Raw genomic sequence first — 236,171 nt, forward strand, 5'->3', positions numbered from 1 at the left:
TTTAATATTCTTCTTTTAACTTGCGGAACATGTAATTTTCATCTTCCTCATCTCAACGTACTAATACTTGGTCGTCAGCAAAAAATAAAGTGAACAAGATCTCATCTCTATGGGGACACCTATTCCTCCGCATTTCCTTTTCCATAATTTTAGTGCCTCCTCTAGGAAGATCTTGAAAGAGTGTAGGGGCGAGTGTGCATCACTGGCGTAGTCCCTATGTCACCTCAAACTCTTGAGAGAGTTGATTTCTCATTTTCACCATTTCTGTCCAACCTTGGTACAGGAGTCTGACAGCTTTCACATATTTCGGTAACACGCCATTATCAATTAGACTTCTCCATAGCTTGTTCTGTGGAACTGTGTCATAAGCTTTCTGGAGGTGTACAAAGACAAGGTGGATTGTAAGGCCTCTTGCTGTCCTTTTCTCTACTAGGTTTTTGAGGGTAAATACTCCATCAGTACCGGAGCGACCAGATCTGAGTCCATTTTGTTCTTCAGATTCAGTTATTTCTTCTTCTATCCTCTTTTTTAGGATACGGCCATAGATGGCACAATTTCTCCTGTTGCCCTTCTTAAATATTGGTGTAATTATTACCTTTTTCCACTCCTTTGGGGCTTCGTCACCTCTAAGGCATTTGTCAAAAATCGCTGCCAATATCTCAAAGAGTTTTGACTGTGCTACTGTAACCAGTTCTATATACATTAATCCTGGACCTGGCGACTTTCTGTTTTTCATGGCATTAATCGCTTTTTGGACTTCCTTCAGAGTTATCGGTCTTCGTTTTTAATTTGTAAATTATTGACGATAACAACACACTCCTAAGAGAGCACTCTTATATGAAGGCATTAGCCGTCAATAAATTATTACGTGTCATTTTATTACAGCAATAATTATAATAAATAATCCCAAGACTGGCGTGTTTTTGTACGTCTCCGGGACATTTTGCTGAGGCCCTTATCGAATGTTAACGAAAGTCGATAGCCGATCATGCGGTCGTCGATATTGTGGTAATGTTAAAATGACGTCACGTTTGCGGGAATTCGAGGCTTTCGCGAAAGACTCATAGGTATCGTGCAGGACTTGTTGTGGGACGAACAGAGACGCCATGAGGAAGCGCTATGCGCTGTAAACCCGGGGGCAACCGATAGGCACCAAGATTTGCTGACCTCGTACACATGGCTTGGCTTGTTTTGTTTTGTTTACATCGTAATCTGTCATCTCTCGCGAGTGTGTACATCGTTGCAACGGGTTTGGTTTGCTTTTTTGACAGCTTTATCCATAGCAGGTAATAAAATAAGCGTCTGTGGTGAATTAATTTCGTCAGTTAAGTAATTTAGGCCTAGCTGGTTCCTTCCTGCTTGCTGTACATGTTTCTAGTTGCTCTACTGTGTCCATATAATTCCTTGTGTGTTGCATGCAACATTTTTAGATTTTCCTCGTTGGTTGAAATGTTATTTTGTTCAGTGTGCAAGCAGAAACGCAGTAATGTTTTTCCATTTGTGTATGTATGTTTCTTGTAATACTTAAGGAAATGTCTTTCCGTTTGCCGTATATAATGTTTTTGACAGCTATCACACGTAATTGGATGCACGGCGAAACTGCTAAACTTGTTTAAAGTTTACACATGGTGGAGACGAAACTTTGGATTATATGTCGACTTAAAGGCATTTTTAACACATTTTTTCGAAGTATTTGCTCAATTTTATGTGCTGTAGGTCTACTACATTTCATACTACGTTATTTTATTTCATTGTAATTAGTTGTGTGTGTTACAACTTGGCTATAATTTGTTGTTGTTGTTGTTGTTGTTTAGGGCCTATACATTCTACTATGTATGGATGAAAACCATTCTCGTTATTACTAGTCTAGTAAATCGTATGAACATTAAGAAGCATTTCAATGTCGAACATTGTGAAATAATTGCACATAGTCATATCATAACATCTGTTTTGTCTTGTCAATTTTCACACCTGTAGTACATGTACTGTAGGTTAAACAGTTGAATAGAATTTTGACTTCTAATGTAGTTCACATAAAACAAGTGAATATCATATTTATTATGTTATCATAAAAACTGTACCTTTTAATACATACTGAAACAGTAATTTTAACCTAAACTGGCTTCCATGTAATAATTCTCAGAGTAGAAATTATGGTGAAGGAAGTTTCGTGGCACAGTGAACGTGCATTTACGGTGTTCATCGCTTTTGCGCTGCATGCTGATGATGTAACGGAGATAGGAAGTCGGCACGGAGAGTCAAGAGTCAAATTTTGGTTGTTATTGAGACAGTAATTTCTTATTGTTATTTAATAAAGTTAGGTAGTCTATCTATCTATATCCGAATCCCGCTCCAGCTACTGCCGGGTCTGGGTGCTGACGAGTCCTCTCCATTTGGCTCGGTCCTCCCACCACTTTTCTTCCTCCACTTGCTGCCAGGTCACACCTCTCCTTTCAACAGATATTCTCACTCCCATTTTCCACCGTGTTCTTGGGCGCCCTCTAGGTCGTTTCCCATCCATCTTTAGTTCTTCCATAATTTTGGGGAGTCTCTGCCCATGCATCCTCTTAACATGCCCATACCATCTTAATCTCTTTCTTTCAATTTCTTCTCTCATACTTTCTTGTTTGAGGTCCTTTCTAATCTCTACATTCCTTACTCTGTCCATTCTTGTTTTTCCCTTTACTGCTCTGAGAAATTTCATTTCACCTGCTTGCAGTCTGCTCCAGTCCCTTTCTTTCATTGTCCATGTTTCTCCACCATAGGTGACAATAGGGAAGTAATAATTCTTATACATCAGGAGTTTTGCTCTTTCTGGAACTTCATTATTCCAAATCAGATGTTTTATTGTTTGGTAGAAATTGCCTCCCTTCTGTAACCTCCTATTAATTTCGTTAGTTATTCTTCCATCCCTAGATATTTCACTCCCTAAATAAGTGAAACTTTCTACCACTTTGAGGGGTTCTCCATTCAAGGTAATATTTCCATTGATTCCTTTCTCTCTTCCAAATACCATTACTTCACTCTTATCTTTATTTATTCTTAATCCATACCTTTTCATTATTTCCTTCCACGCATCAAGCTGAAACTGTACATCTACCTCTTTATCACCCCATATTACCATATCATCTGCAAAAATCATCTTTTTGTCTTTTTCTTTTACTATATCTTTAACTGCCCTATTCATTCCCTCCATCACAACATTGAAAAGCGCAGGAGATAGAATACTTCCTTGCTTAAGTCCTTGTCTTATTTCGAAGTATTCAGAGTTCCCCAATGGTGTTCTAATTCTACAATTGTGGCCTCTGTACATTGTCTTTATAACATTAATGTATCCATCTTCTATACCTATCTTCTTCAGTTCTTCCCAGAGTCTTTCCCTGTCAACTGAGTCATATGCCTTTTCTATGTCAATAAAAACCATTATCACCCTTTTGTTATACTCCCAACTTTTTTCCATCAGTTGACGGATAGAAAATATCAGGTCGATTGTGCTCCTTCCTTTCCTAAACCCATGCTGTTCTTCACTCAGCTCCTTTTCTATCTTTTCACTTATTCGATTTAGTAAAATTCTTTCAAAAATCTTGGCTGTATGACTCATGAGGGTTATTCCTCTGTAGTTTTTACAAAGTCTTTTATTGCCTTTCTTGAAGATGGGAACAATGTCTCCTGTTCTCCAGTCGCCAGGTATTTTACTATTTCTCCACACGCTTGATAGTACTCTATACAGCCACTGCATTCCCACTGGACCTGCTGCTCTTATCATGTCCACTGATACTTCATCAGGTCCTGGGGCTTTCCCCCCATTCATCTTCTTCACAGCTTTTTCCATTTCTTCCTGTGTAATTTGTCCTAATTCTGCTTCCCAACTTCTCTCAATTTCTCCATTATTTGTTGTTTCCTCATGTACCTGGTCCTCATCGTTTAACAGCTTCTTAAAATGTTCTTTCCAGAGATCTTTTATATTCCCTGGATCTTCAATAATGGTACCGTCCTCTGTTTCCATCTTTACTGGTACTTCAGAAGCCTTCCTTTTATTTTTCATCATTTTATAGAACATTTTCTTATTGCTCTTCACATCTTCTTCAAGTTTTTTTGTAAACTCTTCCCATGCCTTTTTCTTTGCTGTTTCCACTATTTCTTTGCACTTCTTCTTTTCCTCTATATATCTTTTATGGTTAGTTAGGTAGTATTTGGTTCAATTAGGTTAGAAGTGAATTGCGTCATCAATTTTTTTCTGCAAAATTCGGGAACAAAACATAAAAATAAGCTATTACAATGACGAATGTTTATCTTAGGGTTGGTTACAGGTCAGTATGTACTGTGTTGAGATTCGTTGGCTTTGCCATCTCGCAGGCCACATGATCACCTACCACCTTAACCTAGGCTTTGGGCTATACCGCTGACAAGTCTGCCAGCAAATCTACTTTTCTTCCCTTCAAATTCCTTGCCCTCATCAGTTCAAAACTAATGTGGAAAGCATATTAAATCAATTTGTGTCTTCTGCCTAAACTAATAAGTTCAGTGATTCTCATTGTTTTCACCTAGTCGGCTGCAACCAATGTTAGCAAATTATTGACATCACAAAACTTAAAAGCTGCTGACACTGTAAGTGCAATTTAGCCAAAGAATGTGGTATCTCTTCCAATTAAACAATTTTGCTCCTTGCCATCACATACAAACAACAACATTCAACTAAGAAGCTACGAGCTTAACAAAGCTTAGAATAATTTGAGATGCATACTGAGGTTGCTTCATAATAATCTGCCAACTTATAAAACAATGAAAGAACATATCCTTTAGGAAGAGTGTCAAAAAAAGTTATTAATGTCATGAGTGGTATTACAGCAGGTGTAGCATTCTGCCTTCTTAACAATATACTTGCCAAATTTGAAACAGTAGATCAAAAGGAAAGCAATAACTTTGATAAATGTTCCCACTTCTTGTGTTCTATTAAATATTTGCCGTGCATCCTCCATTGGCAGCCCAATACTCGCCTCATCACATGGGAGTTCCTTAAAGAAGATTACTAACCTCATGTACAGTGTTCCACTTGCATTAAACCATCATCCTCATGTAGCTTTTCAATATATAGGGATGGGTACCTGCCAAGTGACCAACAGAATTTTTCAATCCCTTGTCATGATAAGTAACCCGTTTATAGAAGGAATGGTTGCTAAGGTAAATTTTCCTATGGACTGGTAGAAGTTTCCCTTGAGGGGATCTTATTAATTACGCCTCCACTTTGAAACCCAGGCAAGACTACAGAGCATCCCTGAAAATCACCGCTGTGTATTATAATATGATTGTGAAAATAAGTTACGCTGAGTCATTTCCATCATTAGAAATGAAAAATGTCAGGGGCCTTACTTGTTCAGAGAGACTTTCCTGGAAGTAGTGGGAATTTCTGGTAAATTGGGTTGACTGGAAAAGTCAGGTATATGTCGGGGGGATCCTGATACCCCAAAGAGACTCTTGTGACACTGGTGACACTGTTGAGGGAGTTGAACTATTTCTTGACAGAAAAGGATGTTACAAATCGTTCTTTAGATTCTGCTCTGGAAACAATTGGCAGTGTTGTAATGGGGGAGGGGCGAAAATAGTTAAATATAAACCATAATGTGTTAAAAAATTAAAGGTAACTTAAGATTAGTGTGACAAATTTTCAATCTGTTGTATTTTTCACTGAGAAAGGACATTATATTTGTAAAGTAACTGACATATTCCTTATCATAGCAACAAAGTAACTGTTTAATCAGTGTGGAAAGAGGAGTAACCAGGAAACAGTTGGTTACAGAACAGGTACTGATTTTAGAAAGATGATCGGACTGCAACCTGTTGGGCAGGGCTTCTCAAACTTGATTGTGATCCCTGTGGCTGACACATGAAAGTTTTATGGTTCACTTAATGATCATGATAAACTGTTTCTCATAAATTTTATTCGTAACTTTTGCTTTTGATGACGGTGTTAAAATTGTGTGTTCTGCAGCAAAAGTCGAACAATAACCAGTTACTGACTACAGCCATTATTTACTGTTTTCTCATATTTTATTGCTCAGTCAGTCATTAGTGATAAAAAGATTCAATTTCGTCTTTTGTGACACTTGACCACCCTGCTGCCACAAATTTTTGCAATGTTTAATTGCTGGCATATGGGGAACAACTCCCATCAGGTTACAACAGTTGCACTTGTGGACTAGCTGTGTAGAAGTGTAGAACAGACTTGCAAATGGTTAGTAATAGTATGTAGTTTCGTGTTTGATGATGTAGCAAGTTGGTCAGTTTGTCACAGTATTGGTGTGTTCAAAAACAGTGGAAAATCCAGGATGGAATGATGTTGATATTATGAAAAGGATAGATTGCGACTGATCATATTGTGGAGATGTTGAGTCGCAGACACACATGACAGTCAGATAAACACGTGAGCTTACGGCCAAAAGACCTGCTTTTAAAGTAGATAACACCCACACATTCGCGCAGGCTGTGGCTGGAGACAGTTAGTTGTTTTTGTGTGCGTTTTGTCTTCTTTAGGAGAAGGCCTTTCGGCTGAAGCTCTGTTTATATCCCCAGAGGGCTCATGGTTCTTTTGTGAGTTCTTACGGGGCTCACGTGGGGTGCCAAACTATTGTGGCCCATTCTGCCCTCCTGGTCTACATTTCCTTCCTTGTGCCTCTCCCTCCATGTCTGCACTCCTTCCCTTCTGCGTCCTCCTTCCCTTCTCTCAATATTCTTGCTTATGTCAACCTGGCTATCCACTTGGTCTCATGTTTTCGTTCTGGTTGTTGTTCCACTTGGCTTTTCCTTTCTATCATTCCTTTGTGGTCTCCCTTTGGGGTTTGACCTCTACTTCTAAATTCTCTCCCCACAGTGTGAACTGTTTGGGGAAGAACTCCTTCCCTAGCACCTACTGTGCAGATTTTTCTCCCTTCCCTTCTCTCTCCTACTCCTCTTCCTTCCTCACCCTGCTAGGTCACCAGCACTGGTAGCCAGTTTGTGTCATGAGGCTATTATTATAACCCATCTGGCTGAGCCCCTGACGACACGGGGATCACACTTCTGGCGCCTGAGCTGTTTCCTCCCCACGTACGCCTGGGAGTGGTTGCGTGTCATTCCGTAGCATCGGAACTCCCGGCAACAGCCGCCGTGGTATCGGGGCAGATGCTTTGCGTATGAAACCTATTGAGCTCCAAAAAACTGGTCGTTCTTTGATGGCTGTCTCTTTGGTTGGTAATTGATCATTTAATTCTGCTTCTCGTGACCCCGCGGACTTCCCTTCTGTGGCTACACCCTGGGAGGACGCCTAGACTGACTGGCCCGGAGTGGAACATTTTCTCTGCTGCCTGGTCTGCACTAGGTCTGCAAGGACACTTTCACCACCACCGAGCCATTATTTTTTCTAGAAAATATCGAAGACAAGTATGGCAAAGTGGAGTCGCTCAGTAAGATGCAGTCGGGTTCGCTGTTGATCGAAACTTCTTCTGCCACCAGTCTGCAGCCCTTTGTGTGTGTGACTATCTTGGCAATATCCTGGTGTCCATTACTCCTCACCAGTCTTTGAGTATGGTTCAGGCAGTAATTTTTCATAGGGATCTCAGCCTTCAAACTGATGAGAAACTCTGGGCCAATCTGGAATGACGGGACGCTTGTTTTGTTCAGCGTGTTTAGAAATGCCATAAAGACATTGTTAGTACACAGATGCCCCTCCCACTTTGGAAACAGTTGCCGTCCAGGTTGACTCGGACTCTGTGGTCACAGTTTGCAATTTCTCTACACCTGCTGACCTAACTGCCCTCCTTCAACAACTTCCCCCTCCCTTCCTCCTCAGGGATTTTAGTGTCAATCACCTTTTGTGGGACAGTGGTTTTTCATCTAGTCAGGGGCTCCTCATTGATCACTTTCTTGGGAACTGTGACCTGTGCATTCTTAATTATAGTACCCCTACTCATTTTAGTGCTGCTTATGGCACTTTCTTCTGCCATTGATCTTTTGCTCACTTTCCTACCCTTCTTACTTTTGTTACACTTGTCACCACACAATGACCTCTGTGTAGTGGTCAGATCCCATTGATTCTCTCGTTCCCTTCCCACCTCCTTATGGTCAGGTTACCCCACTGGGCTCTCCATTGTGCCGATTGGCCTCTGTATACCTCCCAGATTGTGTTTACATCTTTATCAGGTTGTATCGATGAAGTCGTTTGTGATCTGTGTGATAAGATAATTTGTGCTCCTGGCATTGCTGTTCCCCACTCGACAGGCCCTGTTCGCCATCAACCAGTTCTGTTACGGAATACGGCCGTTGCCATGCCATCTGTGACCGTTGTCGTGTCTCTCTATATCTTGAGTGACACTCGTACTCTGCCGGTCTTATTAACTTTTTAAGTATCTCTGCACCAAAGCCCGTTACTTAATAAAACAGAGCAAGCGAGTGTGTTGGGAACGCCATATCTCCTCCTGAGGTCTTTGTGTGCTTTCATAACGGATATGGACCACACTCCACACCCTCAAAGGCTGTGAGTGGTAGCCTTCTATTCCGGACCTTGGCCTTCCAGGTGGTCTTCGTACGGACCCGTTAGTTCTAACGGAACAGCTTGTGACCCATTTCGCGATGGCATCGGCCTTCAATCCAGCTATGTTCCTCATCTGTAAACAGCAGGATGAATTCTGTTTTATCCCTTTTCAGACGGAATCCGACAGTGTAACTTTTACTAAATGGAAACTTCTTAGTCCCTGAACCTGATTCCATCTGCAACCAGTTGTTTCAATACCTCAATCCTAATGGTGTCTATCTGTATTTGGCTCAAAGGCATTTTCCCCTCTTAATGGAGAGACAGTATTGTTTCCCATCCTTAAACCCCGCATGAATTTGTTGTCCCTTGATAGTTACTGGCTCATCGGTCTGACCAATGACCCTCGCAAGTTACTCAGATGGATAGTGACTCGTCAGCTCAGTTGGGTCCTCAAATCTCGGGACCTTTTATCTACCTACCAGTGCAGCTTTTGGGAGGGACGATCTCTGATTGCTCATCTGCTTAGATTGGAAACTGCAGATTGGCAGGACTTTTCTCAGGATGACCATCTTTTCGCAGTTTTCTTTGATCTTCGTAAGGCGTACTGTCACTTGGTACGTATGCTCCACGAGTGTGGTCTTCAGGGCCCCCTCCTGATTTTCATTCACCAGTTCTTGTCCGTCTGGTCATGCAGAGTTTGGGTTGTCACCATTCTCAGCTCTTTGCAGACCCAGGAGAATTACGTTCCGCAGAGCTTCGTATTAAGTGTACTTCTTCTCATCGCTATTAATGGACTTGTGGCCTCGACCAGACCATTGGTCACCCTGTTCTATATGTGGACGATTTCTGTATTTGGGCTAGCTCCCACTTGGTGGCCTCTGCAGAGGGTGCCATCCAGTTTGCTTCCACGTGTACACTCTCACACAGTTTCCAGTTCTCCCCCCTTAAGTTGGGGGTGGTGTCTTTCTGTCACTGCACAACGGTCTGTCTCGATCTGGAGTTCTACGTCGATGCCCAATGCGTGACTGTGCCCCCCCCCCCCCCCCCCCCCCTCCTCCAGTTCCGTTTCTTGGATCTTCTTTTTGACAATGAGCACACTCGGTTGTCCCGTATCTGCCCACTGAAGACTGGCTGTTTCGGTAAACTCATTGTCCTTCACTTCCATGCCCATACCTCTTGTGGTGCATGGATTGACAAGCACTCTTTCTGATGGTGACTATGCTCTAGAGGATATGGATGTCCAGTCAGAGGAAATGGAGAACAAGGAACCGACTAATATTCCCTCAGACCTCCCCGGTAAATCAGTAAATCGCTGCCTCTGAGGGAGCAAGAACAGAATAACCATCGCTAACCAGTGGCTTCCACAGAGACTTCTGTCTTGCAGTGGAACCTAAGTGCAAATCGCTCACATTTGGAAGAATTGCAGCTCCTGGTCTGGGAGAAACATTTCTGAATTTGCTTACGAGAAACACATCTTAGTCACCGACACATCTGTATTACGGGGCTACCACGCTTACAGGAAGGACGATTCTGCTGGAGGCAGGGCTGAAGGTGGAGTGACCGTTTTCCTCGATGACGGATGCCACTTCTCTCCTGTACCCTCTTACCGTGACCGTGCAAGCAATTGCTGTGAAAGTTCTCACACCATTTAATATCACAGTGTGTTCTTTATACTTGCCCGCTAATAATGCCTTTGATGCAGACACACTGATGGAAACTCTTCTGTGCATTCCCACGCCCATTCCTCCGTATGGGGGGACTCGGCTACAACTTGCTCCAGGAGTCGGATGATCATGTGACTCATCCATTCTGAGATTATCTGCCTTCTGAATGTGGGTCAGAAGACACGCACTTCCACAGCTACAGGGTCTTTTTAGCCATTGTCCTTTGTTTTTGTTCTCCAGCTATTGCCGATTCAGTTCAGTGGAAAGTGGCTACAGATTTACAGTCTTGTGACCACTTCGCAGTTGGATCTGACTGCCTACTAGGACGCTGGTGAAAAGGAGACCGTGCAGATGGATGATAAAAGGGCAAGTTGATTACAGTATAGTCGACAGGCTTATATTTTAACAGGACTGTGCACAAGAGGCGGTGGCCCATATCACTTGTGAGATACAACGGACTGCCACAGAGTCCATCCCCAGTCTAGTAACCATCTCGGGCGGCGCCCTGTACCTTGGTGGAATGTTGAGTGTCGATTGGCGGGGCCAGAAGAACAGCTGTGTGGAACTTCACTGTCCAACTACAGAAAACCTTCATGCCTTCAGATCTGGGAGAGCACATGTGGGGCGAGTGATAAAAGAACGGAAGAGGGCTTCCTGGAGGGAATACACGACTTCCATTAATCGGTCCACTTCTGCTGCACAAGTTTGGGAATGAGTAAGATGGATTTCAGGTAAGGGTAGTACGCGTCCCCTTAAGACTTTGTCAAGTAATGGGGTCTTGGCGGACACGCCAGAAGACGTGGCTCAGATTTTAGCTGAACGCTTCTTTACTGTTACTACCTCATCCAGACAAGCTCCCGCTTTTCAGGTGTTGTGTACGACTGCAGAGATGAGGAAGCTCAGTTTCTTCTGGCATAATGAGGAAGACTAAAACTTTCCATTCTTCATGTGGGAATTTGATTCAGCTATGTCTGCAGCCAGAGACAGTGCTCCAAGACCTGATGGGATCCATTATGCCATGCTTGTCAACTGCGCCCTGAAGCGAAAGGACAGCTCCTCTCTTGTTTCAATCGGATCTGGTTTGATGGACAGTACCCCACGACTTGGAAAGAGGCAATATTAAATCCATTCTGGAAACCAGGCAAGGACCGTAGCTCCCCTAATAGTTACTGGAGTGACACCCTTACCGGTTGTAGGGTAAGACTCTTGAACGCGTGTTCATCCGCCTCCTTGTCAGACTGCTCGAATCCAAAGTCACCTGAAACGCTCCCTGTGTGGTTTCAGGCGCTACCATTCCACCCTCGACAACTTAATTGTACTAGAGACGTCAATGCAGAAGTCCTTGTTATGCCGAAACAATTTGATTTGTGTGTTTTTTGACCTCGAATAAGCATATGACACTATTTGAAGGTACAAGATCCTTTGCCAACTTCACAAATGGGGACTATGTGGGTGCCTGCCGCTTCTGATCTAATCCTTTCTCGAGGACCGGCATTTTTATTATCGCGTTGGTGATGCCATATCTGACTGCTATGTTCAGGAGAATGGTGTGCCCCAGGGCAGTGTCCTCAGTACCACATTGTTTGCCATTGCTATCGATGACATTTCCACTGCAGTCAAGAGCCCTGTCAAATGCTCTTTGTTTGTGGATGACTTGGCAATCTTCTACGCTTCCTCTGATCTCACAATGACAACGAGGCAGCTACAGCTGACCATGGGGAGCCTGGAAACCTGGGCCCGGACAACTGGTTTTCGGTTCTCACCCGAGAAGACTACATGTGTCAATTTTAACTGTGCTCGTCGGAGTTTCAACCGACTATTGCCCACAATATTTTAAGTTTTCAAAACACTGTGCGCTTTTTGGGTTTATCATTTGACTCGAAATTAACTTGGCTCTCACACATGAAAGACCTTGGAACAAAGGGCTTCCAGTCACTGAATATTTTGAAATGCCTTAGTGGAAAAACGTGGGGTGCTGACAGGTCCCGCCTCCTGCAGTTTTATAGGGCATTTGTTTGATCACGCTTAGATTATGGCAGTGTGGTCTACGGATCGGCCCATCCTTCCTACCTTATGATGTTAGGTGCTGTCCACAATCGGGGCATTCGGATATCGATTGGGTCCTTTTGAACTGGCCCAGTTCAGTCTGCGAACAGAGGCTGGTGAACCACAACTCTGGATTTGGCGACGTATCTTTTTTGGTCGACAGGTGCTGAAAATCTCAGCTTCATCTCAGTCATTCACATTTGGTTCAGTGGTCCAACCCACCTTTGAACGACTATTCAGGAATGAGCCCCATGTAACTAAACCATTTGGTATACGTGCTACAGACTGTCTCAAAGATCTGGATCTCTTTGGCATCAAAATACACAGCCAGGGACGGAACACATTGCCGCCTTGGTGTCTTCAGAGGCCCAAAGTGATTTTGGCATAGTACAAGAAAACTTGTATTCCAGATTTTGTTTTTACAACTTAGTTTTTGTCCATTTTAAGTATGTACCATAGTTTTAAAGTTGTTTATACAGATGGATCCCAGCAAGAGAATGCTCTCGGATGTTCTGCTGTTTTCCCTGATAGGATTTTGATGGCACTCAAGGGGGTTCAGAGATCACTGTACAAGGCACCCCACTGTCTTATAAACTTTGTGCAGTCGAGGAGACTCCCACCATGGGGCACCCTCCTTCCACATCTCCTGGTGAGAAAAACTACTTTGATATTGGCCTTACTCAGTTGTTTATTCAGTAATGAGCCACCCTTCCCTCTCCCCGCCCCTTTTGTTTGGGGCATCTGCTCACAGTCATCTGTATTTTGTCGAACTGACCCCGCCATTTTGGCCCTTCGCACTACATGTGGCCTCCCACATTTCTTTTCCCAGCTGTCGGGGGTCGTCTCTCGCGCACACTCGTGACCGTCCTTGTTTTTTTTCATATGAAAATTTTGTCCTCGTGGAATTTCCTTCCCGAATTGCAGTCCCTCGGGTAGCACAAACACTGGTTCAAAAGGCCCTCAGTGTTACCTCCAGGATGGCCAAGTTTTCTCCCCCTTTTCCTTGTTTTTCCTGTTGCATAGCATGAGATTTTTAAGTTAATGATGATGATGCAGCCATGTATGTTACTAGAAGTAGAGATTATTTTGTTTTGTTTCCTCTTGTATTCTATTATCTTCGTCTGGTGTCTTTCATGTCGTCACGATCACAGTACGGTGTGGGGACTGGGGGGGGGGGGGGGGGGGGCGGTGGTGCCAGAGTCTCTGTCAGGCAGAGTGCCTCTAGAGTGCTTTCCGGTCTCGCGTGCCCTCGTTTCCCACATCCTGTTTCTGACCCTTGGCCCTCGTTTCCCACATCCTGTTTCTGACCCTTGGTGCTGCCTCAACATTCCTTATATCTCTTTGTTTGCCTGCTTTCCTTTCCCATCAGCTTAATCTCTACCATCTAGGATTGTGGGACTGATGACCTTGCTGTTTCCCCCTTCCCACGCCTCCCAGTCACCAGAACCAGTGGAATTCCACCCTGCTCTGCTCACTGATTGTGCACAAACATCTTTCCCGCAACCTCCGTGTCCTCTGTTCTGCCTCTCCCTCCCAATAAAAAAATGCTACGCCCTCGTACACTGTGCACAGCTCTGCTACCTGCCAAAAAGACCCCATAGGCCCGCCTGCACGCTCTCGCATCTCTGCAGAGGTACAGCGTCTCGTGTCGACGTGAGGACGAGTGGTCGGAAGTGACAGACAGTGAGCTCATTCTAGTAAAGCCCGCGACACGGTCGTGACGTACCTCTTCCGGCCGCTTCGACGGACTGAGGATCTCCTTACTCGTCTTCACGTAGACACGGCCCTGTGATGCACAGCTTCTTGCCCCGGACAGAGGACACTGCGATGTGCAGTGCTCGTGGTGTACAGACCACTATTTGCCACATTTTGTTAGACTGAACTTTATTTTCCTATCGGAGAGTAGCGACAGATTTGCCGGTAGACCGGACCTCTATTTTAAGTGTCTTTCAAATAAATATGCTTAGAGTTTTAAAGTTTTGTGAAATGTCCCACATATTTTCCTGAAATGTGAGGGAGATGGTCTTAATGTGTTGTCCTGGTGACTGGCTTACCCATGGTTCTGTAAGTGGTCAGCTGGGCACATTTGCCTGTGCTGTTGTTGTGGATCCTCTGTTATTTGTGTTTTAATTGCTAGTATAGCACCTTTCACCCTCTCTCCATTTTCTTGAGGTGTGAGACAGAGTGATTGTGTGAGTGAGGTAGGAGTGGATGCACAAATGCCATTTAGGATGTTTTATTCTCACTATGTGCAACAATTTTAACCATGTTCATTCCTTTTAAAATGTGCCAGGGTGCTGATAACCTTGCCATTGAGTGCCTGTAAAGTCAGATTACACACGCGCACGCATGCACACGCGCACGCATGCCAACGCGCACGCATGCCAACGCGCACGCGCACGCACACACAAACGCGCGCGCACGCGCACACACACACACACACACACACACACACACACACACACACACACACACACACACACACACACACACACGCGCGAGTTCACTGGCATTAGATCCACACCCTGCACAGCTGTCTCCCTCCCAGCTGTCAGCCACTCTCCCCCAACCCTTCTCCTCCTCCTCCTCCACCACCACCACTCCCTCACTCCACGTGACATGACCCTTCACCCCAGTCGAGCTGCAGTGCTGTGTTATCAGTGTTATCAGTTGGGAGGTGTGTGCTTGTGTGCGTGTCTATACACACTCTATATCTGAAGGATTTGTCTGAAGACTGTCAGTGGAGGCCGCAGAGAGATGTGGCTCTTCGAAAGGAGTCAGTATGGAATAAGTTAGAGGGGCCCTGTTGTAGTGTATCCTTGTGATGTAATCTTTAAAACTTGTATATTTATGCAATGTTGATCCATTATTGATAATGGGTAAACTGATTGGAGGAGTCAATAATTATGGTTTCAGCAACCGGATGCACCTGCAGTAGTCTGAGTCTTCTGTAACGCCGAATTGTCTGTCACTTTGTGGACGGCTGTGCGGCGCGGCGGGAATGGCAGAGGACAGATCCGAACGGGGCGAACCTCCGTCGAAGGTCCGACGTGACGGCGAGAGACCAGAGAGGGAGGTAGCGGTCGATGTGCACGGTATAAATATTAACCGGCTTCCAGATGAAATAATGATCAATATATTTTCCTCCCTCGGCTTTAACGACCTCATAGACATTATACAAAATGTTTGCTTGCGTTGGAGGCGACTGGCACACGACCCGACACTCTGGCTCGACAAGGAGTACATCGTCAGGGGAAGGTAAGTGGAGGTGCTGGCAGTTACCATTCCGGTCGACTTTAGTCTGAATACTGCAAGTTCTCTTTTGTTTGATTAAATTTCAGTTTGTATTCGGACGACTAAATGACCGGTCGTTCTTTTGTATTTTAACTATGTTTCACCTTGTACATATGCTCTACACATTAAAACTGTATCATCAGAAATGATAGCAAATAATGAAATTTCACTTTTTGTGTATATACGGTACTCGCTTAGCACCCGCTCCTTTGCTCGTGTGGACTGTTAAGGTAAGCACAGTTTTTTTTCTTATTTAATGGAATGTCTTTGTTGTCCCAAATTGCATCAGATTCTAAACTTTTCACTCTAATTGAGGCTGTACAAGTGTTATATTTCCTGAATGTATTTCTGACAAGAAATCGGTGGTTTTTCTCAATTGTGCCTTTTGATTTCTTGTGACGATATTTCATCCCCTAACACATACTTGTCTATATCCGGCTGAAAAGTGAAACACGAATTTCCGTAGACTTAGTGTTAAAAATTTTTTCATTTAAGAAAATATTTTCTAAAAAATTATCTTTTCATTGATTCACCCCCTTTAGGATTGAATTTCCAAAAGCAGTAAAACGTGTTTTTTTTTATTTCTAACAATGAAGCCAAATACAAATTTTTATTGATTTATCTTGAAATCTCCTTGCATAACGAAATATTAAAAAAATTCATCACGTGTTTTGCTCCCTTGGCGGTGGAATTTTGAACAGTCTTCTCGTAAATGACGCACACAGAGCGAGGTCCACACATTCTCCAAATTTTAAGTTTATATCCTTAGTGGTTTGGGTTGGGCAGTGATGAGTCAGTGAATCAGCACGGGCCTATTTCACTCTCATAGTAGTTAAATTTTCAAAGACAGTGAAACACGGTGGTTTTTTAACTGAGTAGCCAAATATCAGTTTTCAAAGATTTAGCTATAAAAATGCATTGCTGTTGTAGTCTTCACTCTGAATACCGGTTTGGTGCAGCTCTCCATGCTACCCTATCTTGTGTGTGTTTCTTCATCTCTGTGTAGCAATGCGAGGGGTACCAAATTTGTTACAAAAGTCAGTTAATTACTCAGCGGACAGTATTTTTCAGTAAAGGCAAGTGTCGGTTTGTTACGTCATCGTCCAGACACAAGTTGACTGTAATCTGAATCTGTTTTAGCAAACTGATAATTTCTCTCAGGCGATAAAATTTTATTGATTCTGAAATAAAAGTTCTTTAAGTTTATACAGAATTGGAAATGTTTAATTAGTAATTCCATGCCTTAATTTATTTATTTAATATAAAGTTGTTTTGAATTTTGTATGCATAAAAAAAAAGTGAGAATTCATGTGTGGCTTTTACTCGGAGACGAGTTACCACTTAGAGTGCTAAAAGTGCGCGTGTACAGTTCGCTGACCTATGTGGTGAATTTCATTTTGTGATCATGACCCAAATGGAGAGTAAATCCAGTTTCATTTAAACTTTATGTGAGATACACACATCACGTTATTAAAAGAGAGTCGTTTAGCCCATTAGGGAAAACTGAAACCTGTGCACTCGATTTGAAATATGTTACGTGCCAGCGTGTGATCGAGCTATCCAGTAAATCGTGTACAATAGTTACAAATGTGTTTGGACTTACTGCACAAAGTTAATTTTGAGACAAGTGCTGATTTTGACAATAAATGAACTGAAAGTTTATTCAAAATATCAAGGTCTAGTTTTAATTGAGACATGTATCACCATGTTGATTACGTTGCCTAGCAACAGTGTAAAGCAGCTTAATTCATTAGAATGATTTGTGACCGCATGATAGTACGAGTGTGTTTTTCTTTCCCCATAGGTGCCAATAAACCTGCAGTTGCAAAAGCTAAATTATTAACAGTTGTGTAACTTCATTAATTGTCCTACACCACTACAGAACTTGTATCGTCTCTTCACAAGAGATCTCAAGAAACCAGGATAAACAAGAAGAAGAAGAAAAAGACTAAAGAAGAGGCATCAGTATATTCGTATATCTACTGCACCCTACATCTTTCTGAATTTGCTTATTGTATTAACCTCTTGGATCCCTCTACGATCTTTACCCCCCACACTTCCCTCAAATACTAAACTGATCTCTCAGAATGTGTCCTATCAGCCAATCCCTTCTTTTTGTCAATTTGTCTCACTAATTCCTGGTCTACCCAATTCCATTCAGTACCACCTCATTAGTTGCATGATTGACCTATCCTATCTTCAACATCCTTCTGTAGCACCACATTTCGAGAGCTTCTATTCTCTTTTTCTCTGAACTGTTTATCGTCCACTTTTCATTTCCACACATAGTTACACTTAAATCTATATTCCATTTTAACAAAATTCTCTTTTTCAGAAATGCACTTCATGCCATTGCCAGTCTTCATTTTATATTCTCTCTGCTTTGACCATCATCAGTTATTTTGCTACCCAAATAGTAAAATTCTTCTACTACTTTGTGTCTCATTTTGTAATCTAATTCCCTGAGCATCGCCTGATTTAATTAGACTACATTCTGTTATCCTCGTTTTGCTTTTGTTGACGATCATCATATATCCTCCTCTCAAGATACTGTCCATTCACTTCAACTGCTCTTTCACGTCCTTTCCTGTCTTTGACAGAATTACAATGTCATGGACACACCTCAAAGTTTTCACTTCTTCTCCCTGAATATTAATTTGTACTCCAATTTTTTCTTTTGTTTCCTTTACTGCTTGCTCAATATACAGACTGAATAACATCGGGGATAGGCTACAACCCTGTCTCACTCCCTTCTCAACCACTGCTTCCCTTTCACACACCTGGACTCTTATAACTGCTATCTGGTTTCTGTGAAAATTGTAGATAGCCTTTCACTCCCTATATTTTACCCCTGCTAACTTCAGAATTTCGACTAGTATTCAAGTAGTGCTCGGGTAGCTCAGTTGGTAGAGCACTTGCCCCCAAAAGGCAAAGGTCCCAAGTTCGAGTCTCGGTTCGGCACACAGTTTTAATCTGCCAGGAAGTTTCTTAGTATTCAAGTAAACATTGTCAAAGGCTTTCTCTAAGTCCACAAATGCTATAAATGTAAGTTTGCCTTTCCGTAACCTGTCTTCTAAGATAAGGGATCATTGCCTCATGTTTTCCTTCATTTCTCCAGAATCCAAACTGATTTTCCCTGAGGTTTGCTTCTACCAGTTTTTCCATTCTTCTGTGGAAAATTTGTGTTTGTGTTTTGCAACCATGACTCATTAAATTGATTATTCAGTAATTTTCACACCTGTCGACAACAGCTTGCTTTAGAATAGTTCCTATTCTGCATTCTTATTGAAGTCTGAGGGCATTTTGCCTGTCTCATATATCTAGCACACCAGATGGAAGAGTTTTGTCATGGCTGCCTCTCCCAAGGCAATCGGTGGTTCTCGAGGAATGCTATCTACTTCCATGGTCTTTTTTCGCCTTAGATATTTCAGAGCTTTGTCAAATTCTTCTTGCAGTATCATATCTTCCATCTCAGTTTGATCTGTGTCCACTTCCCTTTGTATAATATTGCTTTAAAGTTCATCTCCCTTGTGTATACTCCAGCCATCTTTCAGCTTTCCTGTTTTTTCTTAAGACTTGTTTACCATCTGAGCTTTTGATATTCATACAGGTGGTCCTCTTTTCCCTAAATGCCTCTTTAATTTTCCTGCAGGCATTATCTATCTAGTGAAATACACTTCTGAATCCTTACATGTGTCGTCTGGCCATTCCTGCTAGCAATTTTGCACTTCCTGTGAATCTCAGTTTTTAAATGTTTGTGTTTCCTTTAATCTGCTTCATTTGCTGAATTTTTAAATTCTCTCCTGTCGTCAATTCAATTCAATATCTCTTGGTTATCCCCCCTGCGGGTTCGGGGGTTAGAATAGGCCCGCGGTATTCCTGCCTGTCGTAAGAGGCGACTAAAAGGAGTCTCACATGTTTTGGCCTTATGTGATGGTCCCCTCTCGGGTTTGACCTCCATCTTTCTAAATTATTCCGAAGAGCGAGCCAATTGGGGAAGGGCGCCTTACGTGGTGCATTGTATCCGTCGTGCAATTAGACCTTTAGCCGGCTTTCACGTCGTTGCCATGGTGTCCCGCTCGTTTTCGATCTTTAGGGCGGGGATACGTCCCTGGGTGCGATTACCACGCTGCCCTCTGCAGTGTTTCTTTTAACTGCGGCGACGACCTTGGACAGTTTTGCACCTAAGATCCAGCACGGTAGCCAGTCCGTTGTGGTGGGGCCGCCATGTACCCTCTTGGTTGTAGCCCCCTGACAACACAGGGATCGCTCTACTGATGCCTGCGCCGTTAACTCCCCACGTATGCCAAGGAGTAGATGCCTATCCTCCTGGGGTATCAGGACTCCCGGCAACGGCCATCCTGCCAGGTGGCCTTTGCTGTGGCTGGGTGGCGCCCGTGGGGAGGGCCCTTGGTCGGAGTAGGTGGCATCAGGGCGGATGACCCGCAATGAAGCGTGGTACATCATCTCTCGCTGGCGGCCAGCCGCCAGCAGTCTCTAAGCGTTCTCGGGCTCAATTTAATGCTCAGAAGTACGATCCGAAAACGTTCCCCTCCCTGGCCACGCCGTGGGAAGAGCGTAAGTCCCAGGATGGAGGTAACAGTTATTCGCCCCGATTCTTAGTTTGCACGAGAGCTGATGGGGAGTCTTTTCTCTCCACAAAGCCTCAGTTCTTCGTCGAGCATTTAGAGGACAAGTTTGGGGAGGTGGAGGGCTTGTCTAAAATGCGCTCTGGCTCAGTACTGATACAAACGGCATCCTCCGCCCAGTCACGCAGGTTACTTGCTTGTGACAAGTTGGGGGATGTTAACGTTACTATTACTCCACATAAGAGTCTAAATATGGTCCAGGGTGTTATTTTCCATAGGGACCTCCTTTTGCAGTCTGATGACGAGCTGCGCGCCAACTTAGAACGTAGAGGTGTTCATTTCGTCCGGCGCGTTCATCGGGGTCCGAGGGACAATCAGGTTGCTACCGGTGCCTTCATCTTGGCCTTCGAGGGTGATACGTTACCGGAAAAGGTCAAGGTGATGGTCTACCGATGTGACGTCAAGCCCTATATCCCTCCCCCGATGCGGTGCTTCAAGTGCTGGAAGTTCGGCCATATGTCTTCCCGCTGCACTTCCAGCCTCACATGTCGAGATTGCGGACGCCCATCTCATCCCGATACTCCATGTGCCCCGCCTCCCATCTGCGTCAACTGCGGGGAGCACCATTCACCTTGCTCGCCAGACTGCAGAATATTCCAGAAAGAGCGCAAAATCATGGAATATAAGACCCTGGACCGACTGACTTATACTGAGGCCAAACGGAAATACGACCGATTACATCCAGTGAGAATGACAACTTCCTACGCCGCTGTTACAACACCTGTGCTAGCCCCATCAGTTTCGCGCCTTTCGGCCGGATCGACGAGTGGTACAACTCCTCCTGCCCCCTTGCCAGTGGGGGGCTCTACCCACCCGATTGCTCCTGTGCCACCTACCTCAGGAGCAACACCATCCCCCCCATCGGGGACGTCGGTCCCCGCTTCTACGCCGGAGAAGTGTCCAACTTCTTCGGCTTCTCACGCTCGCAAGGGGTCCCTTGGGTCCCTCCCTTCCCAGGTTTCCACCGGCGGGAAGGCTGACGATAGACAGTGGCGTAAGTGCCCACAATCTGCAGGTCGAAGGGCTTCCCGATCCTCCTCAGTCCCGGAGACTGAATCGGTGAAGCCCTCCCAGCCAGTTAAACCCAAGGAGCAGCGTGAGAAATCAAAGAAGAGCAGCTCTAAGCCCAAGGAACGCGCGGTGGTAGCCACCCCATCGCAACCTTCTAGCTCTGCGTCTGAGGACGCGGTGGAGATTCTGGCGTCCGCTGAGGACCTCGATCTCGCCGGTCCCTCAGACGCCGTGAATAGCAATAGCACTAGCACGGGTGCTCAATCGGAGGCAGCAGGTGACCCAGCGGCGTAATCTGCCGTCCCAGTCCCGGCACGCCTTTCTCAGCCATGGACAAAACCATCCTCCAGTGGAACTGCAGCGGTTTCTTCCACCATCTAGCTGAGCTCCGCCAACTTATCAGCCTTCACCCTTTCCTCTGCATTGCTCTGCAGGAAACTTGGTTTCCAGCAATGCGCACCCCCGCCCTCCGTGGCTATCGGGGTTATTATAAGAACCGAGCAGCTTATGAAAGGGTGTCTGGTGGCGTCTGCATCTATGTCCTTAACTCACTTCACAGCGAGTCTGTCCCTCTCCAAACAGCTTTAGAGGCTGTCGCTGTTCGGGTGTGGACGCCACAGGCTGTTACCGTCTGCAGTCTTTACCTTCCACCAGATGGTGATGTCGCGCAGCATGTCCTGGCTGCGCTGATAGCCCAATTGCCGCCACCTTTTTTATTACTGGGCGACTTTAACGCCCATAACCCTCTGTGGGGTGGGTCAGTGGCAACAGGTCGAGGCGCCACCGTTGAGCATTTATTGTCGCAGCTCGATCTCTCGATTTTGAATGATGGTGCCTCCACACACTTCAGTGTGGCGCATGGCACCTACTCCGCCATTGACCTTTCAATCTGTAGCCCTAGCCTCTTACCGTCTGTCCACTGGAGTGTGCATGACGACCTGTGTGGTAGTGACCACTTTCCGATTTTTCTGTCACTACCACAGCGTCACTCTTCTGGGCGCCCTAGCAGATGGGCTATGAATAAGGCTGACTGGGACTTGTTCTCCTCCACTGCCGCTATTGAGCCTCTCTCAACTGATGCCATTGATGTGGTGGTTACATCGGTCACCGCCGGCATCGTCACTGCCGCCGAGTCTGCCATTCCCCGTTCTTCTGGGTCCCCTCGGCGGAGGGCTGTGCCTTGGTGGTCGCCTGAGATCGCTGAAGCGATTAAGGATCGCCGGCGGGCACTCCAGCGTCACAAGCGACATCCCTCCATGGACCACCTTATCGCCTTTAAACGGCTGTGTGCGCGGGCCCGCCTCCTTATCCGCCAAGGCAAGAAGGAGTGCTGGGAGCGGTATGTGTCCACCATTGGACTCCATGTCACTCCATCGCAGGTCTGGGCCAAGATTCGACGGGTCTTCGGCTATCGGACCCCTGCCAGCGTCCCTGCGCTCTCACTGAATGGAGCAGTTTGTACTGACTCCGACGTCATTGCAAACCGCTTAGCAGAGCATTTTGCTATGAGTTCCGCTTCTGCGAATTACCCCCAGGCCTTCCGCTCCATTAAAGAGCGGATGGAACGTCGGAGCCTTTCTTTTCGCACCAACGCTTCTGAACCCTACAACGCTCCATTCAGTGAGTGGGAATTTCAGAGTGCCCTTGCCGCTTGCCCTGATACCGCTCCCGGGCCAGATCGCATCCACTGTCAGATGCTGAAACACCTTTCAGTGGACTGCAAGCGACGCCTCCTCGACCTTTACAACCGTCTCTGGGTCGAGGGTGAGTTTCCATCGCAATGGCGGGAAAGTATTGTCATCCCCATTTTGAAACCTGGAAAGAACCCTCTGGAGGTGGACAGCTACCGCCCCATTAGCCTCACCAACGTTCTTTGTAAGCTTCTCGAACGGATGGTGAGCCGGCGCTTAAATTGGGTACTGGAGTCTCGGGGCCTTCTGGCTCCGTCTCAGGGTGGGTTCCGGAAAGGCCGCTCCGCCGCCGACAATCTGGTGAGCCTGGAGTCGGCCATCCGTACTGCCTTTGCCCGCCGTCAGCACCTGGTCGCTGTCTTTTTCGACATGCGGAAGGCGTACGATACGACATGGCGTCATCACATCCTTTCTACGCTTCATGGATGGGGTCTTCGGGGCCCTCTGCCGATCTTTATCCGCAATTTCCTGTCGTATCGTACCTTCCGCGTGCAAGTCGCAGCCTTCTATAGTTCCACCCACGTCCAGGAGAACGGTGTGCCACAGGGTTCTGTTTTAAGTGTCTGTCTGTTTTTAATAGCCATTAACGGGCTCGCTGCGGCCGTGGGAAATTCTGTCTCTGCTTCCCTGTATGCTGACGACTTCTGCCTTTATTACAGCTCTACTGGCATTGCAGCTGTTGAACGTCAGCTACAGGGCGCTATCCGTACGGCGCAGTCTTGGGCTGTAGCGCATGGGTTTCAGTTTTCGGCAGCCAAGACCCGCGTTATGCATTTCTGCCGGCGCCGAACAGTCCATCCTGAGCCGCGACTTTATCTTGCTGACGAACTCCTTGCTGTGGTGGAGACCCACAGGTTTTTGGGGGTGGTTTTCGATGCCCGGTTGACTTGGCTGCCTCATATCCGGCAGCTTAAACAGACGTGTTGGCGGCATCTCAACGCTGTGAGATGCTTGAGCCACACCCGCTGGGGCGCCGACCGCTCTACCCTGTTGCGGCTCTACCAGGCGTTAATCCAGTCCCGTCTGGATTATGGGAGCCTGGCTTATGGCTCAGCATCCCCATCTGCGTTACGGGTGCTGGACCCAATTCTCCACAGCGGGATACGCCTTGCCACTGGTGCTTTCCGCACCAGCCCTGTGGACAGTGTGCTAGTGGAGGCAGGTGTACCCCCACTGCGGTTCCGGCGCCAACGTTTGCTGGCCGCTTATGCTGCCCATGTTCTAAGCTTGCCCGGGCATCCAAATTATCGTGTCCTGTTCCCGCAGTCAGTCGTCCATCTGCCAGACCGTCGGCCCCGGTCGGGTTGTCCGATCGCCGTACGCGTCAAGGAGCTTCTCTGTGGGCTTGGGTTTTTCCCTGTTCCACCTCCTTTCCGGGCGCCTCTGCGTACACCCCCGTGGTGTGTTCCTCGCCCTTGCCTTCGGCTCGACTTGGCACAGGGCTCGAAGGACTCGGTCCCTCCAGAGGCCTTCCGCCGCCGCTTTTATTCCATCCTGGCCACGTATCAGGGCTCTGGAATTGTTTACACCGACGGTTCGATGGTTGCTGGTCGTGTCGGGTATGCGCTAACTCTAGGGGACCATTCCGAACAACGGTCCTTGGCGGCTGGCTGCAGCGTTTACACTGCTGAGCTAGTCGCCATCTTTAGAGCCCTAGAGTATATCCGCTCCTGCTCAGGTGAGTCCTTCGTTATCTGTAGCGATTCCCTGAGCGGTTTACGAGCTCTCGACCAGTGTTTTCCTCGTTCTCGTCTGGTGATGGCCATCCATGAGTCCCTGCATACTCTTGCGCGTTGCGGCCGCTCTGTGGTCTTTGTGTGGACCCCCGGTCATGTCGGTATCCCGGGCAATGAACATGTTGACCGCCTGGCGAAAGAGGCCACGAATAAACCATCTCTGGATGTTGGCCTCCCAGAGGCTGATTTGCGGGCAGTCCTCCGCCGAAAAGTTTTTGCGCTTTGGGACGCTGAATGGCGCGATCGGATTACACCCAATAAACTCCGTGCCATTAAGGAGATGACGACTGTGTGGCGGTCCTCCATGCGAGCCAATCGCAGGGACTCAGTCGTCCTTTGTCGGCTCCGCATTGGCCACTCCCGGCTAACACACAGTTATTTACTGCGCCAGGAGGACCCTCCTGTATGTCGCTGCGGGGCGGCTTTGACGGTGGCCCACATTCTGTTGGCCTGCCCCCTTTTAGCTGTGGTCAGGCAGACATTTGCGCTGCCTGATACGCTCCCTGCCGTTTTATCCGATGACCCTGTTATGGCTGCCTTAGTTTTACGTTTTATTCGGGCAGGGAGTTTTTATTCTTTCCTCTGAGTGTTTCTGTTTTATTTTATTTTTTCTTTTGATTCTGGCCTTTGGCCTATGATTTTACACTGATCTTTTAATGTGTTTCTAAGTGGTTGGCTTTTCCTTTTTTATTTCTATGGTCGGCCAACCACTGTCACACTCTGTGTGGTTTTAGTTCGTTTTGTCTTGTCCTTGTCTCCGTTTCTTTTGTTCTGTATCGTCTGTGTCTATTCTGTTCCTCGTTTTTATTCTCTGTGGATGTTCTTTGTCTTTGGAAAAAGGGACCGATGACCGTAGCAGTCTGGTCCCTTTCATCCCCCAAACCAACCAACCAATCTCTTGGTTATACAAGGATTCCTACTAGGCCCTTTTTCTTTAGCTATTTGAGCCCGTGCTGCCTTGACTATTTTCTCTCTTAAAACTATGCATTTGTCTTCCACTGTATTCTTCCTCTTTTATAGTCAGCCATTGTATATTGCTCCCTCTGAACGTCTCAGCAACCTGTGGTTCTTTCAACTTATCCAGGTTTCTTCTCCTTAATTTCTTACCTTTTACCAATTTATTCAGTTTTAATCTACAATACATAACCAATGAATTGTGGTCAGAAACTACATCTGCCCTTGAAATGTGTTAAGAGTTTAAAATCTGGTTTCTAGATCTCTGTCTAGTCGTCATATAATCGATCTGAAACCTTCCAGTGCTCCAGGTGTCTTCCATGTATACAACCTTCTTTTATGATTCTTCAACAAAGTGGTGGCAATGATTAAATTATGCTCTGTGCAAAATTTTACCAGGTGCCTTCTTCTTCCATTCTTTTCTCCTAGTCCATATTCATCTGCTTTTCTCCTTCTCTTCGTTTTATGACTATCGAATTCCAGTCCCATATCATGATTAAATTTTCCTGTCCTTTAACTATCTGAATAATTTCTTTTATCTCATTGTATATTTTTTCAATCTCTTCATCTGCGGAGCTAGTTGGCATGCAAACTACTTCTGCTGTGGTGGATGTGGCTCCGTGTCTGTCTCGGCTATGATAATACATTCACAATGCTGTCCATAGTAGCTTAGCCGCATTTCTATTTTCTTATTCATTATTAACCTTCTCCTTCTGGTCAGGTGAATACAGGGTTATAAATACAAAATAGAAATGCATACACAATGAAATACAGGGTGAGCACAAAGTCTTCCCCTGATTATAAAAATTTATAACAGAATAACTGTTTGACATAATAAGTTACATATGATGCTGTTACATAGGTTAGTAGTACTAGTTTTTTTTAAAGACCACTTACGTTAGTAAACCTCAATGTGTGCTCCCTTGGTAGCTCGGAGAATGTTGAGGCGGTATTCCAGATCCTGCCAGGTGTTTCGTAACGTGTGTTCTGTCACAGTACCCACAACAGCTTGTATCCTAGCCTTCAGTTTGTCGTCGTCAGCAACTGGTGTGACGAAGAGATCCCTTGATATAGCCCCATCAAAACAAAAGTTAAGGGGTGTAATGTCTGAAGAGGGGAGTAATGTCCGGATTGGTGGATTGGAAGGAATGGTCAAACACCCTGGCCACCCCGCTCTCCAGACATTACGCCTCTTGACTTTTTTAATTCTGGGGCTCTATCAAGGACAGCGCCTTCGTCACACCAGCTGCTGACGTTGACGAACTGAAGGCTAGGATACAAGCTGTTGTGGGTACTGTGACAGAGCACTCATTACGAAACACCTGGCGGGGAATGGAATACCGCCTCGATGATCTCAGAGCTACCAAGGAAGCACACGTTGAGATTTACTAACATAAGTGGTCTTAAAAATAACTTAGGAACACTAACCTATGTAATGGCATCAAATGTAAATTATAATGTCAAACGGTTATTCTGTAATTGTTATTATCAGGGCAAGACTTTGTGCTCACCCTGTATATTCGTAAGACACTTAACCCCTGCTTTTACTTGCTTAGGCGTTGTACTGAATAGTGAAACAGTTTCATTTATTTTCAAAAAATCTTTCACCCCCAATAGGGGTAAAATTTTTTTTCAAAACTTCTGAAACACAAATCTCTGACTGAGAAACAAGCGCCTTAAGAGCAACAAATTTTCAGAAAACCTTTCACCACCTATTTGATCCCCCTTAGGGGTGGAATTTCAAAATCTCCCTTATCAAATAATGCCTACGATATAAGACCAACATCCTCTTCAAATTTCAAGTTTCTATTCTGAGTGGTTGTGGCTGGGTGATGATGATTCAGCGAGTCATTCTATCAGTACATTGCCTTTTGTATATAGAGATAATGCAAAGAATACATGACGATTAAATTTACCCTTGATGCGGGGTTGTACAGGATGCAACATTTAGTGCGCACAGCAGCAATTATGGCATCAACAACGGCTCTGAACTGGTTGGGCACTGAATCAGCTGAGCTTGAATAAGAGACACGGGTGCATCGGTCTGTGTCAGAGTTCATCAGTTGTAGAGACGTGAGCCGTTCGGTGTGGCCGTGCGGTTCTAAGCGCTTCAGTTTGGAACCACGTGACCGCTATGGTCGCAGGTTCGAATCCTGCCTCGGGCCTGGATGTGTGTGTGATGTGTTGTGGCGTAGCAAGACAGCCACGCCACTCGGAAGTAGCCGAAAGGCACACGTTAAGCTCGCGCAGATGGGCGTGAGGTCTGAAACAGGATACGTAATGAATGCTATAAAGAAAAGTACTTAGCTTCTGTAATACTTAACTTTAATCCATCATTTGTATACAGCGTTCTTGATGATACAAGTGAGACTCTCTCTAGAAATGGTTAATGGCGCCTTGCTAGGTCGTAGCCATGGACTTAGCTGAAGGCTATTCTAACTATCTGCTCGGCTAATGAGAGAAAGGCTTCGTCAGTGTAGTCGCTAGGAAAGTCGTCCGTACAACTGGGACGAGTGCTAGTACGTCTCTCTAGACCTGCCGTGTGGTGGCGCTCGGTCTGCAATTACTGACAGTGGCGACACGCGGGTCCGACATGTACTAATGGACCGCGGCCAATTTAAAGCTACCACCTAGCAAGTGTGGTGTCTGGCGGTGACACCACATGATGTCCTTAGGTTAGTTATGTTTAAGTAGTTCTAAGTTCTAGGGGACTGATGACCACAGAAGTTAAGTCCCATAGTGCTCAGAGCCATTTGAATCATAGAGACACGAGTGGTGCAATGCCAGTTCTTCGGCACGTAATGACCAGATGATTTCAGAGTGTGAGAGATGTAGGGAACATGCCAGAGAGTCAACAATGAAACGCCCTTTGTATTGAGATGGGTCAGGACAGCATGAGCAACTTACAGCAACCAGTCTTGCTATGTCAGAAATGTGATGGCTAATGCCAAAATTACCAGCCTCATGAACCGGGGGGTGATTGTGCTTTATGCTCGGCAGGACCCACACTGTCATGCCAGCTACTGGATCTACGTGCAAATGCAAGCTGGCAATACACTGAAGTCGCAAAAATTGTGGAATATCACCTAATATCCTGTCTGACAAAGGCACGGGGTCGACAAGTCGGAAGTCCTCTGCAGAAATATTGAGCTGTGCCGTAGCCGTCCGTAGGTGTTGCCAGTGCTGGATTTTGTGCACGAACTGACCTTTTGATTATGTCCCTAAATGTTTGATGGTATTCAATTCGAGTGATTTGGTTGGCCAAATCGTACACTCAAATTGTCCTGAATGTTCTTCAAACCAATTGCAAACAACTGTGGCCCGGTGACATAGTGCATTGTCATCCGTAAAAATTGCATAATTGTTTGGGAACGTGGAGTCCACGAATGGCTGTAGTCGAACATAACCGTGTCCAGTTAATGATCAGTTCAGTTGGACCGGATGTCCCAATCCATTCCATGTAAACAACACCATTATGGAGCCACCACCAGCTTGCAACGTACCTTGTTTACAACCTGCATCTATGACTTTGTGGGATCCACACCGCCCTTGAAACCTACAATAAGCATCTTCTGACTGGTTTGATGTAGCCCACTACGAATTCCCTCATGTGCCAACCTCTTCATCTCAGAATAGCATTTGCAACCTACATCCTCAATTATTTGCTGGATGTATTCCAATCTCTGTCTTCTTCTACAGTTTTGCCCTCTATAGCTTCCTCTGGTACCGTAGATGTCACTCCCCGATGTCTTAACAGATGTCCCTTCTGCTCGTCATTGTTTTCCACATATTCCTTTCCTCTCCGATTCTGCGCAGAACCTCCTCATTCCTTACCTTATCAGTCCACCTAATTTTCAACATTCGTCTATAGCACCACATCTCAAATGCTTCGATTCTCTTCTGTTTTGGTTTTTCCACAGTCTGTATTTCACTATTATACAATGGTGTGCTCCAAACGTACATTCTCAGAAATTTCTTCTTCAAATTAAGGCCTATGTTTGATACTAGCAGACTTTTCTTGGCCAGGAGTGCTCTATTTTTCAGTGTTAGTCTGCTTTTGATGTCCTACTTGTTCTGTCTGTCACAGGTTATTTTGCTGTCTAGATAGTAGAATTCCTTAACTTCATCTACTTCATGACCATCAATCCTGATGTTACATTTCTTGCTGTTCTCATTTCTGCTACTTCTGATTGCTTTTGTCTTCCTTTGATTCTGTACTCATACGATTGTTCATTCTGTTCAACAGATCGTGTAATTTTTCTTCACTTTCATTGAGGATAGCAATCATCATCATCAAGATTTCCTTCCAGCGAGCCGGGTAGGAACTTTGTGAACGATATGCCTCCTTTGGTTTCTGTCCTGGTGTAGCTTTTCCTTCTCCACTATATTCCATGTTACTCCTCTCCTCTTATCTTTCTTAATATGGTCTGTCCATCTCTTTCTAGGCCACCCAATGGGTCTTCTTCCCGTTACCTCCATCTCCAAATACTGGTGTGGAGTTAGTCAGGTGCATTCGCTTCACATGACTGAATCACTTCAATCTCAAAGCACTTATTCTCTCATCTGTAGTCAATGTCACTTGCAGGTCTCTCCTTACATAACCATTCCTGACTCTCTCCCTCTCCTAGTTTTTTGTAGAACTGATCTGAGGAACTTCATTTCACATGCTTGTATTTGACTCTCTTCTCTTATTTATGACACAGGCCTCTAGACTATACATCATGATTGGCAGGAGATAAGTTTTATACATGGTCTGTTTGGCTCTATGACGGACTTCCTTGTCCCAGATTAGATTTCGTACTTGGTGGAAGAAGCTAGATCCTTTTGTTATTCTGTTTAAGACTTCTAGTTTGGAACTTCCATCGTGCAATACGATGCTACTCAGATAACTGAAGCTTTTCCGCATTCAACCTTCTCCCCCTACAGTACGATGTGACAAGGTGTGGGTGTCCTGCTCATCTTCATTGCCACTGTCTTGTTCCTACTCACAGTTAACTTGAAATTTTTAAATTTTGTGTTGCGGTAATCTAGTCTCCTCTGAACCTCCATTTCCGTCTCTCCCCAAATGGCGATGTTATCAGCAAAAAGTAAAGCGTTGAGATCTTCATTTTCTTCTTCCTTGATTTCTTTCATGATTGTCTCCATAAGTGTAATGAAGAGTAAAGGGGAGAGTGAACTGCCTTGCTGAACACCTCTCGTTGTCTTAAACTATTTTGATCTTCCACCTCCTACTTGTACACTGCTCTCACAACCATCGACAGCATCTGGACTTTTTAAATTAACGAATCAGGAACGTTATGTTTTCTCAAGCATTCCCATATTTTACCCCTTGGTACACTGTCATATGCTTTTTCCAAATCCACGAATACTACTATCAAGTCCTTTCCTTTTTCCCAATATTTCTCCATTAGCTGACGGAGGGAGAAAATGCAATCTGTTGTTACCGTACTGCAATGTCATCAGCAAATCGTATCATTGAAATCCTTTAACGTTGAATTTTAATTCGACTCCTGAACCTTTCTTTTATTTCCACCATTGCTTCTTCGATGTACAGGTTGAATAGTAGGGGCGAAAAACTATGTCCGTGTCTTACACCCTCTTTAATCTGAGCACTTTGTTCTTGGTCGTCCACTCTTATTATTCCCTCTTAGCTCTTGTACGTATTTTATATTACCTGTCTCTCCTTACAGATTACCTCTATTTCTCCTAGAATTTTGAACATCTTGCACCATTATAAATTGTCAAATTCTTTTCCAGGTCAACAAATCCTATCTTTAGTCTTGCTTCCATTATCAACCTTATCAGGATTGCCTCTCTGGTGCCTTTACCTTTCCTGAAGCCAAACTGATAGTCATTGGATACATCCTCAATTTTCTTTTCCATTCTTCTGTATATTGAATGCATGAGCTGTTATAAGCTGATTGTGAGATAGTTCTTGCACTTGTTAGATCCTGTGGTCTTCGGAATTGTGTGGATGATATTTTTCGAAAGTCAGATGGTATGTTGTCAGACTCATATGTTTTACATACCAACGTGAATAGTGATTTTGTTGCCTCTTCCTCCAATTATTTTAGAAATTCTGATGGAATGTTATCTATCCCTTCTGCCTTATTTGATCTTAAGTCCTCCAAAGCTCTTTTAAATTCTAATTCTAATACTGGATCCCCTATCTCTTCTAAATTGACCCCTGTTCCTTCTATCACATCAGACAAATCTTCCCCCTCATAGAGGCTTTCAATGTATTCTTTGCACCTATCTGCTCTCTCCTCTGCATTTAACAGTGGAATTCCCGTTGCACTCTTAATGTTATCACCTTTGCATTTATTGTCACCAAAGGTTGGTTTGACTTTCCGGTTTGCTGATTCAGTCCTAATGACAATCATTTATTTTTTGATTTCTTCACATTTTTCATGCAGCTATTTTGTCTTAGCTTCCCTGCACTTCCTATTTATTTCATTCCTCAGCGATTTGTCGTTTTGTATTCCTGAATGTCCCTGAACATTTTTGTACTTACTTCTTTCATCCGTCAGCTGAAGTATTTCTTCTTTACCCAAGGTTTATCCACTTTTCCTTTTTCAACTTTTGTGATTGCTCTTTTTAGAGATGTCCATTCCACTTCAACTGTACTGCCTGCTGAGCTATTCCTTATTTCTATATCTATAGTCTTAGAGAACTTAAAGCAAATCTCATCATTCCCCAGTACTTTCTTATCTGACTTCTTTGTGCATTGATTCTTCCTGACTAATGTCTTAAGCTTTGACCTACTCTTCATCACTTCTACATTGTGATTTGAGTCTATATCAGTTCCAGGGTACACCATGCAATCCAATATCTGATTTCGGAATCTCTGTCCAACCATCAAGCAATCTAACTGAAACCTTCCCGTATCACCTGGCCTTTTCCAAGTGATTCTTCAACAGAGTATTTGCTATTACTATCTGCAACTTATTACAGAACTTTCTCCTCTCTCGTTCCTTGTCCCAAGCCCATATTCTCCTGTAACCCTTTCTTCATCTCCCTCTACAACCACATTCCAGTTCTCCATGACTATTAGATTTTCATCTCTGTTTACATACTGTTACCCTTTCAGTATTCTCATATACTTTTTGTATCTCATCATCTTCAGCTTGTTACATCAGCATGTTTACCTGAACTATCGTTGCCGGTGTGAGTTTGCTGTCAATTCTGATGAGAACAATCCTATCAGTGAACTGTTCACAGTAATACACTGTTTGCCTTCCTGTTCATAACGAATCCTACCCCCTGTTACACCATTTTATGCTGCTGTTATTATCCTATACTCGTCTGACCAGAAATCCTTGTCATCTTTCCATTTCAATTTACTGACCCCCCTACTATGTCTATATTTAACCTTTGCATTTTCCTTTTCAGATTTTCTAGCTTCCTTACCACATTCAAGCTTCTGATATTCTGTGCCTCAACTTCTCCTTTCTTTGGTTATTCAAATTTTTTTTTGTGGTCACCTCCCCTTCAGCAATCCCCTCCCAGAGATCTGAATGGGGGACTATTCTGGAACCTTTTGCAAATGGATAGATCATCATGGCACTTCTTCAGTAACAGGCCACACAGCCTGTGGATACATGTTACGTGTCTTCAATACAGTGGTCCCACTACCTTCTGCGTCGTCATTCCCTTGATCCTTGCTGATTCTTCTGCCTATAGGGGCAGTTCCCCACCACATGTTCAAGAGAGTGCCCTGTACCTCTGTCTGCTCCTCTGCCCTCTTTGACAAGACCGTTGGCAGAATGAGGGTGACTTCTTATGCCAGAAGTCTTCGGCCATGAATGCTGATTAATAATCAAAATTTAAGCTGTGGTGGGTTTTGAACCCAGGTTCGAGGACGTTTTGATTACTAATCAAAGACACTACCCCTAGACTACGGGTGATCAGATCAGCTCTTACCAACTGAAATCGGGACTTGTCTGTCCAGGCCACGATTTTCCAGTTGTCTATGGTCCAAACGATATGGTTGTAAGCTCAAGATTGGTGCTGGAGGCAACATACTGTTAACAAAGGCACTTGTGTCGGTTGTCTGCTGCCACAGCCCATTAACAGCAAATTGCACCATACTGTCCCGACGAGTACGTTCGTTTTAAGTTCCACATTGATTTCTGCAGTTATTTCGTGCAGTGTCGCTTGTCTCGTAGCACTGACAACTTGACACAAATGCCGCTGTTCTCAGTCATTAAGTGAAGGCTGTCAGCCACAGAGTTGTATGAGGCGAGAGGTAATGACTGATATTTGGTATTCTCGGTACACTATAGGCACTGTGGCACTTGGAATGTTGTACTCTTTTACAAAATGGAATGTCCCACGTGCCTAGCTCCAACTACCATTTTGTGTGTAAACTCCGTTAATCCCCATTGTATGGCCATAATTGTGCCGGAAAGCTTCTCATGTGAATCACTTGAGTACAAATGACAGCTCCGACAATGCCCCGCCCTTTTATACCTCGTGTATGCAATACTACTGCCATCTGTGTATGTGCATATCGCTATCCCGTGACGTTTGTCACCTTCGCGGGCCTGGCTATGAATATGTGGTGGCAGTGTTGTCGTCAGATGGATTACTGTCACATTCTGCTGCAGTGTTAAGTGAACCACTAGAGTGGTTCCCATGCAGACCGTCTGTGGTGCTCCAAGCGTGGAGGCTTCTCTTGCTGTACAAGCCTGCTTCAATGAATGAACTATTCCTGTCTACTCAGCTCCTAATTGTGTGGGCCTCTTGATCGTGTGTGCTATCGAGTATAGATTACATATTCGCACAACAGTCGTGGGATTCTGACTGACGTAAGCAGCGGTTCACTATATAAACCAATCTCGGTATTCCACGAGCCTCGTGCTGTTAAAGTTTGACACATGCTGGTAGACATTTCTTGTCCTTTTACATGAGATTTAACATGATCTCCTCACAATCGCCAACATTCAGATGCAGTTTCTGAATGAGAAACTCACTGAGAAATCTTTCCTTTTATGCGAAGTGTAGATTGTGTTATTCCAAAGTGTTTGTATGGTGGTGCTGAAATGATAATCACTGCACGGGGTACGATGGAGAAGTGACAGGGATTTCTGTTTCTCTTAAAAAATCTTAATCTCCAAGGTGTACAACTTTGCTTTCGCAGTTTTTCCCCAACATTTGAGGCTTTAATGAAGGAGATTGGTTACACATGTATCATTCAAAGTATTTTCCATCGCTGGACACTACTTTCTCCCATCTTTCGGGCAGTGTACAAATCCCACATTGAAAAAATTGTCCATCTTTTAAAGCGATCCACGAATCAATCCAATTTGTGACTTCTTCATGAGATCTGAAGTGTTGGTCAGCCAGGCCATGCACCATTGATCTAAATAGGTGATAGTCAGAGGGAGAAATGTCTGGAGAATACGGCAGTTGAGGTAGGACTTCCCTTTTTAACATTTCCAAGTACGTTTTGACCTCTTTTGCAACGTGGGTCTAGCGTTGTCGTGCTGCAAAATCACTTTATCGTGCCTCTTGCTGTATTTCAGTCGTTTGTCTTTTAATGCTCTGCTCAAATGGATTAATTGCGTACAATAACAAGCACCTGTGATTGTTTCACTTGGTTTCAACACCTCAGAGTACATGACGCCGAGCTGGTCCCACCAAATACAGAGAATGAATATTTGGTTTGGCAATCGATGTAGAAGCATGGCTGGGATATACTGGTGATTTTTTGTGTTTAATACGAGGGCAGTTCAATAAGTAATGCAACACATTTTTTTTCTGAAACAGGGGTTGTTTTATTCAGCATTGAAATACACCAGGTTATTCCCCACTCTTTTAGCTACACAACACTATTTTTCAACGTAATCTCCATTCAATGCTACGGCCTTACGCCACCTTGAAATGAGGGCCTGTATGCCTGCACGGTACCATTCCACTGGTCGATGTCGGAGCCAACGTCGTACTGCATCAATAACTTCTTCTTCATCCGCGTAGTGCCTCCCACAGATTGCGTCCTTCATTGGGCCAAACATGTGGAAATCCGACGGTGCGAGATCGGGGCTGTAGGGTGCATGAGGAAGAACAGTCCACTGAAGTTTTGTGAGCTCCTCTCGGGTGCGAAGACTTGTGTGAGGTCTTGCGTTGTCATGAAAAAGGAGAAGTTCGTTCAGATTTTTGTGCCTACGAACACGCTGAAATCGTTTCTTCAATTTCTGAAGAGTAGCACAATACACTTCAGAGTTGATCGTTTGACCATGGGGAAGAACATCGAACAGAATAACCCCTTCAGCATCCCAGAAGACTGTAACCATGACTTTACCGGCTGAGGGTATGGCTTTAAACTTTTTCTTGGTAGGGGAGTGGGTGTGGCGCCACTCCATTGATTGCCGTTTTGTTTCAGGTTCGAAGTGATGAACTCGTGTTTCATCGCCTGTAACAATCTTTGACAAGAAATTGTCACCCTCAGCCACATGACGAGCAAGCAATTCTGCACAGATGGTTCTCCTTTGCTCTTTATGGTGTTCGGTTAGACAACGAGGGACCCAGCGGGAACAAATGTTTGAATATCCCAACTGGTGAACAATTGTGACAGCACTACCAACAGAGATGTCAAGTTGAGCACTGAGTTGTTTGATGGTGATCTGTCGATCATCCCGAACGAGTGTGTTCGCACGCTCCGCCATTGCAGGAGTCACAGCTGTGCACGGCCGGCCCGCACGCGGGGGATCAGACAGTCTTGCTTGACCTTGCGGCGATGATGACACACGCTTTGCCCAACGACTCACCGTGCTTTTGTCCCCTGCCAGAGCACCGTAGACATTCTGCAAGCGCCTGTGAATATCTGAGATGCCCTGGTTTTCCGCCAAAAGAAACTCGATCACTGCCCGTTGTTTGCAATGCACATCCGTTACAGACGCCATTTTAACAGCTCCGTACAGCGCTGCCACCTGTCGGAAGTCAATGAAACTATACGAGACGAAGCGGGAATGTTTGAAAATATTCCACAAGAAATTTCCGGTTTTTTCAACCAAAATTGGCCGAGAAAAAAAATGTGTTGCATTACTTATTGAACTGCCCTCGTACATTGTAATGAACCCATTTTTCGTCCCCGGTCACAATACGATAAAGAAATCCCTTCCTTTTTTGCCTCTGAAGCAACTGCTCAGAAACACACAAATGCTGTTAAACGTCTCTTGGCGTCAGCTCACATGGGACCCAAGTTCCTTCTTTCTGAAACATGCCCATAGCTTTGAGACATTTAGAAACGGCTTGCTGTGTCGCTCCCACAAATCATGCCAATTCTTCTGGAGTTTGACGCGAGTCTTCACTTGGCAATGTCTCCAATTCTGCATCTTCGAAAACATTCTCTCTTCCACTACTATGCTGGTCTGTGATGTTAAAATCACTGTTCTTGAAGCGGTGAAACCACTCAAGACATGTTCTTTCACTAGTAGCGTCCTTACCATACATACTTGAGACTCAGCTGCTGTTTTCTTCATACTGAAACAAGAGTAAAACCTCCCACAGATGATGAGAATTAGGCTCGTAAACTGACATTTTCAATCAAGAACAACTTTATGATGCAGACACAAATTGACTAATGTTTGAATGAGATTATATTGCCAGAGGTCCAAGCAAACTGCCTGATGATGTCTGCAATCTGTTTCTTTCGACTGCTACTTACCATTGTTGCCACCTATCGGCAAACGGCGGAAGCGAAGTTGTATACCTTGTATTTATCATCATAAACTTTGTCCCCTTCAAAGTAATCTCCCTCAGATATAACACACTTGTGCAAGACAATTTTTCCAAAATTGGTAACTCTTCTGGAAGTCGCTTTTTATTGTGGTGTTCAGCTTCTTCAACGATTCTGTTTTTCTCTCATCTGTGCTGGCAAAATGACTTCTTTTGTGGTTCTCTTCAGCCTGTGGAATAGAAATAAATCACAGCGGTTCACGTCTGGTGAATACTGTGGCCGAGCAACGTCACTGTTTTGTTTGTTGCGAAACAGTTGTGAATGACAAGTTTGTTTGCATGCACATCCTCTGCAGCAATCACAGAAATATTTGTTTTGTAAATAAAAACTTCCTTTTCTTGCTGCATTTTAATTTATTTATCCCAGGCATGTTTCGCCCTTATTTGCTCTAAGGCATCTTCACTGGAATCTGGAACAATACAGTTTTGTTCCGATAGGTGGTTTTTGTAGTTTATCAAACAGTTCACGTAGTGGTTTTTTGTAAACAATCACACAAAAACGACCATGGAAAAAAAACGCTGAACCAGGATGAAGATAGTGGGATCATTATCGTGGTTGGTTTCTTCGGGTTACTTCACTCAAATGGTGCTTAACTTCCTGGTAGTATTCCTTATTGACCTTAAGACAGGAATCCGTGATGCGCTATCCCACTGTAATCAGAGAAAAGACTGAGAATAAACTTCACAACTTCACTTGTCAATTTTTTTTTTTCTTGGCTCTTCAGGCAGTTCCCATTGAGATAATTTGGTCTCGGTTTGAATGTCATATCCCGTATACCAACATTTCATCACATGTTATAACCTCACTTAAAAGTTGTGGATTGTTGTCAACTTCATTCAGAAATTTGTGAGTGATGTCTGTGTCATGTTGTTTTTGGTCAGAATTCAACAATTTTAGAACAAACTTCGCTGTTACACATTTCGTGTGCAAAACAGACAAAAAAATTGGTTGGCAGAAACTGTGGAATGTTAACAACCACCACCTCTCTGATGGTGATTTTCTAGAACCATTTCCTTTACTTCTTCCACACTGATGTGAGTAACGGATCAGCCAGGGCATCCAGCACAGTCGTCGTACACTGCAGATTGTGGCTCACCCTGCCGGGCAGATCATTTATGTATAGGGAGAATAATTGTGGTTCTGTCACACTTACGTGGGACACTACTGATTGCACTTGGAAATAGCTTCACAGTCAAAAGAGCAGCAGCGAAAAAGATAAAACATAACAAAATTGCAATCGTAATTCCTAGCTTTTTTGAAAAGCATTTGATGCGATGCCCCTCTGCTGTCTGTTAATTAAGTTACACGCATACAGAATAGGTTACCAGATATGTGATTGGCTCGAAGACTTCTTAAGTAATGGGGCCATTATGTTGTCCTTGACAGTGAGTGTTCACCAGAAACAGTGGTATCGAAACGATAATTCAATGGACACCCTAGCTGCAAACTGGCGTAGATATACTTCATTGGGGACATGTTGAAAATGTGTTCCCCAGAGGATAGTGCGCTTGCAGGGACTTATCCCTTGCACGCTCCCTGTGAGACCCACATTCCCACCATGTCCACAGCACTACATTCGTAGTGTGCCTAATAGATGTTTGCCCGTCACACTGCATGGTCATCAACGATAACTGTTCTTTCGGGAACAGATACTACCGTCGTATATAACAAGGGTACCGTCAGTAGTGTCTCAGGGAAGTGTGATAGGGTCGCTGTTGTTATCTACATACGAGGTGGAATCCAAAATTTTCGGGACTGGAGCTACCATCTGGAAAGTTGGAGTAGTAGATCTTTGCACCGCTAGGTGGCGAGAACTGCATATTTGATGAGTTAGTGTGCGGAGTTACATTCAGCTGGTAGGACGAGTTGCATGTCCACAGTGATTTCTGTAATGCTCTGTGTTTGGTGTGTGGTGGTTTTACAATGGATCTGTGAACAGAACACGGACCTTCGTCAGACCGCAACTGATGATCCAACCTTCTTGTCACGGGTTATCACCGGCGACGAGAGTTGGATTTACAGTTATGACCCAGAGACAAAGCAACAATCGTCCCAGTGGAAGAGCACGGGCTCTCCGAGACCCAAAAGAACGAGACAGGTGAGGAGCATGATCGTCGTCTTCTTTGATACTGAGTGAATTGTGCACGAAGAATTTGTCCCACTCAACTAAACAGTGAATTTCGCTTACTACTGTGATGTCTCAAAAATGAGATCGACAGGAAGTGCAAAATGGCTAAGCAGGGATGGCTAGAGGACAAATGTAAGGATGCAGAGGCGTATCTCACTAGGGGTAAGATAGATACTGCCAAAGGAAAATTAAAGAGACTTTTGGAGATAAGAGAACCACTTTTATGAACATCAAGAGCTCAGACGGAAACCCAGTTCTAAGCAAAGAAGGGAAAGTAGAAAGGTGGAAGGAGTATATAGAGGGTCTATACAAGGGCGATGCACTTGAGGACAATATTATGGAAATGGAAGAGGATGTAGATGAAGATGAAATGGGAGATATGATACTGCGTGAAGAGTTTGACAGAGCACTGAAAGCCCTGGGTCGAAACAAGGCCCCCGGAGTAGACAACATTCCATTGGAACTACTGACGGCCTTGGGAGAGCCAGTCCTGACAAAACTCTACCATCTGGTGAGCAAGATGTATGAAACAGGCAAAATACCCGCAGACTTCAAGAAGAATATAATAATTCCAATCCCAAAGAAAGCAGGTGTTGACAGATGTGAAAATTACCGAACAATCAGTTTAATAAGCCACAGCTGCAAAATACTAACACGAATTCTTTACAGACGAATGGAAAAACTAGTAGAAGCCGACCTCGGGGAAGATCAGTTTGGATTCCGTAGAAATACTGTAACACGTGAGGCAATACTGACCTTACGACTTATCTTAGAAGAAAGATTAAGGAAAGGCAAACCTACGTTTCTAGCATTTGTAGACTTAGAGAAAGCTTTTGACAATGTTGACTGGAATACTCTCTTTCAAATTCTAAAGGTGGCAGGGGTAAAATACAGGGAGTGAAAGGCTATTTACAATTTGTACAGAAACCAGATGGCAGTTATAAGAGTCGAGGCACATGAAAGGGAAGCAGTGGTTGGGAAGGGAGTAAGACAGGGTTGTAGCCTCTCCCCGATGTTATTCAATCTGTATATTGAGCAAGCAGTAAAGGAAACAAAAGAAAAATTCGGGGTAGGTATTAAAATCCATGGAGAAGAAATAAAAACTTTGAGGTTCGCCGATGACATTGTAATTGTGTCAGAGACAGCAAAGGACTTGGAAGAGCAGTTGAACGGAATGGATGGTGTCTTGAAGGGAGGATATAAGATGAACATCAACAAAAACAAAACGAGAATAATGGAATGTAGCCAAATTAAGTCGGGTGATGTTGAGGGTATTAGATTAGGAAATGAGACACTTAAAGTAGTAAAGGAGTTTTGCTATTTGGGGAGCAAAATAACTGATGATGGTCGAAGTAGAGACGATATAAAATGTAGACTGGCAATGGCAAGGAAAGCGTTTCTGAAGAAGAGAAATTTGTTAACATCGAGTATAGATTTAAGTGTCAGGAAGTCATTTCTGAAAGTATTTGTATGGAGTGTAGCCATGTATGGAAGTGAAACATGGACGGTAAATAGTTTGGACAAGAAGAGAATAGAAGCTTTCGAAATGTGGTGCTACAGAAGAATGCTGAAGGTTAGATGGATAGATCACATAACTAATGAGGAAGTATTGAACAGGATTGGGGAGAAGAGAAGTTTGTGGCACAACTTGACCAGAAGAAGGGATCGGTTGGTAGGACATGTTCTGAGGCGTCAAGGGATCACCAATTTAGTATTGGAGGGCAGCATGGAGGGTAAAAATCGTAGGGGGAGACCAAGAGATGAATACACTAAGCAGATTCAGTAGGTACTGGGAGATGAAGCTTGCACAGGATAGAGTAGCATGGAGAGCTGCATCAAACCAGTCTCAGGACTGAAGACCACAACAACAACAACAACAACTGTGATGTTTTGCGACAGTTCCGTGAAAATGTGCAGCAACGATGGCCCGAACTTTGGCATCGAGGGGCTGTCTGCTGCATCACGATAATGCACCCTTTCACATATCCTTGTCCTCGGCAAAAAATAACATGGCAGTTGTACACCACCCACCGTGTTCGCCAGATTTGGGCACCTCACGACTTCGCGCTATTCCCAAAACTGAAACTAAAGTGGAAAGGCCGTCAGTTCGACACTCTAGAGTGGATACGAGAAGCATCGCTGGTGGTGGGTGATAAACACCCTCAAAGAAAAGGACTTCCAGAAAACGTTTGACCAGTGGCAGAAGCGCTGGAACCAATGTGTACGTGGAGATGGGAACTACTTCGAGGACGATGGTGACCGTTAGTCCAAAGGTAAGGTTTTCAACAGATTGGCAGCACCAGTCCCGAAAATCTTGGGTAGCACCTCGCACATAAATGATTTGTCAGACAGGGTGGGCAGCAAGTGCAGCTGTTTGCTGACGATGCTGTGGTGTACAGGACGGTGGTGTAGGACATATTACGACGACTAGAATATGGCCAGCCAGGAAGTCATATTCTAGTCGATGTACCGGGCTATTACAAATGATTGAAGCGATTTCATAAATTCACTGTACCTCCATTCATTGACACATGGTCACGACACACTACAGATACGTAGAAAAACTCATAAAGTTTTGTTCGGCTGAAGCCGCACTTCAGGTTTCTGCAGCCAGAGCGCTCGAGAGCGCAGTGAGACAAAATGGTGACAGGAGCCGAGAAAGCGTATTCGTGCTTGAAGTGCACTCACATCAGTCAGTCATCACAATGCAACAACACTTCAGGACGAAATTCAACAAAGATCCACCAACTGCTAACTCCATTCGGTGATGGTATGCGCAGTTTAAAGCTTCTGGATGCCTCTGCAAGGGGAAATCAACGGGTCGGCCTGCAGTGAGCGAAGAAACGGTTGAATGCGTGCGGGCAAGTTTCACGCGTAGCCCGCGGAAAATTGGCTCATGCCACAACTGGAGACCGACAGCGCTGACTTCATCTTTCAACAGGATGGTGCTCCACCGCACTTCCATCACGATGTTCGGCATTTCTTAAACGGGAGATTGGAAGACCGATGGATCGGTTGTGGTGGAGATCACGATCAGCAATTCGTGCCACGGCCTCCACGCTCTCCGGACTTAACCCCATGCGATTTCTTTCTGTGGGGTTATGTGAAAGATTCAGTGTTTAAACCTCCTCTACCAAGAAACGTGCCAGAACTGCGAGCTCGCATCAATGATGCTTTCGAACTCATCGATAGGGACATGCTGCGCCGAATGTGGGAGGAACTTTATTATCGGCTTGATGTCTGCCGAATCACTAAAGGGGCACATATCGAACATTTGTGAATGCCTAAAAAAACTTTTTGAGTTTTTGTATGTGTGTACAAAGCATTGTGAAAATATCTCAAATAATAAAGTTATTGTAGAGCTGTGAAATCGCTTCAATCATTTGTAATAACCCTGTATTGTGTGTCTTATCAATGGTGTAATGCATCGTATTTTCATATCGTCTGATACCAGTTTTGTTTTGCATTTTGTAGCCTTTGACAATGACGGAAAGTCAAAATGTGTAAGGTTGTTGGAAAAAGAAGTGTGGTTATCACATGGGAATCCCTGGGGAGAAGGTGATGTACTTTCTCAATGAACACTATTGAGAAAATTTAGAGAAATGGCATTTAAAGCAGACTGCAGACCAGTTCTTGCCACCGATATACATTTAGCGTAAGGGTCACAAAAATAACCGTCTGAATAACCACTTGAATGACCACCTTCTGCAGTGTGGACCACTGTGAGCTGTGCAGGAAGAGTGGCAGTGAAGTTCTGGAAGGTACCAATAGAGATGGAATCTGTGACGACTCCTGTGCCTAGGTTTCTAGGTCGAGGATCAGTTGCGCAAACATCCCGAATGAGGTGGTCCCGCACATTTTCGATTGGGTGTAAGTTCGCAGAGTTTGGTGGCTGCGGCGGTACAGTAAAAGTCATCCTGATGTACTTCAAACCCTGCACTTATACTGTGAGTTGTATGACATGTTGCATCGTCCTGCTGGTAGATGGCATTGAGCCAAGGAAAAACAAATTACATGTAGGGGTGCAATAGAATAGAATATAATCTTTATTGTCACAACATGTTATATACAGTGATTTGATTGAAACACTGGTGACTTGTCAATGAATAATTCTATGCCTACCTAAGTATATCTAACACAAGATACATTAAAATAATGTATATAGATGCTCCAAGGAGCACATTACAACATAAAAAGATAAGTACATGTTAGATTTCTTCCTTTTTCTTAAAATTTCCACAGTGGTTTGAAATCATTCTTTTAAAGTATTTTTTATGTTTCTGTAGTTCATAAATATGGACATACTTCAAAGACTACATACTTTCATAAAAGTAATACATATTTTTTCATCTAGATGTTTAGATACATAGATCACATGATACATAGTTTATAAGCATGGACACATATAAAAAGAACATATACCTCCATTAAAAGGGAACATAAGCATACACATAGACCGTGATGTAGAAAAAACAGGAAAACAAAACAGATGTAATTTCTCCTACTTGTCTTCTTCGTTTATAAAATCATCCACGTAGCATTTGCTTTTTAAATATTTTTCAATGTATGTACAGGTGGATTCAGCTTGCAGTCCTTAATCTTTGAACGGATTTTATTCCTAAGCTTCAAAGCCATGTAATATGGAGTATCTTCAAGTAATGTTAGTCTGTGGCAAGGTAACATGTGATCTTGTTTGTGCCTTGTTTCATAAGTATGTATAAATGAATTTCCCTGAAAAAGATGGTTTTTTACACACACAAAGAGAAGTGTTTCATATATAAACATGGAAGGACTTGTCAGTAAGTCAAGGCTTGCAAGTAAAGGTTTGCATGATTGTCTGTTGTTCGTTCGAGCCCTAGCGCTGATAATTTTTTTTCTGTAGCTTGAACACTCTGAGGAGGCTTCCTTTTTCAACTCTCCAAAAAATTATGCCATATCTTACAACTGATATAAAATATGCATGATGCACAATTTTCCTAACAGCTAAGTCAGTTGCTTTATTCGGAACCCTCATTGTGTAAACAAAACTATTTAACTGCTTCAGTAAGCAATCCACGTGATCAGTCCATGACAAGATTTTGTTTATGGTCCCTCCCAGAAATTTGACAGATTCTGCAGTTAGCTGTTCTCTGCCTTCATAACTTAACTATGCTACATATTCAACAGTTTGCGTGGTCCTGAAGTGCACAATTTGTGTTTTTGTTAAGTTCAGTTCCGTAGCATTATTATTTATCCGATTTTCTAGTTCTTGAAGAGTCTGTTTTGTTTTCTGTGCTAATTCTTCAGTGTTTTTACAGCAGACTAGTGCTGTTGAGTCATCTGCATACAGAATCATATTGGAAGTTACCTTACCTGGCATGTCATTTATATAATATAGAAATAGTAATGGGCCTAGTAAGGACCCATGGGGTACACCTGCTTGTATTTCCTTCCAACTACAGCAAGCTTTCTCGTCCTTATGTTGTATAAGTACCTTCTGTTTCCTATTTTTGAGATAAGACTTTAACCAGTTTAAAGATTTTTCATGGAAGCCATAAGAAGCTAATTTCAGTAGCAGCTGCTTATGGTTTACCATATCAAATGCCTTGCTGAGGTCACAGAAGATACCGGATATGCTCTCCTTGTTATAGAGGCATTTACTTATTTTAGTGATTAGTTCATTAATAACATGCACAGTGCTTTAGCCCTTCCTAAGTCCCTACTGATTTTTAAGAATAATATTATGTTTCTTGTTCTATTTTTCTAGTTGGTTACACACTACTTGTTCAAATATTTTTGGAAATAATTGGTAGTATTGATACTGGGTGAAAATTTCCTATCCTTTCTTGTCTGCACTTTTTGTGGCTAGGTCGAACTTCTGCATACTTCAGCCTATCCGGAGAGCAGCCCTCATCAAACGATTGATTTATTCCAGAATGAGATTTTCACTCTGCAGCGGAGTGTGCGCTGATATGAAACTTCCTGGCAGATTAAAACTGTGTGCCCGACTGAGACTCGAACTCGGGACCTTTGCCTTTCGCGGGCAAGTGCTCTACCAACTGAGCTACAGTTTTAATCTGCCAGGAAGATTGATTTATTATGTGATAGAGTTGGGGCGCAATATTATCACATCCTGCTTTCCTGCTTTTATTATTTTTGTTGAGACTTCATCCCAGCCCACAGATTTGAGGTTTTTTAGGGATTTTATAATGTTAGCCACCTCTTAGCAGGATACATGAGTGAATTTGGATTCTACTGATCTGTCATCTGTGAATGGTTATTGCATATTGACGTTGAACATAGGTGTCAGTCACATTGACGTGACCGGACTTACGGTATATGGAATGCTCGGTTTTTCTTTGCAACTTCTTCCCTTAAGGTGCATTTACACGGGCCATATTTTATGGCAATATTTGATATAGCAATTGCTTTCAACATAGTTGCAATGTGGCTGCAATACAAGTCATTTTGCAGTCAGGCTGGGCAATATTACTGAAGTTACAAGTGGTTGCCAATGTATTGCCGATGGGTTGCTGGTGTTGCCCACTGCGGCTGGGGAATATTTTATATTGCAGTGCAGTGTAAATGCTTTCCCATCGCTTTGACCTCTGTTTCCCACTTCTCTCAGTGCAGTCAAGAGTCAGAGCGAAAACGTAATTGTTTTGTTTATGTGTGTAGGTTTGTTCTTTCACGTATAGTCACATCCCGTTTTGTTAGTTTGTTGTTTTGAGTTTGTTGTGTTAAGCAATGAAGAAGTGGACATGTGTGATTCATCTTCAACTAAAGCAGTGGGATGTCAAAAGCAATATATTCAGACTGCAGTCTGGAAAACAGTTGGCACGGTGTTGTTGGTGAGCTCAGAATTGTGTTTGGTGAAGCATTCAAAAAATTCTGAATTCTTCAAATGTGTGCCAAATATGAGGCAAAAGAGTGGTCTGCATTTAATGCCAAGAGTTTTATATCCCTGTGTAAACACAAGTGCAGAGGTGAGTAGAAAGTCTGATTTTATGTCAACGTAGAGACTGCTACAGTATGCATGTTTAGTAAGCAGTAGATTAACTTCTCTGTACATATCTTGATAAGCTAACTGATTATGATCACTTGTAAAGTAATTGGTCATATCACCCCTTACTGCTTTGCCTCTTGTCTTTGCATTCCTAGGTATTTATTACAGGAATTATAGATTTCATTGTTTTTCCACCAAAATCCTGGTAATATTACCCCCTTGTTGATATCTACACTGTCAAAAACCCTTGGAGGTGAATACACCATCTGACTTTGTGGATTATGATGCAAAAAATTATGTGAATTCAGAACATTTGTAATTAAAGTTCCAGTTTCAAAAGCTGTAGGAAAAAGAACTGCTGCTTGGAATGCTCTCAAATTTGAGCATCATATGAGTGGTCCATCTTTGAGAGGACGGGGCCTTAATGAAAATTTTACCAATAGATGGCACTGAAGCTTTAGAATATGGACACCGACACATCCACAGCACACGATTGTTCCTCTGTTTGCATCAGAGATGCCCAATGTGACCGTCTCCGCGTGAAGACTTGAGTGCTGCTGATAAAGCTGTTCTACGAGAATGGTGACTGTGTGCCCAGTAGCCCTGCAGAAGTTCTGGACACTAGAGGGCACAAAAAGTCATTGGTCTGATGTCTGCTAGGACTCTGGGGAAAATGATTACAAAGTCCAAAAACAAAACTTCTTTTGAAGTGCAGTGTGGCAGAGAGAGGGAAGCAGTCGATCGAACGTCTATCGAATGTGTGGCCACAGTAGTGCAGGAAGGGTCGAGCAGTGGAGCGTAAATGTGCAGTGGACAAGGAAATGCCTGAACGTTGGACTTGCCTGTGAGCACGGAGAATAAAATCCTACAAAACATACTGCACTGCTATCCGTACACAATCACCCATATTCAGGAATTGCTTTCTGCTGACCTGGCAGCGAGATAGACATTCACTCTGGGATTTCTCGCTCGGATCAAAGCTGATGGTGAGTGGCGACGGAACATTATGTCAGGAGTTGAAGTCCATTTCCATATACTAGGAAATGTCGATAGTGCAGGTTGACGGCATCATTTATTGGAGCCAAGCAGGTCCACAACTCTAGACTGACGGACTCGTGCAGTCGTCCAGACTAAGCAGTACAGGTGATGTAATGTGCAACTAGAACTATAGTCACCATATTGTAATTTATGTGTTATTTGTTCTGTAATACTTTTTACATTTTTCCTTTCTTCCATAATGTTTCTCCCTGCATCAGATACTGTTCAAATTCGATTTCATTCTGAACAGGTGTTCCCTTTCTAAAGCATTTTGAAACTGGAACTCTAACTATGGACACCCTGTATGTAGAAGCCAAGGCGTTTTTTTAGCATTATTGTCCACACTTAGATATATAGTTTTATGGAAGAATTCAAAAACTGGCACCATTGATCGAAAAGTGTTTTCCAGTACTCTTATTGTGTTTGTGACTGTTTGCCTCCTTTTCCTCTTTAATACCTCCAACCATTCCTGCTAAAAGACGTTGATCGCTATCTAGGGCTTCAGAATGTACTAGTATTAGCTCGATACTTCTGACTGTGTTGTAGTCACATATTGTGTAGTCTACTGTAGTCTTAGTTGACAGATCATGACTCTACCTGTTACCTTATGACTTTGCTAACTGCTAGTTCATTCCATTTACAGGAGTGTAACTATTTTTATCCTTTTCTGTTTCTCTTCCCTTGCCCATGTGTGCATTTAGGTCTCAGTTATCATTGTCTTCACCTTCTGTTCAGTTAAGTGTGTCTGCATTTCATCTTCAGAGTCTTCCTTCTCATTAGCAGACCCTCCAATTTGTGATCCATATACAGGGTTATTACAAATGGTTGAAGCGATTTCACAGCTCTACAATAACTTTATTATTTCAGATATTTTCACAATGCTGTGCACACACATTCAAAAATTCAAAAAGTTTTTTTAGGCATTCACAAATGTTCGATATGTGCCCCTTTAGTGATTCGGCAGACATCAAGCCGATAATAAAGTTCCTCCCACACTCGACGCAGCATGTCCCCATCAATGAGTTCGAAAGCATCGTTGATGCGAGCTCGCAGTTCTGGCACGTTTCTTGGTAGAGGAGGTTTAAACACTGAATCTTTCACATAACCCCACAGAAAGAAATCGCATGGGGTTAAGTCCAGAGAGCGTGGAGGCCGTGGCACGAATTGCTGATCGTGATCTCCACCACGACCGATCCATCGGTTTTCCAATCTCCCGTTTAAGAAATGCCGAACATCATGATGGAAGTGTGGTGGAGCACCATCCTGTTGAAAGATGAAGTCGGCGCTGTCGGTCTCCAGTTGTGGCATGAGCCAATTTTCCAGCATGTCCAGATACATGTGTCCTGTAATGTTTTTTTCGCAGAAGAAAAGGGGCCGTAAACTTTAAACCGTGAGATTGCACAAAACACGTTAACTTTTGGTGAATTGCGAATTTGCTGCACGAATGCGTGAGGATTCTCTACCGCCCAGATTCGCACATTGTGTCTCTTCACTTCACCATTAAGAAAAAATGTTGCTTCATCACTGAAAACAAGTTTCGCACTGAACGCATCCTCTTCCCCGAGCTGTTGCAACCGCACCGAAAATTCAAAGCGTTTGACTTTGTCATTGGGTGTCAGGGCTTGTAGCAATTGTAAATGGTAAGGCTTCTGCTTTAGCCTTTTCCGTAAGATTTTCCAAACCGTCGGCTGTGGTACGTTTAGCTCCCTGCTTGCTTTATTCGTCGACTTCCGCGGGCTACACGTGAAACTTGCCCGCACGCGTTCAACCGTTTCTTCGCTCACTGCAGGCCGACCCGTTGATTTCCCCTTACAGAGGCATCCAGAATCTTTAAACTGCGCATACCATCGCCGAATGGAGTTAGCAGTTGGTGAATCTTTGTTGAACTTCGTCCTGAAATGTGGTTGCACTGTTATAACTGACTGATGTGAGTGCATTTCAAGCATGACATACGCTTTCTCGGCTCCTGTCGCCATTTTGTCTCGCTGCGCTCTCGAGCGCTCTGGCGGCAGAAACCTGAAGTGTGGCTTCAGCCGAACAAAACTTTGAGTTTTTCTACATATCTGTAGTGTGTCATGACCATATGTCAATGAATGGAGCTACAGTGAATTTATGAAATCGCTTCAATAATTTGTAATAGCCCTGTACTTGCAGAATTTCCCTGTCCCACTTTCCCTCTTACCTCAATCATCCTCTCACTTAGTCCCATCAGGTCGCCTCTCACAACTACTGCCACTCCATGTTTTCCTTCTTCCTCATTATGACTCCATTACACCATATGTCCACTCCCTACCACTCCAACTGGATTCTGACAATCTTAGAATACCCAGTCTTCTTTTATTCGCCACTCCGTCACATCCTCCACCTTCCCTATCAGTGCCCCTATGTTCAGTGTACCAAGTCTTAGTCACTGGGAATTGATGGTTCTGAAGCTTGCACTGTGCCTGAGTGCATGTATTTTATCTACTACTGGCTTGTTGAGCTTACTGTCTATGGATTTAACAGAGTTTATCCTCCAGTCTTCTTGGGCCATACAAGTATTTTATTTCCCTCCTACTCATCAACAGCTAGAAGCTGCCACATAAGGCACCCTCTTGAGAGATAAGGCCCCTCTGAGAGTAAAACACTAATACGAAGGCCGAGCGGTTCTAGGCGCTGCAGTCTGGAACTGCGTGACCGCTACGGTCGCAGGTTCGAATACTGTCTCGGGGCATGGATGTGTGTGATGTCTTAGGTTAGTTAGGTTTAAGTAGTTTTCTAAGTTCTAGGGGACTGATGACCTCAGAAGTTAAGTCCCATAGTGCTCAAAGCCATTTGAACCATTTTGAACTAGTAAGAAGGCTATCCAGAAAGTAACAGATTTTTTGAAATAAAAAAATTTATGTATTTTAAACATAGCTGCACAACAGCAACGATTCCACGTAATAAAATTATAAACAGCCGACCAGTTGCAATGGATAAAGAATTCTTTACCTAGGTTTCAACAAATTAAAATTTGTCTTCTTCAGAAGGTGGCAATTTTATATTAGTATGGACTAATGTTCCATCGCTGTTTTTACAAATGTCGGCATAGATCCATTTGTCAAAATAAAAATATATAGCCCTAGAAATAGGATTTGTCACATTACGTGACGGTACATTAGTCCATACTAATGTAAAATTGCCACCTTCTGAAGAAGACAAATTTAAATTTGTTGAAACCTAGGTAAAGTATTCTTTATCCATTGCAACTGGTCGGCTGTTTATAATTTTATTAAAAAAAATTATAATATGAAAAAACCAAATTGCATTATAGTGTCCACCAGAAGAACATATTCAGTCTTTGTGAGGATCTGTCGAGATATTGATATTGTCTTTAGGTTTGAGTTAAGTGTGTGTTGTAGTATGGTCGTTGGCTAAACAGATGTTGGTACTTTCATCTCAGTATTGAGAAAACAGGGTAGTTCTAACACGCTTGACATTTGAGCAATGAAAATGTATTGTGAACTGGGTTTTCAAGTGTGATAATGCTGTTGAAGTGCAACATCAGTGGAGGTGGGAGTTTGAAACAGAACTGCCAACCTGTCTAACAATTAACCGTGTCGTTGCCAAGTCTGAACTGCGTGGAATGATCTGTGATTCTCACAAAGGAAGATCAGGAAGATAGCATACAGCTAAAAGTGCTGCATCATCGTTTCCCATGTTTTTGTAAACATTTAATTCTCCACCGAAGTCTGCTGTACAATGTGCACGTGAATTGGGGGTTAGCAGTACAAGGGTACGAAGAATTCTGAAAGCTGCAAAGTGGAAAGGTTAATTTTCACGATTACTGCACGCGATTAATGATGACGATCCTGATCTCCGAATGCAATTTTGTGGGCGAATGGTAACTGATGGTGAATAATTTGTGACGAAGATAGGATGGAACGACAAGGCACAATTTAAACTTATTGGAACCGTGAATCGGCATAACAGTGTGTACTGGGCACAGGAAAATGTGCAAGTTTGTGTGGATAAAGCGGTAAATTTACCAGAGGGTTCATGTGTGGTGTGGACTATCATCTAGGGGCTTAGTAGGACACCTTTTCTTTGATGCTACTGTTACTGGAGAAATGTGCCTGGAAATGTTGTGCACATCAATTTTTGCCAGGTATATGTGCACTTTATGGGAGCTGATGAAGAGGTCTTCTACCGCCAGAATGAGGCGCCACCACACTACCACCTAGCCGTACGAGCTATCCCGGAAGATAATTTTCTGGGGCATCGGATTGGACGAAGAGGGCCCATAGAGTTCCCTCCACGGTCACCAAATCTAATACCTACGGACTTGTACTTGTGGGGAACTGTGAAAGATAATGTCTATTGATGAGATCCGTGCATGCTCGATGGACTTTGCCAGAAGAGTACAGCGACATATGCAGCGATCTCCACTGTAACATTGACTGACATAGTTGTGGTGACTGTTTGTTGTTCTGTTGTGTGTATAACCGCAAGCGGTGAACATTTTGAATATTTAAAGTAATTGTGTGCTAAACTGAATATTGTACATATGTGATCAATTATTTTATTTAATAAAATTGCAGCCAAATAGCCATATACAGTCACTTTATACATTTACGTTTTACATTTTTGGATATTCATTTATCGATTTCACTCTTTTATTGCACAGTTCTATGTGATATCGTTCACAGGCTTTGTTACACAGTTCATATACACATGTTGTGGTTGGGTCGTGATAAGTTTTGTTTTTGCAGATTAGATGATGAAAGCTGTGAATAGGAAGTCTAGTTACGACATGTCGTTGTTCGAAGTTTGGTGCTGTCCGTGAGCATTTCGTCATTGCTTCGGTGCCGTAGAACTTCGACCATATTTTTTCTCATTTGTCCTCCATGATCTTCAGTTGCTTTCTGGATTCCCTGGTGTGTGGCATCATATATCGAAGTCTAACGTCTTCAATTAGGAATGTCTCTCTCGCTAGCAGGTACACTAGTCTAGATCTTGTTGTCTTTGAGAGACCTAGTGCTCTTTTTAGATAAGTTGATTTTACCTTTTCTAGTGTTTCTAGATTTTTTTCTATCAGGTGGTACCATATAACCTCCATCCCATAGGCCAAGATTGGCAAGATTTTTGTGTTGAATAATTTCATGGCTGTTTCTAGACTGAGTAGGCGGATGGTTTTGATGTCCTGTATTGCTATTATTGCTTGGGCTGCACGTTCTGTTGTTTGTTTTGTGAAGCATTTGGCTGTTGGTGGCAATGTCACTCCTAGGTATTTAAACTCTGAGATTTTTATTTTTTGTCCTCTGATGCTGATTTCCGCATTCTTGGCTGTTTTGCCTCCTTTTCTGAAAATTACCTTTTCTGTCTTTGTTATGTTTATGTGTAGTTTGTGTTCACTGCACCATCTGTCTATTTTCTCAACGATTCTCTGCAGCTTCTGTATATCTGTTGAACCTACGGCTATGTTATCAGCGTATGCATACACATATACATCTTCTTCATTTTCTCCAATTCGGAGTATTTCTTCAATGGCAAGAATGTACAGCAAAGAGCTCATTGGGTCACCCTGTAAAACTCAGTTAGATTTCAGAACGGGGTTCGAAAAAGAGAGGTTGTCTGGTATTGTGATTAAGTTGTATTCGAGGATTGACTTGATTATTCTTGCCCATACGCTATTTTCTCCCATTGTGTTTTCCAGTTCTCACACTATGAGACCTCTTTCCAGTAGGTCAAAGGCTTTGGTAAAGTCCATGAACACTGTATAGAACATTTGTTTCTTTTGTAGTGCTTCGTCTATGTTGTTTAGAAGAAGCCTGACTGCCGTAAGTGTTGATCTTCCAGATTTGAAACCCATTTGTTGTTCTGGGAGATGACTGTCCACAGAGGCTTGGATTTTTTGTGAGATTATCTTTGAAAACATCTTGAATTGAATATTTTCCAGGGCTGTGCCTCTGTACTTGTTTGGGTCCATTGGGTCTGCTTTACCTTTGTAGAGAACTTTTATTGTCGAGTATCTCCATTGTGTCGGAATTCTTCCAAGTTCCAGGCATTTGTTAAACAGTTTGGTCCATACGTGTTGGAGGGTCTCTTTTGCATCTTTTATGTGTTCATTATATATATTATTGGGTCCTGCTGCTTTCTTGTTCTTCAGTGCTTTTATTTCTTCTTTCAAATCTTCTTCAGTTAGAGGTTTCCATATATTGTCTTTTTCCTTAGTTTGATGTTGTTTCTCTTTCTTTGGGGATTCCTTGTTTGTTCAGTATCTTAATGAAGTGGTCTTCCCATTCCTTCATGTCTATATTTGGTGTATGAGCCATTTTTCTTGGTCTTGCTGCTATGTATGGGTCTTTCTCTGCTTCATCCGCTTCTCTTTTTGCCTTTCTTTCTATGTATTCTTTTTTCTTCTCTTCTATTAATTTTTTGTAGATTCTCCTCACTTCTGCGTACAGTTTGTATGTTTCCTCGTCGTGCTGGTTTTTTAATCTGTGGAGCGGTCTTAGAACAGTGTTCCTTTTGCTGTAGCATTCAGCATCGAACCATCTTTTTGCCGTCCTTGTTTATGGGTTTGTTTGTATCACTGAATTTTTTTGGAGGTCTTCTATTTGGTCTGTTGCTTTTTCAAGGTGTCCTTCCTCTATTAAAGTTTCTATTTGTGTTAATTGTTCTTGCTGGTTTGTTAATTTTTCTATATCAGTTTTTCTTTGTGTGATTTGGTGAGTCTTTCTTGCTGGCGGTGATGTGACGATATTTATTTTTATCTTAATTGGAATGTGCTTTCGTATAGGAGTAATGGAGTCGTGCCATATTGGTTGAATACTTCCTTCTATTTCTCCTCTTGTTAATGTGATATGAACGGTACTTTTCCCATTGTGGCATATGTATGTAGGTATCTGTCTATCGTTAAGTAGGGTGAAACCATCTTCTTCCAGGGTTTCAATATGTGATCAATTATTAAATGTAAAATTCACACATAAGTAATGCTTTCCGTTCCTTGAAGTGTGTATACATTTTTGTGGCCGACTCTGTATACATTTTAAAGGTATACTCTTAAGCTATATTTCTACATAATTGCTATTGAAATTGATTCGTCATACTGTGACTCAAGTTTTTCAATGCCGTCTCTGTATATATCTACTTCTTGCAATTGCAACCACTGGTTTATGCTGGCATGCAGTTCGGTCTCAGTATCGAAGCTTTGTGTAGCGAGCCATGTCTTTGTTGCTGGGAAGAGGTGGTAGTTGTTCAGTGCAGTGCCAAATCCAGACTGTATGGTGGATGATGAGACGCATCCCATCCAAAACCCCTTAAGAGCTCTTGGGTATGATTAGCCGCAAGTAAACGTGTATCGTCGTGGTGGGAAAAGAAGCTTTTGCTAAGTTTTCCCCAATAGTTGCTTTGTATCTCCCACCTTAACTTTGGCATTGTTTGACAACTCCTCAGAGTTAACTGTTGCGACACATTCAAAAGAATCAATGACACTCACTCCCTTAGAGGCCTATGACATAGAAGCTGTGATCTTTCTAGCTGACAGCGTTTGCAACACAACCTCAATTTCTTGGGAGAATTTGTGGCCCTATTCCACTGGCTGCCTTTTTGTTTCACAGTTGACGTGCTTCACACCTCATCCCCAGTTGTGACATATTCAATAATTTTGTTACCATTTTCATCTTAAAGGAAGGTCCCCGCTGCAGCCAGTCAGTTTTTTTAATGTTTCGTTAAGGTTTTTGGAATGCACTTAGTGCAAAATTTGTGGTAACTGAGCTTCTCTGCCAAAATTTAGTGCAACAGACTCCGTAAAAATTGGAGAAGAGTTGCGAAAGTTGTGTAATCTTGAAATGACAATTTTCATGAATTTTGTTGTCGATTTTCATTGCTAGTTCGTCGGTCACAAGGCTAAGCCCGGTACTGCGGTCCTCATCGTCGACAATGGTACTGGTCATTTTCAAATTAATATTAACATTCCCATGCCACAAGAGGCAAAAGTAAGTGGGGCTGCCCATTGATAAAGGTGAAATGGCCAGTGAATTTAGTTTTGAATTCTCTGGTAGTGTGCCATGATATGTACCCACATACAAACACAAAATTAGCTATAGAACTCCATTTTTCCAGGGAAAAATTTATAACTACTCCTCCTATGTGTTGTATGACTTATTATGTATAAGGGATAGAATTGATTGAACTTATGTTAAGGGAATAAGAATTTAAATTAACAATTTTTTAAAAAATCTCTTTTTTTTTCTCTCTCTTTCTCTCGCACAGATCCAGCATACTCCAAGGAAGGAGTTGCTGTGGGGTCATCTGTTCAAAGTGCATCCACTGCAGATGTGAAAGTACTGATGAACAGGTCCTACAGACAGCAGAAATGGTTCCACAGCTGCGTCAGTTAACGTTGATGCGGAAAATTAAAGTCGACATCTTCCGCAGAATCTGCACAAACTGGCCGAACCTCACTTGTCTAGAGGTTGATTTCAGGCAGGAGATGAATTACTCAGTAAGTTCAACCTTCCTTTCAAGTCCGATAATGATTTTTATATTCTAAATTTTGTGTTTTTTATTAATTTTATAGAATTGAGATCTGTCTGTATAAATCTGTGATGCACAAGTTTTCTCTTTATTAGGCTGTAATTATTAGACAAAAGTGACGAAATTAAGACAGTGCCAATCAGTGGCCAGACCTGAAGCTGTGTATGCCGCAGAAGCACTTAATCTAACAAGAAATGGAGATCTTGAGAAACTAGAGGAGCTCTGAAGAAGAATTATAAGGAAAATAATGGGAACTAAAAGAAACGATAATGTTGAATACAGGTTAAGACCAAACAGAGAGCTATACTTGAAAACTGAAAAACTAGCTGATGCAATGAGGAAGAGAAGACTACAGTTTTTTGGGCATATATTCAGAATGAATAACAGACTAACCAAGTGGATATTTACATTGCTCAATAGCTACAAATCCAAGCCCACATGGTTCATAGAGCCTGAAAAGGACTTGGAAAATGCTTGAATTACAATAGACACAATAGAAAACAGAACACATTTCAGAAGGCAGTTCAAAAGGCAGAATTTCAGGAGAGAAAGAAAACAACTAGATGAAAGTGGACTCGAGAAGAAAAGGAACAACAGTCCAAAAGGATGAAGGAAATTTTGAACTTAAGGAAATCTAATACAATTGAGAGTAGCCAAAGTTGATTCATCGTACACTCCAAATGGGTTATTGGAAAGAAGAAGACGACGACAAAAATGAATATTGTAACGTGATTGGCTAGTTCTGTCTTCGGTTACTATTTTCAAGTGATCAGTTAATACAAGGTGTCGGATAGATTATATAATGGTAAGACAGAGATTTAGGAACCAGGTTTTAAATTGTAAGACATTTCCAGGGGCAGATGTGGACTCTGACCACAATCTATTGGTTATGAACTGTAGATTAAAACTGAAGAAACTGCAAAAAGGTGGGAATTTGAGGAGATGGGTCCTGGATAAACTGAAAGAACCAGAGGTTGTACAGAGTTTCAGGGACAGCATAAGGGAACAATTGACAGAAATGGGGGAAAGAAATACAAGAAATACAGTAGAAGAAGAATGGGTAGCTTTGAGGGATGAAGTAGTGAAGGCAGCAGAGGATCAAGTAGGTAAAAAGACGAGGGCTAGTAGAAATCCTTGGGTAACAGAAGAAATATTGAATTTAATTGATGAAAGGAGAAAATATAAAAATGCAATAAATGAAGCAGGCAAAAAGGAATACGAACGTCTCAAAAATGAGATCGACAGGAAGTGCAAAATGGCTAAGCAGGGATGGCTAGAGGACAAATGTAAGGATGTAGAGGCTTATCTCACTAGGGGTAAGATAGATACTGCCTACAGGAAAACTAAAGAGACCTTTGGAGATCAGAGAACCACTTGTATGAACATCAAGAGCTCAGATAGAAACCCAGTTCTAAGCAAAGAAGGGAAAGCAGAAAGGTGGAAGGAGTATATAGAGGGTCTATACAAGGGCGATGTATTTGAGGACAATATTATGGAAATGGAAGAGGATGTAGATGAAGATGAAATGGGAGATACGATAATGCGTGAAGAGTTTGACAGAGCACTGAAAGACCTGAGTCGAAACAAGGCCCCCGGAGTAGACAACATTCCATTGGAACTACTGACGGCCTTGGGAGAGCCAGTCCTGACAAAACTGTACCGTCTGGTGAGAAAGATGTATGAAACAGGTGAAATACCCTCAGACTTCAAGAAGAATATAATAATTCCAATCCTAAAGAAAGCAGGCGTTGAAAGACATGAAAATAACAGAACTATCAGTTTAATAAGCCACAGCTGCAAAATACTAACACGAATTCTTTACAGACGATTGGAAAAACTAGTAGAAGCCGATCTTGGGGAAGGTCAGTTTGGATTCTGTGGAAATGTTGGAACACGTGAGGCAATACTGACCCTACGACTTATTTTAGAAAATAGATTAAGGAAAGGCAAACCTACGGTTCTAACATTTGTAGACTTAGAGAAAGCTTTTGACAATGTTGACTGGAATACTCTCTTTCAAATTCTGAAGGTGGCAGGGGTAAAATACTGGGAGCGAAAGGCTATTTACAATTTGTACAGAAACCAGATGGCAGCTATAAGAGTTGAGGGGCATGAAAGGGAAGCAGTGGTTGGGAAGGGAGTGAGACAGGGTTGTAGCCTATCCCCGATGTTGTTCAATCTGTATATTGAGCAAGCAGTAAAGGAAACAAAAGAAAAAATCGGAGTACAAATTAAAATCCATGGAGAAGAAATAAAAACTTCGATGTTCGCTGATGACATTGTAATTGTGTCAGAGACAGCAAAGGACCTGGAAGAGCAGGTGAACAGAATGGACAGTGTCTTGAAAGGAGGATATAAGATGATCAACAAAAGCAAAATGGGTATAATGGAATGTAGTCAAATTAAATTAGGTGATGGTGCAGGAATTAGATTAGGAAATGAGATGCTTAAGGTAGTAAATGAGTTTTGCTATCTGGGGAGCAAAATAACTGATGATCGTGGAAGTAGAGAGGATATAAAATGTAGACTGGCAGTGGCTAGGAACACAGAGGAGGAGCTGTGCAGCATAATCGAAAGCTGGTCGGTGTGTTGCTACATCTGAAAGGTGATGTCGATTCAAACTCTGCATAAGAGTGCCACTAGTAACACCACTATAACAATGCAAATCAGGTTCGCTTTAAATGCACACTGTAACAGTTGTGAGTGTCAGTTGCTTTTGAGGCTAGATGTGGTGAGTTGATGTTAATCAAGAATGCCTTTACGGTGACAAAAACACCATTATCAATATGCTTGTGGAGAGACTGGATGTCCGAACATACTGGGAGAATGATCACCCGTAGAAAGGAGGCCAAGGGAAGAGTAAATCAGAGCAGGACCAGGCAACAAGAAGCACAGGCACAAGCTGCTTATAGAGCAGCAGATAAGGAAGTTAAAAGGAGTGTGAGAAGAGACCACAGAATATGGATAGATGAACAGACTGATAGAGCAGAACAGGCAGTGCAGAGGGGGGGTTGTGAAAGAATTACACTACTGGCCATTAAAATTGCTACACACGATGATGACGTGCTACAGGCGCGGAATTTAACTGACAGGAAGATGATGCTGTGATATGCAAATGATTAGGTTTCCAGAGCATTCACACAAGGTCGGCGCCGGTGGCGACACCTACAATGTGCTGAAGTGAGGAAAGTTTACAACCAATTTCTCATACACAAACAGCAGTTGACCGGCTTTTCTTGGTGAACGTTGTTGTGATGCCACGTGTAAGGATAAGAAAAGTGTATCATCACGTTTCCGGGTTGTAGCCTATCGTGATTGCGGTTTATCGTATTGTGACATTGCTGCTTGCGTTGGTCGAGATCCAATGACTGTCAGCAGACTATGGAATCGGTGGGTTCAGGAGGGTAATACGGAACGCTGTGCTGGATCCCAACAGCCTCGTATCACTAGCAGTCGAGATGACAGGCATCTTATCCGCAAGGCTGTAACGGATCGTGCAGCCACGTCTCTATCCCTGAGTCACCAGATGGGGACGTTTGCAGGACGACAACCATCTGCATGAACAGTTCGATGACGTTTGCAGGAGCATGGAGTATCAGCTCGGAGACCGTGGCTGCGGTTACCCTTGATGTTGCATCACAGACAGGAGTGCCTGTGATGGTGTACTCGACAACAAACCTGGGTGCACGAATGGCAAAACGTCATTCCCCCCCCCCCCCCCCCCCAGATGAATCCAGGTTCTGTTTACAGCATCATGATGGTCGCATCCGTGTTTGGCGACATCGCGGTGAACGCACATTGGAAGCGTGTATTCGTCATTGCCATACTGGCATATCACTTGGCATGATGGTATGGGGTGCCATTGTTTACACGTCTCGGTCACCACTTGTTCGCATTGACAGCACTTTGAACAGTGGACGTTACATTTCAGATGTGTTAAGACCCATGGCTCTACCCTTCATTCGATCCCTGCAAAACCCTACGTTTCAGTGGGATAATGCACAACCGCATGTTGCAGGTCCTGTACGGGCCTTTCTGGATACAGAAAATGTTCGACTGCTGCCCTGGCCAGCACATTCTCCAGATCTCTCACCAATTGAAAACATCTGTTCAATGGTGGCTGAGCAACTGGCTTGTCACAATACGCCAGTCACTACTCTTGATGAACTGTGGTATCGTGTTGAAGCTGCATGGGCACCTGTACCTGTACACCCCACCCAAGCTCTGTTTGACTCCAATGCCCAGGCGTATCAAGGCCATTTTTAGGGTTGTTCTGGGTACTGATTTCTCAGGATCTATGCACCCAAACTGCGTGAAAATGTAAGCACATGTCAGTTCTAGTATAATATATTTGTCCAATGAATACCCTTTTATCATCTGCATTTCTTCTTGGTGTAGCAATTTTAATGGCCAGTAGTGTACATGATATCACTTAGATGCTCCAGAGGAACCGACCAGTAAGGAATAAGAAAGGGGACATACTAACGACACATGAAGAACAATCACGTAGGTGGAAGGAACACTTTAATGAAGTTCTAAATAGAGACCTAGGCAGTGAGGTAGAGGAAAAAGAAGAAACAGAATACAATGATCCTAGTCCCAGCATTGCTGTAAATGCACCCACAAAAGCAGAAATTCGGATAGCAGTGAAGGAGATCAAGAATGGGAAGGCACCAGGACCAGATAATATAACATCTGAGATGCTGAAAACAGGCTTGGGCTCCACTGTCAAGTTATTGTACATCCTCTTAGAGAAGCTTTGGAGAGAGGAGAAACTGCCAACAGATTGGAAACGAGGTATTATCATGAAAATACCCAAAGCAGATGTTACTAACTGCAACTGGTGGGGCATTACCCTACTGTCAGTGCAGAGGATCGTTTTAAATCGCACTAAGGATTCTGTGGAAGTACAACTGAGGAGAGAGCAGGCGGGTTTTAGAAGATATTGAAGTTGTGTGGACCTTATCAATACTCTCAGAATTATTCTGGAACAAAGTGTGCAGTGCTACCTTACCTTCATTGACTTTGGAAAGGCTTTTGACACTGACAACCAAAGAGTCATGTGGGATATACACTTGCAAAATGTGGCATTCCAATGAAGGTTATTAACATCATCAAGGAAATGTATGAAGACTATGAATGCCAAGTACTACGTAATGGAGAACTAACAGAGCCTTATCAAGTTAATTTGGGAGTACGACAAGGGTGTATTCTTTTGCCAACACTATTTCGTTTGGTGTGGGACCATGTGATGAGAGTGATGGGGGGACGGAAGAGAGGTGTGCAATGGGGCATGCGGCATAGGCTCGAAGATTTGGATTTTGCAGATGACGTCTGCTTAATGGCACAACGATATAGAGACATCGAAGAGAAACTGGCCAGGTTACATAGAGAGGTGGAAGTTGCAGGCCTCAAGATAAATGTTCGCAAAACCAAAGAAATGCGGATAAATTCGACCATCACGAATCGGCTGGCCATTAATGGAGAGGACATAGAACAGGTCCAATCTTTCCTCTATCTTAGAAGTATAGTCAGGACTACAGGAGGTGCTGAGGACGACGTCAGTAGTTGCATCCGCATAGCAAATGGTGCGTTTGTACAACTGTTCCCTGTTTAGAGAAATAGGAACATTTCAAAGAAGACCAATCTCTGGCTTTTTGATAGCAATGTGAAGGCTGTTATGTTCTATGGTTGCGAATATTGGAAGGTGACTAACCACATTAAAAACCAGCTCAAAGTTTTTATCAGCCACTGTCTCTGGTGTATTTTAAATGTGAGACAGCCAGATATAATGACAAATGGAGATCTTTGGAGGGAGACAAATCAGCAACCAGTCAACATACAAATCAAGGAAAGAAAACGGAACTGGATTGGGAATATATTGAGGAAACCAGATGGAGCTGTTGAAAGAGTGGCATCGGATTGGAACCCTCGAGGACTTAGAAAATGTGGTCGTCTCAAACAGATCTGGAAAAGGATGATAGAGAGAGAAGCTGCAGAGGATGTGAAAACCTGAAGTGAAGTGATTTGCTAGAAATCTTAGCAGATGGAGGAATTTTGTCACGGCACTACGTCCCAGAGGAACAACAGGAACTAAGTCAGTTAAGTGTGTCACCTCGCACTGCATCTGCAGCAGCAATATGAGCAGCAATTTGCACCACAGTGACACGACAGGATGTCGCAAATCAATTACTTAGAGGACAGCTTCGAGCCAGATGCCCTGTAGTGTGTCTGCCATCCGTGACCATCTCACTGATATTCACCGTGTTGCATATTCCGTTGACTTCCTTTGGGTCCCTGGCCATGTGGGTATCCCGGGTAATGAGCTCGCTGATTGTTTGGCTGGGGGAGCAGTCACTTACCCCCCCCCCCCCCCCCCCCGTTTTCTGTAACCCCTCCTGCAATGGATATACGGCTTCACATCAAATCCCACTTCGCCCAATCGTGGGCCAATTCTTGGGAGGCTACTCCCCTGTCTAATAAACTTCGTGCAATTAAGGTGACACCAGGCCCGTGGAGTTCTTCCTTTCGCCTCTCCCGAAAGGACTCGACCACACTGTCTCGTCTCTGCATTGGCCGTACCAGGCTGACCCGTGGTTTCCTTTTGCGTGATGAGCCACCCACACTTTGTGGTTGTTTAGCCTTCCAGTCAGAAGCCCACATTTTGGTTGAAGTCCCCTTCTTTTGGCTCTGCGTGCTAAGTACAGGCTCCCCCACACTTTACCTTTGATGTTGGCTGACGATTCCCGGATGGTCACCCTGGTTCTCGGTTTCCTCCGGGAAAGTGGTTTTTATTCTCAGTTTTAAGGTTTTTAATCTCTCTTTGGTGTTGGGGCAGGGTGGTGAGTGTTGATTCCGGACTCCCCTCCCTGACAGCGATCCTCTTTTCTTCCCCTTTTACTCTGTTTTTATCATTTCTTTTTTTTTAAGGATTGGTTAGTCTCCTTTTTCCATACATACTTCTACACTCTAGCGGTTGCACCTTTTAAGTCGCAGGTGGTCTTGCCTCTGCTGCTTCAGCATAGCGTTGGGTTCACTCTCTTGCTGACTTACCTCATTTTGTTTTTACCATTGACAACATGACTGCCCTTTTACATTTTTTAGCCTTTTCCCTTTTATTATTCTGACTTTTCTGAGATGTCACACTATTGGAATGGACCACATTTGAAACAAGGGACTGATGACCTTGCTGTTTGGTCCCTTAAACACCAACCAACCCTGTAGCGTGCATCCTGCGGATCCTAAACCACCAGCATTTGTGACTTCAGTAATGTCGACAGAGAGCTCATTTGAGGGCAGGGAGTAGTTCTGGTGTGGTTCCTGATGGAAGCTGGCCTTGCCTCTGTGGCAGTGACGGCCACGTGTTGGTTAGGAGTAGACCAGTTGAGAGCCCGCAACCAAACTGTTTGCGTTTTCGACACTGGACCTACACCTGGAATTATCGTCTGGGGTGCGAATTAGTATGACACCAGGACCATTCTGGTGGTTGTCCCTTGCACCCTGACTTATTATTTATTTTATTTATTTATTTATCGTATGGCTTTACCAGTGCAAGTATGGTATTGACATCGTAAATTTACATAACATAACATATAAATACAAATATACATATATATTAAAAAGATGCTGTGACTTACCAAACGAGAAAGCACTGGTAGATAGACACAATAAAAACACACACACACACACACACACACACACACACACACACACACACACACACTAATTTCAAGCTTTTGCAACCCACGGTTGCTTCATCAGGAAAGAGGGAAGGAGAGGGAAAGACGAAAGTATGTGGGTTTCAAGGGAGAGAGTAAGGAGTCATTCCAATCCCGGGAGCGGAAAGACTTACCTTAGGGGGAAAAAGGACAGCTATACACTCGCTCGTGCGCGCGCACGCCCACACACACACACACACACACACACACACACACACACACACACACACACACACACACACACACACACACACACATCCATCCACACATATACAGACACAATCAGACATATGTAAAGGCAAAGAGTTTGGGCAGAGATGTCAGTCAAGGCGGAAGTACTGGGGCAAAGATGTTGTTGAGTGATAAGTGATGTACGAGGGGCGGCAACTTGAAATTAGCGGAGGTTGAGGCCTGCTGGGTAACGGGAAGAGAGGATATATTGGAGGGCAAGTTCCCATCTCCAGAGTTCTGATAGGTCGGTGTCAGTGTGAAGTATCCAGGTAACCTGGACGGTGTAACGCTGTGCCAAGATGTGCTGGCCGTGCACCAAGGCGTGTTTAGCCACAGGGTGATCCTCATTACCAACAAACACTGTCTGCCTCGACTGACAACTCTGCCCAAACTCTTTGCCTTTACATATGTCTGCTTGTGTCTGTATATGTGCGGATGGATGTGTGTGTGTGTGTGTGTGTGTGTGTGTGTGTGTGTGTGTGTGTGTGTGTGTTTGTGCGCGCGCGAGTGTATACCTGTCTCTTTTTTCCCCCCTAAGGTAAGTCTTTCCACTCCCGGGATTGGGATGACTCCTTACCCTCTCCCTTAAAACCCACATCCTTTCGTCCTTCCCTCTTTCCTGATGAAGCAACCGTGGGTTGCGAAATCTTGAAATTTGTGTATGTGTTTGTGTGTTTTTTATTGTGTCTATCTACCAGTGCTTTCTCGTTTGGTAAGTCCCAGCATCTTTTTAAATATATTTTTCCCTGTTGGAATGTTTCTTTCTATTATATTCATATCTTTAATTTGAACCCAACGGCTGCAGATCGTGGAGCTCTGCCAAACCACCTTCTGATGACCTCACCCTCCATGCCTGGTGACTAACTGTACTTCTTCTAACAGCAGATGCTCCATAGACTTTGCACAAGCCTTTGTGAATATTCCCTACAGGTTCTTTCTCTGCAGTGAGAAATTCATTGACAGCATGTTGCTTGTAACGTACGAGGGGGGACCCGGATTGTCATAAAAATTTTGTTGATGAACCTTTTTACAAAATTACTTCAGTCACCTTCAAAATACTCTCCATTACGTGTGATGCACTTGTCAAGTCTCTTTTTCCCACTGTTAGAATCATGTTTGAAACTCTTCAAGTTTCATATTGTCCAGTGCCCTTTGCGAAGCTGTTTTTACCGCCTCCACATCATCATAATGCTCCCCTTCTAGCGTTTTTTTCATTCGTGTAGGAAAAAGTCGCACGGTGCTAGGTCCGGCGAATACAGAGCGTGGGGAACAACAGAGCACTGAGATGCCAAATAGTGGGTCACTCGTAAGGCCGTGTGTGCTGGAGCGTTGTCGTGATGCAGAAACCAGTCACCTGATCGCCGAAGTTCCAGGCGTTTCTTCCTCACATCCTCTCGCAGATGCCTTAAAACATCCGAGTAAAAGTGCCGGTTAACAGTCTGGCCAGGGGTACGAATTCCCGATGCACAATTCCACGAATATCAAAAAAGACTATGATCATCGTCTTCACATTTGGCCTTACTTGCCTTGCTTTTTTTGGTCTGGGAGAGTTGGGATTCCTTCACTGGCTTGACGCTTGCTTGGTTTCTGGGTCATACTCGTAACACCAACTCTCATCCCCTGTAATGACTTTGTTCAAGAAGTTTGGATCACATGCAGGCTCTGTTTTCAAGTCCTGACACACATTCATGCGGATGGGTTTTTGCTCCTGTGTGAGAAGGCGCGGAACAAATTTAGCAGCAACATGTCTCATGTGCAAATCCTCACACAAAATCCACTGGCACGAGCGCCAACTGATTCCTGTCTCTGCTGAAATTTGGCCGATTGTTTGGCGACGATCCTCGTTGATCTTTTGGCGGACCTTTTCAATGTCCTTCACATTTTGCGATGTTGAAGGGTGTCCAGAATGAGCTCGGTCTTCAGCACACATCTCACCACATTTAAAGCGCCCAAACCACTCAAAAACCTGTGTGCGGCTCATAGTGTCCTCCTGGAAAGCTTCCTGAAGCATTGGGTGTGTCTCCATTGTAGTTGTTGTTCTTTTTTTTTTTTTTTTTTTTTTTTTTTTTTTTTTTTTTTTTTTTTTTTTTTTTTTTTTTTTAAAAAAAAAGCAGGAAGCAAAATTTCACACACAGTCTTTGTTCTTTTAAAGTTGCCATAACGACTTCGCAGAGGTAACCCGCCAACAGTCAGAGAAACACAATACCACACTTGCACATTCAGCTCTACACTGACGCCGTCTGCACAGCTGTTTCATGAAGGTCTCTACTAACACCATCTAGAGTGAGAACCCTGCACTATGTCTACGAGTGGCAGCACCCTCAGAGTCCGGTTTCTTTTCGGTCCCCTCTCGTATATCACCTACAGATGCCGTTTTGAAGCTGTCCTGCAGCTACGCCATCTGTGGGAAGTGACGGAAACTTTGCGTGCTCATTTGGGAGACTTCAGATAATACGTACGTAATGTTTCACATTTGTAACATTATTTTCATCTGAGGAAAAAAAAATGCGGTGCAGTTACTTTCTGGGCATCCCTCGTACTTCATAGCAGCTGGGAAGCCGTCTCTCAGCACAGGTAGCAGCATTAGGTGAGCTAGGTGAGCAGTAACAGTGATAAGAGCTGCACTCAGTGTGGAATGCAAAGAGCATGTCTGTAACAGACAGAAGATTAATTTTTTAATTTATTTTATTTTTTTATTTTTAGCTTTTCCTCATAACAAACTCTTATCCCCAACATAATTTACTCGGAAATTACTATACAAAGGATAAACATTCTTAAACTATATTTTCAAAATATTCCTCCAGGTGTTTAAATCTTGTGTGTCCTCTTCCTCTGCGCCCATTCTCCTCGTTGTGTGCTGTACATTTTGGAGCCAGGTGGTCATAGGCCGTCTTCTTCTTCTCCCCTCCTGTTCCCACTCCAGTATCAATTTTGATGTTCTGGCTGCCTCCATTAGTTGTATATGCCTGTACCACTGTAATTTATTCCTATCCATTACATCATACATTCTTTCTTTTATTTCCATTCTCCTTATTATTTCAGTGTTCCTTATCTTCTGTTTCCTGGAGAGTCTTGCCGATCTTCTCCAGAAGTCCATCTCTAGAGCTTGTAATTTTTTAATGTGCTTTCATGTTAATTGTCCAGGTCTCCATTCCATACAGAACCACACTCTCTAATATAGATTTGTATATTAATTTTTTTAGTTCTGCTCATTACATTCCTGCTGTATAAGACTGAGTTAAGCATCCCAATGAGCTTCTGTCCACTACTAATTCTTTTATTGATTTCAGACTCTGATTTTCCCTTGATTTCTAAAATGGATCCCAAATAACAGAAACTATTTATCTTTTTGATTTTCTTTCCTTCAATGTATAGCTCATCTGAATCATTAGTCAAGTATTCTGTTTTTTGGTAATTAATCTTCAAACCCCAAGTTTTGTATGCTACTGCTAGTTGATTGCACATATAGTTCGCATCCTCCCCATCTTGTGCTACGACTACTTGATCACCAGCAAACAATAAATGATGTAGGTAAACTCTATCTCTTATTTCTAATCCCATACTATTACATATATGAGACCATGTTCTAAGACTAATATCTATATAGGTTTTAAGTAATGATGGTGACATAGGACAGACCTGTAACAGGCCTTTGTTTGTTCTAAATTTCTATGAAAGTTTATTACCAACTTTCACTTGGCAAATGTTAATATAAAAGTGCAAAAAATGAAGAAGACAAATATAATTACAGGTACGCTGGTGGGGAAAAAATTGAACCACCGAAAGGTAATGAAGAGCAATGAAATTTCGGGAATACATTTGTCTAGGTAACATGTGTCAGTGATTAACACTGCAAGATCACAGATTAATGTAAGCACGAGATAAGCTATTGCAAGTGTGAAATGCTGTTACATTAATAACTGGTGTAACCACACGGTCGATCAGTACGGGGTCGGTTAATGCCAGTTGTGGACGATGCTGGAGTTTTCATGTGATGACGTCTCGTAGGTAAAACTTCGTGGCAAATTAAAACTGTGTACCGGGGCGAGACTCGAACTAGGGACCTTTGCCTTTCACGGGCAAGTGCTCTACCAACTGAGCTACCCAAGCTCAACTCGTGCCCCATCCTCACAGCTTTACTTCTGCCAGTACCTCGCCTCCTACCTACCAAACTTTACAGAAGCTCTCCTGCGAACCTTGCAGAACTAGCACTACTGAAAGAGAGGATATTGCGGAGACATGGCATAGCCACAGCCTGGGGGATGTTTCCAGAATGTGATTTTCACTCTGCAGCGGAGTGTGCGCTGATATGAAACTTCCTGGCAGATTAAGTCTGTCTCTGCTGCAGAGTGAAAATCTCATTCTGGAAACATCCCCCAGGCTGTGGCTAAGCCATGTCTCCGCAATATCCTTTCTTTCAGGAGTGCTAGTTCTGCAAGGTTCGCAGGAGAGCTTCTGTAAAGTTCGGAAGGTAGGAGGCGAGGTACTGGCAGAAGTAAAGCTGTGAGGACGGGGCACAAGTCGTGCTTGGGTAGCTCAGTTGGTAGAGCACTTGCCCGCGAAAGGCAAAGGTCCCGAGTTCGAGTCTCGTCCCGGCACACAGTTTTAATCTGGTAGGAAGTTTCATATCAGCGCACACTCTGCTGCAGAGTGAAAATCTCATTCTGGTCTCGTAGGTGCTCCGTTAGAGAGAGATCTGACAATTGAGCACTCTGAGGCAACAATCTGAAAGGCTGTACAGTATGTTGGGTTGCGACAGAGGTGTGTGTGTGTGTGTGTGTGTGTGTGTGTGTGTGTGTGTGTGTGTGTTTGTTATCCTGTTGTTGGAAAACACCCCCAGGTATGCTGTTGACGAAAAGCAGCACGATAGGTTGACTCCCCAGAGTGACGCACAGGATAACCGTGAGGGTGCAGCTGCCGTCTGGGTCTTACTTGTCCTTGAAGTAATAGATTCTAACAATTTGTGTGTCACTGTGGTACCAACTGCTTCTCATATTGCTGCTGCAGATGCAGTACGAACCGCCAGAGCTGTGTGCTGAACGTGACAGTCTTCCCTCTTGGTAGTGCTCTGTAGCTGTCCAGAGCTGGGTCTGCTCGGGACCGTACACTTCTGTGACCACTGTTGTCAGCAACTGTGTACAGTGGCTATATTCCTGCCAAGCCTTTCTGCAATATCACAGAAGGAACATTCAGCTTCCTGTAGTGCTATTAAACAATCTCGTTCAAACTCGATGAGGTGTTGATAAAGGTATCTTCGTCACCTTAAAGGCATTGTTGACGGACACCAACTCATCGTGTCCGATCTCAAAGGTAATCGGATCTCACAACTGTTATAGCGTGTGTTCACAGCAAACCTGATTTGCATTCTGATATTGGCGCTACTAGCACTGTTCTTGTCTGATGGGTGCAGAATTTTAATAGACATCTTGCATATGAAGAAACACACCTACCAACTGTGGTTCATTTCGCTAAACTCCTAGGTGTTGTGACTTTTTTCTGTCAGTATAGCTGAGAAATGAAATTGATAAGGAGTTCAAAAGGGGGAATCTGAAATGGCTATAAGAGAAATGCCAAATTGTAGAAACATGTACTACTGTGGGAAAGGTAAATCGTGCATACGAGGGGGGGACCCAAAAGTAACCGGAATCGTAATGCCGCACATCGTGTACTTGTAGTAGCAGCTCTGCTGAGTCATTCTGCCACATGGCTGTGTGGTTTCTTTGGCAGTACTTTGAGTGTGCGTACAGTGCAGACGTGACACGAGGAAATGGCTAGTTCTTACGAACAATGTGCATCAGTGAAGTTTTGTTTCCTGCTCTGCAAGAACGCAGCAGAAACTGTTGCGATGATTCAGACAGCCTACGAAGACCGTGCTCTTAGTAAAATCCAAGTGTACGAATGGTTTTCTCTGTTTAAAAATGGAGAAATGGTGGCTGAAGATCAGCCCCGTTCCGGTCGGTCGACCTTAAACTGCTGGAAGCGAAGAGAACATCCAGCAAAATTCGAGCCGAAGCTTCTTGCCGGAGATCAAAGGGATGGTTGCGTTCGAGCCTGCCTTGTAATAAAGGACGCGTTCAAAGATGATCCACATTTTTTTCAACAAAATCATCACAGGTGATGAGTCATGGTGGTATGGGTACGATCCACAAAGTAAACAGTCATCACGGTGGATGTCACCTGGCTCACATCGACCAAAAAAAGCTCGACAAGTGAAATCGAATGTGAAAATGATGTTGATCTGTTTTTTTGACATCAAAGGGATTTTATATTCTGAATTTGTCCCTGAAAACCAGACAATAAACCAACAATTCTATTTGGAGGTTATGAAACGGCTTCGCAGAAGTTTGTCGCGAAAATGTCCGGCTTTGTGGCATTCTGGCGTGTGGTTCCTGCATCACGACAACGCTCCTGCACACGTGGCTCTCAGCGTTCGCCAGTTTTTGGCTTCAACGAAGATGATTACCTTGACGCACGTGCCCTATTCGCCGGATTTAGCATCCTCGGACTTCTTCCTATTTCCTAGGATGAAACGAGACTTGAGAGGGAAGCATTTTGAGGATGTGGAAGACGTAAAACGCAATGTCATGAAAGTGGTAGCAGGTATCAAAGAGGACGAATTTAAAAGGTGCTTCAAACACTGCAATGAACGTTTGGACAATTGTATTAACGCTAATAGAGAGTACTTGGAAGGAGATTAAGGTTGTATTTGAAAACAATAAAGTATATGCTTTCTCAGAAAGAAATTCCAGTTATTTTTGGGTCCGCCCTCGTATATAAAACACACAAGAAATAAAGGTGCAACTATACCAGAGAAGGAAAGTTGCTACTTACCATATAGCAGAGATGCTGAGTCGCGATAGGCACAACATATAGATTCACACAATTGTAGCTTTCGGCGATAAAGGCCTTTGTCAGCAGTAGACACACATGCACACACACACTCATGCAAAGGCAGGGCTACCTGTGAAACCAGTCATGTGATTTACATGCTAAGCTGCAACCACTGTGCTACATTCTATGTAGGTATGACAGCCAACAAGCTGTCGGTCCGCATGAATGGCCACCGACAAACTGTGGCCAAAAAACAAGTGGACCACCCTGTTGCTGAACACACTGCCAAATATGATATCCCTCATCTCAATGACTGCTTCACAGCCAGTGTCATATGCATCCTTCCCACCAACACCAGCTTTTCTGAATTGTGCAGGTGGGAACTTTCCGTGCAGTACAACCGACATTCCCGTAAGGGCCTCAACCTTCGTTAGTCACTGTCCTCACCCATCCAGCCCCCTCCCTGTTCCCAATCCGATACTAAACAGCCGTCATTTCACTGCCACACTCAGTCTTTTAATTTCTTTTTATTTCTCTCCTTTCTGCTACTTACCTGCTCCCCCTCCACACCTTCTCTCCTGCCCTCTGTCTAAACTGCAATACTTCACTGTCCACCACTCCTACCATACTATCTCTCCCCCTCCCTACCCCAGCCTCCTCCTTACCCCCACCCAGCAGTCGCCACTCCCATCATGCACTCGTGCTGCTTCTCGCAGTGTGGTTCCAGTTCTCTCAGTCTGCAGACGTGTGTGTGTGTGTGTGTGTGTGTGTGTGTGTGTGTGTGTGTGTGTGTGTGTGCTGCTGACAAAGGCCTTAATGGCCGAAAGCTATAATTGTGTGAATCTTTTTGTTGTGCCTATCACGACTCAGTATCTCCGCTATTTGGTGAGTAGCAACTTTCCTTCTCTGGTATTCTTTAGTTTTCAAACATATGAGTTATACAGCCAACCAGTTTTAAATAACAGCTTGTTATAACTGACCTAGATTTCGACACCCGCTAAAGTTGTATTCATCAGAATGAAATTTTGAGAAACAGTAAAATTACATTCTGAAAAAGCACTGGTCAGAATATATAGTACCTATGCTAAAGTAAAAAATAAAATAAAATGCATTCCAGCCTTGTCATGTATGCCTAGCTCGAAATAACGTCTGACAAAGAGCATAGCTGCTCTAAATTCTGACCATTACTTTTTCACAATGTAATTTTATGGTTTCTTAAAATTTCTTTCTGATGAAGACACCATTAGGTGTTGAAACCTAGGTCAATTGTACCAAACAGTTATTTGCAAATGGTTGTCTGTACAATTCATATGTTTGAAAGTTGTATACAGTTCCTGAGAAACAGCCTTGTTTAAAACTGTAAAATTTTCTTTAGTTGTTCTCTCTACCTATGTAATTTTCAGCATTCTGCTGTTGAACCACATTTTGAGAGCTTATCTTTGATTCTTATTCTTACTGTCTATGGTCAGAGTTTCACTTCTGTGTAAAGCTGCATTCAAGACAGAAACCTTGTAGAAGAGATTGCCATACACTTAAATTTATTTTTGATGTTAACACATTTGTCTTTTTCAAGTGTGGTTTCTGTATCTTTGCAAACCTGTAATTTACAGTGTGAGGATGTAATATTTTGGATAGGAACCCATGTCCCGAAACGTTTAGGTTGAGATGTGTAACAAATGCGTGGGTGCCGAGGGAAAGACATACATCTGAGGTGCTCGTCCTGATATGCAATGGGGTAGACAGGGTGACTTTTACTATGTTGTATGGTCGCATGATGTCACTTAATGTCTGCCTTGCTGCAAGACCTATTTAATACCTGTGCTTCTCCGATACAGTAAACACGGTTCTGTACATGTTTTTGGAATACACAGACATCATATGTACAGTCACCTTGTGAAGCTCGAGGTAAAGGAAGAGCTGCCAGTTGCTGCATCACGAACATTTCCTGTAGCGTAGCACGGCATTGCATAAACATTTTGCCGTGTTACACTACTGGCTATTAAAATTGCCACACCAAGAAGAAATGCAGTTGATAAACAGGTATTCATTGGACAAATATATTATACTAGAACTGACATGTGATTACATTTACACGCAATTTGGGTGCATAGATCCTGAGAAATCAGTACCCAGAACAACCACCTCTGGCCGTAATAACGGCCTTGATACGCCTGGGCATTGAGTCAAACAGAATGGATGGCGTGTACAGGTACAGCTGCCCATGCAGCTTCAACGTGATACCACAGTTTACAGCGTGCCCACTGCGATCGTCTGATTTAGCTTCTGTGGACTACTAGCTGTGATTCATACGCAAAGTTTAGCTTCTGAGACTCCTACAGAGGTAGAGGAAGATCTGATGACAGAATTTCTGGCTGCTGCACTAAAAGCTGAAGAGAGACCAAGTGGGATGGAGAGAGTCACCAGAATATGCTGTGTAGGTACAGTGTCTGTGGTCAGCACACCTAGCTGCTGTTTTAATGCATCAGTAATGTTCTGTATGTACAGTATGGTAGATTCTTTTTGTTTTGGAGTAATGTAAACATGTAATGTTTAAATGTTAATACAAGCAAATATGCTTAAATAATAAACTGATGTTTCGGTATGTTTCTTTTGCATTCTTACCTTAGAATTGTACTGCATTGGTTCCTCGAGCATAAGTGAAAGAGTTGAAAATCTGAATTGAAATTGTCGTAGAAAAGAAATGGTACATTTCCAGGTGCGGGTTCCTACTAAAAATATTATGTACTTACTTCCCTCAAAAAGTCCTAGAAGTTTGTAACAGGAATTTCCGAACACCTCGTTTATTGTTCATGCAGTTGTCAATTTATTTTGCTCCCCAAGCGAAAGAACTTGTTTACTTTCTCTGTGTCTCATTTCTTCATGTAATTCAGCATTACTAGGTGCGTATTATCATGTGCCCTCTATACTATGCTGCAAAAGTTATCTCCATAAGGACACTATTATGGTGTGGCTAACAGCTGTAATTTACTTCGTAGAGCTGGCCATGATGTCTACTCAGTCGATACTGTCGAGTACCTGTTGTCTGTGTGGTCTCGTTGTGTAGGCGAGGATTCCTTTGCTGCTGTGGGTGCAAGAAAAATTTTTGATTATCACTGGACTAACCAAATCTTGATGTGGGATTCCACAGTTTGTTTAAAAACACGTAATTATTGCCATAACTTGAAAATGATCACTCAACCGCAGCAAAACCTCAAGTGGCCGAAGTCACATTGCTAATCAAAAAATCCTCGAGCCATAGTGACAAAGAACGTACAATTTCTATATCGATTATTGATCACAACACCTATCCTAATGTCAAATTGAGCAAATGATTTTTAACACAACTTTAATTAGTGTGTAATATAACGAGGTCCATTTGTCAGTTCCATTACAACCTAAATTACATTAAATTATTCTTGTTTATTTATATTGATACCTCTTGGGTATTGTCTCACATGTGATTTTAACAGTGCCAAGGTTTAAGTATAATAAACATAATGAGTGCTTAATATCCCGACAAGAGTATTATATTGAATTTCCATTCAAAAAGTTTACTTATCTGTTGTACCATATTCATTAACTAACAGTTTTACAGGAGGTTCTAGGTTGTATTTTCAAATCTGTGGAAAGGAAACACTGTCTTGCGGCACTAGTTGTCTTACACTTATAGAATACTGAAAGTTTTGTTTGCATTTTTACAGTTTTTGGTTTCAATTTCTGTATATTTCCTCAACAACCAGCCCTGAGATTTCGCAACAACTAACACCTCTTAGACTTGTTACTGCTACAACAACTGGCTGACATTTGCTGTAACTCTGCCCTAATGTAGAAGTAAAACAGTACTGTATGTTGAATTAACAGGGTTATTGGAGTACATACTTTTAGAAAGTTACAAATAGAACTTGTGTTTCCACAAAATCTTGATAGTGTCAATGAATTTTGCAATAAAAAAGTAAAGATTTGACAGCATGTGTTTGCTTATAACAATTCTATTTGTACAAAATTTTAAAAATCTAGCAAATTACATGATTATTTTAGTTACTAACATTTGTATGTTCTGACTCTAAAATTATATTTTTCAATTCAGCAATTTATTCCTACACTACTGGCCATTAAAACTACTTCACCACGAAGGTGATATGCTACAGACGTGAAATTTAACCCAAAGGAAGAAGATGCTGTAATATGCAAATGATTAGCTTTTCAGAGCATTCACACAAGGTTGATGCCGATGGCGACACCTACAACATGCTGACATGAGGAAAGTTTCCAACCGATTTCTCATACACAAACAGCAGTTGACCGGCGTTGCCTGGTGAAACATTGTTGTGGTGCCTCGTGTAAGGAGAAATGTGTACCATCATGTTTATGACTTTGATAAAGGTCGGATTATAGCCTATCACGATTGCGGTTTGTCGTATCGCGACATGACTGTTAGCAGAATATGGAATCGGTGGGTTCAGGAGGGTAATACGGAACGCAGTGCTGGATCCCAAGGGCCTCGTATCACTAGCAATCGAGATGACGGGCATCTTATCCGCATGGCTGTAATGGATCGTGCAGCTACGTCTCGATCCCTGAGTCAACAGATGGGGACGTTTGCAAGACAACAACTATTTGCACGAACAATTCGACGTTTGCAGCAGCACGGACTATCAGCTCGGAGACCATGGCTGCTATTACCCTTGACACTGCATCACAGACAGTAGCGCCTCTGATGGTGTACTGAGCAACGAACCTGGGTGCATGAATGGTAAAACGTCTTTTTTTGGACGAATCCAGGTTCTGTTTACAGCATCATGATGGTCGCATCCGTGTTTGGCGACATCACGGTGAACGCACATTGGAAGCGTGTATTCGTCATCGCCATACTGGCGTTTCACCTGGCGTGATGATATGGGGTGCCATTGGTTACACGTCTCGGTCACCTCTTGTTCGCATTGACGGCACTTTGAACAGTGGACGTTACATTTCAGATGTGTTACGACCTGTGGCTCTACCCTTCATTTGATCCCTGCGAAACCCTAAATTTCAGCAGGATAGTGCACGACTGCATGTTGCAGGTCCTGTACGGACCTTTCTGCATACGGAAAATGTTAAGACTGATGCCCTGGCCAGCACATTCTTCAGATCTCTCACCAATTGAAAGCGTCTGGTCATTGGTGGTCGAGCAACTGGCTGGTCACAATACGCCAGTCACTACTCTTGATGAAGTGTGGTATCGTGTTGCAGCTGCATGGACAGCTGTACCTGTGCAAGCCATCCAAGCTCGCTCTGACTCAATGCCCAGGCGTATCAAGGCCGTTTTTAGGGTTGTTCTGGGTACTGATTTCTCAGGATCTATGTACTGAAATTGCGTGAAAATGTAATCACATGTCAGTTCCAGTATAATATATTTCTCCAATGAATGTCCGTTTATCATCTGTGCCGGCCGTGGTGACCGAGCGGTTCTAGGCGCTACAGTCTGGAACTGCGCGACCGCTAAGGTCGCAGGTTCGAATCCTGCCTCGGCCATGGATGTGTGTTGTGTCCTTAGGTTGGTTAGGGTTAAGTAGTCCTAAGTTCTAGGGGACTGATGACCTTAGAAGTTAAGTCCCATAGTGCTCAGAGCCATTTGAACCACTTTTTTATCATCTGCATTTCTTCTTGGTGTAGCAGTTTTAATGGCCAGTAGTGTATATTGTGGTGACAGTGCTAAACAATTAAAAAAAACAGCATTACATGCTTGAGGTATTATTCATATTAAATTTGACCACCTCATTTTAGTTGAATATAAATGTGTAAATACTTTATTTTAAATTAATGAGATTCATAATTTTATTAATGTGATGCGTTTAGCGTCATTACCCAGGTAACAATCAATTGCTCTAAATAATGTTAAATAATATATATGAAAAGAATAAGTACAAATTTATTCTTATGATAATACAATTTTTGATAAAGAGAACTGAGTAATGCACTAAAATCAGTGTATCTATTGATCAGCAGCCCCCACCCATGCAGCCCCATTTCAGAGCACATAGCTCCTCGGTTAGTGTTCCGTGTATTAATGACAGTTAGTTCTATAGTTCCTCCAACATTAGTATGGATAGGGACTGTGACTGCTGTGTTCATAAGTGAACTGAGTTGGTGACCTTTTGCTCACAGCTCTGGGCGGTGCCGGCGTTTGTCACACAACTTGAAGTCATTGTCAGTGGGAGAGTGGGAGAGGCTATGGGGGGCGGGGGGGGGGGGGGGGGGGGGGCGGAGTGCTGGATGTGGAGATGCCAAGTATATCCAGCATGTCTCACGTGCTCCTAGATCAGAGCAGTATTGTGACCACCCAGGGTACTGCCCACATTGAGGATGACCCCCATGGTCGAATGGAATGTTGTCTCGTGGTGTGGCAGGCAGCAAAAGACTTATGGGGAAGGGGGAGGGAGAGCTGTCCAAGGGCCTCCTTGAACCGTCTGATGAACAGATTTTGGGCACTTTTTATGGCTGACAACGACCCTGAGCCAGATGCAGTCACTTGTCCTGTTTTAGAGGAAGCCTCTTGATCCACAAGGTCAGGGCATTCACGGAGGGTGGTTTTCCTGGTAGTTGGGAGCTTCCAATGTGCACACCGGGAAGAGTTATTCCAGATGGGAACGAGTGCTTCCGTATGCCGTGAGGAGCACAAGGATACAGCCAACGACAGGTGGTGGCTCGTGTCGGTACTAAAAATTGTGGTGCTTTGAATCGGAAGAGATTCTCTCCAGTTTCGGGCGGTTACATGAAGCGGTAAAGACTGCCAGTCTTGCTTGCGAGATGAAGCAAGAGTTCACAGTCTATAACATCATTGACAGGAATGACTGTGGACCTTCTATACAGGACCGAGTGGAGGGTCTGAATCAGAGATCAGACGAATGAAATTTTCACTCTACAGCGGAGTGTGCGCTGATATGAAACTTCCTGGCAGATTAAAACTGTGTGCCGGACAGAGACTTGAACTCGGGACCTTTGCCTTTCGCGGGCAAGTGCTCTACCAACTGAGCTACCCAAGCACGACTCGTGCCCCGTCCTCACAGCTTTACTTCTACCAGTACCTCATCTCCTACCTTCCAGTCTTCACAAAAGCTCTCCTGCGAGCCTTGCAGGACAAGCACTCCTGGAAGAAAGGATATTGCGGAGACATGGCTTAGCCACAGCCTGGGGGTTGTTTCTAGAATGAAATTTTCACTCTGCAGCTGAGTGTGTGCTGATATGAAACTTCCTCGCAGGTTAAAACTGTGTGCCGGACCGAGCACTTGCCCACGAAAGGCAAAGGTCCCGAGTTCGAGTCTCGGTCCGGCAAAAAGTTTTAATCTGTCAGGAAGTTTCAGAGATCAGACAGTTCTGCAACCATGTAGGTTACAGATTACTCTACGTGGCCAGAAAGTGGTGGGTCTTCAGATTCTACTTAACAAGTTATGTGTCTACTACATGGGTAGCAGGGGCTTTGTGGAATGGGCAGGGCAGTTTTTTTAGGTTGTAGGGTGTTGGGGAAAGTGTACAACTGGCTTCAGAGGGTGTGAGACAAACACAGGAAAAGGGTAGACATAGCAAAAATCAGTATTGTAGTTGTAAACTGTCATACCTGTGTTGGGAAAGAACCAGAGCTCCAAGCGCTAATTGAAAGCACTGAAGTGCAAATCGTTATAGGTACTGAAAGTTGGCTAAAGCTGGAGATAAGTTCAGATGAAATTTTTACAAAGAACATAAGTGTTTAGAAAGTATAGATCAAATACAGTTGGTTGTGGGGTCTTTGTTGCTATTAATAATAGTTTATCTTGTAGCGAAATTGAAGTAGATAATTCCAGTGAGTTACTAATAGTAGAGGCTATACTTGATAACCAGAATAAAACCTACCTACCTCCCTCCCTCCCCTCCCCCCGGGTCATATCATACAGTTGCTGAACAGTTCAAAGAAAACTTGTCTCATTTCAATAGGTACCTTACTCATACAATTACAGTCTTTCAGGATCAACGGGACTCTTCCAAAGTTAATGTCTGTTGCGGTTTGATGGAAGATCGTGTGGTTGGTCCATTTTGTAGAGAGAAAAACAATAAACGGAGATATTTACTGTAGCATGTTGACAGAGTACATCTTTCCCCAAATGCACGATATTGAGGAGGGAAAAGGAGCTTGTGTTATTCCAACAAGATAGCGCCTCACCTCATTACAGTAACGGTGTGTGTGTGCGGCTCTTGATGCTCGCTTTCCAGGAAGGTGGATAGGTAGGGCTGGCCCAGTGCCTTGGCCACCACGAAGCCCAGACTTAATCCCACTGTACTTTTTATTTTGGGCCCACATAAAAAGTGTTGTGTACAGTCAAGAGATCACACACATCAGTCATTTATGGGAAAGAATTGTTGCGACCGTTGGGACAGTTAAGCCTGAAATGTTGAATACGTGGCGAGAAGTGGAATGCCATCTTGATGTGTGCAAGGCAACAAATGAATCCCATGTTGAAGTCTACTAACGTTAAACAAAACTTGAAGGAATTATCTTTCATGATATGTACTCATTTATGTAATTTTTCATGAAATGCCCTATTCACAGTTTTTAGTTTGTTGTGACAGCTGAAATGTCTCTTACTTGCAGGTATTATGCTTGCTGGTAGAACAGCACAAAATTTGAGAACCTTAAACAGTTTGGGCAATCTTGCAGAAACATTTTAATTGTAAATCTTGCAAAGCGTCTGATTTGATGTCAGTGAGGGAAACAAAAGTTTGTATTCTGCCCACTCTTGCTAACAGAACATTCACTTTCTCAGCAAAGAGAGTTGGAGTCGAGTGGATAAAGAGCTATATTATCTCTTCATTTCCAAATAGAATTTTGTCTTTGTGAAGCCAGCCCAAGGTGTCTGAAATGTAGAGGCAGGTAATAACATCTGACGAGACAGTTTTCAACATTTCTGTGATATACACCTTTTGCATTTTTTTTTATTAAGTTACCTCTTACAATGTTGGTACTCTTGCTCCCCAGTTTGAATCTTTGTCTGGTGAACATCATTAATTTTTCCTAAATGAATACCTAATCCAAAAACCTTTGTGCAGTTGGTTCAAAAGTCGTCCAGAACTGAGATGCAAGATTTGATTTTCATTTTCAGGATTGAGATGAGTTCCTTATTTTGTAGTGCAGCGCTTAATTGATTCAGTTTCTGGTAAAAGTCTAAGAGGAAGCAGAGGAGTATAACAAATTTAAATTGCTTTAGACTTTTCAGCAAACCTTTAGCTTTAGTAGTGTCATTCCTCTGTGGGCTACTTGTTCGAGGTCAGTTGTAACAGGTTTCCACGATTGCAGGAGAGCCTGAATGGCGCTCGTTGCTGGCTAACTACCTTGCAGCATGGATATCACTCAGTTTAAGAGCTTCTGCTCCTAGAAGTTGTGCTATTTCTCTTTTAGCAACTGAAGTCTCTTTGTTGATCTGTAGTAGAATTTGAAAATATTTCTAACCACCAAGTCAGATGTTTTGAGAAATGTTTGCATTCCCTTCAAGCATCTAACACAGCTAACTGTAAGTGATGAAGTTCTATGCAAGGCAATGAATGCTTATCAGTTTTTGGCGAAGAGCTTTCTTATGCACAGCTAACAATAAAAATTGTTGATTTAAAAATGCACTATAGAGGTTAAAAATCATGAACTTCTGACATTGGTTGTACTTTTTAACCTTTAAAGTGCCTTTTCTAAATAAAAAATTTTATCTTTAGCAAAAAATGCAAAAAACCTACAGTGCCCTCAGTCTGCGACTGTGAAATGTCTGTGCTCTCCATCAACATCGGCCATTTAGGTAATCAATTCTCCACGTGAAGACGACTGTGTGAACCATCGAAACGCGTAATGGCAAAATAAAATAGTAACTGATGCAGAAACTGTTTTAATCTACGTCTACGTCTACATCTACATCTACATCATACTTCGCAAGCCACCTAATGGTGTGTGTGAAGTGTCGGCAGAAGTGCCAACACTGTTTTGTTTGAGGAGACCGAAATGCACGCTATAAGCTCACGCAGGCTGGCGAGAGGTCTGAAACAGGATACGTAATGAATGCTATAAAGAAAAGTACGTAGCTTCTGGAATACTTAACTTTAATCCACATTTGTAGAACATCGCTCTTGATGATACATTAATAGAATCTCAATATCTATACTGGTAATGGCGCATTGCTAGGTCGTAGCAAATGTAGCTGAAGGCTATGCTAACTATCGTCTCAGCAAATGAGAGCGTAATTCTCAGTGAACCATGGCTAGCCACGTCGGCTGTACAACTGGGGCGAGTGCTAGTACGTCTCTCTTGACCTGCCGTGTGGTGGCGCTTGGTCTGCAATTACTGACAGTGGCGACACGCGGGTCCGTCGTATACTAGCGGACCGCGGCCGATTTAAAAGCTACCACCTAGCAAGTGTGGTGTCCGGCGGTGACACCACATTCCTCCCCCGCAAATCGGCGAACGGTTGTATGATAAGGCTCCCGCCCGCCGTGGGGAGGACCCCATGTTGACGTATGCGACGAGGTGGGGAGCCTAACAACAGGCGAGGCTGTGCCACCCGCACCCGACCATTCGGTCCGAGGGGAGTAGGAAACGCCTGAAAACCTAGTCCAGGGTGCACGCCAACATGTGGTGTATGCGCCCGTAGATAGTCAGGAGGGCCCGAGGGGTCGACCTCCATCGAGTCGGAGCACCCGACTGGCGAAGACGACAGATGGTCCGGAGCGGGCAAGAGTTCCATGGTGGAGGACATCTGGTCACGGGAAGCGATCGGCGGCGCGTGACCCAGCGAGGCGCCCGGCGGGTGCAGCGATGCGTCCACTGCGGGCGGCGGCAGCGGGACGCCATGGGGCAAAATGGAAGGCATCCTCGGTAACACCTGGGGATGAGGTGAGCCAGTAGATGGGTCCCCAGGGCGCTGACCGGACGGCACCGTCGCTGAAAGCAGACGGGGAGCGGCAGAACCCAGGCGGCGACAGAGGTGCAGCTGATTGAGATGCCGACGCACCTCACCAGAGGCCCCCAAAACCAGATACATAGCGCGGCCGAGGCAGCGAAGAATGCGCCCTGCGAGCCAATGCCGTGAACCGCGAAAGTTGCGATAGAATACAACGTCGCCAAGAGCAAAAGCAGATGTCTGCCGCTGCACAGGAACCTGATGCGGCGGATGCAGCAAAGACATCAAGGTTCAGTGAGGACGACCATGGAGCAACTCAGCCGGCGAGCGACCATCGCGGGGCTGAGAGCGATACGAGGACAAAAAGAGCAATAACGCGTCCTCCCGAGAATGTGACTCTTTTAACTTCAATATCTGTGACTTGAAAGTCCGGACCATACGTTCAGCGGCACCGTTGGACTGAGACGAAAACGGCGCGGATGTCAGATGTTGAATACCATTGGCCTTGCAGAATGACTGAAAGTCTGCGGACATGAATTGTGGGCCATTGTCGGAAACAATAGTCTGTGGAAGACCTTCAATGCAAAAGATAGCGGACAACGCTTGGATGGTGGCAGAAGACGTCGTGGAAGACATCCTGACAACAAAAGGAAAATTACTGAAGGAATCAACCACAACCAACCATCGAGCATTCCAGAATGGACCAGCAAAATCAATGTGTAAGCGTTGCCAAGGGGAAGTGGCTTTTGGCCATGAAAAGAATTTCCGCGGAGGTGCGGATTGTTGTTCGGCACACGCCATGCAAGAAGAGCACATATTCGTAATCGCAGCATCGATTCCGAACCAAGTACAGTGCTGACGAGCAAGTTGTTTCGTTCGCACTATACCCCAATGTCCTTGGTGGAGAAGCTGTAAGACAGAGGACTGTAACAAACGTGGGACCGCGACCCTGGACTGATCATTATCAGAACGCAACAGCAAAACACCACGTCGTACAAAAAGTCTCTCCTTGTGAGCAAAAAATCTGCGAACCAACGGAGCCTCGATCTGTGACTTTGGCAAAGGCCATTGCGTAGCAACAAAACGCAAAACGGTAGCAAGGACAGGGTCGGCAGCTGTGGCTGCAGCTACACGACGAAAATCTATTGGAAACGATTCGACCACGTCATTGGTTTCTGCATCAATGAACATACAAGCAAGTTCGGAAGTATCGAATGCTTTATCCTCGGCAACAGGCAAAGGGGACAACGCATCGGCGTTTCCGTGCTTAGCAGTGGACCGATACAAGATATTGTAGCGGTACTGTGAGAGGAAAATAGACCAGCGAATGAATTTCTGCGCTGTACGTGGAGGTACAGGCTTGGTCGGATGAAAAAGCGATGTCAAAGGTTTGTGGTCTGTGATGATGGTAAAGTGACGACCATACAAGAAATCATGAAACTTAATAACACCAAATACGAGAGCCAAAGCTTCTTTCCCTATCTGTGAATAATTTCTTTGCGCAGACGAGAGCAATTTGGACGCAAAGGAAATAGGGCGATCATGCGAACCATCTTTGTGCGCAAGCACAGCACCGATCCCAAAATCCGATGCATCTACCATCAACAAAAGGGGTTTCTGGGGATCGAAAGGCGTAAGGCAAGTATTAGAAAGCAACGCCGATTTCAACTGGCGAACGGCGCGTTCGCATTTCGTCGTCTACCGGTATTTGCAAGTACGCATCTGCTAGGTCCAACTTCGAAAAATATTTACCCGGGCACAGTTTGTCAAAAAGATCTTCCGGGCGGGGCAAAGGAAAAGTAGCAGTCACTAGTTGTGGATTCACTGTTGCCTTGAAGTCCACGCAAAGTCACAATTTTCCGGAAGGTTTTTGCAAAATGACTAAGGGTGAAGCCCAGAGAGAAGCCTGCACACGTTCAATTACACCTTGTGATTCCAAATCGTTTAATGTTCTTGTGACCTCATCACGCAATGCGTGGGTAACATAGCATAGGTAGTTCATGCAGCAATAATAATGCTGTGGTGGTGTGCTGGTTAGCATTTCTGCCTAGCAAACAAGAAGACCCGGGTTCGAGTTCTGGCTGCAGAACAAATTTTAATTAATTTCTTCTGCTTCAATCATTATCGTAGATAAAGAACAGACTTAAGTGTCTCAGTGAAAAATATAATTATAAGATGCAAATTTTCATGTTAAGAGTTGACACTGAAACCATTGGGTTTACTGTAGTGAAATGTAATCTGTGGAAGATGTGGCTAGCCTAACAAATGTACTGTAATTTGTTCTTTGTACAGCTAATGAAACATATATTTGAGAAGTGTCCAAGAATACAGAAGCTGAAACTGTGGACAACCATGGTGATTGACCAAAGGTGTATGGAATTGTTGTCCAGCTTGGAACATTTGAGCACTCTGCATGTGCTCCTGGACAAGCCTCATGTGACGCCCGTAAGGCTCCGTCTGTTGTCTGATGCCTGTCCACGACTGAAGGAGATAAACATCGACTGGAACTATTTTGACCCAGAGGACTTTGAATACTTCTTGAAGGCAAACAAGCATACCCTAACTTCCGCCACACTGCTTTGGACAGTGGGAAAAGAGCAAAAGACGTGAGTGCATTACCATTTGGTTTCCCATTCTGAACACACACACACACACACACACACACACACACACACACACACACACACACACACACACACAGTTTCTATTTTTGTCTATATGTTGTGAATCGCCCATAATTTGAACACTCTTTTATGTTATGATCTGTTCAAGATATCAAAACAATATTTCCAGCATATGATAGTCTGTAGGTGAAGACACAATTTTATTGCATGTTTTGTTTGCTAAACTGCTGTAATAACCAGCATATTGAAGCAAGTACATTTTTTAATGGAGCAATATTACATTTTTAACCACATTTGAAAGCCCTTGAAAATGTGAGTGCAACAGTATAGTATTTGTTAATGTTGTAAAGCAAGTTTGCCAGAAACAGCTATGGTGATATAAAGTCTACAACTGGTGCTCTCATGTCAGACTCCACATTATAAGCAGCAGGAGGATGGGCCTGTGCTATAAAGATAGAATGTCGTTTCAGTGCCACTGTTAAAAAGCATTACATCACTGTACCTATATTTTTTTTCAATAGCTTTAAACTGTTGTTAAAAAAAAAGTAATTAGAATTTAAAAAATTATAGTTGCTTTAATTACTCTGTTGATACAAGACTTAAAAGTGGGCTATTTTGAGCTCGAATTTTTTGTGAAGTAAGAAAAATTTTTTATGCTTCAATGCTCAAAGATGATTTTTTAATGATTTGAGGCAAGATTTATACAGATATATTTGTTTCCAAGAAGATACTTTTTATACAGTTTTGTACACTGGGTCTCAGTTGGCACTGTAACAAAATATATGTAACTAGTATATTAATTGGGAACTCTTTTAAACAGACAGTAGATATAAAATTCCCTGTGTTTTTAGTTAACAACATATAAGGAGTTATAATGTTCTTTTTAATTAAAAATGGATGGAAAGAGTTAGATACCTCTGACAAACAAAAATGTAGATTGCTCTTTTTCACATTTTACTCTAGACTGTCCCTTGAATTCTGGGCATTTTAATGAAGAGGCTAATGTTGTGCTCCAGTGTTCTGAATCTCTCCAGGAGGCCTAGTTTCTACTCTTCATCTCTGAAGGTGATGGGTGATGGCTTTTATTATTGGGGATATCCTTCCCACTTAACACCGGAACATCAGGCAGCCTCATATAGAAATGTAGGAGATCCAGTATTTTCTTTGATGCAAGACCAGTTGCTGTGGCACTTGTCCTGTGTTCTGACCAACTCTGTACCACAGCAAAATCAACAGCATGAAAAACTGCCAGTATCCATTTCTTGGATAGTACAAACAGTCTGTAATAAGACATCAGTTGATTGAAAAGATCAATTCAACCCCTGCCACAGATGCACAGTTTTACTGATCAGGTCAGTCGATAGTAACTCATTTGTTTTGTTTCTCCTCGCCCAATAAAATTTGAACTTTGAGCAACTGTTTTGTTATCCACCCGTTTTACTGGTGTTGTGTCCCCTGTGCTGCAAATTTCTTCTCAAAACACTCTTTCCTTCTTCATTGCTTTGTTGTCTTGACTTGGAGGAGTTTGACAATGCCAGCAGCACAAATGGTTCCTCATTTCATTACTTGGATAAGCTCGCATGAAGGAAAAAAAATTATCAAAATATATCTTATGCCCCGTTTTTTGCTTCTTAATTACACTACTGGCCATTAAAAGTGCTACACCAAGAAGAAATGCAGATGATAAACGGGTATTCATTGGACAAATATATTATACTAGAACTAACATGTGATTACATTTTCACGCAATTTGGGTGCATACATGCTGAGAAATCAGTACCCAGAATAACCACCTCTGGCCATAATAACGGCCTTGATACGCCTGGGCATTGAGTCAAACAGAGATTGTATGGCGTGTACAGGTACAGCTGCCAATGCAGCTTCAACACAATACCACAGTTCATAAAGAGTAGTGACTGGCGTATTGTGATGAGCCAGTTGCTCGGCCACCATGGACCAGACGTTTTCAATTGGCGAGAAATCTGGAGAACGTGCTGGCCAGGACAGCACTCGAACACTTTTTGTACCCAGAAAAGCCCGTAGAGGACCTGCAACATGCAGTTGTGCATTATCCTGCTGAAATGTAGGGTTTTGCAGAGACTGAATGAAGGGTAGAGTCACGGGTCGTAACACATCTGAAATGTAACGTCCCCTGTTCAAAGTGCCGTCAATGCGAACAAGAGGTGACAGAGACATGTAATCAATGGCACCCCATACCATCACGCCGGGTGATACACCAGTATGGTGATGACGAATACACGCTTCCCATGTGCATTCACCGCGATGTTGCCAAACACTGATGCAACCATCATGATGCTGTAAACAGAACCTGGATTCATCCAAAAAAATGACATTTTGCCATTCGTGCACCCAAGTTCATCGTCGAGTACACCATTGCAGGTGCTCCTGTCTGTGATGCAGCGTCAAGGGTAACCACAGCCATTGTCTCAGAGCTGATAGTCCATGCTGCTGCAAACGTCGTCAAACAGTTAGTGCAGATGGTTGTTGCCTTGCAAATGTCCCCATCTGTTGACTAAGGGATCGGGACGTGGCTGCAGGATCCGTTACAGCGAAGCGGATAAGATGCCTGTCATCTAGACTGCTAGTGATATGAAGCCGTTGGGATCCAGCACGGCGTTCTGTATTACCCTCCTGAACCCACCGATTCCATATTGTGCTAACAGTCATTGCATCTCGACCAACACGAGCAGCAATGTCGGGAGACGATAAACCGCAGTCGCGATAGGCTACAATCCGACCTTTATCAAAGCTGGAAACGTGATGGTACGCATTTCTCCTCCTAACACGAGGCATCACAACAACGTTTCACCAGGCAACGCCAGTCATCTGCTGTTTGTGTATGAGAAATCGGTTGGAAACTTTGCTCATGTCAGCACGTTGCAGGTGTCGCCACTGGTGCCAACCTTGTGTGAATTCTCTGAAAAGCTAATCATTTGCATATCACAGCACCTTCTTCCTGTCGGTTAAATTTCGCGTCTGTAGCAAGTCATCTTCGTGGTGTAACAGTTTTCATGGCTGGTAGTGTTATATGTGGTGTCTGTCCTTTTGGAAGGGTCCGAAAGAACACACTCTGTTTTGATGCTGCAGCCTCCATGAATGAAGACACGAGGACATGTCCGAAAGAACAGACACCATATACGTAATTAAGGTGAGGGTGGCCAACGATCCCTTCAGTGCGGATGCTCACCATGCTCAAACTGTTATGGGAACTGGTGATAAACCAAGAATTTGGGTCCGACAGATGTGCTAGAGCTATCTGTGTCCGGATGGCGTAGTGGTCGGCACGTCTCCCATCTCCCAGCTGGGTCCGAATCCTGGCCTTGACAGATTTTCAACTTTCCCCACTGACTTAATCCATTTCTACTGGCAGCTAATGTCACTAATTCCTTTGTGTTGATTCTTTTTTTATTGACTGGGCTAACTGTAAAACTAATGTTGTCCCTTGCCCAAATACCTCTGACAAAGAGAGTTGAGATTCAGTTTATGCTCTCTGCTAAGAAATCAAATTATAAGCTTACTACTAACATGTAATTTTTGATACCTCACGGAGCTGCTATTCCCTTAATATACTGCTTTACAGACCTGCCCTACGAATAGAGTCATTGCCACGATTCCTAACTCTTTATCTGCCGATAACTAGACATCTGTTGAGCAGGGCAGATTATGTGGCGAAACTTTATAAAACCTGTCTTTAAGTGTCAGCTGGTATATCTTTGTTGTTAAGTAGTTGCAAATTAGTTCTCAGTTTGAGAAATCTATCTCTGGACATTATTGCCTCAGAATAATTGCATTTTCAGTGTCATGTCCCAGTACATTTGAACTCTGGAAAATCTTTGAGTTTCCGTAGTTATATGAAGTCAAAACAAACTTTTGACTTCTGCTGCTGTAGTTCCTTTGAAATTGCTAATATTTCCACTCTGCAATGCACGTGTGTTTGTCATATCAGCCATAATACCAAAGGTGCCATCAGGAATGTACTTAACTGATAAGAGTTGAAGGAGAATGTAACTGTGACACTCGGTATGCTGTTTCCATTCGGAATATGAATCCACTAACACTGACAGAGGAAAAAAAAAATTGCTACACCAAGGAGGAGTTTTGTTTATGTAAACGAGAGTTAGTTAGGTGAGTTTCTACATCTGAAAGATGCATATTCAAATTTTTGTGCCAGTCGCCTAAGACTGGTGTTAGTAGTGTTGCTATAAGGATGCAAATCAGGTTTGCTCTAGACGCACACTTTAACTGTTGTGAGCATTAGTTACCAGAATGAAATGTTCACTCTGCAATGGAGTGTGTGCTGATATGAAACTTCCTGGCAGATTAAAGCTGTATGCCTGACGTAGACTCGGTGTTGGGACTTTTGCCTTTTGTGTGCAACTGTTCTACCAAATGACCTACCCGAGCACGACTCACGACCCATCCTCGGAGCATCAGTTCTGCCAGTACCTCGTCTCCTACTTTGAGCACTACCTTGAGCACTTGCCCGCGAAAGGCAAAGGTCCCGAGTTCGAGTCTCAGTCCAGCACACAGTATTAATCTGCCAGGAAGTTTCATATCAGCGTTAGTTACCTTTGGGATTAGACGTGGTGAGTTGTTAGTCGAGAACACCTTTAAGGTAACAAAGATGCTTTTACCAATACTTTACTGAGTTTGAATGAGGTCATTTAGTAGGGCTGTGAGAAGCTGATGTTCTTTCTGTGACACTGCAGATCTAATAGGAACATTACGTAGATAGATTGTGGGCAGCTGGGAATGTATCTCATGGAAAGCATGCAAGGGATAAGTCCCTGCAGTTGCACTATTCATCTGTGTCAGTGGTGGCTCAAATGGATAGAATGTCTGCCGTGTAAGCAGGAGATACCGGGTTCGAGCCCCCGTCGAGGCACACATTTGCTGCTGTCCCCATCAAGGTATGTCAACACCACCTGTTGGCAGCTGAGGGTTTCAGTTAATTATCATTTACTGCAGAAAGACTCGGTGGGAATGTAGGCGCTACACACAATTGCTGGCAGCAGTGGTCACGGGAATGTAGGGTCACAAGGAGGTCGGGCCCTGGAAGGCCACGTGGCAGTACTGAGAGGGAAGACGGTCGTGTTTGTTGTACGCCTCTGACGTGACGTTTTGCATCTGCAGCAGCAATTTGAGCAGTAGTTGGCACCACAGTGGCACGAGAAACTGTTACAAACTGGTTGCTCCTAGAACAGCTCAGAGCCAGAAGCCCTGTAGTGTGCAGTGCACAGTGCACTGACCCCAAACCACTCCATTTGCGAATACAGTGGTGTCAAGTAAGAGCTCATTGGAGGGCGGGATGGAGGTCTGTTGTGTTTTGTAATGAAATTTGGTTCTGCCTCGCTGTCGGTGATGGCCGTGTGTTGCTCAGAGATGGGTCACTTGAGGGCCTGCGACCAACCTGTCTGCTCGCTAGAAACGCTGGATCTACACTTGTGCTCCTAAATTAAGGATAACTGCAGAATGTCGTGCCACACAACGTGGCACTACACAAAACTGGCGCTAATAGCATAGGTACATAGGAAACACACACGACACAGATCTGTAAGTTCACAGTATTGGTGATAAGTTGAGAAAACCGTCCTGAAACACGTGTGCTACATAATGCCACTGTTTCCTGCGCATGTGCCCCGACATCAATACGGGATATGATCACCGTGCACATGTACGCAGGCCACACAATGGGTTGGCATACTCTGCATCAGGTGGTTGGGGTATAGCCTCCCATTCTTGCACCAGTGCCTGTCGGAGCTCATGAAGTTTGAAAACGTGCAGTGATAACGTCGACCGAGAGTATTCCCGATGTGCTCGATGGGATTTAGATCTGGAGAACAGACAAGCCACTCCATTCACCTGATATATTCTGTTTCAAGGTACTCCTCCACGATGGCAGGTCGGTGGGGGCCGTGCGTTATCATCCATCAGGAGGAAGGTGGGACCCACTGCACCCCTGAAAAGGCGGACATACTGGTGCAAAATGATGTCCCGATACGGTTCCTCAGTCAAAGACACGCAAGGGTGTACGTGCACCCATTATAATCCCACCCATACAATCGAACCACGACCTCCATACAGGTCCCTTTCAAGGACATTAAGGGGTTGGTATCTGGTTCCTGGTTCACAACAGATGAAAACTCGGCGAGAATCACTGTTCAGACTATACCTGGACTTATCTGTGAACATATCATGGCACCACTGTTCCAATGACCACGTACTGTGTTCTTGACACCATGCTTTATGGGCTCTCCTGTGACCAGGGGTTAGTGGAATGCACCTTGCAAGTCTCTGGGCGAATAAATCGTGCCTGTTCAGTAGTCTGTAAACTGTGTGTGTGGAGACAACTGTTCCAGTGGCTGCGGTAAGGTCCCGAGCAAGGCTACCTGCAGTACTCCGTGGCCGTCTGCGGGCAGTGATGGTGAGATATCGGTCTTTTTGTGGTGTTGTACACTGTGGACGTCCTGTACTGTAGCACCTGCACACATTTCCTGTCTGCTGGAATCGTTGCCGTAATCTTAAGATCACACTTTGTGGCACACGGGGGACCCGTGCTACGACCTGCTGTTTTTGATCAGTCACTAGTCGCCCCAGTATTCTACCCATCATAACGTCATCAATATGTGTTCTTTAGGCCATTTTCAACACACAGTCACCATTAGCACGTAAAAATGTCTCCACACTTACTCGCTGCACCTTACTCTGATGTGCACCAACACCCCTCTGCGTATGTGGACTGCTGCCAGTGTCACCGTGCGATGACCACAGGTCAAATGCTCCGCATGGTCATACGCCGAGGAGATTTAAACCTGCATACTGCCCACCAGAGCGTTGTTTCACTATGTATAAGCATTATCCTTATTTTATGAGTATGAGTGTACATCTGCAGTTATGGTCGGGTCTGATTTCATATGAAGGCAGGAGCACTCCCCTGGTTATCCTGCGAACCCTGGCTGCAAATCTGTAAGTCTGTCTGGTGACCTGACCTGTCATGCTGCCATATGTGAACAGCATTCCAGAGTGTTTATCAACAGGATAACACTCTCCCACATACCACTGTTGTAACCCAAATTTCTCTACGTAGTGTCGACATGTTACCTCGGCCTGCTCGATCACCAGTTCTGTCTCCAATCGAGCAGGTATGGGACGTCATCGGACGACAATTCCAGTGTCACCCACAAATGGCATTAACTGTTCCTGCATTGACTGAACAACTGCAACAGACGTGGAACTCCATTGCACAAATTGACCTCCAGCATCTGTCCAACACCATGCATGCACATTTGCATGCTTGCATTCAACATTGTGGCAGTTACATTTTTTTGTTAATGTACCAGCATTTCGTATTTGCAATGGCAGCGTTTCGTATTTGCAATGTGAACCTGCGGTCTTGCAATGTTAATCACTGAAATATATGCTAGACAAATGTATTCCCAACATTTCTTCATTCTGCAATAATTATTTTTTGGTGGTGCGGCTTTTTTCCCCCATTAGTATAGAATTTGGCTAATGACTCCACTCGCTGGCCTTACCAATAAAATGTATTTCATATCACTAATTCCACTGATTTTCAAATGGAGTGCAGCAGTCAGTCATTTCCTTTCTAGCTTTATTACAGCAAATCCAGATTTGGGCTAGTAACTGGCCATTATTATTGCAGTATTTTAAAGTTTTAATACATGCCAAATTACATCAACCCCTGTAGTTCGTGCTCCTGCCCAGTTCATTTGAGACTACTGTATAAAGATGGTAGGCTTTGCACAGAACACATTGATTGGCTGTATTGTTTAAATTATTACACATTATTTAAATTTGGACAAAGTGAAGAAGGCATAGCTGAATTAATCTGCGCATAGCCTTTTGATGTTGTCGAAGTTATGGGCAATGTTCCGAGGCTGCTGCTGCTGCTGCTGTTGCTGCTTGTGCAAGTTTATACAAATAGGTTTTGGTAAGATGATTGACGTTTGTCTTTAAATAAAAAGTCTTGGCTATGATGCTGTTTTCCACCAGATGGTTTCCTTCCAAATTCTGATACACTTACACTACGGGCTATAATATTCACACGTATTAGTGACAACAGGTTTTAGAGCGATCCTCAAAACGCAAGCAGTTCCTAACAACCGAGTGCGTTGTTTGCGTCGAAGCATTGGAGACCTCGTAAAACCTCCGGGTTCAGGCTGGAGTTGTTGTTGTGGATTTTATTTACAAACTCTTGACACAGGTTAATACTGTTACAAATACTAGAAAAATGTGAAGATTACAGGTTGAGAATAATGTTTACAGTAACTAGTGGTAATTATGGAAATATGATGTTTTATTGTGTTTACAATGGTATACCTAATTTGACTTCAGCATGTTTACCACTCTGATTTTCAAACAGATGTTTTGCAGTTTTGTGTTTCTCTACAAATAGGTTACATCTGTTTTATGTCCATATCATAATTTACAAACGTGGAGTTGCTAGTCTCCCATCGGGCGCCTCCCCAGGTGGCGGATAGGGGAATGCCCACCAGATATGGAGGGTACCGGGGAAATAAAATACCCGGGGTGGACCAAAACTAGCAACTACTGCCTTGTAGTTTAGGTATTGGATTACCAAAGGCTAAAGGAAGAAAACCTTGAGCAAAAATTACCTGGTCCTCCAGGTTGGGGGTTAATGCGATGGGCCAACCCCCCATTCATTGGAAAAACCTCACTGGTTAAAAAGCCTATAAGATTACAGCAGGACGGATATAATAGGAGACGAAAAAGACTAAGAAAACGGACTGTCTTAATTGGTGTATGGAATATACAAGTATTACAAAATAAAGTAGGAGAAGTGATTAAAGAAATGGAGGCTAGAAATCAAGATATTATTATACTCCCAGAAACTAAGAAAAAAGGACGAGGTATTGAACGAATAGGATCATATACACATTTCTATAGTGGTGTCCCAAAATATCAAAGAGCAAAACGGGGGATATCGATATTGATGAAAAACAAATTCAAAAGAATGGTCACAAACTGGGAACCTATTGATGAAAATCTGATTAAAATTAATATTGATATTCATGGATACAAAATTACTATTATAGGAGTATATGGAATAAGCGAAGATGAACCAATTTGTAAAAAGGATGATTTCTATAATAATTTAAATGGAATCATAGAGGATATTGGGAAAACCAGCGAGATTATTATTGCAGGGGATTTTAACAGTAGAACTGGAAGTAAAATTGGAAATAAAATTATAGGACCATTTGGAGAAAATGTTATAAATGATAATGGTAATAGACTTATTGATATCTGTGAACAAAATTCATTGAAAATATTAAATGGCTTTTATCAACATAAAGAAATACATAAATATACATGGCATAAAGATACATTGAATCAAAAATCAATAATAGACTATATTATAATTAAACAGCAAACAAGGATAAAAATACATGACATAAGAGTATATAGAGGGGTAACTCTTAGCAATCATTATTTGGTAAATTCCAAATTTTTATTCCCCTTCAGAGGAAAAAGCACTGAAGAAAATCGAAATTGTCCTATAGAAAATATACAAACAGAAATCAAAATTCCTAAATATAATCTGAATAGTTTGGAGAATGAAAGCACAATATTTTTATATCAAAAGAGATTAGATGGAAAAACTGATAGAAACAGAGTTTGATAATACAGAAGATCAATATCATTATATTGTAAATAAACTACATGAAGCCGCCAAGGAAGCTTTAGGAGAAACAGAAGAACACGTACAAACCATCCATTATACTACTGGAATGAAGAAATTAAAAAGGAAGTGAAATTAAAGAAAGAAAAATATTTAAAATAGTTAAATACCAGAAATCTTCAAGATAAAATAGAGCATAATGCACAACAAGCGAAAATCCGGAAAAAGGTTGCAGAAGCAAAAAACAAAGTTTGGGAACAGTCATGTCAAAAAATTGAATCCTATATTGGTGGTAAAAGAAACACAGAAGCATGGAAAACTATAAAAAATTTAAGAAGGAATTCCAAAGAAACAACACACATTAAATATATTACTCATGACTCTTGGGAAAAATATTTTAAAAGTTTATTAACAGAAAACAGGGAAGAATACTTGGGAAACCCTGAATATACTGAAATGATAGATCTACAAGCAGAGAATTACATCCGTTTGGAAATAGAGACAGTAAAAACTGCAATAAAATCTTTAAAGAATGGAAGGGCTACAGGCATTGGAGGTATTCCTGCAGAATTATTAAAATTAGGAACAAAGAAATTAATGGAATTGTTAAGAAACCTTTTCGAAAGATGTTTAAATGGGGAAGATGTCCCAAATGATTTGAAAGTAGGATATATTTCAGTGATACATAAAAAAGGAGCGAAAGATGAGTGTAAAAATTATAGGGGAATAACAGTGACCAATACCTTCAGTAGATTATATGGAAGAATTATTAAATATTTGTTAGAACAAGAATACAAAGAAAAGGAGGCTGAAGAACAAGCAGGTTTTAGAGCTGGAAGATCAACAATTGATCATATCTTTTGCCTACAACAAATTATTGAAAAAAAAATGGTTCGGGCACAGCCTATACATTTAGTATTCATAGATATAGAAAAAACCTATGATAGTATGCCTTTATCCAGTTTATGGAAAGCTTTAATATCAATAGGAATAAATCCAAGAATAATTAAAGCAATTCAAAATTTATATAAAAATTCTATTCCAAAAATAAAAATTGGTAAATATCTATCACATGGATTCCAAGTCACAAAAGGATTACGTCAAGGATGTAGTATCTCACCTACATTGTATAAAATATATACAGAAGTAACTTTACAGAATTGGAAGAAAAAATGTCACGCTATGGGAATACCAATAAATGATAGAACAATATACTCGTTACAATTTGCAGATGACCAACTGATTATAGCCCAAGACTATGAGGACATAGAGTATATGACCAGAAAATTGATTCAAGAATATAAAAAATCAGGTCTAAATGTAAACATGAATAAAACAAAGTACATGGTAATTGGTGGAGTGAATGGAGACTTAATATTAGAAGAAGGGATGGGAACAATAACAGCTACTGAGGAATATAAATATTTAGGTGTGAAAATTACAAATGATGGGAAACAGGACAAAGAAATTAGATCAAGAATAAATTCTGGAAAGACGACAATCTCTTTATTAAATGGAATTCTCTGGGACAAACACATAACAACTGATAACAAAATAAGGATTTTTAAAACAATAGTTAGGAGCATTATTACATATGGTTCAGAAGTGTGGACAACAAAATGGCAACTGAAATCAAAATTATTAGCCACAGAAATGGATTTCTGGAGACGTTCAGCAAGAATATCAAGACGAGAAAGAATAAGAAATGAAGTAATCAGAGACAAGATGAAATGTAAAAATTCAATTATTGATTTCATCGAGCACAAACAACTTAAATGGTATGGACACATCAGACGAATGGAACAGGAAAGGCTACCAAAATGCATAATCGACTGGGTACCAATTAGAAGAAGAAAAAGGGGACGACCACCTGATACACGGAAACAGGGAGTTCAGTCAGCAATGAGGAAGAACAACATTCCTGAAGATTTATGGACAAATAGAGAAGAGTGGAGAACAATAATTAGTGACTTACTGTAATCTAGAATAGGTGCTGGAAAAATGTACTCACATTGTAAATCCATAATAATAATAATAATAATTTACAAATAATGAAAGTAATTTTGATGTGAACAGTTTTGTGAATCAATGAGGCTTTTGAATTCAAAATTACGATGCAATTTTCATATTTAAGATTTAGCAATTTCCTGTTTGGGATAAAACTAACAAAAACTAGGAGCATTGCAGTCTCTCGGTCACCTTCAACATTCAAAATAACCTTCCTCCCATAACAATGTGTCATTTTATTCCATTAATATTGACTTGCAACGAATGTCTAAATTTTTGTGTACCCTTCTGTATGTTTTTAGCACTGCTGATAGTGACACAGGGGTTGAAATGTTGCTAGATCTGCAGTAAATAGATTACTAGGAACTGATTGCTGTACATTTCTCTGTTTTCAGTTTGTTTAACCTGTCTGATGTAGATGCTTTCCAGATGTTGAAGTCTTTCTCTTTCATTCTGATGTATTCTTGAAATCTACCTTTGAATGTGCTGCCAGTTTGCCCTACATACCCAGTGGAGTGTGAATTGCCTTTTACTTCATATAGGCTGGATTTACTCACCGGATTTAATTTCTCAAATTTCATTCTTAGAAGAATTACTAGTTTATTAGTTACGTGGAACCCAGTACACGATCTTCTTAGATGTGATAGCAACATATGGCAAAGTAATGACTTGGTTTCAACCTCTCTTCTTAGTAGGGTAATTTCCTGTTTAACATAACTCCCACTATAAAAGATTTTATTTCCCAGTTGTATATTTCTGACATCAAATGTGCCCTATATTACTTTTAGGTAGTAATTTCTCTCAAAGTGTCCAGATCATTATTTACTTATTCAGCACTCCTCGAGTTGTAAGTCTGCTTCTCAAGCAACACAGGTTTTATTAAACACACATTGCAGAACCAGCGACTAGCTGTCAAATAAGCTACCATGAAAATACTGATATGAAGAATATAATCTGACTACTACGTACCATAAAATGTCAGATCAGTTGATAATTAACCATTATCACTACAGTAACACCACTGGAACATGACTAACAAGATAATAGGCGCTGACAGAACAGTCAGTATTGCAGGGGTGTCAAAACTTTCAGATGTAACCTGATAATTGTACAATGTCCTCGAAAGACATACAACAGGTGGCAGGTGCAGAAAAATAAAAATCGTTTCTTAGTTAATATCAAAGATTCACGTCCATATATTAGAATTTGCATAGCCATTACTTTGTAAAATTTTCAGCTTTGTATCCTTCCATGCCTTGTCACCCAGTTTTGATTATTGTGTCACATATCATCTGAAACTGATGTAATTTATTATTTTTAGATAATAGCTGTTATATATTTAGTTTAGGCAATATATTTCAAACTGGAGGTCATTTACTGGGCTCTGAATAATTATTTGCTATCGGCAAAGAGCTGAGTGAAACTACCTGACGGATTAAAACTGTGTACTGGACTGACACTTGAATTTGGGACCTCTGCCTTTCGCGGGCAAATGCTCCACTGATGGAGCTACCCGAGCATGAAACTCAAACCATTCTCATTGCTTTACTTCAGAGCAAGCTGGAAGCTAATAAGAGCAGAGTGAAAATTTCATTCCAAAGAGCAGTGTGTGTGTGTGTGTGCAGCCTTTTCAGTAGTTGCAGGGGCAACACTCTGGATGATTGACAATGTGGCTTTGTAAAATAAACCAAAACAGCCTTGCTGTGCTGGTACTGCAAACGGATGAAAGCAAGGGGAAATTACAGCTGTAATTTTTTCAGAGGGTGCATACAGCCCTACTGTATTGTTAAATGGCGATGGCATCCTCATGGGTGAAATATTCCAGAGGTAAGATAGTCCTCCATTCAGATCTCTGGGTGGGGACTACTCAGTCGGACATCATTACTAGGAGAAACAGAACTGGCATCCTGTGGATTTGAGTGTGGAATGTCAGATCCCTTATTCAGGCAGGTAGATTAGAAAATTTAAAAAGGGAAATGGATAGGTTAAAGTTATAGTGGGAATTGGTGAAGTTTAGTGGCAGGAGGAACAAGACTTCTGGTCAGGTGAATACGGGGTTATCAATACAAAATCAAATAGGGGTAATGCAGGAGTAGGTTTAATAATGAACAAAAAAATATGAGCATGGATAAGTTACTGCAAACAGAATAGTGAACGTGTTACTGTAGCAAAGACAGACACGAAGCCCATGCCTACAACAGTAGTAAAAGTTTATACGCCACAAGCTCCACAGATGATGAAGAAATTGAAGAAACGTATTATGATATAAAAGAAATTATTCAATAGTCATGGGAGGGGGGGGGGGGGGGGAGACTGGAATTCGATAGTAGGAAAAGGAAGACAAGGAAAAATAGTAGGGAATGAAAGGGGAGGTGCCTGGTAGAATTTTGCGCAGAGCATGTGTTAATCGTAGCCAACAGTTGGTTAAAAATCATGAAGGAAGGCTGCATGCATGGAAGAGCCCTGGAGGCACTGTAAGGTTATGTAATAAGACAAATATTTCAGAACCAGATTTTAAGTTGTAGGCCAGTTCCAGGGGCAGTTGTGAACTCTGACCACAATCTATTGGTTATGAATTGTAAATTGAAAGTGAAGAAATTGCAGAATGCAAAAATGTGGGAATTTAAGGAGATGGGACCTGGATAAAATGAAAGAACCAGAGGTTGTAGAGAGTTTGAGAGAGCATTAGGGAACGATTGACAAGAATGGGGGGAAAGCACTACAGTAGAAGAATGTGGCTTTAAGAGATGAAAAAGAGAAGGCAGCAGAGGATCAAATCGGTAAAAGAACAGGGCCTAGTAGGAACCCTTGGTTAACAGAAGAGAAATACTGAATTTAATTGATGAAAAGAGAAAATACGAAAATGCAGTAAATGAAGCAAGCAAAAAGGAATACAAATGTCTCAAAAATGAGATCAGCTAGAAGTGCAAAATGGCCAAGGAGGAATGGCTAGAGGACAAATGTAAGGATAGAGAAACATATATTGCTAGGGGAAAGATAATGCCGCCTACAGGAAAATTGGAGAGACCTTTGGAGAAAAGAGAACCAACTCTATGAATATCAAGAACTCAGATGGTAAACAAGTCTTAAGAAAAGAAGGGAAAGCTGAAAGGTGGAAGGAGCATATAGTGTGTCTATACAAGGGAGATGAATTTTATAGCAATAATGGACGTGAGTGAAGATGAGATTGGTGAAGGTTACTGCATGACTGTGTATCATCAAATTATGTGATACAAGCATATTATATCATTCTAAAAGTGCTGTTGGATTCCACAATAAGAGACATACATTTATTATATAATGTATGTGTGTATGGCATGTTGAGGGTTTGCAATATTTATAAATTCTCCTATTCTGATATGTCATTTTCATGTCAATTTTTATATTAATCCTTATATTTTATTCATATATTTATTCTTGAGAAAGATTTGGTGCATTCACTTGGATGATACTGACCATAGAAACATTTGAAACATAGATATTTCAAACACCACAAGCATCACGCAAAGGTCGGTTTGTCACAGTGACATTTCTTCTTATGAATCTCACTCTGTAAGTATCATTATCATTGGTGAAGATTTCGAATGATGGCAATAATTTTGTGGCAGACCGTGTATAAGTGGTCGCTTTCCCCGAAATAGGTGCTTGCAGTTGATTATGAATTGAGATACACTACAGAAATTTCACTGAAAAAAATTTCAAAAAATTTTCTCATTTTTAAAAGTCATTAATTTTATATGTAATTAGTAGGCTAATAAAGGTGACATTATATCAATATACATTGGAAAACATTCATGTAGTAATGTTCTACTGACGTAAGCATATAAATGAAAAACAGAAATAAGAGTAATGATGGGGTTTCAAATAAAAAAGGTGTGACCTTAACAACTGTGCCACCATTTTGTCTGAGGATACTGTACAGTACAAGGCACATGAAGTTCCTGGAAAATACCTTGAAAAAGTTTGACTATCAGTTTTTCGTAAACAGTTCAGTGTCTTTGGACAAGTTGAGACACTTGTTCACTTACTTTGACCCTTCTTCCACTGAGGAAAGTTTGCGGGTAATCTGGTTGCAGTATTTGCTGTGTTCTCATCGTAAGTATATGTGGAATATAGTAAGTGAAAGGGTACACCCTTGATGCATTCCTTTGTTGATCTTAATTGGTCCTGTCTTTTCTTTCTCAGCATTTTTGTGCGCTGATACAAATTATTTGTTCCTCATATTAAATGTCTCGGATACCTTCATTTTTTGAAGTTGGTGTGAAAGCTCGATTCTGTTCACTCTATCAAAAGCCTTTTCAGTCGGAGTTTCCAGCTTACATTCTCACAATTTTTCAGTTACTGGCACGCAGTACTAACATCACCACTAGAACACCACCCCTTTCTAAAGCCATTTTCTCATCAGCCATTAGAAAGACACAAGTTATCTTGCTCATTCTGTTGTTAATACTTATTGTATAGAGTTTGTAAGAAGCCTTCAGTACGCTTATTCCTGTATGCGTGATGTCTCAAATCTTTTGCGTCACATTGAAATCGTTGATAGTGGTTACACAACTGATTACATTGAAATAGAGAACCGATAGTCAGAAATGCATATTATTGTGGACGTACACAGCGTAGACTGCGTAACAACAACATAGCTCATAGTAATTGTTCAAAGTGATGACCTCCAGTCTCTGTGCCTGTATGGCAGCGACGAATGAACTCGTGGTGCACTTTTCCAGAGATCCTGGTTGTCTGTTGTACCTGGGAGACAGGCAGCGTGGATCTTCGGTGTACACTGTTTACCACCTACCACCTGTTCCTGTGTGCAACATTCACCTGGAATCTTTGTGGGAGTATGGTAGAAGTGCATGTGCCCTTGCAGTTGGTGCATTGAGATTGATGGTCATCACTTCTAACAGTATTGTAATTTGTTGTTATATGGTGTACCCTGTGTACGTCCGTAACACAATAAATATGCATTTCCAACTATTGATTCCCTGTCTCAATATAATTGTTTATGGACACACTATCACCTATTTCAATTTGACCAAAAATGTTTGAGGGAGACTGCAATTCTCATAGACATTTCCTCCTCTTTGCAGAGTGATATCACCTCCACTGGCTTCCATGATTCAGGTACTACCCTTGTCTTTCAGCATCCATTTAAGAGATGTAAAATCTTCTGTCGTAGCTGTAATCCTCCATATTTGAGGTGTGCTACATCGATTCCAGGGCTGGAAGCTTTCCAGTTTTTCAGAGCCTTCTGTATCTCATTTAGGGTGATGTCCATTCTCGATACAGAATTTGGTCCCCTTCATCCTCTGCAGTTGCTGTTTCTTCCTCTTCTTTGTCATCTTCTCACTCCACAGTTCTTAGGTGTTTTATGCAAGTTTCATTACAAATAACATTTATGTATGCATGGAAAGTTTTTAAGAATGAAATGTGTCACATGCCAACAGGTCTGTTGTGCCTCTGCTGAAACAGTGTAGCACTTCACTCAGAAAACTGCGGCTGGTGTATTTTGACACACCGCGTGCGATGGAGGCTGTGGCATTTGAAGCTCTCGGAGAACTGCACGGTCTGCACGAGCTGTCCATCCAGTATCTGGGTACATTTGAACCCCGACTGATCTCTCGTGCATTTCGGTAAGTTACTTGTCACTTGTTAATCCTATTTTAGATTACTTCACCATTCTTAACTACTCAGCACTGCTACAGATTATGCTCAGACAATAAATTTTTGATGGTTCGAACCTGCATCTGATCATTCCAATTGAAATTTTCTGCGATTTCCCTAAACTGCTTCAGGCAGACACCGGGATGGTTCCTTTGAAAGGGTACGGTTAACTTTCTTCCCTAATCTGACGGGACCGATGACCTCGCTGTTTGGTCCCCTCCTCCATATCGACCAATCAGTTTTTGACAAAATATTCCTATATATTGCTATTCCGAATCCCATGCCACTTTCCTCGATGCTGATCTCGTCCTTACTGAAGGCCAGCTGCACAGTTCTCTCCACATCAAACCTACTAACAAACAAGAGTACTTGCATTTTGACAATTGCCATCCTTTCCGTGTCAAACGTTCACTCCAATACAGCATCAACATTCGACGCTAACATATTTGTTCGGATGCAGACTCTGTAGAGCAATACACCACCATTCTCGCCTGGATGTAACTACCCCACCGGCCTAGTTAAAAAGCAGATTTCCCAGGCCATCACATACAATTGTGGTGCTGCTGATCCCTCCACAAAACAGCTTCAGGGCACACCATTGGTGTCTCAGTATTATCCTGGTCTGGAATGTATTAATCATCTACTTCGACAAGGCCATGACTTCCTAAAATGATGCCCTGGAAGAGAGATCCATTCTGTCTGAGATTTTGCCCACCATACCTAGAACAGCTTTCAGTCACCCTCCCAATCTCTGCAATGTGCTTTTCAGACCCTATGCTCCTTCTGCACCCTTCTCCCTACCCTGTGGCTCCTACCCCTGTGACTGTCCCTGCTGGAAGACTTGCCCTCTGCACCACCCCTGTACTACCTGTAGCAGCCCTGAAGGAAGGGGGAAAAAAAAAAAAAGCTTTGAGCGCCATGGGACTTAACGTCATCAGTCCCCTAGAACTCGGAACCAGTTAAACCTAAGGGCATCACACACACCTATACATCCATGCCCGAGGTAGGATTCGAACCTGCGACTGCAGTGGTCACGCGGTTCCAGGCTGAAGGGCCTAGAACCGCTTGGCCACAACTGCCGGCCAGCCCTGTAACTGGCAAAACCTACCTAAGGCAGATACATACCGTATTTACTCGAATCCAAGCCGCACTTTTTTTCCGGTTTTTGTAATCCAAAAAACCGCCTGCGGCTTAGAATCGAGTGCAAAGCAAGCGGAAGTTCTGAAAAATGTTGGTAGGTGCCGCCACAACTAACTTCTGCCGTCGAATATATGTAGCGCTACATGGGCTTGCTTTGTAGACACAAAGATAAATACTGGCGCCAAAACCTCTGCGTCAGTAAATAAATTAAAAAAAATGTGGAAGACGAGCTTTTTTCTCCGCCCCGAGTTTCGACCACTGCATTTTCATACATTACTCAATGAAGTAAATACAAATTCCGTATTGTTCATCTTCGAATGTAGCAGAATTTCAATGTAATACGAAAATCCGACTGGCAAGACTGTGTGGGATGTTTGTCAATATGGCCAACTCTACGTTCTGAATTTTTTCCTACATGTGAGAAGAGATGGTTGCTAATAGAAACCTGATGAAAGGTGAATCACATGCAGTATTCTCTTCACCATAAGAATAATACGAATATAAACATTTTGCCATGTATTCTTTCGTGTTTGCTGCTATCTCATTTAAATCCTGTCTGCCTAATAAACTACGAAACTAGAGTGGGACAACAGCAAACGCGGAAGAATATACGTATCGTTTCATGTTTATATTCGTATAATTCTTATGCCTAATAGTGATACAGTCAGAAATGAAGCACGGCAACTGACTAGATTTTTAAATCTAAGATGACTCTAATTTCTGTGCAGAATTTGATGTACTAAAGAAGCGGCCGCAAAGATTTTCAAACGGAGAAAAATTTTCGCCTAACTCTCATTCAGAACTATGTTCTATCATACGCAGTCTATTATTTGGTTCTTGTTGATCATTATCAAAGAAAGCAGCAGTGTAAGTAACAACAAATAGCAGTCTCTTGCCGTTGTTTCGGTTATGAGACAATTCCTCTCTTTGTTTTAATTGTAAGCGGCAGTAGCGCGCACAAAAGCAAGCCATGCCGCGAGCGGCGACAGGCCGTAAACACGCACTATCAGAATGCGACAAACAATGCATGACACAGTACAGTAATGCATTTTCAGCTTAGAGTGACGTAAACACCTATAACAAAGAAAACGGCACTTATCAGCTCAAAGCAAAATAAGCAATCAATTCAAACCAGACGAAGCACGTGAAAAAGGAAGGGTACCCGTATAAATACGGACAGAGCGCCTGACGCATAGCAATGGCTACCTGGTAAAGCTTAACTGCTAAGCTTACGACTCGAACCAAACTACTGTAGCTACATCGTCATTCATTCGACCTAAATTGTCTCTCATATTAGAATGTACCAACTTTGTTTCGATTTGGAGGTGCGGCCTAAAACTTTTTTCTCCCCTTAAATTTCGAGTCTCAGATTTCAGGTGTGGCTTAGATTCGAGAATTTTTTTTTCCTTTATTTCGAGTCTCATTTTTCAAGTGCGGCTTAGATTCGAGTGCGGCTTAGATTCGAGTAAATACGGTATACCAGCTGTTGTGCAAACACTGTTTGGCATTTCACATCGGCACGACTACCACCAAATCATCAGGTAGCGCGAATGGGCATTGGCAGAGGGTCTATACTGGCAAGACACAATATCCTGTCGCAGAGCGTGCTTTCGTCAAGACAATCGTGACCCCAGTGCTTATTTCACCACACACACCGTCTGAATTCTTCCCCCAGACACCAGTTTCTCAGACCTCTGCTGTGGAAACTAGCACTACAATATATCCCTGATTCTCAATGTCCATCTGGCCTTAATTTGTCAGTTCCTTCCATCTCGGCATTAATTAAATAATGGCGTGTGACGAGGGCCTCCCGCTGGGTAAACCGCTCGCCTGGTGCAAGTCTTTCGATTAGATGCCACTTTGGCGACTTGCGCGTCAATGGGGATGAAATGGTGATGATTAGGACAACACAACACCCAGTCCCTTAGCGGAGAAAATCTCCAACTCAGCCAGGAATCGAACTCGGGCCGTTAGGATTGACAGTTCGTCGCGCTGACCATTCAGCTACCGAGGGCGGACATCTCGGCATTTATTCACAGCAACTACTCCTGTCTTCACTCCATTTTGGTTTTCTACATCTTTCATTTTCTGACTTGTCTATATTTGGCCATCCCTCCTCCCAACTCTGTTACATACAATGCACATAGCTTTTCACTCTTATTATCTCGTGCACAATGTTTCAACAGTAATCTGTGTCTTGCATTTACCCTGTCTTCCACCTTTAAGCTCTCAGGTTTTCAAATCTCATATGGTGCAGTCCCCAACAGTCAGGCTTTCCTTCTCATCCTGTCCGGTAAGTCTCCCCTGACCTGTGGTTCTGGAAGACTTTTCCAAAGTCTTCCCCTTTTCTAGACCTCTCCAGTCCTTTTCCTCCACCCCTCTTTCTTCTCCTTCAACCCTTCTGCCTGATAACGAGCCACTGGCTCTGAAAGATTGCCTAATTATAACCTTCTTTTATTTGTGTGTTCTGCCGACACTTGGTGAGTAAATTATATATCTATGTACGAGGTCATTGGAAAGCCGTGGCGACTATTTTTTGTCTCGAAAATGGCAGTGATTAAAAAATTCTGAAATATGCAAATAGAAGGTTAGTTCACATGCAGAAATTACATGTAGGGACATGCATGAACACTCAAACAACTGTAAAGATATAGACGAGAAAAAAGATTAAACAGATGTTGTCCCTTCAGATGTGTTTTACTGTCAGTTGCAACAGTACAAGGCAGGAACACGGACTTGTAACATCTTAGTCCCCCAAAATAGTCTCCTAACGAATCCAGCACATACTTCCATTGCTGTGGAAGATCCAGAATACCAGTGGTCTAACCACGAGTGAATTGTCGGATCTCGTGCTTCAGTGCTGTGGCAATGTCTTTACACGTTTGAAGGTGTGTTCTGTGCAACAGGTCTTTCAGTTGTGCTACAAGATCCCAGTCGCGAGTTAAGTCTGGCGAATACTGTGGATGCTCCAGTACTTTCGATCGTCATCGCACGAGCAGGTTCTGTGCTCGTACTGCCATGTGGACTCTTGCATTGTTCTGAAGAATTGATGGACCGGGTAGACATTCGTGACATTTCTACTGAATAACCTGTCGAGAGGAATTGCTATGAAATTTCTGCCCGCTTGGAAAACCCAGTTGACACCATTCCGCAGACTGGCGCTTCAGTTCTGGCTCGTAGGGCGTGGTCCAAAATTCATCTGTAGCGGCGATTCTCGCAAGCCTATCGTCTCCCTCCTCTTTGTAACGTGTTCACTTTTCCACTTATTGCATGAGGCACACACTTTGGAGTAACTTTATACACCTGTAGCTCGTCGTGTAAAATCCTGTAGATTGTCGTCTAACCCATACCAGTACGATGCTGTAATTCCACGTAAGAACGCTGTGAGTCTCGGGTAACATCCGTCTCGAATGGCTGCTCAATTTGCACTGTGGTCTCATTTCACACTTCATTCTCTTAGGAAGGACTGCCACCTAGCACCACATCACATTACTGTATATTCTTGGGGAGGCCCCTGATGCCATGGAATGCAAGTAGTTTGAATGTACTATTATGTACTGTTGCAATTGACAGTAAAACACATTTGTAACAACATTTTTTTTTGCCTTGTTCCTTGTGCTATATTTGCATGGTGGTGTGTGTATTTTCCCATCTCCCCGTGTGTAATGTTTACGTATGAACTAACCTTCTATTTTCATATTTCAGAATTTCTTAATTCGTTACCATTTTAAAGACAAAAAATAGTTGCCGTGACATTTTCGATGACCCCCATATCTATTGTATTCTGAAAAGCATTTGACTTTGTACCACTCCACTGCTTGTTAGTGAAATTGCCAATATGTGGGGTATCAAACAAAAAGTAACTGGACTTCAGAACACAGTGTGCCAGCTTGGGTGGAAAAGCACAGAGGAATGGAGAAGTAAGTTGAGGCATACGCCCAGGAAGTACGTGTGGAACCTTGTTGTTTCTGTTGTGTAACACTGACCTGGCAGACAATATTAATAGTAACCTCAGACTTTTTGTACATGATGCAGTTATTTGTAATAAAATATTGTCTTTAAAAGTTGCAGAAATGTACAGATTTTGATAAGATTTCAAAGTGACGCAAAGACTGGCAACTTGCTTCAGATGTTCATAAATGTAAAACTGAGCACTTCAGAAAACAAAAAGTGTAGTGTTCTATGATTTCACTAGAAATGAGTCACAACTGTATTCACTATCATTTGCATATCTTGGAGGAACAATTTGCGGAAACATCAGGTAAGCTCATTTGTAACTAAAGCGTGTGGCAGAGTTAGATTTTGGGGTCAGATGTGGTACAAATGCAGCAAGCCTACAAAGCGTATCAATTACAAAATACCTGTGTGATGCAGACAAAAATATTACTCAAATATGTTGGTCCCCTACCGAGCAGAACTTGTACAAGGAAGCGTAGTGTATGTGGTCACAAGTTTGACCTGTGAGAAAAATGCTAATAAACCTTAACTAGCAGACACTTGTAGATAGATGACAATTATCACCCAAAAGTTTCTAGAACTTACATGAAATGAGAAATATACTACAACCATGTAGCTGCAAAGACAAAATTAGAGTAACTGCTGTGTCCACAGAGGTATTTAAGCACTCAGTCTTCATGTGCTCTGTATAGGGATGGGATGGGATGGGAATACGATCTAATAAGTGGCAAAATAAAAGTGCCCTCTGCCATACACTCCAGTTGTTTGCAGAGTGTAGATGTAGATTTAAATATGGCAGCTTCAGTGCTATGGTCAGTGATCCACTGGTGCATTCTGATCCCTGGCACCGACTGTATACTGGTAGTAATATGATAGCATTCACCAGTGTTTACCTTTACACTTACCAAAATGGTTCAAGTAATTGAAAATCCCCCCAATTATGAGAAATGCACGATGATTTGATTTGTGTGCAGACAAAGTGAAATGTTTCAAAATTCATCGATGAATTAGTGTTCTCCGTGGAGGGAGCAGTAGGAGTGATAGAATGGTAAGAAAAGGTTTGAGAATTTAAATATGGTAGTAGTAACATTTGTGTGAGAGTCCAGGGTAAACTACCACTGGAATGCAAGAGGAGAAGACAAAATAACTAATGAAGTAATATGTCACAAAATTGTGAGAACAGCTTTGTGGTACTACTTTACTAAAATGTGGGAAATGTTGCTAGCAGTCGTCTTGTGGTATTAAGAAATAATAAATTTTGTAAAATGAGAAAGTGTGTGGTCAGAAATTGTGAAGGGAGACAAAGGCGCGAATACACTGAGGTGACAAGTCGTGGGATAATGTCGTGTCTGACGTCCTTTTTTCTGACATAGTGTGGCAACGCAACATAGCACGGACTGGACAACTCGTCGCAAGTCCCGTGAATAATATTGAGCCGCTCTGCCTCTCTAGCCTTCCGTAATTGCAAAAGTGTTTCCGGTGAAGGAGTCTGTGCACGAACTGACCTCTCGATTATGTCCCATAAATATTCGACAGGATTCATGTCTGCCCATCTAGGTGTCCAAATAATTTGCTCGAATTGTCCGTAATGTTCTTCAAACTAATTGCAAACAATTGCTGTCCGGTGACGTGGCGCATTGTAATCCGTCATAGTTCCATCATTGTTTGGCAACGTGAGGTCCACGAATGGTTGCAAATGGTCTCCAAGTAGCCAAACATAACCATTCCCGGTGAACGATCAGTTCAGTTGGACCAGAGGATCCATTCTATTTCATGTAAACATAGCCCACATCATTACAGAGCCACTACCAGCTCGAACAGAGCCTCATTGACAATCTGGATCCACAGTGTGGTAAGATCTGCACCACATTCGCACCCTACCGTCGGCTCTTGCCGACAGAAATCGGGACTCCTGTGACCGGGCCACAGTTTTCAAGTCGTTTAGAGTCCAACTGATACGGTCACAAGCTAGCAAAGTCACTTGTCAGTTGTCTGCTGCCATACCCCATTAATATCAAATTTCTCTGCACTGTGCTAACGGATACATTTGTCTTGTGACCCATTCGGATTACTGCTGTTATTTCACGCTGTGTCAGTCATCTGTTAGCACTGACAAATCTGTGCGAATGCCACTGCTCTGTCGTCAAGTGAAGGCCGTCGTAAATCACATTGTCAGTGGTGGGAGGCAATACCTGAAATTTGATATTCTGTGCACAGTCTGTACTCAGTGGCTTTCGGAATATTGAATTCCCTAATGTTTTCTGGAATGGAATATCCCGTGCATCTAGCTTCGACTACCATTCTGCGTTCAGAGTATGTTAATTCCTGTCGTGTGACCATAATCGCATTACAAATCGTTCACGTGAATCACCTGGGTACAAATGACAGCTCCACCGATGCACTGCCCTTTAATGTGCCTCGCATACATGATACTAGAATCATCTGTATATGTGTGCATCACTATTCTGTGACTTTTGTCGCCTCGGTATACAGTGAGCAGTTTAAAGTGTATGTAGGCCGCTTTAGCTGTGCAGAGATGAAGGGATAGACTAGTGTGGAAAACAGCCTGCAATAAACACTGAGAATGGAGAAACACAAGAAGTAGTGGAGAAGCAAGAGTGCAATAGCAATTGATGTATAAGAGCTGTAACTTCAATAATTATATAAAGAATTCAACACATTTCATCAGCAGATTGAATGGCACAGTGGTCCAGCCGGAGGACATATTGGTCAGCTTCGATGTGGTATCGCTGTTTACCATGGTTCCACTTAATGATGTATTGGAACAGCTGGATCGAATTTTTCCTGCCGATGTTTCGGAACTGTTTAAGTGTTGTTTGACGACCACACACTTCAAATGGAATGAACAGTTTTATGAGCAAACGGATGGCGTGGCTATAGGAAGCCCCCTAAGTCCCGTAATTGCAAACTTCTTTATGGAGAAATTCAAAGAACAGGCCTTAGGTACTACCAGCAAAAAACCAAATGTATGGTTCCGATACGTGGATGACACGTTTGTGCTGTGGAGACATGGCAGGGAGGAACTAAGCCGGTTCCACGAAGATCTGAATAGTATAAACTCGAGAATTCAGTTTACAATGGAGGAGGAGGTCAATGGGAAATTAAATTTCCTCTATGTGCTTGTTTTTAGAAACGAAAATGGTAGTTTGGGCCACTCAGTATACCGCAAACCCAGGCACACGGACCGTTATTTGCACCGGGATTCGAACCACCACCCACAACAGAAGCGGGATGTTATCAAGATGTTAGCGGACAGAGCTAGAAATACTTGTGAACCTGAGTTGCTCGACACTGACATGGAACATCTCCACAATGCACTAATGAAGAATGGATATTCGTCCGCCGAAATAAAGCGTGCATTGAGGAAGCCACGCAGAAATCATAGTGACGTACAGGCTACTGCAAAATCTAAGGTTTTCCTGCCGTTTGTTAAAAATGTAACGGAAAGAATAGGCAGGATCTTGACGAAGCGAAATATTACCACAATTTACAAGCCCACCAGGAAGATACAGGAATACCTTAAGCCTGCCAAGAACGCTCGCAAACCATTGGAAAAAGCTGGAGTGTATAGGATCCCATGCAGCTGTGTAGATGTTTATGTTGGTACCACTAAAAGAACTGTTTCTAAACGATTGGAAGAGCACAAGGGAAATTGTAGAAGAGGAGAAACGGAACGATCAGCTGTTGCAGAGCATGCTTTCCAGCCAGGGAACCAGAATATTCGTTTCGAGGAGACGCAAGTACTAGCGGCCACGAGCAGATATTGCGAAAGGCTCTACAGGGAGGCAATCGAAATCGCTAAACACCCTAATAATTTCAATCGAAAGGAGGAGGGCGTGAAATTAAACAGTATATGGATGCCGGTGTTAAAGAAGATGTGTACCACCCGCCCACTACTGGGTGATGTCAACGGCGATCGACGGCGACGGACAGATGCCAATTGCACTGACGTTTTCAAAACACGTGACGTCACGCTGCGGCACGGGAGCCCGCGGACACGGAATTTAGCGGCAGTCAGTAGCGAGCCAGTGGGTGTGTTGGACCTTCCATCGACCTACGGACCCCCTTGAAGATGTCTCCCGCAGTCGAAGACGAAACGTTGGGAATTGACACAGAATTCATCAACCGACCACGGCATAACAGCCCGGTTAATTGTAATGGACATGAACAAAATTTTATTTACAACTAATACAGAAAGGATACATCTTTCAATGTTTTGCTGTCTGAGTAGTCACCAGCATTGTGTACTACCTGTTGCTAGTCATGTGGAAGTCGTGGGGATACCTACAATTGCTTGACTAATCTCTGGAACAGTTCTGAAGTGAATGCCACGAAATCCTTCAGCCGTCTTAGGTATTGAGTCAGCCAGATGAAAGTATGGTACAGCATTTCCCAGCCTCATCAATAAAACAAATCAGTGTCACCTTGCAGTGTTTGCAAGTGGGCAGTGGGCACTGTCCTGCAAATGGTGGCTGGATTCTGCAAAAGATGGTGCTGCTTCGTTGCGATAGCTGGTAAAGAGTTCTGTTCCAAAACAGAACAGTAAAACAGCATACTGACCATATGTGTTGAGGAGCAGTACGTGTTAGGATAACACTGTCACAGTTCCTCACAAAAAGCGATGTAATGTTCAATTACTGAGCTTCTGAGACACTTGCAGTGGCATGATTCATCTGATTGGTTTCAGGTGTGGTGCTTAAGATTTACAGTGTGGCATGTGGCGTAACAGTAGCCTGTAGAAAAGCCTGCCTTTCACATCTGTACTTTTCTGTGTGGGTACGAGCAGTATCATATCGTGACAATTTCTGCATTTGACTGCGTGGAATCTGTCATGATAGAATTTTTCTCGTGCCCGGGAGTTCCTTCAGAATATGAAGCACAGTTATATGTACTAATCCTGTCTCCCGGGCCATCTCGTGACCCATCTGGTATCGATCAGTGAGCGATAACGTAGTGTGAATGTACCCTACTTCCTTACTGACACGAGAACAACTGGGCTGTCAAACGTCTGTCACATTTTGGTTTCCCTCATTGAAAGCTTTTAGCCACCTTGTCACTGTTTTGTAAGACAATGCAGATTCCTCGCAAGCCTCTTAGACTTTGATGACACTGTCATGCTGTGCATCATGTGGCACATTTAATTTGTATCCGATTCTGTTGTCATTGTTTCAAAAACACTGTGACAGCACTATTTCAAACTGGCCACTAAACACAGGTGTATTCTTCTCGTGACTGTGTGTGTGTGCGCAATAAGGGAAGGCAGAGATTGTTCATGCTGACTTAAGGTAGGAACTTGTAACTAACCTGTTGTATAACCAACATTATTTGATTCTGTCACATTGTGCTTCTGTGGCAGTGATGGCCCTATTGAAGTTCTGTCCCTCGTGTGTCAATTTAACAGGAGAGTGCCAGGGATGGAATTGGAGTCCCCGTGTGGGGCACACCATAGACCTGCTGTCGATCAGGAGAGGGGGACACACAAAGACAGTGACGAATCTGGCAGTGACACGAGGTATTGTCAGTCTCCTTTTCTGCATAGAATGCTTTGTGCACCCTTCTTTTCAGCTGCTCTCCTAATTCTTTAACCACCTCTTAACCTGTGTATGACTCAGAACGCCTCCCAGGTAAAGTGCTGTCAGAACTCAGCAAGAAAAGTTATCCTCGAGACACAGATGAATGACTGACATTAGCTGCTAGTGGACATCAATTGAAATCGTTAGGAAATGTCAAAAATACATGCCACACCAGGACTCAAACCTGGATCTCCTTCTTACTAGACAGATGTGCTGACGACTGCACCATCCAGACAAAGTGGTCATTTGCAATTGCACGAACTACCCTAGCGTGCCTCCTGTCAGACTCAAATTCTCAAGTTATCTGATTCCTGTAATACCACATTTAATTTACGCATCTGCACTAAAGGGATCAATTGGTGTTCCTCTCCTTAATTATATATATTTGGTTTTGTTCTTTCGGATGTGTTGCCGTCTCCCCCCTAAAACCCCTTTCCCCCCTAAAACCCCTTTCCCCCCTAAAACCCCTTTCCCCCCTAAAACCCCTTTCCCCCCTAAAACCCCTTTCCCCCCTAAAACCCCTTTCCCCCCTAAAACCCCTTTCCCCCCTAAAACCCCTTTCCCCCTTAAAACCCCTTTCCCCCCTAAAACCCCTTTCCCCCCTAAAACCCCTTTCCCCCCTAAAACCCCTTTCCCCCCTAAAACCCCTTTCCCCCCTGAAACCCCTTCCCCCCCTGAAACCCCTTCCCCCCCTGAAACCCCTTCCCCCCCCTGAAACCCCTTCCCCCCCTGAAACCCCTTCCCCCCCCCTGAAACCCCTTCCCCCCCCTGAAACCCCTTCCCCCCCCCCGAAACCCCTTTCCCCCCCTGAAACCCCTTTCCCCCCCTGTACGTGGGAGTCTGTAGTCCCTGGTCGCCCCATGAGATGGTGCTCTTCTCTCTCGCAACCATATTGTGCTGTCTGTCCACCTTCTCTGCCCAACTCTAGATTGCTGTTCATGTGAGAGTTGCATTCAGTTGGGAGCTGATGGTGGTAGCGCTTGTGTGAGTATGAGCTGTGCTTGTGTAGGCTTCGGTGGAAAGCTATTATGCGTAACAGTCTTTTCGTCATGCTTGTCTGCAGCTTGATGGATCATCTTTGTGGTGAGTAGCAACGTATCTTTTCTTAATATTGTTAAAATACTGACAACAACTTTAAATTGTGGTTCAAAATTTTTCATGTTTCCTGGTGACACGAGCATTCTGTAATGTAACAGATGAGGGTAATGTTTGCTGCATCCAACTAGTGAAATACTTGATAGAAAGGTAAGGGTGTGGTGGTATTTCCTACCTACAGTTACTAGTTAGTCACTTGTTTATTGTGATAATTATAACTGTAAGTTATGTACGTAATGTACAACTGTATACCAGAATGGTTACATGGTGCGAACCAACTGCTGTGGATCTCTCCTTGTTAGGTAAGCAAGCATATTTGTTAGGATTGAAAGTTACATACACACCTCATAATGTAATCAGTTAATGGTACTCCTTCCTTGTCCACATAGTATAAGCTATCTGTCACGTGGAATCATTTAACACTACATGTGTCAACTTGCAAACATTTCGCCAGGAGTACTAACCACTGTGGTGGTTTATTCAGAAGTGCCACCTTCTGGACAGCAACTTTGGAGGAGACAGAAGCTAGAATGTGCCCATAGCATCCTAATTTTTATTTGGCAGAGGATGTAGCTCCTTCTCCTGTAATGGCTAGTGATGGAACTGCAATTCAGGTCGTCGAGTATAATAATGTGGGCAAAGACAGGTCCAGTGAAGAAAAAGTGGTATCGGCAGCATATCTGTGTCGACTGCACCCGGCACTCGACACACTCCTCACAGCTATGCGGTAGACAGAACTTTCGATCTTCCTGTCGTTCGCTGTCCCTGACGAGGGCCACACGCGTACACACCGACTAGAGGATGCTAAAATGATGAGACCTCACTGTGAACAACTCTGGCCAGTACATCCTTTTAAGCAGCCCAGTTCAGAGTTCGCTCTGCAGATTGTGTGCATGTACAAACTTACAAACAGTAATGTGGATGACTGACATGAGGAATATTACATCAAACTTGTTACGGTGTAAAGTCAAGCACTGGCACGCCGGTCAGTAACGACACAGAAGGGAAGGCTCTGAGAAGAAGTCAGCCAATCGCGCGCTGACACTCCTCTCCAGCACAGCAGTGTGACAGCAGCGGCGGCCCTACGTGAAGAGAGCATAAGTGCCGCGACTGACTGGTGACGGCCCAGTTTAATAGCAGCTTCAAGATTAGGCACTTCTATAGCAGTGTCGGAGCTTGTCACTTCGCTTATATTTTCTATGTAGCAGAGACTAGAATTGTCTATACTGAAGAAGACTGCTTATTTTGTATGTCACCCTTTACTTGCAACACATCTGTGTAATTGACAAAGGTAAGTATTGGATCTTTTCTTTTTGTAATAAAATTCATTAATACAATTTGTTTGAATGTTTGTCTAGCGAACCCAGCATGAAGCTTCCTAGACACCACAAAACTGAAGTGAAATGATCGTATGGCATTGATGGCCAGGAGTCCCCACATGGGGAAGTTGGGCTGTAGAGTCGCAAGTCCTTCCAGTTGGCACCACATTGGGACACTCGTGTTGATGACAACGACGATGATGATGATGATGATGATGATGATGATGATGATGATGATGAAATGGTGTCAGTCCAACACCCAATCCTTGAGCAAAGAGTATCTCCCACCTGACCAGAAATAGAACCCGGGCCTGCTGCACGGTTCTGATGTGCTGATCATTCAGCTAAGGGACCGGAATACATCGAACTAGCATGATGCTACTAAGTATTACTGATATTAAATGACTTACGTTGTGAATCGGCATTTGATACTATTCGGTTCTATCCAAAACATTACTATCATTCATATATAACGCAGCACAACAGAAGAATATACGGTGTTGTACACTACTGGCCATTAAAATTGCTACACCACGAAGATGACGTACTACAGATGCGGAATTTAACCGACAGGAAGAAGATGCTGTGATATGCAAATGATTAGCTTTTCAGAGCATTCACACAAGATTGGCGCCGGTGGCAACACCTACAACGTGCTGAAATAAGGAAAGTTTCCAACCGATTTCTCATACACAAACAGCAGTTGACTGGCGTTGCCTGGTGAAACGTTATTGTGATGCTTCGTGTAAGAAGGAGAAATGCGTACCCTCACATTTCCGACTTCGATAAAGGTTGGATTGTAGCCTATCGCGATTGCGGTTTATCGTAACACGACACTGCTGCTCGCGTTGGTAGAGATCCAATGGCTGTTAGCAGAATATGGAATCGGGGGGTTCAGGAGGGTAATACGGAATGCCCTGCTGGATTCCAATGGCCTCGTATCACTAGCAGTTGAGATGACAGGCATCTTATCTGCATGGCTGTAACGGATCGTGCAGCCATGTCTCGGATCCCTGAGTCAACAAATGGGAATGTTTGCAAGACGACAACCATCTGCATGAACAGTTCGACGTCGTTTGCAGCAGCATGGACTATCAGTTCGGAGGCCGTGGCTGCGGTTACCCTTGACGCTGCATCACAGACAGGAGCACCTGCAATGGTGTACTCAACGACGAACCTAGGTGCACATATGTCAAAAGTCATTTTTTCGGATGAATCCAGGTTCTGTTTACAGCATCATGATGGTTGCATCCATGTTTGGCGACATTGCGGTGAATGCACATTGGAAGCGTGTATTCGTCATCGCTATACTGGCGTATCACCTGGCATGATGGTATGGGGTGCCATTGGTTACACATCTCGGTCACCTCTTGTTCGCATTGATGGCACTTTGAACAGTGGACGTTACATTTCAGATGTGTTATGACCCGTGGCTCTACCCTTCATTCGATCCCTGCGGAACCCTACATTTCAGCAGGATAATGCACGACCGCATGTTGCAGGTCCTGTACAGGCCTTTCTGGGTATAGAAAATATTAGACTACTGCCCTGGCCAGCACATTCTCCAGATCTCTCACCAATTGAAAACGTCTGGTCAATGGTGGCCGAGTAACTGGCTCTTGATGAACTGTGGTATCGTGTTGAAGCTGCAGGGGCAGCTGTACCAGTACATGCAATCCGAGCTCTGTTTGACTCAATGCCCAGGTGTATCAAGGCTGTTATTACGGCCAGAGGTGGTTGTTCTGGGTACTGATTTCTCAGGGTCAATGCACCCAAATTGCATGAAAATGTAATCACATGTCAGTTCTAGTATAATATATTTGTCCAATGAATAGCCGTTTATCATCTGCATTTCTTCTTGGTGTAGCAATTGTAATGGCCAATAGTGTATGTTATATATAACTCAGTTATGTATACATAATGTAAATATACTTATATGTTACCTTTTTGTAGATGTCTGCTTGTATTTACTGGCCATCTGACTATCAATACAAAGGAAACGTAGCCAGAACTTTTACAGGAGTTCTAGAAGTCGGTGTTGCAAGTGTGCAAGCACACGCGCCCATTTTTGTCTTCTTGTCTCCTTCACAGTTGTTGTCTGTTGACAGAAGGAACAAGAGGACCATAAAATCAGAAATGTTCTGCTGATTACCAGTGGAGAATTCTCACGAACAGAAACAGGAGGAGGAGAAGGAAAACGTGAGGGGAAAAAGGAAAACAAAAGAAGGTTCTTTTAGGATAGAAAAACTCTCCGAAAAAAAGGTAATTGGTCATAGCTTCTTAGAAAAGTGATAAAGAAAGGGGAGGGGTAATTTGCCCAGTGTGAGGATGAAATTTTGAGTATGACTTTTTAAGAATCCTACATCTTAACATGTCACATTATTTACTAATGTCTGTTATTTCTTTAAACATATTCTTCACTGTGGCCATATATTGAGTGTTTTTAGTCATGCAGCAACAGCTGATTTAGTTGTATCTAAAAATAAAAATAATTTTTGCCTGCTAACAATGTATTCAGTTTTACACCTTTCATGTACAGTGGGCATAGTATTGGAATGAGTTCCAATTGGTTGGCAGTGCTCTTGAGTTGTAGACATGCTGATTGTGTGTGTGTGTGTGTGTGTGTGTGTGTGTGTGTGTGTGTGTGTGTGTGTGTTTTATGGTATAACTGAAATGAAAGTGCATCCATCCTGAGATTATGTTCACTTTCATTATTCGTGCTGCTGTTGGAGGATATCTAAGTTTCACTATGGAGAGATTCATTACGCATTGTGGCAAACGGGATTATTTCGAATGAAGGTCTAGTCTGAATTGCTTTTTGAAGAAGGAATATCATCATAGACAAACACTACATTTTGTGGGCCATCATTAATTGTTGACAGTTAAATCCTCTACTGTGCATATTATAATATGCTTCTGGAAGAACACGTGGTTGACGAAACAGGTGTGGAGAAGAGTAATTTTGCACCGTCACTAATATCATCACAGCACTGTTGCATATAACACGGTCTTAAGAAAAGGATTATGTGATAAGTCTACAGAGATGTGGTCCGATCACCATCATCTAGAAGCAGAGGGAGAGTATCACTTAAAATGTTCAGTAGTGTCTCACATTGTCACCTGGTACATCGTTGAATAGATTGAGAAAGTGTGGACTGTGAGCTTTGGTTACATGAGCTATAAATGATTTACTATTTCTGCAGTTTCATGCATATATTTGTGTGAAATAATAGCCTAAAAATGATTGATTGGCTAGATTAATGGTAACCCAACTGGAGAAAGGGATGGTAAAGATGAAGAAATAGGAGCAAATAATGTACATGTAGCGGATGCTACTGGTACCGATGAGCCCTCACATAGAGGTCTGATGGAGAATGTAAACTGAAATTAGTGTATATTGAGTTTGGATACTATGATGACTGATTCTACTGTTAAACAGCATAAAGAATGGTGGCACGAGGAATTTACTTATTATAAAGATGTAGAATTTTATCTCTATGGTCACTGCTGAGAATTTCAGCTGTGGACTATTGCATAACCTGTGCTAGTAAGAGTATACAGTTGACACATCTGTTCTCTCTCTCTCTCTCTCTCTCTCTCTCTCTCTCTCTCTCTCTCTCAACGTACAGGGTGTCCAGAAAAGGGCTCCCTGATTTCAAAATTAAATATCTCGAAAACAAAGATTGATAGAGGAATGCAGTAAATGGTATGTTTATTGTGAAAGCTGTAAGAAGTTTATACAGCAGTTTGAAATAATAGTTACAAAAGCTGCTAACAGACGGCGCTGTACGCTGTACAGCTCATATTAGCATACATAAGTGAAATAATTGTATGAAAACAATCTTTGCAAACAATCACATCACAATGTTTTCAAAATGTTCACCATTGGCACTACAGAGGTGGCTCAAACGAAGAATGAAATTCGCCATCACATTTCATAGTGTCTCAACCGAAATGGATTCACATGCCACAGAGATCGCCGATTCAAGCTCGTCCAGCGTGGCGGAATGCTTCGGGTAGACCATGTCTTTCACTGTGCCCCACAAAAAAAGTCACAGGGAGTCAGATCCGGCGAATATGGAGGCCAATCCGTGCTTGCACCAGTAAATTTGGGATATTCCAAAGCAATGACTCGATTCTCGAAGTATTCCTCAAGAAAGCGAAACACTTGTTCGGTCCGATGTGGTCAGGCTCCATCTTGCATAAACCATTCAGTACCTGGTCGATCCTCTAACACTTGCTGTGTGGCGACAAATTGTTCCGAAATTGCAATGTAACGTGCACCAGTGACCGTTTCTCGAATGAAGAAAGGGCCAGTAATGCCTCTGCTGCATTCTGCAGCCCACAGAGTAACTTTAGGAGAATACAGGGATTTCGCTTCACACCAATATGGCTTTTCGGAAACCCAAAATCGCCAGTTCTGCTTATTGACGTATCCATTCAGGTGGAAGTGTGGTTCATTTGTAAACCAGATGCAGCCAACATCAAATCCTTCACTATCAATCATTGTGAGCATCTGATTAGCAAAGGCAACCCTTTGTTGCACAGCTCGTACGGGTATGGCCTGGTCGTTTGAATTTTGAATGGAAACATGTGTAGGCTCTTCCTCAGTATTTTCTGCGTGCTGGAACGCTTCAAACCAGTCTCAGATGCAATTCTGCGCACAGATGACATTGGATTTCGCTGAATAATTCCAGAAACTGTGGCGATATTTTCAGGCGTAACTGCGGTTTGCTTGCGGCCAACATGCCCTGCTAGATCATCAGTTACGCTGCCTGTTAATTGAAATTTTGCGAAGAGCGTACGAATGGTTTTCGCATCGGGTCCTTTTGGAACATTAAATCGTGCTTGAAAACTTCGCCTTGTTGCTGTAGGACTCTCTTCTAACCTGTGGTACTCTAGCATCAGAAAAACGCGTTGTTCAATGGAGTACATGGTTTTAATCTCTTCCTTTGGTACGCTAACCTCCTTTCACGTTTCAATAGTGGAACTGATCGCTCTGGGCTTCGGATCACTATTTATACTAGGCATTACGTATGGCGATTACAGCGCCATCTGTTAGCAGCCTTTGTAACTATTATTTCAAACTGCTGTATAAACTTCTTACAGCTTTCACAATAAACATACCATTTACTGCATTCCTCTATCGATCTTTGTTTTCGAGATATTTAATTTTGAAATCGGGGAGTCCTTTTCTGGACACCTGGTATGTTTTAAGAGTAAAAAATGTGCGTACTTTTACAATTACTAATGTGTAGGCTCTTTATTGATAGATTTGTATACATGTAATTGGATTACTATAAAAAAATAATTGGATATCCATATTTTTCCCCTTAATACCTGTCCTTACTTGTAACTCCCTTACATATGTTCCTTTTTTATAATTGCAGGCCTGGAGGTCTGACACAGCTGCGACGGTTGCTGATGCAGTATACGACTGACCTTCTGGATGAGACAGTGATTGCCATTTCCCAGGGCTGTCCTAACCTGCGAGAGCTGAGGATATGCGCCTCGTACAAACTTACCGACGTAGCACTGAGTGAGATACACTGTCTGAGACATTTGGAAATGTTAGTAGTTTTCCTTCATTCGTTTTTTTGCACAAAGTGTTCTCTGAATCCTATGGGTGATGGATAACCTTCACAGGTGTGGAAAGACACAAGTTATACAGAGGCAGCCACTACAGACTCCTTGTGTAGAGTATACTTATAGCAATCTGGCCACGTTGATGATTACGGCAGTTCATTTTTCTTCATCCTATACAATGTAATATAGAACAATCAGATCAAAAGTTCAGACCAGAATAGGGGACATCAAATCTAGCAAAATTTTCTAGAGAACCACAGGTGAGAAATGCGGTGTTGAACATCTGTGGCCGCAGGATGACAGCTGTTCGGTGACAAGTGTGTGCAAGTTTGTCCGGGAAACAAAGATGTTTAGGTGTGCCCGGCAGTGCAGTTTTGCCTGCTTAAGGGGCTGCTGCAGTGTGCATGTCACTTTAACGAATTAATGACATTACTGTAATTATTTATTGATGGATTTATTTCAGCTTGCAAGGTAGGGTTCTTTATGCCCTGTTTTACATATTAGATTTCCTAAGTGAGTAAACATTACAATTTGTACGGCACATGAGCAATATATAATTACAATGATAGTAGTTGAAATAATAATGCTGATGACAATTCATATGGTAATGAATATCTGTAGTTTAAGAAGTGTCAGCATTACTAACATGAAGAAATTTCCTCGTTAAATTATTATCAAATGTGAATAGTCATATTTAACACAGATGTGTGATAACAGTACAGAAGGATCGTAGAAAGAAGCTGCATGTCAGAAGGAGAGTGACAAGTAATAGGCCGAGAGAAGTTAATAAGATGGAAATAAGAAAACAATAATAAAAAAGGGCCAGAAAATCATAATGAGGGAAGCTACACTAAATCAAACAATGGAAAATCCAGGGTGGAATGTAACAATATTATAAGAAGGAAACAACAAAAAGACTGCCTCAAATAAAGCTATCAGTACTAAGGTATCCAGTCACTAAGAAACCGATGAAGTAAACTGAATGTGAAAATCCAGTGTGGTCATAGGAGGGGCTGATATGATGAAACAACTAAAAGATTTAGGTCTTAACTTTTCCCGGCGAATCGAATGTTCAATACACCGGGTATGCAGCCGGGTGACGTCATCGAACACCGCTGATATTTCAACAGGAGCACACCCTGCCATTCTCAAGGCACAAATGCAAGGAAGAAGAAATGTGCTAGCAAATTTGATACCTCAGCTCACAGAGGAGAAACAAGGAAGACACCACACACAGAAAGAGTGTCAACACAAACAAAGATAACCAACATCAGAAATATCGATAGTTACTGTTAATCAACAGGTGAGGTAGCACTGATTCTGTCCCTCTGTTTTTTGATGAGAGACAGAGCTGGATTCCAAGCAGCATTTAAACAAAATCCACCATCTCTGTTAATAATGTTGCTCGATAGTCTGATTTCAACAGCTTGCTTAATAACACTATCCCAGTAGCTGGACGTGCAAGCCAGAATCTCCGTGTTGTTGTATTCCATTGGATGACCGGTGTCAAGGCAATGTTCTGCAATAGTGGATTTGCTCGGCTGTTGTAAGCGTGTGTGACGCTTATGTTCAATACACCGGTCTTCCACAGTCCTGATTGTCTGACCAATATATGACAAGCCACAACTGCAAGGAATAAGATAGACCCCAGCCTTATGCAAACCGAGATCATCTTTTACGGACGTCAACAGGGCCTTTTCTTAGAAGGTGGTCGAAAAACACATTTCACATCATATTTCCGCAAAATATGGCCAATCCTGCTGGAAATGCTTCCTGCGTAAGGCAAAAAGGCCGTAGACTTAGGTGCCACTTCGTTGCTATCGTCACTCAAAGCCAATTGTCTCCTATTGTGGCCAATTTGTTTATGGAGGACTTTGAAGAACGTGCATTGGAGTCAGCGACCTTGAAACCTGCGTGTTTTTTCAGATATGTAGACGATACTTTTGTTGTTTGGCCTCGTGGTAGTGAGAATTTAAACTCGTTTTTGGAACATCTGAATTCAATCCACCGGAATATTCAGTTCACTATGGAGGTGGAAAAGAACAGATGCCTTCCCTTCCTTGATGTGTTGGTCAAAAGGAAGACTGATGGTACGTTGGGACATTCTGTTTATAGGAAGCCCACCCACACTGACTTGTATCTGCGAGCTGATAGTTGTCATCATCCAGCTCAGCGTGAAGGAGTACTTCGCACCTTGGTTCACAGGGCCCACATTATCTCAGACCCTGAAAGTTTGGCAGCTGCGCTATCACATCTCGAAGTCACCTTTCGTCAGAATGGTTATAGTGAGAGGCAGATCAAACGTGCGTTGCGCCATCAGCCTTCTGTGCAACGGGTGAGTGACGATAGCAACGAAGTGGATCCTAAGTCTACGGCCTTTTTGCCTTACGCAGGAAGCATTTCCAACAGGATTGGTCGTATTTTGTGGAAATGTGATGTGAAATGTGCTTTTCGACCACCTTCTAAGAAAAGGCCCTGTTGGCGTCCGTAAAAGATGATCTCAGTTTGGGTAAGGCTGGGGTCTATCGTATTCCTTGCAATTGTGGCATGTCATATATTGGTCAGACAATCAGGACTGTGGAAGACCGGTGTATTGAACATAAGCGTCACACACGCTTACAACAGCCGAGCAAACCCGCTATTGCAGAACATTGCCCTGACACCGGTCATCCAATGGATTACAACAACACGGAGATTCTGGCTTGCACGTCCAGCTATTGGGATAGTGTTATTAAGGAAGCTGCTGAAATCAGACTATCGAGCAACCTTATTAACAGAGATGGTGGATTTTGTTTAAATGCTGCTTGGAATCCAGCTCTGTCTCTCATCAAAAAACAGAGGGACAGAATCAGTGCTACCTCACCTGTTGATTAACAGTAACTATCGATATTTCTGATGTTGGTTATCTTTGTTTGTGTTGACACTTGTTCTGTGTGTGGTGTCTTCCTTGTTTCTCCTCTGTGAACTGAGGTATTAAATTTGCTAGCACATTTCTTCTTCCTTGCATTTGTGCCGTGAGAATGGCAGGGTGTGCTCCTGTCGAAATATCGGCGGTGTTCGACGGCGTCGCCCGGCAGCAAACCCGTAAGTTATTTGAACAACTGAAAGTTTTACATGTACGCAGTCCATCCCCATTAATGTGACCACTGCCTGTGTTAAGCAACATCATGCAGTAACCACTCGGAAGTGGAAGGTGGCAGTGCTAGCAGTCGAGGGAGTATAAAGGGTGTCCGGGAAGCAGAAAACAGTACAGTCATACTCCTAATGTAGAGACGAAGTGATTTATCCGACATCCAAAAGGGCACGATCGTCGGCTTTTGGGCCGAGGGTGGAAACATTTATGAAATGGCCGAGTACGTAAACTGTTCCCGTGCTGCTGTGTATTAAGTATACCATGCACGACAAAATGGTGCTACCCAAAACTGGCGCCAAGGCAACTGTGGTGTGCCGAGGGCCGTAGATGACAGAGGTGAATGTTGGCTGTGGAGATGTGCACAGGCAAGTACCATATTTACTCGAATCTAAGCTGCACCTTTTTTCCGGTTTTTGTGATCCAAAAAACCGCGTGCGGCTTAGAATCGAGTGAAAAGTAAGCAGAAGTTCTGAAAAATGTTGGTAGGTGCCGCCACAACTAACTTCTACCATTGAATATATGTAGCGCTACACAGGCACGCTTTGCAGGCACCAAGATAAATACTGGTGCTAAAACCTCTGCGTCAATAAATAAATAAAAAAGAGGTGCAAGACTAGCTTTTTTTTCTCCGCCCCGAGTTTCGACCACTGCATTTTTATACATTATCCGACGAAGTAAATACAAATTCCGTATTGTTCAGCTTCGAATCTAGCAGCATTTCAATGTACTACAAAAATCCGACTGGCAAAACTGTTTGGGATGTTTGTCAATATGGCCAACTCTACGTTCTGAATTCTTTCCTACCTGTGAGAAGAGATGGTTGCTAATAGGAACTTTTATGAATTGTGAATCACATGCAGTATTCTCTTCACCATAAGAATAATATGAATATAAACATTTTACCATGTATTCTTTCGTGTTTGCTGCTATCTCATTTAAATCCTGTTTGCTTAATAAACCGAAACTAGAGTGAGACAACATCAAACATGGAAAAATATACATATCATGTCATGTTTATATTTGTATTATTCTTATGCTAATAGTGACACAGTTAGAAATGAAGCACGGCAATTGACTAGATTTTTAAATCTAAGATGACTCTAATTTCTGTGCAGAATGTAATGTACTAAAGAGGTGTCTGCAAAGATTTTCAAACGGAGAAAAAATTTCGCTAAACTCTCGTTCAGAACAACTTCTATCGTACGCGGTCTATTATTTGGTTCTTGTTGATCATTATCCAATAAAGCAGCAGTGTAAGTAACAACAAATAGCAGTGTCTTGACATTGTTTCGCTAATGAGACGATTCCTCTCTCTCTCTCTCTTTCTTTTTTTTTCTTCTTTTTTTTTTTTTCCTTTTTTTTTGTAAGCGGCGGTAGCGTGCACAAGAGCAAGATATGCCCCGAGCGGCGACAGACTGTAAACACTCACTATCAGAATGCGACAAACAATGCATGACACTGTACAGTAATGTATTTTCAGCTTAGAGCGATGTTAACACCCATAACAAAGTGAACGGCACTTATCAGATCAAAGAAAAATAAGCAATAGATTCGAACCAGACGTGAAAAAGGAAGGGTACCTGTATAAATACGGACGGAGTGCCTGACATAACAATGGCTACTTAGTAAAGCTTAACTGTTAAGGTTATGACTCGCACCAAACTACTGTAGCTGTGTCTTCATCCATTTGACCTCAATTGTGTCTCTCGTTACAATGAACCAACTTTGTTTCGATTTGGAGGTGTGGTCTAAAACTTTTCTCTCCCCTTAAATTTCGAGTCTCAAATTTCAGGAGTGGCTTAGATTCGAGTGTGGCTAAGATTCGAGTAAATACGGTAGACATGCAGCTGTCAAACAACTGACTGCCCGGATGCAACAAGAGGCTATCTACGCATATTGTCTCCTCGACGACCGTTCGGCGAATGCTACCGTGTGTGGGCCTCTGTAGTGGGCACCCGGTTCATGTACCTGTGCCGACTGCAGTTCGTAGACGACGCATTTGTATGCCGATACTGCAACTGGACTTCATTAAGTGGCGACAGATGGCATTTTCAGACAAATGGTGCCTTATGCTCCATCATATTGCTGGCCATTGGCCATTGTTGCCTATGGTGTGAAGCTTCTAAAAGTAAACAGGGAACAAGCATTATGACCTGGTGAATGTTTGTTGTGGCGTTTCTTGTTTGTTGTGGCGTTTCCTGTTTTTTGTGGCGTTTCCTGTGTGATCTCATCATTCTGGAAGCCACAATGGATCAACAGAAGTATACATCTATCCTTTGGGACCGTGCCCACCCCTGCGTGCAATTTTTTTTTGTGTGTCCCAGTACCATCTACCAACAGAACAATGCAATGTGTCACACAGCTCGCAGTGTACGTTGTTGTCAGAAGAACAGAAGGATGAGTTTACCACGCTCTCCTGGCTACCAAATCCCCGGATTTGAAGCGGATCGAGAATCTGCGGTACCACCTCAATCGGGCCGTTTGCGCGTTGTTGACACGTTTCCTGCACGTCTCGCAACAGTTTGCCCTGCAGAGGATGTTTATTCGGGCGCTTAACATGTGTGCACATTAATGTGACTGGACAGTGTATATTACACCTGTGTTCATTGCTTGCCGAAACGGTATGGAATTTTCATTATACGTGCTTCGTTGAACTTCATCGCAGCAGTAAAGATTTGTTTAATTTGAATGTGGAAATAATTTTCTAAATCACTTGCTTGAGTGTAGACGAGAGAGATTTCCTGCAAGCTGCAACTGTTTGTTCATCTCAAGTTAGATGCTCATCCAAGATTATGCTTTGGCCTTTTACTGTCCTTCGAAAAAGAAATTGGATATCATTGAGAAGTATTGGAAGGAGTGTTTCACGAAAATGCTATATTATCAGTTTTCAGTGAGATATGAGGACGACCTGCGACGTCATAGGGTTAAGTTTATGACTAAGGCACTGCACCCGTTGTGGCACTAAATGATGATGTTTGTTCACGCCTACTACAACAGAAGTAGCAGTGTTCTTATGCCTGGCACCTACGTGTAACTGTATTTCGTCAGACTTTTCGATATGCCCTGTTCATAAAAGTCTGTCTGATTTGGAACACAGCCATCTCTGGACTGCCAATTTTACTTCGGCATCTGTCGCAAAGCGTTGGCTGGCTGTCCAGAAATTTCTTCATGGAATCGTGTGCCTCTATTATATCGAATCTGCACAGTTTTTTTACGCAGTGTTGCAGGATTTGACATGCTGCATACAAAAGAGTGGCCAATCCCAATTTTGTCATGTGCGTAGCAGTCTCAGGAGATGTCAGACCTACCAGTTACGTACATCCTCTCAAACAACTTTTGTGGATTCAGTTTGTGTGCTAGTATCTACTGGATACTACAGTAGCCTATAAATTTATCTTTTAGAGCTGGTCATGCTATTCTTCACTTTGCTCAGATCCTCTTCCTTGAAAATTTCATGACTTAGCTCAAACAATGTAAAGGATTCATAACAAGAGTTCCATCACTTCAACCATTTATTGTCAAATTAACCATTAATACAATGTACTTTACTGTAAGCACAAGACTGCTGCTCCTTTCATGTCCATCTATAGTAGAGTAAGTGCAATACATTAAATGTTACATAATGTTCATTGCTAATACAGGCTCTTTTGTTATTCCTTTCTGGGCCACCATAATACTTTTCATCAGTGGCTGCACAGAATAACACATACACAACACCAAGTGACATCTGTTCACCACTCGTGCAGCTCCTTCATATATTCTTGGCTCTGCATAAACAGAAGACTCGCAACAGTGTTTTGCTCCACTGTGGCTCAATTATCTTAAAATAATAGTTTTTCTCTCTGTATTCACATGAATATCTTCCATTTCTCAAAGAGTATATCATGGCATTTCCTCACGAAATGTCATGTTACACCACAATATTTTTGTTTTGTTTTGTTTTGTTTTGCATCTTCCTGTATACTTCATATATTTGTATCGTAGTTATTTCTGTAGCTGAGCTTTACACAGTAAACAACACACAAAATTAATGTATAATTTCATCAGCCACAATAGGAATTTAATTCAGTTGAAACCATTGTCTTCAGCTTTACACTGAGGTGATGGAAGATCACAGGTTAGTGATAAGCATGTATTCAGATGGTGATAGTATTGCATACACGAGGTATAAAAGGGCAGTGCATTGGCAAGCTGTCATTTTTACTCAGCTGATTAGTGTGAAAAGGTTTCTGGTGTGATTATGGCCGCACTGTGGGAATTAAGACTTTCAATGTAGAATGGTAGTTGAGTCAGACGCATAGCCCTTTCCAGTTCATAAATCATTAGACAGGGTGTATACGACCTGGGACAACTGGGAGATCCGGGAAAAACCCAGGAATTTTTTCATCCGGGAAAAACCCGGGAATTGTTGAGAATTCCGGGAATTTTTCATTGTTTTAGTTTACAGTTAAATTTTTGGGATTTTGACTGGTAAGAACCAATACTCTAACAAAGGAAATTACTGTATCCCGCTAGAGCAGAATAATACTGTAGTAACAAAACATGAACGAGAGAGAAAAAAAAAATAAAATAAAATAAAATAAAACTTACGTTGCAAAGGAAATGTCGTATGCAACAACAAAACAATGCTCGTACAAGTGTCTGCCAACAGCAGTGTGTCAAAGGCTTCAGGTAGACTATGCAATGTTTTATAACAACAAATTGCCTCCGATGAGCGTGACGTGACAACTGTTTAAATTATATTCATTTGAGCAGTTGCGGGCGGGCTCTTGCACATGCGCAGGTGAGTTGCGTATGAGTAGTACCTTCTCCCACTTCTGGTTACAGAAGTGTGGTGGGGCGCCACTACTTAATTTTGCCTCGGTTCGGAAATAAAGTAAATCTGGGGCTGATGCACAGGGCAGTCTGAGCTGTGCTGGGGAGATGGGTCGTCTCCACGTGACCTGTGTTTATGTTCAGTGATTTTGTTATTTCCTCTTCGTTTATTGTTCTCACATTAAATGATAACAAAATGGATTTTTGTGGCCAGGAGCTATCAAATGAATTAAAATACGTGCGCATAATTACGGAAGGCTAAAATATGTTGTTAGTTTCAGACTTTATTCCCACCTTTCTGACAGTCAAGCATTCATCGCCTTACAGAACAATGAAGTCTAAAGAGATTTGGCTTTTATTAATCTTTTCTGCCGAGGCAGTCAATTTATTTGAAACGAAGTGTTTAATTTCACACTATTGGCTAGTTTCAACTGTTCGCTGCATTTCAAGTGCACATATGGCATTATGCCATAATAAAGTACTGGTACGCCAAGAAAATTTACGTACGAATGTGCATTTTAAGCCGAATTATGCATTTTTTTATGGTTGACGAAATTCTGACGCTCTTGAAGCATCCTCTTTTGTCTTTTTTCTTTTATGACATAATGTAAGAACTTTTAATGTTTTACCCGTACGAACACATGGGCTTCCTGCATGATCGTAGCTGCGCAAGCGCAGTGACGCCTGTTATCTGGTGCTCTCTTGCAACTGCTGAAATGAACCCTTTTTTAACAGGTCGCGGGAAAATATTGCGAATGGTGGTTTGAAAAGCATTACATTCAAAGCAGATTTCCTTTTACGCAAGATAAAACTACGTGCGAGATGTACAATGAATTTCTTAAATCACAAAGCGTTTGACTCTCATATAAAAATCAACTGTTTGAGGACGACTATTTTGAAGAATGCAAGCCCAGAAGATCAGACATTTACGTCTTTATTAAAAATTTTACTAGCACAAGTGTGTGATGTATCTTATAAGTGTAACACGCGCAAGAAAGATTAATATTATATGTGGAAGCTTAGCTTCTCTTCCAGCTTATTAAACTTAGAGACCAATATTATATGTGAATACTACGTATATAAATTTAAACCATTAACTTTTCTTATTTGTGTGTTCACGCTACTGAAGTGTGATCTTGCTATTGGCTGTCTACATCACGTGTCCTATGCTGTCATCAGCTCGTGAGATCACGTGACACGAGCTATGACTGGCAGTTGCGCAGTCTTGATTTCAGTGCTTCGGAAAGTGACATGCGGTGTTTGGTGGAATTCAAATTTATACCTTCGTTATACGAAAATATGTAGTGTACATGTTGCTGCACATCAAAGGTCTTTCAAAACGTGTTTTCTCCCCCGAGTTTCATTTTCTAAAGTGCCTGGGAATTCTACGTTGGTATATAAAACCATAAATGTTAAAATGATTGATGAGTTTTTCAGTGCCGAGGAAGAGTAGACTGTCACTTAACACGGAAAAAGTGTATTTTCACCTGGGAGAAAGTGTGTTTTTAACTGCAAAATCCAGGGTTTTTTTTCCTTGTCCACGTATACAGCCTGTTAGAGAATTCAATACTCTGAGATCTATAGTGTCAAGCAGGTGTTGAGAATAACAAATTACAGGCATTTCCACAGACATCGCAGTGGGCGACGGCCTTCATTTAGACTGAGAACAGTGATATTCGCATAGAGTTGTCAGTGCTAACACACTTAATACTACGTGAAATAATACCAGATATCAATGTGGGGTTCACAATGAATGTATCTGTTAAGACAATGTTGCAAAATTTGGCGTTAATGGGCTACGGCAGCAGATTGCAGACGAAAGTGCCTTGGCTGACAGCACGACATTGGCTATAGCACCTCTCCTGGTCTCGTGACCATATCAAATGGACCCTAGATGACTGGAAAACCGTGGCGTGTCAGATAAATACCAATTGCACTCTATAAAAGGTGATGGTAGGGTTTGATGTAGCACAGATCTCATAAAGCCGTGGACCGAAGCTGTCAATAAGGCACTGTGCAAGCTACTGGTGGCTCCATGATGATGATGATGATGATCATTTTATTTACATGGAGTGGACTGTGTCCTCTGGTGCAACCAAACTGATCATTGGCTGGAAATGGTTATGTTCTGCTGTTTGGAGACCATTTGCAGCTATTCACGGACTTCGTGTTCCGAAACTGTGATTAAATTTTTGTGGACATCAATGCACCATCTCACCAGGCAACAATTCTTTGTGATTGCTCTGAAGAGTATTCTGGATGCTCGGTCACCAAGATCACCCAACATGAATCCCATTGAACATTTGAGACGTGGAGAGGTAAGTGCACAAAATCCTGCACCAGCAACACTTTCGCACTATTCGCCCATTTTCGCTGTCTATTAATAGAGGCAATATTTCCACAGGGGCTTCAAACAATTGCAGTCAGTGCCACATTGCAATCTACACCTACATCCACATCCATACTCCGCAAGCCACCTGGCGGTGTGTGGCGGAGGGTGCCTCGAGTACCTCTATCGGTTCTCCCTTCTATTCCAGTCTCGTATTGTTCGTGGAAAGGAGGATTGTCGGTATGCCTCTGTGTGGGCTCTAATCTCTCTGATTTTATCCTCATGGTCTCTTCGCGAGATATATGTAGGAGGGAGCAATATACTGCTTGACTCTTCGGTGAAGGTATGTTCTCGAAACTTTGACAAAAGCCCGTACCGAGCTACTGAGCGTCTCTCCTGCAGAGTCTTCCACTGGAGTTTATCTATCATCTCCGTAACGCTTTCGCGATTACTAAATAATCCTGTAATGAAGCACGCTGCTCTCCGTTGGATCTTCTCTATATCTTCTATCAATCCTAACTGGTATGGATCCCACACTGCTGAGCAGTATTCAAGCAGTGGGCGAACAAGCGTACTGTAACCTACTTCCTTTGTTTTCGGATTGCATTTCCTTAGGATTTTTCCAATGAATCTCAGTCTGGCATCTGCTTTACCGACGATCAACATTATATGATCATTCCATTTTAAATCACTCCTAATGCGTACTCCCAGATAGTTTATGGTATTAACTGCTTCCAGTTGGTGACCTGCTATTTTGTAGCTAAATGATAAAGGATCTATCTTTCTGTGTATTTGCAGCACATTACACTTGTCTACATTGAGATTCAATTGCTATTCCCTGCACCATGCGGCAATTCGCTGCAGATCCTCCTGCATTTCAGTACAATTTTCCATTGTTACAACCTCTTGATATACCACAGCATCATCTGCAAAAAGCCTCAGTAAACTTCCGATGTCATCCACCAGGTCATTTATGTATATTGTGAATAGCAACAGTCCTATGACACTCCCCTGCGGCACACCTGAAATCACTCTTACTTCGGAAGACTTCTCTCCATTGAGAATGACATGCTGCGTCCTGTTATCTAGGAACTCCTCAATCGAATCACACAATTGGTCTGATAGTCTATATGCTCTTACTTTGTTCATTAAATGACTGTGGGAAACTGTATCAAACGCCTTGCGGAAGTCAAGAAACATGGCATCTACCTGTGAACCCGTGTCTATGGCCCTCTGAGTCTCGTGGACGAATAGCGCGAGCTGGGTTTCACATGACCATCTTTTTCGAAACCCATGCTGATTCCTACAGAGTAGATTTCTAGTCTCCAGAAAAGTCATTATACTCGAACACAATATGCACTGCGCCTAGCAAAGAGGTCCAATGTGCTATGAAAACATATCCAATGACGAAACTTCCTGGCAGATTAAAACTGTGTGCTGGACCGAGACTCGAACTCGGGAGCTTTGCCTTTTGTGGGCCCGCGAAAGGCAAAGGTCCCGAGATCGAGTCTCGGTCCAGCAAACAGTTTTAATCTGCGAGGAAGTTTCATATCAGCACACACTCCGCTGTAGAGTGAAAATTTCATACTATATCCGATGACATTTGTCATTTCAGTGAGTAATGCGTAACGCCAAATTGTTTCTCCTATAAGATCTCCCATTTTCTACCAGTCGATTCACCCTTGTATCAGAGGGTGTTTGCCAGCAATTTTACAATCCCCGGGCCCCGGGGTGCATCACGAACTCTGCACATATAAATTTGTGTGATGGGATTGCCACCCCAAGGTATCACGACCTGCCGGACTCTGTGTGAATTCTCCCCCTGAGGGAGATAAAATAAGAGGAAAAGTTAGATTATATTTTTGCGGCCAGTGTTAATTATAAATGCATATTTTTCCTACTTATCTCTTTTTTATTATTCTTGTTGACAGTCTCATTGTCGTGTTCTGTTTACAAGAACAGGAGTTTTCAAGTTTAGAGACCATTTCATTCACAATCGTAGAGTGCTTCTCTCTAGCACTGATTTCACTTAGGTCAGTTCATTTTGGTTTATCATTTATGAATATTTCAGTAACCAAAATGTTTAGTTACAAATATATTAGAATAAAGAAAATTTACAGAACGAAATTAAAAAGGAGTGACAAAGTACACAAAATATTCTTGAATTAACATGATTTAGATGCAGGCTCAATTCACATGAGCATTTCATGTGGATATGAATGTGTACTTTGTATAAATGACTTCCCGGTATGTAATAAGTAAGAAGATACAAATAAAATAACTTGTATGTGATGCTTGTCTATCACGTTGTTTTGCAAAGTGGTGTCTAATATTGTTTAGTGAAGTGATGTATTGTGTTCACTGCAAAAACAGACACATTTTCGAGTTTCATTGCTGATTGTTAACACAAAAATTATTATTATTATTATTATTATTATTATTATTATTATGTTCAACAGCCCCGTTTATTGAGATACTCAACTGCAAATTATTTTTGATGGGAACTTGTAAATTTACACGTCAAAGGCAGCATTGGCAGTCTAGTGAGGCCACTATGTATATAGTATCCAGCATGGTGTGTGATGATGGTTACTTTTTTTTCTTCAGATTGGAGCTTTCCCGGTGCAATGGGCTGAGTGGCACTGCCATGGCTTATATTTCACAGCTACCAACTCTGCGCACACTAATTCTTCAATGCACTGAGGATTTGGCTAAACTACAGCCAAGCCTTCGACTCATTGTGGAATTGAAGGAGCTACAGTGTCTCGATATTTTGAAGAGCGGCAATATCAAAGCTGTGCCATTTGGTGAATTTCCCAACAGGCTATTGAAGCTCAGGTGAGAAGTATTGCTCAGTCTGTTCCTTGTACCACTCCTGTATCAGTGAATTTACGTATCTTGCATACGACTGTATGTGAAAACAGAGCATCGGCTTGTCTCGGAAACGAGGATAACTAATAATTATGAGGTAACTGAATTCTATGGAAAAGTTAGGGAAATCCGAAAGGTTGGTGGGTCTCTGAGACACCACAGCTGGAGTTGAAATGTTTGTTGATGGAAAGAAATATTCAGAGTCATTTTGTTACTAGTCGCTGAAAGATTCTGGTTAGAAACAGTCATTTTTGGATTACTGTAAGGATAGGTGGATGAGAGCATTGAGTTGTAATGTTCATTGCTCAAACCCAGCCATCACTAGTGTGGTCACTGACCAAAGAGGATCTGCATTACTACCCATGGGGTCTTGCACTCCAGGTTATAATACTCCTGCTCTCCGTAGAGCCAAACTTAATCAAAATTTAATTCATAAGTTGCAATCATCACATTAAATAAAACAGCTGTAGCAAGTCTTTTAAGTTTAGAGCAGCAAAAGAAACATGAATTTCATGTACTTAACCTGAAGATTGAGGCTGACGGCGATTGTCGATAGTCGTTATCCGTCATTCTTCTTTGCTGAGAAAGTTCCGCACTTATTTATTGGATTTATTCTGTATTCTTGAAGTGGAATTGGAAATTACACTTTCCAAATAATTTTGACATCCAAGCTGCATATTTTCTTCATTTGTTAGTAATCTTCATTTCCAACTACTACAAATGGTGGTCTTGTGATTAGTTCACTGCTTCTAGATCCTGGGGTCCAGGATTCTATTCCTGGCCTGATCAGAGATTTTCTTCACTCACTGAAGTGTGAGTTGTCCTTATTCTTTCATCCGCTCTTCATCGACGCACAAATAGCTGAAGTAGTGTCAAATATGAGGCAAGGAAAAATAAATCACAACACCCAGAAGGAGTTGTATGCCAAACAAAAGTTGACGGGCATGTTTCTACATCTAAAAAGTATGTCCGTTCAAATTTCACAGCAGTTGCAGAAGAGTGCTGCTAATAGTGCCACTACGAGGACACGAATCAGGTTTGCTTTAAATATGTGCTGTAACAGTCAGGAGTGTTAGTTACCTTTGAGATTGGCCACGGTTAGTTGATGTTAGTCAAGATCACCTTTAAGGCAGCAAAGACATCATTATCAGCACCTCACTGAGTTCTAACCAGATCGTGTAATAGGGCTACGAGGAGACGGATGTTTTTTCTCGGTGGCATCAGTGGTCACGAGAATGTACGGTCGCAATAAGACTGGACTCCGGATGGCCACGTGGAACTACAGAGGGGGAAGACCATTGTGTTTGGCATATGGCCCTGGCTCATTGTACTGCATCTGCTGCAAGAATTTGAGCAGCAGTTGGCATCACACACGCATTCCACTGATCCCAAACCACCACCATTTGAAACTTCAGTGGTGTCAAGCAAGAGCTCATTGGACGCCAGGCTGGAGGTCTATCCTGTTTTCTGATGAAAGCTGTTTCTTCCTCGATGCCAGTGATTGCTGTGTGTCGGTTAGAAGGATGCCAGTCGAGGTCCTGCAAGCAATCTGTCTGCTTGCGTGACACACTGCACCTATGCCAGGAGTTAAGACGTGGAGTGCAGTTTTCTATGACAGCAGGAATACTCTCGTGGTCATCCCACACACCCTGACTGAATTTCTACATCAATCCTGCGATTCGACCTATTGCGGGGTGTATACGACTCGAGACAGTCGGGAGATCCGGGAAAAACCTGGGAATTTTTTTCATCCAGGAGAAAAGCTGGAAAAACTTGGGAATTTTTTAAAATTCCAGGAATTTTTCATTGTTTTAATTTTCAGTTAAATTTTTGTGATTCTGACTGGTAAGAACCAACACTCCACAAAGGATATTATTGTATCCCGCTTCTGCAGAATAATACCTGAGCAACAAAAAATAAATGAGAGAAAGGAATACAGAAATAAAACTTAAGTCACAAAGGAAATGCGCCATATAAAACAACAAAACACAGTACTCGTACAAGCGTCTGCCAACAACAGCCAAGGGTGTCAAAGGCTTTAGGAAGACTGTGCAATGTTTCCTAACAACAAATTGCCTCCGATGAGCGTAACGTGACAGCTGTTTACATTAGATTCATTTGAGCAGTTGCAGGTGGGCTCATGAGCATGCACAGTTGAGTCGCGTATGATTAGTACCTTCTCCTGCTTCTGGCTACAGATGTGTGGCTGGGCGCCACTATCTAATATCATAGATCCGGGGCTGATGCTCAGAGCAGTCTGAGTTGCAGTGGGGAGGTGGGTAGTCTCCATGTGACATGTGTTTACGTTTAGTGATTTTGCTGTTTCCTCTTCATTTATTGCTCTCACATTAAATGAAAACAAAACTGATTTCTGTGACTGGGAGTTATCAAGTGAATTAAAATACGTTCGCATAATTACGGATGCCTAATATATGTTATTAGTTTCAGGTTTTATTTCCACCTTTCTTGAAACAAAGTGTTTAATTTCACACTGCTGACTACTTTCAACCCCCCCCCCCCCCCCCCCCCCAACTGAGTTTCATTTCCTAAAGTGCCTGGAAATTCTACGCCAGTGTATAAAACCATAAACATTCAAAGAATTGATAAGTTTTACAGTTCCGAGGAAAACTATACTGTCACTTCGCACGGAAAAAGTGTATTTTCACCCAGGAGAAAGTGTATTATCAACAGGGAAATCCGGGAAAAATCTGGGAATTTTTTCCTTGTCCATGTATACACCCTGTATTGTGCTGCCATTTGTGAACAGCTCTCCAGGGGGTGTTTTCCAACACGTTAATGCTCATCCACATACCACTGTTGTAATTAGACATGCTCCACACTGTGTGAAGATATTGCCTTAGAGTGCTCAAACACCATTTCTGTCTCCAATCGAGCAGGTACGGGACATAATCGAACGACAGTTCGTGTCAGACAGAAACAGCATTAACTGTTACTGCACTGACCTGAGCAAGAGCAATAGACATGGAACTCCATCACGCAAATTGACATGCGGCACTTGTACAACACAATGCATGTGTGTTTGCATTCAACAGTCTAGTGGTTTCACTGGGTATTGATGCACCAGCATTTCATATTTGCAATGGCTAATTGCCCTTACATTAACCTGTGATCTTGCAGTGTTAATCACTTAAGTATGTTACCTAGACAAATATAGTCCCAAAATTTTATCACTCAACACTATTTTTTGATGTTGCAATTTTTTTTTCGTCACTGTAGAAGACTACCAATGTGTTAAATGTTAACATTTTAAGGACTTGATTGGTTAATTTTACAAGACTTGGTCATAAATATCTATAAAATATTTTCTATTGTAGAATATATGTATGGGTGAGATTAAGATATGTGAACACAAAATAAGCAGTCTCGCATATGCGGATGACTTAGTTGTGATGGCAGATTCGATTGAAAGTTTGCAAAGTAATATTTCAGAGCTAGATCAGAAATGTGAGGACTATGGTATGAAGATTAACATCTCCAAAACGAAAGTAATGTCAGTGGGAAAGGGATATAAACGGATTGAGTGCCAAATAGGAGGAACAAAGTTAGAACAGGTGGATGGCTTTCAAGTACTTAGGATGCATATTCTCACAGGATGGCAACATAGTGAAAGAACTGGAAGTGAGGTGTAGCAAAGCTAATACAGTGAGCGCTCAGCTACGATCTACTCTCTTCTGCAAGAAGGACGTCAGTACCAAGACTAAGTTATCTGTGCACCGTTCAATCTTTCGACCAACTTTGTTGTATGGGAGCGAAAGCTGGGTGGATTCAGGTTACCTTATCAATAAGGTTGAGGTTACGGATATGAAAGTAGCTAGGATGATTGCAGGTACTAGTAGATGGGAACAATGGCAGGAGGGTGTCCACAATGAGGAAATCAAAGAAAAACTGGGAATGAACTCTATAGATGTAGCAGTCAGGGCGAACAGGCTTAGATGGTGGGGTCACGTTACACACATGGGAGAAGCAAGGTTACCAAAGGGACTCGTGGGTTCAGCAGTAGAGGGTAGGAGGAGTCGGGGTAGACCAAGGAGAAGGTACCTGGATTCGGTTAAGAATAATTTTGAAGTAATAGGCTTAACATCAGAAGAGGCACCAATTTAGCACTGAATAGGGGACCATGGAGGAATTTTATAAGGGGGACTATGCTCCAGACTGAGCGCTGCCTTTTGTATTAAATCCTGACGCAATTTCTGTGTTTAATCGTCAATGTCAAGGTCCAAGTAAAGCAGCAGTGGTGCATCGGAATCTAATACTGGTCTCCCGGGAAACGCTAATAGCAATGGAAAATCCAGGATGGAATGTAACAATATTACGAACAGGACATTTGTTACTCACCATTTAGCAGAGATGCTGAGTCGCAGATAGGCCCATCAGAAAGACTCTCACAAATAATGTTTTCAGTCAGTAAGGCCTTCAACTACAATATACGCACATGCATGCACAAACAGACCACACATGCCCGAATGCAGTCTCGGGCAACTGAAACCGCACTGCGAGCAGCCCCAGTGCCCCCCTGCGGGTCCGGGGATTAGAATAGGCCCGAGGTATTCCTGCCTGTCGTAAGAGGCGACTAAAAGGAGTCCATCCCCCTCACGGGGGTAGTTAGCACCTGCGTCCGGAGACGGACGGTTCCACGACCTATAATCGTGGTCTTTTTGGTTTTTCACTTCTCGTTTCTTCCTTCCTTTTGTTGGTTCCTTTCTTTGCTCTTCTCCACCTCACTGTCTTCCTTACTCTTTCCCTTGACTTCTCCTTGCCTTCTCATTGCCTTTTTCTCCTTGCCTTCTCATTGCCTTTTTCTCCTTGCCTTCTCATTGCCTTTTTCTCCTTGCCTTCTCATTGCCTTTTTCTCCTTGCCTTCTCATTGCCTTTTTCTCCTTGCCTTCTCATTGCCTTCTTCTCCTTGCCTTCTCATTGCCTTCTTCTCCTTGCCTTCTCATTGCCTTCTTCTCCTTGCCTTCTCTGGTCTCCGCCTTGGCGTTTGAGACAGTCTGTCCTCTTTCTCCCTCTCTCTCTCTCTCTCTCTCTTCTTTTTCCTCTTCTTCCTTCCTCCCTGTGCGTGCCTGAAGGCCGACCCACGCGTTCGCACGCGTAGCCGGTGACGGGGTAACGCGTAAGTCCCCGCCCTGGGTAGACATGTAAGGCACGCGCGTACCCCCTGGTAAAGGCCAGGCCCGGGGAGGGGTGATTGCCTGAGCTGATACCTTCTGACCATGCCGATTGGTCCCTCCGTCTGTTTCTCGGGAGGTGTGACCTGAGGTGTAAACATTCACCTAAGGTGGGAGTGCCCTCTGAGAGGGTCCCCACAAGGAAGGAGCGTGCCATCGGAGATGCTGGCAATCATGGGGGATTCCTCCGCAATGGATTCTACTCCATCTCTCTCGACTTCGACCCAAAAACGGAAACGTGACCAGCCAACAGTGACAAAAGTACTACCGCCTGCCCCACAGTTCCTCGTAGTTTCTCGATCTGAGGACGGAAAGGATTTTTCCTCTGTCAACCCTTTCGTTATTCAGAAGGGCGTAGATGCCATAGCCGGATCTGTCAAATCTTGTACCAGGTTGCGTAACGGCACCTTATTACTAGAAACTGAGAGTGCCTTTCAGGCACAAAAACTGCTTCGGGCCACCCTCCTGTACACGTTCCCTGTCCGGGTGGAGGCCCATCGAACTTTGAATTCGTCTCGTGGTGTAGTCTATACTAGCTCCCTCGACGGATTGACTGATGAGGAGCTTCAATCTTTCCTCGCTGAGCAGGGCGTGACGGCTGTCCATAGGGTCATGAAAAAGGTCAACAATGACCTTGTACCGACCCGGACACTTTTCTTGACCTTCGATAGTGTTAAGCTGCCATCGCGCATCAAGGCGGGCTACGAGGTTATTTCTGTTCGCCCCTATGTCCCGACACCTACGCGCTGCTACCAGTGTCAGCGTTTCAATCACACTCGACAGTCTTGTTCCAATGCGGCTAAATGTGTCACTTGTGGCAGGGATGCCCATGAGGGTGACTGTCCACCTCCGTCTCCTCGTTGTGTGAACTGTCAGGGTGACCATGCCGCATCCTCCCGCGACTGTCCTGTCTATAAGGAAGAACGCTGTATCCAAGAAATTCGGGTCAAAGAGAAAGTGTCCACCTCGGCTGCTCGCAAGCTATTGGCTAGTAGGAAGCCCACGCTGCTCCCAGCGGGCAAATACAGTACTGTCCTCGCCTCTCCTCGGACTACCCGGGAGGTAGCAACCCAGACATGCGATCTGACCTTCAGCACCACGGTCGTCCGTTCGGCCAGTGCTAAGATCGCGCGGTCGACGTCTCCTCTTCCTCCCATCACCCCACAGACACCAGCCCCTTCCTCAGCTTCTGCTAAGTCGAAGACCCAGAAGTCAGATGCACGGGCCTTCAAGAAGGAACCATCCCGTGCAGACTTCCTCCGTCCCTCGACCTCCCAGCCTTCGACCGGTACATCCACCAAACGTCCTTCCAAAAAGGCGCATAGGAAGCACAGTTCTCCTTCTCCGCCACGGCGCATTTCTTCTCCTGCGCCACCCAGCGGTTGCCGCCCCAGGCCGTCATCCGTTTCGCCTGGCCGCACCGCTGGTAGCCGTACATCTGGCCGTTCACCGGCGGAGGAAGCTCCCCCTCCCGGCCATCCTCCCGAGATGGCCGATGACCCTATAGACCCCATGGACGATGACTGTCCGCCTACTGATAGCGGCGGCAGTGCTCGCTCGAAGCCAGGCCCTAAGCGGCCTTCGAGGTGACCCCTTCTCTCATCTTCCTTTTCTTACGATGGCACTTATTCACTGGAATATTCACAGCATTCGCTCCAACCGAGAGGACTTGAAGTTGCTGCTCCGCTTGCATCGTCCGCTCGTCGTAGCCCTCCAGGAAAGGAAGCTACGCCCACGCGATCAAATTGCCTTGGCACACTACACCTCTGTGCGTTTTGACCTACCCCCTGTGGTAGGTATCCCAGCTCATGGAGGGGTTATGTTGCTGGTCCGGGATGATATTTACTACGATCCCATCACGTTGCACACTGGCCTGCTGGCAGTTGCCATCCGCATTACTCTCCCCACCTTTACGTTTTCCTTTTGTACCGTTTACACTCCATCGTCATCTGCCGTTACCAGGGCAGACATGATGCAACTTATTGCTCAGCTACCTGCACCATTTTTGTTAACTGGAGACTTCAATGCCCACCATCCCCTTTGGGGCTCTCCAGCATCCTGCCCGAGGGGCTCCTTGTTAGCAGACCTTTTCAACCAGCTCAATCTTGTCTGCCTCAATACTGGCGCCCCTACTTTTCTTTCGGACACATCTCACACCTATTCCCATTTAGACCTCTCTATATGTACTCCCCAACTTGCACGCCGGTTTGAGTGGTATGCACTTGCTGATACATATTCGAGCGACCACTTCCCGTGTGTTATCCATCTCCTGCAGCATACTCCCTCTCCGTGCTCCTCTAGTTGGACCATCTCCAAGGCAGACTGGGGGCTCTTCTCTTCCAGGGCGACCTTTCAGGATCAAACCTTCACAAGCTGCGATCGTCAGGTCGCACACCTCACGGAAGTCATTCTCGCTGCTGCTGAATATTCCATCCCTCACCCTACTTCTTCTCCACGTCGCGTACCGGTCCCCTGGTGGACCGCAGCATGTAGAGACGCTTTACGTGCTTGTCGACGTGCTTTACGCACCTTTAAACGCCACCCTACAGTGGCGAATTGTATTAATTATAAACGATTACGTGCTCAGTGTCGTCGTATTATTAAAGAAAGCAAGAAAGCCAGCTGCGCTGCTTTCACAAGCACCTTCAACAGTTTTACTCCTTCTTCTGTTGTCTGGGGTAGCCTGCGCCGGCTGTCTGGCACTAAGGTCCACTCCCCAGTTTCTGGCTTGAAGGTCGCGAATGAAGTCCTTGTGGCCCCTGAGGCTGTCTCCAATGCCTTCGGCTGCTTTTTCGCAGAGGTTTTGAGCTCCGCTCATTACCACCCTGCCTTCCTCCCCCGCAAACAGGCAGAGGAGGCTAGGCCACCTGACTTCCGCTCCTCGAATTGTGAAAGTTATAATGCCCCATTCACCATGCGGGAACTCGAAAACGCACTTGGCCGATCACGGTCCTCCGCTCCAGGGCCTGATTCTATTCATATTCAGATGCTGAAGAACCTTTCTCCTGCGGGTAAAGGTTTTCTTCTTCGTACATACAATTGCATCTGGATTGAGGGACATGTTCCCGCATGCTGGCGCGAGTCTATTGTTGTCCCGATTCCTAAGCCGGGGAAGGACAAGCACTTACCTTCCAGTTATCGACATATCTCGCTTACCAGCTGTGTCTGTAAAGTGATGGAGCGAATGGTTAACTCTCGATTGGTTTGGCTGCTCGAGTCTCGACGCCTACTTACCAATGTACAATGTGGATTTCGTAGGCGCCGTTCTGCTGTTGACCATCTGGTTACCTTGTCGACCTTCATTATGAATAACTTCTTGCGGAAGCGCCCGACCGCGGCTGTGTTCTTTGATTTGGAGAAGGCTTACGACACCTGTTGGAGGGCGGGCATTCTCCGCATCATGCATACATGGGGCCTTCGCGGTCGCCTCCCTCTTTTTATTCGTTCCTTTTTAATGGATCGACAGTTCAGGGTACGTGTGGGTTCTGTCCTGTCCGACACCTTTCACCAGGAGAATGGGGTGCCACAGGGCTCAGTTTTGAGCGTCGCTCTCTTCGCCATCGCGATCAATCCAATAATGGATTGCCTCCCAGCTGATGTATCAGGCTCCCTTTTTGTGGACGATTTTACCATCTATTGCAGCGCTCAGTGTACACGTGTCCTGGAGCACTGTCTTCAGCGTTCTCTTGACCGTCTTTACTCCTGGAGTGTCGCCAATGGCTTCCGTTTTTCTGCCGAGAAGACGGTCTGTATTAACTTCTGGCGCTACAAAGAGTTTCTCCCACCGTCCTTACGACTCGGTCCCGTTGCTCTCCCAATCGTGGAGACAACCAAATTTTTAGGCCTTACATTTGACAGGAAACTTAGCTGGTCTCCACATGTCATATTTGGCCGCCCGTTGTACCCGTTCTTTAAATGTCCTCCGTGTTCTCAGTGGTATGTCGTGGGGAGCGGATCGAACCGTCCTACTTCGTCTATATCGGTCGATCGTCCGCTTCAAGCTGGATTATGGGAGCTTCGTATACTCCTCTGCACGGCCATCCATCTTACGCCGCCTCAACTCCATCCAACATCGGGGTTTACGACTTGCGATCGGAGCATTTTATACCAGTCCCGTAGAGAGTCTTCATGCTGACGCTGGCGAATTGCCACTCACCTACTGGCGCGATATACTGCTTTGTCGGTATGCCTGTCGGCTACTGTCAATGCCCGACCATCCGTCTTATAGTTCCTTTTTTGACGACTCTCTTGACCGTCAATACGGGTTGTATGTCTCTGCCCTGCTACCCCCTGGAGTTCGCTTTCGTCGCCTCCTTCAACACCTTAATTTTTCACTCCCTGCAACCTTTCGAGTGGGTGAGAGCCGCACGCCACCTTGGCTCCAGGCTCAGGTCCGCGTTAACCTTGACCTCAGCTCGCTCCCAAAAGAGGTCACCCCCGGTTCGGTCTACCACTCCCGTTTTTTGGAACTTCGTTCAAAGTTCATCAACATGACTTTCATTTATACAGATGGCTCTAAGACCAATGACGGGGTCGGGTGTTCCTTTATTGTCGGGGCACACAGTTTCAACTACCGGCTCCATGGCCATTGTTCGGTCTTCACAGCTGAGCTCTTTGCCCTCTACCAGGCTGTTCTTTACATCTGCCGCCACCGACATTCTGCTTATGTCATCTGCTCAGATTCCCTGAGCGCCATCCAGAGCCTCAGTGATCCGTACCCGGTTCACCCTTTCGTACACCGGATCCAACGCTCTCTTCAGCAGCTGGTGGACGTCGGTTCTCCGGTTAGCTTTATGTGGGTTCCTGGCCATGTCGGTATCCCTGGGAACGAAGCTGCAGATGCCGCGGCCAAGGCTGCGGTCCTCCAGCCTCGGACAGCTTCTTGTTGTGTCCCTTCGTCCGATTTTAGCAGGGTCATTTGTCGGCGCATTGTGTCGCTGTGGCATGCCGATTGGGCTGCACTTACCGACAACAAGCTTCGGGCCTTAAAACCTCTTCCCGTGGCTTGGACGTCCTCCTCACGCCCTTCTCGGCGGGAGGAGGTCGTTTTAGCCCGGTTAAGAATTGGACACTGCCGGTTCAGCCATCGCCATCTGCTGACGGCTGCGCCGGCGCCGTTCTGCCCATGTGGGCACTTGCTGACGGTTAGACACATTTTAATGTCCTGTCCAGATCTTAACACACTGCGCCGCGATTTTAACCTGCCAAATACTTTCGATGCCATTTTAGCGGATGACCCACGAGCAGCTGCTCGTGTTCTTCGTTTTATCAATTTGACAAACCTCGCTAAGGACATTTGATGATGCTGTTTTTTAATCCTATGCCTGTCAGTCTTTTATCGTGTTTTCCCTTTTAGTTGTTGTTGTCAACTTGTGCCTCGCAGTGCATTCTTAGAGTAGTCAGGGCGCTAATGACCATTGAAGTTGTGCGCCCTAAAACCACAAAAAAAAAAAAAGCCCCAGTGCATGATGGGAATGATGATTGTGTGGAGATAAGGAGGAAGCTGGGGCGGGGAGGGGAGGGATGGTATGGTAGAGGTGGCGGACAGTGAAGTACTGCAGGTTAGATGGTGGGGAGGGGAGAAGTGGCGGGGGAGCGGGAGGGGGAGGGGGTGAAAGAAGTAGAGGGAAAGGAGAGAAGTAAGCAGACTGGGTGTGATGGTGGAATGACGGCTGTGTAGTGTTGGAAAGGGAACAGGGAAGGGGCTGGATGGGTGAGGACAATGAGTAATGATGGTTGAGGCCAGGAACGTTACAGGAATGTAGGATGTATTGCAGGGAAAGTTCCCACCTGCGCAATTCAGAAGAGCTGGTGTTGGTGTGAAGGATGAAGGATGTCATGTTTGGCAGCGTGTTCAGCAACAGGCTGGTCCACTTGTACCTCAGCCACAGTTTGTCGGTGGCCATTCATGTAGACAGCTTGTTGGTTGTCATGCCTATATAGAATGCAGCACAGTGGTTGCAGGGCCGTGCGAGGGAGCTACGCGGTCTAAGGCACTTGTCACAGTCTGCGCGGCTCCTCTGTTGGAGCTTCGAGTCCTCCCTTGTGCATGGTTTTGTGTGTGTTGTCCTTAGTTGTAAGTTAGTTTAAGTTAGATTAAGTAGTGCATAAGCTTAGGGACTTATAACCTCAGTGGTCCCATAAGACTTTACCACGAATTTCCACCACAGTGGTTGCAGCTTAGCTTGTAGATCACATGCTGGCCACTGTGGCCGAGCAGTTCTAGGTGCTACAGTCTGGAACTGCTCTGCTGCTACGGTTGCAGGTTCGAATCCTGCCTCAGGCACGTATGTGTCTGGTGTCCTTAGGTTAGCTAGGTTTAAGTAGTTCTAAGTCTAGGGGACTGATGGCCTCAGATATTAAGTCCCATAGTGCTTAGAGCTATTTGAGCCATTTTTTAAATCAATTCTTTTTTGATTTCTTCACATTTTTATGGAGCCATTTTGTCTTAGCTTCCCTGCATATCCTATTTATCTCAATCCTCAGTGACTTGTGTTCCTGAGTCTCCCGAAACATTTTTGTACTTCCTTCTTTCATTGAACAATTGAAGTATTTCTTCTGTTACCCATGGTTTCTTTGCAGTTACCTTCTTTGTACCTATGTTTTACTTCCCAACTTCTGTTATCACCATTTTCAGAGATGTCCATTCCCCTTCAACTGTACTGCTTACTGAGCTATTCCTTATTGCTGTATAGCCTTAGAGAACTTCAAGCATATCTCGTCATTCCTTAGTACTTCTGTATCCCACTTCTTTGCTTATTGATTCTTCCTGACTAATGTTTTAAACTTCAGCCTACTCTCCATCACTATTATGTTGTGATCTGAGTCTATATCTGCTCCTGGGTACGCCTTACAATCCAGTATCCGATTTCGGAATCTCTGTCTGACCATGATGTAATCTAACGGAAAACTTCCGTATCATCCAGCCTTTGCCAAGTATACCTCCTCCTCTTTTGATTCTTGAACAGAGTATTCACTATTACTAGGTGAAGTTTATTACAGAACTCAATTAATCTTTATCCTCTCTCATTCCTTGTCCAAGGCCCATACTTTTCTGTAACCTTTTCTTCTACTCCTATCCCTAAAAATGCATTTCAGTCTCCCATGACAATTAGATTTTTATCCCCCTTTACATACTGTATTATCAATTAAATAGCCACATACACTTTCTCTATCTCTTCAGCTTCAGCTTGTGACATCGGCATGTGTACCTGAACTATCGTTGTCAGTATTGGTTTGCTGTCGATTGTGATAAGAATAACCCTATCACTGAACTGTTCACAGTAACACTTTCTCTGCCCTACCTTCCTATTCATAACGAATCCTACTCCTGTTTGCCACTGTTGATATTACCCTGCACTCATCTGACCTGAACTCCTTGTCTTCTTTCCACTCCACTTCACTAACCCCTACTATATCTAGATTGAGCCTCTGCATTTCCCTTTGATTTTCTAGTTTCCCTATCACATTCAAGCTTCTGACATTCCACATCCCAACTCGTTGAACATTATCTTTACATTGATTGTTCAATATTTTTCTTGTGGTAACCTCCCCCTTGGCAGTCCCCTCCCAGAAATCCAAATGGAGGACTATTCTGGAATCTTTTGCCAATGGAGAGAACGTCATGGCACTTCAGTTACAGGCCACAGGTCCTGTGGATACACATTACGTGTCTTTAATGCAGTGGTTTCCATTGCCTTCTGCATCCTCATGCCATTGATCTTTGTTGACTCTTCTGCCTTCAAGGGCAATTTCCCACCCCAAGGACAAGAGAGTGCCCTGAACCTCTGTCCGCTCCTCCGCCCTCTTTGACAAGGCCGTTGGCAGAATGAGGCTGACTTCTTATGCCGGAAGTCTTCAGACCCCAATGCTGATTATTGACACCAACAATACCTCCACTTCAACAGCTGCCACCCATTCTGTACCAAAAAGTCCCATCTGTACAGCCTAGCCACCCGTGGTCGTCGCATCTGCAGTGACGAGCTGTCTCGGTATATATCAACAGTCTCACTGCAGCCTTCACAGACCGTAATTATCCTCCCAAACCTTGTACACACACACACACACACACACACACACACACACACACACACACACACACACACACATTTTTCAGCATTAATTATGTTGTGCGCACACATTCCATTTAATGGAATGTTTTGCTCCTATGATTGTATACTTTCTGACTTATCATTTTTCAGCATTAATTATGTTGTGCACATGCACGAGCATTCCATTAAATGTAAAGAATCCATTTGCAAGACAAGTGTGAATGTTTATTTAGGAGCCACCACCGACGTCATTTATTGTAATGTTTTACTGGTGCACACAAAAAGCACCCTCTAATGTGATGTATGTGACTGCTAACAGAACATATACCTCCTTCTATCAGTGGCAAACTAAAATGGCTTGGCAGCAGTGATATGCTTGTTCAAGTGTGTGCCTAATCAGTATCAAAAGAAGCATGAACCAAAAAATAAGGAAACAATTGCTACATCACAACCACAAAGTTAAAGGGATTGTATTGTCACAACAAAGGGAGTTGTGAGGTATTACACTGATCAGCTGATGTTCTTATTTGGTATGTCAAACTAAGCATTTATGCTGAACTCTATTGGCTGTGTATGCTTCTGAAGTTCAGACCTGTTCAATGTAAAGTTTATTGTTGATGAGAATTTACTTCCCTCGATCCCAAATAAACCGATAAATTTCCTCGGTATCCCATTTACATCACAGCAGTGAGGATTTCAGTGTATCTGGTGTGTGGCATTATAAGAAATCGGATTATAAGAAACAGTGCATGATGAATTGCAGAAATACAAGTGTCAGTGTGACATCCTTTTTTCTCCATCCACAGGGAGCTACGTGTGACATATGAGAGTGAAAATGATTTCACTGAGCTGCAATGTAAAATGCCGAATCTCAAGATCTACAACACTGCCTGGGTGACAGAGGAGGATTTCCCAAAAGACGATGATGCAGATTACTGTCACCGTGACGGATGATTTATAATCCTTGTTCACAATTTGGTTGCGTTACCTGTAATTATGCCCGTGAAGTCTCTTTGTCCTCCTCCTGTTGTCCTCTGACTATTAATGGACATAACAAACATTTGTTAAATAAAGAGCAGAATATTGCAGCAACTGGGTATTCAATCTCTTCATATTTATTAAAACCCAATGTTTCCTCTTTTTGATTAGTTTTGTAACATCAAGGAGCTTCAATATTCAATTGAGACCTGTAAGCAGCACCAAATAACAAAATAACAAAGACTTCACTTCTTTACACCGTTCTGACATACACCGAGGTGCCAAGTAGTGGGTTCCCCCCGGCTGACACCTAACATAAAGTGACTGTACATTTTAACTAAATGAATCACACACCTAGTTACCATTTGTCTTACATAGCTCTGACCATTTAAGGCTAGACCATTTAAGGCTTTTGTGCAATACCTCTTTATAGACAAAAGGCTTTTGTGCAATACCTCTTTATAGACACATGGAATACACCTATCAAAAAATAATAAAATACCAGACTCTTCCAGATGTTTTTATATTAATATAAAAAACAGGAAAATAGAAAGAGCCAAAGATGGAATAGTCGGCTAAGCAAGCTTGTGTACTTAATTGCTGTATAATTAGAAAATTGAAAAATTATCAGTACTACATTATGGGAGAGCATTTCACTGTGAAAGAGAATTCCCAGAGTTTGCTAGTAACTTTTCAAAAGCTCAAGCTTTTTACTTGGAATGTCCGTCTGCTTAGGTGGATGGTAACGTGCCCACCTTCCATGCAAGCGGGCCCAGGTTTGATTCCCAACCGGGTTGGAGATTATCTCTGCTCAGGGACTTGGCGTTGTGTTGTCGTCATCATCATTTCATTCTCATCACTCGTGTGCAAGTCACCCAATGTGGCATCAACTGAAATAAGACTTGCACTTGGGGGTTGAACTTCCCCGGATGGGGGCTCCTGGCCAGTGATGCCATATGCTCTTTTTTTTTTAATCGGAATAATTGATAGACTAAATAGTTATTTTAATGAAAGTATGTATTTTTGGAAGTAGAAAAATGGGGATTACAAAACTATTTTACTGAATTTTGGAAATATATAATTTATATTTGGAGCCTTCTAGAACATGAAAATTTTCATCCGAACGACTTTATATTTAAAAAGTTATTGTGATATTAAAACATTTATTAAGAGAAAAGGGAGTGATTGCTTACACATAAGCTATACCATTCTAGAAACTAACAAAATTTCATGTTCCCAAGACTTGAGTGTACATTAAAACTGACTTTTTTTGTTAAACACAATATTTCCAGCGAACTGATTGTTGTGTAACTGTAAAAACTGTCACTAATTAAGTTTTATGAAATACTACTTGAATAATAAATAGATAATTTTGTGTAACTATTTTATATGTACTATTAACAAAAAGAGAGAGAGATTAGAAAAGGAGAAAGATAATGTTGATATCAAGAACAGTATAACAAGAAGTTTATGTTTCCTCTGTTACAGTTTGCTAAAGATACTTCGGACCTACTTTGTGGATGGAGTATCTGATAGTTCAACGAAAGGCAGGAAATGGTTTTAGCTAAATGTGGTGGCAAAATGATGTCCTTTCACGGTTCTCTTCAGCCTGCGGAATGGAAAGAGGTCTCGGAGGGGACCTCATTTGATGAATATACTGGCTGAGTCAATGTAACTGGTTTGTGTTTTGCCGAAAAATCATGAACAAGCATTGAGGTGTGAGCAGGAGTGTTATCGTGATATAATTTCCACGAGTGGTTTTGCCACAGTTCCGATCGTTTTCTTCAGAATGCTTCACGCAAACAGCTCGTAACGTCCAGAAGTGTTCCTTATTGACCCTACGACCATAAGGCGTGAACCTGTGATGTACTATCCCATCGTAATTGAAGAAAACAGTGAGAAGAACCTTCAAATGTGATCGAACTTGTTGAAATTTTTTTCGGTCTCGGCTCTTCAGGTAGTTTCCGTCAGGATTAGTGGGCCGTGGTTTTGACATCATATCTTATACCCAGGTTTTGTCAGCTGTTATAACCTTCTTTAGAAGTTCCAGATTGTTGCCGACTTCATTCAGCAATTCCTGAGTGATATCTACATGACATCGTTTTTAGTCAGAATGTAATAATTTCAGAACAAATTTTGCTGCTACGTGTTTGAGGCCCAAAATGTATGAAAAGTTGCTCAGAATGAGCCAAATGATATGCCAACATCACCATCAGCCTCTCTGATGGTGATTTGGTTATTTTTCCAGAACAGTTTACTTTACTCCTTGCACATTGCCATTAGTAATTGATGTGCTATGGCATCGAGTGTGGTCCTTGTCTTAAATGTCTCCTCACCCCTCTTTGAAATGAAAGCCATAGTCAGCATTTCAAATGTGGTGCTGCACCATACTCCAATTTTCATGCAAAATTTAATGCAAATACTTTGCTCCATCTTTTTCTAAAGTAGAAACTTGCGAAGCACTCAAAAATGTGTGTAATCTTTCTGATTTCCAACAGCAAACTAAATATTCAAAATAGGTGCAAAAGCAAACATACACCAGTAAAAAGTGTATCAACAAGATTTTTTTTTAATTAGGTGTATAATGCCTGCAAAATTAAAGAAAATCCCGTTACTTTTTGATCAAACCTTGTATGTGCTCATTCAATTTTACATTGTTCTAGACATCTACGTAATGCCTTTTTTTTTATTTTCTGGGTCAAATAGCAGCCCTCATCAACTGACAGTCCTCTGCTGGTCATTCTGAATTTCGCTTTAATCTTCTTGCGGTGTAACCTCTTTGTAGACAACACACATGTCTACAAACCGACTTTCAGCATTTTTTATATTATCCACTGGATCATATATCAACTTTTTCTTCATTGCTTAGTACGATTCATTGTTTCAGTGACCTACAATAGAGTGCTACTAGTAGGTTAGCAAGTTCTCTCTCATATTGCACGTCTTACATCTGGCCCACATGCCTTTAAACTGTTGACTGGTTTTAATTGATTTTCTATTCTACAAACAGCGCTCAAAAAGTTTTGCACAGTTGTCTCTAATTCTTTTTATTTTTTAAGGAGGAGAATGAAATTTTTTGTGAATATACTTGGAACATTTAGCTATAAGTTGGTATATAAAAGTACAGTAGACCGTCGATTATCCGAAGTAATTGGGGGACATGGATGTTCGGAAAACTGGTTTGTTTGGATAATCGAACTGTACATGTTTATTTGCCAAAAAGAAGTACTGTACAGTAAATTTATTCATAAAAACAAGCATCTCTTTTAGTATTACAAAGTAACATACAAAGGCAACTTCAGTAGGAATATATAGTAATAATCTCGTACTTGTCCCTCAGAGAGGACAACACATTTACGTTTAAGCATTTTGTATCGTCAAGTTCACTTCTTCATGCAGCAGCACACAAGTAGTCATAACAGAGAACAGGAGGTGACTGTTTGCACCGTGAGAAGCTCTTCTTGGGGGCGCGCAATCCTTCAAACTGCGCGGAGCGGCACTCCTCAACTCTAAGCTGGCGTAGCTGTTGCTGTGAACAGCTTTGATACTGCCGCTACTTCTACTGCCAGTGCCAAGCCGACAGAAGTGTGCTGATTGTTGAAACACAGTGTCTGGCGGCTTGCCGGTCAGCAGCGCCTTGTGAAGGCCCCATTAGGAGCAATGTTCCACCAGCGGTGGCCCAGTGCGGCGACTACTGTGGGAAACTTGGTTTGAGAGTGAGGGGGATGATGGAAGGTAGGGTGGGAGAGTTACAGGTGCGAGCGAGCACACAGTTCGGTTAAGCGGTCGTTCGGTTGACCAATGTTCGGATAATTGACGCTCTACTGTATTTTATTTATAACTAAAAACAAAGATGATGCAACTTACCAAACAAAAGTGTTGGTATGTTGATAGAGACACAAACACACACACACAAAATTCAAGCTTTCGCAACCCACGGTTGCTTCATCAGGAAAGAGGGAAGGAGAGGGAAAGACGAAAGGATGTGGGTTTTAAGGGAGAGGGTAAGGAGTCATTCCAATCCCGGGAGCGGAAAGACTTACCTTAGGGGGGAAGAAAGGACAGGTATACACTTGTACACACGCACATATCCATCCGCACATATACAGACACAAGCAGACACAAGCAGACACATGTAAAGGCAAAGAGTTTAGGCAGAGATGTCAGTCGAGGCGGAAGTACAGAGGCAAAGATGTTGTTGAATGACAGGTGAGGTATGAGCAGCAGCAACTTGAATTAGTGGAGGTTGAGACCTGGTGGGTAACGGGAAGAGAGGATATATTGAAGGGCAAGTTCCCATCTGTGGAGTTCTGGTAGGTTGGTGTTAGTGGGAAGTATCCAGATAACCCAGATGGTGTAACACTGTGCCAAGATGTGCTGGCTGTGCACCAAGGCATGTTTAGCCACAGGGTGATCCTCATTACCAACAAACACTGTCGGCCTGTGTCCATTCATGCGAATGGACAGTTTGTTGCTGGTCATTCCCACATAAAAAGCTTCACAGTGTGGGCAGGTCAGTTGGTAAATCACGTGGGTGCTTTCACACGTGGCTCTGCCTTTGATCGTGTACACCTTCCGGGTTAGACTGGAGTAGGTGGTGGTGGGAGGGTGCATGGGACAGGTTTTACACTGGGGGCAGTTACAAGTGTAGGAGCCAGAGGGTAGGGAAGGTGGTTTGGGAATTTCATAGGGATGAACCAAGAGGTTATGAAGGTTAGGTGGATGGCGGAAAGACACTCTTGGTGGAGTGGGGAGGATTTCATGAAGGATGGATCTCATTTCAGGGCAGGATTTGAGGAAGTTGTATCCTTGCTGGAGAGCCACATTCAGAGTCTGATCCAGTCCCGGAAAGTATCCTGTCACAAGTGGGGCACTTTTGTGGTTCTTCTGTGGGAGGTTCTTGGTTTGAGAGGATGAGGAAGTGACTCTGGTTATTTGCTTCTGTACCAGGTCGGGAGGGTAGCTGCGGGATGCGAAAGCTGTTTGCAGGTTGTTGGTGTAATGGTTCAGGGATTCAGGACTGGAGCAGGTACGTTTGCCACGAAGACCTAGGCTGTAGGGAAGGGACCATTTGATATGGAATGGGTGGCAACTGCCGTAATGGAGGTACTGTTGCTTGTTGGTGGGTTTGATGTGGACGGATGTGTGAAGCTGGCCATTGGACAGATGAGGTCAACGTCAAGGAAAGTGGCATGGGATTTGGAGTAGGACCAGGTGAATCTGATGGAACCAAAGGAGTTGAGGTTGGAGAGGAAATTCTGGAGTTGTTCTTCACTGAGAGTCCAGATCATGAAGATGTCATCAATAAATCTGTACCAACTTTGGGTTGGCAGGCCTGTGTAACGAAGAAGGCTTTCTCTAAGTGACCCATAAATAGGTTGGCGTACGAGGGGTTCCATTTTGGTACCCATGGCTGTTCCCTTTAATTGTTGGTATGTCTGGCCTTCAAAAGTGAAGAAGTTGTGGGTTAGGATGAAGCTGCCTAAGGTAATGAGGAAAGAGGTTTTAGGTAGGGTAGCAGGTGATCGTTGTGAAAGGAAGCACTCCATCGCAGCGAGGCCCTGGATGTGCGGAATATTTGCGTATAAGGAAATGGCATCAATGGTTACAAGGATGGTTTCCAGCGGTAACAGATTGGGTAAGGATTCCAGGCGTTCGAGAAAGTGGTTGGTGTCTTTGATGAAGGATGGTAGACTGCATGTTATGGGTTGAAGGTGTTGATCTACGTAGGCAGAGTTACGTTCTGTGGGGGCTTGGTAACAAGCTACAATGGGGCGGCCGGGGTATTTGGGTTTGTGAATTTTCGGAAGTAGGTAGAAGGTAGGGGTGCGGGGTGTCGCTGGGGTCAGGAGATTGATGGAGTCAGGTGAAAGGTTTTGTAGGGGGCCTAAGGTTCTGAGGATTCCTTGAAGCTCCGCCTGGACATCAGGAAGTATTTTATTTTAGTTACAGGTGAGCCATAATGGACTGTGAAGTAGATGTCAGGTTGCCACAACGGTCAGTGATGGACTTCCTGTTAAAGACCAGCAATGGCTCTGCCACATAGATTCACAGGAAGTTGCTCCCTGTTTATGGGAAGGACACAGTGGGTCACAGCAGTATCCAGCGGTGGTAAGAAGGTGCTTTCTCTGTACTGGACAATCCATGATGCAGTAGACCACCGACTGCAGTGAGTGATGTGAATAAGGAGACCATTGATCAAATCATCCAAAATGACGGATGTGTGATAACACAACAGCTTGCTGAAATGACTCATTTGTCATTGGGTAGTGTGGTATCACTGGTACAATCACTAGGGTATAGAAAAACCTGTCCACGTTGGGTGCCTAGACTATTGACAAGAGAAATGAAAGCGATGAGGAAGAATGTGTGCGAGGGTCTCATGAAGACCTTTGCTGGAGAGTGGAAACAGTGTTTGACGGCGTCATTACCCAGGATGAAACATGGTTGTTTTTGTCTGAACCTGTGAGCAAAACCAAATCCATGGAGTGGCGTCATCCAGGGGTTGCCCTCGGAAGAAGAAACCAAGACTTTCATGAACAGCAGGCCGAAAGTTGATGGCCTCTTCCTTCTGGGATCAGTGTGGTGTCATTTTTATTGACTCTTTCGAACCCGGCTCCACAATTAACCAGGACCATTACTGTTTGTCGTTGGACAAGCTGCAACGTGCCATCAGGACCTATAGACCACAGCTTCAGGGTCAGCTCAACAGACTACGCCATGACAATGGCAAACCCCATACAGCCCTTATGATGCAGGAGAAAATCAGGAATATGGGTTGGAAAATTGTTCCTCATCCTCCTTACAGTCTGGACTTGGCTGTGTCTGATTTTTTACCTTTTTGGTCGTCTGAAGTCCCACCTGTGCAATAAAACATTTGATAGTGAGAAAGACCTTATTTCCTGTGTCAAGCGATGGTGTAAAAGTCAATACCCAGAATTTTACCAAAGTGCATTTACATAATGGAAAGAACATTGGGCGAGATGTGTCACAGCTGATGGAGACTACATTGAGTAGGATCAATGTATCGCTAAATGTTCCAGGTATGTTCACAAAAAATTTCATTCACTCAGCATCTGTCATTCTGGTTTTCATGTGATGATGCAAAAGGAAAACCATATTACAATCTTCTGTAGTGGAACAGTTTGCCGGCCGCTGTGGCCGAGCGGTTCTAGGCGCTTCAGACCGGAACTGTACTGCTGCTACGGTCACAGGTTCGAATCCTGCCTCAAGCATGGATGTGTGTGATGTCCTTAGCTTAGTTAGGTTTAAATAGTTCTAAGTCTAGGGGACTGATGACCTCAGATGCTAAGTCCCATAGTGCTCAGAGCCATTTGGAACAGTTTTGTCGCAAGAGGGAGAAAAATTCTTGTAATAGGCACTGATTGTAAATAGGTACAATCCATTATAAGACAAAGAGCAATACATTATAAGATGCAGATGAGTAGTGAAATGTCAGTTTTAACATTTACTTAACTTACGGTACTTTGCCCCTCTGTTGACAGGTGAAAAATAGTTGATGAAATCCAAATTTTGTGATCAACTTTGCCTGAAGGTCATTAAGCATTATTGAAATGTCGGTCAGCAATCTAACTAAAATAATGTATGCAACACAGTGATATCGTATCACTCTTTCAGATATTCACAAAAATTAAAGTTTATACATCAGATCATCAAAGGTTTCTCACCACAGAAGTATGCTCAAGTCTGCCCCTTACATGACTTCGACCACTCCTTAAATAGATTCACAATAATTTATAACACATTAATTGGTGAGTATATGTTCCGTATGAAATTACAGTCAAAGTTTTGTTAATTTGAAAGATTAAGAAATGGCAAATGTATTAAATTTTCCAGATCTTTGGACTGGATAATAATGCTACAAATTCACTTACGCCATGACATGTATAAAAATATCAATTACTAAAACAACATGGTATATTGAAAGATGCTAACATGTTTCCAGCGATTTTACAGAGAGTACTTTTGCAAAATAATGTTTCTTACACTGCTGGCCATCCAAAATGTAACACCTAAAAGGCCCCAAGATATCAAAGCCAAATTGATTTGGGAGATAACATGTGGTACAAAGGTCACATGATTGAAGATACAGCCCCAGATGAAGTCAGGAAGATGATGAAATCAGTATAGCAGTCCATGCTGCTTCCACATATTGCCAAAGTTGATTTGGTGTAGCAGTGGTCGGTTTATCCTGGGCCAGTCATTCTTCAATCATTGACCAGACGTTCTCAAAAGGCAAGCAGTTGGGAGTACAGGGAGGCCGAGGCAGCAACGCAATCAGAGGGCCGACAGAAAGTCTCAAAAATTGCATGTTACATGTGATTGTGCATTATTGATTTGCAGTGAGTCTTTCAGCAAGCTCTGAAGGTAAAGGAGAATTCTTCCGCACTTCAGCGACATAACACTGGGTGGTTAGTGTTGTGAGAATATGTACTACAGAATGTGGGAGTGCAGTCCAATACTATCCCAAATCACACTACTGTGTGCACGATCACTACGGCATTGCATAAGGCAACTGTTCTCGACAGTCTCACTATGGTGCCTCGAACTCGAATCTGACCATTGTGGAAGTGCAGACAGAATCAGGATTTGTCGGTAAAAACAATGTCGTTCTATTCAGTTGTCCGTATCTGTCATTCATTGCATCAACGGCGGCACAAACGGCTGTAGCATCAACTCGGTCGCAAATGCAGTAATGGACGTCTCGCAGAAAGTCCACTCTGCTGTGAACAATGTCGAACAGTATGTGTGGACATGGCTCGTCGCGCAACAGGCCGAATTTGTCGTGTTACAGTTCGTGATGTGGCAGAGTGATCCACCACTGCTGTGCACACGATACATCGAATGACACCACACGTAGTGCTGCAACGAGGGGGGTACGATCAGTCCCCTTGGGGCGTCATTCCCTCCCACATACAGCAATTAAAGATCCACACCACTGTCTCTCAGTTCCGTCCCACAAGGTCGCCGATTACTCTGAAGGATAATCCACAATCTCCATAAGCGACTACTCTTCCTCGGTCGAACTCCGAAGTGTGCCGGAGAATACGAAAGCTGCTTACGCGAAACAACCGCACGAAAGAAAAATTCTGGTACATCTGCACAGCCGTCTGTTCCCTCAATATGTAGCATTCGCAGGTGGTGCTGTTGGCGCCTGTGGTGTGTGCCTGTGCTGAAATGTTAATCGTGTGCTTCTCTTGCCACTGTACACACATGCTGCAAATTTCACCTGATTAGGATATTTCCTTCAGGGTGTTGCATTTTGGGTGGCCAGCAGTGTAGATTCACAATAATGTACAACACATTATCTCATTGTTGAGCATGTTTTTTTTATGAAATTTTGATAAAAATTGTGTTAATTTGGCAGATTTAGTAATGGCAAAACTACTGATGGGCTGCAAAGCTTTGCACTGGGTAACCAATGCTACAAATTCACTGATGCTATGGTGCATGAATACAGAAGTTAATGTTATAAATAATGACATGCCACAAAAATACAAATTACTATATCATTACAGTAAATTAAAAGATGTTAACATGTTTTCAGCAGTTTCCCATAGAATACTTAGTGATTTTGTGGAATCCATTTTGGAAATTAATCAAATCCAAATGTTGAGGGCCTTCTATGAATTAATCACATAAATACATTAATATTCTAACTGAAATTGGTTAAATGTCAGTACAGAAAAAAATACATTAATCTAAAAGACTGAAAGTCGTCTATAATGAATGGATTTAAAACATGATACTGGCTTTGTAAATTCTGACCAATCCAAATTGATCATAGTAATGCTAGATTTAGTGTATTTAATCTGTCGTTGTCTCCCCCCCCCCTCCCCCCCTGCCCTTCCAGTGTATTGGGCATAAAACTATGTACAAGACGTTGATGGACAAATTAACAGGAACTTACGACATACATTTGCAAGATAGTACAACAAAAATAGTAAAAAAAAGCTGATTATGATGTTACTTAAGCTGGAAAGTGAAATTCCCATTACTAATTTAAATTAACTTATTGTGACTAGTTTTCATTTTTATGACATTTTCATTATGCAAAACATAAAAGCACTCACTGGTCAGAAGCATAGGGAGAATAATTGTGAACACTGTGAACAACATGGTCTATATAAGTTACAATTTGCAAGGGGTTCTGATAGAATTATTAAATAAACATTAAAGTATGTGTACTATACATGTTGAATATATGCAATATCAATCTTCTTTTGAATATATGCAATATCAATCTTCTGAAATTACATTCGGCAAGCTGAAATATAAATATGACTAGTACAATTTTGTACCAGTTTTCAGTGACATTCTAATACACCATTTTTCTTGTAAATGCCTCATAGAAGTTCTTTCTCTTCACATAGTCTTACAACCATGTTCTCATTTCATGTACAGGATGCTTCACCATCATGTGTTCAGCTCTGATCTGTCACGAATTGTATGGATTCAGCTATCTGGTGCCTCTGAAATTGTGTGTGGCCCTTATTACAAACATGTCTAATCATAGCACAAATAAAAATTAAAGAAATACCTATCAGATAGTTGATGCTCACGGTAAAATTCTTAGTTTCTCATTATTATTAAAAAAAGAAAAAAGCTTGTTAGTCTAGTTTCATGCCAATACATTTTTCTTCAGTAGGAACTCCTTTATTTGTGCACATTAGTGCAAATGTATATTTCTATAGTTGGTTCAACAAATTCTGATAACACAGTGTTGTGAGTGACAAACCAACAAAGAAAATTCATATTTATAACTAATTACAGGACGTGTGTGTCTGAGACATATAGGGAATTTAGGTAAAACATACATAAAAATTTAATAATTTTTTCATAATGCGGGGCCACAGTCATAATATAGTTCTTTAAAGTCAGTGTCACCATTAGACTGTTGTTTATTTCCAGTGTTACATTTACACTTACACAAACATGATTTCCGCTTCAAAGTGCCATTATCAAATGTTTTAAGTGTTATAAATTACCTAAGATGGCATACTGTCATATCAAACTACACTATTAGACACATTGTCTGTTGTTGTTGTGGTCTTCAGTACTGAGACTGGTTTGATGCAGCTCTCCATGCTACTCTATCCTGTGCAAGCTTCTTCATCTCCCAGTACCTACTGCAACCTACATCCTTCTGAATCTGTTTAGTGTATTCATCTCTTGGTCTCCCTCTACGATTTTTACCCTCCACGCTGCCCTCCAATACTAAATTGGTGATCCGTTGACGCCTCAGAATATGCGCTACCAACCGATCCCTTCTTCTAGTCAAGTTGTGCCACAAATTTCTCTTCTTTCCAATTCTATTCAATATCTCGTCATTAGTTATGTGATCTACCCATCTAATCTTCAGCATTCTTCTGTAGCACCACATTTCAAAAGCTTCTATTCTCTTCTTGTCCAAACTATTTATCGTCCATGTTTCACTTCCATACATGGCTACGCTCCATACAAATACTTTCAGAAATGACACATTCTCTAAGAGTCGATATTACTGGCAGAGCCTACTGCTTTGTTTCATTACTGAGTACACATCTGCTGAGGTAACGGAAAACTTTAGACAAAACACTCAGTTCACTTCACATAAGGTCCCCAGTCATACTGTAATCATTGGTGGAAGCTTCAATCATCCAACAACTTATTAGGAAAATTACAGTTTTGTTAGTGATGGACGTAAGATATTCGGTGAAACATTACTTACTGCCTCCTCTGAAAACTAGCTAGAACAGATAGTTAGGAACCCTACTCATGGTGGAAATACATTGTATCTAATGGCAATAAATAGACCTGACCTCTTTGAGGGCGTCCATATCAAAACTGGTATCAGAGACAGTGGTGCAGTTGTGGCAACAGTTATTATCAAAGTACAAAGGACAACTGAAACAAGCAGAAAGATATATGTGTTCAGTAAACTTGATGAGAAATCAGTAGTGTCATACCTCAGTGAGGAACATGAAACTTTCAGCATAGGGTGGGAGCATGTATTGGAACTATGGTTCAAGTTTAAAAGGGTAGTTGACTTTGCACTGGATAAATATGTACCCAGTAGAACAGTTCATAATGTGAGGGAACATCTGTGATATACACTCACTCTAAAAAAAAAACTTAGGTTGTTAGTGGCACCAAAATTAGTGTCCAGTCCCTAGCAGATGAGATAGGAACTGAAATTGAGGGTAGCAATGCGAAAGCTGAACTACTTAACTCCACTTTCAAATATTTGTTTACAAATGAAAACCTAGGAGAATTGCCCCAATTTAATCCTTGTACTGCTAATAGAAAAGATAACAGAAATAAGTATTAGTGTCAGTGGTGTTGAGAAACAGTTGAAGTCATTAAAACTGAACAAAGCTCCAGGGCCCAAAGGAATCCCTGTTAGATCTTATACCGAATTTGGGGCTGAGTAGCCCCTCTTTTAACTATAATCTGTTGTAGACTCCTCGAACAAAAAACGTGATCAGGTCTTCAAAAAATGCACAGGTCACACCTGTCTACAAGAAGTGTAGTAGGAGTGATCCACAAGATTCTGGTCCAGTCTCCTTGATATCGATTTCTTGTACAATCTTAGAACATATTCTGAACTGAAACATAACGAGGTTTCGTGAACAGAAAGACCACCTCAGTGTCAACCAGCGTGGAACCCGAAAACATCGATCACGTGAAACCCAACTCACATATTTCTCACATGACATATAGAAAACTTTGGTCAAGATAGTAAGGTAGATGCCGAATTTCTTGATTTCCGAAAAGTATTTGACTCGGTACCACACCTACATTTATTGCCAAAAGTAATTTGATATAAAGTGAAATTTGTGATTAGATTCAGGAATTCTTGGTAGCATGTTATCTTGGATGGAGAGTCATTGTCAGATGTAGAAGTAACTTCAGTTGTGCCCCAGGGAAGTGTGTTGGGACCCTTGCTGTTGATGTTGTATGTTAATGACTTTTCAGGCAATATTAATAATAATCTCAGACGTTTTGCAGATGCTGCATTTATCTGTAATGAAGTGCAGTCTGAAAGAAGCTGCATAAATATTCAGTCAGATCTAGATAAGATTTCAAAGTGGTGCAAAGATTTGCAACTTGCTTTAAATGCTCAGAAATGTAAAGTTGTGCACATCACAAAATGAAAAAACCTAGTATTCTATGACTATAATATAAGTGAGTCACTGCTGGGATCGGCCAGCTCACACCTGTATCTGGGTGTAACGCTTTGTTGGGATATGAAATGAAATGATCACATAGGATCACTTGTGGGTAAAGCAGGAGATCAGTTTATTGGTAGAATATTGCAGAAGTGCAATCAATCCACATAGGAGATTGCTTACAAGTCACTTGTGTGATCTGGTCTAGAATATTGCGTAAATGTGTGGGACCCACACCGTCTAGAACTAACGGGGCACTTTCCCAGCGCCGGACTTTCCCTGCGCCGCGCTTTCCCTGCGCCGCGCTTTCCCTGCGCCGCGCTTTCCCTGCGCCGCGCTTTCCCTGCGCCGCGCTTTCCCTGCGCCGCGCTTTCCCTGCGCCGCGCTTTCCCTGCGCCGCGCTTTCCCTGCGCCGCGCTTTCCCTGCGCCGCGCTTTCCCTGCGCCGCGCTTTCCCTGCGCCGCGCTTTCCCTGCGCCGCGCTTTCCCTGCGCCGCGCTTTCCCGGCACTGTCTGAGACTCGTGATACTGCACTCGGTACTGCATGCCTTGACATATGCCATCTGTGTCAAAGGAAATCGTCCTTGAATGTTTCAGTATGGTATAGCAGATATGTCACTTCTCCAACTCGTTGAGAGAGACAATTTTGATACCTCTTCTCAAACCAGGAAAGATTAACTAGTCTAGTTCTTAGAGGCCAGGCATCTCCTTAGCTGCTCTAAGTGTGGTTTACAGAGATTTTGGTCCACTGTCGATAACCGGACCCTGCTAGAGGCAGCTATTCAGCAGGCTTTTCTGTGTAAACTCCCTGTCTCAGCATATTATTTGAAATGGGTGAGGAATACAATACTACTTGGAGCAACAATATTTTCGCTCACCTCCATCCATGGGGTTTCCTTGGCCACCTCTGCATCTTCATACAGTCATTCCTGTTCCAGCTTTCAGCTGTCCTTTACGTCCCGAGTTCTTGACACACTGCCAGATCATTTTGAACAGGAGAATGGTGTGTCTCGGGGCTGAGTTACGTCTTTTCCATAGCTGTAAACAGAATCACATCTTACATAGGGAGTCCCGTACACTGCTCCTTATTTATGGACGATTTTGTTGTTTTCTGTTCCTCCTCCAATGTCGCAACAGCGATTTGTCAGTTCCAGCTTATGGTGTAGGGGTTAGAGGAGTGGGCCACAGAGATGGGTTTTCTGGTTTCTGCAGATAAGTGTGTGTGTGTGTGTGTGTGTGTGTGTGTGTGTGTGTGTGTGTGTGTGTACGTTTTAATCATTCTCATCGTAATTTTAATTTGCTTGACTTGTGTATGAGGGATACCATTCTACTAGTTAAAGACTTGGAGGTGTTTATGGGCCACATTTTTTACTCCAAACTGTCGTGGTTTTGTACCTGAGAGACCTTAAAACTAGAACCCAGAAGGCATTGAATATTGTAAAGTGACTTAGCGACATGTCTCGAGGAGCAGAGAGGGTGCATCTGCTTCAGTTTTATAGGGCTTTTGTGCATTCACAGCTAGACTGTGGACGCGTAGTATACAGGTCAGTGAAGCATTCCTACCTGAAGGTTATTGGTGCTATCACCATGAGGGGTTTAGGCTGGCTATGGGTGCTTACAGGACCAGCCCAAACTGAGTCTCTGTGCTGAGGCTGGGGAACCACCACTCACCATCAGGTAGCAGCTCCTCATGGTGCATCAGGCACATAAGTTTCTCACAGCTCCAACTTCATCCGCATACTGTTCCTCATCCATCTGTGGAACACCTTTTCTACAGTTGTCCACAAGCAACAGTGCTGTTTGGGATCTGCTTGCAGTGTGTGCCAGAGTCACTCAGTGCGTAGTGTGTACAACCCCAAATCCAGGGTTTTAACTTTCTGCCATTCTCGTTACCCCATTCTTGTCTGTTCCATTTCGCTGATTGCCCTTCACTCTCTACAGCAATTGTGAGCAGCAGACAAAGGAGTCTAGAACATCCAGGATGCTCTCCTCTAACTACAATGTCTGGTGAAGGTGGTGTCTTTATGCTGGATACCAGGGCACATGTGTATTGCAGGGAATGGATGGCTAGGTGCAGCAGCCAAGGAGGTGTGTTGTGATGCTCAGTTAGTTTGGTGTTCCTTCCCCCTGCGTGCTGTCGCCTTCCTATTGAGATACAGGGTCTTTCATCCAGGAGATGATGAATGGCTGCAAGTGACCGACAGTAAGCTACGCCTAGTAAAGCCCACAACACAGCTGTGGCATATCTCCTTCCAGCTGTGTCAATGGGACAAGGTCATCATCTACATCCATACTCCACAAGCCTCCTGACTCTGTGTTGCGGAGGGTGCTTGGAGTACCTCGATCGGTTCTCCCTTCTATTCCAGTCTCGTATTGTTCGTGGAAAGAAAGATTGTCGGTACACCTCTGTGTGGGCTCTAATCTTTCTGATTTTGTCCTCACGGTCTCTTTGCGAGATATACGTAGGAGGGAGCAATATACTGTTTGACTCCTCGGTGAAGGTATGTTCTCGAAACTTCAACAAAAACCCGTACCGAGCTACTGAGCATCTCTCCTGCAGAGTCTTCCACTGGAGTTTATCTATCATCTCCGTAACGCTTTCGTGATTACTAAATGATCCTGTAACGAAGCATGCTGCTCTCTGTTGGATCTTCTCTCTCTCTTCTGTCAACCCTATCTGGTATGGATCCCACACCGGTGAGTAGTATTCGAACAGTGGGCGAACAAGTGTACCGTAATCTACTTCCTTTGTTTTCACATGGCATTTCCTTAGGATTCTTCCAAAGAAAGTCTGGCATCTACTTTACAGACTATCAACTTTATATGATCATTCCATTTTAAATCACTCCTAATGCCTGCTCCCAGATAATTTATGGAATTAACTGCTTCCAGTTGGTGACCTGCTATATTGTAGCTAAATGATAAAGGATCTTTCTTTCTATGTATTCACAGCACATTACACTTGTCTACATTGAGATTCAGTTGCCATTTCCTGCACCATGCGTCAATTTGTTGCAGTTCCTCCTGTTTTTCAGTACAGTTTTCCATTGTTACAACCTCTCGATATACTGCAGCATCATCTGCCAAAAGCGTCAGTGAACTTCCGATGTTATCCACAAGGTCATTTATGTATATTGTGAATAGCAACGGCCCTATTACACTCCCCTGTGGCACACCTGAAATCACTCTTACTTCGGAAGGCTTCCCTCTATTGTGAATGACGTGCTCCATTATGTTATCTAGGAACTCTTCAATCCAATCACACAATTGGTATGATAGTCCATATGCTCTTACTTTGTTCATTAAACGACTGTGGGGAACTGTATCGTCTCTGTACAGCCCACAGCCCTTTGATGCATGACTTCTTGCTCCAGTGAGAGGACCCTCCATGTGGTGCTTGTGGTGTACAGATCACTGTGCACCACATTTTACTAGATTGTGTGTTATTTTTCAACAAGCAGACAGTGCCAGAACTGCCCTCTATTATAGGTAATGTTCAAATGAATGTGGTCAGAGTTTTAAGGCTTTGTGATTTGTATCCAACTTGTTTTCGAAAATAATAGGGGGAGATTTTGATCATGGTAACTGGTTCACCAACATTTGTTGTAAGTGCTCATCCAGCCACATTTCTTTGAGGCTTTGTTTTAGCTCTTCTGCGGTTCTTCTTCCGTTTTAATCGTAGGTTTGGCGCCTTCTTCTCTTTTATTGTTGTCGTACGGTGTGTGACATAGTGATTGTGTGGATGAATGTGGATATGGTGGGAGTGAGTGCATGAGTGTCATTTTATAGGTATCCACCTCACTGTTCGATAACTCCATGTAGCACAGTCTTGGAATTGTTTGTACTGAAGAAGCTTGATTATTTTGTATGTCACCCTTTGATTGCAACACATCTGTGTAATTGCAAAGAAAAGTATTGTATCTTTTGATGTTGTAACAAAACTCGTTAATACAATTTGTTTCAATTGTCTGTGTAGAGCACCAAGTACATAGCATTCCAAGACTCCATGGAGATGGAGATGACAAGGCTAGACATAATAATTATTTTCATAACTTTGTCCACATGCGTTTCTTTTAATATGTGTAAGGGTGCTGATAGCCTCACCAATGAGCGCTCATAAGCTCCAGACACATACTGGCACCACAACTGCATCTCTGGATAGTGCGAATGTAGCTAAGGCTGCGGTCACTGTTGCTCCGATATCGATGCATTCCTGCAATGACAGACATCGGCCGATCTTTTCAAATCAGTACGCCCCTAAGCGCATGGACACACTGTAGCTGAGCTTATCCCCCAAATGTACAGACTTCGGATGACGATCGGTCAAATTCAAATCTTTTTTTTTTCCTGCTCTCAGATCGAGAAACAGTCTCGCACACGAAATATGGAGCATGAGAAATTGATAAGTTTAGTCCAAGAAAGAGTGGGTTTGTGGCATTCTGAGAATGAAACTACCATAATCGATTTATAGTTAGGAATATATGGACTGAAATCACAGGGTAATTCGAAACCTCAAATAGGCAAAATCTTTGTAGGAAACTGAAGAATACTCAGTATTGTAGAACACTCAGTATAATGTCGTTTATTGAAACTGAACTACACTTCTCGAACAATCACTATATACACTCACAAAAACAAATAACTTGTAGACGACCATTCATCAAGAGTGTCAGTGAGGTCCGTCAGAGCTGGTCCTAGCTCAGTGAGGAACTGGATGTACTGCTGCTGTGCTGGCTTTATAAAGCTGGTGGAGTACTCAAACTTTCCCTGTATCTGTGAGGCGACCTCTGCAGAAAAAGGTTCTCATTAGTCTCTAGCAAGTTCTGTTTGTTTTGAAGAATTGTTTTCCTCTTGGCTGCACCTGCAAGTGCTTGTGTATGTTATATGGTACACAGGGGTGTCTTGATTGTAGTCTGCCTGGCAGGGGAAGTCTGTGGCAGACGTAACAGAAACTTTAGGCACAGATTATAACTTCAAAACATAATTGGTTCAAGAGAAAGGATGGCGTACCTTATATTCTTATAGCTACAGTACTGGATCTTTTTTTGTGGAAGTGGTTATTAGTTGTCTGCAAATTATTATTACTGTTTACTTACTGGCTTTTGTGCCAGTAGGGTTGTGATTCCGTTAGTTCCAAGTGGTTTGCAAATTTGGTGTACGGTATGTATTTCCACTTTTAAGTACTTTCGGTTTTCAGAGTATCTTATGCTACACTTTATGCTTGTCTTTCACTCGTTTGCTAAATGACAATTATTGAAGTCTGCACAACTTTAAATAAATACAGCAGACAGTGTGTTTATAACTTGCTTTTCAAGGTCTCCAGGGACTATCTCGAGTAGGTATGTAACAAAACGTGCTTCCCGTCATCTCATATCTTCGTAAAGCATGCTTGATTATTCTGATATCTGAGGAGAGAATGTATACACCTAGCCTGTTATTTGCTACACAGGAAAGCTCATTCACATACATTTGGGGTCTCTTTAACAGCAGAAGCCATTATGCAGCACTCGTATCCAAACACGGGCGTCGTGGTATCCACCCCACACGAAGAGGTTAAAATCAAACCTACCTCAGACCTAGAATAAGTCGTAGCCTAACCTAACCACATTGACGGTGTTGAATTCTGACGGATGAGATCGAATACATGCACTATGACCATAGTCTAATATAACAGTCGCGACACTTCACCTCGATTTTGTTGCCTACCTCACCAGCAGTGCCCCAAGCGGCCAGTAACTTAAACTGTGAGTTCAGTGCGATCGTGAAAGCGAATAGTGGTTGTTTATTTTGATTTCTACATTGGTTTTTCAAGCGGGAGCATTTGTAGCGCCTTATCCGCCAAGGCAAGAAGGAGTGCTGGGAGCGGTATGTGTCCACCATTGGACTCCATGTCACTCCATCGCAGGTCTGGGCCAAGATTCGACGGGTCTTCGGCTATCGGACCCCTGCCAGCGTCCCTGCGCTCTCACTGAATGGAGCAGTTTGTACTGACTCCGATGTCATTGCAAACCGCTTAGCAGAGCATTTTGCTATGAGTTCCGCTTCTGCGAATTACCCCCAGGCCTTCCGCTCCATTAAAGAGCGGATGGAACGTCGGAGCCTTTCTTTTCGCACCAACGCTTCTGAACCCTACAACGCTCCATTCAGTGAGTGGGAATTTCAGAGTGCCCTTGCCGCTTGCCCTGATACCGCTCCCGGGCCAGATCGCATCCACTGTCAGATGCTGAAACACCTTTCAGTGGACTGCAAGCGACGCCTCCTCGACCTTTACAACCGTCTCTGGGTCGAGGGTGAGTTTCCGTCGCAATGGCGGGAAAGTATTGTCATCCCCATTTTGAAACCTGGAAAGAACCCTCTGGAGGTGGACAGCTACCGTCCCATTAGTCTCACCAACGTTCTTTGCAAGTTGCTTGAACGGATGGTGAGCCGGCGCTTAAATTGGGTGCTGGAGTCTCGGGGCCTTCTGGCTCCGTCTCAGGGTGGGTTCCGTAAAGGCCGCTCCGCCACCGACAATCTGGTGAGCCTTGAGTCGGCCATCCGTACAGCCTTTGCCCGCCGTCAGCACCTGGCTGTCTTTTTCGACATGCGGAAGGCGTACGATACGACATGGCGTCATCACATCCTTTCTACGCTTCATGGATGGTGTCTTCGGGGCCCTCTGCCGATCTTTATCAGAAATTTTCTGTCGTATCGTACCTTCCACGTGCAAGTCGCGGCCTCGTATAGTTCCTCCCTCGTCCAGGAGAACGGGGTACCCCAGGGCTCTGTCCTCAGTGTCTGCCTGTTTTTAATTGCAATAAACGGTCTCGCTGCGGCAGTAGGAAATTCTGTCTCCGCTTCCCTGTATGCTGACGACTTCTGTCTTTACTATAGTTCTATTAGCATTGCAGCAGCTGAACGTCAGCTACAGGGCGCAATCCGCAAGGCGCAGTCTTGGGCTGTAGCGCGTGGTTTTCAGTTTTCGGCTGCCAAGACCTGCGTTATGCATTTCTGCCGGCGCCGAACGGTCCATCCTGAGCCGCGGCTTTATCTTGCCGACGAACTTCTTGCTGTGGTGGAGACCCACAGGTTTTTGGGTGTCCTTTTTGATGCCCGGTTGGCTTGGCTGCCTCATCTCCGGCAGCTTAAACAAGCGTGTTGGCGGCATCTCAACGCCCTGCGTTGTTTGAGCCACACCCGCTGGTGTGCCGACCGATCTACCCTGTTGCGGCTCTACCAGGCGTTAATCCAGTCTCGCCTGGATTATGGGTGCCTAGCTTATGGCTCAGCATCCCCATCTGCGTTGCGGGTGCTGGACCCAATTCTCCACAGCGGGATACGCCTTGCCACTGGTGCTTTCCGCACCAGCCCTGTGGACAGCGTCCTAGTGGAGGCAGGTGTACCTCCACTGCGGTTCCGACGCCAACGTTTGCTGGCCGCTTATGCTGCCCATGTTTTTAGCTTGCCCGGGCATCCAAATTATCGTGTCCTGTTCCCGCAGTCAGTCGTCCATCTGCCAGACCGTCGGCCCCGGTCGGGTTGTCCGATCGCCGTACGCATCAAGGAGCTTCTCTGCGGGCTTGGGTTTTTCCCAGTTCCACCTCCTTTCCGGGCGCCTCTGCGTACACCCCCGTGGTGTGTTCCTCACCCTTGCCTTCGGCTCGACTTGGCACAGGGCTCGAAGGACTCGGTCCCTCCAGAGGCCTTCCGCCGCTGCTTTTATTCCATCCTGGCCACGTATCAGGGCTCTGGAATTGTTTACACCGACGGTTCGATGGTTGCTGGTCGTGTCGGGTATGTGCTAACTCTAGGGGACCATTCCGAACAACGGTCCTTGGCGGCTGGCTGCAGCGTTTACACTGCTGAGCTAGTCGCCATCTTTCGTGCCCTAGAGTATATCCGCTCCTGCTCAGGTGAGTCCTTCGTTATCTGTAGCGATTCCCTGAGCGGTTTACGAGCTCTCGACCAGTGTTTTCCTCGTTCTCGTCTGGTGATGGCTATCCATGAGTCCCTGCATACTCTTGCGCGTTGCGGCCGCTCTGTGGTCTTTGTGTGGACCCCCGGTCATGTCGGTATCCCGGGCAATGAACATGTTGACCGCCTGGCGAAAGAGGCCACGAGTAAACAGTCTCTGGACGTTGGCCTCCCAGAGACTGATTTGCGGGCAGTCCTCCGCCGAAAAGTTTTTGCGCTTTGGGACGCTGAATGGCGCAATCGGATCATGCCCAATAAACTCCGTGCCATCAAGGAGACGACGACTGTGTGGCGGTCATCCCTGCGAGCCAACCGCAGGGACTCTGTCGTCCTTTGTCGGCTCCGCATTGGCCACTCCCACCTGACACACAGTTATTTACTGCGCCGGGAGGACCCTCCTGCATGTCGCTGGGGGGCGGCTTTGACAGTGGCCCACATTTTGTTGGCCTGCCCCCTTTTAGCTGTGGTCAGGCAGACATTTGCGCTGCCTGATACGCTCCCTGCCCTCTTATGTGATGACCCTGGTATGGCTGACTTAGTTTTCCGTTTTATTCGGGCAGGGTTTTTTTATTATTTACTCTGAGTGTTTGTTCTGTTCTTTTGTGTTGATTCTGGCCATTGGCCTACGATTTTACGCTGAGTTTTTAATGTGTTCTCGGTGGTTGGCTTTTCCTTTTTATCTCTATGGTCGGCCAACCACTGTCACACTCTGTGTGATTTTAATTTGTTTCGTCTGATCTCTGTAGGAGTATTTCTTGTCCTGTGTCGTCTGACGTCTTTCCTGTTGTTCGTTTTTTTATTCTCTTTGGGTGGTTTTACTTTTTTTTGGAAAAAGGGACCGATGACCGTCGCAGTCTGGTCCCTTTAATCCCCCCCAAACCAACCAACCATTTGTAGCGCAATAAATTGCAGCAACACAGGAAGAAGACACCGTAGCTGTCTTTTTTTAGGTTTCCTAAGGGTCCTGAGAGGGATACACCATCATGCTACTAAACTGTATCGTCAGTATTCACTTGCAAACTAAATGTGTATAAATAATGAATGTTTCGTTTTAGGAGCAGAAAATGGCTAGTTAATAGCAGACGAGAAGATCTTATGAAAAAGGACCCAGTTTACCTGTATAATAATATTAGGTTTTGTTCGCTACATTTCGAACAAAACCAGTTCATGAACGCAGATAATAATAAAGTCGTGTGGAATGCAGTACCCACACTGTTTGCCATCTCAAATAAGCCACCTCAACTGATGATGGAGGGGAAACTGCCACAAAGATTCGACAATCCATCTAAAGCTGTATAACAGTCCTATGACACAGAAGCAGCCAGTTCAGCTCTCCATGTATCAGTGCCAGATTCGTGTGAATCGTCAACACGATCCTGCTTTGACGATGAATTGGTTAGATTAATTGCTGTTATTCGTGTCTTTCAAAAGCATAATGTCTGGTATGTATTTCATTCACTTCTGTTGTTAGCCACTTAATTTTCCTTGCTTCCTTCGTGTGATTACATTATTTTGTTAGCACCTGTGTCACTGGCAGATCGTCTAAAAATTATTCAAATATTTGGTTTTGCGTGAAATGTAATGTAATTAGCTCATTATAATGTTTTCAACATATTTCACCCCCTCCCCCCCCCCATTTTGGCAGTTGTGGTTGGGTTCTTGGGGAGAAGAGACCAAACAGTGAGGTCATCGGTCTCATCGGATTAGGGAAGGACGGGGAAGGAAGTCGGCCATGCCCTTTCAAAGGATATTTGGCAGCTGCTTGTCCCACTTATAATAATATAAAGGTGAAGGTCGTACTTGTGACACCAGGCGACAATGACACAGTAAGCCTGCAGAACGATAAATGAGTTGTCGATAGCTTTTGCATGTAGAGGTACAGGTCTGCACTTCTTACGTGTGAATCTGTGTGTTTATATTCTTTTGATATCAACGAGGTAAGCTGCAATTCTATCCAACGTCACAAGTGTTTCTTCACGACTGTGTTGTAGCTTGCCACTCGATTCATGGTTTTTGTCCATACTTGCGCTTATTTTAGAATCATTTTTAGAAACATATTTGCCTTCTCATACTACACAAACCCTTGGAGGCAAGAAAATAACTCAAATATTTCGTAATTTACGTAGGAAATGGATGCAAAACAAACATGCTTACGACGCATCTGATGTTCACCTTACTCGCCGCTTGGAGCGCTAGTGTCGCTCCATCTGTCCAACGGTAACAACTTTTACAGCAGTGAGTGTCGCGACCATGGAGATAAGAATAAGGGGAGATGGCGCTACGTATCCCAGCCGTACTACGTTTTGAAGCCATGGGGGCGTGGCTCGCTGCCATGACACTCTGACCAAAACATTGCCAGTGTGCTATAGTGCTGCGTGTACAACAGTCGCTAATTGCCCCCATATACGCATGTAACGTCATCAGATTGGTTGTTTCAGAGTTTTTGTTTAAATAAAATCTCGTAAAGGCGAAATTCCGCGTTTCTTCTGATTAAAAATAGTTTTTAATGTAATATTACGAATAGCTAGTCTCCAATGTAAACGATACAATTTTGTTAAATCAGTAATAAACGTGTATCACAAACTAAATAATAGAAACTGAAAACTAAGTTAGCTATACCCTTCCTCCAAAGCCCCATAAATACATCTTGTTTGTAATACGTACTGGGACATTTCAGTTGCGTTACACTACTGGGAAACACTGTTCATTACCACCAATATTTACTGAAATACGGTACATAGAATGGCAAATCTACACAGTGTCCTATGTAGGCCTATACTTTACGCCAGTTAATGTAGTGTTAGCTTTTAATTTGGTACATGATGAAGACAAAGTGAGTTACTCAACACTTCGATTATCGACGATACGTACGTATTATACTGAAACGTGAACTTGAAAACTAAGAATTTAATTCTTTGAATTAACATACCTTTTGCAAATGTTTTGGGTGTGTAGGGAAAACTGATGGTACAGCATTTTCTCGGAGCCTTACTGTTGAAAGGGAAGTTCGGTCTATGTCCTCTTCTCGGAAATGCTGAGAACATATAGTGTTCCATTTTAGACGCACGCCAATTCTTCCTCCTCACAGCATTCTCCCACAGAGCTTTCCGACTTTCATTTTTAGGAAATCTAAAATCATACAGGAGAAAAACACGCTATAGTACAAGTACCGATGTAGCACACGTTCATTCACAATGAAGTTGTAAAATCACACTCAACGAGACAACTTACACATGAAATGTTATTCCCTTAGATTTCGCATCACAATCAGAACGATTCGTACATCCGAACACCACACAAGTCACCATAATAGCGCAAAATCCTTCCAAAAGCGAGCGACAAGCCTATGCACACAAGCTTACAGCAGCAATGTTTTGGTCGGATTGAGATGGCTACCCTCGGCTTCGCAGCTGTGACGTCACGGCGTCTCCCTCTATTCTTACCTCCATGGTCGCGACTGTTATGTTAGGCTGTGATGTAACCAAGCTGTCGGTCGATTTTATCGGTCAAACTCTGGTGACGGTGTCTGACGATGTCGCTGTCGAAGCCACTGTGAACGCAGCATAACGCGCGATCTCGGCAGTCGACACATGTAGCGGTCGCCAAAAACCTAAAGCTGTTTATATTTATGAGTAAGTCAGTTTCTTCTTTAATTGCTTTACCCTTACCACTCTTTGTTATGCCGCAAAAACTGACTACTGTCCATTGGCGGTTGGTGCCGGTGGTCAGTAGCTGGACGGACCGATTGCTGCAGTAGCTGCGCTTGTTGCGGTGCTTTCCGTAACAGGCGCTCGTCGTATGTGCGATAGGATACGCGTCTCTGAAGCATTCTTTTCATTCGCCCAGTAAATTATTTGGTTCCTTGCTGGTTAATATATAAGTTTCTAGCTCCTCAATAGTGCCCAGGTAATTTTTTGTCTGAATTGTATGCAAATTTATTAGATTTTACTCGAAGTTTGAAATGTTATATTTTTCAGTGTGCAACTGAAAACCCAGTGATATCTTGTTACTGACGTATTATGTTCCTTCTAACACGTCAGGACGTTTCTTTCCGTTTAGCGTATATGATACTTTCCACACCTATCACACGTAATTGTGTACACATTGGCAGTGGTAAACGTATTATATTTCGTGTCAGAAACAAAACCTTAAAATTTTCTTTTGTTTTAAACTCAATTGTGACACCGTTTTTCGAAACACTTGCTCACTTTTATCGTATGTAGCTCCATTGTATTTCATAATAAGATATTTTATTTTGTCGTTAGTACATTTTTGTTACAGTTTTACTTGTATACTCTAGCTGTCTGTGTATAAGTTGTACTGTGGTAGGGGGAAGACCACTCTTATTGTTATTTGTGGCGCAATTAAGCTGTATAAACATTTAAAATGCATTGCTGCCCTGGTTCCCGGGTTCGATTCCCGGCGGGGTCAGGGATTTTCTCTGCCTCGTGATGACTGGGTGTTGTGTGATGTCCTTAGGTTAGTTAGGTTTAAGTAGTTCTAAGTTCTAGGGGACTGATGACCATAGAAGTTAAGTCCCATAGTGCTCAGAGCCAAAATGCATTGCGATGTAGGACATTGTGAAGCAAATGGGATCATAACATCTCGTTGCCTTGTCAATAAATACATACATACATACATACTAGAAGTCTACATGCAAAACGGATATATTTACCTTTGGTATGCTATAGTACATGAAATAATGGAATATCTGTTTAATTTGCTATATTAGCATAACAATAAATAGGGACCATACGTGGTAATACAGATTGAGTCATGCTAATGTAAAGTGGCTTCCATGTAGTCATTGTGAATAGAAACTATGTTGGAGAAGAATGGCAATGGAAAAGCCTCAGACACCGTAAGGGCTCACAGTTAACTTGCCGTAGTTTTATTTTCTGTCAGTATTTGTGTTTTCTCCCCCCCCCCCCCCCCCCCTACAAAATTATTATTGTGGTCAACCCACCAGTAATCATTATATGTATATATCCATACTTTGCTATCAGTCTATCTGTCTGTCCGTTCATTCATTCATCATATTCTGTAGCTCGCACAAAGAAGAAAGCGTTTTGGGGTGTTGAAAGAGTCTGTATACCATGTTAACAAACAATCACATCACATAGTGGTGTTTAAGTTTATGCCATCGAAATTGAACTGAGTAAATTGGTGAGAAAGCTCCTTCTGGGGGGGGGGGGGGTTTCTACTGCCTCCTCAGTTTACCCACTGTTACTAGCTTCATCTTTACTTGAATATGAAGGTTCTTTTCAAAGAAATTATTTTTTATATCTAAAACTGCTGATCTTATTTGTAGCACATTATTACTTGTCGTACAGATTTACTGCATACACTGCTGCTTGTCATGGGTCCGATGCAAATTTTCAATACTTGGATCTAGATATTCCGATTATTTGTAGAAAGAGCAGCTAAAGAGGAATGTTTCTAATTTTCTTTTGAATTGGTTGGATTCCCACTTTCTTGCTTTACTTTAGACAGGAGCTTGTTGAATATCCTACCATCAGAATACGTAACTACATTCTGCACCCTGGACAAGGATGCAAAGTCAGCATGGAAATTATTTTTGTGTCTTGTGTTGTGACCGTGAACATATTGTAGTTCCCAGAATGAGATTTTCACTCTGCAGCGGAGTGTGCGCTGATATGAAACTTCCTGGCAGATTAAAACTGTGTGCCCGACCGAGACTCGAACTCGGGACCTTTGCCTTTCGTGGGCAAGTGCTCTACCATCTGAGCTACCGAAGCACGACTCACGCCCAGTACTCACAGCTTTACTTCTGCCAGTACCTCGTCTCCTACCTTCCAAACTTTACAGAAGCTCTCCTGCGAACCTTGTAGAACTAGCACTACTGAAAGAGAGGATATTGCGGAGACATATTGTAGTTCATTTGAAATTGGTATTTGTCGGCAACAATAACCATTAAGGGGATAGCCCTCTTTGATTGCATGAAAGATAGATGATTTACACGATTTTTTCCCAAGTAAAACAAAAAGTAGCACTTAATGGAATATAGTTTTATTCTTTACACTTTGCTCTTTAAGAAATCTCTTCTCTGCCACTGTAACTGCTCCACCAGGTTGGAGAACCTCTAGCAGCCGGAACATGTGTCATCACCGGGGATTTCCAAAGCACTCTTTTGATACTGTACTATAATAAATTTGTAGAACTCATTTTCAGTATCTTTTCTATCAGCATACGTAGGATAATTGAATGATACTAAGTTCTAGCAAAATGGTGATGCACTGAAACAAATCTCATTTTCTTCACCCACAAAATCAAAACAAAAGCGCACACTAAAAAAAGACTTGAAGATATCGTAAAATGGTTGTGTAAGCTGGTAGAGAAATGAATTTAGACTGACAGCCTCAAATTCCGACCAAAATCAGATATACCATTCTCAGATTCTGTTTCCTGCCAATTTGAAAAATACTGTTCCGAGAAAAATGTGTTTGAAGTTTTGGGGTAACGTTTTTTGTAGTTAAGTTAAATATACTTCTTGTCTGTGGCCGCTTGACCGTACGGTAGTCCTTCCATATCCAAAAGGAGGTCTTCCTCCATCTTCTCTGTAGCCACGGTGGTCCTGTGGGCGGCCTCTTTGACATCCACTGCTCTGCTCTTTCGGTACGCTTTTCGTCTACTTTTGTGCAGAAGTTGTAACAGGCTGGTTGATCTCAAGTTCGAACACATTGGTAATTCCTATAATACCTATTGGGCCATTGTTGAAATTACATGTCAACTATTTTTGTCCCAATGTAAATGGTTTTTGGAAACACTTTTCCACAATATACCTTGTACCTCAATAATAGAGTGTCTTGCAAACTTGGAATGAACTCTACAGTAAAGTAGACATCCCAGAGAACATTTGAAGAAAAAAGAAAAGATTTTTCGAAGTTTTCAGAGGGTTGCCCTCTTAAGGAGTAAATGTGTTTGGAAAGTGAGTGTACAAATTCAAAGACCCCTAAAAATGTTTCTGCAAGATATACAGTTATCTGATTTACATAACAATATAATGAAAAGGGTAGTTGCTACTGACTGTATAGCGGAGATGCTGAGTGGCCGAAAGGCTCAACAAAAAGACTGTCAGAAAGTTGTTTCGGCCAGCCAGGGCTTGTTGGCCAAAAGGTAACTTTCCGACAGTGCTTTTGTTGTGCCTTTCTGCGACTCAGCATCTACGGTATATGGTGAATAGTAACTATACTTTTCATTGTATTGGTACGTTCCATAACATTCTTACTGCTCACTTATTCACTACTTCAAAGTAGTGTTTGTGCTTTTGAATTTCTAGGCCCCCTCTATTCATTCTTTCACAGTAATTGTTGGTTCTTGCTAAAACATCTATGTTAGAGAAACAGATTTGATGCTTTCCAAGTCCTAATGTGTGATCTGCTACTACGATGTATCCATCTTGCCAAGGGGACAATTGCTCTTGCGTTCCTTGAGGAGGGTGTTAATGCTTCTTTTTGTAGCTCCTTGGCCAAAAGTGCCATGGGTACGTCCCATTGTATCAGTTCTTAGGTTTCCTTTCCGTTTCATTCACTGTATGAAGTGAGACAAGAATGATTGTCTGAATCATCATGTGCTGTAACTAATGTAATGTTATCCTTGTGATCCCAGTGTGAGTGATACGTAGTGGGTTGTTGTATATTCCTAGAGTCACCATTTAAAGCCAGTTTCCTGAAACTTTGTTAATAGACTTTCTCAGGATAGTTTACATCTACCTTAGAGAGGCTTCCAGTTCAGTTCCTTCACTATATCTGCGACACTCTCCCATTGGTAAACAAACCTGTGACCATTCGTGCTTTCCTCCTCTGTAAACGTTCAGTGTCCACTGTTAGCCCTGTATGGTACGGGTCCCACACACTTGAGCAATATTCTAGAACCGATCACATGAATGATTTATAAGCAATCATTCCATTTCATATTCCTACAAAGTGTTACACCCAGGTTTCTGTATGAGTGGGTCGATTCCAACAGTGGCTCATCGTATTATAATCATAGGATACTATGTTTTTTTTCTCTCCTTTTTGAAGTTCCCAAATTTACATTTTTGAACATTTAAAGCAAGTTGCCAATTTCTGCATCATGTTAAAATCTTATCAAAATCCAGCTGAATATTAATGTAGCCTTTCTCAGACAACACTACATAATAGACAACAGCGTCATTTGAAAAGTGTTTGAGGTTACTGCTAATATTGTCTGCAAGGTCATTAAACACAACATGAAAAGCAAGGGTCCCGGCACACTGCCCTGGGGGCACACCTGAAGTTACTTCTACATCTGATGATGACTCTCCATCCAAGATATCCTCCTGCATCCTTCCTGCCAAAATGTCCTCAATCCAGTGACAAACTCCACTTGATACCGCGTATGATCATACTTTTGACAATAAGCATAGGTGTGGCACTATATTCTGCAATACTGTACTACAAAAAGGCAGGTTGCTACTCATCATATAGGGGAAATATATGAAGATAGTAACTGTTCTCGAAAGAACAGATACCACTGATGACCGTGCTGCTTCTCCAGAATAAATGATAATTAATTGAAACCCTCAGCTGCAGACAGGTGTTGTTGACGTACCTTGATGGGGACAGCTGAAAATGTGTGACGTGACCGGGACTCGAACCCAGGATATCCTGCTTACATGGCGCGAATAATGAGTGGATGGGCAAAGTATCTATTAGGAACATTACATATGTAGATTGTGGACAGTAGGGAATGTGGATCTCACGGGAAGCGTGCAAAGGATAAGTCCCTGCAGTCGCGCTATTCATCTGTGTCCTCGGTGGCTCAGATCGATAGAGCGTCTGGCATGTAAGCAGGAGATCCCGGGTTTGAGTCCTGGTTGGGGCACACATTTTCAGCTGATCCCATCAAGGTATATCAACAACACCTGTCAGCAGTTGAGGGTTTCAATTAATTATCATTTATATGGGGGAGATACTCAGTTGCTGATAGGCACAACAGAAAGACTGCTAAACATGTGAGATTTCAACCAATTCAACAAAAGCATTACACTACACACAATATACATGCATGTAGTATTATAAATAGTGCATTGTGGAAAAAGCACCTGTCAATTTTGATCAAAGCTACAGAAATTTGTGAGGGGTCAGGGGCGCGCGCGCGCGCGCGCCCACACACACACACACACACACACACACACTTTACTTTAAAAGGCCTTTTGTCCGAAAACTCACATGTCTACTGGTCTTTCTGTTGTGCCTGTCTGGGACTCAACATTGTCTCTATATGGTGAGTAGCAATTTACCTTTTCTGTAATATTTTCATCATTTCATCCTGGATTTTCCAGTAGCTGTAATTGTTCTACAGCTCTGTATTTTGGATGAATTTACCCCTAGAGAACACAGAGTGAATACGTAGAAAATGACTTTGATAGGATGGAAATTGCTTCGGGCACACTGGGTGCTTCTGCCAAACTGTATTAGGCCACGAGCGGACAGTGAAGAGAAATATGCCTTACAAAATGGAATGCCAATGGAAAAAGCTCGACTAGCCCCGCCGCAGAGTATTCTTTGCAGTGAAATGTTTCAAATTGTGATATTGTGCACTGTCAGTCTATTATTGGTTATGAGGAATCTGTCATCGGTTTCAGCAGCCGGGGACACCCGGTTCGGTCCGAGCTTCCCGTAACGCCACTGTGCACAGCTGTCAGAACGGCCGTGCGACTCGACGGGAATGGCAGAGTGCGAATGTGAAGGGGGCGTGCCTTTTGACAGTCTTCCAGATGAAATAATAATCAATATACACTCCTGGAAATGGAAAAAAGAACACATTGACACCGGTGTGTCAGACCCACCATACTTGCTCCGGACACTGCGAGAGGGCTGTACAAGCAATGATCACACGCACGGCACAGCGGACACACCAGGAACCGCGGTGTTGGCCGTCGAATGGCGCTAGCTGCGCAGCATTTGTGCACCGCCGCCGTCAGTGTCAGCCAGTTTGCCGTGGCATACGGAGCTCCATCGCAGTCTTTAACACTGGTAGCATGCCGCGACAGCGTGGACGCGAACCGTATGTGCAGTTGACGGACTTTGAGCGAGGGCGTATAGTGGGCATGCGGGAGGCCGGGTGGACGTACCGCCGAATTGCTCAACACGTGGGGCGTGAGGTCTCCACAGTACATCGATGTTGTCGCCAGTGGTCGGCGGAAGGTGCACGTGCCCGTCGACCTGGGACCGGACCGCAGTGACGCACGGATGCACGCCAAGACCGTAGGATCCTACGCAGTGCCGTAGGGGACCGCACTGCCACTTCCCAGCAAATTAGGGACACTGTTGCTCCTGGGGTATCGGCGAGGACCATTCGCAACCGTCTCCATGAAGCTGGGCTACGGTCCCGCACACCGTTAGGCCATCTTCCGCTCACGCCCCAACATCGTGCAGCCCGCCTCCAGTGGTGTCGCGACAGGCGTGAATGGAGGGACGAATGGAGACGTGTCGTCTTCAGCGATGAGAGTCGTTTCTGCCTTGGTGCCAATGATGGTCGTATGCGTGTTTGGCGCCGTGCAGGTGAGCGCCACAATCAGGACTGCATACGACCGAGGCACACAGGGCCAACACCCGGCATCATGGTGTGGGGAGCGATCTCCTACACTGGCCGTACACCACTGGTGATCGTCGAGGGGACACTGAATAGTGCACGGTACATCCAAACCGTCATCGAACCCATCGTTCTACCATTCCTAGACCAGCAAGGGAACTTGCTGTTCCAACAGGACAATGCACGTCCGCATGTATCCCGTGCCACCCAACGTGTTCTAGAAGGTGTAAGTCAACTACCCTGGCCAGCAAGATCTCCGGATCTGTCCCCCATTGAGCATGTTTGGGACTGGATGAAGCGTCGTCTCACGCGGTCTGCACGTCCAGCACGAACGCTGGTCCAACTGAGGCGCCAGGTGGAAATGGCATGGCAAGCCGTTCCACAGGACTACATCCAGAATCTCTACGATCGTCTCCATGGGAGAATAGCAGCCCGCATTGCTGCGAAAGGTGGATATACACTGTACTAGTGCCGACATTGTGCATGCTCTGTTGCCTGTGTCTATGTGCCTGTGGTTCTGTCAGTGTGATCATGTGATGTATCTGACCCCAGGAATGTGTCAATAAAGTTTCCCCTTCCTGGGACAATGAATTCACGGTGTTCTTATTTCAATTTCCAGGAGTGTATTTTCCTACTTCAGCTTCAATGAACTAGTAGACAATGTACAAAATGTCTGCAGGCGATGGAAGCGGTTGGCCCACGCACCGACTCTCTGGCTCAACAAAGAGTGTGCCATCAGAGGGAGGTAAGCAGTGGTGGTTGTTGTTGCTATACCTGTGGACTTCCATTTTATTTAATTTTAATCTTTATTCCGATGACCAAACAATGAGGTTGTTTTGCATTTGAGACAGAACGGCAAGGGCGTAAAGAACGCCGTCATCGATCTCACACTGGAGTGAATATCATAGTGGGGCAGCGTTTTGTGAATGTTTGTAAATACGATGTGGGCCTACAGCACAGACACGCCGTAAGCTCGACAATGTCAGAAGCACGAATGAATGCCGCAATCTCACAGTCGACAGTGGTGTGCTTTAGGCCCTTACAGTTCTCGGTGCCTCATTTGTACTTTAACTATGTAACATCTTTTGTGTATATTGCTGAGCATTAAAAATAAAACAGCAGAAGGGTAGCAAGTAATAAAATTTTGCTCCCTGTGGTGAACCTGGCAATTCCTTGCAATCGCTATGTATGTATGTATGGGAATTGGATATACAGGGTGTTACAAAAAGGTACGACCAAACTTTCAGGAAACATTCCTCACACACAAATAAAGAAAAGTTGTTATGTGGACATGTGTCCGGAAACGCTTAATTTCCATGTCAGAGCTCATTTTAGTTTCGTCAGTATGTACTGTACTTCCTCGATTCACCGCCAGTTGGCCCAATTGAAGGAAGGTAAGGTTGACTTCGGTGCTTGTGTTGACATGCGACTCATTGCGCTACAGTACTAGCATCAAGCACATCAGTACGTAGCATCAACAAGTTCGTGTTCATCACGAACATGGTTTTGCAGTCAGTGCAATGTTTACAAATGCGGAGTTGGCAGATGCCCATTTGATGTATGGATTAGCTCGGGGCAATAGCCGTGGCGCGGTACGTTTTTATCGAGACAGATTTCCAGAACGAAGGTGTCCCGACAGGAAGACGTCCGAAGCAATTGATAGGCGTCTTAAGGAGCAAGGAACATTCCAGCCTATGACTCGCGACTAGGGAAGACCTAGAACGACGAGGACACCTGCAATGGACGAGGCAATTCTTCGTGCAGTTGACGATAACCCTAATGTCAGCGTCGGAGAAGTTGCTGCTGTACAAGGTAACGTTGACACGTCACTGTATGGAGAGTGCTACGGGAGAACCAGTTGTTTCCGTACCATGTACAGCGTGTGCAGGCACTATCAGCAGCTGATTGGCCTCCACGGGTACACTTCTGCGAATGGTTCATCCAACAATGTGTCAATCCTCATTTCAGTGCAAATGTTCCCTTTACGGATGAGGCTTCATTCCGACGTGATCAAATTGTAAATTTTCACAATCAACATGTGTGGGCTGACGAGAGTCCGCATGCAATTGTGCAATCACGTCATCAACACAAATTTTCTGTGAACGTTCGGGCAGGCATTGTTGGTGATGTCTTGATTGGGCCCCATGTTCTTCCACCTACGCTCAATGGAGCACGTTATCATGATTTCATACGGGATACTCTACCTGTGCTGCTAGAACATGTGCCTTTACAAGTGCGACACAACATGTGGTTCATGCACGATGGAGCTCCTGAACATTTCAGTCGAAGTGTTCGTAGGCTTCTCATAACAGATTCGGTGACCGATGGATTGGTAGAGGCGGACCAATTCCATGGCCTCCACGCTCTCTTGACCTCAACCCTCTTGACTTTCATTTATGGGGACATTTGAAAGCTCTTGTCTACGCAACCGCGGTACCAAATGTAGAGACTCTACGTGCTCGTATTGTGGACGGCTGTGGTACAATACGCCATTCTCCAGGGCTGCATCAGGGATTCCATGCGACGGAGGGTGGATGCATGTATCCTCGCTAACGGAGGACATTTTGAACATTTCCTGTAACAAAGTGTTTGAAGTCACGCTGGTACGTTCTGTTGCTGTGTGTTTCCATTCCATGATTAATGTGATTTGAAGAGAAGTAATAAAATGAGCTCTAACATGGAAAGTAAGCGTTTCCGGACACATGTCCACATAACATATTTTCTTTCTTTGTGTGTGAGGAATGTTTCCTGAAAGTTTAGCCATACCTTTTTGTAACACCCTGTATATCCTAATCTCCTTCTCCCCTCCCCCCTCTCTAAGTAAATTCCCCCCCCCGCCCCCCTCCTCTTCTGTGCCTATCTCCTTTCCCCCCCATCTGCCCCGCCTTGATTCTTGTTTATTGTCATAGCTGACGAAATCTTTATTGGAAACTGAACTCACTTAAAATAAATAGATAAGGTGATAGGTATCAGGGAGTCAGAGATGTCCTCAGTCACAGGATCTTTGGGAATAGTAGCTTCAGTGAGAGTATTTGACACAGTTTTAATCTGCGAATCGGTAGGATTACAGAGTTTTGGACGATTCGAATTCTGTATTAGTATTTTAAGCGTAAGCCGATAAGCCGTAACTAAAAAGATTGTTGGGAGAAACAGTTTGTGTGTTAGTTTAAACGCCCTGCTATCATAGGTAAAACTGTCTGTAAGAAAGAAAACGAAACCACACATTTTTATACACAACAGAGCACAGCATTTTGTTTCTTGCAGTCAGTTTCAACAGGCTACCTGTACATTGTTCTTTAAATAAATACAGGGTGATCAAAAAGTCAATATAAATTTGAAAACATAATATACCACGGAGTAATGTAAATAGAGAGATAAAAATTGACACACATACTTGGAATGACATGGGGTTTTATTAGAACAAAAACAACAAAGTTCACAAAATGTCCGACAGATGGCGCATGAAAGATCTCTTGCGCACGTCTTTTGGTGTTGATCGTGTGCTCAGCCGCCACTTTCGTCATGCTTGGCCTCCCAGGTCCCCAGACAGTTCTTGCGATTATGGGCTTTGGGGTTACCTGAAGTCGCAAGTGTATCGTGATCGACCGACATCTCTAGGGATGCTGAAAGACAACATCCGACGCCAATGCCTCACCATAATTCCGGACATGCTTTACAGTGCTGTTCACAACATTATTCCTCGACTACAGCTATTGTTGAGGAAGGATGTTGGACATATTGAGCATTTCCTGTAAAGAACATCAGCTTTGGTTTGTCTTACTTTGTTATGCTAAGTATTGCTATTCTGATCAGATGAAGCGCCATCTGTCGGACATTTTTTGAACTTCTTCTTTTTTTTTTTTTTTTTTTTTTTTTTTTTTTTTTTTTTTTTTTTTTTTTTTTTTTTTTTGTAGTAAAACCTCATGTCATTCCGAGCATGTGTGTCAATTTGTACCTCTCTACCTACATTATTCCATGATTTATTCAGTTTTGAAATTCATACTGACTTTTTGATCACCCGGTATGTAGCCTACGCCTGTCTGAATGTTTATGAGAGTATTGTGTTAAGGTTTGTGACTACCCCATGTGTGTGTTGTGTGTCTCATTCTGTGTACGTGATAAAACTGATTGGACTTGCATTAAGAGTATAAGAATACGTCAAATTGTTATCAATTTTTCTCGATGCAACTCTCTCTCAGACGCTGGAGGCTGCAAGGACGGAGATGCTGTGGGGTCCTTTTCTCGGAGTGCCGCCACTGCAAATGCGTCAAAACGGATGGACAGGTCCTGCAAGAAGCAGGTACCATGCCACAGCTGCGTTTACTGACGATCATGCGTATGATCAGAAGCCACCTCTTGTGCACAATGTGCACCGGTTGTCCGAACCTCACAAATCTGCAGGTTCAGAGTTGCCAGAATTTTCCCCACTCAGTAAGTTCAACCTTTCGTTCACTTCATCATAAATCTTATGAGTCATTGTAATTTTTTTTATGATGTCATAGAACTGAGATCTACAGCCTTTATAAATCTATGTTATTATTTTGTCTTAAGCAGTCTGTAATTATTAAACAGAAGTGTTTCTGATGCTGTGATGGGTTTTGCCCCTCTGGCCATTTTCGAGTGAACGCTGATCTACTCACATACGGATACATACCAGGTGATCAAAAAGTCAGTATAAATTTGAAAACTTAATAAACCACGAAATAATGTAGATGGGTAAAAATTGACACACATGCTTGCAATGATATGGGGTTTTATTAGAACTGAAAAAAAAACAAAGTTCACAAAATGTCCGACAGATGGCTCTGGACAGCAAAACGTCAGTGACTGCGCATGACAATCGTGTATAAAAGGAGCTGTAATGAGAGAGAGAATCAGATGCGCCAGCAGTCGCAGCATGTTGACGTTACCTGAAAAGGTGCTTTTAGTGAAGCTGTAATATCAGAATGGGGAATGTGCTAGTTCAGTGTTACAATCCTATTGCCATAGGAAGGGGATTCGAACAGGTAAAGGTCCGTTGACAAATGCAGCTGTGGCGAGAATGATTTCGAAGTTCGAAGCCACGGGTTGTTTAGACGATAGACCCAATAGTGGCCGACCGAGCTCAAGGCGTAATGCTGCTGAGACAGTTCAGGAAGAAATGGAGACTGTAGCGGATTCATCTATGCACGGGGAAGTCAGCGCTCGTGCAGTCACACATCCATACACTACTGTTTGGTTGGCACTTAGGCGTGCCCTCCGATGCTATCCGTACAAAATCCATCGGCATCACGAACTGTTACCTGGCGATTTAGTGAAGCGGAGGGCATTTGCGGTGTGGGCGTTTCAAAAGATGGCGGAAGGTGACGATTGGTTGAGTAACGTGTTGTGGACCGACGAAGCTCATTTCACGCTACGAGGATCTGTCAACGCCCACAACAGCAGAATTTGGACTACTGAAAATCCTAGAATTGTCGTGGAAACTCCATTGCACGACGAGAAAGTCACGGTATGGGTTGGATTTACCACATCTACCATTATCGGGCCTTTTTTCTTTGAGGAAATGCATGATTCTGGTTTTGTTCCTGTAAAGATCATCATCTTTGCTTTGTCTTACTTTGTTTTGCTAATTATTACTATTCTGCTCAGACGAAGTGCCATCTGTCGGACATTTTTTGAACTTTTGTAATTTTTTGCTTCTAATAAAACCCCATGTCATTCCAAGCACGTATGTCAATTTGTACCTCTCTATCTACATTATTCGCTGATTTATTCAGTTTTCAAATTTATATTGACTTTTTGATCACCCTGTATATTGGTGGAAAAAATTCGCACCACCGAGTATGAGTTGAACGAGGTATGTGAAAGTTGGTAGGCATGTTTCTACACTGGAAGATTATGCCTATTCAAATTTCGCACCTTTGGCACAAGAGTGGCAGTAGTAGCACCACTATGAAGTGAATTCCAACCAGGTTTGCTTTAAGTATACGCTGTAGCAGTCACGAGTGTTAGTTACCTTTGAGAATGGATGCGGTGAGCTGATGCTACCGTATTTACTCGAATCTAAGCCGCACTTGAAAAATGAGACTCAAAATAAAGGGAAAAAATTTTTTCCCGAATCTAAGCCGCAGCTGAAATTTGAGACTCGAAATTCAAGGGGAGCGAAAAGTTTTAGGCCGCACCTCCAAATCGAAACAAAGTTGGTCCATTGTAATATGAGATAAAATTTAGGTCGAATGAATGACGATACAGCTACAGTAGTTTGGTTCGAGTTGTAAGCTTAGCAGTTAAGCTTTACCAGGTAGCCATTGTTATGCGTCAGGCACTCCATCCGTATTTATATGGGTACCATTCCTTTTTCACATGCTTCGTCTGGTTTGAATTAATTACTTGTTTTTCTTTGATCTGGTAAGTGCCGTTCACTTTGTTATGAATGTTTACATCACTCTAAGCTGAAAATGCTTTACTGTACAGTGTCGTGCATTGTTTGTCGCATTCTGATAGTGTGTGTTTGCGACCTGTCGCCGCTCGCGGTATGGCTTGCTTTTGTGCACGCTAACGCCGCTTACAAAAAAAGAGAGAGAGAGAGAGAGAGAGAGAGAGAGAGAGAGAGAGAGAGAGAGGAATCGTCTCATTAGCGAAACAATGGCAAGAGACTGCTTGCCATTTGCTGTTACTTACACTGCTGCTTTCTTTGATAATGATCAACAAGAACCAAATAATAGACTGCGTATGATAGATGATGTTCTGAACGAGAGTTTTAGCGAAAATTTTTGCAGACGCCTTGGTAGTACATTACATTCTGCACAGAAATTAGTCATCTTAGATTTAAAAATCTTGTCAATTGCCGTGCTTCATTTCTGACTGTATCACTATTAGGCATAAGAACAATACGAATATAAACATGACACGATATGTATATTATTCCGCGTTTGCTGTTGTCTCACACTAGTTTCGTAGTTTATTAGGGAGACAGGATTTAAATGAGATAGCAGCAAACACGAAAGAATACATGGCAAAATGTTTATATTCGTACGGTATTATTCTTATGGCGAAAAGAACACTGCATGCGATTCACAATTCATAATAGTTTTTATTAGCAACGATCTCTTGTCACAGGTAGGAAAAAATTCAGAACGTAGAGTTGGCCATATTGACAAGCATCCCAAACAATCTTGCCAGTTGGATTTTTGTAGTACGTTGAAATGCTGCTACATTCGAAGATGAACAATACGGAATTTGTATTTACTTCATTGGGTAATGTATGAAAATGCAGTGGTCGAAATTCGGGGCGGTGAAAAAAAGCTCGTCTTCCACCCCCTTTTTTTTGAGGTTTTGTCGCCAGTATTTATCTTTGTGCCTGCAAAGCATACCTGTGTAGCGCTACATAATTTGACGACAGAAATTAGTTGTGGCGGCACCTACCAACATTTTTCAGAACTTCCGCTTACTTTGCACTCGATTCTAAGCCGCAGGCGGGTTTTTGGATTACGAAAACCGGAAAAAAGGTGCGGCTTAGGTTCGAGTAAATACGGTAACCTGTTTGCAACAGTTTGTGTTGACGTGTCTGGGCTCTCAAGCCCTCTTAACTTTGCTGTGCTAACTGTACAATCTGCCACTGCTGGCCGTACAATATGACAATCCTGGCAGTTGACTGTGCTGTGTGACGGTCCAAAACATCGTCTACGGGTGTGAGAATGTCCACGTGACCACTGATACCAGCATTGAAATAAGTGTCCAACGAATAGAAAAACGACTGGAATCACTCAACAGAGGAAAGTCCACTGGACCTGACGGGATACCAATTCGATTCTACACTGAATACGCGAAAGAACTTGCTCCCCTTCTAACAGCCGTGTACTGCAAGTCTCTAGAGGAACGGAAGGTTCCAAATGATTGGAAAAGAGCACAGGTAGTCCCAGTCTTAAAGAAGGGTCGTCGAGCAGATGCGCAAAACTATAGACCTATACCTCTGACGTCGATCTGTTGCAGAATTTTAGAACATGTTTTTTGCTCGCGTATCCTGTCGTTTTTGGAAACCCAGAATCTACTCTGTAGGAATCAACACGGATCCCGAAAACAGCGATCGTGTGAGACCCAACTCGCTTTATTTGTTCATGAGACCCAGAAAATATTAGATACAGGCTCCCAGGTAGATGCTATTTTCCTTGACTTCCGGAAGGCGTAAGATACAGTTCCGCACTGTCGCCTGATAAACAAGGTAAGAGCCTACGGAATATCAGACCAGCTGTGTGGCTGGATTGAAGAGTTTTTAGCAAACAGAACACAGCGTGTTGTTATCAATGGAGAGACGTCTACAGACGTTAAAGTAACCTCTGGCGTGCCACAGGGGAGTGTTATGGGACCATTGCTTTTCACAATATACACTCCTGGAAATTGAAATAAGAACACCGTGAATTCATTGTCCCAGGAAGGGGAAACTTTATTGACACATTCCTGGGGTCAGATACATCACATGATCACACTGACAGAACCACAGGCACATAGACACAGGCAACAGAGCATGCACAATGTCGGCACTAGTACAGTGTATATCCACCTTTCGCAGCAATGCAGGCTGCTATTCTCCCATGGAGACGATCGTAGAGATGCTGGATGTAGTCCTGTGGAACGGCTTGCCATGCCATTTCCACCTGGCGCCTCAGTTGGACCAGCGTTCGTGCTGGACGTGCAGACCGCGTGAGACGACGCTTCATCCAGTCCCAAACATGCTCAATGGGGGACAGATCCGGAGATCTTGCTGGCCAGGGTAGTTGACTTACACCTTCTAGAACACGTTGGGTGGCACGGGATACATGCGGACGCGCATTGTCCTGTTGGAACAGCAAGTTCCCTTGCCGGTCTAGGAATGGTAGAACGATGGGTTCGATGACGGTTTGGATGTACCGTGCACTATTCAGTGTCACCTCGACGATCACCAGTGGTGTACGGCCAGTGTAGGAGATCGCTCCCCACACCATGAAGCCGGGTGTTGGCCCTGTGTGCCTCGGTCGTATGCAGTCCTGATTGTAGCGCTCACCTGCACGACGCCAAACACGCATACGACCATCATTGGCACCAAGGCAGAAGCGACTCTCATCGCTGAAGACGACACATCTCCATTCGTCCTCCATTCACGCCTGTCGCGACACCACTGGAGGTGGGCTGCACGATGTTGGGGCGTGAGCGGAAGACGGCCTAACGGTGTGCGGGACCGTAGCCCAGCTTCATGGAGACGGTTGCGAATGGTCCTCGCCGATACCCCAGGAGCAACAGTGTCCCTAATTTGCTGGGAAGTGGCGGTGCGGTCCCCTACGGCTCTGCGTAGGATCCTACGGTCTTGGCGTGCATCCGTGCGTCGCTGCGGTCCGGTCCCAGGTCGACGGGCACGTGCACCTTCCGCCGACCACTGGCGACAACATCGATGTACTGTGGAGACCTCACGCCCCACGTGTTGAGCAATTCGGCGGTACGTCCACCCGGCCTCCCGCATGCCCACTATACGCCCTCGCTCAAAGTCCGTCAACTGCACATACGGTTCACGTCCACGCTGTCGCGGCATGCTACCAGTGTTAAAGACTGCGATGGAGCTCCGTATGCCACGGCAAACTGGCTGACACTGACGGCGGCGGTGCACAAATGCTGCGCAGCTAGCGCCATTCGACGGCCAACACCGCGGTTCCTGGTGTGTCCGCTGTGCCGTGCGTGTGATCATTGCTTGTACAGCCCTCTCGCAGTGTCCGGAGCAAGTATGGTGGGTCTGACACACCGGTGTCAATGTGTTCTTTTTTCCATTTCCAGGAGTGTATATAAATGACGTAGTAGATAGTGTCGGAAGTTCCATGCGGCTTTTTGCGGATGATGCTGTAGTATACAGAGAAGTTGCAGCATTAGAAAATTGCAGAGAAATGCGGGAAGATCTGTAGGGGATGGGCACTTTGTGCAGGGAGTGGCAACAGACGCTTAACATAGACAAATCTAATGTATTGCGAATACATAGAAATAAGGATCCTTTATTGTACGAATATTTAATAGCGGAACAAACACTGGTAGCAGTTACTTCTGTAAAATATCTGGGAGTATGCGTGTGGAACGATTTGAAGTGGAATGATCATATAAAAGTAAATGTTGGTAAGGCGGGTACCAGGTTGAGATTCATTGGGAGAGTCCTTAGAAAATGTAGTCCATAAACAAAGGAGGTGGCTTACGAAACACTCGTTCGACCTATACTTGAGTATTGCTCATCAGTGTGGGATCCGTACCAGATCGGGTTGACGGAGGAGATGGAGAAGATCCAAAGAAGAGCGGCGCGTTTCGTCACAGGGTTATTTGGTAACCGTGATAGCGTTACGGAGATGTTTAGCAAACTCGAGTGGCAGACTCTGCAAGAGAGGCGCTCTGCATCGCGGTGTAGCTTGCTCGCCAGGTTTCGAGAGGGTGCGTTTCTGGATGAGGTATCGAATATATTGCTTCCCCCTACTTATACCTCCCGAGGAGATCACGAATGTAAAATTAGAGAGATTCGAGCGCGCACGGAGGCTTTCAGACAGTCGTTCTCCCGCGAACCATACGCGACTGGAACAGAAAAGGGAGGTAATGACTGGCACGTAAAGTGCTCTCCGCCACACACCCGTTGGGTGGCTTGCGGAGTATAAATGTAGATGTAGATCATTTTGTAACTGACGCAGCACGTCCAACTTGTATGACAATTCCCTGACAGGGACAATTCTCACCACTCAGAAGGCCACAATATGACTTTTTTCAAACTCTCTCATTTGACTGTTGGAAGCATGATTGCATCTCCATGGCAAGGTTGCCTGCTTGCCTCACACATTTGCCTTCTGGCTGCGAGCATTCCTTGTTAAAGGCCAGACACAGATGGTGCTCCAGTAACTGTGCCACTATGCTATCTGTTGGTGGACGACGTGTACATCTACTATACACGTTGTGGCATAAGCCATCATCAGATCAAAATCGACATCTTCTTTCCAGGTGTAGTATTTTTTTTTTTTTTTTTTTTACGTTAGTGCAGCAGCGGGCAGGAATCCTGCACGTGTGCGGTGCACTTGCACGCCTACAGTTAACAGGTATTCTGTGTGCACACAGGGGCAAGCTGGCCACCCACTTGTCTCCCCTCCCCACCATACCTTCTGTCCACTCCTTCCTCTGTAATGCGTTTTGTTTCCTAACTTGCGTAGGAATAAGGTTAGTAGGAGTGCTTGAAAGAAATCATGGTTTGAAAGAGTACCTATTACCTATGATACGTTTTATTAATTATCACAGGTGGAGTTTACAATATCTGGAACAAAATTTCTACGTACAGACAAACGCAAACAGTTACGTAAATTTTCATCACTGATGTTTGCTCTTAACCGAGACTTATTAACCCAGCAAATGGTTTTCCAGCTCTCGCTATATTAAGCGCTGGGCTATTATTGTTGTCACCCTGAAAAATTGGAAACAGTGCTCCATAAAATGTTAAATCAGTTAGATGAGACACATGACGAAAGAAAGTCGCAGATCTCTCGTGACAACAGAAACTACGACAGATTCATCTAGTATCTTCTTAGGCTCAGTCAATTTCCGCATCCGCTCACAATCCAACAATAAATTGTACTTGTCCTTGTGAAATTTATTATAATGACCTTCAATACTAAATTTCCACTGACCAGCGAGAATACTGGCGCATATCAAACATTTCGAATTTTCACGTTTTTGCACAAAGAAAAAATGATCCTCCCATTACTTTTTAAAAGATAGCAAATCTCCACTTCTCCGTTTCCTCGATTCACTCTGCATTTTCCGGTTCTTGAAATGCAAAGTTCACTACGTAGTGGTCGCTTCGCATCAACGTCCGGAGCCTAGCCTGGCACTACACTGCCACAACCTGCCGGCTGTCGCCACAGCACCGGTCGACGCCTGCACGCGAGCAGCACACGTGCCGTGCTGTGTGCTCATGAGCCGCGTGCGTTTGCCCGCCCCTACATTAGTGTATATTAATTCATCCGTTGATACATTTGTCGGGAGGAAGAGATCGTGACCTAATGCTGAAATGTGTATGTTAATTCAGAATCACGTGATACGGACTACAAAACTGAAGTCCTTGCTCTATTTTTCTGTTGTACAGGATATAATAATACCTGTTATAATACTGTTGTGTATTTGATCTGTGAGGGTACATCCTTAACTTTCCTTAAAAATTTCACTTCAGCCAGCTCTATTCTGTTTTTGTATTTCTTATTTATTGTCCAAGATTTGCTTCTGTATGTTAGCGCAGGACTAGCCATTACTTTGTAAAATGTCAGCTATGTATTAGTGCCGTGTCACACAGCACTCTGTGTATTGTGACGCATATCGTCTGAAACATATTTAATCAAACAGTGGAAAACCTGGGATGGAATGTAACAATACAATGGAAAGTAGGGTTGTCACTCGCCATATAGCGAAGATACTGAGTTGCAAACAGGCACAACAAAAAGACTGTCACAAATAAAGCTTTCAGGCAGTAAGGCCTTTGTCAAACACACACACACACAATATATATATATATATACCTTCAACTCATTACATGCAGTCTCCCATCCTTGATCAAACACATCAACCACTTTCTCGAACGCCTGGAATCCTTACCCAATCTGTTACCCCCGGAAACCATCCTTGTAACCATTGATGCCACTTCCTTATACACAAATATCCCGCACGTCCAGGGCCTCGCTGCGATGGAGCACTTCCTTTCACGCCGATCACCTGCCACCCTACCTAAAACCTCTTTCCTCATTACCTTAGCCAGCTTCATCCTGACCCACAACTTCTTCACTTTTGAAGGCCAGACATACCAACAATAAAAAGGGAACAGCCATGGGTACCAGGATGGCCCCCTCGTACGCCAACCTATTCATGGGTCGCTTAGAGGAAGCCTTCTTGGTTACCCAGGCCTGCCAACCCTAAGTTTGGTACAGATTTATTGATGAAATCTTCATGATCTGGACTCACAGTGAAGAGCAACTCCAGAATTTCCTCTCCGACCTCAACTCCTTTGTTTCCATCAGATTCACCGGGTCCTACTCCAAATCCCATGCCACTTTCCTTGACGTTGACCTCCACCTGTCCAATGGCCAGCTTCACACGTCCATCCACATCACATCCACCAACAAGCAACAGTACCTCCATTATGACAGCTGCCACCCATTCCACACCAAACGGTCCCTTCCCTACAGCCTAGGTCTTCGTGGCAAACGAATCTGCTCCAGTCTGGAATCCCTGAACCATTACACCAACAACCTGACAACAGCTTTCGCACCCCGCAACTACCCTCCCGACCTGGTACAGAAGCAAATAACCAGAGTCACTTCCTCATCCTCTCAAACCCAGAACCTCCCACAGAAGAACCACAAAAGTACCCCACTTGTGACAGGATACTTTCCGGGACTGGATCAGACTCTGAATGTGGCTCTCCAGCAGGGATACGACTTCCTCAAATCCTGCCCTGAAATGAGATCCATCCTTCATGAAATCCTCCCCACTCCACCAAAGGTGTCTTTCCGCCGTCCACCTAACCTCCGTAACCTCTTAGTTCATCCCTATGAAATCCCCAAACTACCTTCCCTACCCTCTGGCTCCTACCCTTGTAACCGCCCCCGGTGTAAAACCTGTCCCATGCACCCTCCCACCACCACCTACTCCAGTCCTGTAACCCGGAAGGTGTACGCGATCAAAGGCAGAGCCACGTCTGAAAGCAGCCACGTGATTTACCAACTGACCTGCCTACACTGTGACGCATTTTATGTGGGAATGACCAGCAACAAACTGTCCATTCACATGAACGGACACAGGCAGACAGTGTTTGTTGGTAATGAGGATCACCCTGTGGCTAAACATGCCCTGGTGCGCGGCCAGCACATCTTGGCACAGTGTTACACCGTCCGGGTTATCTGGATACTTCCTACTAACACCAAACTGTCAGAACTCCGGAGATGGGAACTTGCTCTTCAATATATCCTCTCTTCTCGTTATCCACCAGCCCTCAATCTCCGCTAATTTCAAGTTTCCGCCACTCATACCTCACCTGTCATTTAACAGCATCTTTGCCTCTGCACTTCCGCCTCGACTGACGTCTCTGCCCAAACTCTTTGCCTTTGAATATGTCTGCTTGTGTCTGTATATGTGTGGATATATATATATATATATATATATATATATATATATATATATATATATATATGTATGTGTGTGTGTGTGTGTGTGTGGGTGTGTGTGTGTGTGGGTGCGCGCGCGAGTGTATACCCATCCTTTTTTCCCCCTAAGGTAAGTATTTCCGCTCCCGGGATTGGAATGACTCCTTACCCTCTCCCTTAAAACCCACATCCTTTCGTCTTTCCCTCTCCTTCCCTCTTTCCTGACGAAGCAACCGTTGGTTGCGAAAGCTAGAATTTTGTGTGTATGTTTGTGTTTGTTTGTATATATATATATATATATATATATATATATATATATATATATATATATGACTGCAGTCTCTGGCGACTGAAACCACACTGCAGTGTGATTTTCCTGAGACCGCACTCGTGTGGAAGTTTCCGTGTGTGTGTGTGTGTGTTTGACAAAAGCCTTACTGGCTGAAAGCTTTATTTGTGACAGTTCTTTTGTTGTGCCTATTTGCGACTCAACTCAGCATCTCCACTATATATGAAACTTATATAATTAATTGGTGACATTATCTTGATAATCAGAACTAATGACACAGCCTGACAGCTGAAAAACTGGAATTTCCTCTTTGACAGCCATTAGTTTTCTTGACTGCAATTTTTGGATAATAGTTGTTACATTTTTTATTTAGGCAATATATTGCCAGCTGTTGGTTGGTTTCTGCCTTCTGAATAATGATGTGGTCATTGGCGAAGAGCAGAGTACTTGTGTGTGTGTCATAGTATTTATTGTACCATTTCCCCTTACTAAGCATGTTATCCAAGTATACATGGTCCATTGATCGTGTCAGGGCCAAATATCTCGCGAAATATGTGTCAAACGAAAAAACTACAAAGAACGAAACTTGGCTAGCTTGAAGGGGGAAACCAGATGGCGCTGTGGTTGGCCTGCTAGATGACGCTGCCATAGGTCAAACGGATATCAACTCCATTTTTTAAAATAGGAACCCCCATTTTTATTACATATTCGTGTAGTACATACAGAAATATGAATGGTTTAGTTGGTCCACTTTTTTCGCTTTGTGATAGATGGCGCTGTAATAGTCACAAACATATGGCTCACAATTTTAAACGAACAGTTGGTAACAGGTAGGTTTTTTAAATTAAAATACAGAACGTAGGTATTTTTGAACATTTTATTTCGGTTGTTCCAATGTGGTACATGTACTTTTGTGAACTTATCATTTCTGAGAACGCATGCTGTTACTGAGTGATTACCTGTAAATACCATATGCAATTCCTGGTGCATAGAAATATGATACGGGTGCAATTGATGTTGATGTAGCATTCTCAACACTGACGTTTTTGAGATTCCCCATTCTCACGAAATTTGTCTGCTACTGGTGTGCGGATTAGCCGCAACGGCAGCTAAAACACCTATTTGGTTATCGTCATTTATTGCAGGTTGTGGTTGACGTTTCACATGTGGCCGAACACTTCCTGTTTCCTTAAATAACGTAACTATCCAGTGAAGAGTCCTGACACTTGGATGATGCCATCCAGGACACTGAGCAGTATACATAGCACACGCCCGTTGGGCATTTTGGTCACAATAGCCATACATCAACACGATATCGACCTTTTCCGCAGTTGGTAAATGCTCCATTTTAACACGGGTAATGTATCATGAAGCAAATACCATCCGCACTGGTAGAATGTTACGTGATAGCACGTACTTATACGTTTGTGACTATTACGGCGCCTTATATCACAAAGCGAAAAAAGTGGTCCAACTAAAACATTCATATTTCTTTAGGTACTACACGAATATGTAATAAAAAATGGGGGTTCCTATTTAAAAAAATACAGTTGATATCTGTTTGACCTATGGCAGCGCCATCTAGCGGGCCAACCATAGCGCCATCTGGTTTGCCCGTTCAAGCTAGACGAGTTTCATTCTTTGCAGTTTTTTCGTTTGATGCTTATTTCGTGAGATATTTGGCCCGGTCACTGTCAATGGACCACTCTGTATATCGAATATTGTAGGTGAAAGGTTACACGTGTGTCACTTCTGTGGTGTCACCGCCAGACATCACACTTGCTAGGTGGTAGCTTTTAAATCAGCCGCGGTCTGCTAGTATACGATGGACCCGCGTGTCGCCACTATCAGTGATGGCAGACCGAGCGCCGCCACACGGCAGGTCTAGAGACACTGACTAGCACTCGCCCCAGTTGTACAGCCGACTTGGCAAGGAACGGTTCACTGACAACTACGCTCTCATTTGCCGAGACGATAGTTAGCATAGCCTTCAGCTACATTTGCTACGACCTAGCAAGGCGCCGTATTCAATTTATATTGAGATTCTATTAATGTATCATCAAGAGCGATGTTCTACAAATGTGGATTAAAGTTAAGTATTCCAGAAGCTACGTACTTTCCTTTATAGCATTCATTACGTATCCTGTTTCAGACCTCACGCCAGCCTGCGTGAGTTTAAGCGTGTGCCTTTCGGCTTCCTCTCATTGTGTCTAGGCTGTCTGGTCTAGACACAACATATTTGGCGACGAGTCTACAAAGGGTCTTCTTCTTCTTCTTTCTACTTGCTTAATTTACTTGTGTCATGGCTTCGCCACATTCTCCAGATGTACTGTCCGAATTTTATCGCTTGCAGAGTCAGCAGACGCAGGCCTTATTGGATGCCCTTGGACAGCTCGTCCAGGGTCAACGTGCACTGCAAAACGATGCGGCCGCCGCCGCTTCATCGCAACCGCAGCCACAACATGCAGTTGCACCACCGTTTCATCCATTCAAGACGGAATTGGAAAGCTGGACAGAGTGGTCACGCCAATTTGGATTCCATCTCGCCGCCTACAGAATTCAAGGTAATGAGCGGCAGCCTCATCTCCTTTCTTGTGTCGGCGTCCAGAGTACAGAGTGATAGTGAAATTGTTTCCCCGACGCGACGTAGCAACTCTGTCCTACGAAGAAATTTTGTCTGCTTTAGATGCCTATTTCAAGGAAACAGTCAATGTAGTTGCAAAAAGGTATACGTTCTTTCGTACCAAACGTACGGCCGGTCAGACTAATCGGGAGTGGGTTGCAACTTTGCACGGCCTTACAAGGGATTGTGCTTTTGAGTGTGAATGTGGACTCCCTTATTCAGATACTATGGTGCGTGATGCAATTGCACAGAACATTTCTGATGTTCGTTTACGGGAACAGATTGTAGTCAATCCCTCCCTTCAACAAGTGAGAGACATATTGGATCGGCAAGACACATTTGACCTTGCTCAGGAATCATTTGAAACTTCGCCAGCTGTGTGTCACGTTAAGGGCGAGCTACACGGAACTGTAAACAGCCCTTGCGCACGTCCGCACAGCCACGTGTGCCACATAAGCAAGCAAATGCAGTGATAAAATCATGCCCGCGGTGTGCTACTAGACATTCGCGTGAGAATCGCCCATCACGCCAAGCTATTTGCTTTTTCTGTAATAAGAAAGGTCATGTTCAAAGTGTTTGCCAGAAAAAGCTTAGATCGGACACTCACAACCATTCCAGGCCCTTTGCTTCGCGCCAGAATCGAACCAAGAATACTCGGGCTCGTGAACCTTCGCCCATGGACATTCATGCAGTTAATTCCACTCCGTCCAGTGCTTCTCTCTCTAACAGTGACTGTGTTCGTCCCACAAAAAGTGTGCGTCGACGTCGACGCAAATCCCGTCACGTCGCAAGTGATTCTGTACCAGTGTCAGTTCACGTTGCACGAGACAGTCGCTCTTGTCGTCAGCATGACAATAAACTTTTTGTACACTTGGAAATTAATGGCAACGTGATACCATTCCAGCTCGATACCGGAGCTGCAGTTTCATTGCTCAATACAGACACGTACAAACAACTGAGCAAACCTCCGTTGCGTGCCGCAAATGTTAAGCTCACTAGTTATTCAGGACAGCATATCCCTGTGTTAGGACAGTGCAGCCTTCTTGCAACATACAAGGGACAAACAAAACTTGTGTCTTTTTACGTTCTTCGTTCTTCTTCTGCAGTGAACTTGTTTGGTTTAGATTTATTTCAGTTGTTTAACTTGTCTATCGTAAATCAGGTCCTATCAGTGAACCGGACTGTGCCTTCAGCCAGTGTTTCTCGTCTATGTGAAGACTTTGCAGACATTTTTGCACCGGGCCTCGGTTGCGCTAAGAACTATGAAGCACATTTGGAACTGAAAGTAAACGCGCAACCGAAATTTTTCAGAGCGAGCAATGTTCCCCACGTATTGCGTGATGAGGTCGCAAGAACATTAAATGATTTGGAATCACAAGGTGTAATTGAACATGTGCAGGCTTCTCTCTGGGCTTCACCCTTAGTCATTTTGCAAAAACCTTCCGGAAAGTTGAGACTTTGCGTGGACTTCAAGGCAACAGTGAATCCACAACTAGTGACTGCTACTTTTTTTTTACCCCACCCGGAAGATCTTTTTGACAAACTGTGCCCGGGTAAATATTTTTCGAGTTGGACCTAGAAGATGTGTACTTGCAAATACCGGTGGATGAGGAATCCCAGCGCGTATTGGTGGTTAACACGCATCTTGGTTTGTATCGATTCAAAAGACTGCCATTCGGGTGTGCATCCGCCCCTGCATTGTTTCAGCAATATTTACAAACTGTTTGTGCGTCGGTCCCTACTGCTGCAAACTATCTGGACGATGTTGTGATCTCCGGAAAGACGGCAGAAGAACATTTAGACAATCTCCGAACGTTATTTCAGGTCTTGCGACAAAATGGTCTTCGCTTGCGGAAGGACAAATGTGTGTTTTTTGCTCGTGAATTGCCATATCTGGGACATGTACTCAATGCCCAAGGCATACATCCCAGTCCAGAGCACCTTCGAGCCATACAAGTCTTGCCTTCGCCGCAGAATTTGAAGCAGCTACAAAGTGTGCTGGGTAAAATAAACTATTACCATCGTTATATCCCCCATGCCTCTTCAATTTCAGTTCCGCTTCATCGCTTACGCCGTAAAGGTGTTCCGTTCGTCTGGTCGACGGAATGCGAACGCGCCTTTCGCCAGCTGAAATCGGCGTTGCTTTCTAATACTTGCCTTACGCCATTCGATCCCCAGAAACCCCTTTTGTTGATGGTAGATGCCTCGGATTGCGGGATCAGTGCTGTGCTTGTGCACAAAGATGGCTCGCATGATCGCCCTATTGCCTTTGCGTCCAAATTGCTCTCGTCAGCGCAAAGAAATTATTCACAGATCGAGAAAGAAGCATTGGCTCTCGTATTTGGAGTTACTAAGTTTCATGATTTCTTGTATGGTCGTCACTTTACCATCATCACAGACCACAAACCTTTGACATCGCTTTTTCATCCGACCAAGCCTGTACCTCCACGTACAGCGCAGAAATTCATTCGCTGGTCTATTTTCCTCTCGCAGTACCGCTACGATATCTTGTATCGGTCCACTGCTAAGCACAGAAACGCCGATGCGTTGTCCCGTTTGCCTGTTGCCGAGGATAGAGCATTCGATTCTTCCGAACTTGCTTGCATGTTCATTGCTTCGGAAACCGATGATGTGGTCGAATCGTTTCCGATTGATTTTCGTCGTGTAGCTACAGCCACAGCAGTTGACCCTGTCCTTGCTACCGTTTTGCGTTTTGTTGCTACGCAATGGCCCTTGTCAAAGTCACGGATCGTGGATCCGTTGGTTCGCCGATTTTTTGCTCACAAGGAGAGACTTTTTGTACGACATGGTGTTTTGTTGTTGCGTTCTGACAATGATCAGTCCAGGATCATGGTCCCACGTTCGTTACAGTCCTCTGTCTTAAAGCTTCTCCACCAAGGACATTGGGGTATAGTGAGAACGAAACAACTTGCTCGTCAGCACTGTACTTGGTTTGGAATCGATGCTGCGATTACGAATATGTGCTCTTCTTGCATGGCGTGTGCCGAACAACAATCCGCACCACCGCGGAAATACTTTGCATGGCCGAAAGCCACTTCCCCTTGGCAACGCTTACACATCGATTTTGCTGGTCCATTCTGGAATGCTCGATGGTTGGTTGTGGTGGATTCCTCCAGTAATTTTCCTTTTGTTGTCCGGATGTCTTCCACGACGTCTTCTGCCACCATCCAAGCGTTGTCTGCTCTCTTTTACATTGAAGGTCTTCCACAGACTATTGTTTCCGACAATGGCCCACAATTCATATCCGCAGAATTTCAGTCCTTCTGCAAGGACAATGGTATTCAACATCTGACGTCCGCGCCGCAGTCAAACGGTGCCGCTGAACGTTTGGTCCGGCCTTTCAAGTCACAGATGTTGAAATTGAAAGAGTCGCATTCTCGAGAGGACGCGTTGTTGCTCTTTTTGTCCTCGTATCGCTCTCAGCCCCGCGATGGTCGCTCGCCGGCTGAGCTGCTACACGGTCGCTCTCATCGAACCTTGATGTCTTTGCTGCATCCGCTGCATCAGGTTCCTGTGCAGCGGCAGACACCTGCTTTTGCTCCAGGCGACGTTGTATCCTACCGCAACTATCGTGGTTCACGGCGTTGGCTCGCAGGGCGCATTCTTCGCTGCCTCGGCCGCGCGATGTATCTGGTTTTGGGGGCCTCTGGTGAGGTGCGTCGGCATCTCAATCAGCTGCGCCTCTGTCGTCGCACGAGTTCTGCCGCTTCCCGTCTGCTTTCAGCGATGGTGCCGTCCGGTCAGCGCCCTGGGGACCCATCTACTGGCTCGCCTCGTCCCCAGGTGTTACCGACGATGCCTTCTATTTTGCCCCATGGCGTCGCGCCGCCGCCGCAGCCGCCGCCGGCGCCGCCCGCAGTGGACACGTCGCTGCAACCGCCGGGCGCCTCCCTGGGTCACGCGCCGCTGCTACCTTCCCGTGACCAGATGTCCTCCGCCAAGGACCTCTTGCCCGCTCCGGACCATCTGTCGTCTTCGCCAGTCGGGTGCTCCGACTAGATGGAGGTCGACCCTTCGGCCCCTCCTGACTGTCTACGGGCGCATACACCGCATGTTGGCTTGCACCCTGGACTACTGGCTCGCCTCGTCCCCAGGTGTTACCGACGATGCCTTCTATTTTGCCCCATGGCGTCGCGCCGCCGCCGCAGCCGCCGCCGGCGCCGCCCGCAGTGGACACGTCGCTGCAACCGCCGGGCGCCTCCCTGGGTCACGCGCCGCTGCTACCTTCCCGTGACCAGATGTCCTCCGCCAAGGACCTCTTGCCCGCTCCGGACCATCTGTCGTCTTCGCCAGTCGGGTGCTCCGACTAGATGGAGGTCGACCCTTCGGCCCCTCCTGACTGTCTACGGGCGCATACACCGCATGTTGGCTTGCACCCTGGACTAGGTTTTCAGGCGTTTCCTAGCTCCCCTCGGACCGAATGGCCGGGTGCGGGTGGCACAGCCTCGCTTGTTGTTAGGCTCCCCCCCTCGTCGCATACGTCAACATGGGGTCCTCCCCACGGCGGGCGGAAGCCTTAGAACACAACCGTTCGCCGATTTGCGGGGGAGGAATGTGGTGTCACCGCCAGACACCACACTTGCTATGTGGTAGCTTTTAAATCGGCCGCGGTCCACTAGTATACGACGGACCCGCGTGTCGCCACTGTCAGTGATGGCAGACCGAGCGCCGCCACACGGCAGGTCTAGAGACACTGACTAGCACTCGCCCCAGTTGTACAGCCGACTTTGCAAGGAACGGTTCACTGACAACTACGCTCTCATTTGCCGAGACGATAGTTAGCATAGCCTTCAGCTACATTTGCTACGACCTAGCAAGGCGCCGTATTCAATTTATATTGAGATTCTATTAATGTATCATCAAGAGCGATGTTCTACAAATGTGGATTAAAGTTAAGTATTCCAGAAGCTACGTACTTTCCTTTATAGCATTCATTACGTATCCTGTTTCAGACCTCACGCCAGCCTGCGTGAGTTTAAGCGCGTGCCTTTCGGCTTCCTCTCATTGTGTCTAGGCTGTCTGATCTAGACACAACAACTTCTCTGTTCTGTTAATCTTTATTGTTCCTCTCATTGCTTACCTTATATTTATTATAATTTCTGTTCACTATGCAAGTTCTTCATTGCTGGTATTGAATGTGTTGGACACCCTCAATTTTCGATGTTCTGAAGCTCGATTCTGTTTACTCTGTCAAAAGCCTTTCATTGTGTATGAAAGTGATGTGGGTTTCCAGGTTATGTTCTTGTCATTTTTTAATTAACTGTCTTGCACTAGTAACATTGTCACTACAGGATCATCCATTTCTAAAGTCATTTCGTTCCTCTGTTGAGATCGCATGAGCTGTCTTTCTCATTGTCTTGTGAATAATACTGGTGTAGAGTTTGTATGAGGCATTTAGTATTCTTTTTCCTCCATGGTTCCCAAAGCCATTCCTTCCTTCTTTTTTGTAGAGTGGTATCATCCATACCGGACTCCACCATTCAGGTACCACCCTCATCTTCCAGCATTCGAGAGGTGCAAGAGCCTCTGTCATAACTTTAATCACCATTATTTAAGGGTATATAATGAAGACTGTTCTTTCAGACATTTTGCCCACCACACCCAGAATAGCTTCCTGGCACCCCTCCAATGTCTGCAATAGCCTAGTCAGTGCCTTCTGCACCCATCTGCGTACCTTACCGGTCCTGCCCCTGTGACCATCCACACTGCAAGGCTTGCCCTATGCACCCTCCTGCCACCACCTACCCAAGCCTTGTAACTGGCGAAACATGTGCTATCGAAGGGGAAGGCATATATGAAATGACATTTCATATGCCAGCTGTTACGGAAACACTGTTCGGTCTTTACATTCATGTGGCTACTACCAAATTATCACTAAGGATGAATGGGCATAGGCAGAGGGTGTATAATGGCAACACACAATATCCTATTGCAGAACGTGCTCCACAACAGTACAGTCGTGGCCTCAGGGGGTGTTTCACCACACATGCCATCCGCATTCTTCTCACGGGCACCAGTTTCTCAGAAGTACGCCGATTGGGACAAGCGTTACACATCCTCCGTTCTTGCCACCCACCTGCCATTAATTTATGTTAATTTCTTTTGTCCCAGCATTTATTCTCAGGGACTATTGCTTTCTCCACTCCCTCGTAATTTTCTATATCATGAATTTTCTGAATTGTCTATCCCCCTTCCTCCTCCTCACACCTGTAGCACATACACTATCTGATCAAAAGTATCTGGACACCTGGCTGAAAATGACTTAAAAGTTAGTGACGCCCTCCATCGGTAATGATGGAATTCAACATGGTGTTGGCCCACCCTTAGCCTTGATGACAGCTTCCACTCTTGCAGGCATACGTTCAGTCAGGTGCTGGAAGGTTTCTCTGGGAATGGCAGCACTGACGAGAGGTATCGATGTCGGCCGGTGAGGCCTGGCACGAAGTCGACGTTCCAAAACATCCCAAAGGTGATCTATAGGCTCTGTGCAAGCCAGTTCATTGCAGGGATGTTATTGTCATGTAACCACTCGGCCACAGGCCATGCATTGTGAACAGGTGCTCAATTGTGTTGAAAGATGCAATCACCATCCCAAATTGGTCTTAAAAAGTGGGAAGTAAGAAGGTGCTTAAAACATCAATGTAGGTCTGTGCTGTGATAGTGCCATGCAAAACAACGGGTGCAAGCCCCCTCCATGAAAAACAAGACCACATCATAACACCACCGCCTCCGAATTTTACTGTTGGCAATAAACACACTGGCAGATGACATTCACCGGGCATTCTCAGTACCCATACCCTGCAATCGGATCGCCACATTGTGTACTGCGATTCGTCACTCCACACTATGTTTTTCCACTGTTCAGTCATCCAAAGTTTACACTCCTTACACTGAGCGAGCCATCATTTGGCATTTACCGGCGTGATGTATGGCTTATGAGCAGCCACTCGACCCCGAAATCCTAGTTTTCTCACCTCCCGCTTAATTGTCATAGTACTTGCAGTGGATCCTGATGCTGGAATTCCTGTGTGATGGTTTGGATAGATGTCTGCCTGTTACACATTACAACCCTCTTCAACTGTCGGCAGTGTCTGTCAGACAACAGATGAGGTCGGTCTGTATACTTTTGTGCTGTACGTGTCCCTTCACATTTCCACATCACTATCACATTGGAAACAGTGGACCTAGGGATGTTTAGGAGTGTGGAAATCTTGCATACATACGTGTGACACAAGTGACACCCAATCACCTGACCACATTCGAAGTCCACGAGTTCTGCGGAGGGCCCCATTTGCTCTCTCACGATGTCTAATGACTACAGAGGTCGCTGATATGGAGCACCTGGCAGTAGGTGACCGCACAATGCACCTTATATGGGAAACAAATGTTTTTGGGGGTGTCTGGATACTTTTGATCATATAGTGTACAATGTTTAGTCAGTAATCTCTCCACTTTCATGCTCTCAGGTTTCCAAATCTTGTCTGGTGCAGTTCCCAACAGTCAGTCTTTCCTTCTCATCCCATCCTGTAAGCCTCCCTGACGTGGGGGTTCTCTGCAGCCTTTCTGAAGGCTCCCCATATCATAAACCTCACCAGTCCTTTTCCTTCGCGCCTTTTGTTTCGCGCCTTTCCATTCGCGCCTTCAACCTTTCTGCCGGAAGGAGGGGCTACTGAATCCCAAAACCTGTAAATTTCAATATTTTTGTGTGTGTGTGTTTTCTCCTGCTGCCACTTGGTGAGTGGATTTTTTTATCCATCCAATTCCTTTATACAGGGTGAAAAGTATTTAGACCGACAAACTCTGGGAGGTTGTAGGGGACATCAAAACTAATAATTTTCCCTAATGTCATTTTTTTCCTATGAGGAGTATTTTAACCGGCAGATGAAGATTTCTCTGGCGGCAAATTAATTAAACCAACAAACACTGGTTCATGGTGTGGTTTCCTGTAGTCATGTCCTAGTTCATGAACCACGGGCAACGTATGAGTGGCCAAGTAAGTGGTGGTGGTGGTGGGTAGTGTTTAACGTCCCGTCGACAACGGGGTCATTAGAGACGGAGCGCAAGCTCGGGTTAGGGAAGGATTGGGAAGGAAATCGGCCGTGCCCTTTCAAAGGAACCATCCCGGCAATTGCCTGAAACGATTTAGGGAAATCACGGAAAACCTAAATCAGGATGGCTGGAGACGGGATTGAACCGTCGTCCTCCCGAATGCGAGTCCAGTGTGCTAACCACTGCGCCACCTCGCTCGGTGTCAAGTAAGTGCTCCCGACAGTCGGGATACCAGTTACTTTGGAATAAGGCTGGGCATCTCGGACATATTCCGAGTCGTGGTCACCTTTGTGCTCATACAGTAAAGACTACCAAATCCACCGGGTAGTCCCTCAGCCGTTAGGGGTAAAACCCAATGGGACTCGGGGCAAGTAAGGCTAGCAACTTGCTTCCCTGGTACTTTAAATATGATGCTGGCAACAATCAGAGGTGATGGAGTCCCACCTCTAATTGACAAACCAGGGACTCTTACGATACGACTTGGCAAACAAATGGTAATGAGATGGGGAGCTATTAATATCAATGGGGGCTACTCTGGGAAGAAGGTAGAGCTGGCAGAGGCTGCAAGTAAGATGGGGCTGGACGTTTTAGCTGTTAGTGCCATTCGGGTAAGGGGTGAGAAAGAAGAGGAAGTGGGAGAATACAAGGTCTACCTGTCAGGAGTCAAAGCAGGAATAGCACAATGGGGTGTAGGGCTTTACATCAGGAAAGAAATGGAACCCAGCGTAGTTGCAATAAGGTATGTAAACGAACGACTGATGTGGATAGATTTGACAGTGTCTAGCAAGAAAATTAGGATTGTGTCAGTATATTCGCATTGTGAAGGGACGGATCAAGATAAGATGGATAGTTTTTATGAGGCACTCAGTGATGTAGTTGTTAGAGTAAAGGACAAGGACAGTGTTCTGCTCATGGGTGATTTTAACGCCAGGATTGGAAATCGAACAGAAGGGTATGAAAAGGTTATGGGTAAATTTAGAGAGGATATGGAGGCCAACAGGAACGGGAAACAACTCTTGGATTTCTGTGCCAGTATGGGCTTAGTAATCACAAACTCCTTTTTTAAACATAAGAACATTCACCGGTATACTTGGGAAGGCAGGGGAACCAGATCTGTCATTGACTATATAATAACAGATTAGGAATTCAGGAAGGCTATGAGGGACACACGTGTATTCAGGGGATTCTTTGATGACACTAATCATTATTTAATCTGCAGTGAAATTGGGATTGTGAGGCCGAAAGTGCAGGAGGTCAGGTCCATATGTAGGAGGATAAGAGTGGAGAAACTTCAGGATAAGGAAATCAGGCACAAGTACATAACAGCGATCTCAGAAAGGTACCAGTTAGTTGAATGTAGTCAATTACAGTCATTGGAAAAGGAATGGACAAGGTACAGCGACACAGTACTAGAATTGGCTAAAGAATGTCTTGGAACAGTAGTGTGTAAAAGTAGGATGAAGCAAACAGCTTTGTGGAATGATACAGTCAAGGCAGCCTGTAAAAGGAAAAAGAAGGCGTATCAAAAATGGCTACATACCAGAACCCAGGTAGACAGAGAAAGTTATGTTGAAGAAAGAAACAAAGCCAAACAGATAATTGCAGCATCCAAGAAGAAATCGTGGGAAGACTTTGGAAACAGGTTGGAGACTATGGGTCAAGCTGCTGGAAAACCATTCTGGAGTGGAATTAGGAGTCTTCGAAAGGGAGGTAAGAAGGAAATGACAAGTATTTTGGGCAGGTCAGGAAAACTGCTGGTGAATCCTGTGGATGCCTTGGGCAGATGGAGGGAATATTTTGAAGAGTTGCTCAATGTAGGTGAAAATGCGATCAGTAATGTTTCAGATTTCGAGGTAAAATGGGATAGGAATGATGATGGAAATAGGATCACATTTGAGAAAGCGGAAAAAATGGTCAATAGATTGCAGTGCAATAAAGCAGCTGGGGTGGATGAAATTAAGTCGGAACTCATCAAATACAGTGGAATGTCAGGTCTTAAATGGCTACACAGGATAATTGAAATGGCCTGGGAGTCGGGACAGGTTCCATCAGACTGGACAAAAGCAGTAATCACACCAATCTTTAAACATGGAAACAGAAAAGATTGTAACAACTACAGAGGTATCTCTTTAATCAGCGTTGTGGGTAAAATCTTCTCAGGTATTGTTGAAAGGAAAGTGCGAGTATTAGTTGAGGACCAATTGGATGAAAATCAGTGTGGGTTTAGGCCTCTTAGAGGTTGTCAGGACCAGATCTATAGCTTACGGCAAATAATGGAGAAGTGTTATGAGTGGAACAGGGAATTGTTTCTATGCTTTATAGATCTAGAAAAGGCATATGACCGGGTTCCTAGGAGGAAGTTATTGTCTGTTTTACAAGATTATGGAATAGGAGGCAAACTTTTGCAAGCAATTAAAGGTCTTTACATGGATAGTGAGGCAGCAGTTAGAGTTGACGGTAAATTGAGTTCATGGCTCAGAGTAGTTTCAGGGGTAAGACAAGGCTGCAACCTGTCTCCACTGTTGTTCATATTATTTATGGATCATATGTTGAAAACAATAGGCTGGCTGGGTGAGATTAAGATATGTGAACACAAAATAAGCAGTCTTGCATATGCGGATGACTTAGTTGTGATGGCAGATTCGATTGAAAGTTTGCAAAGTAATATTTCAGAGCTAGATCAGAAATGTAAGGACTATGGTATGAAGATTAGCATCTCCAAAACGAAAGTAATGTCAGTGGGAAAGAAATATAAACGGATTGAGTGCCAAATAGGAGGAACAAAGTTAGAACAGGTGGATGGCTTTCAAGTTCTTAGGATGCATATTCTCACAGGATGGCAACATAGTGAAAGAACTGGAAGCGAGGTGTAGCAAAGCTAATGCAGTGAGCGCTCAGCTACGATCTACTCTCTTCTGCAAGAAGGAAGTCAGTACCAAGACTAAGTTATCTGTGCACCGTTCAATCTTTCGACCAACTTTGTTGTATGGGAGCGAAAGCTGGGTGGATTCAGGTTACCTTATCAACAAGGTTGAGGTTACGGATATGAAAGTAGCTAGGATGATTGCAGGTACTAGTAGATGGGAACAATGGCAGGAGGGTGTCCACAATGAGGAAATCAAAGAAAAACTGGGAATGAACTCTATAGATGTAGCAGTCAGGGCGAACAGGCTTAGATGGTGGGGTCATGTTACACGCATGGGAGAAGCAAGGTTACCCAAGAGACTCATGGGCTCAGCAGTAGAGGGTAGGAGGAGTCGGGGCAGACCGAGGGGAAGGTACCTGGATTCGGTTAAGACTGATTTTGAAGTAATAGGTTTCACATCTGAAGAGGCACCAATGTTAGCACTGAATAGGGGATCATGGAGGAACTGTATAAGGGGGGCTATGCTCCAGAATGAACGCTGAAAGGCATAATCAGTCTTAAATGATGATTATGATGATGATGATGATGACACTCTGCCTCTGCCAATCCACCTTTCTGGGAAACGTCGGTCCAGGAATCGACGCACATGATGATGACTGAAATGTGTCGGCGCCCTGTCATGTTGGAACCACATGCGTTGTCTTGTAGGGAGCGGGACGTCTTCCAGCAATTCCGGCAATGCTCTAGAGAGAAAATTGTAATAGTGCCTGCCATTTAATGGCCTAGGTAGCAGATACGGCCCAATTAAACAGTCACCAACAACACCGACCCACACATTAACGAAGAACTGCACTTGATGTGCGCTAGTAACTGTGGCATGTGGGTTATCCTCACCCCAAACATGCGAATTGTGCATGTTGAAGACTCCATCACGCGCGAACGTTGATTCATCGGTAAACAACACAGAGGATGGAAATGCAGGATGCATTTCACACTCTTCCAGGTACCACTGCGAAAACTGTGCTCTGGGTGGATAATCAACTGGTTCCAGATTGTGGACACCTTGTAAGTGAAATGGACATAACAATTGTTCTCGAATTACTGTTCTTACATTCGTCTGATTCGTCTCCATGTTACGTGGAATTGCACGAGTGCTGATTAAAGGATCCCGCTCCACATGCTGCAAGACAGCTTCCTCAAATTGCAGCGTCCTTACCGTGCGACTGCGTCCATGTAATCTACTAAATGACCCGGTCTCACGCAGACGTTGGTGCACAGCAGCAAAGGTCGTATGATGCGGGATACGGTGATTAGGATATTGTTGTTGATAAACCCGCTGTTCAGCTCGGCCGTTGTGGTTCGCTACGCAGTACGCACCAACCATATCAGTGTACTCACTCCAGGTGTATCGCTCCGTTAGTAAACAGAGACAATGCACTATTACACTGGTGGACAGCAGTTGCCTACAACTGAAGATCGTAATACGGCCTCTAACAAATGAAGAGCGTAATACGGCCTCCTCCGGTTTAAATAATCCTCATAGGAAAAAATGACAGTAGGGAAAAATATTTGTTTTGACGTCCCCTACAACCTCCCAGAGTTTGTCGGTTTAAATACTTTTCACCCTGTAAGTGAAAGATTGTATGAGGTATTATTTCAAGTAGTAATGTAATAAGAACTGAAGCCCACCTTTGTACTTTGGAAAATTTACGAAGATCCAATTAATGCAACGTGGACACAGTCAAGATTTTGTAGGTGGATACAGAGATTGGACATCATATTATTACTTGGTAAGCATGAATATACCACAAGAGAAAGATCAATATGAAAGGATTCTTTACCCGTTTACAGGGATAGCCCAGCTTATTGTGCTTGTCCGAGTGCCGAAAAATTAATCTCATTAATTCCATATATCTAAAAAACATTTTATCATTTTTTATTCTATTTATTCTAAGAGGAGTAGGGAATGTTTCCGTCTAACTCCGCTAGGCGCGCTCCGATCGCGTATATTTTGGTATGTGCGTGCTCGGCAGCTTAGTTGGCATCCATCCGTGACAGCGGGAACGTCTCTGTGCGTCTGATTTTTTTGATATTCGAATTTGAAATGTGTGCTGCAATCGAAAATCCCGCCAGTTGTGATGTGCGATCTGTGATATGGTTTTGTTCGCAAAAAACCTAAAACCTATGCAAATTTATCGTGAACTGTGTGAATTATATGGAAACAACGTAATAAAATTCAGAAATGGTGCATTGGGTTTAAAAATGGCCGGACCAACATTCATGATGAAGAGAAGAGTGGATGCCCGAACATTGTGACTGTCGACCTTGTCGCTAAAGTCGATGAAATGATTCGTGAAAACAGATGCTTCACAATAACGGAGCTTACCCATTCTTTTCGACAAGTTTCACGGACTTTGTTGTTTGAAATTGTCACTCAAAAGCTAGTTTACCACAAATTTTGTGCGTGATTGGCGCCCAAAATGCTTACAGAGCACCATAAAGAACAGCGAATGGGGGCAACGCTGACATTTCTGGAGGCCTACCACAAACATGGCGATTCATTACTGGATCGAATTGTAACTCGTGACGAGACTTGGGTGAAACATGTCAATGGCGAGTTGAAATTACAGTCCATGGAGTGGGGGCATACAAGGTCTCCCCAAAAACCAAGAAAATGTTTGCAAACCTTGTCAGGAAGGAAGTTGATGGCGACAGTGTTTTGAGATAAACAAGGTGTGCTTCTTATTTGTTTTCTCGATCATGGTGCAACCATAAATTCTGCGCAGTACTGTCAAACTTAACACAACCTTAGAAGAGCAGTTCAAAACAAACGCCGAGGAAAGCTGACGTCCAGAATTTTGTTTTGCACGACAATGCTTGATCTCGCATGGCAAATCGCACTAAAGAACTCCTTAATTCATTCAAATGGGAAATTTTCCCTCATCCGCCCTACAGCCCCGATCTTGCTCCAAGCGACTTTTGCTTGTGTCCTGAGATGAAGAACTGGCTTGCAGCACAGAGCTTTGATGGCGATGCGGAACTCGAGGCGGGCATGACTCACTGGCTGAAGTCTCAGGCGGCAGAATTTTATGACTAAGGTCTTTCAAAGCTTGTCCACTGATATAAATGCCTCGACGCGTTTGGTGACTGTATTGGAAAGTACTATGTCAGTCGCTCTTTCAGATGTATTTTTTTAATGCCAAAACGTTCCATACTTTCTGAATAGCCTTTGTGTTACAAGAGGATCGTACATCTCTTATTGCCTTTCTATGTCTGTTAGCTATGAGAACATAGTAAATCAAATTGACCATTTTCTTTAAGTTAAACTGAAGGCTTCTTTGTGTATACATGTATATGAAGGAAGTTAGTGCTGTTAATAACTATGTCGTGATTCTTGAGTTTCTCCCGGCGTATTTGATAATCAAAATATCCACGGGTGTGCTGCCGGTCTATAGTGTCCAACGGGCACAATGTTTCGGCGATCATACATGTCGCCATCATCAGGTGAACTGACGGACTGAGCTCCTGTGAACGTGCCGGCACGGAGATCCGTACGCTATGGCTGCTCAGGGGGAACTGGGTTCGGTCCGTTCCGTTCCGTTGCAAATCACGGACTTCATCTGTCCGGTGGTGGCGCCGCCGATTTAAATACCCTCCGCCCGCGGCACACTCCCTCCGCCGTCCGCGCCACGGTCGCGCGGTGGAACAGATTGCGACGGCGTCTGAGATGACGTCGGTGTGATGGCTCTGTCCGCCGTGGTCGTCACAACTGTACGTTTGCTCGATTTACTCTCGATTAACCCAATCGCTGGTTCCCAAGTCTTGCTAAGATTATAGCCACAGTGACGGTTTATGAGGTCGTCATTGGTGCGAATTTCGATGGCCTCTCTAACAATCACGAGGGAGGAGGTAGGCACTACGTTTATTCCATATACAGGCGCACTCTCGGGGAAAATCGCCCGCATTTTGAAGAAACACGGGGTCGGAACTGTTGGTGTCCTCCGAATAAAACCCGTGCACTGGTGTCAATGTGGTAAGTCGTATATTGGTCAGACGATGCGCACCGTCGAGGATCGATGCCGTGAACACCAGAGGCACACTCGACTGATGTATCCGAGCAAGTCGGCGGTCGCTGAACATTGTTTGTCGGAAAATCACGCTATGGAGTATGAACGAACGAGGATTCTGGTACAGACGTCGAGATACTGGGACAGCGTTGTTAGAGAGGCCATCGAAATTCGCACCAATGGCGATTTCATAAACCGTGACTGTGGCTATAATTTTAGCAAGGCTTGGGAACCAGCGATTGGGTTAATCGAGAGTAAATTGAGCAAACGTATAGTTGTGACGACCACGGCGGACAGAGCCACCACACCGACGTCATCTCAGACGCCGTCGCAATCTGTTCCACCGTGCGACCGTGGCGCGAGGCGCGGCCGGCGGAGGGAGCGCGCCGCGGGCGGAGGGTATTTAAATCGGCCGCCGCCGCGACCGAACCCAGCTCCCCCTGAGCAGCCATAGCGTACGGATTTCCGTACCAGCGCGTTCACAGGAGCTCAGTCCGTCAGTTCACCTGATGATGGCGACATGTATGATCGCCGAAATATTGTGCCCGTTGGACACTGTAGACCGGCAGTACACCCGTGGATATTTTGAATAATTATGTCCCTTTCTGTAGCAAAATTTATCAGCTGACTGGCATTGTCACTACTTTTCATATCCATTTCCAGTACTGGTTTTGAAACAACCTCTTTTCCTCCTCCCGCATTTCACTGAGGTGACAAGTCACAGGGTGGCAAAATGCACATATACAGATTGCGGTAGTGTCGCAAACTCGTGGCATAAGACGGCAGTGCGTTGGCAGAGCTGTCATTCGTCCTTGGGGGGTGGGGGGTTTAATGTGGAAAGGCTTCCAACATGATTATGGCTGCACAACGGGAATTAACAGACTTTGAATGCAGAATAGTAGTCGAGACTAGACCTGTGCTGCTCCAGCGTAAAGTCGAGCGTCGGTCAGGAATGTTAAAGCAGAGAGATCTGCGAAGAAGACATCAGCCAATAGTATGCAGACCGACCACCTCTCTAGGACGACAATGGGACAGTGGAGGCGTCTACACGAAGAGGACGTAAGTGCTGTGCTGCCCGGCCCCAGCCCAGTTGAACACTAGCCGTTCTACGAGCTCTACAGCAGTGACTTAGGAACTGTATTATTTCACTTGCATTAGGAATTCTGACGAGTGCGAGAATTATCGCACAATCAGCTTAACAGCTCATGCATCGAAGCTGCTTACAAGAATAATATACAGAAGAATGGAAAAGAAAACTGAGAATGCGCTAGGTGACAATCAGTTTGGCTTTAGCAAAAGTAAAGGGACGAGAGAGGCAATTCTGATGTTACTGCTAATAATGGAAGCAAGGCTAAAGAAAAATCGAGACACTTTCATAGGATTTGTCGACCTGGAAAAAGTGTTCGACAATATAAAATGGTGCAAGCTGTTCGAGATTCTCAAAAAAGTAGGGGTAAGGTATAGGGAGAGACGGGTCATATACAATATGTACAACAACCAAGAGGGAATAATAAGAGTGGACGATCAAGAACGAAGTGCTCGTATTAAGAAGGGTGTAAGACAAGGCTGTAGCCTTTCGCCCCTACTCTTCAATCTGTACATCGAGGAAGCAATGATGGAAATAAAAGAAACGTTCAGGAGTGGAATTAAGATACAAGGTGAAACGATATCAATGATACGATTTGCTGATGACATTGCTATCCTGAGTGAAAGTGAAGAAAAATTAAATGATCTGATGAACGGAATGAACAGTCTAGTGAGTACACAGTATGGTTTGAGAGTAAATCGGAGAAAGACGAAGGTAATGAGAAGTAGTAGAAATGAGAACAGCGAGAAACTTAACATCAGGATTGATGGTCACGAAGTCGATGAAGTTAAGGAATTCTGCTACCTAGGCAGTAAAATAACCAATGACGGACGAAGCAAGGAGGACATCAAAAGCAGACTCGCTATGGCAAAAAAAGGCATTTCTGGCCAAGAGAAGTCTAGTAATATCAAATACCGGCCTTAATTTGAGGAAGAAATTTCTGAGGATGTACGTCTGGAGTACAGTATTTTATGGTAGTGAAACATGGACTGAGGGAAAACCGGAACAGAAGAGAATCGAAGCATTTGAGATGTGGTGCTATAGACGAATGTTGAAAATTAGGTGGACTGATAAGGTAAGGAATGAGGAGGTTCTACGCAGAATCGGAGAGGAAAGGAATATGTGGAAAACACTGATAAGGAGAAGGGACAGGATGATAGGACATCTGTTAAGACATGAGGGAATGACTTCCATGGTAATAGAGGGAACTGCAGAGGGCAAAAACAGTAGAGGAAGACAGAGATTGGAATACGTCAAGCAAATAATTGAGGACGTAGGTTGCAAGTGCTACTCTGAGATGAAGAGGTTAGCACAGGAAAGGAATTCGTGGCGAGCCGCATCAAACCAGTCAGTAGACTGATGACAAAAAAAAAAAAAAAAAAAAAAAAAAAGGAATTCTATTTATTTATTTCTTACTTTGTCTGTCACCCATTGCTTGCAACACGTCATTGAAAATTCTCAAACCCATTACTGGCCATTGTTACTTTTTTGGGACGCGTATATTTTACTTATTTCTACGTAAGCAATGGAGCTTTTAGCCTTTATTGTTGCACCTGTGGGTTCAACTAACTGCTATAATGCCTGTAAATGTAAAATAAATAACTTTTTTCTAAGTACTTCACGTCAGGAAAATTATAAACTTGCCGATTTTTTTTGTTCTCGCACTTGGCAGCACTGTATGTCTGCTGGTTGTTCCTGGACGACAATGAGCCATGATTTAGTTTTTGAGTGCGTTTGTTATGAACGTATGGATGTGCATGTAAGATTAAGTAAGTGCAATATCGACATATTTTATGCGTCCCAGTAATGGGACAATGGCATGTTACACTATCATTTATTGTTGATGTGTCCTATTCTTGTATACACGTATTATACAGAGAAGAATTGCATTGGATAAAAACATTATGCATGGACTTACACTTGAAGAAATTCTAGCAGAACTAGAGAACAATCAAGAGAGTGACGATGAAGATGATGACGTAGAATTGGCGGTTATTCCACCCGATGCAGATGTAATAACAGATGAAGAAGACATTGATGGAAATGCACTGAACAGTGAGTCTGTTGTACAAGATGTAGCCGGTACTTTAGAGCTCATAACCAGCCGAGATGAAGCTAATGCTACAGTTGTACCTCCAGAAGCCGAAAGAAGGTAAGCGTTAGGAGATGGAGCAGAAAGAGGTACGTTATCTACAAAAAAATATAAATGTAAGTGGTATAAATGAGAACCAACGTACACAAACACTAGTGAACCAGGGAAGAGCAACGAACATTATTTTGCGGAATGTCTAGCAAATAAGACAGTGCCCCAGGTGTTTAAGGATTTTTTTTTCTGAGAAACTATTGGATACTATTATTGAACAAAGTGAAATCTATGCTTGCCAACATAACAAAATAAATTTTCAGCTAACCAAAGAAGAACTAAAATCATTTATTGGCATACTGCTTCTGAGTGGTTATCATAAGCTTCCCCTTGGGAATATGTACTGGGAACAGGCTCCTTATGTTGGTGTTGCTTTAGTCTTCAACTCCACGTCAAGAAATAGATTTCGGGAAATAAAGAGATTGATTCATCTCAATGACAACTCCAAAATAGACAGACACGACAAGATGTACAAACTGAGGTTGTAGTTTGAAATGCTGAAAAAGGAATTTGGTAAATTTGGCATATTTAATTCAGAACTCTCAACTGATGAAATGATTGTACGTTATTATGGCAAACATTCAGCTAAAATGTTTATGAGAGGAAAGCCTATCAAATTTGGATTTAAAATTTGGTGTCTTAAAAGTTCCAATGGCTTTCTTTATAATTTTTCGCCATACTGTGGCAAGACTGACAACAAACAGGAACCTTTAGGTGCAAGGGTAATAAATGAACTAACCAGCATGATTCCAGAATCAGAGTATCCGAATTATAAGCTTTTCTTTGACAAGTTTTTCAGCAGTGTTGACACACTGATCACACTCGGAAAGAGTAAAATGAAAGCTACAGGAACAATAAGAGGGATCCTTTGATTGACTCGAAAAGAATCGCAAAATAAAAGGAACGAGGATTCTATGACGACATGTTTGACAAAGAGAAGGAAGTTCTGGTTGTGAAATGGTGTGACAACAAAGCAGTATGTTTAGCAACAAATTACAGTACTATTACTCCTCTGAGTTTTACTAGAAAAAGGAAATGTCTGTTAAATGGCACACCTCATTGAAGAATACAATGCCCATATGGGTGGCGTAGATCTACTGGACAAGCAGATATCACTTTATAGGACGTGGATAAGGTCAAAGAAATGGTGGTGGCCATTATTCACACAGATGTCTGCGTAGTAAACACATGGCGTGCATACCAAATTGCTAACTCTAATGAGAAGCTCTCACTTTTGGATGTCCGACGGAGAATAGTGATGTTTTACCTGTCAAAGAAAACAGGATCAGTACCAAAATGCGCGCAGAGGACCACGAGGAAGCAAATTGATGAGAGGACGGGTGAGCACAAATGTACGACTAGATTCAGAAAATCATTTCATTGTGCCAAGTAAAACACAGAAGAGATGTGCTTACTGCAAGAAAAAAACAACAAAAATTTGTGATAGGTGCAATGTTGGTGTACACGACTAGTGTTTTGCTTTATTTCATACTGAATAGACATTCAATAATATTAAAACATTCTTTATTTAGGGAATGAGATATTCACTCTGCAGTGGAGTGTGCGCTGATATGAAACTTCCTGGCATGTTTGGCCTACATAGACCGACTGGCATGAACTACAGGTTAACTGATATATTTGAGCTTTGGACAATTTGTCTGCTGAGATGTTCTTAATGCTTAGATTTTTCTGTACTGTGTTATTTGTATGGATTGATATTTGTGGCCCTTCTTTCTTAAGTATGCTTCCCACCCTGTGGACGTTTTTGTTACTGTATGTTAGTATGTGCCATCAGGGGCGCCGACTTATAAAACAATATTTGGGGGGGGGGGGGCATACGGTGGGTCTTGCCTCGGGATGTTTTCTAAATTTTAGATGAAAAATAGTGAGTTTTAAATTTTTTTAAGCATTTTAGAGTCATATGATCATCATTAGAACACCGAAAACTGGACTCTCGATAACTCGACACCAGGGGAAACTGGACAAGCCTCACACATTTTTTGGGTTTGAAAAAAGAAACAAGACGAACACACACGGTATTTTCGTAAAAATCTAATTTAATAAATAATAAGGTAATAAATAATATATAGCTCTGAAAAGAGTGAAATTATATTTAAATAAATCCTAAACTATCATTAAAAGAATGAAACATAAAGTATTGCTGTCGCACAGTAATAGCACTTTGATTAATAAGTGAAATAACTAATTTAAGCTTACTTTGAATAAGGCTCAGGGTTCATTAAATAAAAGCAATATCTCAAAGTTAATGCTTTAATACAGTTAGTAAAGTTAATACAGTATGCCTAATACTTTCAGTCAAAAAGTGTATAAATAGCGAATTTTAATTGGGTCTTTACGCCCTAAAAATATTTAAGTATTTGAAAATACTAATACAGGACTATAGTAATACAGTACTAATATTTCGAAACTGAAAATTTAACATTGTGTATGTATTTAATTCTCTAGTGTATAAAGATTCTTAATATTGCTCTAAATGCCATTATTAGGGCTAGAGTGTCTTTAGAAAGGTGCAAGTGTCAACCGTCTGACTGGATTACTGAATATGAAGTCGTTAATGACTGGTCGGATATTCAATTCATCCAAAACATCTCGGTGGGCATGATGAACAGCCAAGTTGTCCAACCGCTTCTGTCCCATTGTTGATCGGAGATATGACTCCAGACGTCTAAGGGCGCTAAATGACCGTGCTGCTGTTGCTGTCGTGATTGGAGAAGCTTAATGCACTTCACTACTTCCCATAACATTTCTACGACTGCAGGCTCTTGTGTAATATACTTTCTTACATCAAGCATGTTTTTTAAGACCAGTTGTTTTTTATTAGCGATATCAACTAACACATTCAAGTGTAAATGCCGGGGGTCATTTTTTAAGAACTCAGTTGATTTTTACAAATTTGTTTCACCTCTGTTTACTAAAAGCAAGCATTCTTGTTCAACTGCAATGACCTGTGTGAGTCCAGTTGAAACAAAACGCTCAGTAATGCAAGATAATAGCACCGTTTCACAAACTTCAATGTAAATAGCTTTGTAGTATTCCTTTGGGGTTTTGAAAGTGTGTGCTGAGCTGGCTTCGTTGTTTTCATACTTCTTTGGTTCACTTCGATTCCGAGGAAGCGAAGGATCATCAACTTGTGAAGGTTTTTCTTTTAAACACAATTCCCAAAGTATTCAGAACTATCACGTCTTCCATTCAGTATACAAATCAAGCCCTCATAAATTTTTTCCAGATCATCCACTTAGATGACGGCACTGAACTTTTTCATTGACATCCTCTACTGAGTTCATTGCATGGCAATAAAGACGTAAAAAGAAATAAGTTTTGAATTGTAACATTGACTCAAGGTAGCCTGCACATCTGTAACCTGCCTCTGCTTTGTCCTTTGCAGAAAATGTTTCAGAAAACTCTAGAAGTTCTTCAAAGTTTTTCAGTATTCTCAAGATACTATAAGCTCGCGTAGTCCATCGAGTCAGGCAAAGGGGTCGTAGACCAGCTTGGTCGTTGGCACTCTCATAGTGTACGCTTCTGAAAAGTCCCGTCCTTTTGTCGGATTCCCTTACGGTGTTTATTAAGTCCTTGGCTAAAGCCATAATATCCCTCATACACGTAATATGGCGGAGACTATCTACAACTGCCAAGTTTAAACTGTGAGCAGTGCAGTGCACATAACGTGCTTTTGGTTGTATATCCAAAACTAACTTTTTTAGTCCTTTGAACTTACCTCTCATATTCGAGGCACCGTCGCAGCACTGTCCTCTTAAGTTATCCATTGACAAATCAAGACGATCAAAAACGTCTTTTAAAATACTAAACAGAGTTTGTGATTCAGTGTTAGGGGTCTCGTATAAGCCAATAAAGTCTTCGTTGATGATTAAGGAATCATCGACAGTACGAATAATACAAAATGACATTGTTCGTAAATAGAAGGATCACTTGTTTCGTCAACCATAATACCAAAATGTTCAGTCTTCTTGTCTGAGGTCAATACCTTTCTCAACACAGACTTTCCTAGTGGATCAATGATATTGTTTTGAATATTGTGGGACGTCCACTTATACTCCGCACAGTGGTGTACCCTTTGTAGGGCGTACCTGGTACCCTGTGTTTGTCTAGAGTTTGTGTTCTTGGTTCTCTGTTGTGGCTGGTGATTTCTTCAGGGTCTGTTCTCTTTTAATTTTTTTTTAAAATTTTGTTGTTCAGTTTGTTTATCATTTGTGTGTTGTACCCATTCTCTCTGGCTGCTTGAATACATCACACACAATACTGTAGACTGACTTCTAAATACTTCTACATACAAAGCTATCACGGATCACTCTAACTATTTGTGACGATCTTGAAGTAAAGAAGAACTCCAGTACGAGGTGCATTCAAGTTCTAGGGCCTCCAATTTTTTTTCTCCGGACTGGAAAGAGAAAGAAACATGCACATTGTTTTAAAATGAGGTCGCGTTCATTGTCAATACGTCCCAGAGATGGCAGCACTGTATGGCAGATGGAATTTTACCGCCAGCGGCGAGAATGAGAACTGTTTTAAATACTTAAAATGGCGACGTTTTCCTTACTTGAACAGCGTGCAATCATTCGTTTTCTGAATTTGCGTGGTGTGAAACCAATTGAAATTCATCGACAGTTGAAGGAGACATGTGGTGATGGAGTTATGGATGTGTCGACAGTGCGTTCGTGGGGGCGACAGTTTAATGAAGGCAGAACATCGTGTGACAACAAACCGAAACAACCTCGGGCTCGCACAAGCCGGTCTGACGACACGATCGAGAAAGTGGAGAGAATTGTTTTGGGGGATCGCCGAATGACTGTTGAACAGATTGCCTCCAGAGTTGGCATTTCTGAGGGTTCTGTGCACACAATCCTGCGTGACGACCTGAAAATGCAAAAAGTGTCATCCAGGTGGGTGCCACGAATGCTGACGGAGACCACACGGCTGCCCGTGTGGCACGTTGCCGAGCAATGTTGACGTGCAACGACAGCCGGAATGGGAATTTCTTTTCGTCGGTTGTGACAATGGATGAGACGTGGATGCCATTTTTCAATCCAGAAACAAAGCGCCAGTCAGCTCAATGGAAGCACACAGATTCACCGCCACCAAAAAAATTTCGGGTAACCGCCAGTGCTGAAAAAATGATGGTGTCCATGTTCTGGGACAGCGAGGGCGTAATCCTTACCCATTGCGTTCCAAAGGGCACTACGGTAACAGGTGCATCCTACGAAAATGTTTTGACGAACAAATTCCTTCCTGCAATGCAACAAAAACGCTGCGCTTGTGCTGTTTCACCAAGACAATGCACCCGAACATCGAGCTAACGTTATGCAACAGTTTCTTCGTGATAACAACTTTGAAGTGATTCCTCATGCTCCCTACTCACCTGACCTTGCTCCTAGTGACTTTTGGCTTTTTCCAACAATGAAAGACACTCTCCGTGGCCGCACATTCACCAGCCGTGCTGCTATTGCCTCAGCGATTTTCCAGTGGTCAAAACAGACTCCTAAAGAAGCCGTCGCCGCTGCCATGGAATCATGGCGTCAGCGTTGTGAAAAATGTGTATGTCTGCAGGGCGATTACGTCGAGAAGTAACGCCAGTTTCATCGTTTTCGGGTGAGTAGTTAATTAGAAAAAAAATCGGAGGCCTTAGAACTTGAATGCACCTTGTAAAGAACGGAGATGCAGCAGATGGCAAAAAGATAACGGGAACCTAATGGAGCGTATTTTTTAAATGGAAAAGCAATTTTATGGATTTATACCCAACTGTCTCTGCACATTCGCAGTGCAGCCGACATTCCGCGACAAAATACCGCATCGTCTTAGACGAAGAGTCGGAGGTCGTGTTACTCTCAGGGAGTCTACCTGCCGCCAACAATTCCTGACCTCACCACGAGTGGCGACCGGTTATACGACGCACGCGTCTGCACGTCCTTGTGCTACAAACGAGGAACTGCCCGATGCTGTTAAGGACGCATTCTGCACTACATCTACTTCCACACATAATGTGTGGCGTGGTACCACTGACTCAGCCCTCCCACTCTGTTCTCCACTTGCGAATAGCGCGTGGGAAGAATCGATCTCCTCTACAGCACCAGACACGCTCAAAAATAAGATATTACAGTGTCTATAATAGAGGGAAGCATTCCACGTGGGAACATATGTCTAAAAAAATGTCTGCTTGTGTCTGTGTATGTACGGATGGATATGTGTGTGTGCGCGCAAGTGTATACCTGTCCTTTTTTCCCCCTAAGGTAAGTCTTTCCGCTCCCGGGATTGGAATGACTCCTTACCCTCTCCCTTAAAACCCACATCCGTTCGTCTTTCCCTCTTCTTCCCTCTTTACTGACGAAGCAACCGTTGGTTGCAAAAGCTTGAATTTTGTGTGTATGTTTGTGTTTGTTTGTGTGTCTATCGACCTGCCAGCACTTTCGTTTGGTAAGTCACATCATTTTTAGATATATTACAGTGTCTGTGTTGTTAAAAGGACATTGCTGTGTTCGTTCTGAGATGCATGCGCGTCCGAAGGGACATTTCACCATTCTTCTTAACAACACACCCGCTGCAAATATCGTATTTATCCGCCGATACTATGCAGCGAATTTCAATTAAAATGTCCTCCTCTGAATGGGAATTACGTGATGAATGTACGCGTGCAGGTTGTGATGCAAGAACGACAAGTTTGGGTCTGAAACTTCCTGGCAGATTAAAACTGTGTGCCCGACCGAGACTCGAACTCGGGACCTTTGAAAGGCAAAGGTCCCGAGTTCGAGTCTCGGTCGGACACACATTTTTAATCTGCCAGGAAGTTTCATATCAGCGCACACTCCGCTGCAGAGTGAAAATCTCATCCTGAAGTTTGGGTCTGGCTTCGACTCGTGGACGGGTAGCCAAAGCGCTTAAGGGGACCGCTCGCGCAAAACGAGAAATCCTGGTCCGAGCCCCAGTGCGGCATAAATTTTCACTGTCGCTGTTCGCTGATTGTTGTACGTATTCGCAGCTGCGAATACTTTTCATGCTCAAAAATATGTCAGGAAGAACATGGAGGCGTATGGAAATGTGCTTATAGCAATATGGGGAACATGCCGATATATTGCACGCTTAATACGCATGTGCGTATACCAAATCAAATCAAGTACCATCCGATACTCGGGTGTACGGGCACCTCTCGCCCACCCTGTAGAGTGGCCAACTTTCCCGATAGGACGCCATGCCAACATTATTGGTTCATAGATGAGACTGTTGAACTGAAAGAAACAAGAAAAACTACATTTGTGGACCGAAATACGTTGTTTATACACTCCTGGAAATGGAAAAAAGAACACATTGACACCGGTGTGTCAGACCCACCATACTTGCTCCGGACACTGCGAGAGGGCTGTACAAGCAATGATCACACGCACGGCACAGCGGACACACCAGGAACCGCGGTGTTGGCCGTCGAATGGCGCTAGCTGCGCAGCATTTGTGCACCGCCGCCGTCAGTGTCAGCCAGTTTGCCGTGGCATACGGAGCTCCATCGCAGTCTTTAACACTGGTAGCATGCCGCGACAGCGTGGACGTGAACCGTATGTGCAGTTGACGGACTTTGAGCGAGGGCGTATAGTGGGCATGCGGGAGGCCGGGTGGACGTACCGCCGAATTGCTGAACACGTGGGGCGTGAGGTCTCCACAGTACATCGATGTTGTCACCAGTGGTCGGTGGAAGGTGCACGTGCCCGTCGACCTGGGACCGGACCGCAGCGACGCACGGATGCTCGCCAAGACCGTAGGATGCTACGCAGTGCCACAGGGGACCGCACCGCCACTTCCCAGCAAATTAGGGACACTGTTGCTCCTGGGGTATCGGTGAGGACCATTCGCAACCGTCTCCATGAAGCTGGGCTACGGTCCCGCACACCGTTAGGCCGTCTTCCGCTCACGCTCCAACATCGTGCAGCCCGCCTCCAGTGGTGTCGCGATAGGCGTGAATGGAGGGACGAATGGAGACGTGTCGTCTTCAGCGATGAGAGTCGCTTCTGCCTTGGTGCCAATGATGGTCGTATGTGTGTTTGGCGCCGTGCAGGTGAGCGCCACAATCAGGACTGCATACGACCGAGGCACACAGGGCCAACACCCGGCATCATGGTGTGGGGAGCGATCTCCTACACTGGCCGTACACCACTGGTGATCGTCGAGGGGACACTGAATAGTGCACGGTACATCCAAACCGTCATCGAACCCATCGTTCTACCATTCCTAGACCGGCAAGGGAACTTGCTGTTCCAACAGGACAATGCACGTCCGCATGTATCCCGTGCCACCCAACGTGCCCTAGAAGGTGTAAGTCAACTACCCTGGCCAGCAAGATCTCCGGATCTGTCCCCCATTGAGCATGTTTGGGACTGGATGAAGCGTCGTCTCACGCGGTCTGCACGTCCAGCACGAACGCTGGTCCAACTGAGGCACCAGGTGGAAATGGCATGGCAAGCCGTTCCACAGGGCTACATCCAGCATCTCTACGATCGTGTCCATGGGAGAATAGCAGCCTGCATTGCTGCGAAAGGTGGATATACACTGAACTAGTGCCGACGTTGTGCATGCTCTGTTGCCTGTGTCTATGTGCCTGTGGTTCTGTCAGTGTGATCATGTGATGTATCTGACCCCAGGAATGTGTCAATAAAGTTTCCCCTTCCTGGGACAATGAATTCACGGTGTTCTTATTTCAATTTCCAGGAGTGTATATCGCTATAGTAAAAAAGAGTATTACTCTGTCTCTAAATCAGGTAACAAGGAAAATATAAATGACTTACTTTACATCAGATGCCTGAAAATCAAAAAATATTTACCAAAAAACAACGGAATGACCTTCCTCAGTCAAACTCAATGACATACGTGATGGTGTACGCTAGGTGACCACTTCTGGGCAGGCTTGAGCTCTGGCTGCTTTTCCCACGTCGGCCATCCCGCCCCACCTTCGTGTGTATATTTTCCTTCTGTGTACCCTGAACCGGTGCACGTTTTTGCTGTATAGAGTGTGCAGAAATGTTACAGGACATAGAGAATGGGTTGGGTTGTTTGGGGAAGGAGACCAGACAGCGAGGTCATTGGTCTCATCGGATTAGGGAAGGATGGGGAAGGAAGTCGGCCGTGCCCTTTCAGAGGAACCATCCCGGCATTTGGCTGGAGCGGTTTAGGGAAATCACGGAAAACCTAAATCAGGATGGCCGGACGCGGAATTGAACCGTCGTCCTACCGAATGTGCGTCCATTGTCTAACCACTGTACCACCTCGCTCGGTCATAGAGAATGCTCCGCTGAATAATTTGAGGTAGGGAACCTGGGGTCGGAGAAGCCATCTTAACCCATTATATCAGAGACTTAAATTTTTTTTTAGTTTGATAAAATTTTAGATCACGACCCCCACGGGTTAATAATCACTTCATGAATGTTAATTTATGATGGTTGCCATAAATTCATAATTTTTTTTACATGTGATATATAATATGGTGGGCAGTAAGGGTTAAAATTATTGAGGTATGATATGATGGGCAGTAAGGGGTAGAGTTACTTACACAGTTTTATCACAATTAATATGTTGATTTTGTCATAATTATCATTCATTACATTCTAGCATTTGTAGACCTGGAGAAAGCTTTTGGCAATGTTGACTGGAATACTCTCTTTCAAATTCTGAAGGTGGCAGGGGTAAAATACAGGGAGAAAAAGGCTATTTACAATTTGTACAGAACCCAGATGGCAGTTATAAGAGCGGCGGGGCTTGAAAGACAAGCAGTGTTTGGGAAGGGAGTGAGACAGAGTTGTAGCCTCTCCCCGATGTTATTCAATCTGTATATTGAGCAAGCAGTAAAGGAAACAAAAGAAAAATTCGGAGTAGGTATTAAAATTCATGGAGAAGAAATAAAAACTTTGAGGTTCGCCGATGACATTGTAATTCCATCAGAGACAGCAAAGGACTTGGAAGAGCAGTTGAACAGAATGGACAGTGTCTTGAAAGGAGGATATAAGATGAAAATCAACAAAAGCAAAACGAGGATAATGGAATGTAGTCGAATTTAATCGGGCAATGCTGAGGGAATTAGAGTAGGAAATGAGACATTTAAAGTAGTAAAGGAGTTTTGCTATTGGGGGTGGTCGAAGTAGAGCGGATATAAAATGTATAAAATGTGTGGGACTCCATCCAAAGCAATGTTTCAATTTGTATCACCGGCGCTAAGAAGACTAAGTTGTCTAATAAACTATTATTTTTGTCAGTTGTCCCTTATTATTGCCATGTCTTACTTTATTCATGTAATGCAGCACATTTATTTTGTTGATCCTACTATATGAATTTGCCACGTATACTTACTGTGTAAATAAGTAATGTAACCTCAAAATGTAAATAAAACGAACATTATAATACCTGGAAATTATTATAGTCCTTTTCCTTCATTTAATCGAGTTGTTATTGTTGTTGTTGTTGTTGTTGTGGTTGTGGTCTTCAGTCCTGAGACTGGTTTGATGCAGCTCTCTATGCTACTCTATCCTGTGCAAGCTTCTTCATCTCCCAGTACCTACTGCAGCCTACATCCTTCTGAATCTGCTTAGTGTATTCTTCTCTTGGTCTCCCTGTACGATTTTTACCCTCCACGCTGCCCTCCAATACTAAATTGGTGATCCCTTGATGCCTCAGAATATGCCCTACCAACCGATCCCTTCTTCTAGTCAAGTTGTGCCACAAACTCCTCTTCTCCCCAATCCTATTCAATAACTCCTCATTAGTTGTGTTATCTACCCATCTAATCTTCAGCATTCTTCTGTAGCACCGCATTTCGAAAGCTTCTATTCTCTTCTTGTCCAAACTATTTATCGTCCATGTTTCACTTCCATACATGGCAACACTCCATACAAATACTTTCAGAAACTACTTCCTGACACTTAAATCTATACTCGATGTTAACAAATTTTTCTTCTGCAGAAACGCTTTCCTTGCCATTGCCAGTCTACATTTTATACCCTCTCAACTTCTACAATCATCAGTTATTTTGCTCCCCAAATAGCAAAACTTCTTTACTACTTTTTAAGTGTCTCATTTCCAAATCCAATTCCCTCAGCATCACCCGACTTAATTCGACTACATTCCATTATCTTCGTTTTGCTTTTGTTGATGTTCATCCTATATCCTCCTTTCAAGACACTATCCATTCCGTTCAACTGCTCTTCCAAGTCCTTTGCTGTCTCTGACAGAATTACAATGTCATCGGTGAACCTCAACGTTTTTATTTCTTCTCCATGGAGTTTAATACCTACTCCGAATTTTTCTTTTGTTTCTTTCACTGCTTGCTCAATATACAGATTGAATAACATCGGGGAGAGGCTACAACTCTGTCTCACTCCCTTCCTAACCACTGCTTGTCTTTCAAGCCCCGCTGCTGTTATAACTGCCATCTGGTTTCTGTACAAATTGTAAATAGCCTTTTTCTCCCTGTATTTTACCCCTGCTACCTTTAGAATTTGGAAGAGAGTATTCCAGTCAACATTGTCAAAAGCTTTCTCTAAGTCTACAAATGCTAGAAATGTAGGTTTGCCTTTCCTTAATCTATTTTCTAAGATAAGTCGTAGGGTCAGTATTGCCTCACATGTTCCAACATTTCTGCGGAATCCAAACTGATATTTCCCGAGGTCAGCTTCTACCAGTTTCTCCATTCGTCTGTAAAGAATTCGCGTTAGTATTTTGCAGCCGTGACTTATTAAACTGATAGTTCGGTAATTTTCGCATCTGTCAACACCTGCTTTCTTTTTGATTCGAATTATTATATTCTTCTTGAAGTCTGAGGGAATGTCGCCTGTCTGATACATTTTGCTCACCAGATGGTAGAGTTTTGTCAGGACTGCCCACCGTATGGTATTTAATTTGTAAAGATATAAGGCAGTACCACAACAAAGCAAATAAAGTACTCCTTTTCAAGTACTCCTTCTCAATTTGTGCTTATATATTGCATTTAAGCATTCAAATTACTCATGGGTAATAATATGAGCGAAATTATGAACATTCACATCATAATTTTATTTTTACTTACCGCCTGTCTGTGACGAGAACAAGCAGAATCAATAGCACTAGAACAAATGCTTTCCGCCAGGAAATAAACAGTCCTGATCTCCACTGCTACTGTTAGTTTCAACAATGGACTTTCAAACTAACAATAAAACATAAAAGAAATAATCCAGGTGTCGATAAATCATATGATGGGATATAATGGGTTAAGCAGATATGGAAGTAAACTTGTCTACCGCTTTGTGTAGCGTTACTGTTTTCCAGCTCATTTACAACTAACATGCGTACAAGTGTACACGTGCTGTGCTCTTTATTTACATGTACATTCTTTATTTCCTGGAACAAAACCAGGAAGACGAGCTTGATTACTACGAAGTCATGATGCAGCTTTTGTTTACTTTACTTGTCCATAAGGTGGCTCTGTTGCATCGTATTTGCACTGCCCCATAACAGAACGTACTATGACCCATTTGTTACTCAGATCTATTCACAGCCGTACAGTACAATACGATGGGGCAGTACCGGTACATTTTTGCAGAACTAACTGACGCGCACCTCGTGTATGGAGAAGTACGTCGCAATGCTCTCACTGCTGAAAGGCTATACAGGGAACGATTTCCTAACAGGCATCATCCACCACAACGAATGTTTCTTTCTCTCCATCGACGAATGCGGGAGACTGGTTCATTGGAAAGAAGAAACGAGGGACCTGTCAAGGTGAGCAGCACTCGCACACACGTGCTGGAACGTGTTGCAGCGGAGCCCACTACAAGTACTGCACATGAAATGGGCGCTGCACATACAAGCGTGTGGCGAGTACTCCACGAACGACAATTGCACCCATATCACCCACAGCGAGTCCATACAATGCTTGTGACTGACTTTCCACCAGGTATCGCACTGCGTCAGGGGTTGCTCCAACAATGGATTGATCGACCAGACTTACTCCAAATCGTGCTGTTTACTGACAAGGCCTCATTTGATCATGATGGTATTTTTAACAGCAGGAATAGCCACGTGTGGGATGAGGAAAACCCTCACGCTGTAGTAGAGTCACACCATCAACTCCGTTTACCTGTGAATATGTGGGCCATCAATGTAGGTGACAATCTCATTGGGCTATACAGGGTGTGACAAAAAGGTACGGCCAAACTTTCAGGAAACATTCCTCACACACAAATAAAGAAAAGATGTTATGTGGACATGTGTCCGGAAACGCTTAATTTCCATGTTAGAGCTCATTTTAGTTTCGTCAGTATGTACTGTACTTCCTCGCTTCACCGCCAGTTGGCCCAATTGAAGGAAGGTAATGTTGACTTCGGTGCTTGTGTTGACATGCGACTCATTGCTCTACAGTACTAGCATCAAGCACATCAGTACGTAGCATCAACAAGTTAGTGTTCATCACGAACGTGGTTTTGCAGTCAGTGTAATGTTTGCAAATGCGGAGTTGGCAGATGCCCATTTGATGTATGGATTAGCACGGGGCAATAGCCGTGGCGCGGTACGTTTGTATCGAGACAGATTTCCATAATGAAGGTGTCCCGACAGGAAGACGTTCGAAGCAATTGATCGGCGTCTTAGGGAACACGGAACATTCCAGCCTATGACTCGCGACTGGGGAAGACCTAGAACGACGAGGACACCTGCAATGGACGAGGCAATTCTTCGTGCAGTTGACGATAACCCTAATGTCAGCGTCAGAGAAGTTGCTGCTGTACAAGGTAACGTTGACCACGTCACTGTATGAAGAGTGCTACCGGAGAACCAGTTGTTTCCGTACCATGTACAGCGTGTGCAGGCACTATCAGCAGCTGATTGGCCTCCACGGGTACACTTCTGCGAATGGTTCATCCAACAATGTGTCAATCCTCATTTCAGTGCAAATGTTCTCTTTACGGATGAGGCTTCATTCCGAAGTGATCAAAATGTAAATTTTCACAATCAACATGTGTGGGCTGACGAGAATCCGCACGCAATTGTGCAATCACGTCTTCAACACAGATTTTTTGTGAACGTTTGGGCAGGCATTGTTGGTGATGTCTCGATTGGGCCCCATGTTCTTCCACCTACGCCCAATGGAGCACGTTATCATGATTTCATACGGGATACTCTACCTGTGCTGCTAGAACATGTGCCTTTACAAGTACAACACAACATGTGGTTCATGCACGATGGAGCTCCTGAACATTTCAGTCGAAGTGTTCGTACGCTTCTCATAACATATTCGGTGACCGATGGATTGGTAGAGGCGGACCAATTCCACGGCCTCTACGCTCTCCTGACCTCAACCCTCTTGACTTTCATTTATGGGGACATTTGAAAGCTCTTGTCTACGCAACCCCGGTACCAAATGTAGAGACTCTTCGTGCTCGTATTGTGGACGGCTGTGATACAATACGCCATTCTCCAGGGCTGCACCAGCGCATCAGGGATTCCAAGCGACGGAGGGTGGATGCATGTATCCTCGCTAACGGAGGACATTTTGAACGTTTCCTGTAACAAAGTGTTTGAAGTCACGCTGGTACGTTCTGTTGCTGTGTGTTTCCATTCCATGATTAATATGATTTGAAGAGAAGTAATAAAATGAACTCTAACATGGAAAGTAAGCGTTTCCGGTCACATGTCCACATAACATACACTCCTGGAAATGAAAAAAAAAACACATTGACACCGGTGTGTCAGACCCACCATACTTGCTCCGGACACTGCGAGAGGGCTGTACAAGCAATGATCACACGCACGGCACAGCGGACACACCAGGAACCGCGGTGTTGGCCGTCGAATGGCGCTAGCTGCGCAGCATTTGTGCACCGCCGCCGTCAGTGTCAGCCAGTTTGCCGTGGCATACGGAGCTCCATCGCAGTCTTTAACACTGGTAGCATGCCGCGACAGCGTGGACGTGAACCGTATGTGCAGTTGACGGACTTTGAGCGAGGGCGTATAGTGGGCATGCGGGAGGCCGGGTGGACGTACCGCCGAATTGCTCAACACGTGGGGCGTGAGGTCTCCACAGTACATCGATGTTGTCGCCAGTGGTCGGCGGAAGGTGCACGTGCCCGTCGACCTGGAACCGGACCGCAGCGACGCACGGATGCACGCCAAGACCGTAGGATCCTACGCAGTGCCGTAGGGGACCGCACCGCCACTTCCCAGCAAATTAGGGACACTGTTGCTCCTGGGGTATCGGCGAGGACCATTCGCAACCGTCTCCATGAAGCTGGGCTACGGTCCCGCACACCGTTAGGCCGTCTTCCGGTCACGCCCCAACATCGTGCAGCCCGCCTCCAGTGGTGTCGCGACAGGCGTGAATGGAGGGACGAATGGAGACGTGTCGTCTTCAGCGATGAGAGTCGCTTCTGCCTTGGTGCCAATGATGGTCGTATGCGTGTTTGGCGCCGTGCAGGTGAGCGCCACAATCAGGACTGCATACGACCGAGGCACACAGGGCCAACACCCGGCATCATGGTGTGGGGAGCGATCTCCTACACTGGCCGTACACCACTGGTGATCGTCGAGGGGACACTGAATAGTGCACGGTACATCCAAACCGTCATCGAACCCATCGTTCTACCATTCCTAGACCGGCAAGGGAACTTGCTGTTCCAACAGGACAATGCACGTCCGCATGTATCCCGTGCCACCCAACGTGCTCGGGAAGGTGTAAGTCAACTACCCTGGCCAGCAAGATCTCCGGATCTGTCCCCCATTGAGCATGTTTGGGACTGGATGAAGCGTCGTCTCACGCGGTCTGCACGTCCAGCACGAACGCTGGTCCAACTGAGGCGCCAGGTGGAAATGGCATGGCAAGCCGTTCCACAGGACTACATCCAGCATCTCTACGATCGTCTCCATGGGAGAATAGCAGCCTGCATTGCTGCGAAAGGTGGATATACACTGTACTAGTGCCGACATTGTGCATGCTCTGTTGCCTGTGTCTATGTGCCTGTGGTTCTGTCAGTGTGATCATGTGATGTATCTGACCCCAGGTATGTGTCAATAAAGTTTCCCCTTCCTGGGACAATGAATTCACGGTGTTCTTATTTCAATTTCCAGGAGTGTATTTTCTTTCTTTGTGTGTGAGGAATGTTTCCTGGAAGTTTGGCCGTACCTTTTTGTAACTTCCTGTATACTCTACCTGGCCGTCTGAATGGCCACCTCTACTTGAGGTTCATGCAAGGAGTTCCACCTGAGTTGTCGGAGAACATATCCTTGGTTGTTTGTTAGAGGATGTGGATACAACATGACAGTTCACCGCCTAGCTTCAGTGTGGATGTCCGCAACCATCTCAGTGCTGTATTTCCTGGTCGTTGGGCTGAAAGGGGAGGTCCCATTCCACGGCCTGCGAGGTCATCTAACCCGAATCCCCTCGAGTATTTCCTATGGTGGTATCTGAAGTCACTTGTGTGTGTAGCTCCCTGTGATGTGAATTGAAACACACCAGGGATATTCGACAGGGCGCATCAGAATCTTTATCACTGATGTCATGCTTGCGCTGAGGTTCATAGACATTTCTCGGCGCGCAGTCCGGAACCGTGCGACTGCTACGGTCGCAGGTTCGAATCCTGCCTCGTGGCATGGATGTGTGTGATGTCCTTAGGAGAGTTAGGTTTAAGTAGTTCTAAGTTCTAGGGGACTGATGACCACAGCTGTTAAGTCCCATAGTGCTCAGAGCCATTTGAACCATTTTTCATAGACATTTTGTAATACACAGGCGAAATCTTATGTTGATTGTGTAAATGATGGCATTCGCAGTTAAATGTAGCTAATATAAATAGAAAAGTACATAGTAGTGTTGTATGAATGCAGAGTCTCCCGGCGATAACATTGAATAAAATGTTCTCGGGTTTCCAACCGCGCCAATTGGTTAAAGCTACTCGAGCTTTCGGCCAAGCACACTCCTTGGCCATTGTCAAGTGTTATGACTGCCAGTGGGCTGTTGGTGCGCCCTTATATACGCTAGCTGCCGGCTGTGGCGTCACTGGTGCCCGTGACATTGCCATATATGGGCATGTTTTGAGTCGGCGTTCGGTGTGCCCTCTTCAACCGCGCGACCGCTGTATCCCACGCAGCGCTGAGCTGCAAGCCACCGTCTCTATTCAGGGAGTTTGTGGTAATTCTTATTTCAGTAGCTTCCTGTATTAAACTGACCCAGAAGCCGTTAGTGTGAGCCACGACAGAGGTATCGCCAAATTTTATGTGGTGACCGTTTCCTAACGCATGCTCAGCTAACGCAGATTTCTCTGGATAGCGTAGGCGATAATACCTCTTGTTCTTTCCTGCGTTGTTCCACAGTGTGCACTGTTTCTCCGATGTACTTCTGGCCACACTAACAAGGTATTTCCTAGACTACAGTTGTTCTGAGACCTACATCGTCTTTAACTGGTCTCAGTAATTGACGGATTTTCGTTGGAGGCCTGAAGATTGATTTGATCTGGTGTCTTTTCAACAGGCGGCTTATCTTGCCCGACACAGAGCCACAGAATGGCAGCAAAACAAGTTTCTTTTCCTGCTCTTCGTCGGTGGTCTTATTCTGATATTTCCCAGAACTCACTTATTTCACTTTATGGCTGCTGTAGCCGTTATACCTGAAAACCTTGCGTAGGTGGCTCAGTTCGTGGGGCAGGTTGTCGTCGTCTGACATTACTCTGGCACGATGCACCAATGTTTGCAATACTGTGCGCTTCTGTGCTGGATGATGATGGCTGGTGGCATGCAGGTCTGTGTGGGTGGTTTTTCTGTACACGCTGTGGCCGAGGCACCCATTTCGTTTACGGTGGACAAGGACGTCGAGGAAGTTCAATGCATTATCTTTTTCCACCTCCACTGTTGATGCCATTGAGGTGTTCCAAAAACTCATCTAATTTCTCGCGTCCGTGTGGCCAAATGACGAACATGTCGTCAACGTATCAAAAGAAACACTTCGGCTTCAATGGCGCAGTAGCTATGGCAATATCCTCAAAATTCTCCCAGAAGAGGTTTGCAAGAGCTGGAGCCAACGGGCTATCCAATGCTACACCGTCTGTCTGATCGTAATACCGGCCGTTGTACACGAAGTAGGAGGGCGTAAGTGTGTGCCTAAACAGCTCGACCACGTCACTTACAAACTACTGGGAAATTAGATACAAAGAATCTTTGATAGGCACATTCGTAAACAGCGCCACTACATCAAAACTGACCATAATATCGTCCTCACTCAGGCGTAGACGGTTGATTCTGTTGATAAATTCTGCTGAGTTTTTTTTATATGATGTTCGCAGTGTCTCACATGTGGAGCGAGGAGCTTGGCCAAGTACTTCGCTAGCTTGTATGTTGCATAACCTATTGTGGACAAAATAAGGCGCAAGGGCGTCCTGTCCTTGTGTATCTTCGGTAAGCCATAAGCAGTAGGTGGTCTAGGCGCCTATGGGAGAAGATTCTACATCTACATCCACATCTACATCCATACTCCGCAAGCCACCTGACGGTGTGTGGCCGAGGTTACCTTGAGTACCTCTATCGGTTCTCCCTTCTATTCCAGTCTCGTATTGTTCGTGGAAAGAAGGATTGTCGGTATGCCTCTGTGTGGGCTCTAATCTCTCTGATTTTATCCTCATGGTCTCTTCGCGAGATATACGTAGGAGGGAGCAATATACTGCTTGACTCTTCGGTGAAGGTATGTTCTCGAAACTTTAACAAAAGCCCGTACCGAGCTACTGAGCGTCTCTCCTGCAGAGACTTCCACTGGAGTTTGTCTATCATCTACGTAACGCTTTCGCGATTACTAAATGATCCTGTAACGAAGCGCGCTGATCTCCGTTGGATCTTCTCTGTATCTTCTATCAACCCTATCTGGTACGGATCCCACACTGCTGAGCAGTATTCAAGCAGTGGGCGAACAAGCGTACTGTAACCTACTTCCTTTGTTTTCGGATTGCATTTCCTTAGGATTCTTCCAATGAATCTCAGTCTGGCATCTGCTTTACCGACAATCAACATTATATGATCATTCCATTTTAAATCACTCCTAATGCGTCCTGCCAGATAATTTATGGTATTAACCGCTTCCAGTTGCTGACCTGCTATTTTGTAGTTAAATGATGAAGGATCTATCTTTCTGTGTATTCGCAGCACATTACACTTGTCTATATTGGGATTCAATTGCCATTCCCTGCACCATGCGTCAATTCGCTGCAGATCCTCCTGCATTTCAGTACAATTTTCCATTGTTAAAACCTCTCGATACACCACAGCATCATCTGCAAAAAGCCTCAGTGAACTTCCGATGTCATCCACCAGGTCATTTATGTATATTGTGAATAGCAACGGTCCTATGACACTCCCCTGCGGCACACCTGAAATCACTCTTACTTCGGAAGACTTCTCTCCATTGAGAATGACATGCTGCGTCCTGTTATCTAGGAACTCCTCAATCCAATCACACAATTGGTCTGATTGTCCATATGCTCTTACTTTGTCCATTAAACGACTGTGGGGAACTGTATCGAACGCCTTGCGGAAGTCAAGAAACACGGAATCTACCTGTGAACCCGTGTCTATGGCCGTCTGAGTCTCGTGGACGAATAGCGCGAGCTGGGTGTCACACGACCGTCTTTTTCGAAACCCATGCTGATTCCTACAGAGTAGATTTCTAGTCTCCGGAAAAGTCATTATACTCGAACACAATACGTGTTCCAAAATTCTGCAACTGATCGACGTTGACCACACTGTCTTCCACTGAAGACCGCTTAAGAAGTTCTGATGTTTTTCTTACTATTCTCGACGTCGGGTCGCGTGGGAGCTTCCGATAAGTATCTTCGTTCAGTAGCGCACAGATCTTCGTATCATAGTCCTCGAACTCCACAATTACGGCGGCATTGCCCTTGTCAGCGGGAAACACCACAATGGTTTCATCATTACGTAGTGCTCGAAGGACGTTGCTCTCAGCCCTGGTCATGTTGGACGTTGGTAACTTCGCCTTTGTCAGTATACGGCTGGTTTCTCGCCGTATTTCGTCCGCTGTTTCATGTGGGAGCTTGTGGACTGCCTGTTCAACACCGCTTATTATTTCACAGACAGGAATGTCCAGCGGTGAAGGTGCGAAATTAAGTCCTTTGTGCCGACATTTCACCCGCATCTACGAGGGCAGTTCAATAAGTAACGCAACACATTTTTTTTCTCGGCCAATTTTGGTTGAAAAAACCGGAAATTTCTTGTGGAATTTTTTCAAACATTCCCGCTTTGTCTCGTATAGTTTCATTGACTTCCGACAGGTGGCAGCGCTGTACGGAGCTGTTAAAATGGCGTCTGCAACGGATGTGCGTTGCAAATAACGGGCAGTGATCGAGTTTCTTTTGGCGGAAAACCAGGGCATCTCAGATATTCACAGGCGCTTGCAGAATCTCTACGGTGATCTGGCAGTGGACAAAAGCACGGTGAGTCGTTGGGCAAAGCGTGTGTCATCATCGCCGCAAGGTCAAGCGAGACTGTCTGATCTCCCGCGTGCGGGCCGGCCGTGCACAGCTGTGACTCCTGCAATGGCGGAGCGTGCGAACACACTCGTTCGAGATGATCGACGGATCACCATCAAACAACTCAGTGCTCAACTTGACATCTCTGTTGGTAGTGCTGTCACAATTGTTCACAAAAATCTGAACGAACTTCTCCTTCTTCATGACAACGCAAGACCTCACACAAGTCTTCGCACCCGAGAGGAGCTCACAAAACTTCAGTGGACTGTTCTTCCTCATGCACCCTACAGCCCCGATCTCGCACCGTCGGATTTCCATATGTTTGGCCCAGTGAAGGACGCAATCCGTGGGAGGCACTACGCGGATGATGAAGAAGTTATTGATGCAGTACGACGTTGGCTCCGACATCGACCAGTGGAATGGTACCGTGCAGGCATACAGGCCCTCATTTCAAGGTGGCGTAAGGCCGTAGCATTGAATGGAGATTACGTTGAAAAATAGTGTTGTGTAGCTAAAAGATTGGGGAATAACCTGGTGTATTTCAATGCTGAATAAAACAACTCCTGTTTCAGAAAAAAAAATGTGTTGCATTACTTATTGAACTGCCCTCGTATATCTCTCGCCGTCAAGTTGATGCCGGTGCGTTCTGAAGATCTGTGGTCCGCACCATGATGTTGTTGCAAAAGGCGGCCGAACTTTCCTTTCTGCTTCTCTGCAGTTCGTTTCTGTGCTGACGTCTGTTGAGAAACCGTAGCAGCGTCGACCCATCCCCGGTCCAAAGCTGTGAGTGTTCTCGATAACTGCAGGTGCGAGGCCATAAGAGCACGTCCATTTGCATCCAGCTGTTGCCTTGTGTTGTGAATCCTTTCTCGTGTAGTTTCAACCAATTGCCGCGGTTGGAAACCCGAGAACATTTTATTCTACATAGTAGTGTGATTTCATTCCTATGATCTCCTTGAGCTGGCTTCTCCGTTCCCAGGTTCCCTACCTCAAATTCTTCAGTGGAGCATCCTGTACGACCTGTTA

At 43.7% G+C, this 236,171-nt stretch overlaps 1 protein-coding gene across 1 annotated transcript; it reads left to right on the top strand.

The window, feature by feature from the left end:
* Positions 1–1,011: 1,011 nt before the first annotated feature.
* Positions 1,012–147,761, top strand: LOC126109716 (uncharacterized). The gene is made up of 8 exons (XM_049914772.1): positions 1,012–1,286; positions 15,133–15,474; positions 55,681–55,912; positions 83,906–84,219; positions 101,374–101,559; positions 120,086–120,265; positions 133,166–133,396; positions 147,476–147,761. Exons 2-8 carry the CDS (start codon positions 15,218–15,220, stop codon positions 147,621–147,623), a joined length of 1,548 nt encoding a protein of 515 aa, XP_049770729.1. The 5' UTR covers positions 1,012–1,286; positions 15,133–15,217; the 3' UTR covers positions 147,624–147,761.
* Positions 147,762–236,171: the final 88,410 nt, after the last annotated feature.

This window comes from Schistocerca cancellata, chromosome 12 (assembly GCF_023864275.1).
Source record: "Schistocerca cancellata isolate TAMUIC-IGC-003103 chromosome 12, iqSchCanc2.1, whole genome shotgun sequence".
NCBI lineage: Eukaryota > Metazoa > Arthropoda > Insecta > Orthoptera > Acrididae > Schistocerca > Schistocerca cancellata.

What these genes read in the sequence shown, in the direction of transcription:
- LOC126109716 (XM_049914772.1), top strand. Translation starts at nt 15,218, where the DNA reads ATGGCAGAGGACAGATCCGAACGGGGCGAACCTCCGTCGAAGGTCCGA. An exon ending in GAGTACATCGTCAGGGGAAG is followed by an intron (nt 15,475 to 55,680) that starts GTAAGTGGAGGT and finishes TCTCTCGCACAG; the next exon opens with ATCCAGCATACTCCAAGGAA. An exon ending in AACAGGCTATTGAAGCTCAG is followed by an intron (nt 133,397 to 147,475) that starts GTGAGAAGTATT and finishes CTCCATCCACAG; the next exon opens with GGAGCTACGTGTGACATATG.